The sequence below is a fragment of the Micromys minutus genome (genome assembly GCF_963924665.1).
Source record: "Micromys minutus genome assembly, chromosome: 1".
Classification (NCBI taxonomy): Eukaryota; Metazoa; Chordata; class Mammalia; order Rodentia; family Muridae; genus Micromys; species Micromys minutus.
Window position 1 is genome coordinate 99,299,232 of NC_137969.1, and position 286,928 is coordinate 99,586,159.

Below are 286,928 nucleotides of genomic sequence, written 5' to 3' on the forward strand. Positions count from 1 at the left end.
GGTTCTATCCCTGGCCAGGCTGAGCCAACTCACAGCCAGAGGAGACCATGCTGACAATGATGGAGGTTGAGGTGCTGGAGCTCTGCACCAGAACTGTCACCAGGATTCCCACCACCAGCCCTGCCACTGGGTTGGACAGGATGGCATTGTCCTTGAGGATGTCCCCAGCCACTTTCCCTGCAGAACACAAGCCAGCCATCAACTGAGGTCCTTCTGAACCCTTCCCCTGACCTGCTCCACCTGGGCCCTACCTCCTGCCAGTTGGAAGGCAGAGCTGAGCACATCCAGGGAGCAGACGAAGAGGTAAAGGAAACCTAGCATCAGCGGCACCTTCAGGAGCTTCATGCCAACCTGGGAAAGCTTCTGGGACAGCCTGGGCTCTGGAGATGGGGCAGACATGAATACAGTGGAGAGAACACTAGAGCAAATGACTACCCGTTCCCCCACTTCCCCCCAACTTGGCCCACCTGGCTTCTGCTCCTCTTCCTGGGCCAACTTGGCAGGTAGTGGGTCATGACATTCCAGGACCTCCCCATAGGGACAGCTGTGCTCTGTGAGGGTTACCGGGCTCAGACTGGAGATGGCATACGTGGATGTCCCAGGAATTCTGTGAAGGACTGAAGAGGGAGGCTGATTAGGAGTTTTCAGAGGCCTCAGTGGTCCAGGAGAAACAGGTAGAGGTAAGTAGGCAACTGTGGGGAAGCAGGTTTCAGGATATGAGAGTAATACTTACCTTGTGGGCTGGGGACATAAGCAAAGGCTGCCCCATGCACCATGTGTCTCCCACGGACTGGAAGTGGGGAGACAGCCGGTCCCCCCAATCTCTCACTGTAGGACATCATGTTGGGCATCAACGATGAGTCCTATGTATCAAAAGGTTGGGACAAATATGACGGTTGCTGTGCCTGGGACACTCTTACCCACATAGATGGCATCCAACTTAGGGTCTGTGATCCCATTCATCCTGAGACACATCTAGAGATGGACACCCAGGTGCTTGTCACAGACCAAAGCAGCCATTTATCCATCCAGTAAGATTTTGTAGACGTTTTGTCTTGCTGGAAATGGAACCTAGGGCCTCAGCATAGGAAGCAAACACTCCAATATTGAAGCACATCTCCAATCCCAACAAGTGTTTCTTGAATGTGTAGTGCTTGCTAAGCTCTTAGTTAGATGCTGGTGTACAGTAGCAATTAAAAACACATACAGCGCTGCTCTCAGAGTCTAGTGGGGGAGACAGATGGAAATTATGTAAGGTCTCAGTGAATAGAAATGGTGGCCAGGTATTGTGACGGATACAGGTGCCGCTATACCTAAAGTATCCCACTGCAGGGCAGGGGCTCTCGAGAGAAGAAAGAACAGAGGGAGCAAAGCTGGCTGGGCTGGGCTGGGGATGTCATAAGGAGCAGAAAGGGGAAACCCAGAAAGAGCTGGGGTAATGGGATAGGGATAGGGCTGAGACACGGGGGCCCTGGGCTCACCTTGACTGTGGCTCAGCTCCAGCTCCACTGCGTGGGGAAGTCTGAAGAGAAACTAAGAACCTCCTCTTTATACCCTCGGGTCAAGGACAAAGTCCTTTATGAACTAGAAGATCTAACTTCAACTGCCTTCCCTCTGTTCCCCATTAAATTAACTTTACCCCCAAGATTCCTCCCAGTTAATTGCTAATCTTCAACTTTGCAGGGGTTTGGGAGGGTGGTGTATGGTCATGCTGTGCTCTCTCACTGCATCAGCACAAATCGTAACCCAGCCAGGGCACGGGCCCACCCCAACCCTGGACAGAGACTCTGACACCCCTCTGGTACCTTGTTCTTAGGGACTTGAAAGTGATTCTGTGTCTCCTGTCCATTTCTCTGCTTATGAATGGACAGGACTCCCCAGAGATCACCCCGAACATTTGGAGACCTTGCTGTGCATCTGGATGTCTGTGCAGCTGTGTGTGACTTGAGGACTATGGTTCAACAGAGGGGGAGCCCAGGGCAGAAGCCCAGTGAGGCTGCATATTTGAACCTGGAGGACCTACGGGACTTGGTGATAGATTAGGGTGTGAGACTGAGAGATCTCGGAGCCGCTGGCCAGACAAGAAGAGATGGCTCTGCAGTTTAGAATCCTTCTTAAAATGTTGCTATGGGATGTGTCAGAAGGATGTCTGGAAGTAGAGATAACAGCTAAGATGCTGAGGACAAGAAGTTTCCCAAAGGCACTGGGAAGGAGGAAGAGGGCCAGTTGGGATCTGGAAGTACATGGTACACAGTAAGTCCCATGGGAAAGAGTTCACAGAAGCCACATCCCCAGTCCCAACAAGCATTCCATGAATGTGTAGTAGATGTTGAGTTCTGAGTTAGATGATGGAGTATATAGTCAGATGTAAAAATACACACAGCCACTGCCCTCAGGGAGACAGCATCAGATGATGTAATCTCTTAGTGAATGGAAATGGCAACCAGGGGCTGAAGAGATGGCTCAGTGGTTAAGAGCACTGACCGCTCTTCCAGAGATCCTGGGTTCAATTCCCAGCAACCACATGGTGGCTCACAATCATCTGTAATGGGGACCTGATGCCCTCTTCTGGTGTGTCTGAAGACAGCGACAGTGTACTCATATATAATAAATAAATCTTAAGAAAAAAAGAAATGGCAACCAGGTGTTATGACAAATTCAGGCACCACTAGAGCAGAGGTTCTGAGCCTTCCCAACCCTTTGACCCTTTAACACATTTCTTCATATTGTCATGACTTAACCATAAAATTATTTTCTTTGCTACTTAATAACTATAATTTTTACCACTGTTATGAATCATAACGGGAATACCTGTGTTTTCTGATGGCCTTAGGTGTCCCCTATGAAACGGGATCCCTTAGGTGACCCACAAGTTGAGAACCACTGTGCTAGAGTGTTCCATGGTGGGTGGAGTTCCAAGAGAAGGAAGCAGATGGATTCCTTTAGCTCAGGGGGAGCAAAGCAGGCTAGGCTAGGATGGGGATGTCTAAGGAAGCAGAAGTGGGACCCAGAGCAAGAGCTGGATGATGGGCTAGGGCTAGGGTTAACAGACTGGGCCCTGGTGTTATTTTGAGGTTCTGTGTCAACAGATCTTCAAGACTTTCCAGCTGCCCTTTGATTACTCAAGGTCCCGGGAACTTCAGATGCATTCAGTATCTCCAGGGCAACATTTACCTGACCTTTCTCTACTGAGGAAGACGAGCATTTCTGCACAGTTCCTGTTTCAATTTGACCAGGGCTAACTGATCAGTACTTCACAGTCTGGACATAGTGACTCTCCACTGATTCTCTGTGAAGTGTCGAGGAGCACAGAACAAGCGCTGCTCGGTCAGATTCTAGCTCTACTTCAAAGCGATAATTTAGGCCACAGAATGCCCAAAAGAGAGGGGAAGGGATGTGAGGTACAACTGGAATTGGCTTTTTGATGCTGAAGATGGAACACGAGGCACTGCACAATGCTATATGAAAGTGGTTTGACCCTGTGCAGGACCCTTACATTTTAGGCAGTGACCCCAAATTTGCTTGCCAATTAAAAAAAAATTCTTATCTTTTTAAAAAAGATTTTATTTATTTTTTCCATTATTTTTTACTATTTCAAGATTTAAAAAAAAAAAATATGTATGAGTGCACTGTCGCTGACTTCAGTCACACCAGAAGAGGGCATCAGATCCCCATTTCAGATGGTTGTGAGCCACCATGTGGTTGCTGGGAATTGAACTTGGGACCTCTAGAAGAGTAGTCAGTGCTATTAACCACTGAACCATCTCTCCAGCACCCCCTTTTAAAGACAGGATTTCACTATGTAGTTCTGGCTGTCTTGGAACTTAGTACATAGAGCAGACTGGCCTCAAACTCACAGAGATCTGCCTGTTTCTGCTTCCCAAGTGCTGGGAGTAAAGGTGTGGGGCACTATGCTCAGTTTCAAATCTTGGAAAATCACTCTGCAATTATGAGGAACAGAAGCAAAGGATTTGCAGTTATGGAGTAGTAATTAGAATGGATTTAGAGACTGAAGAGATGGCTCAGGGGTTAAAAGTACTAGCTGCTTTCTCAGAGGACCAGCATCCACACAGTGGCTCACAACCTTCTGTAACTCCAGTTCCAAGGGATCTGATGCCCTCTTCTGGCCTCCTTAGGCATCAGACACACACTTGATACACAGGCAAAGTATCTATACATATAAAATAAAATAAAAACAAGAAACCTCGTACTGGATAGCTTTGTGTCAGCTTTACATATAAGATTGTGCTGTAAGCCTGAAGGGCATCTTCTGAATTAGTAAAATTGATGGTGAAGGGCCCAGCCTATTGTGGGTGGGGATACCCCTGGGTTAGTATTCTTGGGTTTTATAAGAAAGCAAGCTGAGCAAGTCTTGGGAGCAACCCCTCCAAGGCCTCTGCATCAGCTCCTGCCTCCAGGTTCTTTCAGTGATGTACTACAATGTGCAAGTGTAAGCCCAACAAACCATTTTCTCCCCAAGTTGCTTGGGTCATGGTGTTTCATCACAATAATCGTAACCCTGACTAAACCAGCCCCAGGACAGTGAGGGTATTGCTGTGATGACCTGACCATATTGTTTTGGCGAGGACTACTGAAGGTCTTTGAAACTCAGTGCAAGAAAGGCCGTTGAGTGTTCAATGCTTGGTGAGCTGTTTTGCTTGTGAGCCAGGCAGAAGATGGAAGCTTGGCTTTCAAAGTTTTAGAGAAGCTTAAAGACTCTTTGGGGCCATTGGTTGCTTTGAATTAAGGTTCTGTGGTTCTGGTCAGCTGGGGCTGAAGAACCAGCTGTGATTAACAAAAGACCAGAATGATTAAAGGGAAACCTTTGCTTTGCTGAGTCAGCTGCAGCTGAGCAATGAGTGGTGATTAAGAGGGAACCAACATTAACAAGGTGAAATCTCCTGGGGAATGTTTTCTGAGAGCACCGGGAAGCTGTGTTCCAGGGACAAGCTGCCTCACAGTAGCAGCTGAACTTGGTAGTGTAAGAGTCACCCAGGTGGTGCTGGTTTTGAAGGCATGAAGGGGTCATGGAGAGCAGCTGAGGCTTGGCACTGTGAGTGGCCAGGAGAGGCCATGGGTGAAGTGCAGTCTCAGGGGTAGGTGAAGTCCCAGTATTTGAAAGGGACATGCAGAGAAATTTAAGTTTGGCATCATAAAGAGAGCTCAAGAGAAGCTATTGGTGAAAGCATAGCCAGTTGCAACAGAGGACACCAGACATTTTGGAGATGCCAGTACCATGGGATGAGCGTCAATGATAGCCTAGAAGCTCTGTGTGCTACAGAGGGCGGAGCCAGAGTAGAGACCCTCAGCCCCTGGAGAAACCCAGAAGAAAGACCATGAGTGATGGATCCCAGATGGACACCGTATTGTTCACAAGTTGGAGTCTGGTTTTGTTTTGGTTTGGCTGTGACTGTGCCTTGGTTCTTTCCCCCTTGAAGTAAGGTTGTGTTTAGTTTATTTTTTTGTTTGACAGGAGCTCAGAGTTGAAAGATTTAATTTGAAATGAGATTTTAGGTGAAAATAAAACAAAACAAAGCTTTGGATTAAAAAAGAAAGACAGACAGACAAGGTAATCTTTGTTTGTTTGTTTGGAGACAGGATTTCTCTGTGTCCTGGAACTTGCTTCATAGACCAGGCTGGCCTCTAACTTAGAGATTCCCCTGCCTCTGCCTCCCAAGTGCTGGAACTAAAGGCAAATGCCACCACTGCCCAACAGTAATGTTTTTAAAAATTCTGGGCTGGAGAGATGGCTCAGTGGTTAAGAGCACCACCGACTGCTCTTCCAGAGGTCCTGAGTTCAATTCCCAGCAACCACAGGGTGGCTCATAACCATCTGTAATGGGATCTAATGCCCTCTTCTGGTGAGTCTGAAGACAGCAACAGTGTACTCTATAGATAAAATAAATCTAAAAGAAAAGAAGCCTCCTTTTAAAGAAAAAGGGGGGGGATTACAACATATACCTTTAGTGTCAGCATTTGAGAGGCAGAGGCAGGGGGATCTCTGCTGTGATTTTCAGGATAGCCAAGGCCAGAGAGGGGGGAGGCTCCATTTTTTTGTTTTTGTTTGTTTTTGTTTTTTTGTTTTGTTTTGTTTTAACTCTACCTTTCTTCCTGAGGGAAGATTGATGACTAGAATAAACAGCTAACGAGTTAACAAACACATCCTAAAATGCCATGGACTCCATACTCAAGCACTTTAAAAGCATACTGTCTCCTGGTAGCCTCTCCTTCTGCCTCCTCCCTTATTGGAGACCAGGCTGCCTGTCCACAGATGGAGCTTCCTGTCCTATCTGCACATGCAGGCTCTGGAGAGAGCCTCCCGAGGAGAGGAAGAGAGCCTTCTTCCTAAGGTTAGCACCTGGGTAGTTAGGGGTATTTTCTGGTGGGGAGAGGCCCCCAAGAGGACAAGCTACCTGTGGGAGGAGGCACAGTCTGTCAGATGGGTCTCTGATAGGATCACGTGGCTGTGTGAGCTCCTCACATGTCATAGGCTCCTTCATGTTCACAGACTTTGCAAACAGCACCCAGGGTCTGAATCCCAGTCAGATACGATGAAGGCATCTCCCATTCTTGTTTCTCCTCCACCCCTTCTTCTAACTCTTCTCCCAGCCATGCTTTCGTAATCTTCCAGGGGCTGTCTGTCCAGCTTCTCTGAGGCTGCATCCCAGGTCCAAGCACAAAGGCCTCCCTGGTGTTTTTTCCCTTTTATTTATTTTATGTATGTGAGTACACTGTCACTGTCTTCAGACACACCAGAAGAGGGGTCAGATGCCATTACAGATGGTTGTGAGCCACCATATGGTTGCTGGGATTTGAACTCAGGACCTCCAGAAGAGTAGTCAGTGCTCTTAACCACTGAACCACCTCTCCAGCCCATTGTTACATACATTTTTATTTTAGTATGTGTGCTTCTGTGTGCGGCAGCCTATGTGTGGAGGTCAGAGGACAACTTGAGGAAGACCATTCTTTCTGCCATGTGGGTCCTGGAGAATGAACTCAGGTCCTCAAGCCTGATAGCAGGTGCCTTGACCTCCCAAGCTACCTAAGACCCACAGCCAGTGATCGTTTGAAAACCTAAGCTAAAGTTTTGCCTGGTGGCCATGGTGAACCCCACTTGGATGCTTATTTCTTAGAAAGCTGAGCAGGAGAAGTAGCAACTTGGCCTGTGGAGAAGACAGGGCCATCCAGAGGCACAATGTGAGACAGGAGAGAAGCTAATTTTGGATGTATGTCTCTCTCCCTTTAAAATCCTGCCTCTGTTATCTGTTTAGCCTATTGACCAACACCCTAGCAGAGCAAGAAGAGGCCATGCTCACCTGCTGACCTTAGATTCTGCCTAAGGAGTTACACCCTAGAGAAAGCATGCATTATAAAGAGAACAGGAGGAGATAAGTGTTGTATCCACATTTAAGGAGGGCAGAGTAAGAGAGACTAGCAAGGGAGATGAAGAGGCATACCGGATCAGGAGGAAGAACAAAAGATCAGCTGTCCCAGATACCAGGGTTGACCAAGTTTTGAGAGACACACTGGTCAGCTGGGTCAAATGCTGCGGAGATGGAACTCAAGAACAAACCAGATTTAGCAACCAGGAGCCCGGTTGACCTTGGAGAGCCAGGTCAAGGGAGGAGCCAGCTGCCCTGGGTCCAGTAAATGTCGACAGCATGGCCAGGGTCAACAGGAGGGGCTCACATATATTGAGTTTCAGCATGCCAGCAAAAACAAACAAACAAACAAGAAACCAGTCCCTCAGTACAGCGCAACAGCTGAATGCAAGGGAAAATGTCTCCAGGACAATTTAGAGCAGGCTTCAGAAGTGAAGCAACTAGGTGAAGCCTCAGCTATTTTCCAGTTTAATTAACTGTTTGTTTGTTTGTTTATTTATTTGGGTGTTTGGCCTGCATGTATCCGAGCACTACATGTGTGCAGTGTCCAAGGACACCGAAGAGGGTGCTGGATCCCTTGGAACTGGAGTGGAAGCAGTTGTGAGCTGCCGTGTAGGTGCTGAGAATTGAATCTTTCCCTCTGGAAGGGCAGCCTGTCTCTCCAGCCCTGATCCCTTAGTTCTTAGGATCAATTTGATTTTTCTTTAAATATTTATTTAATGTATGTGAATACACTGTAGCTGTCTTCAGACACACCAGAAAGGGGCATCAGATCCCTTTACAGATGGTTGTGAGCTAACATATGGTTGCTGGAAATTGAACTCGGGACCTCTGGAAAAGCAGCCGGTGCTTTTAACCACTGAGCCATCTCTCTGACACACACACTCCTTTTTGCCTGTTTGTTTGTTTGTTTTGAGACAAGGTCTCCCTGAGTAGCCAGTTGCCCTGAAACTTGCTATGTAAATCAGGCTGACCTTGAATTTACATTACTCCCATTTGTGGATCTGCCAGATTAAAGGGATGGGCTACCACCCCTGGACCATTTGCTGTTTAAATACATGGTTTGCTTACCAGAAGCTTTTCAGTAGAACTTGAAGCCTGAGCATAATTGAGTGGAGAAAAAGCACCATTCAGAACCACTTTTTTCCATAAGTTGGATTTCTTTTCTTTCAGATAAGGTCTGACTGTATGGCCCAGGATAGCCTTGAACTCACAGCTCTTCTACCTCAGCATACTAAGTGCCAGGGTTACAAAGCTGGGGGGCCACTCCATCTGGATTGACTAGCCCTGTGATCCCACGGAGTTGTCAATGAGCGTCCTCAGAGCTCCTGGCTTCTCTCACAAGCATGTTATTTACTTAATAAGTTCATAAGCCTCACTGCGGGTCAGCACAGTGCTGGATGGGGAAGACTGCAGTGACCATTTCTTCCCAGATCAGACCACTGCCACTCTGAGGGACGTGGCCTCAGCAGCAGGCTGGCTGATACAATGGGTCACAACCCACCACCACCTTTTATGGGCACAAAGCCGTCCCTCCCCTGGTCTCCTGATGTAGTCCTCCTTTGGAAAGCCTAGATTGATTGATTGATTGATTGGAGACAGGTTCTCTGTACTGGCTGGTTTTGTGTCAACTTGACACAAGCTGGAGTTATCACACAGAAAGGAGCCTCCCTTGAGGAAATGACTCCATGAGATCCAGCTGTAAGGCATTTTCTCAACTAGTGATTCAGCCCAGTCTATTGTGGATGGTGCCATCCCTGGGCTGGTAGACCTGGGTTCTATAAGAAAGCAGGCTGAGCAAGCCAGGGGAAGCAAGCCAGTAAGTAACATCCCTCCATGGCCTCTGCATCAGCTCCTGCTTCCTGATCTGCTTGAGTTCCAGTTCTGACTTCCTTTGGTGATGAACAGTGATGTGGAAGTGTAAGCTGAATAAAATCTTTCCTCCCCAACTTGCTTCTTGGTCATGATGTTTTGTGCAGGAATAGAAACCCTGACTAAGACAGTCTTACTAGCCTTTGGCCTAGAACTCATTCTATAGATCAGACTAATCTCAAATTCGTAGAGACCGGCCTGTCACTGCCTCCTGAAGGCTGGGATTAAAAACATGGGTCACCTTTTCCAGTTTGGAGAGCTTGGGTTTTATTCTGAGGTACCCAGCTCCAACCATGAGCAGATGAGGAAAACAGGCCTTTCTGTGACCCGATGATGCCCCAGCATAGAGAGTAAACAGTCTATGTAATTATTAATCTTGTGAGCCTAGTCTCTGGTCACTCATTTATGGGCAAGGCCAAAGTTTGGCCAAAATAGCTGAGGCTGCTTTGAGGGTATTTTGTGTGTGTGTGTGTGTGTGTGTGTGTGTGTGTGTGTGTGTGTTGTTCAGATATTACCTCTTCCTTGTACTTCCCTCTTCTATGGCCCATCCCTGACCATCACTGGTCTCAGGGTTCTGGCCAGAGAACAAGGCTGTTAGCCACTTGCTGTCTGAGGCAGTCCCAGCCTCTGGTACCTTGTTTCCTTGACTTTGGGTCCCAGTAAATTTTGAGTCCCGGGCTCTGTGCTCTGAGCTTGGAGCTCAGCCGCGGGTTCTTGAATCCACATTCTAATGTGTACTCTGAGCCACAAGTCTGCATCGCTGAGTGGTCACCCTGAAAGTTTGACCTTAGCTCTGAGAATTTCAGGCTTTGCATGTTAGATTTCAGATTCTGTTTCTAGGTGCCTGGTGCCATGTTCTGGGTTCTGGTCACGCGTTCTGGGTCTGTTCTATAGGCTCCAAGCTTTTAGAGTTCCAGCTCCTTGGCAATAGAGAAGTGTGGCTGCCCCCAACTGATAAGGTTATCCCTACCCACACATCTTTGCTGGACAGCTTTGGGCAAGAGCCAGCATCACAGCCGGTTCTGTGCATTCTTCCTCTCACTTCCCTGCTAGCCAATTTCTTGAGATATGCTATAGTGGCCACAGAGCAGCCCTTGTCCTTACCCTACTGTTCTCATGGCCCTTTCCACTGGAAACATTCACGTTCCAAACTCTTCTGCAGACTTGCACAGTGTTGCATGGTCTGCATCTGCTTCAGTGGTGGCAACGGTGTGCGCTCCCTTCATCGGGCCCTCATCCCCCTGAGATGACCTCCAGCTTCTACAGAAGCCAGAGTCACCTGACCAGCAGGCCAGGCCCCCCACAGGGTACACCTTGTGCTTATTGCTGGGGGGGAAGGGTGGATGTTCCAGGGAGCATAGTCCACTGCTGTGTCTGCAACAGCCTGTGCCTGCACTTGACCCCTGCACAGGTCCAGAACTAAGGCCACCAAGTGACTGCACACTTTCCCCCAGCCCTAGACTATTGCAGACGGAGAAGAGTAAGAAACTTCAAAATTGTCTGGCAGAGGCTTGGGTTCCCTGGGCATCTTTAAGAAAGCTGCAGCTGCTTAGCTCAAGTCCTCTGTAGGGAGAGTATTGTCAGGATGCAAAACTAGTTAAAAAACAGTGTGTGTTCTCTTCCTTCATACTATATACCCTTCATGGCTTCCCTTCTGGGAAGGTGAACAGCTCTATACCATCTTGCCAGCCCACCTTTGAATCAGTGTAGATCGGTGGCTATGAAATATATATAGCCCATGGCTTAATGAGCTGGTAGGAGAGGAAGCTGTAGGTGTGGCTTCCTCTTTTTGGTTAAGCTAGTGAAGGCCCAAGACCTTGAGGGACTGGAGGAGTGAAACAGCTGGGAAACAGGAGAAAGGAATGCCTCATACTCAGTATTGCAGAACTGTGTCTTCCAGGATGCTGTGCCAGGACTGTATCGGAACAACTGGCTACCCACACAAGGCAGCCCATGTAGCAGCCCACAAGGGGCTCCCTGGAGAGCCCATGAAGAGCACTGATGCCCCTCCTCTTACTGGGGTATTTAAATACTTCATAATTGTTGGCAGGAATGTTCTGTTTTTAAGTTACACATGCTTGGGGGGGGGGGGGAATGGCACTAAATTCACCGGTCATGAAGTTAGACTTGATTGGAATCCTTTTATCGGTCTGTTCTTGGGACTCCGTCTGAGATGAATAAGGGCTCGCTCATTTCTTCCCAAGAAATTCACCAAGGTTGTTTGACAAGGAAAGAGCAGAGGGGATCATGGTAGAAGAGCACACCAGTCAACCAAATGGGCCAAGAGTGATGAGAGTCTCATGTCTCCAAATAAGTCTCCCAAATGCTACCAGGAATGGCTGTCCAGCAGAAATAAAAATAGATTATTGGGGAGTTCTTTATAATAATTAAATTATTTTAAATTGTATCTATAAGAAAATTAAAGCTAAGCCGAAAATCTTTGACTACTCTTCCTAATCCTGGTGTAATGCTGGTACCTTTCTTGATCTTCTTCATCAGTTTTATTTTTCTAGAAATTCTCTCCTTTCTGTACATTTGAAAGTGTTTATATTTTATATACAGATACCAGTATGGCTTGGAAATGTGTTTCCTAAACATTTATATTGGGGTTTTGTGAATTTCCTCTAAGAAGCTGCACTGAAGGATGGATCTTAAAGGGTTTTACTTCTCATTTCTTTCTTTTTCCTTTTTTTTTCTTTTGTTTCTTTGTTTCTTTCTTTGTTTCTTAGTTTGTTTCTTTCTTTCTTCCTTTGTTTGTTTGCTTGTTTCTTTCCTTCTTTCTTTCTTTCTTTCTTTTTTTTTTCTTTCTGAGTCAGGTCCTTACTCTGTAGCCCAGGCTTGCCTGGAAGTCACTGTGTAGTCCAGGCTACCTGAACTCACAGTCTCGCTTGCCTCAGCGCCCCCCCCCCAGGGCTAGAATTACAGGTAAGAGCCACATCTGAGATGCAGGATTTGGAGAGAATCAATTGGATCCTGGAGGACCCACTGTCATGAATCGATTGATCAATGTGTGTGTTGATGGATGATTTGGGGAGTGACTTTGTTATCAAGCATCCGTTTGCTAGTTTGCTGTCTCACCCTGTATGTCCTCTACCATGTTACAGTTTGGCAGGAAGGGCCACTCCAGATGCCAGCACCATGCTCTTGGACATTGTTTGAGTTAGGGTTTTACTGCTGTAAACAGACACTGTGACCACTCTTTTTTTAAAAAAAAATTTAAAAGATTTATTCATTTATTTATTTATATGACTACACTGTTGCTGTCTTCAGACACACCAAAAGAGGCCATCAGATCCCATTACAGATGGTTGTGAGCCACCATGTGGTTACTGGGAATTGAACTTAGGACCTCTGGAAGAGTAGTCAGTGTTTTTAACCACTAAGCCATCTCTCCAGCCCCTCAAGGCCACTCTTATAAGAACAACATTTAATTGAGGCTGGTTTACAAGTTCAGAAGTTCAGTCCATTATCATCAAGGTGAGGACATGGCAGCATCCAGGCAGGCTTGGTGCAGGAGGAGCTGAGAGTTCTACATCTTTGTCTCAAGGCTACTGGAAGAAGACTGGCCTCCAGTCTTTGTCACTGTGTGTGTCTGTGTGTGTTTCTCTCTGTGAGACAAGGATGAGAGTTTTATAGCCCACACCCACCATGACAGACCTACTCCAACAAGGCCACACCTACTCCAAATGAAACTACACCTCCAAGTAGTACCACTCCCTGGGCCAAGCATATTCAAACCACCACAGAGGTCCCACATTCCTGAACTGTGAGTTAAATGAACTTATATTTTTATTTTATTTTATTTCTGGTGACGGAGACTAAAGGGCTTCAAGGAAACCAAGCATGTGCTTCACTAGTGAACTACAACCTTTTCCAGTAAACCTTTATTCCTTATAAATTGTCCAGTGTGTGCTATTTAGTTATAGCAACAGAAAGTAGATGAAGGCAGGTATCATGTCAGATGCACTGCTTCCCTGAACAGTAGCACACTGAACATTAGTACATGTTGGAGAATTTTTCACATTAGCCAGGGATATTCCCAGTTATTTGCTATGTGGCATTGTGGAAAATAGACATGTCACAGTGGGTTCTTCTATCTTAACAGCCTATCCACCTTTGATTGTTTGTCAGTTTTGGGATATAAATAATGTTTAGAGATGGTAAGCCTTTTGAATGGACTGAATGATTCTCTAGTGGTATTGCTTTTTTATTTTTATTTTTTTAAAGATGTGTTTATTCACAGCTGGGCAGTGGTGGCTCACACCTTTAATCCCAGTACTTAGGAATCAGAGGCAAGGGACTCTCTGAGCTCAAAGCCAGTCTAGGCTACAGAGTGAGTTGCAGGACAGGCAGGGTTATGTGGAAAAAACCTTGTCTCAAAAAAAAAAAAAAAAAAAAAAAAAACAAAAACAAAAAACTGTTATCAGACTAGAAAGATGGCTCATCAGGCAGAGGTGCTTGCTTCCAAGTCTAATAATCTGAGTTCAGCCGTAAGAGTCCACACGGTAGGAAGAAAGAATCAACTCCTGCAAGCTGTCTTCTGACCTCCACATGCACATATTAAAATTTTTAAATGTAATGAATTAAAAGGAATGCTTGTGTGTGTGTCTGTGTGTCTGTGTGTGTCTCTGCCTCTGTGTGTGTCTCTGTGTCTGTGCATGTGCATCTATGCCACACATATGGAGGCCACAGCACGGTGCCGTGAGTCCTCCTCGGTCATCCTCCACCTATTCCTTTGAAGCACGGTCTCTCTCTGAACCTGGGATTCGCATTTCTCAGCTATTCTGAAAGCCAGTAAGCCCTGTAATCCTCTTGTCTCTCCCTCAGTCGGTGTTGACGTCACAGGCATGTGTAGGATGTCCAGGTTGGTACATGAATGCTGAGAATCAGAACTCTGATGTTCGGAACTGCCCAGTGAGGGCTCTTAAACTGTCCTACTTCTGGTTTTTAACAGAAACTTCTGACCTGCCTCCAGAACCGGACAGTCATGTCAATGTGCTCTCTCCCAAGATGGCTATGGCTCCTCACCTCCTGGTAGACCATGCCTCTGCATCCAGCAACCTGTGTGTTAGTGAAGTCTCAGTGGCGGTCCTCCATACCCCATGCAGTCTAGCTTTTATCCCCCATCAGGTTGTTTAGGGGCGGGGAAGACACAAAGGTTGCTAACTCAGGACCTGAGCAAGTTTAAGCTTCTCCCAGCAGAAGATGAACTGTTCTCCTGGCTCCTTTCACCCGGCCAAAAGTATGCAATGTATCTCATTGCGCGTGCAGGGTTTCCGAAAAGGCAGCTTGGCCTATAGGGTCCATCAGCTTTGGAGAGATGGCCCATTTCACCCTCCTCTTTCTCTCTGGAGCTCATGTCAGAGTCTCTTCCCGTATGTCCAAGGAAATTAGGAGTTCTGTGGCTGATTGGGGAAAAGATGAGGATTGTTGTACAAGACTGTCCTGTGAGCCCAACAGCCATCATTTTCAGGAGTTCTGCTAAGCCTGCTGGGAAATCGTCACATCTGAGCATAAGACTGTTCATTTTCCTCTCAGAAGGAAGGCCAAGGAAGGTTATGGGGCCCTCGGCTGAGTTTCCAGTCACCCCTCCTAACACATTGTATGCAATTCTTCCCTAATTGTGTAGCTCTTGGGGAAGAAACTAGAAGTTGTAGGTGCTTGAAGCATGAGAGGGTTAGGGCTCCATCTGCACAGCCATAGGGAAGCCATCTGTGACGGTCTGAATATGTTTAGCCCCATGAGCGGCACTATTTGGAGGTGTAGCCTTGTTGGAGGAAGTGTGTCATTGTGGCCATGGGCTTTAAGACACTTGTTGTTCTAGCAGCCTGGCAGCCAGTCTTCAGGATGAAGATGAGGGACTCTCAGCTCCTCCTGCACCATGTCTGCCTGGATGCTGCCATGCTCCCACCTTGACAATAATGGACTGAACCTCTGAACCTGTAAGTCAGCTCCAGTTAAATGCTGTCCTTTATAAGAGTTGCTGTGGTCATGGTGTCTGTCCGAAACAGTAAAACCCTAACCAAGATATTATCATTCCTCAGGGTGTTGACTTCCCAATGTGGCTGATTAAATGGCCTGTGTTCCTGGGGGATCTTTGGAGGAATTGCTCTTCATTCTCTCTCTCTCTCTCTCTCTCTCTCTCTCTCTCTCTCTCTCTTTCTCTCTCTCAAGATTTATTTGTTATATATAAATACACAGTAGCTGTCTTCAGACACACCAGGAGAGGGCATCAGATCTCATTACAGATGGTTGTGAGCCACCATGTGGTTGCTGGGAATTGAACTCAGGACCTCTGGAAGAGTAGTTAGTGCTCTTAACCACTGAGCCATCTCCCCTTGTTCTTCATTCTTAATGAGACCTTAGGAGGATGGTGGACACTGTTTACATTTCTCCCAGGAAAGTTAGTTTAGCAACAGGAATGTGTCTCCCTCCCCCGACTCCTAACACCACACACATACCCTAGCACTGTGCAGTCTTCTGATGCTCGTTGTCCCCCATTCTTCTTTGAACCTATCCCCACCTACCAAGCTCGTCAGGGAAGCAGGATTCTTGTAGTTGCAGGTCTTTGAAATCCACCTCACTGGAACAAGCTCATGCCCCCAGGAAGGCTTGCCTAAGGTGAAAGTCAAGTGGCCATTTCAGGAATAGGTGAGGTAGCAGGATGGCCACCACCACAGTCCTGCTTTCCTGTGTTTCTTTCTGTGTACAAGGCCTTTGTGTAAATGCTCAGGTGATGGAAAATGAACCAACAGAATTGGGATTAAAATAAAAAGATACATTTGGGCCCCAGTCACTGAAAAGAGCCATAAAAAAAGATACATTTATTTTTATTTTATGTGTGTTTTGCCTGCATGTATGTCTGGGTACATGTATGTACAGTATTCATGAAGTCCAGAAGAGGATATTGGAACCCTTGGAATTGCAGTTACAGATGGTTGTTAGCTGCCAAGTCCCCTGTAAGAGGGGCCAATGCTCCTAACCACTGAGCTACCTGTCCATCCCTGGGGATTAGGATTCTTATCAGAGTAGCTTTAGACAACCTCTGGGTCAAACTCTGCCCATGGGAATGGAATATGTGGCTGGCTAGTCCTACATTATCAGCTCACCCCAGAAGCCTAGGAGCCCATTAAACAGTCAAATAAATCAAGGGGTTACCAGGTAAGAGAAACCTGAAACACCCCAGAAGAAGGCAGGGTTTCAATCAAACCCTGTTGATCTTACCCACAGATTTCAGGGATGACAAGGAGCCAGTCAGATGAGCAGGGAGAATTGGAGGAGGTCCTGGTGGGGAGGTATCAGGGTAGACTCACCTGCATACAGGGCTCTGCCCTATTCCTCAAGCCACCTAACTTCCTTCATGCTTAACCTCCCTAGGTAGGACCAGGTTGGGCTTCTCTCCTGGAGGCTGAGACTTTCTGAGAAGTACCCTTCCCTCCCTGCCCTTTCCGGCTGCCTAGAGGTGGGCTACCAGCCAGCCAAAGCAGATGAGAAAGAGAATGTGCAGCCCAGCCTAGTCCCAGGCTTAACCCAAGGAGCCCGGTGTAGTGTACATAGAGATACATTGTATCCATGACAGAAACAGAACAGAAACAAAAAAAGGATGCATTCATGTACCGTGGACACTATGGAACAGCTGGGTGATGGATGGCAAGGGTGCATTGGGGATGGGGGTGGGGATTGGGCTGGCACTCTCTCCCTCTCCATCCCCCCGCCCCCCTTCTATATCCTATGCCTTGGGAAGAGAGATTCTGAAAACAGGAAGTCAGGAGGTATACACTAAGGATCCCCAAAACTTCCTGGCCTGGCACAGAGGCAGCGGGGTAGTGGGACCACACAGGGCAAAGTGGCACACAAGAAATACACACACCTCATGGCTGAATAATAATAATAATAATAATTATTATAATAACAGTATCATACATCCAGGACAAACCCAGCTGCCCCAAGCCAACCATAAAATCTATATGTACAGCAGAGTCTGTGGATGGAGTGAGGGGTTACCCACTAGTACACCCAGGTCTTACTTACATCGACTCTGTAAGGAGGGGCCAGCCCCTCCTTCCTGCCCCCTGCTAAAGCCTAGAACAAGTAGAGGAGGCTGGCACTGCCAAAGTCACCCCTTTGTGTTCAGTATGCTTATGCCAGGGGACTAGGCCCACCTCCCCTTGACGGTCTACTTTGAGGAATGGGTAGGTAAACCTAAGAGAGAATAAGTAGCCACCCTTCCTGGTGCTTCCTGTGGGCCTGCCCAAAGCAGAAAGGGGCCAAAGACACTCATGGTACAGACAGGGCATGCAGTGCAGACCCGTGGCATGCTTGGTTTGCCCAGGCACCATGCAGACAGCCTGGATTGTGACACAGGTGTCAGAGGACGGGGTAGGTGGTGGGGTCCGAAGGGCCCTCCCTGGGCTAAATAGTTGATTCCATCTATGGTGGCGCCTCCTGAGAGCCTGGTCTTTGGGAAGGAAGCTGCAGAAATTCTGGAAGGACCAGGTCCTCTTTGCGAAGAAGTCCCCTCTGGTCATGGGCCCCGCTGCTCTGTACCCGATTCAGTAGCTCCACCAAGCCTGGGGATGGCCACAGAGTCAGGGGGCCCATATCGACAAAGCACTTCCCTCACCCCTTGAATCCCATAACCCCCATTATCCTCACAGGGCACCTTCAATGTCACAGGTCTGTCGTTTCCCAGTGGAACTACTGACATCTTCTACCAGCAAACTGGAGGACTGTGGAGGAAGGTGACTGTCCCTGTTCTGGGTTCTAGGGAGGCATCCCTGTAAGAAAGTGGGGTCAGGGGCACAGCTAGGAGGGGAGAAGCAGAGAGTAGAAAAGGGGCCCGGAGGCTCTTGGTTACCTGGCTGCGGCAGGGGGATATGCTGCTGGATTCACTCATCTTTGCATCTATAAGGGACAGCACCACTGTTGGGTTTGGCCTTCCTCTCAGAAGCCCCTCCTCCTGTGCCAGAGGCACACTGGGAAACCAAGTCCCAGGATATGAACATCACTTACCTGGAGGAGTCTCCAAAACCAGTGTCTGAGAGGCCACTGAGCTCACTAGATTCTCCAAATCCACTAGCTGCTTCTCTCCTGCCTACAGAAAGGTTAGCAGTACGGGGGCTTAACCATAAAGCCTTCCCTGCTGGTCTGGCTCTCCCTTCACCTACAGCTTACCTTGTGCAGGACCACCTGATCCAGGCTCAGGCCATGCTTTGCCAGAATGGGTTGCAGCGCCTCCTGAAGACGCTTGGTGGGCTTAGCTGAGATCCGCACCACACGCTCCAGGCCAACCAACTCCAGCCTGCACAGAACCTTAGAGCTTCGGACTGATGAAGACCCAAGGCCCCCTTTCCCAAAATAAGCCCAGAGGGGACAAAGCTGAACCAGAGAGTGGAACAGTTTGGGGGTGGGGCTTCAGCCTAGGGGCAGAGTTCTCTCCTTGCCCAGAATGAGATTTGAGATTTGGGGACCAGTAGACTGAGATTTAGGGTAAGGGCACTCACTGGAAGGTGATCCTGTTTTCCAGTCGCACTTCCTGATCTGCCAGCACAGTGCAATCCTGATCCAGGACCAGGGCCTTCTGCAGATGCCAGGCAGGGTCTAAGAATCCCCTCCTTCCACCCCAAACCCTCCCCTGGGGATACTTGGAAACCACCTTCATTTCCTCCTGTGGCCTCTAGTGTGATACCCTAAAGACTAGGAGGACTAGCCCACGAATAACAGAAGGCTGAGGAGGCAGATGGGGTAAGGACCAGTGATGTTTAAGTTTGATAATACCAAGGCTAGGGGATCTTAAGAGTGGAAGATGCCCTGGGCACGGTGGCAGGGTCACACACGCCTTTATCCCCAGCACTTAGAGGCAGAGACATGGAATTTAAGGCCAGCCTGGACTACATAGCAAGTTCTAGGACAGCCAGGGCTACCCAGTCAGACCCTGTTGGAAAAACAAAAAAGAAAGAAAAGAGTGGAAGATGCTTGGGAATGCTAGGGGAAGCTTGGGAAAGAATCTTGTTCAGGGAAACAGACAGACATGCAAGTTAATGGAGATTCTTAATAAGGACGATGCTTCGGTCCTGGTTCACTGAGTGTATGTTCTTCCTTCAGGAATAGGAGGCTCAGGCAGCCCATCTGGATACATTTCCCCTCACCACTGGTCTTTGTTGGCCACCTGAGCCTTGTCTCTTGCCTTCTTAGTGCCTAAGTCAGTCCCACCCCCAACATGCACATGAGACCAGAAAGATGAAAAACATTTGGTACAGTTCCAACACACAGTAGGTATACAGATAAGCCTACTGTCTGTACCAGCATAAAACGTGTAGGGGAGAGCTTAAAAGGGAGCGTGGAGACTCTCCCAGACAGTAGGACTGTGCTGTACCACAGAAACAGGTGGAAGGTGGGTGGTGAAGTTATATTTAGCAGGGACAGAAGCCCATCTGGGCTGTTGGCAGCTGTTCCGGTGGTCTAAGAAAGTGGGCAGATTGCCTCCCATTGCTGCCCTAACACCCCCACATCCCAGGTCCCTAAGCATGTCGTGTAAACACCTCCTTTCCTCCCTCTGCTGGGAATGTCCTCTCCCTACAGTTTTCCCAGACAATCTGCTCTGTCCTCCTTAGCTGCCACTTCTCTCTAAGCCTTCTGACCAGACTCGCCACCTTCCCCGGAAGAGACTCTCTGGAGCTCTCACTCCTCATGGCCTCTTGCCTGGCTTACCTGCAGCCCGGACCTCGCAGAACACAGCCTCCGAGCCAGTTCTTCTCCTATACCTTGGCTGCCTCTTGGGGCTTAACTGACTTCCTGTCACTTTCCCTGGAGCAGCATTGCTCCCCTGGGACCCTCCTTACAGGGTGGCATCCCCTTACAGGGTGACTTAAAGATGAGTTTCCCTAGACCTTAAAGCTTAATGCTCATTTGCACTTAATGGAAGCATTCAGGGATTAGGTTCAGCAGATGCTTCTGGTGGCAGAGGTGATAACAGTGTGAACTGTGGCGGGGAGGTGGGGAGGACCCTCTCCTTAGCTTTACCTCCTAGAAACCATCAGAGTAGGGAGATGGAGAAGGCTGGGAACCAGGATGATGGGGTGGGTTTGTGTGTGAATAGGATTTTTGTGGGATGAGTGTGTGTCTGAGAATGAGTGAGGACTTGGACTGGGACCCATGACAACTTGGTCACAGGAGTAGGAAGAAGGTAGGAAGGGGTTAGTGATAGAGAATGGACTTAGAATTAGGGATGGGGGGCAGAAAATTGGGAAAAGAACTGGGTCATGATCAGAAAGGAGGCAGGAGCTGGGGTCAGCCATGCTCGCACCTGTTCATTGCCCACCAGGTAGACCTTAATGTCAGGTAGAGAGAGGCCTCTCTTCTCGCAGATGCCAGCCAACATGTCACGGATGGTGAGGCCAGGTCGAGCCAGGGCCAAGGAGGCTGTGCCGTCAGGTAGATACACACAGCAGTACTTCCCTGGCCGGCTTTCGCTCTCACCCTCTCCACCTCCAAGGCTCTTTCGGTGGCTCTGGTTGTGAACAAAAACAGGCAGAATCTGTACATACACACGTGAGGGCACGCTGGGACATATACATGTACACTTGGAAACAGGCAAAGACATGTCTTGATCCAGAAACACATGTTCACTCAAACATGCAGACACAAAGCCAGGCATGGTGGCACATGTCCTCGATCCTAGTACTTAGAAGCAGAGGCAGGCAGATGTCTGAGTCCAAAACATGCCTGGCCTACAGAGTGAGTTCCAGGACATCAAGGGCGACCCAGAGAAACCATATCTCAAAAAAGAAAAAAAGAAAAAAAAAAAAAAAAAACAAAACCAAGAAACAAACAACAAACAAATCACCCCCACCCCAAAACCAACTAAAACAAAAAACAAACAAAAAATTTGGACACTCAAAGACTGCTCCCCTAACTAGTCTCCCTCTCTCTCTCTCTCTCACACACACACACACACACACACAGAGGATACACCAAGGCACCCACACATGCACATATCTCCTAGCTGAGGATGATACGTAAAGAGAACACTATATCTGGTGTGGAGAGAAAGGGAGGGCCAGGTGATGGCTCTGTGGAGCAAGCTGGGAACAGAAATGTAGACGTCCACCGTGAATGCTGGGAACCCATGAAGAGGACCAGCAGTGGTCCTAACCAGAAAGCACCTTCTCTCAAAGGCCACTCACCTCAGATTTGCTGCTCACAAAGGCAAGGAAGCCCAGGTCCAGACTGGCGGAAGAATTCAGAGACCCCTGAGACTCTCGTCGCAGGGCCGAATTCACAGTTCCACCCGTCATGTCTAAGGGAAAGTCAGCAATGAAGAGGGTTCCTTTTTCTCACCGTCCCTCTGACAAGACCCTCCCTTTTGATGGGCCTTGTTTGGAGCCATCATTGGAGGACTTAAAGTGTGTGGATCCCTGGGTGTGTCGCCGTGTAGCCAACTTCTGGGGCGTAGCATAGGAGCACAGCCTCCTGGACTAACTAGGTGGTCTCAAGTGCCTACGTTTTGGGTTTGGGTTTTGTCTTATTGCAGACTGGGTCAGGTAGGAAGAAAGGGGCGTTCCCAAAATTGGCACAAATTTTCTGGCCGCACCATTCTACAGCCAGGTTCTGATCTCACCTCTACGGAAGGACTTGCGGAGAGGGCGGCCACAAGGGCCCTCAGCAAGTGGTAGCTGCCCCAACTCTTCCACGCCCAGCGGCAGTGACTTCCCAGGCTTCAGCTTTGGCTTCTGGGAATACAGGGAAGACTCTGGTGCCGAGCAGCGCCCCAGCCCCACATACGTATCAAGGTCTAGGGAAAACCCTTCAAGAGGCTGTCCACAGCCCCTGCCCCGCCCCCTGCCACCCCTGTCTGCACCTTCCTCGTGGTGTCCGGGCTCCCGAGGTGTGAGGAGCCAGGTTCCCGCAGGGGGCGTCCCTCGGCCTCGGCCAGCAGGCACTCTTGGTACAGCGGGGATTTGACGAAGCGCGCATAGCTGTCGAACTTCATCAAATTGAAGATCTGCTTGGCCAGTGGGTGTGAGTGGCAATTGGCACCAGGAGAGGACAGTGGAGGGCTGGACGTTCTGCCTGCACCTCTCCTGCCCCGCCCTGCCAGTCCAAGTAGGGAAGCCCTACCTCCCCGATGCCTGTCTTTTTCCTGGAGTCTGAGACCCACCCCTACTCTTGACCCCGCCCCAACCCATCCTTCACTGCATTTTCCCCTTCCGCTCCAGACTCAGACTCTGTCCCTGAATCTGGTCCTTTTGAGTGTTCCATTGGTGTCCCTTCTCAGCCTGTCCTTTCCTCCTGAACCCCTCACCTGAAGCTGCTGTGCTCGGAACATATCTGGCCTGGGCTGGGCCAGCACCTCCTCACTAAGCCAGGCCTGCCGGTCGATGTTCACTGGGCTCAGAGCCTGGCTGGACAGGAACTCATGGTAGATGTTGTGGGCCTCCTGAGCTAGCTGGGGGATGAGGGAGCAAAAGAAGTGAGAGGGCATGTCTCAGGCTCTAACCCCCACCCATCTGTCCCATCTTTCTCTCCACCTGCTTGGTGTCGCTGGCTGGGATCTGCTGGAAACGCTCGCAGGCTTTCCAGAAAGTTACGTTCTCCGCGCTGAATTCCTTCTTCAGGAACTCCTGGTGTGAGGAGAAGGGGAAGGAAGGCCTTCAGACACAGGCTGATTCAGGGACGTGTTCAAAGACTGGGACAGACAGACAGGCAGATGGTGCCAGATCTGGGGTACCGGGAGAAACTAAGAAACAGAGACGAGGACAAGAAGAGAGAGTTCCTAGCTTGGTGATGAGGGAAAGAATGCCAAAGACAGGGACCACAGAGAGAAGCAGCACTCTGGCCAACCTGAAGCCTTGTCTATGTCCTCTCCAGCACCCCCTTCCTGCAGTGGCACCTACCCTCTCCCATTGCACCCCACCCCAGGGCTTACAGTGAAGTAAGCCAGACCCCGTGGGTCTTGCAGCAGCCGTTCAAAGGATTGGGCCCAGCTGGCCACAGGCTGCTCCTCAGTGGAGAAGGGGCTGCTGGGGCCACTGGGGAGGCTGTGGATGCTGACGGAGCTGCCTCTGCCCTCACCCTGGGCCTGGGAACCTGATGTGCTGGTCAGTTCTGCAGAGAGATGGACAAGTTAGGGTGAGCCTTTTCCTTCCTCAGCCTGTGGCCCAATCCCCCTTATAGGCAGGCATCTAGTCTGCAGGTCTGATTACCTGAGAGGTCAACAAGTAACTGGGAATGTTTCCCCCCCACACCCCGACACTTCATTCTCCCTGTATCTCCCTCCCTCCCTCCTCCTCTCCCTCCTTCCCAGATCCACACAGCTGTTACTCACCTCCATCAGAGACAGCCAGAACCTAGGAGAGACCCAACGTAGAAGATCAGAGTAGGGCCCTATAAGATTTTGTGGGTTTTGTTGTTGTTTTAGTGAGATGTTTTTAAGGAGCCACACCAGGCAGACCTCCAGTGAGCTGGGACTGTGTTTTCTCCCTAGAGAGTAAGGCTCACTAGCTCCAGAAAGTCATCACTGTCTAGAATTTGTTCAGGCTGTCCTGGCCCCCTTTCCATCATGTGCCAATTACTGTGTGCAGGGACTTAGGGGATTTTCTAGTGGCCACTGGTTCTCTCTCCCTCTTTCTGCCCCTGTTAGGTGAGCCCAGGTGTGCTTGGACTTCAATCCTGTTTCTTCCAGTACCGTCTGTAAGGATTTGGACAAGGCAGCTGGATTGCTATGCCAATCTCGTGTTCGAGGGAGGAGAGATGTTTCTGTGGTTTGTGATCTCATCACGCCCTACCGTGGGCATGGCACGGGGTACTGTTTTCCTGGCACAGAGCAGAGTCCCTCAGACTTTAGTGGCGAGGCTAGGAGGATCCTCCCTGACATTCAAGATTCAGGATGGGGCTTGAAGCTTTCTAACAAGCTTCTGGGTAATTCTGGTGCTGGTCTAAGGGACCACAATATGAGCACTGTCATTCACACCAAATCCATTCCTTCTCTCCTACAATGTATACTAATCCTGGCTTTTCTAGGGATCCGAGTCACTGGTGAAACAGAACCTCCCACCATCGATTTGAAGAGGTTCTTGCAATGGTTTCTCTTGGTTCCCTCCCTGCCTTCCCACAAGTTCCCTGGCTCCTCTGCAGACCCCTGCCCATGCAAGGTGGGCAGTCTCCTTTCTTGGTTCTGTCCTGGGCTCTTTGGGCCCAATTCTAACATCTAGCTCCAACCACACTCAGCTGGCTTCTGGCCAATGCCTATCTCCAGATGCCCCATAGGCCATTCAAATTCAGCCAGTCTCAAATGGACACTCCTCCATCCCCACTGCAAAAGTCCTGAAACGGCTTCATGGTACCTTGTCTTTTTCCTGTCACTCAGACCTCAGGCCTCTTTTACCTCCTGTATTTCACTAGGCCCATCCTGTCCCTTCTTTTCATCCCACTGGAAGCAATTGTAGGAAGGCCCCTTCCCTCCTCTCCACTCTCTAAACTACCCTTGGAGCACCTGGGTCGTGTGGAAGTCAGGACTGGCCTGCACGATACTGTATGATATTATTTGACCTCCAGGGAAGAAAGAAGTTTAAAGGGGCCTCCTGTGTTTAAAAATTAAGTGATTCCCACAGGTTCCATTTCTCTCCTCTTTAAGAGTGATGCTCAAGGTACTGTGCATCTTCTCAGAGTGCATCCTTGGCTGGCCCTAACAGTGGCCATCCCTGCAGGGTATTCTCATTCTGCCCAAGGGACTCTAGGGCCAGTTGGATACATCTATGTTTCTTTTGGAGGCAATGGGATTCAATCAATACCTAGACTGCTTGGATTCAAGTTTTGTGCTCTGTGACCTAGGGAAGAGTACTCAGGCATGTTTTTACCTTAGTCCATCCTCTCTAAAAGTTGAGAAAACAGTGACCCCAAAAAGAACTGCTTCGTCCGAGTGAGTTAAACACCCAGAGGGAGCTCAGAAACACTTTGTGGTGTCTAGTGAATGTTCTAGAACATTACAGATACAGTGGCTGTGTCAATATCCTCAGCCAATGCTGCCAGGTGTCTGGGTTTGTTAGTGTGCCAGAGGGCAAAGGGCACAATTGTCTGAACTCTCCAGACGGAGATCCAAATCCTAGCTCTGCTTTTTTCTTGTTTTACAACCTTGCATGGGGGAGTTGAGCAAGAAAGTTTGCAATTGCCTGAGCTGGGTGTGGGACCAGCTCCTCAGCACATCACGCTCTGGGCCTCCCCCCACCCCTCACCTCCCCACACTGTGTCTCACTCCTCCACATGCTTCTCATCATTAGAATCATCTCTCCCCTCCAAGGTCTTCACCTCTCTCAGCCCAGGGGTGCAAGTTCTGCTTCCTAGGGTAAGAGATCCTTCACAATGCCTGAGGTCCCTAGGCAGCCTGCTATTTTCTCCCCCAACAGCTGTCTTCCTCCCCCAGCTGCTCCAGGGCTGCAGCTGTGCTCCTAGCCTTAGAGCCTGAGCTGCCGCCCTCCCCCCAGCTCTCTGGTGCAGTCCCCCCCCCCACACCCCAGTCACCCTCTTCAGGGATCCTTAGCCTTTGTAAAACTGCCCTGCAGTCCCATGTAGGCCTGGGAGGGAGCTCTGTCTCAGCAGAAGTTCTTGATGGCCAAAGGTACGGGAACAGGAGCCAGCCGCACTAAGATTTCTTCTGGCTCTCAAGGAGTTTTATTCCTATATTATCTTTAATTAACTAAGTAGGGTTGGCTTTAGGTTTTTTTTTTTTTTTTTTTTCTCCTCCCAGGCCTTTCCCTCCCCACTGTTCCCACCCTGGACTCAGTTTCTTGCCTGCCTCAGTAGGATTGCTGTTGCCAAGTTACAGCTACACCCCTACCTGTACCTGACTAATGAGCCCCTCTGGCAGCATTTGCCTCCTCCTCGCCTCCACCCTACCCTTCATCAAACTTATATTTTTTCCCCACACCCTTGCTTCCTGTTTTGCTGTTTCCTTTGCCTGAGTACCTGCTTCGATAGCCCCCTGGCACTGTTCCTGGTTCCCTACCCATCATCCCTTATCCCCAAATGCTGGTCTTCACCATCCCCTTTATGTCTCATGCCTGGGCCTCTCATCCCCTCAGCCTGGTAGCTCCTGGAGGGCAGGTCTTGTTGGGACCTGCCCTCCAGGAGAATCTTATCTGAAATCCCTGCCCTAGGGTCACCCTCTTTGACCCTATGCTTAAGCAGTCTTGACTAAGACACCGGCCCAGGTGCCAGGTTCTTTGGTCCAGCTTCTTTGGTTGAGAATGGAACAGGAAGAGAACCAAAAAAGAAGGGAATCTCCAGCTGGGGGGAGGGGGGAGGATGGAGCCCAATTCCTGCTCAGTCATTTGAGAATCTGAAAAAGCTGACTTTACTTGAGCCCATTTCTTCCAGAGGAGCACTAGGCTCAGATTCCCAGCCTCTGGGGGATGCTGGGAGATTAAACAGGGCAACCTTAGAGCACCATCTTTGGCAAAGTGTGACCCAGGGCCACAGCTATGACTTACAGAGGCCATAAGGCAAGGAGAAGTGGGGTTCGGCAGTCACCCCGATTCTTACCTCTGCTCGAGGAGCCCTGTTGAGTGTATGGAGGAAAAGGGGAAGAAAGGACTAGGAAGGGTGTGGTGGCCAGTGACACTCCCAACCCATAATCACGATTTGTTCTTAGGAAGTGGCTCCAAGGGAGCTGCTGGTACCTGGGGACACTGGGGAGGCCACCTCAAGTTTCCTGCTCCAGCTGTGTTACAAGCAACCCATAGTTTTCTCCACACTTAACAATGCTGTCTCCTGCAGCAAATTATTGTCCCTGCTTTACAGGCAAGGAACCTGAGACCCAGACACATTATAGAGTGGAAAGGGGGCAGAGATAATATTCGATGCCAAGCTTGCCTGTCAGATGGAGTCTGAAGACTCACCAGGTTTCTCTGAGTATATATATTTCTCTGAGTATATATATCTCATTTCCATATACATATTTGCAATAGGGTCCCCCTTTGTAGCCCTGAGTGGCCTGGCATCCCCTGTGTATCTCTGGCTGGCCTCTAATCTCCAGAGGATCCACCTGCCTCTGCCTTCAGAGCATCAGTATTATAGGCATAAATTACTGCACCCAGCCTGGCCACTTCTCTCATAGATAGAAGAGCTTAGAGGTCCAGGGACTCCTCTTGAACTGTGTCCCTAGAGGATTCAGATCTCAGAAAGAGAGAGAGAGAGAGAGAGAGAGAGAGAGAGAGAGAGAGAGAGAGAGCGCAATTAACTTATAGTCACCTCAACCTGTCTTATCCTAACTCTTCCTCAAACCAGAACTTTATTTCAATATTTCACCCATGTCTCTAGTACCTTTCCAGAGGTGAGCACCTAACCTGTGGTCTTGTTTCACTTTGTGGATGTTTAACCAACCTGATTCCTTCAGCTTGAGCTTCCCAGAGCTTTCTCCAAGACATGGCCCTTCTTTTTTTTTTTTTTTTTTTTTTTTAATATATATTTTTTATGTATATGAGTACACTATTGCTGTCCTTAGACACACTAGAAGAGGGCATCAGATCCCATTACAGATGGTTGTGAGTCACCATGTGGTTTCTGGGAATTGAACTCAGGACCTCTGGAAGAGCAGTCAGTGCTCTTAACTGCTGAGCCATCTCTCCAGCCCCGACATGGCCCTTCTATAATATACCCCTGACCTGCCACCCCTGACCTGCCACCCCTGACCTGCCACCCCTGACCTGCCACCCCTGACCTGCCACCCCTGACCTGCCACCCCTGACCCCGAGGAGCACACCAGGAACATGGAGGCAAATGAACTTCTTTTAGGTCTCTCTGCCAGAGTGTGTTGGGGTGGGGGGGAAACCAACTCCGAGTTTCCCGAAAGAAAACTATAATTAACTGGAAGTTAAAATCACAGACTCCCCTGGGGTAGAGCCCTTCACCATCACAAGTCTCCCCCTGGGCCACTCCCTCTCCAGCATGCATGTGCTTTAAGCACCACCTTCTACAGTGTTAGATGGTGATGGAGAGGATGGTTTTTCTTGCCAGACTCTTCTCAGGCTTTCTCCACTTCTTCCCCAAACCAGGAGTGTATTCCAGTACTCTTCACTCTTGTCTGCCATGCCTGGCTAACTGGTGCTAACTGGGGACTAGGTCTTAAGTGTTGAGGAAATGTCTGAGTGCACAAACGGAGCGACAGCTGGTGCCGAGTGACGATTTCTCTGGGAGGGGGTTAGGAGCCTCTCTAAGTGACAGCTGACACCAAAAGGATGAGGCTCATGATTGACACCACCTCAGCAAGGAATGGTGGGGGATGGGGAGGAACCAGAGCTGGACAGTGTTTGGGGGCTGGGGGGGGGACCTCAGGGTTTGTGTGCAAATGGTGAGCCTTCTACTCAATGGCGTAATGGCATACCAGTTTTACTCCTCGGCGCCTCCCCATGAGACAATAGCCAGACACCTTGCCACAGGCCCTCTCCATTCACATCCACACCGGAGTCATCCATGCCTGTCTTCCCATCCCTGCCCCAGCCAAGTATGGCCTCATAAGGCTGCCCATTGTCCATCAAGTAGACATCTGTGAACCATGAGGTTTCAAGGGTCATACAGAGGATTCAGAACTGATCCAAACAAACATATGGGGCAGCTGTGGGCTTGGCGGGACCCAGCTTGTGCCATCCTCTTTACTCTGAATGACTTTGGATGGAGAAGCCATGGGCTGACACAGGAGAGACAGGCTGGGTTTGTCTCCAGCCCCCTCAGCTGGCGCGTAGTTCTGGGTTCTGTCCCAGAAGCATCAGCCCAGCTATTCTTTCAGGGAGGGCCTGGGCTATTTCTCCTTGGCCCCATGGCCAAGTCACATAGAGAGGAGCAAGCCATGTGCCGTGCCCACCCAGAGTGGGTGCAAGGGGGATGGGCTCTCCATGGACTTACTGAGTTGGGTTGGTGGTGGAGGAAGTAGGGTGGGGGCCAAGCCAACTTTTGGAACTGGTCTCGCTCCTACCCTGTCAGAAAGGAATTCTGGACACGACATGAGAACTAACCTTGGGAACTGGAACGCAGAGGTGGGAACTGTTTAATGAGACGAAAGGTCCTTAAAAAGGGGGTGAAATACAGGGGCCACCCGGATGACCCTTCTGTGACCCTTACAACATTTCAAGGGTCCCATGCCACTCAGCAAACAGGACGTTTCCATTTTAGCTCAGTTTGCAGATGACAGAACAGAACAGGATCTTTCTTGTGAAAAGACAACAGAGCTAGAGCTGGGTCCCAAGTCACTCTGGATCCTCTGGCTTTGTCCCATGGTTCTAGGCTGGGGCCTTAGGATAGGGGCTACCAGGACACTGTTTGGTCTCCCTGGAGTATTTTTTAGCGATCCTGTTAGGTGAGCCAGGTCCCTACGAAAAGCTCAACACAGCCTGCCCCATTTGGTGAATGAATGAAGAACCAGAAACTCGGGCACAGCTGTAGTCAGGAGTCAAACAGCCTGGTAACAGGGCTGCAACCAGGGCAGCCTGTACTAAGTTGCACACCCCCCTTCTAGGAAACTAGGAATAGAACATACAGGGCTCATCTTCCCATCCTGCCCTTACTGACCCATCCTAGGCTACCTAAAGAACAGTAGTTCTGGCAGGCTGCCTCTGGAGCCGGTTGATGTAGTGGCCCAGCAAGGGCTGCTCTCAAAACTTTATTTTGGGCACTTAGAGCATGAGGTGAAGAGAGAAGGGCTGAGGGCCAGAGCTATAGGGCTTGAGAAGTTGTAGGAGTGACCGGGGAGCAATGGGGCCACTGGCTCTCCATGCTACTCTGTAATCAGCTCCAGTAATCCCAGTAGCAGATGAGGGAGCAGGAGTCCACCCTGCATGTGGAACCAGAGACCTATGCCTGCTGGGCCCCGGGCTAACCCCCAGAGATGCACTAGATTCCTAGCAGGGCATCTGGAAGGGTCCTGGGGTGACAGTGCCAGGTCCTACTGCCAGCAGCTGTCTGTACCCAACTTCTCCAGCCTGCTGGCAGTCCCCCCGGGTTTCTCCGCAGCCCTGCCGGGTGTGCCTCCTGAACTCCACCCTGGGTGTGCCCACCCCTTCCTTGTGGCTCTGGCTCAGAGCCCACACTCACCATGCGCCCGTTGGGGACACCCAAGTGCTTGGGTTTCCCTGGCATACCGCTGTTGATCACAGGTCCCCTCCACGGGGGGCCACCCACCACAAGGCTTGTGGAAGGACCGGCCAGCACTCTCAGGGTGGCGAGCAGGCAGTAGAGAGAGCTCGATCTGCTCCTTCAGGCCTTTACATCCTGAAACACCAGCTCACTACCTCTTTTCTCTGCCACAGGAAGCGTCTCTATAGAAACCAAACCACAGAAAGAAGCAAGGTCTAACAGAGCGAATGCCTCTTCCTACTCTCATACACACACACACACACACACACACACACACACACACACGTTCACGCACACACACATGCCGCCAACGCATCTTTGGTTGCACTCCATGCAAGCACCAACACACAGCAGGAGCCTCCTTGTGCCCAGAGAGTGTTCTGGCTCAGTCTAAAGGCTCCAAGGATGTGTCAGTATACAGAAGTGCATGCTCGTACAGCAAGGCAATTGTGGCGCAGGTAGTCTGGTGGGGGTTTCCATGGACATGGGACATGTTTACTGGGCATTCACATATGTGTTTCATTCAGTACTCATTTACCTGCGATGTCCCAGGCTTATGCATGCTTAACGCTCCTAGCCCAGACAGTTTGCATGTGGTGACTACTATTCCTAGGCTGTCATCTGATGGCCAGGTGAGCAAAGAGGTAAATGCATTGCCTGTGTGACCATGCACTTGGGCATGCTGTGTCATGAACACACCTGAATCTTCAGACAAACACATTCGAAGCTGGACATGTTACCACATGTATGTAATGCCAGCACTTGGGAGGCAGAGGCAGGAAAAACATAGTTTGAGGTCAGACTTAGTTACATGAGATCTGGTCTGTATCTATACTATATCCGTATCTATATCTAAATATAAAACAAAATAAGCTATATAGTGTACAGTGCCTTGGATGGATGCATATGACAGGCACACCTATATGTAGGCAATGTGTGGTCACACCCCAGGGACCAGGTGTGCACACATGCACTGAAGGGTAGGATTGGGTACATCCATACCAAAGTGGTAAATTAAGCCATAGTCCTGTGGAAAACCCACCTTGGTGCAGAACTGTCTTAGCTCAGACTCTATAAGAAAAATACCATGTCCAAGAGGCAGATGGAGCTCTGAGTTCAAGGCCAGCCTCATCTACAAGACCAGCCAGGACTACATAATGATACCCCGTCAACAAACAAACAAAAACAAACTGGTCTGGAGAGATGACTCAGTGGTTAAGAGCACTGGCTACTCTTTGAGAGGACCCAGGTTCCATTCCCAGCAGCCACCTGGTAGCTCACAACTGCTGTGACTTCCCTTCCAGAGGACGAGATACCCTCTTCTGACCTCTGAGGATACCAGGCATGCAGGTGGTACACAGATACACAGGCAGGCAAAACAGTCATATACATAAAAATACTTTTCACATTGTTAGGAAAATTGCCATGGATCAGGTGACTGGGACAACAAACGCTCTAGTCTCACCGTTCCGGAAGTGGTATGTCCAGGCTCGAGCACTGACACTTGTGGTCTGACGAGTCCTGGCTTGCAGACAGTCATCTTTTTGCTGTGCCCATATGTGTCAGAAAGCAGAGAGAAAGGAAGCATGCTCTCTCCTGTCTTGTCTTATAAAGGACATTTGATCCATCACACCCAGTCCATCTCCTGCATGATGTACTTTCTGGCCAAAGGCTCTATCTCCAATGTTTCCAGGTATTAATAAAACGAGTAGGGGAGGGGGAGTGAGGATGAGAGTGGGAAGAAGGGAGACAATGTTTGAAATGTAAATACAGAGAATATTGAATAAAAAAAGTGTAAAGAGCTGGAGAGATGGCTCAGTGGTCCTGCTCTTCCAGAGGTCCTGAGTTCTAATCCCAGCAAACACAAGGTGGCTCACAATTATCTGTAATGAGATCTGATGCCCTCTTCTGGTGTGTTTGAAGACAGCTACACTGTACTTATATATAATAAATAAATAAATAAATCTTAACAAAAGACAATGCTCAGCCCTAGAATAAATGAGCACATAGCTGTGAGGGGGGCTTAAGTGACCCACTGCAGTTCACCCATCTGCTGTGCCACGAACCCAGGCTGCACTCAGATTTATGGTTTACAAGGTCCCCTCCTAACAGGACCTCATTTGGTCCTCAGAGTTATTAAATGAATGCTACATATTTTGCTTTGTCCTTTCTCTTCAGTCCAGCGCATGGAATAAGCCTTCTCTATTCACTTACATTTAGTAGACATACCCAGAGATGTGTCTCAAAGGTCATTGTAAATCCAGCCAAGTCCGCAGCAAAGATCAACCCTTACACGTCCTGTCCACCAAGCTTTCCAACTCCATAGCTTTGTTTGAGTGAGACGGTCCCAAGTAGCCCTCACTCAGGTGGTCTCAAGATCATTATGGATCTGAGGATGACTGTGGACTCCTGATCCTCCTGCCTCCACTTCCCCAAACGTTGGGATCATACGAATGTGCTGCCATATCCAAATATCACAAACTCCATATATGTTCCAATCCACTGTGGGTTTTTTTTTTTTTTAAGCTCACACCTCTAGCTCCACTTCCTCTTCTGAGAAAGACTTCTCAGACAAATCCCAGATGAACTCCTCCTCATTCTTCATGACCCAATGAGAGGTTCTAGAGCAAATGTTCGTTCAACAGTTAATTACTTCCCAGGTGCGCTTTTCTACATTCTCGGGACGCAGCTGTGACTGCACCTGATAAGCTCAGCCCTCAAGTGAAGTTCGGTGCAGTTCACACAGCCTGGTTTGTAGGGGCGTAGGGACATCCCTGAAGAGGGTGACAAGAGGCAGAGGACCTTTGTTGTAAATGTATGTTCTCTTTCTATGTATCTATGTGCACACATACACACAATATATATTTATAAATAAAACCCTCATATCAGCAAGACCTAGACCTGTTAATTATAGATGGGAGCTGTTCAGATAAAAAAAAAAGTTTCTTGCTTTGGGTTACTATTGCTGTGGAGAAACACCAGAACCAAAAACAAGTTTGAGAGGATTGCCTTTATTCAGCTTACACATCCACATTACTGTTCATCACTAAAGGACGTCAGGACAGAAACTCAAACAGGGCAGGAACTTGGAGGCAGGCGCTGATGCAGAGACTATGGAAGAGTGCTTTTTACTGGTTTTTAGTAGAACCCAGTATCCTCAGCCCAGAGGTGGCACCACTCATTGTGGGCTGGACCTCCACACATCAATCACTAATTAAGAAAATACCCTCTAGCTAGATCTTATGGAGGCATTTTCTCAACTCAAAAGTCCCCTCCTTTCAAAAGACTCCAGCTTGTTGACATAAAACTACCCAGCACACTTCTTTCTGAACTCATACAAAGTTTTCTTGTCATTCTCTATCAAGTATCACTATTACATACAAATTGTTAAGTATTATATGTAATCTAGAGACGATTTAAAGTATATTGGAAGCCATGCATAGTGGCACATGCCTTTAATTCCAGTACTTAGAAGGTTCGAGGTCAGCCTGGTACAGCTAGTACTCCTCATCTTTAGGCCATCTCTGCAGCCCTGAAATCAGGATTTCTAATGTTAATTTAAGTACTTAAAAAAAAAGTATTGTCAGCTAAACGTTTTACTAAGTAAATGAACAGGTCCAATAGAACGGTATCGGCTAGAGACCACAATGTTAAACTATCTGAAGTCAGCCGTCCTGGACCTTCCACAAGCACTTTGTGTGTCAACAGGGACTGACACTTTTTGGAGCCAGATGACTTCCGGCCCCCACTGAGGTTCCAGGTCAGGACCTAGTCTGCTCCTCCTGCTTCAATCTGACTGTGCCTGAGTGTTAGGGGGCAGGAGAAGCTCTCAGATAACTGGCTTCTTTAAATCTCCAGGGAGTGGTACTAGCTAGAGGTTGTCTAAAGAATTTGCCCCACCCACCGAGTCCAGGGTGGCGCTGGGATTGAACTTCGGGCTTTCTGTTTCACTCCAGTGTTGTTTTTCCCACTGTCCTGAAAAGGTCGCTTAAAAGGATCTCTCCAGAAACTCAGAACTGAGCAGTCTCGGCGTGCTCAGTTTGCGTAAGCAGCCCGCAAAAACTACAAGTTCCAGCATGCTCCACTTCGAAGACGACTCCCGCTTTCCTCCCGCCCAAAAAGAGACCGCTGCTTTTTGTTGGCCCGCAAGCCTAACGTGCTGCTTTATGATTGGTTGGATCCCTTGTCGCTCGTGAGAACTCTTGGCAGTGGCCGGCTGACAGGGGACCAGGAACCTCCAAAATTATGGAACCGCGCTCTACTAGGATAGGAGGCTGGCCAGCCAATAAGGCTGCCATTCTGCTGACTGCCAGGTTTTTCTGTTTAACTCTCCGGTGATACTAGTTTAGAGGGCTTCCGGCCGGAGACCTTTAGAAAGGACACCCGGAAGGCGGAAGTTTTAGGGCGGAAGTGGCCGGAGCGAAAAGAAGAATGGCGGCTGAGGCCTGGCTTTGGCGCTGGGGCTGGGGCTGGGGTCAGCGGTGCCCAGGGAGGCCTGGGCTTCCTGGCCCCGGCCCGGGCCCCACTGCATTTCTACATTTTCTTCTGTTGCTGGGGCCGGTGGCTGCGGATATAACCGACGGCAACAGTGAACATCTCAAACGGGAGCACTCGCTCATCAAGCCCTACCAAGGTGAGGCCTGCAGCAAAGGGTGAGGACGTGGGGCTGGAGTGGGTCGGAGGAGGGCATGCCCTTCTTGTTGAGCAGAGCAGCGCAGTAGATTTCTGGCGCGGCCTTTTGAGCACCTATCTATGTCCGTCTCTGCCCATAGGGGTCGGTTCCAGTTCCATGCCGCTCTGGGACTTCCAAGGCAGCACGATGCTTACGAGCCAATACGTGCGTCTGACCCCTGACGAGCGCAGCAAAGAGGGCTCTATTTGGAACCATCAGGTGAGGCTAAACATAACTGCTCAGTGATACAATAATCCCTGCCTCCTCAGCAGCCAACCTCCTTTTTTGTTCCGCCGATTTTCAGTCCTGGTCACACAAATCGTAAGAGAGACTTGTGTAGTTACTGTATGTCAGAAGCTTTGCGTGACTCTTAACTCTTAATTTCTTCAGAAACCATACAAGGTAAGTAATGATGTCCGAATTTTAATGACTTAAGCAAGAAGCTAAGGTGCAGAGTTGAGCATTCCTAAAGTCACATAACAAGAAATGGGTGGAGTTGTCAGACTAAATGGAACCCACTTAATCGTGGGTAGGGTGAAATTTTAACCTTATGGAGTATTTTACTGTGAGTTAGGTACTGACCTTGCCACAACTTATCAGATTTAATTCTCAAGATTTTTGGAATAGATAGATTTCGTGACTTTATGCTGAGGGAGTGTAGCCACCGAATAGAATAAACAGTATTTCAGCTGATCTTTTTGATCTCCACCCTCAGCAGTTTTCTTGAGACACTTGATGCCTCCTGGTTAGCAATGAGAGAGCCCTTTTAACATGCTTAACAAACCTAATTCATTACTTTTCTCAGTACTAGGTTGAGAGTCCTGTTGTCTGCTGTATCTCCACTAAACTTACAGGCAGTTTTTGTATCTGTGGCCTTTTGTAGAAAACAGGGAGCCTGAGATGTCATTGCCTTGGTGTGGTAGTAATGTGCAATTTCTACACTGAGGAGAAGTATGGGTTGGCAAAGGGGAGAAAAGATGTGATCTGGGGATAGGCCATGGCTTTAAAAGAAACCCGCTTCTCACTAGCCTGCCTGACCTAACCCTCCCTACTGCCTCCACTGCTAGCAGCCTAGTTTTCTCCATCACTGCACTCTCGGCCCTTCTGGCTGATTTTGTCATTAGTTCTGGGAGACTACACTGTCCTTGTGTTGCCTCATTGGTTCATCCCCTCAGCACCTCCTCTCTTCCTGCCTCCTGCCTCCACACTGCTGCTAGGGGCATCTGTGGTTACTCTCTTTGTTCAGCCTTGGCTCTGACCCTTAGAGCCTGAGATCTCTTGTGAAGGGAAAACGACATTTTCCCGGCACAGCATGTCCCTCGGTGACTGGCATCTCTGTCATCCTGTCAGTTTAGTTTGTTCCAGCCTGTCTGGCCGCCTTCTTCTTGGGGGCTTTGGTCTTGTTCACTCTGTCTGGGACAGTGTATCCTGGTTCTTCGTGATTGCTCCTTGGTTACTTCTCATCTGTTAAGCCTGTGTTCAAATGCCATGCACACCATGTGCTCGATTCAACCTCATGTCTCCAAGTCACAGTCTGTCATATCATTCTGGTGAGGCTTTTCAGAGATTCAGATACTTTTTTTGTTCTTTCCTTTTTATTTTATTTTGTGGTTCCATAGAGTGAACCCAGGACCTATGTGTGCCAGCCAAGGCAAGCATTATACTCCTAACTACATGTATAGCTGGATGCTACTTCTTTACGTGGTAATATATATCGTCTTATATTTTCCACATAAAAACTGTTTTGTAAAAAGCGAGCTAAAAATGTTGATAGAACTTTTAGGAATTGGGTTTATCTTGCTGGCCAGCCAGTTAGGGAGCTCTAGGGTTAAAGAGAGAAACTTTCTTTAAGATAAGGTGGGGGTGCAGTGTAAGAACATTTGCTGCTCTTAGAAGATAGTTTTTCTGTGTGCCTCAGTGGATGTTTCTAGTACCCACATTGAGGGTCTCATAACTGCCTAAATCTCTAGCTCTAGGGATTCAATGCCCTCTAACATTTTCTTGCATCTGCAAATACATACATTAAAAAAAAAAAGCACTCTCCTTCCCCTGAAGATATGGTCTTGGGCTTAAATATCTGCAGAGGGGTGAGAGGGTTCAGCTCACAGCATTGAAGGAGGCTTATAAAGGAGGTCATAAGAATAAACTGTCTGAACATCAGGGTCTGTTTTGTGTTTGAGATGGCCTCATCTGCTCAGTCTCTCAGGTGCAGGTGCAGGCATTACAGGTTGTACACATTAGAAGGGTGTGTGTGTGTGTGTGTGTGTGTGTGTGTGTGGCCAAAGGTCAAACTTGGATGTTGTTTGGATGTTGTTTTTTTGGAGCCAGCAACTGTGTTTCTTGAGTCTCACTGTCCTGGAGCTGACTATCTGGCCAGTGAGTGTCAGGCATCCACTTGTCTCCTTCCCGTGCCAGGCCCTCTTCAATTGGGGTCTACAGTCAAACATGTCCTTATGCTTGCAGAACAGACACTGCTAACCGGGTTATCTCACCAGCCCATAGTATGTATTTGATTTGATTTTAGACATATAGCTCTGCCTGGCCTGGAAAATAGCGTGGCAGACCAGGCTAGCCTGGACTCAGATTTGCTTTCTGCTTCTGGTGTGCTGGGATTAAAGGTATGGCCTGTGCCACCATGTCCTGCCTACCACCTTATTTTTTGAGACAGGGTCTCTAACCATCTCAGCTAGACTGTCTCGTCAGCAAGACCTTGGGATCTGCCTATTTCAGTGCCTGCAGCTCTGGATGCCCTGATTCTGCTTGTGTGTGTGCTCATGTGTGTGCAGCAGGCTCTTAATGCCCAGTCACATCTCACCTCAGCACTTGGAACAGCTGCTGTCATACACATAGACAATTAGGAATTGAAGAGTGGGGTGACCTGCCACACCTGGGTTTCTGTCTGCTATTTTGTGAGGTAAAGTCTTGCTGTTTTTCCTGGTTAGCCTTGAACTCTGGTCTCAAGTGATCCTCCTGTCTGTCTCAGCTCCGAGTGGCTAAGACTACAGATGATATCCCTGTAATGATCTCTCAGTTGATTGATGTTTCTATATTTTGTTCAACCAGAGATGTAGAAGCCATCTGACTTCAAATGATTTGTTTCGGCAAGGTGATTGTTTTCAAGGTGCAGGAACAAGGCGTTAGGACTTCTGTGGACTCAGGGTTAAGAACTATTGTCCCACAAAGCAGCTTAGAAGTAACTCAAACCACATTACATCTGATTTCAGTCTCCTGGAGGCTCCCTATTGTGCTGATCTTCAGTCTTCATAAGCTGTTGGGAGGCCTGTGGTCCCACGGGACTTTCTGGGCTCTTTGTTTCCCTGTGCCTTCCTGGCACTGACCTTGCAAGCATACTTTACCCCTTCCCTTCTCCCTTGTCCTTTTGGCCAAGGCTGGCCTTGCACTAGCTTGGGCCCTTTCCTTATGTGTCTCCTTCAGGAACTGTCTTCGTCAATGTTCTGTTACTGTAAAGGGACACTACGACCATGGCAACTCTTTAAAAAGAAAGCATGTAATTGTGACTTGTGCACACAGGCACACATGCTACTAAAGAGGAGCTGAGAGTGCTACATCCAGATGCACAGGCAGAAGACAGAGAGACACCTGGACTGGCATGGGCCTTTGAAACCCCAAAGCCCACCCCCAGGGAGACACTTCCTCCAACAAGGCCACACCTCCTAATGCCTCAAGTAGTGTCACTCTCTCACGACCGTGTGTTAGAGCCTTTGGGGACCATTTCTATTAAAACAACCACAGGAGCAGAGGAACCATTTGAGAGAAATTATAGGCTGCTTCTTCTATGTGAGAAAATTAAATTCATTTTAAATACTTTTAGGCTTTCTGTGTAGTTTGGTTCATTAGCTTATTGATAGCTAGTTTTACTTGTGCCATAGTCAAGGATTTCTATTCCTGGACTTTTTAAAATTTCTTTTTTTCTTCTTTCCAAAGGAAATTTGAGGCCAGTATGCTAAATCTTTCTACGTTCGCCTTCTGAGTATTAGGATAGCAAGTGTGAGCCACCATTCCCTGCCAGAGTTTTATTCTGAAATATTGTAGAGTCACATGCAATTGAAAAAATAATAATAAAAAGATGGGCCTGTTGGCATGGCCCTGTAATCCCACTTAGGCTGGGGCTGGGGGTAACAAGCTCATGGCCTACCTGCTACAGAGTGAGTTCAAGGCCAACCAGAGCAACTAACTAAGCAAACCCTTATTTCTGAGATAAAAAATCAGGGCTGTCGAGATGGCTCAACACATAAGAATGCCTGCTGCTCAGGCCTGACAACTTGGCTTGGTCCCCCAAAGTCCACAGGGGAAGGAGCGAGCTGACTCCCAGTTTCCTCTGCTCCACAGGCTTGTGTTTCCCCCACAGAATAAAAATAAAGAAATGTTAGAGACAAGAAAGGGAGTTCCAAGCAAGTTTTGCTAAGAGCTTAGGGAAGAAACGGACTATCTGACATACTTGGTTCAATACCAGTGATGCAGCAGTGAGTGAGTGAGTCCAGAGCCCAGCTTTGGATTTCATCTCACTTCCTCACATTAGGGTTAGCTTTCTCTCTTACTGCTTTATTTTCTACCCTCTTCTCTCTGGTCTGGACAGCTTGACCATTTCTTACTCATTTTCCCTCTTTAAATTTATTTTTGATAATTCCTTTTTAATTGTTTTACGTGCATTAGTGTTTTTCTTGTGTGTACGTCTGTGTGAGGATCCCCTGGAACTGGAGTTAGAGGTAGTTGTGCACTGCTAAGTGGGTACTAGGAATTGAACCAGGGCTGTTGACAGATACCATGACCAAGGCAAGTCTTGACAAGTCTTATAAGGACAACATTTAATTGGGGCTGGCTTACAGGTACAGATGTTCAGTTCATTATCATCAAGGTGGGAACATGGCAGCATCCAGGCAGGCATGGTATAAGAGAAGTTGCGAGTTCTACATCTTTATCTGAAGGCTGCTAGTGGAAGACTTGGGTCTGATAGCGCACACAGTGACACACCCCAATGGGGCCACACCTTCTCAGAGTGCCACTCCCTGGGCGGAGCACATACAAACCATCACAAGCAGCCAGTGCCCTTAACCTCAGAGCCATTTCTCCAGCATTCATTTTGCCTTTTATTAGTCTGGAAGTTGTTTGCTTGTTTCTCAGGTTTTTATTATTGTCGTTATTTATGTTTGTGCTTTTGTGTGTGTGCAGATGTGTACTGGTGCCCATCAGATCCCCTGGAACTAGAGTCAGGGACAGTTAAGGGTGCTGGGTGCTGGAAACTGAATTTGTCCTCTAAGAGCCACTGCTCTTTATCTGCTTAGCCACCTCCAGCCTCTTGCTTTCAGTTTCCATGGTTATCCTGGGCAGTAGGTCCAGTGGCAGTGCTACAGATGTCAAGCATGTAGGAGGCAGAAGCAGGAAGTTTTCGAGCTCAATCCTATCCTGAACTACATTCCAAGACCCTGTTTTAAAAGGACGGGGCTGGAGGTGCACAAAACCTGGCTTTGATCTTCGACACTGCAGGAACAACCCTCCCCAAACACACACACAGCTGTACATGTACATGCACACATGCATGCCACACTCACATTCTCCAGTCTTACGGATGTGTACTTTTATCTTCTCCCTGGATGGTGCTGAGACCATAGAACACTTGGTTCATCTGTGGCAGCCTTTCTCTTCTGTGAGCTGCAAAGGACTGTGCAGCCGGCTTTACTTCTAGTTCTGAACTGACTGCACTCTGCTCTCTTCCTGAACCTCTGACTTTCCGTGCAGATGGGATCATTTTCCTTCTCCATGAAGGTCGAAAGACTGTGAGAGGGCTGCTGGTAATTCACTTTTTTCTTTGTTTTGTCTGAAATTGTCTATTGCTGATTGTTAGCTCCTTGAAGGTGATTTGTTACTGTTTTTGTTTTTGTTTTGTTTTCATTCTGGTTGCTACTGTAATGAAGGATGTAAGGAGGGGTAACTTACACAAAGAAAGAGTTAAAGTTTGGAGTCTGAAAGGCCAGATATCAGGGTGCTGACTCTGAGGGCTTCCACAGCCTCCACCTCAAGGCCAAAGGCATGATGAAAGTGGGTATGCTGGCATAGGACTTGGGAGTTGGAGGTAGGGAGATCAGGAATTCAGGGCCAGCCCTTGGTCCAGATAATTCTAGAGCAGCTCAGACTCTATGAGACTTTGTTGTCTCAGGACCAACAAAAACAGGCTGGAGAGATGGCTAGTGGTTAAAGGCATGCTTTGCTCTTGCAGAAGGCCTGAGTTAGGTTCCCAACAACGTTAGACAGGACACAAAAGCCAGTGTAATCCAAGCCTCTAACTGCCATGACACCTGTGCTCACTTGCAATACACTTGTAATAGTTAAAAATAATAATTACTCTTCAGGGATGGTGCTTAGAGGCACTCAGGATGTTCCAGCGTCTGACATTACCATCATAGGCTTTCCTACAATACAGCCTCTAACAAAACAAGGTTGTCTCAAACCCCTGGCAACAGGATTGTTTACCTTTACACCAAGAAGGTGGGAAAGCACCCAAATCCACATGTGGTGTGTGCTCAGGCAGACTTCGAGGGGTTCGTGCTGTGAGACCCAGAGTCCTTACGATATTGTCTAAAACAAAGAAGCACATCAGCAGGGCCTGTCATGGTTCCATGTGTGCCAAGTGTGTCCGTGACAGGATCAAGCGGGCTTTCCTTATCAAGGAGCAGAAACTTGTGAAAGTGTTGAAGCACAAGCACAGTCAGAAAGCAACTTTTTTAAGTAATAAAAATCAAGACTTGAAAAAAATAAATAATAAAGTATATCTTTAAAAAAACAACACAAATATCATCACATTGGAAATACACGAAAGGGAGATACCACAGAGAGACTAGGAGTGGCCAGTGCCTGGGTGTCCTCAGCGAGGAGGTCTATCCTATCAGGTGAAGCTGGGCATTGCCACAGGTCTCAGCATCCCACTTTTACATTGCCATAGACACGCAGTTCACATCCAGAATGTAGCATGTCAGTACTCTCCTTTGTAGAACTGCTGGGGCTTATCATGGATCTCTGCTGCTTTGGTCCAGTCTCGTGTGTCTCAATTTGGAATTGAATTATTTGTGCCTTTTACTCTGGGATCTTTGTCTCAATTCTGAATCTTTTCTTTGCCCTCCCTGCACTGTTCTTAGCATTTGAGTAACTTTGGATATATTATCTCTTCATCTGTCCTTAAGTTTCTCCCTTATGTTATCATATATTATTCTGAAATTTTGTTTCTTAGTGAGAGTTTAAGAGTACCACTTGACCTGCTAAATTCTCATAATTGTCCTTTGACTTCCTGGCTGTAGTTACCAGCATCGCAGCCTGCAGAGCTCCTCTGCTTTCTTGGTTTCAGTCCCACCCTGTCTCTTTGGTGTCTGGGTGACTTGTCATGCCTGCTGAGATTGATAGAGTCACTTAGCCCTAATTCCAGGAAGAGAGCCCAACATGGAGCTGAGTCCCTCCCTGGGTAGGCCCCTCTGGTATACTTTCTTTTAGATTTGAGATCCAACTTGGACAAGACTCCATCTTCTTCAGCAGACCTTGGATCAGGTTCTTTGTCCTTGGGTCTTTATGGCTACCTGTCACCATCTCTTAGCTGCCTCTTCCCAATCCATGGCTGTGCTGAGGAGACTAGTGAAATTCTAGAACTGGGAAAACTCTTGTTGCTATGAGTTGCCACTCAGGTACTTGGTAGTTCCTGTTCTGTGTCCAGGGCGGGTGCCCAGTGCCTGCTAGTTCATGAGGCAGATTAATCAAGTGCACCAGCCACATCGCCTGTTGTGGGACGTAGGATGTTTTGATATTTTAATTGAAATCTTCCTGGGTACAAGAATAGTATGTTTTATTATACTGTTAAGTTTCTCTGTCTTTTGTTCCCAAGGTTCTTTTTCCCTTTGGGAACTGTGCAAACTGTAACAGGACCACCTCTAATTGAGTAGTTGGGGAGAATGTTATTGTTCATGGCTAAGAATAGAAGTGGGAGGTAAATTGGAAAATCAACTTCTCAACCTTGAGGATCAGGAGTTGGGGGTGTGCTTAAAAGTGGAGCAATATTAATGCTTTGGGGGGAGTGAATATTTTCCTGGGAGTCAGGCACACAGCCTTTTTCACTCCTTTTGTGGTTCCTCGGATGTTGCCATGGCTGCTTTCAGCCATCTGGGTCCCCAGGTTGCTGCCTGTGGGGAAGGGCTTTTGATGATGTCAGAGGTTGCTTGTGCTGGCTGCTGTTGGCTATCTAATTTTCAGCCAGCCTGTCTGCAGTGGGCTTACAGTATCCTCACAGATACACAGGCTCAGGGTAAGGGAGAGGTAGAGAGGTTCCTGTCTTGGCCAGGGCTACTATTGCTGGGATAAACCAAAAGCTGCTCGGGGAGGAAAGGGTCTGTCTTACCTTCCAACTTATAAGTCCACAGGCACCTAGGGTCATTCTGAAGATCACCCTCAGCCTCCAGTTTATAGTGCCCTCCTCCTTTGCTTGTTGTCTTTCTCCCAGCACCGAAGGTCTTGCTCGGCTACCATTTTATTCTTCTCCCAGGATCCTTGGATCCAGGTGCTCTTGAGGTTGGCATTATTAAGTAGCTGTCAGATGGAGTGGGGAGGCAGCACATGCCTGTAATCCCAGCACATAGGAGGCTGAGGCAGGAGATTGAGGCTAACCATGGGTACATAACAAGGCAAAGTGGTGCACGCCTTCAGTCCCAGCTTTAGGGGGTCAGAGGCAGGTAATTCTCTGTGAGTTGCAGGGGCTGCGTGGTCTACAATATGGATTCCAGTCACACAGAGAAATCCCGTGTCCAAAAACAGAAAAAAAAAGTGTTGGTGGTGGAGCTCAGTGGTTAAGAGCATTCACTGGCTGTTCTTCCAGAGGATCCAGGTTCAAGTCCCAGTACCCACATGGCAGCTCACAACTGTTTATAACTCTAGTTCTAGGGGATTCAAAACTATAACAGACATACTACAGAATGAACACTAAAAATAAAAAAACAAAACATTTTTTAAGAAGAGAAGTAGAAGAGGAGGGAAACCAAGAGAAAGGAGAGTGGGGGGATGCACCTTAAAACCTCACACATCAAGAGATGTCTTTGCACCTTCACCTGCATTAGGTGTCACATACACGAGGCTAGCCCCACACTGGAATGTCTCCTGACAGCTGGCTATAGACATGTTCCACCTCGCCCCGGCTTCACTCACCTGTCCTGTCAGTGTGTGTTGATGCGTCAGTGTGGGGAGTAAAGCACCAGGCTGAGTTCCAGTCAGACTTGGTTATAAATCAAGACCACTTTGCCATCAGATACGGACAAGGTATTTTGCCTCAAAATCTACTTTTTTTAAATATATATTTTTAAAGATTTCTTATGTATACTGTAGCTGTCTTCAGACACACCAAAAGAGGGCATCAGATGCCAACAGATGGTTGTGAGCCACCATGTGGTTGCTGGGATTTGAACTCAGGACCTCTGGAAGAGCAGTCGGTGCTCTTAACCATTGAACCATCTCTTCAGCCCCAGATATTTTAAACTAAAAAACAAAAAATGATGATGCCCTCTTCGGGTATGTCTGAAGACAGCTACAGTGTATCCACATACACAAATAAATCTTTAACATACATGACTTAAATGGCTGATGATCCTCTCTATAGTTCTAGAACAGGCCTACATAGAAGAGAATAATAAAGCAGGGTTGGGGTTATACACTGAGGGGAAAGGCCTGGCTTGACAGATGCCTCAGAGAGCCTAGAGACCGTTCGGTTCCAAAATCACTTAAAGTCCTGTTGCCTGATCCCTGACCTCTGAACCCTGGGTTTCCAGTTTTGTTTGAGTAGGGAGTAAGCATACAGTACTGAATATGCCAACCTGCTCGCCAGCGTGGTGACTCTGAGGACCTCTCTATTCCCTTTTCAGCCATGCTTCCTGAAGGACTGGGAAATGCATGTCCACTTCAAAGTCCATGGCACAGGGAAGAAGAATCTCCATGGAGATGGCATCGCCTTGTGGTACACCCGAGACCGCCTTGTACCAGGTAAGAAGGTGCCCCACCCGAACAGTGGGGTAGGCACAGGTGTAGCTGCTGTCCCACCACAGTGGCCTGCCTGTGATTATTCTGTGCGTCTGTTGGGAGACTGCTGACCTTGCTCTGGAGAGGATGGGAGATCCTTTGGTGCAGTCTATTCTACCCCTCCTGATAGGGTTTTAACCATTCTGCCTACTTACTGTTTTTAGGATTTTAGAGACTTTAATTATATATCCCAAGTTTTAAACTCATTAGCCCAGGCTACCCTAAAACATGAAAATATTCCTTCTGCTTCAGTCTTTCAACTTGGACTGCAGGTACACCCCACCACACCTGGCCATTTTCCCATAGATTTAAAAAATATTTGTGTGTGCGCACAGTGCCCATGCATATCACAGCACCTATGGAGAAGTCATTTCTGTCCTTGAACCTTTATGTATTTTCTGGCGATGGAACTAAAGTCATCAGACCTGGTGGGAAGTACCTTTACCTGCTAGCTGTTCATGGGCCCGTTCTGCCATTTTTAAAGGCCAAATATAAAAGGCCAGTGTGCAGGGACTACAACCAGTAAAGCATAAGGCGCCTCCTCTGGGGCCCTTGCAGAAAGTTTGCCACTTGTAGCTTCAGGTTCTTCCTGTAGCTCCATACATGTGTCCTAGATAGGGCACTGCCAGCACCCAGCACTTGCCTTGGTGGCTGCCCTCATAGTTAAGGCCCCCGTCTTCTTGCTGCGGCCCTGGCTAACCTGGTATCATGTAGCTGAAGCTGTCCTTGAACTCTTGGCACTCGTGTTCCTGTGCCTCAGTCTTCAGTTCTGCCCTGAGAGGCCTGGCCCTTCCCATCCACTTTGTCCTTTAAGGTTTCTTCCTTCCTGAGGTACCAATGGTTGGACTTCTTCTGTCCAGGCTGCCTTTGAGGTATCCATGGGTCATCTTCATAAAGTATCTCCTAATTCCAGGGCCTGTGTTTGGAAGCAAAGACAACTTCCATGGTTTGGCCATCTTCCTGGACACATATCCCAATGATGAAACTACGGAGGTAGGACTCTACGGGGCAGGCGAGCATCTGGCTTGAGCGTGGGGACTAGAATTTTGCTGTGGTTCTAGCCAGAATATCCTCCAGGGGCAGGATAGTATGTGCCCACAGGCTGGCTAGGCATGGAGTAACCAGTGTCTCGGTTCCAGCGTGTGTTCCCGTACATCTCGGTGATGGTGAACAATGGCTCTCTGTCATACGATCATAGCAAAGATGGACGCTGGAGTGAGTTGGCAGGCTGCACAGCTGACTTCCGCAACCGGGATCATGACACCTTCCTAGCTGTACGCTATTCCCGGGGCCGCCTCACGGTGAGCAGGCATGAGGGGGAGGCCACTGTGCCTGTGCTGGCTCCACAGAAGCTCCAGGGGGTAATTGGCTGGGAACTGGGCATGTGCTGACCTGCCCGCTGACTGCAGGTGATGACAGACCTGGAAGACAAGAACGAGTGGAAGAACTGCATTGACATCACGGGCGTGCGCCTGCCCACCGGCTACTACTTTGGAGCCTCTGCTGGCACTGGCGACCTGTCTGGTGAGTGTGTAAAAGGTTTGCTCGGCAGTTGACAACCTGCAGGGAAGGGAGCCGTTATTTTACTATCAGTTGTAAACTGTTGGAGTGCCCGAGGGCCAGCCCAAGCAATCAGCTGGCCTCTCCATCTTGTGTCTTTACATGAGAGGAAGCTTTGGGTCTAGGTGTTGTAGCTTGATTCCTGGCCCCAGATCTATAGAACACAAGGTATTAAGAATCCATTCTCCCACTCCTCTGAACTTTGACCTTCCCTATCAAGGTCAAGTGGCATCGCTATCTTTCCAGTTGCCTGGGATAGAATAGGTGCCTTGGTGTCACCCTGTACCTTGTCTCTTGCCACCAGTTAATCCTTGAGAAATCCCACTGTCTCTGTCCTTGCTGCATTCAAGCTACCATCTCTCACTGATACCCACATGGTGCCCCCTCCTTTCATACAAAGCACCCTGACATTCTGTCCCTGGTGCCTGTAAAGTCATCCTGTGCTCAGAACTGTAATGGCCACCATCCCAGTTGATATGCCAGGCCCCTCCCCAGACCTTACTTTTCCCGGTGCTGAAGGGTACTACAGCTATCCTGTCCTTTCTGCTGGGGACCTGGTCATCTCTTTAGTGTCTTAAGTGTGAGCTTCCTTGCTTCCCTCATTTAAAACTGTTTTTTCCTCTAGTCTGTACATCTTCCCTCATCCCTTCCCCAGCTTTTGTTTCTTTAGAGCATGCATTAGCTGTGTAATTTCCTGTGCTTCTTGTTTGTGTTTCTGCCCCTCCACCCCCCAGATTACAGTGTCTGTGGGCCTTACTGGGTTACCAGGCCTTGCTGGTGCTTAATGATGTCCCTTGGCTGTGACCCAGCTACTAGGGATGTTTGGAAAGGTCTTAGGCCTGGACCCAGCTTTGGGCTATGATGTGCATGAGGTAGCAGAGTTTATCCCAGGATAAACTCTTTTAGGGACTACAATGTCCCCTCTATCCAGAGTCCTTCCTCCTCTCCAAGAAGAGCACAAGGCTCTGTAGTCCCAGAGTTTCTGTTGTGGTGTCTGTTTAAAGTTTCTTTACCCCAGCTTTAGTAGTCAGTAGCTCATCCAGACTTGTTTCAGTAATGGACCCACCATGCCCCTTCCTCTTTCCTGCCCCCTGGCTTACCTGGAATTTCATCTGACAGTACTCCATATGTATGCAGAGGGTTTCTTGTTTTGGATTAGAGAAAGCCTCTGATTCTGTGGCTCAGGCTAACGTGAAACTCACTAGCTTATGCTGGCCTTAAACACATGGTGATTTCTCCTGCCTCAGCTCCACAGGAATTGCATCCAGTTTACAGAGGGTTCTTGATAGAACAAATGGTCGTCTGTGGCAGGTAGATGTTCCACAGTGTTATTTGGAGTGGCCAGAGTCCAAGGGTGCTGGTTTCTGCTGGTATTCAGAGGATTTTCACTGCTAGGTACCAGACAGGCAGGCACCAGGGTTTTTATTTGGGGGTGGTGGGTTGGGGGCTACAGGGTCTTTATGTAACTTCGACTGTCCTGAGATTCTGTGTGGACCAGGCTATCCTCAATCTTAGAGATCCACTTGCCTCTGCTTCCGAGTACTGGGATCAGAGGTGTGTACCACCACACCAGCCACTGTTTTCTCGGGTGTTGATTTCTTTCAGTTTCACATAACTGAAATCGAGGGAAATTCCTCTAAAATAAGCAGAAAATGGCAGAAACAGGTGGCAACCAGTCTGACTCCAAAGTAGATTCTCAAGGCTCGACCCTCTGCTTCAAGGGTCTGTGTGCTTGAGTGTCAGACGCTGGGGGCCTGACTGGCCACCAGCTGCTTGCTGTGTAGCTCCTTCTTTCTACAGCTCCTCGTCTTCCCACCCAAACAGCCTTGCCTCGCCTTCTTCAGTGTGCTGAGTTTACGGTGCAGTTGGCGTCTGAGAGCCACATCATGGACTCGTGCCTCACCTCTGAGAGTCATAGTCGGAGCATCTTTCATGCCTGTGGATTGTTGAACATGTCCTTCCTGGTCTCAGGCTTAGTTGCTGATCTGCAGCCTACATTTGTGGGTCTGACAAGACCGTCAGGCTGCTCCCTTTCCTGGGAGTACTGGGTGTCAGGCAGCCCTAGAAGGATCATGCTGGCCTCACATCCTCTGCTCAGCAGCGTGCCCCGCACTGCATGGCATCTGCACATCCTGGCCATTGTTATGGCTCAATATGGACATTACTTCCTTTTTGTAAAGAAACAGCCTTGAACCTCAGATCCAGATCATTTCCAAAATCAAAGTTAATGCTTTTCTCTCTACTGTCTTCTCTCTTGGGCACCCAACTTCTCCAAACCTAGGCTTGAATCCAGGCTTTTTTGTATGTACTAAGCTTATGCTTAGCATTGAGCTGCACTCTAGCCCCTCCCTTGGGAGTCATTTCAGTCCCTGAGATGCTGCCTGCTTAGGAAAGGAGACTGCTGGGCAGAGCACTGCTCTCCCTGGGCCGACCCTACAGAGGCTGAGGAAGCAGCTCTGCTTTGGAGAAGGCAGTGGGCCATGCCTTGAGGTGGGACCCTCTCTGTTCTGCAGACAACCACGACATCATCTCCATGAAGCTCTTCCAGCTCATGGTGGAACGCACAGCCGAGGAGGAGAGCATCGACTGGACCAAGATCGAGCCTGGTGTCAGTTTCCTCAAGTCCCCTAAAGGTGTGTGTGCATGTAGCCCTGCCCTGAGGGGCTCCAGGAGACCAAGCTGCTCCTGCTACAGCTAGGCTCTGGGCTCTGAACTCTGTGGCTGGTCAGCTGTGGTGAGTTCTTGAGTGAAGAATACATTGCTATCTTGCTGTGTGGAGTCTGTCGAGGCTCTGATACCACACAAGTGAGCACCTTGTGTCCACTAGTGTGTGCTAAAGTGTGGTTTGTCTGTTGTGCACATGGACATAACATGCGAGTACTCCTTGTCGCACCGAACTTCTGTGAACTACTTAGGGGCTGACTCTTAGGTATGCTCAGTCAGAAAGAAAGGTGGTGGTTAACCTCTAACCCCAACCTGGGTTCCCTCCACTCACACAATTGTGCCTCACATTCTACCCAGCGTTCTGGGTAGAAGAGCCACCTGTATTTCCTTCTATCCCTCAGAGCCATAGCCTGCCAACTATGGATCTACTGAAAGGATCGACCCCTATTCCCTCTTTCCAGGAAAAGCCAGAACACATTGTTCTTTGTAATATGACATTTTGCTTTATAAAAATTCTGTCTTTTGGAGCCTGGGCTGGCCTTGAACTCTGTATAGCTGACAGTGATGTTGACCTTTTGAGTTTCCTGCCGCTACCCTGGGCATAGGAATTACAAGTGTAGCCGCCAGGCCTGGTGTTTGACATCTCATGGTTTTTACATTTTACTGTTACTATGTTTAATATTCTCTCTGTCTCTCTCTCTCTCTCTGTGTTGTGTGTGTGTGTGTGTGTGTGTGTGTGTGTCTGGAGGCTAGAGACATGGGGTGCCCTGGAGCTAGGGTTACAGGCAGGTGTGAGCCTCCTAACAGGTGTTTTGGAAAGCGGACGTTGATCAGTATGTAATCTCAACTCCTGAGCCATCCTTCCAGCCCATCTTTAAGATTTTAGAGCTGTGCTAATTCTGCCACTTTGCACTGTTTGGTCAGTTCTGTTTGCTCCCAGATACACCAATGGCTTCACCCCACCTGCATCTCCAGGGGCCAGTCCAGATGGGGGTCAGCTCATCTGTTCACTCACTCCATGGCTACCGTCTCCAAAGCATCCACTTTGTGCCCAGCTCTGCCCCTGACAGCTTGGAGGGACTGAGCAGTGAGTGACAAGCCATAGGAGCCCATGGAAGCCGCAAGGCTAAGCTGCTCGTTTGGGGACTATGTGGCCTTTGAAGTACTTCTTCAAAGTAGAGTAGATTTTATCTGACCCTGCCCTTTGCAATGCGGCGCTGGGAGCACCTGCCTGCCCAGTTTTACAGAGCAGTTGTGAAGCAGCCCCTTTATGCTTTGTACATTAATCTCCATTTTTTTCATAGACAATGTGGATGACCCCACTGGAAACTTCCGAAGTGGGCCCCTGACGGGGTGGAAAGTGTTCCTGCTGCTGCTGTGTGCGCTCCTGGGCATCATCGTCTGTGCTGTGGTGGGCGCTGTGGTGTTTCAGAAGCGCCAGGAGCGGAACAAGCGTTTCTACTGAGGCCGGTCTGGCTGGGAAGGGCCTGACCTTGTGCCAGGGCTCTTATGTGAACTTTTTTCTACTGGGATTGTAAAAACCAACCAACCTTATTTCTTAACTGTTTCAAAGAAATAATTAAAGTATTTTCATACATTTTGCTTCTTGCCCAGCTGAGACAGCTGACAGTGCTAAGGTCAGGGTTTAGCACCCCACAGCTGGAGGTTCTTGCCCCATCCCTGGCTTGCTCTTGGGAGCAAGGGAGTCTGTATTTGGGGCCAGGGTGAGGCCCTGTGTACTCATGGGATGACTCCTTAGGGTTCCAGGCAGTATTTGTTATGAGGCCTGTGCATCCTGGTAACTTTTTACCAAGGCAGATCTCAGTAAGGCTGGAGGACCGTTCAGTAGGGCTGCGGTGTGACAATTTACTAAATAAAGTAGCCAGTCTCAGCCTCGTGCCTGTCCTAAGGGCTTTCTTTCATTTCTGGTGATTCCTAGCCCCTTCTCTCTGGCCTGCAACAGACCTAGAGAAGAAAGATGGTGGCTGTCATGTTGCCAGTTAGGGAACTCAGGATAAGCAAGACTCACCCAGTTTTGCCTAGTGTGCAATGTTTTAGGAATAGGGTACTGTACACGGGATGTGACCTCAGCCCAGGGCACAAGCGCTGGAGATGGAGATGGGCAGTGACAGAAATTTGAGACTGAGGTGATCTGGAAGGTGGGTACCTGGAGGGAACAAAGCCGGGGGCTTAGTGGAAAGTAAGCATCAGCACAGCCAGCTTCCGGTTTTCACCACCCAAGGCCCCTACCATGGAGAATGTGTCCTCTCTAGTCCAGCTCTGATCACTACCCTGTCCCTCCCTGGGGATTTACCAAGTCTGTCACCTTCTTCATCATCTTCCCACATAGTCAAGTAATGCTTGGTCTCTTACCTCACAAGCAAAGACTCCTGTCTCTGCAGTGTGGCTTTTACAGTTCACTTTGTTACTGCAGGCCGTGGTGGAAGCCCATGGGGTAAACACAGTTTTTAGTATCGCCATGTTCACTGAGCTCCTAGGACCATCTGTCCCAGTCAGAAACTGCCCATGGTTAGGTAGTTTACAGCGACTGCCAGCTTCCAGCTTCTTCCTAGGTTTATGAGCCTGCCACCAGGCCTCAGGGGTCCTACCCTTCCTTTTGACACATTGCTTATTTACTGTGACACTTACCTGGTGGGGTGTGTCCAAGCAGTCATGTGGTGCTGGCATGACATTGGGGCTGGACCAGTAGGAAACACCACAGTCTTTGGATTGACCTTTAGTTCTTGGCACTTCCTGATGTCCCAAGTTATTTAGGCACGTTATAATCAAGATTTACCTGTGTATTAGAGCTGCCTTGACAGTACCTGCTATAGAATTGGGAGATAACTCAGTAAAACACTTGTATCACAGTACTGGCGGCTGCTGGTCTCTGGGGCTCACTAGTCCAGTGGGGGACTTCTATACCAAAGGAGGCACATGGCATTTCCAAAGGTCACCCCCAAAGTTGTCCTCCAGTCTCCACACACATGGTATTTAAAAAAACAAAAACAAAAAATCTGTTTTCTCCACGTTTGCCTAGTAAGTCTTATGGGGTAGCACCAGGGCAGGGCCTCTTAGGTCTGTTTTACCTTCTGGCTGGGCTCTTCATCCCTCATTGCATAGCCTCACTGTATTTGTGAGGAACTATCTCTAAGATCATCCCAAGAGTTATGTTTTCACACAGGAATGATTCCACAGTTTGTTTTTATTTTTAGTCATATACTCCTAAAAATGGAGTACCTACATCATCACTGAAGCATTAAGTGTGTGCCCTTCACTGTATTTTCTCAGCAGTATTGGAAATGGAAATGCAAGCCTGCTGATTCATGTGCTCTCCTTTGTCTCCTCCCCACAGACATGGTGGTTGTTAACGTTGTCCTTGAATTGTGTATTTTAAAACTTGTTTTGTTTTTAAAAGCTTTTAAATAGTGTTTGGATGTATTCCTCAACTCTTCAATCCCACTGCTGTATCCCTGGATGTGTAGCCCAAGATGCCTTTTAGTGGGCACGCTGGTGACTGCTGTTACCTTACCCAGGACTATAAGATGGCCTCTGACATTGCTTAGACATGGTGCAGCCTCCAGTGTTCTTGAACTGTGTTCTCACATGTCGAAAAGTTTGGGTCTGCAGCTTGGGTACAGTGCCAATATTGCTAGCCAGAGCTATGTTGCATTCTGAAGAGACTTGTTCTCCCCTTCCCGCCCCCTCAGCACCTAGGATCAGAGCTCAGCCTGAGTGCGAGCAGCTTAGCTGTGTGCTTTTCTGCATCGGGCAGAGGGCCTCTGCTTACTGGTCATGTGCATCTCTGAGGCTTTTGTTCCAACCCCTTATACTGATGTTGAGGAATTCTTACCTTCAGCCTTCTGGTTATGTGCTTTGCAGAGGTTCCTTCCCACATGCTTGGCTTCCTGATTTGCTAGTGACGTCATTTGATGTGTGATCCACATTTAAATGGCACTTATTAATGTTTTCCAAAGATGATTTTCCTGAAGGTTTCTAACTCTGGCCTTTAAAGTTTTGCACTTTGTTCAAGTGGGACTTGTACAGTGCCGACGTCATGAGTCCCTGCTGTCTCCACCCAGCTGTGGCAGAGTCTTTCTGACTCACTCACCCTCCAGCGCCCACGGCTGGCCCCCAGACACCCACTCCTGATCCTGCCCCTTTCTCTTCTCATTGGCTGGGAAGCTTCTCTTCTCAGCTTCCTTCCAGCAAGGGAGGTCCTGTGAACCTGTGGCTCAGGAGGACATCAGATTCGGAAGGTCCTCTCTTCCTGCCTGGAATGTGGACCCTGAGGGTACAGAAACATCTGTTAGATAGAGGGCCTCAAGGTCAGAACTGCAGCCCTGCTTCAAGCCTTAGATTGTCAGCTGCTGGGTTTTTATTTTGTTTTTGTTTTTTTGTTTTTTGGGTTTTTGTGTGTGTGTGTGTGTGTAAAAGAAATAAATCCCTATTTGTTCAAACTATTGTGAGTTGTGTGTTTAGTTACTTAAGCTGAAAATAACCTAGCCTCTCCCCCTGTCCACCCTGGCCTCTACCTGATATGTACACACAAGCAGCTCAGTTAAAGTCACTTCCTACCCAAGCCTCATGATTCAAGTTGAATCCATATGTAATGAGGGTCTTTCAGTCTGGAACACACAAACCTGAATGAATGTCCGGGGGAGACAGAAGATCGGGCTGTGGAGAAAGCACAGTTTTATTTCTTTAGGATGGGTGTAAGATTTATATGTAAGTGCACTGTAGCTGTCTTCAGACACACCAGAAGAGGGCATCAGATCTCATTACAAATGGTTGCGAGTCACCATGTGGTTCCTGGGATTTGAATTCGTGACCTCTGGAAGAGCAGTCAGTACTCTTAACTGCTAAGCCATCTCTCCAGCCCGACTTTGGTATTTCAAAGGACTCCTGGGTCCTCTCCTCTGTTGGTCCAGTTTAGATACTAATCCTAGTGGGCCTGTCTCTGGGCAATGGCCGCTCTAGCTAATCCCTTCTGAGAAGGGGTAGAGTCTAGGGGTGTCTAGGGATAATGACTTAGGATCCTGAGGCTGGTTCACTGCTGTGGCTGGTTCAAAGCTTCCAGGTAAAAGCCTTAAAGGAAACAAAATGTTGTCTTCATGCAACTTCATGCAATTTTACACTATGAGACAAATGTTTTTCTTTACTCCTTGGCTGTTTGGTTTTCTGTTCTGTCAAGAGTCAGGGGCAGGCTGGATCAGGGAAGGGACTTTCGAAGACATTTTGAGGCAAACATGCTTAGTTCTGAAGTAGGAGCATCAAAACCCATCTTCAAAGTCAGACTCAAATAGCACAGGACAATTTACTGGGTACACAACAGGTATTTGTTCTTGTGACAAATGGCTGGACCCAAAGCTCCTTGTCACCAGTACAGCTTTGTCCAGTGAGTCTCATCGTGCAGTGGGGACAGGGAAAAGCTTTCCTTTGAGCCTAAGCTCCATGGCAGGAGTGACAGGCAGTGAGCAGCCATGATCAGTGAGGATGGCGGGAAAGCGTCTGCCTTTACTCATGTTCCACTGGAGACCCGCTCTGCCGAGACTTGGGGTGACTTCTTGGAAGCATGTATCCCCAAATCAAGTTTGTCTGTCTGCAAACAGAAGCAGACAATTTGAAAAGCCAGATGCCCTGTTTTTCTTTGGGCTTCTCTAATGAGAAGGCTGTGAATTCCCCCACCATCTCCTGCAAGGGAGACATCCCAGGGGATGCTGGTTCCGTGCCTCCTGAAAAATCAGTGCTTTTTTTGTGTTTAAGAAGGCAACCGAGTGTTGACACTGGAGAAATCTTGGAACCAGCTTGTCCCGTCTGTCCCACTTTGTCACTAGGATAATATCCTCCAACTTCAGGAGAAGCCCTGGCCTTAGTTATCCCGCATGGGCAGGTTACAGGGGTGGGGCAGTGGCTGAGGTGGTCAAGTAGCACTGGGGACAGGATAGGCAGTAAAACTAGATGCCACCCCCACTCTGTGGGGAGTGAGAACCCAGGCAAACACCTAAATTCTCAGAATATCTGATGCCAGAGTCCTGGCACTTAACCCTTTGTTCTCTGGCCCTTCCAGTAGAGTGGTGGCTTGAATAAGCCTGGCCCAGGGAGTGGCACTATTAGGAGGTGTGGCCTTGTTGGAGAAAGTGTGTCACTGTGGGTGTGGACTTTCGGACCCTCTTCCTAGCTGCCTGGAAGCCAGTCTTTTGTCTGCTTTTGGAACAAGATGTCAAACTCTCATCTCTAGTGCTGTGCCTGCCTGGATGCTGCCATGCTTCCATGATGATACTGTACTGAACCTCAGACTGTAAGCCAGCCCCAACTCAATGTTGTCTTTTATGAGTTACCGAGGTCATGGTGTCTGTTCATAGCAATAGAAACCCTCACTAAGACAAGCAGTGAGTGGCTTCTCCCATATCTAGTGCATCCCTTCATTGCTTCTGGAGCTGCTCTGAATGCGTTTCCTTTATTGACAACACATGCTCAGGAACAAAGGAAATCTGTCAAGCTTCACCCAGCAGGACACCCTCCTACATGAGGATCTGCTCACCAGGGTGGAGATGGTCTGCCAGGTCTGTTAACTTCTTAAGGAGTTATGAAGTCTAATATTTCCTACTAAAGGCCTTTTCTCCTTCTCTGGTTTACATTTAGGCCCAGCCCTAGTGCAGAAGATGATCCAAGAGATCTCAATGGTTAAACACTGTCTAGGGAGCCTTTGCTGGAGACTACCCATCTGTAACACAAAAGACAAAGTGGGAGGGGCCTGAGAGATGCTCAGCAGTTAAGAGTTGAAAGATTGTTGACTGTTGTTAAGAGATTTCTTGGCCCATGCCCGGACAGACCACACCAAATGAACACGGTTTCACATGGAGAGGTTTAATAGAACGGGGACGGGGCAGGGGTCAGGGTCAAGGGAAGAGAAGAGAAAGAGGAGGAGGGGTTTCAGTCTTTTGTAGGGGTAGTGAAGTCACTTGCTTCCAGGTGAAGGTGGGTTTTTGAACCAATGTCTTCTGGGAATGCTTTGGCTGTTTCCATGGCAATGGATGTGCCAAGTTCTTGTCACCTGTGGGTGGAGCCTTTGCTGGGGCAAGGGGCTATCCTAATGCCAACATTCCTCTCTTTTTCTTATCATAAAAAGAGAGAAAAAGAAGGAGATAGGGAAGCCGATGGTGAAAAGGGAATGGGGTGTCAGGTCTCTTAGACTACTTCTTGCTGTCTTGGGGCATCGTAGGGGTGTAGCTGGTTTTCACCATCAGAATCTTCCATGGACAATAGTTTGTAGTCCTGTAACAGGAACTGGTTAATGGTTTGGTTAGAAATTTTTTGTATCTATCATTGAAGGAATGTAGAGACAAGGGCAAACAGTAACACCAGAAAGATGACTAGAAGAGGGTTACGAAGGGGAGTATCCACTTCCATATAGGGTTTTCGAAGGTCCAGAAACTGGAGCTCTCACGTTCCCTGGAATTCTGTAAATCTGATTGTAGCTCTTGGATCTTATCTCTCACTATCCCTGATTGGCTGACGTAGAAGCAGCATTCTTCTTGGAGGAACAGGCAAAGGCCACCTTCTTTAGCTGTCAGGACATCCAACCCCTGTCGGTTTTGAAGAACCACAGCTGCCAGGGAATCTATTTGCTTTTGGATAGTGAGCAAAGTTTCAGACACTTTTTGAAACCTGTTGCTGAGTGTGGAGGTGATCTCATTATATTTGGTCATGGAAGTAGTTATTCCTGCTATCCCAGTGCTAGTGCCTACTGCTATTCCTGCAGCTACCAAAAGTGGCACGACCTGAACTGCTTTCTTATGTTGGGCAGCCATCATATTAACAACTGGGATTGGCAGGGTTTGTTTCCCTGGATCACCCCTAGTTCAGGGAAAAGGAGAACCAACCTGCAGCTCCCTGACCAGTGGGCAGGCAAACAATGGTATGACTGCGTGCCACAGAGGATTGATGTATTTTGGATCCCTGGACACTGTGGCAGAGATGGGGTATCAAGGGTTATGGTTGTATTGCAGTCTAGGGAGCCAGCCTAACATTCCTACAGGATGTGTCCCAGATGCCTTAAAACAGTTTGCCATGCCAAGAAGAGAGATAGAGGAGAGGTAAGGGGTCATGGCAACACCAGAGTCGGGACAGCTGACGAAGGGTGAGGTAAGGTTATTGGGCAACATTACTGGGGAGGCTGTAAGTGGCAATTGTGAGTTTGTTCCAGGGGGAACACATAGCCAGCAGTCTTTAAAACGGCTGGGTCAGGTGACATTAAGAAGTTTGTATGCTGAGGTCAAAGTCTGAAGCAAAAGGTGGAAGGACAAGCTGGTGCCATTTATGAGGGGGAATGTTAAGGAAGTAAGGGCCTCAGAAGAGTCTTTGATTATTTCTCCTACCCCTTTTATATCTAGGGGTTGGGCAATTGAGACATATTTTCTTCGAATTTTGATAGTACTCACTGGGGACCCTGGTTGGTTTTTACGGTAGAGCTTACCGACAACTCCTGTCTCCCACCTGGGATTCCCATGGATCTTGTATGTAGAAAAGAGCGTCTTGCGTTGTTGGTAGAAGAAGTGGTCCTAGCATGTGTATCTGACAAGACCAATATGGGCAGCCCCCATATTCGTCCAGCCATTTTTTGCAATCATCTGTTGTCTGGTCAAAGAGAAAGCAAGTAAACCGGGCACCAATGTTTATAAAAGATGATGTTCCGGGTTTCAGCACCAATGTTAGGAAAAGGATGAAGAGAGTGGGCGGGGCTATGACCCATGGAGGTGCAGCAAGCCCTGGGGGCAAGGGAGATGCCTCTGAGGGGCCCCTGTTGGGAATTCCTTCCCCCTGAGGGACCAACCACAGAGTTTATTCAAGTCATGGGAGAGTTAAGAGGGTAGTAGAGGCAGAGAGAGAGAGAGACAGAGAGACAGAAAGACAGAGAGAAGAAAAAGAAGAAGGAAAAGAGGAATAGAGGAGTAGAGGCCAGCCATGAGCATGCAGAGAGCAGGGAAGGGAGGGGAAGAGGAGGGGTAAAGGGCGGGGGTGGGGAGCAAGGCTGCAAGAGTGCAAGAGAACAAGAGAGAGAGGAAGGGGCAAGCAGCCCCTTTTATAGTGTCAGGTCACTGGGCAGAGCATACTGGCTATTGCCAGGTAACTGAGAGGTGGGGTTTACAGAATCCCAACACTGACTACACTTCCAAAACACTGGGTTGGGTTCCCAGCACCCATACAGTAGCTCACTACATCTGTAACTGCAGTTCCAAGAGACCCAACACCCTCTCTGGCCTCCTGGACACCAGGTGTATGATGCCTAGACATACATGAAGACAAAATACCACACTCATAAAATGACAAAACTTTGGGGGAAAAATGGATATACTAATGTCATTCAAATCTTGTTACCAACATGGGCATGGGCACCTGTGTTCTCTCCTTCCTCCTTGGTGACCATCAAAGAGGACAACCCTGTTTGGGATATTTGCTCCATGTGACTCTTTAATATCCTGTGGCCTTAATGAATTTCTAATCTTCTAGAATCCAACATTCAGAAGCTTTGGAGTAAAGCTTCCTTCCCTTTGACCCTTTCCCCCTCAGATTTGCAATCTGTAAGCAAGGGCAATTGATAGGTGCACAAGGTGGGTAGTTAACCACCGGTACCCTTAATCCAGAGTGAGAAACACTTTTTCCTCGGGGTTGTTTTATAGGTCAGAGAAACTAGAGTGAAACAAAAGAGGGGGCGCCTGGGGCAGGATGGAGCAGAAGAGGGGATGCCTGGGGTGGAGTGGGGCAGAAGAGGGGATGCCTAGGGCAGGGTGGGGCAGAAGCAAAAGCAGCTGGCAAGGACTGAAGAAAAGAGAAAGACAGCTGGAGATGCCAATTGGGAGTAGGGCTCCCAATTACAAACTTTTGCCCAAGGGAGCTCCCAATTCTACCCTCCCACCCAGCAGGCTGGTTCTCCTTTGCCTGTAGCTGTTACTGGCAGAAGCCCATCTACACCTGGCCCCTGGGTTTCTGCATCTGACATGAATTTCCTAGCCCTAGCTAGGAAGCTACAGCACTGGCCCTCAACCTGTGGGCCAGGACCCCTTGTGAGTTCAGCGATCCTTTTACAGGGGTCACCTAAGACCAACACATATTTACATTATGATTCATAACAGTAGCAAGGTTACAGACATACATACTTTTATGGTGGGGGTCACCACACCACGGCAGGAGAACTGTACTAAAGGGACCCAGCATTTGAAGGTTGGAACCCCTGTTAGAGACACAAGGCTAGAAAAACTGAAGTTTGCTTTAGAATTCAATTCTTAGACCAGGTATGGTCGTCCTGTAGAGACAGAGGCAGGCAGGCAGGCAGGCTTCTCTAAGTCCCAGGCCAGCCAGGGTTACATAGCAAGGGTCAGTCTCAAAAACAAACAAACAAGCCTAGAAAATATATGATACTCTGTCACAGAGGGTCCCTACTTTTTCAGGGACTATTGCAGTGTCCTGAGCTTAAGCAAGCTTCCCCCTCCTAGTTCACTCTTAAGTGTTTTCCCCCTCCTCTCATCGGCTTGGGGACCTCCAGAGCCCAGTGTCCTTTGCAAGGCCAGCAAGGCACATACAACAGGGACATGGGGGAAGGGGTTGAACCTGTGTTGGAAAAGGGGAGGGGACATCAGCCAGATGTCTAGCTAAAGGAGACCCTGTTTGCCATTCTACAAGCACCTTCTTTAAGGTCACCCACAGTGACAATGCCTTGAGACAGAATACCCACAGATACTCTCGAAAGTGCCAAGGAAGAGCAAGGACAGACCTCCAGCAGACATTGTTTAGGACTGCAGTAACAGCGCACCTCGGGCTTTATCTAGAGAATAACTTTCCCTCCTAGCTTCTGCTGACCTCTGCAGTCTTTGCAGTTCCTTGGCTTGAAGACACACTGCTGCGGATTCTTGGCCCCTGGTCACGTGGCATCTTCCTGCCTAACGGTTTGTCTCCAGATTTCCTGTTTGGTGAAGACACAGTCGTATTCAGCCACGCTACAATGATCTTACCTGAATTCTTCACAGGCCTCACTTCCGGGGACAGCAGCATCTGTTATGGGAAGAAGGACTGAGCATGCCGTTTTGGAGGAACACTTGAACTTGATCAGTGGTTAGGGGCTGGGAGTCAGGTGGAGCTGGGGAAAAACACCCATGTGGGGGCTGGAGAGATGGATCAACAGTTAAGAGCTTGCAAGGGGCCTGGGTTCAATCCTAGTACCCACATAATGGCTCCAGATTCAGGAGATTAGACCCTTCTGACCTCTGGAGCCACCAGACACGAGGTTGCTACATGTATGTACACATAGGCAAAACACTCACAACTTAAACAAGTAATCTAAAAACTACAGGAAGAAGACAACCAACAGTTTCTTGTTTTTTTATTTTTAATTGGTTCTGGTTTGAAACAGGAAATTTTGATAGAACTGGTCTTCCGTCCATATTGTTGGGTTTTATATCTCTGTATCTAACATACTGTGGCTGGTGCTGTAGGAAATCAGGCCTACTGATGCTGCACATAGACTTTCCTGCCTACGTCCCCCTAATCATACAGTACAGCAATGTCCTGGTTGGCTTTCCCATTCCTATGGTAAAAACATTTTGACAAAAAAAAAAAAAAAAAAAAAAAAAAGCAACTTGGGGGGTTGGAGAGATGGCTCAGTAGTTAAGAGCACTGACTGCTCTTCCAAAGGTCATGAGTTCAATTCTCAACAACCACATGGTGGCTCATAACCATCTGTAATGGGATCTAATACCCTCTTCTGGTGTGTCTGAGGACAGCTACAGTATACTCATATAAGTAAATAAATAAATAAATAAATGTTTAAAAAAGAATATATAAGATATAGAATGGTAACCAATATAGAGCAAACGTCTGAGTTAGGAGCCAGCAATATTAAAAAAAGAAGAAGGAGGAGGAGGAGGAGAAGGAGGAGGAGGAGGAGGAGGAGGAGGAGGAGGAGGAGGAGGAGGAGGAGGAGGAGGAGGAGAAGAAGAAGAAGAAGAAGAAGAAGAAGAAGAAGAAGAAGAAGAAGAAGAAGAAGAAGAAGAAGAAGAAAGAAAAGAAGCCCCTTGACAGGTCAGGTTGGGGTGACATTCTGAGCTGGTTGCTCATATCCCCTCCATCATAGATGTTTTTCTCAGTCCTGTGTTCCTCTGCTACTGGGTCACAGTCTGGCAGGAGAGCTGATCTCAAGGGACACAGGATCATTGGTGTTTTTAGAGAGTGCAAAGGAGGGAGGGAGGCCTGGGGGCTTCCTGGAGGAGGTGGCATTTGAGCACAGCTGGTGTAGGCAGGGAGTGGGAGAGGGCAGGATCTGTGTGCTATGAGGCAGAGGAGGGGCACTGCTCAGCTCCAGCTTGAAATCAAGGGTTGCTGGACCCAACACAGGTTATGTCAGGGCATTGGTTCTGCTGTAGCAAGGGGCAACTGATCGGAAGGGAGTCCAGCGTCTGAGTCAAGTCCCCACACCTGCGAGAGGACTACAGGGTTCTGCGAGAGGATAGCAAAGTACTATATCCTGAATCATCTGTAGCAGGAGATGAAAGTCTGCCTTCCTTGGTGATCCAAGGCACAAATCCATTTTGACATCAGCATCTGACAAGTTGCAACAAGGTAAGGCAGCCCCTCCAACTGCTGTGGCTGACGGGCAATAGATCCCCAGGTAGCACAGGACCCAGGGGATCTAGAGACAGAGGCTCTGTCAGGTCACTGGAGCATCTGTTGGGCTTGGGCCTGGAAAGTACTTGCTGGAGCATCCATTGTCTTTTTCATCTCCATACCTTGCCTTTTTCCTAGGAAGTTACTCTTGCCTGCTCTGGTCTGAGGCCAGGCTGTCCCCTATATCCCCTAGGATGAGGTCTCTAGGATAATATGGCCACTCAGTTCCTCTCAGTGCCAGCCTTACTTACATTACCCTGACTTGATTCTGCTGGAACTTTCCTTGGAGAACCCTTTTGTCTCCATCCTGCTCTGAGGCCAAAGTCTCCTGGGTACCTGATGTATGATGAGGTTTGTGCCTGTGCCGTGTGCCTTCTTTCTTAGAGAAATAAGATTAGGTGCACACTGGCTACATGGTGTTCAGTTGAAACCCGGGCATTTGAGAGTTGGAAGGAGTATCGGGAGCATCTTTGGTTACATAGCAAGTTTGAAGCTACATTGTTGCACGTGAGATCCTGTGTCAGTCCCTCCTCACTCTCTTTCTTCCACATGAGGTTGATTGCTGATGGAATCATTAGGGGTCCTCCCCCTGCTCTATGCCTGGGCAGACCTTCCGGTGTCTCTCTCCACGGTGCCTTTATTTTAGTCTACAAACTGTTACACAGTAGTAGCAACTCTCAGAGGAAATAAAAAAATGGTTGGTGATTTCTCTGGCGACGACTTTTAAGATAGCCTCATCATCGGAAGGGGCCTGATTGGCACGTGCCTGTGTTTACCCAGACCATCTTTTCATAGCCCCCCCCCCCCCCGGTCCAGCGGAATCTCAGAAAGCCCCACCCTTCCTGACTCATAGGTATGGTTACCCCTGGTGGTACTACTGCTCCAGGAGCCTCCACCGATGGCTAGCCTTGTTCTAGGTGGGCCTTCTGTCTGGTTGCAGTAGTCCTAATGAGATGGGTGCTTGTTGTGCAATACATAGGAATTAGCTCTAACCCCTCCGCAACGCTGTCTCACGTTCCGGAGTTGTCACACCTAGCAGCGACCGCAGAGGAGCTCCAGAACCCAAGGCGAGATGGTATGTTTCATGTCCTGGCTTGGGAAGCGGTTAACAACCGACGTTTCACGACGACGACTTTAACCCTCCCTGCAAATGACTGGCAAGCCAAGAGGGATTCCCATTCGAGGACCGAAGAGGGGCAGATGCGCGGCGGCCCCTACCGTGTCCAGAGTCCGGGCCCCAAGACAGGCGCGTGCGCATCGCCATCGCTCACCGCTCGCCCCCGCCCTCCTCGTCCGGGTTTTCAAATTTGAAACCTGCGGCTTTTCCCGCCCGAGCGGGGGCCCCCGCGGCGGGAGAGGGCGGGACGGCGCGCCAGCCAACCCAGTCTCTGAGACTCGCGGCCCGCCCCAAGGATGTGGCCGCGCCCCGCGCGCACGTGCAGCCCAGGCCCGCGCCTTCCAGGACCCGTGCGACTGCCTGTCGCAAGAGTGGGACAGCTCGCAGCGCCCGGTGTCCAGGCTGCCCCGCCCGGCCGATGGCTCGTCCCCAGAGCGCAGAGTCCCAGCCCAGGTCAGACTAGGCGGGAAGAGGCGGGCGGAGCGGGGTGGGGCGGGGCGGACGCGGTTCCCAGGGGCGGGGCCAGGGCGGGCCCCGGGCGGGGCGGCCGGGGGCGGGACGGGCCCTGTGCTTGTGGTACTGTGTCAGTTACATCGAAACAAAAGTGGTAAGGCGGCTACCAGGGCCAGCATCCCTATCCCGCTCGCCGTCGGCTGTCGAGAACATGGAACCCGTGGCTAGCAACATCCAGGTCCTGCTGCAGGCAGCGGAGTTCCTGGAGAGGCGTGAGAGAGGTGAGGACAGACCCCGCGCGCGGGCTGGATTTGGCTCCCAACTTGGATAGAAGCACGGCTCCGAGGGCAGCTGGCGCGCTGCCGCCAGCACATCCATAGGAGTTCCCAGGCAGCCGGGCAGGGAGTGACTAGGGAAAAGAATCCTGGCGCCAAAAGCCTTTCCTTGACTACGCCATGCCAGTGGCTCCAGCTGACGGACTGTGTTCTCTCTCTGGCAGAGGCGGAGCACGGTTATGCATCTCTGTGTCCACACCACAGTCCCGGGGCCGTATGTAGGAGGAGGAAGCCACCCCTGCAAGCTCCTGGAGCGCAGAACAGTGGGCGGTGAGCAGGGATGGGGCAGTGTAAGGAGGGATGCTAATTCTCAGCTGGCCCATCTAATCCTCTTCCCACTTCCTTGTTTGTTCTTCTGGGCCAGGTACCCTGCTCCATCTGCATTTTCTACACACACACACACACACACACACACACACACACACACACTCACTCACTCACTCACTCACACACCACGAGTGTGTGTCCATTCACGGACTCCTAGAGCATCTTTGATGTAACCAGACAGTTCTGAGCCCGGCTTCCCTCACACTCCTGACCTCTCTCCCTCACAGGCTTCTGTTCTGTTTAAATGGTTTCCCCTCTACAGATTTCTCTGGCAGGCTTGTTTATTGAGCAAGTATCGTAACTGTCCAGGGAGCCTGTCTTGCCTGGCTGTCAGGGGGAGACCCTGAATGTCCTTGGCAAGTGTCCAGTACCTTTTGGTGTGTTTGTCTGATTCCTTTTGTCACTACCTGGGGTTTGGTGTCCTAAATGAACCTAGGCTCCCACGAAAGGCTCACTTGGCATAGATGTCTGTAGTGAGTTTTGGGAGGCACAATAACCTGGGGCTGAGGATTTGCAAAGTATCAGCTGCCCCTCACTCCATCTCCTTGGCGTTTGCAGGTCTGTGCACAATGAGCTGGAGAAGCGTAGGTGAGTCCCAGCCTGGCCCCCAACAGTACCAGGTACTAAGGACCATCTCTCTCAGACCTATCCTCCCTTGCCACTATCCTCCCTTGCCATCCATCCCTCTGGCTGGGGAGGTGGGGCCGATACTGCCCTCCTGACTCCTCCCCCGTAGGAGAGCCCAGCTGAAGAGGTGCTTAGAGCAATTGAGGCAGCAGATGCCCCTGGGAGTCGACTGTACCAGATATACTACTCTGAGCCTGCTGCGAAGGGCCAGGATGCATATCCAGGTAAGGAGCTGTCTGTTGTGCCCAGTGTGCTTGTGAGACAGCGTGGTCTTGTAGTGTGGACAGCCTGGCTGGAGAGCTGCCTCCATCCTGTGTGACTTGAGACACTCCTGTGCTTTTAGCTCTTGAATCTATCTAATGGGAAGAAAAGCAGACAACAGAGCTGTTCTGGAGCTTTGTAAATGGTCCTTTTGTTATGGTTAGCATTACTAAAGTCCTAGCAGAGAGACCTTGGAGGAGTCTGTTTCCCTGGTGCAGCAGGGAGTGTATGGCTGGTGAGAATACTGTTTTAAGCCTTGTGATTCGGCAGATCGCAGAGGGCTGGCACCTAGCCTCTCTCCCCCTGTCTTCTGTGCTTACTGGTTTGGGTTCTGCTGGCATTGTTGAGTTGGGGGATGGCCTGGAGGCAAAGGACAAGTGAACTACTAACTAACTGGTCGGACTTGGCCTTGCTGCATTTGGGTGGAATTGCAGGCCCCCTGGTGGACAGGAGTGGGCATGCAGACACCAAAGCCGAGGCTGTGCCAACCATGTGGGCATGTTAGAAGTTGCCTTGGAAATAGAAGATTATTTCCTGCTTTCTGGGCCCATCTGATGAGACTGAAGGGACAGCAGACTCAATCATAATGCCTGTCCTGTTTTTCAATGTTTATTATGCACAGCTGTCAGGCTCTGTTCAAGGGTCAGGGCCCAGTGACATGACCATTCAGCACATATCTGCCCTGTCACATACATGCCTGCTGTCACCTCCCATTGTCCTGGTTTTCCTGCAGGCTTAGATTTCTCCCGTGGAGCTCGTTTGACCTCATTTTCAGGGAGATGAAATGTGCTACCCAGAGGGGCTGGCATGTGGGCATCAGCCCTTTCCTGGGCAGCACCTCCTGAGCAGCCCTTCGTCCAGGCTGCCTTCTACCCTTGTACATTTACCGAGGCCGTCTGGAGCTGGAATTCCCTGATAGGACACAGCCTCATTTCCTGCTTCCTGTGGAACTCAAGCCTCTCCCTAATGCAGGCCTTGCTTCTCTGTGCTCCAAGCAGTCTCATGACAGCTTTAAAGGTTTCTCTCCTGGCTAACCAGAGACAAAGTTGGACTCTGCAAGCTTCCCAGGGTCCCTCTGCCTTGATGGTACTCAGCCCCCGTAGCTTAGTCTAGGTAGGGACATGTATTCTTCTGCATCTTGTCCTGACTTATTCTCCTTGTTTGATAACAACAAACCAACCAAAACTATTTGTATGGGTTAAGGATCAAACCCAGTGCCTTACCGGAGATGCATCTCTAGCTGCCTTGAGTATCTGGATGCAGGCTCCTTCCCAGGGACCTGGTACTAGTCTGTAGTCCAACAATTTAGAGGGATAGAGATCAGATAGTGCTAGGTCTGTGACCACGCACAGCAGTGGTGTGGCTGCATCCTTTAGTTTTGCTTGTCAGGATGCTAGTCTCCAGGTTTGTGCTGACATTATAATCCACTCCACTGTATTATATGAGTAGGCCCTAAAGACATTTGAGATTGGGATACCTTGCCACCCATACTCAGACAGTTTTCTGTATATTGAAGGCCAGGAGGTGGTAGCCTTTAGAGGTCATGAAACCACATTTGGGGATGGGGGGCAGTGTTATGCAGCTGCCTGTCTGATGTAGACAAAGGCTCTGGGTGGCTGATCCCAGTCCCTGTCCCTGTGGGTTCTGCAGAAGCTGGAGGAGCAGGAGCAACAAGCCCAGCGGCTCAAGGAGAAGCTTCGAAGCAAACAGCAGAGCCTGCAACAGCAGTTGGAGCAGCTCCAGGGACTGCCGGGTGCTAGAGAGCGGGACCGGCTGAGAGCTGACAGCCTGGACTCCTCAGGCCTGTCCTCTGAGCGCTTTGACTCAGACCAAGGTTCGGTGTATGCCCTGGAAGGGGCGAGGCTGGGGTGGGTCACATGGATGGCTGAGCTCCTGACTGGCTTCTCCTTGCAGAAGATTCAGAGGTAGACGTGGAGAGTCTGGTGTTTGGGACTGAGACAGAGCTCCTACAGAGCTTCAATGCCGGGCAGGAGCACAGCTATTCACATGGCACTGGTACCTGGCTATGATACTGGCCACCCCAAGCGGCCTATACTCTCTGGACTGAGCCTGCCAGTCAGTGGTCCCACAGAAGTCTGTTTAGAACCACATGTCAAAGAGACTATAAAGCCTCCGTGTGGGAACAGCCTGAGCCTGGGCCACCTTCACTATCCCCAAGGGAATTTTATGTAGCACTTGGCTCTGCTTTGCTGCTCCCCACAGGGACAGGAAGCCCGTAGACTTCTTGTTCCTGGGCAAAGCCCAGGGCCTCTGCCCCTCCCTACTGCACAGTATTTTCATTAAAATTTTCTTTTGTAAGTTCCTGGTTTTGCCCAGTGAGTTGGAGGAAGTCCCAGCCACAACTGGAAAAGAGGAAATAAGATCAGTAGCTGGCAAGCAGGGTCATGTGAAAGGCAGCGCACATCTGATGGTGTGGAAGCTGCTCTATGGTCCTGATGCTGAGGCAGAGTGATGTGCCTTGCCTGAGCTCCAGATGCAAACCAAAGCTATCTGACTCCAGAACTGGGGCTAATCAAATCATGTGTTTATTGAGTGCCTGTTATGTGCTAAATATTGTTCAGGGTACTTGGGACACAGCAGAGGATAAAACAAGGAGCCCTGCCCTCATGGAGCGTACAGTCTATCACTGCAGTGACCTCGGGCAAGTCACTGCACTCCTGCGCCCAGTAGACAGAGCTGGGTGTGGTGCAGATGCTGACCCGGACAGGGCCCTGACCCACCACCTAAGACAGCAGAGAGGGCTGCAGGTTGAGCTTTAATAATCAAGTGCACTGGGGAGAAGGGAGCAAGTATGCTATACGAGCTGCTGCTGCTGCTGCTTGGTGGCAGCCTTGTTGGCCAGGTCCTTGGCCTTCTCTGTAGCTGCCAGTGCCGTCTCCTTTGCTTTCTCTTTGGCCTCTTTGGCTGTCTCAACAAGTGTTTTGGAAGGGGCCTCACCTGTGGCAAACATCAGGGGCTGGCTTCAGATGATGCCTAGAAGACCCACCCAATCCCTGTTCAACCATGGCAGGCAGTCGTTGAAGGGCCCGGCTTCTTAGGAATATTTGGTGCCCTGTATCCTGACCCTCCCACCCTTCCAGGCCCACATGAGAGTCTCAGGCTCAGATCAGGACAGTCCAGCCGAGGTAGGACCACTCCAGCTACTGGTAGTGAGGGTTCCCCCAATTCCTGAAACAGTGTCCAGGGCTCACTCTCACCTTGTAGCTTGGCCAGGATGTATTCAAAGCCCTTCATTGTCTTGGTCACATTGCTTTTGAACCGGGCAAGACCAAATTCCTGGCAGGAGAGGGAGAAGGATGGGAGAGCTGCTCAGTGACCCAGAGCTGAGCCCAGCCCAGCCCAGCCCAGTCAAGTCCAGCCCCCAAACTGCATACCTGGACAGCTCTGGAGACGCCAAATAAGCTAGAGGAGACCCAGGCTTCCCGACGGATTTCGGTCCAGCCGCTATTGTCAGAGTTCACACAGTAAACACATCGTTCCTCCACCACCTTCAAGGGAAGTCAGGCTGAGCACCTTGAAGGAGCACCCTTTGCTTTGCTCACTTGTTTCGCAAAGTGAGCACTGTGTGTCTGCACTCAACATTGGGTGAGTCTGCCTCCTTCACAAGGGGAAGCAATGACAAAGTTCTCACCATTTCGTATCCCAGGCCTGGAGACAGGCTGTTCTGCCTTGATAACCCTTTGAAGTAGAACATAGCTTCTTGGGATCAGCTGCTATTCCAATCTGATCCAGGCTTTTGCTTGGAGCCTCTGGATCTAGATGTGAGCAGTGTTTCTTGTCTGCTTTCTGTCCTCTCCTCTTTGAGCTTCCTGATATTGTGTACCCACATGTACACACATACACTCACTCACCCATTCCAATGACAGCTTTTATTATCAAAGTGTATGGCAGCCTCGTGAAGAACGTGAGGACATAAGTCACAAATACAATCACTGTGTTATCTATGAAGCAGAGCTCTCAGCTGAGGTGACTTCAGACAGTGCTGAGCAGGAAAAGGTGCTTTACACACTCCATGACTGTGAGGAGCACATCTCTATAAAGGTTTTGTTTTGAAACACACTTTTCATCTCAAGCTCACAGAAGCTGAGAATCATCTAGAAGCTTTTAGTCACAAAAGAAAATGATACTGTGTGAATATTCCCAAACATGGGTTTTCAAGTCATGGGATTCAAGGCATATCTAATTTATCCCCTCAAATCTCATGCATAAACTGAGGCACATCCCAGGCATCTTCAGGCCTTGATGGGACTCCCAAATGAAAGCCACTTCTTCCCTTTCTCGCCCAGTGTGATTCCTGAAAACCCAGCCTGTGTGTCTGTCTGTCACCAACTGGCTCTGCATACAGCACTTTGTGACAAGCTTTGAAAATGGGTCTTTCCTCACCATCTCAGACCCAAGGGACAGTCCCAGAGAATCTGACCACCTGAAAAGGATGGGCCAATCTAAGGACAGAGCTCTAGAGATGTAGCTCATCAGTATTTTAGGCTTGCCTCTGGCAACAGGAGTTCCCATAACTCTCTTGCCTGAAATCTTTAGAGCAACTATTTTGAGGGACCAAAGGAAGTCTCACCATCAGCCGGGCATGGTTGATGTTCCAGGTGAAGGTGGTCATGGTCTGATTCTTCGGGTCCACAATAGAGTCCTCCAGGATGTACACCGAGTGAGCAACGTTGGCAGGAAACAGTCGCTCTGCCCAACGTGGCATCCTGTTGGTCTTGGTCAGGAGTCTTCGGGACAGAAGCTTCTGGTCAGGGGTCACCTCCCGGTGTACTATGTCTTCGGTTAAGACATGTTTGCTGCAAGTGTTAAAATGAAGATGATTCTCAAGGAGCCTGCTCCTAATGAAAGGTCTGCAGGTTCTTATTTAGAGTCTCCAGGTCATGGCTTCCTGCAATCTTACAGAGTGATCTGTACCCGGGTTCAGAATTAGAGTACACTGAACCTATCCCCGGGCAAATTCCAACCCCCTCCTCCACCCTGATATGGATTCTGTGGCTTTCCAAATCGAGTAAAATCTCAAGAATTATACCACTAGAGAGCGCCACAAGCAGGTGAGCAAGCCATCGTCAGGATTTCAGGCCCCGAAATACCGCTCAACTCTCCTGCTGCCCCCTCCTCCAGTCTCACCACCCTTGGACCGCAAAATAGAAATCTAGAGCCTAATATAAGTAATTGTCTAGACAGTCTTCGAGGACCTTGCAGGCTTGGCCTGATCCTAATCCTATAAGGACTTTATGCCAAATCTGTGGCCACAGTTCCCGGAGAGAGCCCGCACCGGATTCTGTCCAGTCAAGGACAGCCTACAGTCGGATCTCCAAATGGAAAGGAGGTCGACTCGTTCTACCTACCGCCACGTACCTATAGGGATTCGGGTACCGTTGCCAGAAGGCAGCGAACACTTGGTCCCAAGAACTTCGGAGCACGCTCTGGCCCAGGAAATACTTCACCATCGTCCCGACCCGAGCGGGCTCAGCACCCGTGCAGCATCAGGGTGAAGAGCCCGGGGGTGGGGGACACGCGGCAAGGCGCACGCCCGCCAGGCTCACAGCTCAATCACCGCAGCGCCGCGCCCAGGTCCCTACAGCCGCCATGAGGGGCTACAGGACTGCGTGACGCTTCCGGGGCCGGCCAAACAGGATCGGCTACTTCCGGCGCCCGCATCACGTGACCGGGCGTCCCGCCTCTTGTCGTCCAGTCCCAGAGGTACTGTTTGGAGTTAGGTAGGGACCCCGGTTTCAGTCGAAAACCCCGGCGCGGCGGAGCTTCTGTCGCAGCGACGGTTGCGCGGGTGAGCATCACAAGGCTCTGCGGCGCAGTGGAGGGCGCTGTCCGCGTCCGGGCTCTGCGAGGGACGGAGCACCTCGGGCCGAGGCACCTCTGCGAGGTGCGAGGCCCTTGGGGTTGGGGTCTGACGCTTGGGCTCTGCCTGGGCCGCGCGGACCCTGAAGTGGGTGAAGCGGCCCCGGGAGCATGAGCGGGCAGCGCGTGGACGTCAAGGTGGTTATGCTGGGCAAGGAATACGTGGGCAAGACGAGCCTGGTGGAACGATACGTGCACGACCGCTTCTTGGTGGGGCCCTATCAGAACGTAAGTGCACCTCCGCGGAGCAGGCATGGGAGAAGGGGGTCGGCCGGCCCAGCATTCGACTCTTATCTTTATCCTGTTTGTAGACCATCGGAGCTGCTTTTGTGGCCAAGGTGATGTGCGTTGGAGATCGGACGGTGACTCTGGGTATTTGGGTAAGTCCCTTGAGAACAGTCTTGGGCAAACCTATCCCCGAAATTTAATGTCTTGCCTTTTAAACCAGCTAACCGGAGCCTTATATAGGTCGTATTTCCTTTCTCACACCCATTTACTCACCTAAAAAAAAAAAAAAGGGATGGGGGTGTTTGGAAATGTGGGCCTAGTTTGTAGTCTTGTGGAGGAGCTCATTAGCTTCTTTCACTCCTTAGGACACAGCAGGTTCTGAGCGCTACGAAGCCATGAGCAGAATCTATTACAGGGGTGCTAAAGCTGCAATTGTCTGTTATGGTAAGGGGTTGGACGCTGGCCTGTTCAAGTAAGGGTTGGGTTAAAGGGGCATCAGAGGGAAGCCACTGTTCCTTGTTGTGTCTCCTGTCTTACCCTTACTAAGACCTCACCGACAGCAGCAGCTTTGAGAGAGCCAAGTTCTGGGTTAAGGAGCTACGCAGTTTAGAAGAGGTAGGTGACCAGATCTTACAAGATTAGGGACAGAGACTGTATTGGTCTGTGGAGATAACCTTAGCCTTGTTTTCTGCTACAGGGCTGTCAAATCTACCTGTGTGGCACCAAGAGTGACCTACTGGAGGAAGACAGGCGGCGCCGTCGTGTGGACTTCCATGATGTTCAGGACTACGCTGATAGTAGCCGTTTTTAAGTCTCTGAGGAGGGGGGCTTGGGGACGGGTAATATCTGCCTGAGTGGATTTCAAAGACAGGGGAATGACAGCCTTGGTTGCTTCCTGGCCTTCTTGAACCTGTGGAGTTCAGGGAGACTGAACTGTTAGCTACATTTAGATGTACTCCCCAGGCGTGAAGACTTAGTCACTTCTCTTTGCAGATATCAAAGCCCAGCTCTTTGAAACATCCAGCAAGACAGGCCAGAGTGTGGGTGAGTGTTGTCTTGGGTCCTGTCATCAGGAACAGGCAGGACAGTAAAGCAGAAAGGTTCAGAGGGCTGGACCACTGGGTTACCCAGGGCTGCTGACCTCAGGCCTCCACTGATTCTTTGCTTGCCAGACGAGCTCTTCCAGAAAGTGGCAGAGGATTACGTCAGTGTGGCTGCTTTCCAGGTTATGACAGGTGTGTATGTACTTCCGCATGGTTCCCAGCCCTCTTGGTGACCTCAACATAATAGTTCTGAGCAGCCACCTCTCTCTTTGACAGAGGACAAAGGTGTGGATCTGAGCCAGAAGGCAAACCCTTACTTCTACAGCTGTTGTCATCACTGAGTCACAACTCATCTGGCCCAGTCGAAGTAGATGAATTCCCAGAGGGGCTGGACCCAACTCTTGTCTGGGCTGGAGTGGTCAAGTGTCTGAGCTACTCCAGGTGCCTGTCACAGCAGAGGTGGCACCTGCCTGTGCTGGCCCCGTGGAACGGAGGCAGTATTGGGCTGACTGTGGGCATGAGGAGGGTAAGGGCTGATTTGAATCCCAGGCTTCTGTCCTGGCCAGAACTTCTGTCCAGACTAAGTAGCTTCTGAAATGTAAATAAAATTGATGCATTTCCCTGCTGTGTGCACTGGGTGTCAAAACACCTAGTTGTTCCTGGGGCCGCATGGGCCTCACTTCTTATATAAAGACTTCCCATCTGGAAACCAAATAAGTTTCCTAAGGTTATCACTGAAACCATGGAGAATGGGTTCTTAAGACCCCCAGCCTCACTCCCTTTTTACTTGTGCTGTATGGCTCTGAATGTAGAGCAAAGCCCAGGGCTTCTAACATACCAGGCAAGGACCAGTACCATCGAATACTGCAACTCCTTTTTCTTTTGTGGGGTGAAGATAGGCTGAGGCTAGGATGGAGAAATGCAGAGCTCAGACCAAGGAAAGCACCTCAGTTGTGCCCAGAGATAAAAGGCTCAGGTATACCAACCTCAAGACAAGTTGGTTAGGCCAGTTCTACCTGTTGTGTTGTTTGGACCAGTGCTCAAGGCTGTGTCTCAGTCCTAAGCTTCCCAGGGAAAGCCTGTAATGTATTCAACAAAAGGCAACCCCTTATTTCTGTAACTCAGAAAGGTCTTAGGCATCCAGCTCAGAGCTATAGTAGAACAAGGACTTGAAGCTGGCCCCCCCCTTACTCCTAGTGCTCTGGAAGCAGAGGTGGCAGATCTCCGAGTTCAAGGCCAGCCTGGTCTAAAGCGTGAGTTCCAGGACAGCCAGAACTAGAGAAAAGCATTGTGAAAAATTAAAAAAAGGATTTGAAGATGGAATGGTGGCCTGTGCCTTTAATTCTAGCACCCTAAGGCAGATGAAGGTAGGTTTCCCAGTTCCAGGCCACCATAGCTACACAGTAACACCCAATCCCAGGGGGCTGGGGGAACTAATAAAAGCAAAAAACAGAAAAGGAAGGCAACTGCTAACTTGTTCAGGATCAGAAAAACTAGGTGTTTATGTCAAAGGGCTAATACTTCCTGTTTAAGCAAACGGAAGTGTATTAGGGCCCTTTCTAGTTACTGGTGTGAGGGTGTGGGCTCAACCTTTGTCTCTGCTTTCCCTCTTAAGCCCGAGTCTTCAAACTTTGCCTGTAAAGATTTCAGAATCATCAACCTGGTCTGGTTGCTTGCCACTGGGAAGCGGAGACAGAAGGAATACTAGTTTGAGGTTAGTCTGAACTACACACACAGTGAAACTTTGTTTCAAAAACAAAACCCAAAGTGTCGGTTTCATTTCTCTGAAATAATTCCTCAAAATACCCTGGGTGGTAGAGGACTCCTGCGAAGCCACCACCAGCCTCAGTAGACAGAATGAATGTTTAGGCAGCCAGTGCACCTGGGAGGAAACACATCTTTCTTCAAGGCTGGCTCCTGCTCTTACCCTAACCAGTCAGCCCTCTGTCTTGTTAAGCTACATTTCCCCAGAGACAATAAAAACACAGGGCAAGGGCCATAAGAGTAAAGTTAAACTTTACTTTACAGTAATTTTTCTATATACAAAGAATTACAGTACATGTTTATGGGGACTCCTAGCACAGGGTTCCCCGCCTTTTCACTAGGTTCACTTCCAGCTGACAATTGGTTGGGGGGGGTGAGAGAACACAGTGATGGACCTTCGTTGAACCCCTTTTCCCCATTTAGAAATAAGCTTTCTAGTCAGTTTTCTTTGCCAAGACCTAGACTAGAAAGCTGCTTTTCCATGAGCTCCTAGATGCTGTGTTCACCCAGCTTCCACTCACCTACATACACACAAGGCGGTACCACAACCACCTGCTCTGCCCACCCTAGAAACAACACCAACACCTCAGTTTCTGCTCTGCTCCCTGTCTGCCTCTGCCAAGCTGCACTACTCTCCCAGGAACAACTCTTGGGGCCTCTCATAGACTGATGTTCTTAAAGTCAAAGGAAGGCTGCTATAGGGGAAGAACCACAAAAGAGTTAAATGTGTTTTGCTTATACTGGTCAGGAAACATCTTTTGAGGTTGTAGTTGTCTAATTAAAATAAGCTCTTCCGATGTCCTTAAGAAACACTGCCCTTATTTATAAGTAATTGAGATGCTGCCACGAGAGGGGAAGGAAGAGGTAGAAAAGCAGAAGGTAATGGCTACCCCACATCCATAGTTCTCTTCTAACCTTTCCCTGGGCAAGATGGACAAAGGCTATGGTCAAGGTGATACTAGCCCCAAGAAACTCGGTGGTCATCATCTTGACATAGGATTTCTTCCTCTGAATTGTACTGAAGCACTCCAGGGTTGGGTTGGCAGGCATTACTGCCTCTGCCTGTTTCCCTCCTCTCAGAGCTGAAAGGAACCTATATGCATTATCTTCCCAAGCAGGAGCCTGGGTTTCTCATGTCACCACTCCCTCCACTGTGGCAGTGCTTATTTATACCATGAGATTAGCACCATCATTACATTGTTTTGTGTACAAAGCAATTATTTTTATTTCAATTTACACTATAGCAACTTCTGTACTGACCTAGGAAGCTCAACTGAGAGTGAACTGGTCATAGCCAATCAAAGCTCCTGCAGTAGCTACCTAGGTCTAAATGACTTGGGATAATTAACATGAATAGCTCAATTTTAACAGCAGTAAATTCCTGCTGCCGTTCCTGCCCTGTCATCTAGGAGATGAGAACATGGGGCCTCTTCACATCCAATGACAAACCTCAAGAGGATGACAACATCTCAACTCAGACTGGGGTGTGTGTGCATCAAATTGAGTATTCCTGATTGCCCTGGATAGACATCCTTCCTGTCAGTTCTGGAACAACACTGGGATACAACCTTTCAAGTCCAGCGTCAGTGAACTCAGTGCAGCGCCACAAAGGTTCACTATCATACTTCAAGCCCAGACTGAAGTGTGGGGTAGAGCATAAGTACCAAAGACGCAGAATTGGGTTTAAAAAAAAAAAAAAAAAAAAAAAAAGGCCTGACATAGTGACTTGGTAATTTTAGGGAAGCATCCATCTAAAATACTTTAGGGGTGGTAAATGATGGCTACCATTTACTAACATGGGCTGGCTTCACCAAGAAGGAAAATTAAGATTTGAATGAAAATTGCAATAATTCCCTTATATTCTCTCCTCTACAACTAAACAAAAAACGTGTTAGTTACTACCTATGAATATTTCTGCCTTTGGCTTGTCCCTGGAAAGTACTTCCTGGGAGCTGTCTCATGGGCAGATTCTCTGGCCGTCCAAAACGTAAGCTAAATGCTAAAGCCAAATACCAGTTTCTTTGCTGCCAATTCACACCCTTTACCAAAGGGCAATTACAGGATTCAAAAGCAGTCTAGAAGAACTGCAAAGATTCCACCCCCAGCACCTGTTACTAAAGCACAGTCATCGATGCACAGCTCTTAACACTATCCTCTTGATGCTCTGAATGGAGGTCCACTGTGGTTTTCAGTGGCCCTAGACAGAAGGACTGTTCTTCACCCACACCCCCAATCCCTCCACTTCACACCAAGTACACAGCTCAGAAGATATTTTCCTAGCAGGTCTGGAAGGAAGGCTCCAACAAATGGTGATGAATGGAAATATCAAAACAAAAGACAAGTGGCCAACTGTGCCCCCACCTCACTCCCTCCTGTCTTGTGAGATACTTCTAGACAGCAGTCAAAGCCAATTAGCTACTCACCCTATTGTAGAGAAACTATGTCAAGGCCAAACTTCTCCACTTAAAATTTTTACATAGCCTGCACCCCCCACCCCCCACTTCACAGTTTATTTCATGAAACAGAGCTACTGTAATCAAACACACAACACAGTGAAAGGAGACAGTGCAGTGCAGATATCTTTTTCTGATCACTACTACTGATGACAGGAGAGCAAAGGGCACAGGACGGCACCAAGCAAACCTACTCACACAGCCTAAGAAAAGGGAAGGAGAAAGGGAGGCCTACTAGCTGCAGCTATATATACTTATATTCTCTCACATGATAAATATGTAATGTAGTGAACTTTAATGTCCTGGGTGAATTTCTTTAAAAATATTTTCTTCGTGGCCTAAAATTTTTTAAAAAGAAAATAAGATGTTTTATCTCTTCCTTTTCAAAAAGGAACTTCTTCACTCTGACGATGTAGGAAGAGAGAATGAATGGGGAGAGAACTAGGCAGGTATATTCAGAGAGGAGATTCTGACTTTTCAGGGAAGTGCAGGGATCAGGCCCCCAAACTCGGGACAGCCCTGCCCCAGCCTCATCCCTCTGCCTGAGTTCAAGTTTCTCAATCCCAGAGACAGACTTTGGGAAATAAAAGCAGATCCTACTTGCAATTTTTATATAAAGCGCAAATGCTTCTACAACCACTGTTCTTTCCTCTTGAGAAGAGATGGGAGCTAACCTCAACAGGAACTTAGGGAGGATGAAACGGGAAAATAGAGGCTCCTGTTGAGGGTGTAAAAACTGTAACTGAGTCAGGAGATGCCAGGAGATGCTGTCTGTTTGCAAAAGATGCTAAGTCCGCAAAGCTGACAGGTAAACATGATCTGAGAACAAAGGGCAGGTGGGTGTGGTACAACTAGCCAAACAGCACTTCCTTTTAGAAGTTCGTGAGCTGGGGAAATGGTAGGGCAAGGTAGCACCAACAGATTCCCAGCCCTTGGGCCCCAGCTCAGGGCAGCAGTAACAGATAATCAGCAGTTACGAGGAGTCATCACTTAGACTGGACATTGCTCCAAACACCATATCTCTCCAGTCTTGGGGAAGGGTTTGGCTGGCCATTGAGCTAAGTTATCAGACATGGGCCCTCTGTAATAGAGAGTGCAGCCATTTGCAGGGAAGTGGAGAGGATTCTCTCCCTTCAGGTAGGAGAGCACAAGACCAGGAAAGAATTTCCTTGGAATCTGACACTCTTCTTAAGGTGGTGTGTCTTGCTCGGAGCTTGCCAGAAATCCCCTATGTCCACTGCCGAGACTGAGATCTGAAAGCACCTGAGTGTTTGAGGAAATGAGGATAAGGGTGGGTGGGGTCTTGTAAAAGGATTATTGGTAGAAAAGAAAGGTAAGCTTGCCAACTGCCCTTGTCCACTTATGGGACACAACATTCTCAGAGAGCATCTCCCTCTAACCAGATGCTCCCCAAAGGATAAATTTTCAGATTACAACACAGAGACTGCAGCAGCTGCCCCAGCCAACAGCTCATCTCAGCCTTGATGTAGCACCCCTCCATTAATAGAAGAGCTTTGCAGGCACACACATGCACATACATACATGCATGTTTGAACCAGGAGATATATGTTCTATATAACCACACTCTGGGCCACAAAAACAAAAAAACCCAAAAACAACAACAAAAAACCCCAACCCAACAAAAACAAACAAAACCCCCAAAATACAAAAAAAAAAAAAGAAAAACAAACAAACAAAAAACCCCAACAACAAAGACCCACTTGAAAACAGAACTGGAAACCTATGGCCTACAAGTACTTTCTGTTGTTTCCTGGTCAAAGGTCCTTGAAATCTACCTGGGGACCCAAGCAGGCAAGTTAGGCTCATCGAGATTCAGGCCTTATGTAATTCTGCCTAAAAAAATGACTAGCCCCCTGCCCTTGCACATATCAATACTCAGGAAACTGCCAGTGATGTGAATGAACACCAGGTTCACAAAGGTTTTACAGGGCTCTCAATAGGACACAGTCCGGCTAGGCAAAACCTTGAGAGCCCATACACTTTCCAACTTGACCAGTGGAATTGAATTCCATGCTTGATTCCAAGAGTGGACTTTTTTATTTTAAGTTGACCATATGTAAAAGTTAGGGCAAACAGACTTAAGTCTGTCTTTCTCATTGACTGGGGCCCGACGACTTCCCAAACATGACTCACACAACCACAAGTCCCCATGGGCTAATGTCACAAGAGTTTTGAGTGTTGGGATATAAGGAGAGAACAGTGGAAGTGTTGGGAATATGTTTCTTTTTCAAGAAGGAAAAAGAAATGATTTCCCTCCCCAAATGGTACCTGGGGACAGCTTGTCTGGTTATGTGATATTTACTGTATTATTTCTGTTCTGACTCTGCACATTTGCGACTAGAAGGAGCCTGGTTAAGAGCATGAATTGCATTTTGTTCTGGTTTGGGGTCTTGCCCTCTTCCAAGGGACCAGCAAGTTTGTGCCAAAGTTTGTGTGCCCCCAGCAGACCAGCAAGCCTGGGCTAGTGTTTGTCCAGCCACTATTGGCCAAAGCCCTGCCCCTGGTGAGGCTTTTCCCAGGCCCCAGGGACTCTGTTCTGTGGTTGTCAATTTCTTTTCTTCATTGGGGAGGGAAGCTGAGATCTTCCCAAGAGACCTAAAGGACTGCCCGCTCTTGGCAGTGAGTCCCCTAGAGAGCTGCTTCACCTGTTTAACCAGGCCTGGTGCTGGGCTGGGAGGTCCTGGGGTCTGCTCAGCTCCCACAGGAGTTCTTCCTGAGGCTTGAGTTGCTGATTCATATAAAAAAGCCTTGGAAGAAGGCGGAGAAAAAAATCTGGCATGGGTGAGTGATTTAACAGCTTGCCAAGGGTGTTCTGAAGGACCTGCTGATTTCCCAGCTGGCTGGAGGGAGTCTGACACGCTGCTTTTCTCCACAGCTCGGGGTGTATGCCCCAGACCTTTGCTAGATGGCCATGAGCTTGGCTCCAGCACTGGTGTCTTCTCATCAGTCTGTGGTGTGACGTCCTGAGGAGAAGCAGCCCGCTCCTTCTGGCGAGGCGTTAAGTCTATGAGATCCATGACCACAGCAGCTCTGTGCTTTGATTGGGTGTTCTGGTCCACAGGCCTCAGTGCTTTCTCTTTAGCTACCAGAGACTGGACCACAGCTGATAGCACTTTCTCAGGAGGTGGAAGCCTCTGGGTCAAAGAGGCATGGGACTTGTCTGGGGGCCTGTCTGAAATTTGGGGTTTGGAGCTGTTGGTGGTTAGCAGCCTGTCTGGTGATGAAAGTCTCAGGCCAGTGGGGGCTGGAGTTTTCTCCACTGCCTGGGACTTTGGGCTGGCAGCACCTATGGATTTATCCACCCTTGGGTCAGTCATTCTCAGAGGTCTTTCCAGTGGAAGGGAGCTGACTGAAGGTGAGGAGCCTGGCCTGGTCATTGGAGAGGCTCTGTCAGGTGGCTGAGGTCTTGGTCCTTCTTTAGCAGGTGGCCTCTCCTGTGGTCTCTGGCTGGATACCAAAGACTGGGATTTGGTCCCTGACCCAGTGAGGTCTCTGATCCTATCTAAAAGGTGGGAACTAGAGTCAGTTCTCTTAGGAGGCCTCTCAGGGAGCAGTGGCCTCTGACAAGTCCCTGTTAGGGCTTTTTTGGAGAGTGACAGCATCTGGGTGGCATCAGTTGGCGGTTGATCAGACTTCTTGGGCCCCTGAGTAGCCATCTCTGATGATTGCTCTGTCAGCTGAGTGCCAGGGCTTGAAGGCAGCGTTGCTGTGGGAGGCACATACTCACGGATCTCCCCTGGTTCCAGAGGATTGGGCCCACAGGGGTCATGTTCAGTACAAGACAGACGCCCATCAAGCTTGGAAATGAAAAGCATCCCTTCTCGATGTTGCTTGCAAAAGGAGCTGGGGCACATCTCACAGAAAGAGGCTGCTTCCTTCCCACACACGTCACACTGGTGCCAAGGACACTCCCACTTCCCTGAAAACAAGAGTGAAGAAAAGCTTAGGGAAAATAGATGCATGCAAGACAAGCCATGGTGCTGAGACTGGTGCACAGCAGTGGCTGCAAAGCCTCCTTCACACTGCCACTTCTTCAGAGTTGGTGCCACTCACCTGCCGTTACTCCTTCCCCAGAATTTCAGCTTCCTCTTCTGCACAAAACAATATATAAAATAACAGCAAAGAATCAAGGTTGAGTAACTAAGTATCAACTAAACACAAGCAAGAGACTATTTCTAGCAAGAAGGGCTGTACAGTAGAAAACCAACCAAATAAACCCCAAAGTTCCTCTTAAGATGAAACAATTATCAATGTTTCCACATTTGCTTGAAAACTCTGTTTGTCCTAGAAAAGCTTTTTAAATTCAATTTATGTTATTTGAGACTGTGTCTCACTGCGTAGCCCAGGGTTGTCTGCAGCTAGTTATAAGCATGTCACCACACCCAGTTCTAGACAGCCTTTAAATAGTTAACTCAAAGAGGAATATTCCAGCCCTTTAACATTCTTGCTCATTTTGTTTTAAACAGAAATAGAATAAATATATACAGATGCAAAAATAGTAAGGGAAGCTGACTCACCTTTGAATTTTTAAATCTTGAAACCAGCACAGAACTGTATTGTCCATGTAGAACGAGAGGAACAACCTAACTCGAACCTAACCTTGCATCTAGTCCCCATGAACAATAGTGTGTAAATGTTCCCATCTCCAAACGAAGGGGCTAGACTTCCCTGATGGAACCTATCAGAACCATGACAGTCCTGTCTTTTGCCAGGAAACAGCTCTAAGGAAATAGCCATTTCTACTTCCTGGTTCTGACATTTCAATGTATTGGCCTTGTCCACATTTTTCTTGGCTTTCTGTTATATCATGACACTGGATTATACAAACTGAAAGAAAACCAACTCATAAACAAACTCCCCTGACTTCTACACTAAAGTTCTTCACCTTCTGTACATTTCTGAAGAAAGCTTTAGTATAGTGTACACTTTAAAACAGTTACACACATTTGCTGTTGGTCTTTCAAAACAGCTAGCATATCCAAATAGCTAGAACCCTAAGATCCAAGCCACCACCCAAAAGGATGTCAACTTCTCCCAACACAAATTTCTGGGTACCACATCTACCTGAGCAGCTTTGTCCTGTGTTAAACTGACACAGCTACTTTATTTACAAAGAGACTCCTGTAGGGTTGAGAGAACCTGTGGGTAAAAGGCTGTCAACCCATCTTTCATTGACCTGAACATTTGAAGTGTCTAAGATGCCTCACTATCATCAGTGTGGCTCTTTGAACTATTCTCAACAAGTCATTTCATGTGACTTGATCTTCCCCAGAAACAGACATGCCTAAGAACAGAGAGTAAATCTTGATGGGATGCTGGAAAGGTAAAATGATGTAAATGGAAATAAAAAGGTTTCTGTTACCTTCCCTAAATAACGGAAGATTTTAGGCCTTTGTTTTTACTTATTGCTAAGTAACAATATGGACCAGGCCTTTCGATTTTAGGCCTTTGTTTTTACTTATTGCTAAGTAACAATATGGACCAGGCCTTTCAAGTGTGGACATGTGCTTACAAATAGAATTTGATTTCAGAGTGAATCAAGTAACATCAGATTTTGAAAATTCTGACAGAGAAGAAATGCTCAGAATAGACTTTGGCACCAACCTGCTGGTCGCTTGGTCAGATTGAGACAGTCCGCATGGTAAACTTTCGGGCAGCCTGGCTTCTTGCAGGAGACGAGCTGACCAGCATCCCCACAGCTGAAACATTCATCCTCTCTTTCCTTGGTGACTTCACCCTGGCTCCTTCGTTTCCCATGCGGCTTCCTCTTGAATTTCCTTGACTTTTCTTCTGTGACAATGGGTTGATTCTGGAGATCAAATATTTATCAGTCAACACCCAGAGCTCAGGTATTGAGCTTGACTAGATTAATAAGGCTAAAACCGTAGTCTCTCCTCTGGAATAAGACAACGCTCAATAAACTGCTATAAAGAGAAAAGGCAGGAAGGCAAAATGACATTATCAGATGCCCAATTCACTTTAGCATTGGGGCTGAAGAGATGACTTGGCAATTAAGAGCAACTGCTGCTCTTTCAGGACCCAGCTGTGATTTGGAGCACCCATACAGCAGCTTACAACCATCTATAACTCCAATTCCAGGAGATCAGATTCCCTCTACTAGTTTCTGTTGCATCGGACATGAAAGTGTTACACAGACAAACACAAAGTTAAAACAGACTACATATAGTATATGTATATATAGAATAAAAAAATTTATGTGTGTGTTTGAAAAAAAATATACATATACACTTTCTTGTATTGTTCAAACTGTTAAGCTTTGGCCTTTGAGAATGCTTTTCCTTTGGCTCTATCCTGTGACATTACCCCATCACTTTTTTTTTTTTTTTTTTTTTTTTTTAGTATTTCATTGATCAAAAAAATTTCCTTTAGTTTTTGAGATATGGTCTGTTTTATGTAGCCCTGGATACATAGGTATTTGCTATGTTGACCAGGTTGGCCTTGAACTCAAAGAGATCTACCTGCCTCTCACTCACAAAAGTGAGAGGATTTAAGGTATGTGTGATCTTCACCGGCCTTTTTTGTTTGTTTGGTTTTTTTTTTGTTTTTGTTTTTTAAATACTATCTACTTATTGTGTGCATGTGTCTGTGTATGGCACAAATGTACCATGGTGTGTGTATGTGTGTGAAGGTCAGAGGATAACTTGAAGGACTGTTTTCTTTAGAGACAAAAATGCAGGTCCATCAGGCTTGGCAGCAAGGTTGCTGGTTTTTATTATTTTCTATTCTTGAGACAAGGTCTTGTATACAACCCAGACTGGCCTTGAAATTGCAAAGCATCCTGCTTCAACTTTTCCAGTGCTAGTATTACATGAATATGGTACCACATCTATTTACTTAACACTTTTGTATAATAGTCTTTAAATTTGAATGAAACAATAGGAAAAAATTTCCTTTCATTAATACAAAGACTAATATTAAAGGCTACTCATTGTGTTACCTTTTTTTGGTGTGTATAAACTAAAGATTTCCGTGTATACATGTATGGTTATTAGTTTATTTAACAAATCTTCACTAAACACTTCATTAGGAAAAGAGAAGATTTTCCTAATTTAAAATATTATGGATATTATTCCCTTTCATAATAGATTTTTCTCAAAATAAGGAAATTCTTATTATGAGATTCTTATTGGTTCCTATGCATTGCTCATTTTAGAATATTGAATGCATAGACATAATGTGAAACACCCAGTTGGAGTCACTGTGTAGACTTCTTTGCAACACTAAATTTCAGAACCACTGTTAAAATGAGAGACCATGGCATGTACACAAAAACAATCACTAAAAACTGGAGGTTAGGCTGAGCATGGTAGTCCACTCTTTTAATTCCAGAACGAAGCAAGAAAGGCAGACAGATCTCTGTAAGCAAGAAGCTAGCTAGCCTGGTCTACAGAGAAAACACAGGCTATGTAGCTAAACACTGAGACCCTGACTTAAAAGAAAAAAGTAAGCAAAGCAGGATTAAAAAAAAAAAAAAAATCACACAACAGCAATAAACCTGGAAATAGTATTTAAGAAAAATAGGATAAGGGCTGGAGAGATGGCTCAGCAGTTAACCACATGGTAGCTCACAACCGTCTGTAATGGGATCTGATGCCCTCTTCGGGTGTGTCTGAAGACAGCTACAGTGTACTTGTATAAGAAAAAGAAAAGAAGAGCAGGATAAAATAAGCCAGGCATGGTGGGATACTCTAATCCCAACATTTGGGAGGCAGAGACAGATGGATATTTGAAGTTTGAGGACATGCTAGTCTACAAATTGAGGACCTGGACAGCAAGAGCTACATAGTAAGTCCCTCTCTCAAATGAATGAAAGGAAACCATAAGGAGTATGAAAGATGACTTGGCAGGTAAAGGCCCCTGTTTCCCAGCCTGATGCTCATATGACTTCTCTAAGCGTCTTCCAGACTACTGCACTTGCATGTGTGCATGTACGCACACAAATACATCTGAGGGGAAAACCTTCAATGATAAACATCTGTTGCCAGGCCATGGTACATATACTCTCAGAACATGGGCGGCAGAGGTAAGTGGATCTCTGTAGGTTCAAGGTCAGCCTTGTCTACAAAGTGAGTTCTAGGAGAGCAAAGACTACACAGAGAAATGTTAAAAAACAAAAAACAAAAACAAAAAAAAAAACCACACACACACACTCAGGCAGGTATGGGGGTGGATACCTGTAATCCCAGCATGTAAAGGGAAGGAAAGGAACAGGAGGACAGACTAAAGTTCAAAGAAAAAAAAAAAAAAAAAAAAAAAAGGACAAACGCATACCTGGGGAATCTAATTAGCTTACCAGAGGGTATAATAAATAAGTGAGCAGAGACCAGGAAGAAGTAACCTACAAGTTCATAGGTTTTGTTTGTGTGTTTGTTGTTTCACATTTAGAAGAGTACTATTGAGTCAAGCCACACAGAACACTGCAGCAACACCAAACACATCATGAGAATAATCATTAAATTGTCAAAGTGACTTCGCTGATAACCAACTCCATTATTTCAAAGAAATAAGCTTCTTACAATGAAGACTCAACTCTAGTCCACACCTACCAATGAATGGTACAGCAAAGACATACTATTGCCCCTAATACAAAAGTTTAGAAAGTGGTACCTTTGGCCTCACACCCAAGAAGCCGCTGCAGTTTGGGGCTCCACATTTACACACAGTTTTTCCATTCCCAAGACATTCTAGGTTGTAATTGAAGGTAAGTTCAGTGCCTGCATAAGAGACCACAAAAATATTAACATATAGTTTTATTATTTCTTAATTAAAGTGACATTAGCTTCTAATAGAACCATTCTATTTGATTTTTTACTTTTGTTTGAAACAGGATCTCTCTATGTAATTCTGGCTGTCCTGAAACTCACTCTGTAGAAAAGGCTGACCTCAGAGATCTTCTTGCTTCTGCCTCCAGAGTACATTGGGATTAAAGATGTATACTATCATACCCAGTTAAGAATAGTTTTTAAAGAACAAAAAATTTAAGTCTATGTTATTAACAAAAATTTAAGCAGGTTAATAGTTAAAATAACCCTTACTTTTAAGTATTCTCTTACTTTTCATCTGTTTTTCAATTGTTTAAATTCAAAACATACTAACTAACAAGAATAAATGCACAATTGATGGTAGGATGCTGGCACACATCTATGATCCCAGCACTCAGTGGGACCATTATCTTAAGACAACAAAACAAAGCATGTCCCTGAAAAGATGCCTCACTGTTAAAGCATGTAACATGTAAACCCAAGGCCCCAGGTCTGAATTGTAAAGATCCACACAAAAGCTGAGTGGAGACTGAGAATTCTGAGAATTTCTGGAAGCATGAGGGCCAACAGGCTTAGTGTCGGCAGCAGAAAAACCAACAAAGAAATCCTATCTCAGAACTAGGCAAGGAAGGGTACCAGCTGAGGCCTTCTGATTTCCACAGGCTTACTATGGCATGTGTGTACCCCATCCTCCTCTCTCAGTGTGTCACACATGCAAATTTGAAGAACACCTGCCAGTTACGTGTGCCAGGGAATATACCTTATCTGGACGTACTCAAGAAAAGAAGCATTTCACTGCAAAGTAATAAATACTATCAAGAGAAGAAGACTGCAGACTGGTGATGCATGCCAGTTATGACATAGTCTGACTAGGTGATCTGACCTTACAGAGGCTTCATGCATTTATGTGTAGACAAGGCACGCCTCAAACCAGCAGTATAGCTGAGGAACTCCTAGTCTGTATGTGTCTGAGGCCAAACATTCCACTTTATAAATGAAGAATGCATATAAACTGATTGAAAGAACACAACACAATACCCACAGCAGTAAGTAAAACAAAGATCACTATAGAAGACTAGGACACTTGCCTATATGTGAGAAACCCTGGTTTAGCCCTAGTAAAGCATCTTCAAAAGTTAAAAACAACAACAATAACAACAACAAAAAAGCAGCAGATTGACACTATTATTTTAAAATGTAAAACATTGTGTATTCACATCTTTAATCCCAGCACTGGAGGACAGGGATCACAGACTTCTGAGTTCAAGGTCTACATAGTAAGTTTCAGGTCAGCCAACACTACACAGTGAGCTCTTGTCTTAAATTAGAACACCATGAACTACCCAAACTACAACAGAGGGCTGGACAAAGTGTGGCTGAGAGTATTTACTGCTCTTCCAGAGGACCCGAGTTCAGTTCCCAGCACCAATATCTAGCAGATCACATGCCTATAGAAGGCTGTTCTAACTCTAGTGTCCCCTTCTACATTCCATAGGCAACCATGCATACTTACACACACATATGCACACATTTTTAAGAAATCTTAAACAATACAACAACAAACTGCCAAAGTTAGACTGCAATCATGGTCTTAACAAAATTCATTAAAAAAAATTATGTACTTTCTGTACATTTAAAAATGACCACATACTGGGGCTGGTGAGATGACTCAGCAGTTAAGAGCATTGACTGAGTTCAATTCCTAGCAACTACAGGTGCTTTACAACCATCTGTAACAGGATCTGATACTCTCTTCCGAAGACAGTGACAGTGTACTCATATACATAAAATAAATACATCTTAAACAAACAAACACCTATCACACGAGAGACCAAAGAGTGATTCTGTTCAAACATTAGGCCCAATTAAATATCCACTTCCACATACTGTAAGTTGTTTCTTGGTTGTTGTCATATAACAAAAATGTGACAGAATACTGTCAAACTACTACTCACTCATATCAAGTTTACTCACAACTGAGCATATCACACTTGCTGACTCCTACATTCCTATGGAAAATGGGCGTGACAGAGCTGAGTAGCCAGTTCTTTTTTTAAAAAAAAAAAACAGTTCTTAGTGGTTTTGTAAAATAACTGTGGAGGCTGTGAGACGTTCAGTGGTAAAATGCTTGTCAAGTACACACAAAGACCTCAGGTTGGGTCCCAACCTCATGACTTGAGTCTATCCCTCCCTTTAGATATGGAGATGGGGTCATGGAGATAGTAGGTAAGAGCACTGGCTGCTCTTCCACAGGTCTGAGTTCAATTCTCAGGAACCACATGGCAGCTTACAACTTTCTATAACTCCAGTCCCAGGGAATCTGACAACATTATATATAAAATAAAAATAAATGAATTATTTAAGGACAAAAGAGCAGAACTGGGGGAAAATATCTTTTCAAGTAAAAAAAAAAAGTATGTGGATGGGTAATAGAAGATTTATTGGTTTACACAGTAAGATTATGGCAAATGTGGAAGGCCAGGTAAAAGAGAAGGCTTGAAGAAGCTGCAAGTTTCTAAGGTAGGCCAATTTGGGGGTACTTAATATTAAAGATAATTTTAGCTCTTAGGAAGCAGAAGCTATGGATTCAAGGCTTGGTCTACATAGCAAATTCTAGTCCAGCCAAAGCTACATAGTGAGACTCTGTCTCAAATTAAAATAAAAGAAACTTTGCCAGGCATGGTGGTTGAGTACCTTTAATCTCAGCACACAGGAGGAAGAGGCAAGCAGATCTGTGATTTCGAAACCAGCCTGGTCTACAAAGTGAGTCTAGGACAGCTAGGACTATTACACAGAGGGGGTAAAAAGTTAAGAGGCCTAGAAAATTTTTATCCTTAGAGTCATTATGCTAAATAAAAGAAACTGGTCACAAAAGGACTAACTACTGTATGACTATTTATATGAAGTTCCTTCAAAGGCAGGCACAGGGGCTCATGCTTTAATTCCAGCAGAGGCAGGTGGAGTTCACAGCTAGTCTGCTTTATACTATGAGAAAAACAAAAACCCAAATCGGGGCTAGAGAGATGGCTCATTGGTTAACAGCACTGGCTCCACAGGACTGCGGTTTAATTCCCAGCACCCACAGGCAGCTCATAACTACCTGAAATTCCAATTCCAGATCTGACACCCTCACACAGACATACATGCAAGCAAAACACCAATGTACATAAAATTAAAACAACATGTCTAAGTACCATGTGCAAAGTCTCTTTCCTTCCCTTTTCCCTTTTTATTTTCTGGTTGTCCAGGAACTCACTCTGCAGTCCAGGCTGGCTTTGAACTCACAGAGATATGCCTGCTAGCTCTACCTCCTGAGTGCTAAGATTAAAGGTGTGCACCAATACACCAACACCACCTGGAAAGTCTTTACATGTCTATGTATTCTTGGGAACTGGGAGACCTTTCCAATAGAAGATTGTTTGATGGTAAATGACGAACTTGAAGTCCAGGTCATAGCTGCAGAATCTTTAAATGATTCTTACCTGCTTTAATGTCACTCAAAGCAAAAAGACCAACACGGGTATCTCCATTCACAGACCACTTCTGTGTCTCACAGTTAGGCTGGCAGCAGTGATTCATGAACCGAGCATAGTTTCCTTTAGGACCAGCATCAATAATTCGATCCTAGAATTTCCAAGAAAAGCTACTTGTCAGATTTCCTGAGACTTTTGCTATATTGAAAATTAGATTGTTTTATCTCATATAAGATGAGGAAGATGCTTTTAAAATAAAAATTTCTCAAGATCAATGGTTCTATATATGTCACCCACAGAGCAGTGAATATCAGCACCAATTCCATTTAGAAGGTCATGCTTCAGATACACTCAAGAGGATACTAAACTATGCAGGTCTAAAAGTGTGCTGACAAGCTGACTGAGGAACTCTAATAATGCACACTGAAGTTTATGAACCATGGCCCCAGAGAAGCAACAGCTTATTCCATTTTCTCATTAAAAATTGTCTAATCAAGTTTAAATACTTATACTCACTCCCTAGGCCAAACTATCATCAGAATGTTTGGGACTAAGGACTGAAAATCTCAAGAGTACTATTTAAGGGTGGGGGAAGAGGGTAACATTTCAAATGTAAATACAGAGAGTATCTAATAAAAAAACAAAGGAGTACAATTTAAGAAATATCTATAAGGTAACTAACTGTCAGGAGAGAGGTGTTAGTCTAGACACAATAGGCACAATGTAATGTCAGCTTCTGAGAATGCTAAGGCAGGACAATGGCAACTTACAGACCAGTTGAGGTAGCTTAGTAAGGTTCAAATTCAAATTCAACTATAATAACCTAACCTAGTTAGTAGAGTAACTAACACGTAATAACAAAGCAAATATTAACAAAATAAAACGAGGGAACATAAGTAAACTCAAGAGGAAAACTAGTTCAGTTGTACAATGTCTGACTAGTGTATACAAATTACTCTGTTCAATTTTCATACCAGGAAGGGAAAACTTCAAAATTATTGTACACATTTTTCACTGAAATATAATATTCAAGCACAGAGAGTAACATAGACAAAAAACAAGAACATTTGAAAATTTTTTCCGAAATGACTTGGTGTCTTGAGTTTTTACAATTTACATCACAGTTCTCAAAAATCATCAAACCCTACAGATATGTAATTACATCATAATTAGTTATAAAAGAGCAATGAAAATTATTTTATGGTTAGGAGTTACCATACATGAGGAATTGTATTGAAAAGTTGCAGAATAAAAAGGTTGAGAACCAGTGCTATACATGATCCCAATAACACACTAATTAAATATTAAGAAATTCGTCCTCTAGTGTATAAAATGAAAGGGTAAAGAACTGTTAACTCTTGTGGCTTTTTCACAGAGCTTCATGACATAAAAATCTAACCAATCTAACTCTCTCCAGAATTAAAAATCAAGAAAATGCTCTTGTATACATTCAAATAGTAGAACTTATGTCTGGGACAAATGCATATTCAAACAAAAAAAGAATTATGCATTACTTACTTTATCTAGTGTGAGCATATAGAAATTAGTGATATCGTGTTCTTGTGCATAACGAATTCGAGCTCTGCATTCTTCTTCATCTATTAGCTCACCCACATATTCATTCACAAATTCACCCTAGAATAAGAAAGTGCTCATAACTTAATAATAAAGGTATACTGGTGTTTTCACGTACAACTTTTATTTTAAAAATAAATATGGGTAATTCTCCCAAAGCGAATTATGTACATTTTATTATTTATCTTGCCTTAAGTCAATCACCTCCTCACCCCTACCAGCAGAAAGCCGCAGGGTGTAAGCAAAAGTTCTGCCAGAATCAAGACGGAGTGATACCAATAAAGAAATAAGTCAGTTCTGTATCCTGTCTGAGGCCTGGAAGCCAGTTTCTCAATGGTCTCTTCTTTCTGGTGCTTTCCTGATTAGTTAATTCCCTTCTACATTTCACACTCTCCACCATGTAGATAATAGACTATACTGGCTCTTTAATCTTAATCTTGGCTGCAAACAAGGTAAGTATTTGGTAAATAACTCAACAGGCCAGGCTACAGTCATTGTGTTTCCTAGAAACCTCAACAAAATTCTTTAGAGATCATGAGTTTACCTTATTAAACTGTCAAATAAGACTTATTTTTCATCCAGTATATATAATATTATCTGATAAAAACTTGAGGAACCTGGAAACTCCCCTAGGAAGAGCCCACACCTACATTCCTGGGTGTGTATCACTTCCTTCTCAAACAACTTTCTCAAAATTCTAGTGCTTAAAAGATTGAATGAGGAAGGAGATGGTTTTCATACCTACATTTCATACTGGAGACTTCCTGCATTTTTACTGGGAAAGCTCAACACTTAATAAATCCAAGCTTTTTTCTCCACACTAAAATATTAAGACTATAACCATCTCTTTTACCTTTTCTTCATTACTGCGTAAAGAATTTCCACAAAAAGTAAATACTCTTATAACACCTCTATGACTTTGTCCCTTTATCATTCTATGTAGTGAGTATGATCAGTGAAAGGATCTTTGATGACACGATTACCCTTTCTCAAGCCTCTACAGGTGGTGCTCACTATAATCCCTTACTATGTGTCCTCTACGTTGTATTTCTCATATCATCTCAAGATGAACCACTTTTATTATGCAGTTAAAAAAATTTCATAAGGTTTTATTTACCTTTTTAATATCTGTTTTGGTCCGGAGGCCCCAACCCCTTTGTAATGTGCGGAAAATTTCAACGTCTGGGTACTGGCGCTTGCTGAAGCACTGGTTCTGACAGCGCCCCCCAGCAGGGCATACTGTGGGATGGCACTCATATAGTAGCATCCGGTTAATACACTCAGAGTCTATCCCACAGGGGTTCTCATCAGTAGCTTTACAGTTGCAACGGGGAATTTCTGACAAATCTGCCGTGAAAATCTGTACTCTGCCAATAGGACGGTTCACCTGAAGAGGTACATAGGGTCATATAAGATACGTCAACATAAAACCATTCAGGACCTTTAACAGACAAATATCACTTCCCTTAAGTTATATGACACACTTTGCATGACTTGAAGAAATCAGGACTAAGTTAGATCATGCAATAATAATGCCACAGTTGATAAATAAATTATAAATTTCAATCCAAGTGTCCTGGTATATGCCTTTAATCTCAAGTATTGGAAAAACTAAGACAATCACAAGTAGGCAAGCTCAGACAACTGAGACCCCGTGATTTCCAAATTTAAAAAAGTAGGAGACTATAATTTAGTTGTAGAATTCTTGACTACAAACTCCAGTACTAGGGAACAAATCAATTTCAAAGTTGCTAGGCCAAAAGAATTTTAAACCAGGTTCTGACACAAGATGATGCTATAAGCTAATGGCGGGGTGGAGCGGAAGGTTGGTAAGTGAGAAATCCATGATTTACATACAGTACTATGGTTCTGTAGATAAGGAGCTTACTGAGAGGTCTGAAAAGAAGAGGACTGAATGCCATAATAGTGATGGCCATGCCAAACAAGCACTTTTTCTTCTTTTATGCTCTCATCTCTCAAAGCAGCTTTGTTTACAGCTTTAATTTTTACCATGAGCAAAGAAGGACACTGTGCAGTGTTACTCTAACATACAGCCTCCAAGACGTGTCCTCTCACCTTTATATGTTTATAAGGTGGTGGCTTCTTGTCATTCTTCCGATCTTCCTGCAGCTGTCTTAGTTCTTTTTGGGCTTTTAATTCTTCAAATCTTGCTGCAGCTTCCTGAAGAGCTAAGAAAACAAATTAAAATCAGTTAAACAAATATAAAATATAGACTACCACCATCAAAGAAAAATAAAACCCATTTGCACCTGATGACTTATCACTATGGCGTCTAACAAGCAGCAGATTTTTATATCTAAATTCACAGCACAATGTCAGAATCCTTAAAAGATTGCAATGTCTGAAAAAAAAACTTTAAAAACTTAGTTTTTCTCAACTTAAACATTCAATTCGTTATTCTTCATTCAGAATAAACTGACAATTCTAATTTCCCCCTCTTTTCGTCACTTTTCTCTATGCTCTTCTTCTTTAAAGAAATTCTCCCCTCTGACCTCTAAAGAGTCTCTCCTAATCATTACACAGGACTTGCCTTGCTTTCTTATTCCACAGAATCACACGAACCATCTAGTTCACTCATCTTTCCTACACTCTCTCCTCTTCTAGCTTCAGTGACAGCCAGTTTTGCACAGGCAAAGATGGTGGTGTTGCAGTCACTGACAAGTCCCAATAGTATTAGCATCTATCTTCCAGGTTCCCCACAGAAACCATACAGCAAATAGGGACCTAAGAGCATGGGTTACATTTACTAAGCTAGTGTTCTGTTCTAAACTAATGAGGATGGCTCTAGACTCATCCCATTAGTAAGCATCAGTTCTCTAAGATCATTTTCTCCTCACCTTGTTAACAAATTCATTAAGCTTCAATATCATTTAACAAAAAAGACATTACCTATGAAAGGACAACACTATGAAGAAGGTATTTTTCACTGAGGGAACACCAAGTACCTCACAGACTTACTTTATTTAGTAAGTTATTTGAAGAACCTCTTTCCCCTTTATATCTTAAAAAAAGACTCAATGGTGTGTTACCTGCCTGCTAAACCATAAAGCTAATACCAGGGGTATTAGGAGACCCTATTGTCTTCAATTGTAGACTTGTTTTTATTTCCCTGCAATTTTCAATTTTAACTGCTTTTACAACTTTTGTTTTAAAAAATCTGCAAAAATCTTGAAAAACAAACAAAAAAGCTTAAAGGATCTTTGAGTCCTTGCACAGGGAACTGAAGTGAGTCACACAGCTCAATTACTTGAGACAAGATGCTGAGTTAACAAAATGGCAAAGACCAAAGGAAACCCTCCTTGAGGTACTGTTAACACTGAGATGGCAGGATTATGGAGTAACTTTCCCACAGAACAGTGCTAGCAAATATGATGCGGCCAGGCTAGAACTCTGACCTAGATTACAAGAAATCTATTTTATTTACTTAACTTTTTCTTTTTTTTGAGACAAGGTCTCTCTAAAGACTGAATAGGTACACATGCTGGCCTTGAACTCACAGAGACATGTGTGTTTCAACCTCCAGAATGCTGGGATTAAAGTTGAGTGCTACTACATTTGACCTTAATTAATTAGAGGAGGCAGGGTCTTGCTACACAATAGCAGAAACTGACCTCAAATTTGTGATCCCCCTGCTTCATCCTCCTAAAAACTGGAATTACAAATATTTATCAGCACAGATACATAAAATGGGAATTAATCTATGACCTAAGTGATGCCAGTTAAGCTCCATACCATTAAACTACATCTGACTTCTGGCTTTTTCTTCCTTTGAGACAGAGTCTCACTGTATAGTAAAAATCACCATGGACTTCACTATGTAATTCAGGGTAGCCTTGACCCTGCAATTTTTTTGTCTTAGCCTTGAATGCTGGGATTACAAGAAGGTGCCACAATACTTTATAGACAACCCAGGCTATTATATGAACCTGAACAAAGAACAGACACTCAGCTATAAAACTCTCTGCCTGTCTGAGGAATAGTAAGGGTAAAGTTACCTTTTTTATATGTTCCATCAACTCCTTTTCCCATCTTATCCTTGCTGCTCACATCTCCTTCCATGTAAGGGAAGACCCGAGCCTGATGAGTCCACAAATAGTCATTGGACCCAAAGAAGAGAACAGGGAATTCTCCCACATCATGCCTCATTTTATCAATGTTAGAGGGAACAGCTCGAGGATGGCAGATTTCAGCTGGCCACCACCTGAAAAAGGATTAAAATAAGAGAGGAAACCTCTAAAGGGCTTCAAAAGCACTAGAAAAATAGCCTACTTAACATGGAGTGTAGGGAAGGTACGTACGTATGTGTATAGTGTCTATGTTGATGTACAAGCCAAAAGTAAACAGTGTTTTTCTGAGTCACTGTTCACCCTATTTGAGTCAGGTTCTTAAGCTAAACCTGGAGCTCACCAGTATTTTTCCAGTCTAGCCAGCCAATTTGTCCTGGGGATCCTTATCTCTGCTTCCCCAGTTCTAAGACCACAGGTGGGCTGCACACCTGCCTCACATTTATGAGGTGCAAAGTTCAGAGCATCAGTCCTCATACTTGCCCAGCTAGAACTTGTTCATTCAACAATTATCCTTAGCTTCCAACCCATGGGCAATTTTACAAACCAACAATACAAAGGAGAATGTCCCAGAAGTCTGAAATAACAGAGCCACTTAAAAATATATAAATAATGTCTTAGAATTAGTTATTTTACTTCAAGAAAATCACTGTGGTATACAAATATTGATAATGTCCACTGAGGAATTTTCTGCAACACTGAGATGAGGATATGATGTGGTGATTGAAGATGGCAGTGCTGAGAACATGTGCTGCTGCTCTGCAGGACGCTGTCCCTTTCCTAGGACATCAGGTGGCTCACAACCATGTCTATTCAGCTCCACCAGATCTCATGTTTCTGGCTCAAGGGGACTTGTACTCACACACGCATATCCACATACACAATTAAATTTATAAAAATTTAGTAACAAGAGAAATGAGAATGTGGGGTTAACATTACAGGCATCAACGGTAGCTTACTAGGCAATTTGGGACATGAAAGAAAAACATTTGATGTCTTTAGTGGCACATACATAATTTAAATCCAGGAGGGAACAAAACTAAGGAGGCAGATGCAAGTGAATCTCTGTCAGTTAGAGGCCTGCCTGGTTTACATAATTAAGGCCCTTACTCAAAAGCAAAAACTAAAACAGAGCTCCTGGTGATTATCTAACTAAGCTAATTAATGTTTCTATCTTCTAACATCTATCACTTATTTGTGTCAGTTGTTTTAATATAGGGTCTTGCTATACAGCCAGAACTGGCCACGAACTTGTGACCCTCTTGTCTCAGGCTCCCAAGTGCTGGGATCACAGGGTGGACCACCACACACAGCTTCTCTTCAGAAACTTATAAAACTTATAAAATATATAGCCATAGTGTGCCCTTGTTCAATATATGTTAGCTGGGTAAATGCCTGGGATCAGGGTAAGCAGATCTGAGGCCAGCCATAGCTATAACATAGTCTTGTTTTAAAAGCAAACAAAACCACATTTAAGTTGTATATTTTTATGCATTCCCAGTTCAATCTCAACTTCAAAAACAAATACAAAAGGAACAACTGGGTATAAACTATGGACAATTATTTGGTGGAGAGGGTCATGACTCCAAAAAATTCCTTTGAAGTGTTAACAATGTGTCTTGTTTATGATATCATAAACGTATTTTACTTCAGAAAAAAATTTGCTAAATCACACATACTATTCCTAGACTAAAAATCACCTAATTTTTGGTTATACAGAAAATTTTGATTGGGGTGAGAATTACTATGCTGAAACATGAATGAAACATGAGCATTTTGTCAGTTAATTACTGACCAGAACCCAAGTGTTAGACTAGAAGGTGGCGAGAGAAAGAGTGTCACCCTGTGTCATACTTACTCACCTGTAGCGACCAACTTTTACCCAGACAATCTCCCTGTAGTGTGGTTTTTTGCCTGCCTTACAGTCATTGCAATACCAATTTCCTTCAGGAATATCGATATTTAGGCATTCACGATGAAAAGCAGCAGGGCAAGAATCACAGCACAGAAGACTGCCTCCTACAGGAATAAAAAAAAAAACTGGCATTTAGGCCACAAGGATACATATGGCTTTGCTCACTCCTAGCCAATTATTTGTAACCCCGGTAAAGGCAAGCAGAAAGCCTTTTCTGCAACAATAGACTTGTCTATGGCAGAGTAGAGAGTATAAAAAAAGCACAATTAAGTTTTGTGTATGTACACGTGTGTTTTAGATGATGTGGAGGTCAGAGGTTGGTGTTTGATCACTTTCTACCTTATTTTTGTGACAGGATCTCTCATCAAACCTGGAGCTCATTAATTCTGCTAGGCTGGCCTGCTAGCCAATAGGGTATCTGTCTGTCTCTGACCTGACAATCTTATGCTATAGGAATGTGCCTTGCTTTTTACATGAGAAAGAGAATCTGAACTCAGGTTATCATGCTTGTGTAGCTACAACTTTAAAATACTAGTTTCAGTTGGTGAAAGGAGGGGGCTTTAAGCTCCTATACCTTATTACTTCAGAAATTCACTTTCCTTGTTGAGATCTAATTTCCTTACCAGCAACATTTTATAATGAACAGTAACACTCTTGAGAACTAAGGGAGTACCTGGTACATAAATAGTTACCCTTACCAACCCCCCCAAACCCCCAACTTTTCAGAACTCGGCAGTTTCACCACTGGTTATCAATTATGTTGCTTTGTTATCACAGGGGAAGTACATCAGAGGAAGCACTTCTAAGCAGAGTGTCTGGCATCCCAATTAATGATACTTGAGGTCTTCTGTTCATAACATAAGACAATCTCCATTGCAATCACAGCCTCATTAAAGTAAAGCATGGCTATAGATTTGGGCACTTTCAACACTTTATGTGACCTGTGGGTTTGGTTTAATTTTTATGTAGTACAAAACTTCTTTCATAGGCCATTCTTTTGTTTTTCTATTTTGTTCTAGAAACTTTCTTCAGTGTGGGCACAGTGATGCATGTCTTTAATATAGAGGCACTCTGGATGTGGATCTCTGAGCTAAAGGTTAGTCTTACCTACAAAGTAAGTTCCAATATAACCAAATCTGTATATAGACCTGTCATAAACATACATTTATAAAATAAGTTTTCTTTAGAAAGAAGGCTTAGTGGTTAAAAGCTCTTACAAAGAACCAGGGTTTGGTTTCCTAGCAACCATATGTTTACTAACTACCTTCTTTAATTCTAGTTCTAAGGGATCTGGCACCTCCTCCTGGACTCCTCTGGCACTGTATTCACAGGATATACAAACATACATGGCAAAGATTATGTGTATATCATGACACCATTTCACAAGAAATCAAATACCTGGGCACGCTAGGCAAGCACTATAACAATAAGTTATATCCAGGCCCCATTCATTAAATCACCAAGGAAACATGAGAGACTGGAGAGGTGACTCAGTGGGTCATAATGGGCTTCTTACATAAGCATGAGTACTAAAGTTAGGATTTCCAGTACCCAAGAAATAGGCCAGAATGTAACCCTAGCACTGGCTGAGACAAGCAGATCCCAGGATTCAATAGTGCAGCAGTCTAGCCAAAACAGGTTGACTGAGAGACCTTATCAGGGTCAGGGAAAGGAGGGAAGTTTGATGGCCTGAGCTGGATATCAAGGACCCATACAGTAGAAGGAGAAAACTAACTCCTTTAGGTTGTGCATATATTCACTGCAATACACATAAAATATAAAGCATTGGATAATCCCTTTGAAACAATTTAAAATTAGAAGTCACACCTTACCTTCTGAGCACACAAAACACCAGCTGACATTAACATGCTCATGATTGCGACAGCCCCGCCTAGGGGTGAAGTGATTAGGGCAAACGATACTATTAGATGCAAGGATTTTTGATCCAGCAGCAAGACAAAAGTCATTAGCATGGTATGCCACAGGACATCGGACACAGCGCATCAGACGACCTACATTTATGGAAAGCAAGAAAATGGGGAAGGAGCAAGTATAAAAAAATTACATATGAAGACAAAGTGCATTATGCAAGTCTGTTTACCAGCAAGAAGAAAGTGTCTGCAAATAGAAGGACCACTTAAAACTACGTCTCTTGAAACATGTAACCTACTATTAAGAGTAAGAGGGGAATTCTGTGCTATTCCTCAGTAGGAATCAGACTGAACAACTGTAAGAAGACAAGACCATTGCCTTGAATACTTAGAACACTAGAAATAAGTCCAAATCAAAAGGAATGAAATGGTGGGACACTAGTATTCGCCAAAGACTCTGGGATGCTGTTTTCCACATGGATCTCCTAATATACAACAGCAACTAAAATCTAGCATCAAGCTGCTAAAATCATTCTATACAGTAGCAACATTTCAAAGACAGAAAAGGCACTGAATAGAAGATATTTTTTTTCAAATAAAATTCTTTATCTCAATATTTTAAACTGCCAGCTGCAAATTCCATAGAATACAATGTGCCAAGATGGAAATTTATTACTCCCATAGGCCACAGTTTTGCTACTTTAACTGAGTCTATGGAGAAATGTTCCAGATTGCACTTGAAAATAACTACTGTCAAATTAACTGAAGTCTTATAATTAGATTGGTTTGTTATTAAAAAAAAAAAAAATAACTATACCTTTAGAAGCAGATACATTGGCTGGATTAGCAGCATGGCAGGATATACAGATGTGGAGAGGGCACCTGAAGCCCTTGTTCTGTGTGACAGTTGGTGGGTACTTCTGGACACACTCTTCATGGTAAAACTTCCCACATAAAGGTAGAAGACATCTTTTCACATCTTCTCCACTCTGCTTACATACAAAACAGGTATGGATTCCTGGGAAAGAAAAAAGGCATCAAATCAATACTTATATAAGAATCTACCCCAATCTAGGCATTAAGTGTTAGTGAAGAGCTTTATAAAATTCACCAGAACTGACAAAATCTGACCCTAACAAATGAACAATTTTAGTATCTTTCTTTATTAAGTGGATAGTCTGATCAGTCATGTACTTATTGGTATGATGTAAAGAGAAACAATTTTGGTTCAGTCCAGGCTCTAGATCCAACTACACTGTAGGAAATATGGGAAACAAGGGGATGACTAGAGGTCCCAGTAGGTATCAGTGTTTCTCTATCCTAAGGACTTATATGGTGGAGAACTAACTCCCAAAAAACTGTTCTCTGACTTTCATACAGGGATTCTGGCACATGCATACATTGAATGAATGGATAAATTTTAAAAATCTTAGTATTTATACATGTGAGTATACAGTCACTGTTACACCAGAAGAGGGCATCAGATCTCATTACAGATGGTTATGAGTCACCATGTGGTTGCTGGGAATTGGACTCAGAACCCCTGGAAGAGATGTCAGTGCTCTTAACCACTCAGCCATATTTCCAGTCCACAATAAATAAATTTTTTGAAGACAGAAAACAGAGGAACACGTTTAAAAGACATATTAAATCAATCAAATTTAGGGGGTAGAAAAATTCAATAGAACAAACGGTCAAAGCTTCAACACATAAATGATCAAAAAAAACCCAAAACCCTAATCAAACAAAAACAGGCCAAGATGAGAGCTACAAATGTCAAGGAAGAAAAATAAAATATTAAAAGCCAAACTGTACATAATAGGCACCTTTTCTCTTTCCCTTCCTTCCCTCTTTCCCTCCCATCCTTTCTTTCTTGTTGAGACAAAGTCATGACACTCAGATTGGCTTATAATCTATTTAATACAAAATAAACTTCAACTCTACTCTGAGTTCAATCCAAAGCACTCATCTAAAAAGAGAAGTATGGCGTCATGAGATTATGACCCTAGCATTATGGAGGCAGAGACAGAAGAATCCCTAGGATCTGAAGGTCAGTTAGTCTAAGCTAATAGGTGAGCCCCAGGTCCCATTGAGAAATACTGGTTTAAAAATGTGCTAGCCAGGCAGTTGGGTCTCAAGGTCAGCCTGAACTACAAAGCTTTGCAGAGATAGACTCTGTCTTGAAAAGCAGGCAAACAAACAAAAACTTCTAACATAGGTTTATACACCTTTAATCTTAGCAGTCAGAAAGCAGACAGGTAAATTTGAGGTTAGCATAGTCTATAAACCAAGTCCCAAAACTGCTAAGGCTACATAGAGATCCTGCCTCAAAACATAAACAAAACAACCAAAAATGTAAACTGCGTTTCTAAAGATTGATCTCACTTTTTCTACAAACACACACAAAAACAGTCAGTAAGTATCTTAGGCTTTTTTCTGGTTTGTGTGACAAAATTCCCTAACAAAGCAAGTTATACAACAAAGGGTTTATTTTAACTTACAATTTCAGATTATGGTCTACTACTGCAGGAAGCCAAGGTGCTATCCATTCTGCACTGAGAGAGTGAACCCATGTGTTCCTACATTTGACTGTTTCTTGAAATGACCTGGGGGTCAAATACAGGGACTAGTGATGCCCACTTTTAGACTGGATTGCCCAATCAATTTAATTAATTTAAGGCAATCTTCTATAGATATGTCTCCAGGTCAATCATCGTTAATTAATTCTATGTGAAGCTTTCTGAGGAATTCTGAGAGCTGAACTCAAGCTGCCTCAGTCTGAATCTAAGTTACAGTTCTGAAAAAATAAAAATGAAAGTTTTTCTATACTTGAAATCACATGCACAAGTTACTACAAAATAGAATATACACATAAATATAAAAGCAGAAACTACAAAATTCACAGAAGATATATCAGCTGAGAAAAACATCAGAAGACCTGGATTCGATTCTCAAAACACATATAGCATCTTACAGTCATCTCTAACTCCAATTCCAGGGAGTTCAAAGTCAGCTAGGTCTACATGGCAAGTTACAGGCCAGCCAGGGCTAGACTCGGTCTCAAAAACAACAACAACAACAAAAACAAAACAAAACAAAAAAAAAGCACCTCATCAGAGAACTAGGAAAAATGAAATAAGTAAAATATATCTGAATGAATCATCAAGTCAAACTGTCCCTCTTTACATGTGACATATTACATACAGAGATCCTGAGCCTTGAGGGTTAGAGATGGCTCAGAGGTTAAGAGCACTTGCTCCACTCCCAGAGGACTGAAATGTAGTTACATCAAGCAGTTTACAACTGTCTATAATTGCAGATGTCGGGAGTGACATTCAATTTTGGCGATTGTGGGTATCTACACATACATGACAGTCAACAAATGCACACAAATTCAAAGCCTGAGCCAGGAATCATGGTGTATGCTTGGTGTGTACCAACAATGATGATAAATCTTTGAGGAATGAAAATTTTGTAGCCAGCCTGAGATAATGTCTCATAAGACAGATGGATATAGCTTAGTAGTTGATGTGACCTACTATGTACCAAAACTGAGTTTGCCCCACCAACCACAGACTGCAAACAAATCACTGTTCCAAAGAATCTGCCAAGAGACTGTGAAAACTAATATACTTGATGGAGTAGTATTCAGAGGATAAGGGCATGAGTTCAAGGTTAGTCTAGACTACACTATAGCTTTCAACTCAAAACCAATGAGAGAAAAACCCCAAAGAAACAGGATGAGACCAAAATAGTAAATACTACATGCTGTACATCTCAATAAGGCTGAGACCAATGGAGAATGGGTAAATCACATTATAATATAGTAAACTCTGAATTTCAGGCCAAGAATCTGAGAAACAACCTCAGTGAAATTCAGAGTTTGCTAATTTTGAGTTTATTCAACCTATTCAAGAAGACACAGAATGATTAATTCAGAATTGTTCTACCCTTGTCACAAACCCTCCGTACAAAATTATCTTCTCTGGAGGTTCATCCATACTAAAGGACTTGGTTATTTCTTGCACTGAGATTTGTAAATAACTCTAGAGACAAGGTTGCAATTAAGTGAGAAAGGGAATAGAAGTAGGGAAGTAGAGGGGTGCTCAAGCCTAGTGATGTAGAAGAATTCAAATGGTGTCACAACGAAGAAATGATGACTGTTTAAAGGGGTAGGTATGCTCATTACCTTAAACTGACCACCAAGATGACATGTGGAACCAGCATACTGTAGCCCATATAGATGTACAATAATTATATGTTAATTAATGATTTTTAAAATAGAAGCGTGGAGCTGAAGTAATGGTTATCAGCTAAAAGTAATTGCTGCTCTTCCAAAGGACCTGGGTTTCTTTTTCAGTACCATACTGAGCAGCTCCTAACTGCCCACATTACCAGTTCAGAGACTGACATTCACTGCTGATCTCTAAGGGCAACTGCATAGACATAACATATAATCAAAAACAAATACTTGTGGATCGTAAAAATGATTAAAATGTAAAATAAAAAACATGTAAATTTTTTCATAAAATTTTTAAGTCATAGCTAAGTATGGTGGTGCACACCTACAATCCTGGTGTTTAAAAAGTAGACACAGGAGGGTGGTGGGGGTCAAGGTCATCCTCAGCTACAGAGTGAAATTAAAGCTACACGAGACTGCTTAAAATCACAACAAAATAAAACCTTAAGTCACAAACTGAGAGAATATTTTGAAAAGCCTATCTCCACTGCTTCAGTGGCTTGAACAAAAGGTGGCAAACAGTCACACAGAAAAGACGCCCAGCAGGCTAGAGAGATGGCTCAGAGCATTGGCTGCTCTTCCAGAAGTCTTTAAGTTCAATTCCCAGCACCCACATGGAGACTCACAACCATCTGAATGGGATACAATGCACATTTCTAGTGTGTGTCTGAAGACAGCTGCAATGTACTCATGTGAATAAAATAAATAAATCTTAAAAAAAAAAAAGATGTCCACCATTAATAGTAAGTGCAAATGACACCAGGAGACTCCGCCAGACACCACCAGCACAATAAAATGAAAGACACTCACAAATGAAGAAACAAACCCTAAGACACCACAGAACAGGATACAGAATGGTATAATTCTTGTCAGTTTCTAGTGAGACAAAGCTATACCATAATTTACACATTCTATTCAGGTACACATTCATCCAAGAATAAAGATGATAAGCCTGGGGCTGGAGAGATGGCACAGAGGTTAAGACCACTAGCTCTTCTACCCAAAGGTCCTGAGTTCAATTCCCAGCAGCCTCATTATGGCTCATAACCATATATCTATAATGAGATCTGGTATCCTCTTTCAGTGTACACAGGCATACATCAAGGCAGAATACTGTATACATAATAAATAAATCTTTAAAAATAAACCATATTTTAAAGGACCAAACCATAAATGCCCAAATGTCAATCAATACATGAATAGATAAACAAAATTAGTAAATACCTACAATTATACACGATTAAACTCAGAAGTCTTTTCTGAGATTAGAATAATGAACTATGATATAAGCAGCAATATAGAACTGGTAATTATGTTGAATTATGATTTATCAGGAATATATGCACAAATGCAAATATCACAACACAACATATCAATCTGTACACTTCATCTTTGTGATACAGCATTTCATGTGATTCTTATTGACCTGGAACTAGCTATGTAGACCAGGAGGACCACAAACTCAGATATCCATCTACCTCTGCCTCATGAGTGTTCTACCTCATGTAGCACAAACACCACCACCATCATCATCACAGTTTCACAGAGGCCAGAGGAAAACTTATAGAAGTCAGTTCTTCCCTTCAATCACCTGGGTCCTGAGCACCAGGTCTTGAGGCTCTGAGACAGGGACCTATATTTGGGCTTGAGTCATCTTGCCAATTTCCACCCGACCATCTTTAAAAAAAAGAGCATCTCATGGGATTGGAGAAATGGCTCAGCAGTTAAGAACACCAGTAACCTTTCCAGGGGACCCCAATTTTAAATCTCAGTATCCACATGATGCTCACAACTGTCTTTAAGTCCCTAACCCAGTGGACCTGATATTTTCTTTTTGGCCTACTCATGCATCAGCCATAAACAGCAAAAAAAAAAAAAAAAAAAAAAAGAATAAAAGAAGAAATTATACTCAGAGTAAGACACATTATGAGGCAGAGGAGGAGGCAGAGGCAGGCAGCTCTCTTGAATTGAAAGCCAGCCTGGTCTACTCCAAGGTTATAAAGAGAAACCCTGTATCAAAAGAACTAAAAAGGATCCCAAGATTCAAGCCCATAGAAGGCTGTAAAATCATAAACTTCCTGACTATAGCATGTGCTACCACACTGTACACTATCTATATTATACCTAAGGTATTTTTAGAATAGTAGTTCATACCTACAGGATCAACACTCAGGAGGCCAGGACAGGAAAAGTGCAAGGAGGTGAAAGGAAGTTTGAGGCTATGGTGTTGAGTAACCAGGTAGAGCATGGAGAAGGATGAGAAGAATGGAAAGGAGATGCTCTCCTGATACACTATTTAACCCAGATCAATCTCAAAGCCATTATTACTATACTTGAGCCACACAGAAATGACTACAAACTATTTAATTTATATGTAACTCTTCTTCCGACATTAAAATTAAAAAAATTATTTTCTTTCTCTCTGTGTGTGCACATGCAATGGCTTATCTGTGGAAGTCAGTTCTCTCCTTCCAATATGTGGGTCCCAGGAACCAGTTAATGAGAGTTTGGGTCAAGAGCCATCTTGCCAGCCACTACACTAAGTCTTTATTAACACCCAAATGATTTCCCCCTTGGCTCTCAAAGATCTGCTTCAGCTATTGCCTCAATCGCAATGAATTAAAACCTTGCAAAAAAGTTGACATGGTTACGCTTCAGCTCAGTGTGGTGCGGTGCTCTTTGTCATTAGTCAAACATCTTCACCCTTTCCCTGTTTATCACCCTCACTGTCCTGTCACAACTGTCTCTGCTGATCACACATCTTGGTGTTGTCTCCATCACTAGCTCCTCCTCAAACTGCAGTGTCACTAGCTCCTCCTCAAACTGCAGCGTCGAGCAGTGAGACCCCTCAGGGGTGGGTGCAAGACCTAGACTGTTAGGCCTGATTGCTTTGCTGCTCTCTATGTTGCTCTTAGTAAATCATTTCCATTTTTTTGACCCAACCATAAGTCATGCAAATAATCTTTCCCTAAATAATTTTACTTTTAACCTTTATTAGTTTTTGAATGTTTTTATTACATTCACCTCCCTGGTCCAACTTGTCCAAACTCACTCTCTTTCCTCGCCAGTGTAGTCTGTTTTAAACATTCTTCATGAATAGCTAGCGCTGGCCTACAACTTGATTGTGGGTTAGGTTATCCTCAAACTCTCAATTGTGTGTTGGGTTAATAGACATGTACCACCAAAGCCCAATCTGCCACAATCAATATTTTCACTTGTTATTGCCTTATTACTGATCACACTGTAATTTAAATACCAAATAACATATACTCAATATATTACTTTGAACTACCTCAGACTATTTTATTAGTTATGTAACATTTTTTGAGGGTTGGGATCTTGTAGTACCCACATCTACACATGCAACAAGCTCACTGTTGTTAGAAGTGGCACCTTAATTACATCTTTTTCCTAAAAACCTCAGAATTACAATCATTAGGAGGCAGACTTTATCTACTTCACCTGTGCGACACTCATTGCAGATAAATTTTCCTCGAGGCATCTCAGTCAGGCCAAGGCACTCCAGGTGGAAAGCCCCACAGCACTGAGCCTCACATAACAACAGCTCACCCAGTTTCTCACAGTTCTGTTAAGGGAAAGAAACAAATATATCTGTAAAAAGACTTCAGAAAATTCCCAAATGAAGAGTCTGCATGAGATCAAAAGTTAAAAAACATCTTTCCAAAACCTGTGGAACCCCACAATTTACTCAACTAGTATTTATAATGAGCTCCCATGTGAAAGGCACAAGATCTCTGGTTTTTACAAAGAGAGGATACAAACAAATGACTGGAAAGTTATTACTTTCCTTGTGCTGTGATAAAATACCCCAGCAAAAGCAATTTAAGCAATAAAGAGTTTATTCTGGCTCACTGTTTTAAGATATACACTACTACGGTGGGGAGGTAAAGGAAGAAGGAGCTAGATGTAGCTGGTAATCATCATCAGTGATCAGGAGCCAGAGAGCAACTCAGTCTAGAATCTCAACCAATGAAATGGCACCATTCATGGTGAGTAAATTTCCCTACTTTAATTAATCTAATCAAGATAATATCACTTTATCATCAAGACCAAAGAATAAATATTCCCTCACAGTTGTGTTGGGAGGTGAGTCCAAATCCTGTTGAGTTGATAATTAATAGTAATGATAACAACAGACAGAGATGAGCTATAAATAAGTCATCTAACTGGGCTTTGCTGAAGAAGGATGACCTCTTAGATCAGGCTCTGACTGTTCAACTGGGATGTGTAAAGAGGCAGAGGGAGGTGTTAAGTACAAAGTCCACATGTAGGAAAATGGGACCAAAACCAAAGAAAGCCACTGTTACTTTACTAAAGTGAAACAGGTCATATCTGGCAGGAAATGATATTTTTAAAAAAGCACAAGAGGCCATAATTTCATATTTTATTCTAATTGCAAAGGTATACCACTAGGGAGTTTTGTTAGAGGCTGACCTTAGGTGTCCATTTTTAAAGAGGTCCCTAAAGCTGGTTGGTAGAAAATGAACCAGAAAGCTATACACGACATACTGTCAGCTAGATTTGGGCACTAACAGGACCAAAATATAAACAGCATTTATATAATTAAAATAAAATGAATTAGTTCATCAAATAAAAAACAAACAAAGAAGCCCTCGAACCCCTTCTTATTTCATCCTTCTCATTAGGAAGCAAAGCTTTGGGAGCAAGGCAAGGGAAGGACCACATTGCTGGCTGAAATAATCTCAGAGGGAATGGATGGCATCACTAAAGAGAGGAAGAGCCTTGTGAAATGAATCTCTCATTATGAAAACCTTGGAAATCCCCCATGTTTGTTACTTTTTATCCCATTTGTATCCACACAGTGATCAGCAACAGAATACTAAAACAAAAATAAACCTTATACTATCAACTGTCATAACACCCCAAGTTTTTCATGCAGATGACATAGAGAATACGTAGTTTATGTACAATCCTCTCATATACTCTAAAGCACGTTCACACTATAACATATATAGGGAGTGTGCATGCTAGTAAATAGTTGTTATGCTCTGTTTTTCAAGAAAAAACATCTAAAGAGACTGTATGAGGCCAAGTATACAATTCAGTTAGTAAAGTGGAACTAAGTGCAATCCCCAAAACCCACACAAAAAGCTGGGCATAAAGGTACACACTTGTAAACCTAGCGTTCAACAGATGGACAGAATCCTGTCTGGATCTTGCTGGCCAGTCAGCCTACCTAAATATAACTGCTAGATCCCAGTGAAAGACCCTGCCTCAAAAATTAAAATGGACAGAGCTCAGCCTAGCAAAGCTGTGTACAGCTTTACCCCAGTACCCAGAAGGCAGAGGCAAGGTCTCTGAGTTCTAGGCCAGTCTGGTCTATAAATTAAATACTAGGCCAGCAATACATAGTCAGACTTTGTCTCAAAAAAAGAAAAGGAAGTGGACAGCTCCAGAGGAATGACACCCTACTTTGGACTTTTGGCTTCCACCAAGCATAGACACACATATACATATGTATACAAACTCACAGTCACAAAATACAAACACCTACACATAGAATATGTGCACCCCTCCAAATAACTCTGTGTTTAGTACAGACCCAGTCACCAACTGCTATATAGTACACATCACAAACACTAGAATATTTATTTCCATCTATATAATTAGATGAATCCTCCAAAAACAAGATCTACTATTTATAAAAAATAAAAGAAGCAACCAGGCATAGTGGCACACGCAAGTGGACTTCTGGGTTCAAAGTCAACCTGTTCTACAAAGTTCTAGGGCAGCCAGGGATATACAATGAGAAATCCAGTCTTGGAGATGGGGGTGAATGAAGGTGGGGAGCTCAGAGAAACAAAAGGTCTTTAGTCAGGACTAAATAAACAAGTAGAAAAATATTGGGGGAGAAAGGTAACCAAACTTAGGACATTTAATGTAGTAGAACTTATTCCCAAAATTGACTCTCCTATTAACTATTACTCCCAAATAAAAGCTAGAAAAGTCTTGGATTTATACTTATATACTGAGGGTCAATGACAGTTTTTATATAGTAAGCAAATTCACACTTAGTTTAAAATATAAAAATGTCAATTAGAATACAAACTGAATATTTTTCGAATTAACTACATGGTTTGCCCTTAGTTGGGACGACCATAAGATTTAACCTTTAAACTGTACACTTAAGAAGTGCAACAAACAAATTATATCAAGACAACTGTACTTACATCACATCTCCAGCAAGCCTGGACCACAGGTCACCTTAGTACTCCTTCTGCCTCACTTGCAGCTTAAAATGACCATCAATTTTATTCTGCCTATACCTTCCAAGTACTGGAATTACAAATGTGTGCCACCATACCCAGCTTGAATATTTTTAAGGCAGCATTTCACTGTATAGCCCTCAATGGCTTGCAATTTGCTATGCAGACTACTATGCTGACTACAAACTCAAAAGACTCACCTAGCTCTGTGTTTTGAGCGCTTGAACTAAATGTGGGCACCACATTGTTTGGCAAATATTATAAATGTATTTACACTTTGACTTGTCTTATCACAGGATTAACACAGCATTTGGGAGCTAGTCCAAATATGGAACATTCTTTTTTCTTCTCATGGCAGGGTTTCTCTATGTAGCATTGGCTGTCCTGGAACTCACTATGGAGACCAGGCAAGCCCTGAACTCAGACATTTGCCTGCTTCTGTCTCTATAATGCTGGGATTAAAAACAGGCAACACCATGCCTAGTTCAGGTAAGCATCTTTACTACAGAGAAATGAATTTGGAAAGACAATGGGATAAAATTATATCTGTCACAGCAACACAATATGGGCCTGGGTTTACTTGTTAGTTGTTTTAGTTAAAAACATCAGGGCCCAGGCACAATGAATACAAAGCAGGCAGATCTGAGTTTGAGGTCAGGTTGATTAACACAGCAAACTCTAGGCCACCCAGGGCTGCATACTGAAATCCTGTTTTAAAAAACAAAAATGGGGGTGGGGGACCTCAAAAACAAGAGATGGTTCAGCCATTAAAGAGAAATGACTGCTCTTTTAGAGGTCCCCAGTAAAATTCCCTGCATCTGTAACTGGATCTGATGCCCTCTTCTGGTATGTCTGAAGAAAGCAACACTGTAGTCATATAGAGTGAGTATACAACCCCCTTCAAATAACAAAAACAAAAGTATAACAGTAGAGGAAGTAGATCAGTTAGTAATGTGCCTGCCTTGTAAGCAGGGGACCTGAGTTCAAATTCAAAGAACCCATATAAAAAGCCAAGCATCCTGTGTGCTTATAATCCCAGTAGTGCTGAGATGTGAAGAAAGGAAAGATAAACAGATGCCCTGGATGGTCATGGCCAATGCAGATGGGCCAATGGATCCAAGTTACAGGCTAAATGACAGGCCCTGCTTCAAGCAAAAAGTGTCTGTCACCTAGGATCTCCTGTCAAAGTCGCTCATGTGCACCTGCACATCCATGTATCAGGATTTTACGATGTCAGAATTTAAGAATTTAAATGATAAATCAGAAAACTAGTATCTCACAAATCCATAAAGGAAACACACAGCATAACAGGACTCAGAACAACTAGATTTGAATCCAGGATGCAGCAAGACCACATGCAACCTACTTAATCTCTTAGGTAATTCAGTTTACTGACGTGCAAAATGGGGGTAATTTAAAAACTCTGCCATAAAAGATCATTAGAATGAATGATGTAATGCTTATAAAAGACTAGACAGTGAATACTGTATAAAATTCAGCTAATAAAAGAAAAAAAATAAAAACTGTAACATAAGAAACATTCCTGATTAAAGAAAGAAGTCCACTGAGTATGGGGTATATATCTAACATCCTAGTACTTGGGAGGTAAAGGCAAAAGAACACAGAATTCAGGGTCAGCCTAGATTATGTCAGATTCTCTCATAAAACTAAAACCCAACCAAAACAAACAAACAAAAAGGAGGAGGAGAAGGAGATTTGTACTATGAGAGATGGATGACAAGAACATTATTTTTCATTGAGGAATAATATATCTCGCTCTGCTTCAGGGGGAATATACTCATGGGCCACAGGACAGACTGTACCCAATACTCAATTATTTCCTTCTCTTTGCTTTTCAAAAGAGATAAGAGTTATGACACTTAGGGGCTCAGCAGGAATAGTCCATTAGCATTTTCTCCAACAAAGATATGGTCTTTAAGAGAGATAATGAAGGTTTCTCAAAAAAGTACACATGCAACAAAACATAAGACAAACATCTCCTACCTGACAAACATTCTCCTTGAGTGCTGCTCCTCCACCTCGTTCAACCTGCAATTTTTTGGATGCAGACATCCCAGGATCATGTTCTACACCCTCCTCAAGAATCTCCTTGGGGCTGGCAGCAGTCCTGTGAATCATCAGTTCTCCCTTGCAGAGAAAAAACAATGTCCCACATCTGTATTATTGATGTCTCCTCCATCTGACCCCCTCCTCCCTCTGGGCTGCTATTTGTCTAGCCATTAAGCACTTACAGATGTTCAGCCAATCACGCGGGCGGACTGCATGCAATGTTAGTTCTAACCCTGCTGTGATTGGGCGGGTAGTGGGCGCCTCATGCCCTGCCACTAACTGCTCTGAGGCTGTTCCACTGGAACTTTTTTTTTTTTGAGCTGTTCCATTTAAAGGTTTCACTAAGGGAGAGAAAACATTCTTAAGTTTATTTGATTACTTATTTGTCCTTCCACGTGTTTCCTAGGAAATGCCACCAACATCTGTGATGCTCACTCCCTGGTTCTAACTCTACTTTCACTTTGATCAAAAGCTAGAGAGCCCCAGTAGCTGCCAGATGCTCGTTATCAGTGCTCTCAAAAGCTCATGTTCATAAACATCTCAAATTAAGCAACTGACAGCCAAGAAATAAGCATATGATATTTTTTTGTTAAATGCAGCAGTCTTAGCTTTAACAGGGCACTATCCAGGTTCATTTGGATTATTGATAACTTAGCTGACACTCTGGTTAGAACAACTTTAGTTATTAAGGCAACAGATACTGCATCTGCTATCAAGAGCACAGGATATTTCCTTTTTAAAGGGCTATATGCACAGTTGAAATATGTATTTTGCTAAGAATGGGCTCTCAATAGGACAAGATTCCTCATGCCTAATTAATCATCTCATTAGAACACTATTCTTAGATCCATGGGAGAGGGGAGAGAATTTCTAGTGTGGGATATTGATTTTCTCTAGAAGGTCAAAGGTGAGAACTGAGTAGTACCTCCGAGTTGGGTGTCTCTTTTGCTGAGTCCTCCTTCTTCACTTTTTTATAGTGCACTCTGGCTGTGACATGCCTTTGTCGTTTTCGTTTCCTTGGTTTATCAAATATCTTGGTAGTGCCTATAACAGGAAAACGAATGTTACCTAACAGGTAGCTATTCAAACATACGTCCAACAACATTTAGACTTAAATTAAGGATCCTTAAAAAATTAAGTAAAACCCAACTTTAAAAAATTTATTTATAACTGAAATGTATACAATATTTAAACAGATAGTTTTTTTTTTTTCTTTTCCTTTGAGACACAGTCCTTCCTAGCTGTAGACCGGGTTGGCCTTGGTTTTACAGAGATACACTTGCCTCTACTGGGATAAAGGTGTATTTAACTACTCTTAAGTACAGTAAATTTTTATCATATTAGAAAATCATCATTTAATGCTAAAAGCTAGCATTTGGGCTTTTTTGTTTAAGAACCGTAACTATGGTTTAATTGTAACTTTATCATTAAAAAAAAAGTCCTGGAGAGGAAGAAATATCAATAAAATATATAATAACTTTCAAAAAATTTACTTGTATAATGTGCTTATGCAGTGCCGAGGGAAGCCAGAAAGAGGTATTGAATTTCCCTGGAGCTGGAATTATAGATAGTTGTAAATGGCCTTAATTGAGTTCTAGGAACCGATCCTAGATCATCTTGTAGAGCAGCAAGAACTATTAACCACTGAGTCATCTCTCCAGCCCTAGAAGGACTTTCTTGAACTCTATAAAATGTTGCTGCTATATTTTGAATAATCTTTCATGTTAAAAATATCTGAATTAAAATTGTTTTTTAGTACATTATCCTGTTTCAAAGGTTTTCTGTAAGGTAAAAAAGTAAAATTCATTTAATTTTATGTAACTAGTAGGGGAATTTAGCAGGGCTTCACATAAATTAAACAGCAAAAGTATAGGGTATAAAACAAAATAAGGGTAGAGAGATGATTGATTCACTGATAAGGATATTACTAGCCTGGAAAACATGGTAGAAAGACAGAATCAACTAGTAATCCTCTGAGTTGCACGAATGCAAATGCTGTGTTGGTGTGCATAAAACTAAAGCAATTTAAGTAATCACAGCTCTAAAATCCAACCATATAGGAAGTACAAAGGGGAGGATCAGGAATGCAAAAGTTACCCTTACCAGCTTAGAAAATCTGAGGCTAGCCTGGGTTACGTAAGACAATATTTGGGGGTGGGGGGAGGTTTAAGCCTGGTGGTGCACACCTTTAATCTTAGCACTATGGAGGCAGAGGCAGGTAAACTGAATTCAAGGACAGCCTAGTCTACAGAGAGGAATCTTTGTCTCAAAAATTCTATGACAAATAGAACATGGTGCACATATAAAAATGCAGGCATAACATTCATACATACAAAGTAAAAATAGGGCTCTCATTTAGAGTAACTGCATTATATGTCAAGACATACAGGAAATATCCTTAATGCAGGAAAAAATGCTAGTCCCTAGATTCTAGATTGTAAAAAACAATTTATATCACTACATGTTAAAAACTAAGATGGGGGCTGAGGAAATAGCTCAGTCATAAAATGCTCATGCATAAGAATGTGAGTCCAATACTCAGAACCCATGTAAAAAATGCTCGGCATAGTGGCTTTTATTTGTGATCCAAGCAAATGAAAGCAGGAGGCAGGACTGGTGGTTTATACATGTCACCCCAAGCACTCAAAGATGCTTAAATAGGAAGATATTTGTAACCGGCTGGTTAGGAAGTTCCAGACAAGCCCTAACTTTTACATCTAAGATCTTGTCAAAAAGAAAGCAAAAAAGAATTAAGATGAACAGGTAAGATTTGACCAATGGGGGTAGAAAGAAATGACCTTCCTACATTCTGTGGCTCAATTTGGGATTATTATTCAACAATATACAATGAATAGAAAATCTCATCTGGCAAAATTAGAAAAAGAAATTCTAGTTTTAAAAATTCTTTGTTAAAGAAACAGCATGTGAAATATATTAAGGTATTTTATGATATTCACCAAATGAGCTAGATCTCCAACTTATAACCAACTTTCAAACTTTTCTAATATAAAATACACAAATACTTGCTGGGTCTTACAATATACAGCCCTTAATATTGTTGTGGGGCCACAAACCCTAAGGGCATCAAGTAAGCTGGAGTCATTGCCTAAATTCACTACCACTCTTCTTTCTTTGTTTTGTTTTTATGTACATTGGTGTTTTGACAGCATGTACGTCTGTGTGAGAGTGTCAGATCCCCTGGAACTGGAGTTACAAAAAGCTATGAGCTGCCATATAAGTACTGGGAATTGAACCTGAAGCCAGTGTCCTTAACCACTGAGCAATCTCCCCAGCCCACTACACTTGTTTTCTGTAGCATTTTTGCACATCACTTTAAAGTAATAGTAACTTGCTCAGTTATTTCTATCAACAGAAAAACAAAACAAAACAAAAAAAACATTGTCCATGCTTGATATATACTAAATGTTTTATTATTTAATAATGCTAATATAAACACTAATATTTTCTCCTGCAATTTGTTGTCTTAGGAAGCAAGGTCTTAAATTTAGCAATCTTTCCTCACCGAGGAAGTGTCTCTGCTTTAGGCTTTCTCAGAGCAGAGACATCTCCCTGGCCCCAGACTGGGTGGGCTCCAAGACCTTCAGAAGGTCATCAGGCATTCCGGAAAATATCCTGAGTCCTGGCTATGGCAATACCCTGGGCATGTAACTTGTTTCCAGACATTTAAGTCATGCCCAGCTGTGTTGCATTCACATTCTAGAGTGTTTCCTCTATTTTCCAAAAGAAAAAAAAATTTTTTTGGAGACAAGGTCTCATATATCCTTAGTTGGCCTAGAACTCGCTCTGTAGACCAGGCTGGCTTTGAATTAACAGAGTTCCATAACAGCCTTTGCCTTGTTATGCTGAAAAACATGCACCACCACACATGCTCTTTCTACTCTGTGTACAGATGCACACTGAAGACAGACAGAGATACCAGATCTCTTGGAGCTAGAGTTAAAGGTGTTGGGAAGCTGGCCTATATGTGCATGGAATCTAATAGCAATAAATCCCAACTGGGAAATTACTACCTCTCTATTCCATCTGCACCATTAAGTTAGATTCCCCTGATTTTAAAGTGCTTAGACCCAGAATTATGAATACTTTAAAAACCATCTGAACAAGTATACTATTATATAGTTATATAAATGTAGTTGGGATTGTACTCCAGCTTTTTTCTATTACAAATATTTTAAACTTGCTTGCTATAATAGTATTCTATTTCCTTATCCACACTGGTTTGAACTATTTTAGGTTCTTCCATTTTCTTCTGCTATAATCCGTGCTGCAGTTACAATCTTTATCTTTGGACATTAGAACATTTCTGGTGCTCTAGAACAAGGTCTTGCAACATGGGTCAGGCTGACATCAAACTAATGGCAGTCATTCTGTTGAACCTTCCAGAATGCTGAGGTCATAGGCATGTGACATTACACCTTGTAGTGCTGACAATGGAACATGCAGTATTTTTCAGGCATGTTAGGTAAGCACTTTGCCAACTGAACTCTACCAGTAACCTTAAGTCTAGTATCTTAAAATGACCAGGATTTACACAGCACAGGTAGGTTCTTAAAGGATGGGTGCATGACAAGGCCTGTTAGTAATGGGATTTCAAAGGTAGCCTCAGCCTGCCTACTCAGGAAGGCCCTTAGACAATGAATGCTCTCAAGAGTCAATGGAGTTCTTTGTTGACACCTCTGGCTACATGCTTTATAGTGTCATTAAAGAAAATTTTCCTGCCTCTGATCTGCAATCTTAATTCAAAAGAATGAGCAATTAATATTAAAATTATCACCTTAATGTGTGATTTATATTTCTCTAAAAAGAATCACATTACACAGTAGAAAATATAATGGATTTAACTCAAATGGGTATACACTATCAGAAAAGAACACTTAACTAGTTAGGCAAGGTGGCTCACGCCTTTAATCCCAGCATTTGGGAAGCAGAGATAAGTGGGTTTCTGTGAGTTCAACGCCAGTCAAAGCTACAATGGAACCCTCTTCTAAAGACACATTACTGTACAGTTTATAAAATGTGCAGTGCTTAATTTTCCACAATGGGGATTCCTGTCTGTCAGTTAATCTCAAATGGTTAGCTCTGGTTTCAGGCAGCAACAATAATACTCTGGGAACTACTAGACTTCATCTTATCATTTCTGCTTAACATTCTTGGTTTTGCTTTTATTTTTTCTTTTTTTAAGACATGGTTTCCTTATATAGCCCTGACTGTCCAGGAACCCACCATGTAAACCAGGCTATCGTCAAACTCTGTCTCTGCCTCCCAAGTGCTGGGACTAAATGCATGTGCTACCATACTAGGTCTTTGTGCTTAACCTTCCTATGCTCTAAATTATAAGCAAATCTACTCTAAATTACTAGAAACGATTTGTGGGATTAATCTTTAAAAAAATATAAAGTTCCAAGACATTTATTCAAGTTAATTAATGAGACAATCATCAATGTCACTGCTTCTGAGTGCTTTGGAGATGAGAAACTATTAGAAGTAACAGTCCAAGACTAAGAGGAGAATTAACAGAATGACAGCTTTCTCTTGGAGTTGCTAAGAAGGGAACTCATGTCTCATGCATGCACTATTATGACTTAGTTTCTAGAACCTGTATTCAAGAAAAAAAATTTTTGGCCTGTGTTGATTTGTTATAGAAGGTCTTGTCATATAGTTCTGGCTGACCTGGAATTCACTATGTAAACCAGGCTGGCCTTTAATTCACAGAGCTCTACCTGCTTCCGTGTGCTAAGTACTGGGACTACAGTATACTACCCTGTCTATCTATAGATACAAAATTCTTATAAGGTGAACCATATAGATCAAATTTACAAAATACATAAAAGTATAGGAAAAAAGCTGATATTATCTCCAAGCCATTTCTTTTAAAAGCAAGCAAACTGATAGACTGGCAATTCTAACTGCCCATGACTAAAATCAACCAACATTATCTGCTAACATACATAACAATCAGATAATCATGGTTCCAGAAATGTTTATCTAAGACTGTCAGCAGATCACATTGGATACCATATGCTCAAATTCATGTGATAGTTCAATAATGACTCTAAAGTCAGGACAGAGTTTGTGAAATTTCAAATAAAAGAATAACCCCTTAAGAGTCACTACAGAGGCTGGGCTAAGCGGTCCATGCTTTAATTCCAACATTTGGAGACAGGCAGGCAGGTCTCTGTGAAGGTAGAAGTCAGCTAGTCTACAGTCAGTCTTAGGACAGTAAGGTTCTATATACAGAGACCCTGTCTCAACAAACAAATAAACACATAAACAAGATGGAAACAGCTACTTTCTGAAAACAAAAAGAAATGACTGCATGTGGTCAGACTGCTCTATAAATTAAGTTCAAAGCTAGTCAGGGCCAGAATGTGAGACTTCACCTTTAAAAAGCAAATCAAGCATAGGCTATGAAAGAATTCAAGCTGGAACAGAACAGGAAGCTTACTCCATGCCAGCCAGCTTTCATGATGCCAGAAGGTCCAAAGTATAGTGCTATGTCACTGGTGCACCAGTGGCAGCAACCAACCACTATTTGAATGGATTTGAGGCCTGTACCACTGAAGAGAATTCAAAGTTGAAGCAATAAAGCTATTCAAAAGCCCTGAGCTAGGTAGGTCATAGGCCTATGAAGGGAGGGAGATCATCAGCTTTGCTGTGCTGTGCTGAGGACTAGTTGCCAGACTACTTCCTAAATGTGTGTGTGTTTATATACACCAAGCGATCAGTGCCAATTCAGCCTTGAGCAGAAGAAGCACTTTCTTGCAGATTCTCACAACAGATCAAAGGGCAGACAATAAGTGGCTGTTGAGTACTCTACCCTAAAGAGGACATCTACATCAACCCCACCAAAGATAAGGGAACACTGGGGGGGGGGGGGAATCAGAATGAAATATAACAATCAATGAAATAAGGGATGTTGTTAAACTCAGTCTTCTAGATATGACATGGCCATTATAGTCATGAACTCAGTAGAAGCTGTGATTGCACTAAGGGAAGCCTGTCAACAATCTATTATGGGTTAGAAAGGGACTTGTCAGAACCACATGGGTCCCCAAAGAAATACTGAAAGCTGATAATAGCTGCAGAAAAACAAGAATCATTTCCTCAGTGGTATAGATACTGGTAACTCCATGTTCCAGTCATTAGTATCTCATCTATGCTCATGAAAGAAATTAAAAATAGTACATCATGGAAATATAAAAATATAAGAACCAACAAAAAATATATGAATGTTGATTGGGGGATTTTAAGAAGTATAGTGGGAACAGAAAGAGAGAATGAAAGAGGGAAAGAATTTTTTGTTTTTGAAGAGAGGCACTGACAATTAATGATACAGGGTCAAACATATGCACTCTAATTCAAGCACATAACAGCTGACCAAAGGTCACAGATGCACCAAAAGAAGGTACAGACAACTTAGATATGGTAACAAGGACGCTAAACAAGTTGTGCTGGACAAGTCAGATAGTTTGTAATTTCCCTCTCAAACTACACTGGACATTTTCTAACAAAGCCATCAAAATGGGATCAATGCTGTGAAATTAATGGTAGAATCTAGAGACTTAGACTACTTTAAAAAAATTAAAGAGTAACTGATTTCACAACTGAGCCAAATAGTTCTTTACTAAAATTTTTTTATTCTACTTAATTAGTAACTGCATAAATATCAATTTCTATGGTTTTTTTTTTTTAAGAAAGTATATTGTGGTCAAAGTTTCAAAACTAGTCAATAAAATGCTTTACATTTTCTCAGCATCAAAAAACTCACCTCCACCGAGCCCTTTCAGATGAGATGGAGCACGTGAGTCAACAATGCCATTCTCTAAGCGACCAGCTTCAAAGCACTGTAAGTAAGAGAAAAGCAATAGGATTTACTGAGGTACAGAAAACAAATTTTTAACATTTTTGTGCCCAAATTGGGGATAGCTATCATCACAGCAACAAATCCTAGTACAATTTACTCACTCAGGAAGCTAAAGCAGGAAGACCACAAGTTGTTGTTGGGAACAAGACTTTTCTTAAAACATAAAAAACAAGCAAACAAACAAAAACAACCCCCCTCCAAAACAAACAGCAGCAACAACAAAACAAACAAACAAACAAACAAACAAACAAACAAGAACCACACTGGCTGTGCTGATGAATCAGGAGTCCAAGGTCATCCTCAGCTAATTAGGAATTTGAAATCACCCTTCCTTCCTACAAGAGACCCTGTCTCAATTCTGTTCCCATGTAATATACAGATACAGTTGGATGCAATGAAAAACAAATGAGATATGATTAGTATTCATGCCACCATTACCCAGGGGTCCAACCCTCCCTGTGTGCACTAATTTTACTGTCTGTACTGTTTAAATGAATACATCATCAAACAGAACTGACGAGACTACTCAATGAACACTGAACAGTGAACAATTTTAAATCATGTGACAGCATGACAACTTACCACTACAAATTAAAGTTACTATCAAAGCCCCAAAATGGAATTGGGAGCTCTACATGTAAGGAGAAAGGAGCTGTCAAGGGGAGATAAGGGGCACTGAAAGTCAAAGTGGAAGAGGGAAGAACTGAGGGCAATGAACAGTGAACACAGGTACAAAAATACCAGTCTTGTACAAAATCCCATTTCTTTGTACACTGAGCCTAAAAAATTTAGAGAAAGGAAAGAAAATTATGCCTGGCTATAGTCCTGAGATAGATATTCTATTAATATATAAACACGCAAAAGGCGCCATCTTCTGAACATGACATGGCTGTGTACTCATAAACTCACATGGCAGTTGTAGCAGAGTGGAAGAGTTTGCTTAGAATGTACAAAAACCTGGGTACAAGTTCCCAATACCCCACACATCCCTACACTGAAAACCTCCAAGCATTATGGCACATGCCTAAAATTCTAACAATTAGCAGGGCAGGGCAGGAGAATTGATAGTATAAGCTTATCTTGGGATATTAGCAAAAACCTGTCCTAAATAATTATTTTTTTAAAGAAATTAAAACATACAATTGCATTTCAGAGGAAAAAAAAAACCCATATAGATTGTATTTAAAGACCATATCTAAGGTTGGAGAGGTAGCTCAGAGGTTAAAAGCACTGACTGATCTTCCAGAAGTCCTGAGTTCAAATCCCAGCAACCACATGGTGGCTCACAACCATTTGTAATGAGATCTGATGCCCTCTTCTGGTGTGTATGAAATGAACTTATATATATATATATATATATAATATTTTTTTAAAAAATTAAAGACCATGTCTCAAAAAGTTTAAAACGAAGTATGGAACACAAGTATATTTTTTGACAAGTCAAATCAAATAAGTTATGCAGCAAAAATTAGGATAATAGATAAGACCTATGCTTGCTCCAGCTAAGCAGGGACAGAAATCCAAATACTCTGACTTTTAAAATATTCTACAATTTTCTTCTTTTTGCATATAATTATTTTGTGTTATTGGGAAGAAATATGTGCATGCAACTATGGGGGACTGAGGTCAGAGGACAATTTGGACAAGTTGATTTCTCTACTTCCATCATGTTGTTCTTTCTGGGAATCAAATTCAGACCATTGGCCTTAGCACTAAGTCTTTTACTCTCTAAGGCATCTCTGCAACAAGAGTTCTAAAGCACCAATAACCAGTCATTTACAATAACAGAATTAATTTTCTACTTCCCTGTACATTTAAGATACTAGATTTTTTCATTGTTACTGAAAAGCAACTTTGTTACTGCAAAATCATGATTTCAAATATTTAAACTTAGAGATAATAATACTCTATTAAGTCATTTCTGAGGCGTTACACAGAAATACTATCATAGTACTTATTTTGCCTAAAAGAAATGTTTGGTCAGAGGTTTTCAACTCTGGGGAGAAAAAGGTAGAAGCTGACTATGTACTCAGTGATGCCAGCAGCTGGGAGGCTGAGAAAAAGGTTGTGTGTGCGTGTGTGCACACACACACACACACACCAGCCATCCAGCCTATATGTAGTAAGTGCCAAGACAGACAAGGATAGAGCAAGAATCTGTCTTTAAATAATTAGCACCAACTATATCATATTCATGAAAAGCATCTTAACTTTTTACTTGTAAAGAAATTCTCAGACTTGAGATACAGGCCTAAAGTGAAGGCTACTGTTGAGGCTAAGGCAGGAGGTCCTCCAGTTCTGGGCTTGCCAGTGTGCTCAAGTAAATGTGAATCAAGCCAAGGCAACTTGGTGAGACACTGCCTATAAAAGTTAAGGGGAGGGCTAGCTAGTGCAACAGTGGCATTGATGTTATGGAAACAACCAGACTTTTAAAGTTGGATTTAAGGCCTGCTCTATGAGACAGAACCCATACCTGACATTGTCAATAGGGCCAAGAACCTGAGGTTAGATAAGTCATGAAATAGTCTTTTCCAGACACAAGCGGGTAGGTGCAGAAATAAACTCACAGTGTGTGATAGGGTGCACAAGCTCAAACCAAACCCAAGCTCCAACATAGAGAGAAGGTGGAAGTCTCACCACTAGCCAAGGAGCTATATTGCATTTGACTCCTAATGGGTAAGGGAAAAATAGCTTTATCAATGTAGGTATATCAAACACACTCCAGGGTAAGCCCTATGCCCAAGAGTAATTGGTCAACACAAACCAGATTCCAGGATTTTTTGTTTTGTTTTATTACTTCCAAAATTTCTCAGGTGTTTAGGAGAGACAGGGAGAGAGACCATGAAATTGAATGGGTAGCAAAGTGGAAGAGGATCTAGTAGAGCAGAATGAACATGATCAACATACACTGTATAAAATCCTCAAAGAATAAACAATTTGGGGTGGGCAAGGCAGTATGCATGCTGAGCAACTGTCACCTCTAGAATTGGTCCTCTGCACCCATGCTGAGATGGGGTTCCTCTTTGTGTAGATCAGGTTGGCCTCTAACACAGAACACACAGAATGACTCTGCCTCCTGAGCACTGGGATTAAGATGAGTACCCACACCCCAGTGGCTTACTTTCCAATACTGCCAAAAGGAAAACCAACACCCAAAGCTAGCTCTATCGAGGCTATGTATGAGAAAGCAGTTTTAAATATAGAATCTCAGACAAATCAAATGTACATATTGACACTAAGTAATTTTTATAAATACTAGTCTACACTGTCTCCACCTCCTCCCTGGCAAGATACCCACAAGAAAAGATTTGAAAACTTCTAATTGAATTCTTGAAAAAACAAATATCATATGTAATGTCTTCTCCTGCATATGATAAACGTTTTAATTAGGCTCATAACGAAACTACAATGTTATACTATGATAAATTACGTGAATGTGGTTTCCTACTTTCTTTCTCTTAAAATGTCTTTTTTTTAACTTAAATACCAGAGTTCATCTCTTCCTTATATATATCTTATGCATAAGCAAGTTCCTCGTTTGTGCTTTTATAAGTATTTCTTACTGAACATCCTTTTATATAAAAGCTCACCTGTATTACAGTGAAGACTTGCCTTACATAGGAGGTCTCATTAAGTGACTTCTCCAAACTTTGCTGAAAAGGTATTTGTATGAACAGACAATGAATCCTTCTCCAGTAATTTTTAGATATTTCAACCAAAACCTATTTGTAAATTTGTGTAACTAAACTTTATTTACAATACATAACTTTGTGTTACTTGAATCCGATGTTTTTATAATGGCTTAAATCCTTTGGTATACCTTTATGTAGCTGGTATTTTCTGATTACTTTTTTCTTGTTTCTTCTTTGAGCACAATTACCAACAGCAACCAATCTCCCTGAACGACCAACAACCACCCACCCAGTCTCTGAAAAGTTCCCAGAATTCCAAACGTCACGAAATCACAGAAAACTATCTGTAGCTGGCAAAACCATGCCTCTGCTAGAGCAGGAGGTAATCAGTTGGCTGCTCTGAAGCAGCCCCACATTCACACAACTGGGTTTCAAACAAAAGCATATTCTTATAATACTTCTATGTTTTTTAAAGAAACTAAAATTCCAGAATCCTCACTATAGCTCTAATGTCATCAGTCACAACAGACTTCTGGTGTAAGTTTTCCTCCTAGGCGCTTATTATTTACTACTGGCTATAACTTATAAGGTTTAAAGAACAATATCAAAAGTTTCCCAAATTTCTTTTATTTTTCATAATTTCATGGGCAGATGCTTCTTTCTTAATATAGTTCTTAGCAAGCTCAACATACAATTTTCCTTCCTTAGGAACATTTACTTTTCCACTTAAAGAAAGTCTTTTTTAGCATATCCAAACTGCCAGCATAACCTCATTTGCACTTTGGAAGTGTAATTGGTCCAAAGGATTGCTGGAGAGTCAGCACTGTGAGAGCCTGAGTTAATCGGGTAACCCACAAGTAACAAACTGAAAGCCTGAACAAAGGGTAAGTCATGTCCAGAGCATAAGCTTCCTATCAGACCTACTCACGATACACACATTTTAAATAGGAATTGTGCATTTCACGATCTACCATTTAATTTAGAGAACAGTTACTTGGAACTGTAGAAAGTGGAATCACAAGTAAGGAAGAACGACTATGCATATCAATATTAAAAATACTACTAAAAATGCAATTTTTAAATTAAGTATTTCCCAGGTTTAAGGTTATATAGAATTGACAAAAATAACATACCTTTCTAGAAAGGCCAAGATCACCCTTCTTTGGCATAAATCCAGGGTCTAAATCATTGGATTCAAGAAGTTTCTTAGTTGGTTTTCTTTGACGCTTACTTTCATAATTTCCTGAAATGCATATAATTTTCCTTAGATGCTTTAGAAATTGAGCAAAGATAATTTTGAAAAATTAAAAATTACAGGTCACGATCTTGTTTGGATTTTTTTTTTCATCATGTTCTAAGGGCACAATGAGAATGCATTATTCAAAAATACACTAAATATTATTCAATAAAAGTACAAATTAATGTATGATGGCTGTAAATTGGTAAACCACAGAATAAAGGCAAATCAAAGGGCTGAAGTGCATTTACAGCAATCAAGAGATGCTAAAGATAAAGGAGAGCTGGATTCTGGGTACAAATGGGACCACGACTATAATATTTATTCTACCCCTAAAAATACATGTAAGATAAGTAACTTAAGTATAAAAACACCTAAATACCTTCGAAGACTGCTCTTAAAAATTACATAAAACATAATGGAGCACACATGTATTCTCAACACTTGGGAGAGCAAGGAAAGAGAATTATTATGACTTTCACATCCAGAATTATATAGTTTAAACCTTAAAAACAATAAAACAAGCTAAGTAAGGTATCACATGCACTCCAGAGATACATCTCTGTGAATTCAAGACCAGTCTAGTCTACCTAATGAGTTCTAGGAGACTAGAGCTACAGAGAGACACCCCCATAAAAACAAACAACCCAACCCAAGAATTCTAAAATATATATTCACTCACACACACACACACACACACACACACACACACACACACACACACGAAAGGGGGAAGAGAGACAACATGTGTGGGTGATTGTGTGTGCTTGGTTTGTGATAAAATAGGTATTTATCCTCCATGTTCTTTAAAACATATCTTTTGGTGGACTAGTGAGATAGCATTGTGTGTAACATAACTTGGTGCCAAGCTTGACAATTTAAGTTTGATCCCAGGGCACACATGGAACAAGAAACTGACTCCCTGATCAATGCCCCACAGCATTACTACTGTATTATTACTGCATGCAACAATAACTTAACCAACTGAGCTATTTCCCAAGCTTCAGTTATGGCCAGTTTATGAATGACAAAACAAATTCAGAGATTAAACAAATATCCAAGGAGAACACATGAACTGTTTGAGCCAGTAGGTTGTAAGTTCCTATTCCACAAGTGTGCAGCTCTCCTACCCACTGCTACTTTGCTTGCAGCTGAACGATAATCGTGAAAGGACAAGGAAAAATATCTCTTTCACAGTGATCCACAAATTCATCTGTGGTCAGAAGCTGCATCGAATTAGCCACCATTTTAGGGTTTTCCTCAAACAAAATAGGTAATTGTATATAGTAAAAAATGTTAGCTTTACAACAAAACATAGTAGAAAAATCCCTGCTGCTTCCAATTACATCTGTGTATACACTGAAAACCCATCTCTACTTTACCTGGTGTCTTAACAAGCAATTCCTCAGACTCAAGGGTAGGCCGCGGAGAGACTTCTGGAGCCACAGGAACAGACAAGGTCAGCTGTGGCAACTCAGCATTTGCAACTCCAAGATCTGACTGAGCCAATGGCCCTTCCAAAAATGGAGCCTCTCTCTCAAGAACTGGAGGCTCTTCTTTAGTTGAAACCAGAGAATTCTCATCCACCTGCTTGTTCTGAGCACTAGATCGACATCGGGCAAGAAGGCTTTCGTCTTCACATCGGGAACTTACCTAAAACAGTGAGTACATGGAGAAGTTAGGAAAAAAAAAAAAAAAAAAAAACTTAAAAAGACAAGAGATTCTGATACTTGCTATGACATAGATGAAGCTTGAAGACATTATGCTAAGGGAAATAGGCCAAGGATTAGAGCTCCACTTAATCAGTTTTTTAGTTTATGAAGAGCAAAAGTTTCTGGAGATGAATGATGCTATGATTACACAGCAGTGCACCTGTGCAGAGCACCTGTGCTTAATGGAGTAGAAGTGCACACTTAAAAGATCTACAACAGACTGCTTGAAATGTTTTAACATAATTAAAAGTAAAAATGTTAACAAATACACTAAAACTATAATGATTATCCAAAGTGGGGGATAGGGGGAAATCTATGTTTCTCCTGATATTACCAATTAAAACTAAATACCTTGATAAAAAAAAAATTTATTTTTAGTTTTGTTTTTAAAGGATTTCAAGGTTTAATGAAAAAAACTATGAGCTTAATGTAGAAAAAGATGGGGGCGGGGATGCTCAAAGTCTTTATAACCAGTAATAATTTTTTTAAAAAGATTTACTTATTTATTTTATGTATATGAGTACACTGTCTTCAGACACACCAGAAGAGAACATCAGATCTCATTACAGGTGGTTATGAGCCACCATGTGGTTGCTGAGAATTGAACTCAGAACCTTAGGCAGCAATCAGGGCTCTTATCTTAACTCTTAACAATCAGGTTCTTCAATGCCTCTTTAAAAAAAAAAAAAAAAAAAAAAAAAACCCACAAAGTAATATCTGATAGAGTCTAGAACATTCCTTTACTACACACATAATGCTTATTCACAAAAAGTTCAAAATAAAACTAAAGAGAAGATCAGACAGCACTATGACAACTTTACTTCCCTAACAAAGTTAGGGTAAAACTATGTATTGGGATGGAGAGATGGCTCAGCAGTTAGAAGCACTAACTGTTCTTCCAGAGGTCCTGAGTTCAAATCCCAGCAACCACATGGTGGCTCACAATCATCTGTAATGGGATCCGATGCCCTCTTCTGGTGTGTCTGAAGACAGCTACAGTGTACTTATATATTAAAGAAATAAATCTTAAAATAACGTTTGTACTGTTATCCCATTATTCACATTCTTAATATTGCAACATAACAATATTCTTAAGTACTTAAATATTCTTCAAAAACAAAGGGGAAAATAAACAGAAATATGATATGTATATTTATTTATACATTTTCCAAATAACTAATAAAGGGTAGGCACTGTGCTGGAAGGTAATGGTAAACGAGAAAAAACAAACAAAAAATGCCCGAGAAGGCAAGATTCCAATTAAACAAATAACTGCCTTCTGAAGATAAAGTAAAATTCTGCAGGGGGAATGGAGTCTCCTAAAATGTGACATACCTTATGTACTTGTTCCTGTACTTTCTTTTGTTTTTTCTTAGGAGCAAAGATCTGATCATATTCTTCTGTATATTCCAGAAGCCACTTGCTCGGCTTTCTAAGCCGTTTCTTCTCTGACCGAACAGCTGAAACAGAAATTAATTTCAGTATTGATGAACTGACTTAATTAATTTAACCCATTGTTTCATAACACCACCACCACACCCCTAAAAGTAAGTTCCTGATTACTAAAGAAGCTCAAAACAATTTCAAAAGATGCAAAAGGATTCTGGCTTAAAGAGTATAAAGCTTGAAATTATTTACTATGGTTTATCAAAAACAAAAGTTGAGTTTATTTCTATATAAACTCCCCATATATACAATTCTACATTCTTAAGGAAAGGATTAAGGTTAAACCAGCATTCTATATACCAGTACAAAGTTAGCATATATCTGAAATAGAAACTCCAAGTACTGGCAAACTGGAGCAAATGTGATATTCTTCTGAATAAGAAACACTTGCTGGGATCTGGGCATGATTGCTAAGGCAGGAAGGCTGCTACAAGTTCACGATCGATATGGCTTACACACAGTTTAGTTTCATGGCAGCCTGGGCAGAAAAATAAGACTTTGTCTCAAAAACAAACAAAACAACAAAGCCAAAAGCACCTTAGGGAGCTCCCAACTTCTAGAAGGATGTACAAACAGGATCAGATATTTGCTCCATTTCCCCTACTCAGATATACACACATGTTCAACAAACTCTGTCCCAGCTTTAAAATTTTGTACACAGAAGCCCCTTAGGATTAGAGGCTAGCACCTACATAAGTATAAGTTATGATCTATTTATGAGGCAAGAGGCATTTGACAAATTATGTGGAAGTTGCTCCTGCCTCAGTTGAATATAGAATTGCTGCTTTTGAGGGAAAGAAAGCAATTACAAGCCTGTCCTGTGGTGCATGCCTTTAATCCCTGTCCTCCTGAGGCAGAGAGGCAGGAGGAGGATCTCTGTGAGTTTGAGGCCAGCCATGGCTACATAGTGAAATTATCACAAACAAACAAACAAACAAACATCTGTATGTGATTAACTTAGGAATGCCATCAAGAAAGACCCTATTTGGCTGGAGAGATGGCTCAGAGGTCCTGAGTTCAAATCCCAGCAACCACATGGTGGCTAACAACCATCTGTAGTGAGATCTGATGCCCTCTTCTGCTATATATCTGAAGCCAGCTACAATGTACTCATATACATGAAATAAATAAATAAAACTTAAAAAAAAAAAAAGACCCTATCTTGAAAAACAAAGGCGTCAAACCAAAATCTTGAGGTTAACTATTAAAAGGCTGAAATAGTTACCAAAAGTTTATGCTTACATTGTTACCTATATAATCATGCAGCAACTTAAAGCATTAAAAAAGTAAATCAAAAAAAACAAAAACCACAATTTTCCTTACTGTTTCACATTAGATAATGTATCTATAAGTGGACCAAAGTAGAGAAATTGCCCAACCAATGTAACAAAATTACCTCAAGTTTCTGCTGCCATGATAATGTTTCTTTTACAATGGATCATGCCTGCTAATCCTAGAAGCCATTTCTTGGTTATATATAAAGGGGGGGGGGCGCTAAACACACCTAAGAATATACATTCATATCAATTACTTTATGCTCTGAAGCAACTATAATAGATAATTTAATAAATTCCCCAACATTCAAGTTTTACAACACTAGTAACATTTACTTCTAGTGGGAAGGAAAATGTTAAGAAAGTGTTAATAAACAACATGGATTTACTGTTTCTAACCACTTAACACTTATGAATCTCTAATCCTCATTTCAACATGTTTAGCAGAAAATGGCATCTCCATTTTATAAATAATGTAACTAAAGCTCAGAAAGTGAAAGTGACTTTTTTTAAAAAAACCAGGACTAGTGGTGAGGAGAAGTGCATATGATTTGCAGAACCTATAGGGGCACTGGCTATTGATTTATTTTACTCCAGTACCTAGTGGATTCTCTGTAACTCCTTCTACCCCACTCCTTTTCTGAAGTCTGATGCATAAAACAAACAAAACCAACAAGCAGCTGCAAAGGCCAGGAAAAAGAGAGGAAAGGGGCATGAAAACTAGGCTAAGTTTGCCAGATCCCAAATCACTTCTCCAAGGGCCTAGCTACCATTATAGCAGAGGAGGAAGAAAAACCTCAGCCTGCTTCTTTCCTTTTCTTCTATGCTTTGAGAAGATTCTACCTTATACACCTAGCAACTCATTACCATGTACTAGCATACAACATTCAACAGAACAAAAAAAGGGGGGTGGGGGAAAGCTAAAATAATTCAATGATCGTAATCACGGTATTAATGTTACTTAGAGGAAAAGTCTCTTCTTTTTAGGAGTGAACACTTATAAACTCAGTGCTAGGAGGTGAGGAGGGGAGAATAAAACATTCAAGTTCACTTCTAGTAAGTGAGGCCATCCTGTCCATGCCTTTACCAAACAAACAAACAAACAAACTCCAGGGCTAGAGAACTGGGCGTGGTGTAAAGATGCTTACTGCCAAGCAGACAACCTTGACATTTGTCCAGGAATCCACTAGGTGGACGGAATGAACCAGGCCCAAGGGCACAGACTTACTCCTAGACATTCCAGAGACTAAGACAAAAGATCAAATGCTCAAGGCTTGCCTAGGTGACTGTACAATGACCTCAGTGCCAACCTAAACAACACAGTGAGACCCTGTCTCAATTATTAAGTCAAAGACAGATTCGGACATAGACAAGGAGTAAGGAGTGCACCTAGTGTGCACAAGGCCATTTGCTACAGAAACAAAACAAACCCCCATGTTACACTTATTCCATGAGGCTTTTATTATCTTAATATTAAAACTAGAAAAGATTATTACAAAAAGAAAACAAGCCAACACAATTTATTATATAGATAAAAACATCCACAAGCAAACTTAACCTAGCTAAAAAAAAAAAAAAAAAAGAAAGAAAAAAGAAAAGCAAACAAACAAACAAAAAACACTGCATGCCACCAGCCAAGTGATACCAAGACCACACACAGTAAATTTAATATAGGAGGGAGGAAAAGAGCCAAACAAGTTCAAAATTATACCTGATGAATTAACTAAATTAGATATGATGGTTAATCTCAACTAGATTAAAAAGTACTTTGGAAATAAGGTAAGCAGAGCTCTGTCTCTCTCTCTTGGCGTGTGTGTGTGTGTGTGTGTGTGTGTGTGTGTGTGTGTGTGTGTGTGTGTGTGTGTGTGTTTTGAGGTGGGGAGTGGGGGCAAGTGGTTCAGAGAGAAAAAAAGGAGACCAGCCTGGCACATAGATGGCATGACACAAGGGGCTGGGGATCCAGAGGGGAATAAAAGGAGGAGGACAAACCCAGCTTAGACAAGGCTCTACTTCCTGTCTGCTATGATCTGAGATGTTCTGCTCTGTAACCACAAGAGCTGTCTTTACTGTAACAGACTGAAAAGCTCTGAAATCCTAAGTCAAAACAATGAGAAACTTAACTAACACTCAGGGATAAAAGGGAAGTTCCCCAACATCAAAAACCACTCACTAAAACTGGTAGTGATAAAAATGTTTTCTCCCCTCCACAACTCCCACGGACTGAAACACCAACCATTGAGCACACATTGAAAGAAATATGGCTCCAGTTGCATATGAAGCTGAAGATAGAAGTGTTTGGCATCAATGTGAGAAGAGGCCTTTAGTCCAGGGAGGGCACATTTTCCCAATGTAGGGGAATGCCAAGGCACTGGGGTGGAGAGGGTGATTGGGAGTAAGTGCACAAGTGTCGGGGGAGGGGAGCAGGGTAGGGGAAGGAGATAACATTTCAAATGTAAATACAGAGTATCTAATTTTTTAAAATGGGGGGCTGGAGAGATGGCTCAGTGGTTAAGAGCACTAACTGCTCTTCCTGAGGTCCTGAGTTCAAATCCCAGCAACCACATGGTGGCTCACAACCATCTGTAATGGGATCTGATGCCCTCTTCTGCTATGTCTGAAGACAGCTACAGTGTACTTATATATAATAAATAAACAAATCTTTAAAAATAAATAAAATGGTTTCTCTAAGACTATGAACAGTGTCTAGAACATCTGATGCTCTTTCTACCTCTGTGCAACTTCACTAGAGATTCTAGCAAAAATAATTAGGCAAGGAGTAACACATAACATACACAGAAAATATATTTGGGCTAGTGAACACGTTAAGTCAATTTGAACAGCAATATGATAAGCAGTGAAACTGGCTGAGCAGTTAAGGGTTGAACTTCTTGAGTTTGACTCCCAGTACTAACATGGTAGGTAGCTCACAACCATCTGTAACTCTAGTTCCAGAGAACCCCATGCCTCTGCAGGCACAGTATACAATGAAGACACAGATATACCTGTTTAAGCCTAATGACCTGAATCAAACCCTGTAACCTACAAAGTAGAAGAAAATCAACTCCTACAAAATTTCCTATGAATTCTACACATGTACATGCATACAAACACACATATTAATAAATAGGTCAATAAATAAATGCTAAAAAAATAAAAGTTGGGGATTTAGCAAAAGTCTAAGACTTTTTAAAAACATTTTTAAAGATCTATTTACTTCATGTATATGGGTACATTGTCACGGTTTTCAGACACACCAGAAGAGGGCATCAAATACCCATTACAGATAGTTGTGAGCCACCATGTGGTTACTGGGAATTGAACTCAAGACCCCTGGAAAAGCAGTCAATGCTCTTGACCACTGAGTCATCTCTCCAACCCAAGTGTAAGACTTTTAAACTGAAAACTACTAAACAATATTGAAACAAACAGAAGTAAAATGGACTGGACACCGAACTAGCCTATAGCTTCAGCACAATTATAGCTTCAGCACAATAGCTATCAAAATCCCAGTGGGGAACACTGAAAAAATTAACAAATTTAAATTAATATGAAGCACAGAAATACAAAGTAAAACTCATCTTAGGAAAGTAGAAACTTTTGAATATTTGAAGTAGAGAGATGGACCAAGCAAGAAAGTACAGAATTGTGGCTATCTAAGTCTTCCCCTTTTCTGTAACTGAAATAAGAAAACTGGGTGCTGAAGAGATTGTTCAGGCAAAGAAGTATTTGCTGCAAAAGCACGGAGATCAGAGTTCAGATTTCCAGTACCTGTAAATAGCTGTGCATAGCAGTACATGCCTGTAATCTTAGCACCTAGAAAGCAGAGGAAGAAATACGTCTGAGGAGGCTGGAGAGATGACTCAGTGGTTTAAGAGCACTGACTGTTCTTCCAGAGATACTGAGTTTGATTCCCAGCAACTACATCCGTGGTGGGGTTCACAACCATCTGTAATGGGATTTGTAATTAAATCTGCTACCCTCTTCTGATGTGTCTGAAGATAGATACAGTATACTTACATACATTAAATAAATCAATCAATCAATCAATCAATCAATCAACCTTTAAAAAAAAAAGATACATCTGAGGCCTGTTGGGCTAACCAGTCTAGCTAAATTGGTGTGCTCCAGGGTCACAGACATCTTATTTCAAAAACTACGGTGTCTGTTGTGCACTTGAAGAAGGACCTGATGTCAACTCTGATGTATTTGTTGCTAGGTTGTTTTCAGCATGTGTCAACAACAAGACCACAGAAACAGGGTCACTCTATTGCCCAGGCTGACTTCAAACACTCAGCCATCATCCTAACTTACCTGTGCAAGTTCTGGACTATGTAAGTGTGAACCACCACACACAGCCAGTAATAATGTTTTTCAATACTGTAATGGGATCAAGTGGATACCAACATGCCAATGAATGAAGTCGGGGCTGGAGAGATAGCTCAATGGTTAAAAGCACACTGACTGTTGTTCCAGAGGTTTTGAGTTCAATTCCCAGCAACTACATGGTGGCTCACAACCATCTGTAATGGGATCTGATGCCCTTTTCTGGTGTGTCTGAAGACATCTACAGTGTACTTATATGTAATAAATAAATACATCTTAAAAAATATCATACAATCAAAGAAATAGAAAATATAAAGTCTCCAAGTGTACCAATTAGACTACATAATGTTTTAAGAAAAAAGAACTGAAAGCTAGCTTGAAAAGCCTTTCCAGATCTGAGGAAGAAAAGGATGTGGGAATTAAGGTTCAAAGGACTCCAAAATATTGGCACTGCCTAGCACCTATAAAGGTTCTAAGTATAATACACCAAAATACAAGGGATAGAAGGCTATATACTGTGATCCATCACAGTACGTACATGTGTGTGTGTGTGTGTGTGTGTGTGCATTTGTTTTGTTTTTCCAGACTGATTTTCTCATTTCAGCCTTGGCTATCCTGGACTCACTTTATAAACCAGTCTGGTCTCAAACTCACAAACATCCACCTATTTCCACCTCCTTAAAGTGCTGAAATTCAAAGGGCATATATCACCACATCCTGCCTGGAAAATTTTGAACTTAGAGAATATTAAAACCACCAAGAAAAACAACTCATCACATATATGTTATACAGATTTCTTAAATCTTACATACACCAGAAGGAACTAAAAGAATACATTCAAAGCACTGAAAGAGAGAAACTACAAGCCAACATAATATCCAGCAAAACTGCTTTTCAAAACTGAAGGAGACTTTTCTAGACAGACAAAAGTTGAAGTAGTTCACCATCTAAAAGCAGAACTAAACAGACACAAGTCAGCAACAAGAAGGCATATAAAAATTAGTTTGTTGGCCACAATATTTATATATTGACAACTGTAAGGCTTTGAAAGTAAGAGCATCATTCTGGTAAAAAATTTAGTTGACAAATGCATAGAAATATAATTATACCAGCCATATGTGTCCTAGCCTAAAGCAGAGACAAATCTCTGTATACTCAAGGCCAGCTTTTGGTCTATTAAGATAGTTCCAGAGTTGTCAGTCAGGACTAAACAGTGAGATCCTATAAAAAACTACTTGGTTTGTATAGTGAACTCCAGGAGAGCCACAGTTATATAGTAAGACCCCTGTTCCCACTAAATAAGGTAAAATAAAAATGATCATATTTTAAGTCAATGCAAATAGCAAACAAAAGATAGCAGCGATAATAAACAAAATATACATTATTAAACGATGCCACAAGGACAAAGACTGACAGACACTGCAGTTTGACAAAATAAGCTTAAAGGTTCATATCACAGTACTCAGAGATACAAGACAGACACTGACAGAACAGTCACAGTTAGACAAAGCAATTACAACACCACAATGAAGAGAAAATCTGGTATGGTGGTTCATTCCTAGGGAAGTTCAGACAATAAGACCACCTAGATTGAAAGGCCAGGCTAAGTTCCATACTGGGTTCCAGACCAACTTGACTAGAACACTTGACCCTGTATCAAAAACAAGCCCAGAATGCTGACTAACATCTATCCTAACACTTCATCTAAAACAGGTGAAGACCAACCAGCCTAGCCTAGAGGCCAGTGAGCCCCAGAACAAGCTGGACTATAGAGTGAGAACATGGAAAAAAAACAGAGAGATGGCTCAGTGGATAATAAAGGCACTTGGCACCAAACTGACATGATAGAAGGCAACAATCAACTCACAAACAGTCCTTAGGCTTCCACATGTGTGCTGAGGCTGACATACACATTTGTGTATTTTTAAAAATAGGGCAACTACCCAAAAAGCACAAGATAACTAGACTTGAACACTGCAGGCCAATGGACAGCGCACATGCACATGCACATACACACACACACCACTAAACAGCAGAATATACATTCTACTCAAATGTACAGAGAATAGCCCCCAAAATACATCATGTTCACACAATGTCATAAGAAATTTATGAAGACTAAAAGCACTATTGTTAACAGCCACTATGGGAAGAAAGCAGTACAAAACAAGAAAAATTTATACATGTATAGTAATAAAATTGAATTCTGGAAAGCCACTGGGTCAAAAAAAATTACTAAGAGAAATTAAAAATATGTGGAGACAAATAAAAATTCAACAGACTGAAGCTTACGATATTCAGCAAAAGTAGTACTAAAAAGGATATTTATATTAGTAATTACCTATGGTTTTTGTTTATTTGTTTTAAAGCCAGGCTCTAGAGATGGATAGCTCAGCAGTTAACAGACATACAGCATGTGGGCACGAAAATACATGCCAAAACACACACACACACACACACACACACACACACACAAAAGCAAGTGAAGACAGTTTTGAGGGTCAATTTGAAGACAATTTTTAAGAGGGTCAAGTTTAGTAACATCTTCAATAACTGCAGTGCTCAGAAAGCAGAGGCAGGAAGGAATACCTATGTACAGACTGAAAACCAGCACAGCAAGTTCAACAACAGCCTAAGATATGAAAATTATATTTAATCCAGTGTTAGCAGAAGAAAAAAAGTACAGCAGAAATAAATAAAACTTAGATAGAAAAACAGCAAAAACTAGAAGCTAGGAATGAATGCCAGCTAATGGCTTGTCAATAACAAGGCCTTAGGCTAGATTCCTAATATCAAAAAGGAAAAATACTTTTAAGTATTAAGTGGATTTTTTTAATGTATTCAATTTTTAAAAATTATTTATTTTTGGAGATTATAATATAATTACATCATTTCCCCCCCTCTAAACTCTCCCATATACTCCTTGCTCTCTTTTAAATTCATGGCCTCTTTTTTTTTTCATTAACTGTCATTTTGTTATATACATATATTCAATTTTTTAATTGAATTATGGGTTGGGGAAGGAGGATACAGGACATAATACACACAAACACACACACACACACACACACACAAAACGTGTGCATTTGAGTGTAAGTGTCTGCAGAAGAGAGCTTTATAGTCCTGGAGCTAAAGTTCCAAACAGTTCTGATCCATGTTCTACATGTGTGTGCTGGGTGGTACTCTGGGAAAAAAAACTCTTACTGCTGAACCATCCCAAGGCTTTATATAACAAGCTCTTAGCAACATTAAGAAAAATACATTAAGAGATTTATGATTTAATTACATTACAACTGATACCATTAAGAACTACACAAAGCTAGACAACCCAGAAGAACTGAATAAAGTCCTTGACCTTGAAATAGTTAAACCAAGACTGGCTGAATGAGATGAATCATTAAAAAAAAAAAAAAAATCCAAACAATGTTGATCTTGTGCCAGTACTCAGGAGGCAGAGGCAGCCAGGCCTACAGAACAACCAAAAAGGGGGGAAAATAAAGGAAGATGACTCAGCAGTTAAGAGCGTGCACTGCCCTTCCAAAGGACCCAAGTCTGATTCCCAGCACCCACATCAAATGGCTCACACTGACCTATAACTCTAAATTGCCTCTGTTGACACCTGCATTTGTGTCCAAACTGAAACACACATAACTGAAAGTAATAAAAACAGAATGCAAAACAACAAAGCCTATGAAGCCTACAGTCTACTGGGGCATTGGCCAAGCAGCTCAATATCTCAAACTTTGGACATGGGGCGTGTTACATCTTGCATCTAGAATCCCAGCACTCGGGAAGCTGAAGCAAGATGGTAACAATGGAAAAGTATAGATTCTTCAACAAGCTATTTTGGAAGAACTGTATAACCACATCAAAAGAACTCAAGGCCTCTGCCTTCCAAGACAACCAAGCCAGCCCAACAGTGACCCTGACTCAAAGCAACAGTTGTGATCAGAGGAAACCTCACTTCCAGTTTTCTTACTAATAGTACACTAGTGACTACACTTAAATTTTTAGGCCTACAACCTCCTCAATCCCAAAATGTCAGTTAACTTTATAAGAAACGGGAAAGGAAAAATAAAATTGTTGAGACTTTAAGGAAAAAAAGGCTTCTGATAAGAAATTAACAGGTACAGAACACCCACTGAGGTCTTAAATTCAATCTCCAATAATATAGCAAAAACAAAACTTAAAACTTTGAAAATACAGATACCTCAGATTTAAAGATACCCCACTCTTACTCAAGTGATAACTCTGACTCCAAGGTTGTAGCACATTTTCCATTACAACAAACAGACCCAGGGTCTTCAAGAGCACCTTTTCAGAAAAGCAACATTATTAACAAATTATCTTCACTTTTTACTAGATACAGTCCTTACCTGGCTCAGGGAGCTTGGTCTGTGGGGTCAAACTGGGAATTCCTGTCTCCTTTTCAAGGTCGCCCATGTTGACACTGGACTTATCACAAACATTCAGCAGAGGCCCAAGGGATTCAGAATGGCTGACATGATTGGGATCTGCTGCTGAGTCTTCAAGTATGCTAGTAGGAGCTCTTTGTTCTAAGAAATCATCCCGGCCTTTTTGCACAGGGTCACCAGGAAGTAAGACTCCAAAAGCACCCTCAGAGTTTTCTTTCTCCCTAAATCGGTTAGCACGTTTTCCAGGCTTTGGGCGCCTCTGGTTTAATCGTTGCCATCGCTTCTTAGGCACCACTTGATTAACAGCATGGGGTTCCTCCTTTTCAATGTTAATTTCAGAGCCCAGGTCTGGGCCTTTTCTACAGTCAAAAGGAGGTCCTTTTTCAAGAATTTTAACAGGATCAGATTGTTTAACCTTTTCATCAAAATGTGCATCAGAAAAATGGGTGTCTTCCTTTCTTAAATGGTCCATCTGTTGAAGAGGCTCTTCTTTACTCCGATCTTCTGCCCCACCCCTGGATGGGCCATTCACTGAGCTTCCACTTTCTTTGTTTCCCAGTCCATTAGCAGCAAGTGTCACAGCTGGAAGTCGGGTAAACTTTCTCTTTCGCTCAGTCTTTAAGGCTTTTGAGTTTACTGAAGGTTTTGCCATCTGTGCTGAAATTGTTACTCTCAATTTGGGTGATGGCTTTGCTCGGCCACAGTTGCGCCTTGGGATACAGTTAGAACGAATTTTACCACAAGCAGGGAGATCTCTTTTGTCAGAAGTTAAGCCAGTTAATGAAGAAGACAATTCTCCAGACAATGCAGAGTCACCCCCACCAGGACTCAGGCAAACTGAGTCCTGAGTGCTATCTCCAGGTTTTTCAGAATTGTGTGTGGAGCCTCCTAACACCAAAACCTTTGATGTCCCTACAGAGCTACCAGAAGAACAGTCCCCGCGATCTGGAGTACGGTAGGAAGCCAGATTTTGAGCAGTCATCAACCTTTGCTCCTTTGTCTTACTATCATGCATATCTTTCAGCATCATTAGCAATGTGCTAAACTTGTAATCTGGTTCAATTGGTATATGATTCTGACTAGAAGCAGAAGAAAACAGTAACGGCTTTGATGACTTTGATGTTCCAGAATCACTGACATCCTCACTTAATGATCTGTAAGAGAGCTCCTTCAATTCCGACAGAACGTGCTTCACCACTGCTGTTTCTATGTCACTTGAATCTCTGGTTTTCTCATGCATATTGTTCAGTAGTTTTAGCCCCTCTCCTTTCCCACTTTTGGATATGCTGGCCAAGGGAGAGCCATTGGTATCAGAAGAACAGCATTTCAAACTGAGGTCCTCACTAGTAGCTGAGGTTTCTGTAACAGCTGGGCTTTCTTTAAGCTTGCATTTTATACTTCGGAACTTGGGCTGTCTGCATTTCAAAGGTAACAGAGTTTGATTTGCAAGCCCACCCTTTATCAGTGAATTTTCATTACGAATGCTTGGTGGCGCATTCAATTTTGTAGTAAGACCATCATTTTTAAATTCTGGTTGGGGTTTTGGAATAGGACCACCAATTTTAAGATCAGAAAGATTGATCTGAGTTGTCTCAGCATTTCCAGGCTCCACTGTCTTGGTAGAATCCATTAAGTGGTCTGTATGTGAATTAGTAATGAGGGACTTCTGTTTCTCTTTTACCCTATTTGTGGCAAGATATCTAGAATACTTTGTTTCAGTTTTGTGCAGGGATAAAGCATTCTCTGTTTTATCAAAAGCATCTGTAATTTCAAGGACACTGTTATGGAATTCTGAGTTGTGCTCTGTAGGGTCCAGCTCACTGCTGCCATCATCAGAGGTGGTGCCCACACTGACAGAATCACTCTGCTTTTCCTCCTCACCAGCACCCGCACGGCAGAGCTTTACCTTTGAGCTGCAGACTTGGCCTGGGTGGAGTTGATTTTTCTCTCCAGAATGTTTAGAGATTAAAGCACTCTCAGACAAGCCTGAGAAAGAGTCACAATTTGGAGTCTCAAAACCTGTCTTAGCAGTGTTCTGTCCACAGGAAGAAAAGAGGACATTTCCTGGTGCAGTGCTAGACCCTGTGAGGCTGTGGGCTATCCTGGAAAGTTCATCAGAAGCCTGTTTATCAGATATACCCCCAGAGATAAAGTCTAGGCCAAGGTTCTCTGGAATCTTCCCTTCTCGTTCTTCTTTATGTTCGTCGAATGGCATGAGGCCCTTTTTCACACTAGTCCTTTTGATATTATCAGAGCTTTTTCTAATTCGAGACTTGGCACAGGGCTTTTCCTTTTCATCTGCAGAATGCTCAGAATCAAAAGCCAGAGACTTCAAGCAGCCATTAAGCAACAGGTCATGTTCTGACTCAGGATCATTTGTACAGTCCTCAAATGGCATATCTTCCTCACTGTCCAACTTGATTGAGCTAGTGACACATTTTTGGTTCTTAGATCCTTTGGGAACATCATATTGCTCGGCAAGACCAACACTGGCTTCCCACTTACTCAAAATTTTCTGAGGAACCTTAAATTAAAAGGAAAATAAGAACACCATTTATTCAAAAAAGAGAGAAAGAGAGAGAGAGAAAAAACAAGAAGATAAAAAACATCTTAAATCAGAATTGACCAAAAATCTTACTGTTCTGCTTTGCTTTTGTTTTTCAAGACAGGGTCTCAACTATGTAGATCTCGCTGTCTTGGAGCTCACTATGTAGTAGACCAGGCTGGCCACAAATTCACAAAAATCCCCCTGACTCTGCCTCCCACACACTGGGATCAAACAGGCACTACCACTCTTTGAAAACCTTGCTGTTCATATTCAAAGTCACTTACTGAAACCAGGCAGCCTACCCAATCCTCAACCCCTAAAGTCCAGCTTCTGTTGCTGAGTTGGGGTTTTATGTATATACCACCATGCCTAGCTTGTCAATGCCTTTCTATTGAACTGCCTAATATTAGCATCTGAGTTTATCACAACTTGCCTACGGAAGACCCTACACACTATTGTAGATATAACCAATCACACTAGATGTGGTGCTGTACACCGTTAACCCTAGCACTTGGGTGGCAGACGGAAGTGGACTCTTGAGTTTGGGGCAAGCCTGGTCTACAGAGTGAATTCTAGAACAGCCAGGGGACACAGAGAAACCATGTCTTGGAAAACCAAAAATAAATTTATCTATAAAAACTAGAATAGTCTCATAAAAATCACCACACTCATTCCATTTATCAGCAGAACTGAATGGGCTATTAACTTCAATTAAAAGTAGTAACATTTCATTTCAATTAAAAGTAGTAACATTTCATTTCCTCCATATTTACACCTTAGAATAAAAAAATATTTTCTTCCTGACATAAGAAAGGGCACAAGCACACACATGCTCTACTGCACAAAAAGAAAGGCAGGCAGGCAGGCAAGCAAAGCTTCAAAGGAGAAAAGCATGGAAAAATGAGATGAGGAATGAATGGTTCAGGAGCCCCGAAAGGACCTGGTGAAATGCACTATCACCAGGGCACTTAAGTAACCAGAGCTCTTCTATACACGCTACTTATGACCTGGAGCACAACCAAGTTGTCTTCAGGGCATAATTACTTAATCCACAGACACAAAACAGGTACAAAAAAATACATGAGGACATTCAGACTTGAAACACACTTATTTTCACAGACCCTCCTGTCCCTAGATCCCTACAGTGTTATTTGGCAAGGTTCTACCTGCCAGTTATTATTCACAAATACATAATAGTTAGAAGGCCTGACAACACATGTAAAATATAAGGCTCATTAGAATGGTAGCTTCCTCCATGGAAGGTACTGTACTATTTAGTCTATTTCAGACATAATCATACATATATCGGTGCCAATTTTAGTGATAAAAGTAAATAGGGTTTCCAAAAGAGTTAATAAATCTACACAGCTAAAACAACACAAAACCTGATACCTTCCCTACTACTGTGCACTGTGAACAGTGGCAAGAAGCAATCTCTTCCATCCTAACAACTTCACACAGTGAGATCAAAACCTTATATTAAGTATTTTATAATTCTAATTATTAGAATAGTTATAAAGTACAAGTCCCTATGCTAACTTAAGAGATGAAGACAAATTCCATATACTTGTTATAAACGGCAGTTAAAAGTTTGTCACTAATGCTGAATTATCCCAATTATGATTAGGAAAAAAAAATATAAAAGTAGTTACATACATTGGGGGAAGTAACAATCTAAGAACTAGTGCCCTTTGCTTTTCCAAGTCTTGTTTTATAAACCTGACCGGGGTAGAATACCGATTATGTAGACCAGGCTGTCCTCAAACATGTAATGATCCTGCAGCCTCTGCTTTCTAGGTGCTGGGATTATAAGCACCAGCAAACAGACCCAGTACAAAGCACTATTTCTTACACAATTTACTATGAAAACTGGGCAAGGTGTGTGTACTGCTGGTTTTCTGTGTCTACTTTACACAAGCTAGAGTCATCAGAAAGGAAGGAGCCTGCCTTGAGGAAATGCCTCCATGAGATCCAGCTGTAAGGCATTTTCTCTATTAGTATGATCAAGAGGGTAGGGCCCAGCCCATTCTGGGTGGTATCATCCCTGGCTGGTAGACCTGGGTGCTATAAGAAAGCAGGCTGAGCAAGCCAGGGGAAGCAAACCAGTAAGTAACATCCCTCTGTGGCCTCTGCATCAGCTCCTGCCTCCAGGTTCCTGTCCTGTTTGAGTTCCTGTCCTGTTTGAGTTCCTGTCCTGTTTGAATTCCTGTCCTGACTTCCTTCAGTGATGAAGAGTGCTGTGGAAGTGTAAGCAGAATAATCCCTTTCCTCCCCAACTTGCTTTCTGATCATGGTCTTTTGTCACAGCAACAAAAACCCTGAGACAAGAAGGTACAAGCTTAGTGGGTATTGTTGTAACAGGCCTGACCATATTCTGGGAGGGTTGTAGAAGGACTCCAGAACATTGGACTAGAAGAGCCACGGAGTATTAATTGTTCAGTGGGATGTCCCGAAGGACCTTGAATGACAGGAATGTTGAGAGCAGTGCAGAAGATGGAAGGCCTGGCTTCAGACAAATGTGAATACTGTCAGGACCATCTGCTATTTTAAATTAACTTGTCAGCTGGGGCTGCAGGGCCAGCCACAATTAACAAGACACCAGCATCACTGAAGTAAAACCTTAAGCTACTAGGACAATTAATGCTGGTTAGCAGGAACTAAGGAATTAGTGACCACTGAGGTAAAATCTGGGAAGTGTTTGTTGAGACCACAGAGGCAGCCAAGGTTGTTTCTCAGCCAGACTTTGTAAGAGTCACCCAAGTGGTAGTGGTTTTGGAAGGCATAAAGAGTTCATGAAGAGCAGCTGAGAACTGGCACTGAGAGAGGCCATTGGTGAAGTTGCAGCCTTAGTGACAGTTGAAGGTCTAGTACAGAGGGGGTTATGCAAAGAAGTGGAAGTCTGCCACCATGAAAAGAACCTCAATGGGCTATTGGTCAAAGTGTAGCCCAGTTGCAGAAGACTCCAGCATTTTGGAGATGCCAGTACCATGGGATGACCACGAAGAACAGCAACAGCAGTGGAGTGGAGCCTGCCCGAGTCTAAAAGTCAAGCCTGAGTGTGCTGCAGAGGGCGGAGCCAGAGAACCGACCCTAAATCCTTTGAAGGAGCCCAGAAGACTATGAGTGGATGGTTAGTTTGGTTTTGCTTTGATTGTCTGTGCCCTAATTTTTCACTGTTGCAGTAAGAAAGTATTTGGTTTATTTATTTATTATGATTTTAATGTGAGATCTTGGGGATGAATAAGAAAGGACGGGTTGTGGCTTAATAGTGATATGTTTGTGTGTCAAGCTAACAACAGATCAACTGTACTGGCTATTTTTTCTCAGAGAAAGGAGCCTTAGCTGAGGAAGTGTTGCCATGAGATGCAGCTTTAAGACCTTTTCTCAGTGATCAGCAGGGCTGGGCTCAGCTCACTGGGGATAGTACCATCCTTGGGCTGCTAGTCCTGGGTTCTATAAGGAAGCAGGCCAGTAAGCACCTCTCCCACCCCTATCTTCCCTCTCCTGCTCCAGCTGTCTCTGCATCAGTTCCTGCTCTATTTCAGTTCCTGTCCTCACTTTCTTCAATGATAAACAGTGCTGTGGAAGTGTCAGCCTAATACACTTTCTTTCCTCCTCAACTTACTTTTTGGTCAGAAATGTTTTATATCAGCAACAAAAACTCTAAGATAGTGTTGTATACCTATAGTCCCAGCTACTCAGGAGGTTGAGGCGCCCAGGAGTTGACAGTTAGTTGGGGAAAAACAGAAAGAGCCTATCAAACTAATCATCTAACTGACTATAACATACTGTGAGAACACAGGTACAGAGAATGACAATTACAAGAACAAGTAGAAAAAGGAAATAAGGAATTACGGTTCAGGGCAGAGCTTCAGCTTTACAAAACTAAAAGACCAAGGGCTGATGATGCAGATCTACAACAGGGACTTTCCTAACATGCCTCAGGCCCTGAACTCAATCAATGCCCAACATGGGGTGGGGGGCATGGATGGACTGACACCAGAGATAGACACAGAGGAAAAAAGACAATGAATGACAAGTTTGTTACTTGTATTTTAACAAAAGAACAAGGTTAGAATGGGCTACAAAATCCTGTCTCAAATATGCACATGTGCAAACAATTTTTAACAAAAGAAACTGAACTTTTCTCAGCAAACAAAGCATCAAGCAAAAGATGCAAGTGTTGAATTCCTAGCACCATGTAAATTAAAGGTGATGATGTATTTCTGTAAATCCAACACTTGGGAGGTAGAGGTATGAGGACCAGGGGTTTAAGGTCATCCATATTGCAAAAACAAGAAACAAAACCACCACCTTTTGGGTTAGACTTAATAGCAAATGCCATTAATCCTAGCAGTACAAGACAGAGAGGCAAGTAGATCTCTTGAGTTCAAAAGTCAACTTGGTCTACATATTGACTTAGCAAATCTCAGGACAGACAGGGCTACAGAGACCCTGTCTCAAAATCAAAAAAAAGAAAAATTAAAAAGAAATGTTCATAAACCTAAGCAAATGATTCACAAATATTATGTTTCAAAACAAAATCAAATGTGTGGTAGCATATGCCATATTCCCAGCATTGTTGAAGGCTATGGCAAGAGAACTGTTGAATCTGAGACCTGCCTGCCTGTCTGTTCAACAGTGAGACCCTGTCTAAAAGCAAAAAAAAAACAAAAAAAACAAAAAACAAAAAAAAACAAACAAACAAACAAACAAAAAAAAAACCACAGAACCCACACAAAGAGAAATGTTCTTGTATAAAACACCTTATCAAAGTTAGATGTTATAGGAACATTTCTAGAAGTCTAGCAACTGGAAAGTACGAGACAGGAAAGCCTGTTCAAGAATATTCTAAAATGCAGAACAAGACCCTGTCTAAAAAACAAAAACAAACCAAGTACAATATTTATTTTTTATTCTTTTTATTTTATTTTCCTGTTCAGTCCTAGGGATTAAAACAAGGGATTTATGCTTAATAGGAAAGAACTCTTCCAATGAGCTACATCTTTAACCCTCATTCTAATGATAGTTTTCTTCTTACATAAAAGAAAAGGGAGCTGGAGAGATGGCTCAATGGTTAAGAGCACTAACTGCTCTTCCAGAGTTCCTGAGTTCAATTCCCAACAACAACATGGTAAGTCACAACGATATGTAATGGGATCCATTGCCCTCTTCCGATGTTCTGATGTGTCTGAAGACAGCTATAGCGTACTCACATTCATAAAATAGATAAATCTTAAAAAAAAAAAAAAAACGAAGCCAGGCAGTGGTGGTGCAATCTCAGCATTTGAGAGGCGTTCTCTCTAGTATGAGTCTAGCCTGGTCTACAGAGTGAGTTCAAGATAGCCAGGGCTATACAGAGAAACAAAAGACAACCAAAGAGGACTGGTCATTCCATAATAGTGTCAATTACCTCTCTTTGCAAAGTCAGAGGTAGGTAGAATCACTTCTCAAGTCTTGGTGTAAAAGTATGAAAACTAGGAACAGGTAATCCCTACAAAATATGCTACTTTCTAGCTATTATTTCTTCAAATATCCTGTTAACTAAAGGTAAAAGTATATTCGAAATCTATTAATGCTGTATCTTCCATAAGCCATCCCACAAGATGAATTTTTGAAATTCTTTTGTTTATATATGGTCTTTACCTTATGCCTATATCCTTTTTCTTTCTGTTTCCCTCTTTTCCTAAGGACAGGTAGTTCTTCGAATTGGTGTCTGCCTTCGAACATGACTATGGCTTTCCCAGCCACCCAGGCTCTTTCAGAAGGATCTCCAAAGGCCTCCACGTAGTATTCTCGGTATGGCCTCCTATTGGCAACTAGATACAAAGGGAAAAAAAGTGTCATTTCTTCAAAAGGATGAGTACTCACCATCAAGAGAATAGTCAAACCTCCTATTGCCATAGGAGCCTACACTGTTCAGCAGGTAAAGACATCTGGTACCAAACCTGACATGAGTTCAACTTGAGTTTAGTCTCCAGCAAACACATGATGAGAGGAGAGCTATTACAGCACTTGCTGACTATGTATATTCAAAACCATGTTGAGTAGCTAGAGACAGCTCAGCTGTTAAGAGCAACTCTTTGTGTCCCAGAGGACCAACATTCAGTCCCTAGCACCCAAATCAGGCAGCTAACAATCTGTTCTAACTGCCACCTCAGGAGATCCAACACCTTTTGTCCTCTGTGTATACCCTCAAACAAACATACAGATAAGTCAAAGCATTTTTAAAGGGCTAAAGTTAAAAGCATATATAGCTCTTGCAGTGGACCTGAGTTCAGTTCCCTGTGCCCATGTCTAGTGGCTCAAAATTGCCTATCGCTTTAGTTCTGAGGAACCCAATGCTCTGACTTCCACAGGCCTGTGCATTCACTGCCCACACACAGACACCCACACACACATAATGAATCTCTACAGAGACAGGGCTCAGCTATTAAGGGCACTGGCTGTTCTTTCAGAGGACCAATGTTTGGTTTGTAACTCCCACGTAGTGACTATATATCAACATCTACATCTCCTTCCAGTGAATCTGGTATCCTTTTTCTGGCCTCCACAGGCATTTCACACATGGAGTGTCCAGACAACATGCAGGTAAACCACCTCCGCTATCAAAAAAAAAAATTTTTTTTTCTGTTTTTTAAGAAGCTAGGTAAGGCAAAGTGGTATACATCTTTAATCCTAGTGTTTGGGAGGAAGAGGTTGGTGCCAGCCTCGTGTGCAGGGTAGTTCCAAGTCAGCCAGGGCTACATAGTAAGATTATCTCAAAGCAAAATTAAAAACCATGATAAGCTAGATGAGAAGTGAGGTCAATCCAACAACGAACAATGATTAGCACTGACTGAGGATGTAGATGAGTCAGCAAAGCATGTATGCTTAACATGTATGAATTCCTGTAGGTATAGTCCGCCTAGCATGAACCAAGTTCTTAGATCCCAGTACCATCTGACTCCAGCATTTGGGAGGTAAAGGCAAAGGAGGCCAACAGCTCAAAGTCACCATTATCTATGAAACAACTTTAGAGATCAGAGAAATAAGCACCCACACCAAGTCTTATAACCAAGTTCAATTCCAAGACCTACTTAGTGCAAAGAAGTTGTCTTGTAACTTCCACACACGTTGCATACACAGCCATACATGTTGTCACGCATATACAATCTCTTTTTAAAGAATCAGCTTACAACTTTATTTTCCCTGATGAAAGGTCTTCCGAAGCTGGTCTTACAACTCATAGTTCCCCTGCCCTTGCCTCAAAAATGTTAGAATTACAAGAATCAGGATCTCTCATAGAAGCATCCACATCAACACTAACTCACAACTTCTATAAAGAGAAGAATGATTACAATAATTCAAACTAAATACCAAAAGATGCAGCTGGGACAGATATGGGGGAAATCATGCCTCTAATACCACAATTCTAGAGCCCAAAGCAGGAAGACTCAAAGCCAGACTGAACTATAAAGTGAGTTCCAGACCAGCCAGGGCTATCTAGCAAGAATCTGTCTCAAGAAAAAAAGTTAAAAAAAAAAATGTACATAAGCTGAGGCTACTGAAGGGAGGTGAATCCAGAGTTCAAGGCCATCCTATACTAGACAATAATTTAAAAGTTATCAAAAAACAAGAAACAGGAAACTGTCTCACAAACAAGAAGAGATAGCTCAGAGATAAGAGCACATATTGCTCCTGCAGGAGACCCAAGTTCAATTCCCAGCACTCATTTCACAAAGCCAACAGTTGTCATCTGTAATTCTAGTTTTAAGATTATAATTTACCCACCAGTGCTGGTGTTACAGAGCACAGCTCAGTGCCTGGGTTCCTCTCTGAGCCCTGAGAACATGAAGTCCTCATGCTTTGAAAGGACTTGACAGACTGCGCCATCCCCCAGACTCTCAAATTTGTGTTTTCTAACATCATTTGAAATAGTTAACCCAAAGGAGAGGAAGAGAAAGAAATTGATGTATTTTTATATACTGTATTATTCTACACTAATTTTTATATTCATATCAAATAAGAATTGCCACAAATCTGTAATTGCTATATCTAAATTATATAGTTTTGATTTCATACTTAAATTTTCTGCAGGTATAAAATTTTTCAAAGAATAAGTTGGAGAAAAGAACTGCACTGCTACAAACAAGGAGCTGGCAAGACAGATCAAGCAGGTAAAGACTTTGAAATAAAATGAGTTATTTTAGCCTTTAAATTATCAAACACTTGATGGCTAAAGTATATAAATACACAAAAAACTGATTCTGGACAATGTAAACCTTTTTTCCAAATGTTTGTAACATTTTTATTTATTGTATGTGCACACATACTATAGCAGACATGTGGAGGTCAGACAGCAATGTGTAGTAGGCAGTTCTCTCCCTCCACCATATGTAGCCCTAGGAACCAACTCAGGTCTTCAGGCTTATATTTCAAACACTTTGAGCCATTTCTCTGGCTAAAGACAATGTAAATCATTTTTTCTTTTCTTTTAAAAAATACTTATTTTTTATGTATATATGAGGGATTAGTCTTCCCACACATCCTCTAGAGGGCATCAGATTCCATTACAGGTGGTTGAGTCACCATATGGTCACCAGGATTTGAACTCAGGATCTCTGTAAGGGCAGACAGTGCTCTTTACTACTGAGCAACCTTTCCGGCCTGACAATGTAAATTCTTCATAGTCTAAGGTGGACAGATGAACCTGAGTTTGTAGAGTGCCTACCTACAATACACACAGTTCCAGGCTAGATAGCATCACATAAACTAGGTGGCACACACCTGCTATCCCAGCACATGGCCAGCCTGAGAAACACAAAACCTCATTTCCAAAAAATGGGGGGAGGGGGAAATGTGTATTAATCAGAAGAACTAAATTTCCATTTTCCATTGTATACATACAAAATAAGAGTTTTGTTTTGATTTTTTTGAGACAGGGTTTCTTTGCGTAACAGTTGTGGCTGTCCTGAAACTCACTCTGTAGACCAAGCTGGCCTCGAACTTAGAGATCCACCTGCCTCTGCCCCAAGTGCTGGGGATCAAAGGTGAACACCATCACTGTCCTGAGCTTAAAATTTAAAACATAATCTCACTATGTAGCTGTCACCGAATCTTTGACTTTGCTGACTCCTCCTTTTGAACCATAAAATTCCAGGCAAGTACTAACAGCCAGGTCTAATTACTTTTCAATCTCAGAGTAAGACAAAACAAAACAAAAACTAAAAAGATAAAAGGTTTTAATTCCTAAAAATTTCCAAGTAACAAAAATCCTCATTCACCCCTTTCCCCCTCTCCCTCCATGTGCTCATGGCCCGCCTCTACTCCTCTCTCTCTCTCTCTGCCTCTACCACCCTCTTAACTCTCCCATGACCTGAATAAACTCTATTCTATACTAAAAAAAAAAAAAAAAAAAAAAAAAAAAAAAAAAAATCCTCATTCACACTAAAGGCAGCTATAAGCTCATGATTCCACATTGAATTTTACAACAAAAGCTGTTAAGTTATTACCTTTCATTTTTGAGTGCGTATTAATCAATGGATCAGAACAAATCCTGCAGGGCCACCATGGGCGTCTCTTGAATTTTGCCCAAATGAGATCTCCAACTTCATATTTCAGTGGTGTAGACTTTTTCTTCGGTTGACACTTTAGACAGACAAAACATGGGGAATCAGTAAGAATAAAAAACCTTCAAAGCATTATCCTCCAATTAGAATTGTAAAAGCAATGCCTAGAAACACAAAATGAAAACATAGCCAGGCCAGCAATACATATTTCTAATGTTAAAAAAAAGAAGACAATCCAGAACAAATTAACCTGCCTGAGCTATTCACAGATAGCCTTTTAGAAAAAATTTCAATTTGTTTTACAGTCATTAATGAAAACAAAATCCTAAAATTATACAGAATATGGTGGTACAGTACTTGGGAGGTAGAGGCAAAAATAGATCACTAGTTGAAAGCCAGCCTGGTCTACACAGCAAACTTCTAATAAACAGGACTACACAGTGAGAGAATGCCTCAAACAAAACAAAATCAAATTCTACAAGTTCAGGTCATACTCGGGCCAACACACCCCACCCACATTTTCCCATAATAAACAAGGAACATACAAAACATTACACAGAATAACTCTGCACAACACTCAGACAAAATATAGATATAAATGAACTGTTAACTCAGGGCTTCTCCAAAGGTAGCATGCCTGACTGATATGGTATCTAATTGCCTCCATTCAGCTCCAAGGTCCATGTCTCTAAATAGCACAAATTCCTGCCTTCAGAAGAAGAAACATGTTCCACAGGCCTGAGCCTTTAATCCTGTATATACAAAAAAGGTGCAAACTAAGAACAATCTTCCTGTTTAATCCAAGTGGATACAAAAACACTATCATTTCACCCTTAGGGCCATGTCTTCAAAAGTGCTTAGAGAGTTCCTCTATCAGATTAAATTTTCCTTCCTAAATGCCTGCAAGTATCCACTTAGCACTCAAGTGGTCATAAAAAGTGTAAGGAATGAATTCATTGAAATAACCTAAGTAAATGATAAATAACTCTTATTCAAAAGCTATCTTTCAACCTAAAGACTACCTTTACTTGGGGCTGGAAAGAAAGATCAATTAGAGCATATAGGACTGTGGTTTCTCTCTCTCTCTCTCTCTCTCTCTCTCTCTCTCTCTCTCTCTCTCTCTCTCACACACACACACACACACACACACACACACACACACACACACACACACACACACACACACACACGGTGGCCACTACCATCTGTAATTCTAGAGGATTCAAGGCCATCTTCTGGACCCTACTGCCACCAAACACACACTGGTACAGGCAAAACACCCACATTTAAAAAAAAAAAAAAAAAAAAAAAAAAAAACTTTGACGCTGGATAGATGGCTCAGTGGTTAAAAGCACTGACTGCTCTTCCAGAGGTCCTGAGTTTAAATCCCAGCAACCACCATCTGTAATGAGATCTGATGCCTTCTTCTGGTGTGTCTGAAGACAGTGACAGTGTACTCATATAAAATAAATAAATCTTTTTTAAAAAAAAACAAACTTTCACATAAAGCATGTAAAATAGAATGACTTAGGATGCCTCAAAATACTCATGTAAGTTAAGTTCAACTGAAAATACTACAGTTTTCCTTTTCATAGTCCCTAAGGAATTAAATAGAAAATAATTTCTCTTTAAAAAAATAAAAAAATTCCTCAGGAGCTATTTTGCCAATCAATTCAGAAAGCCTTTCAAAGTTTGTTAACTATGAGATTTTAAAGCCTGAACCCCGTATGGTGGGCAGACTTAAGAGTTCAGGGCCAGGATCAGCTAATACATTGTAAGTTCCAAGCCAACATGAAATACATGAGACTTTTATCTCAAAAAACAAAATGCCTAAAAAAGAAAACAAATTTTTTATTTGCCAAAATCTAATTGATATAAAAATTTTATTTGTCAACTTAGGTACCTATATATTCCTGGTGTAATTTGTTAACAAGTGATGGTAGCATAGAACTTGAATACCAGCACTCAAGAGGCAGAGGCAGAGGCAGAGGCAGAGGCAGGCAGATCTATATGAATCTGAGACCAGCCTGATCCACAAATTGAGTTCCATGATTGCCAGGGCTACAGAGACAGAGAAGCTCTATCTGAGCCACCCCACCCCAAAAGAATAATTTGTCAATCATCGATATTATTCAAGTCCTAAATGTAAATGTTTATTTGCAACCATTAATAAATGAATAATGTAAATACTGTTTACTTCATATTTCCAATGTATGAAACACAATGATCTTCCCTGCATTTACATAAAATATACTTTTATACTTATTTATTACAAGATACCTGACCCCTTTGGTCTCCAAGCACGGGTGTCCCATATACATACAACACATACACAACACACACAGTATCAGCATCAGTTTAGTCAATGGCAGACTCAGGATTCAAAGCTGGACTGGACAACTGAAGCTCACACTATTCATGACTTCATTTATCATCAATAACAGTAACACCTCAGTTACTAGCTAGGAGAAACTTAACCATACTGAGGACATGGAATTGGTCCTGCCTTCTATTCATATACCTATAACAAATGGATTATATCATATTATCTGACACATTGCCAAAAACTAAAGGTGCTATAAATAGCACAACAAGCATTGGTGGAGAGGATACAGAGGACCCAGGGTTGGATCCCAACACCACATTCACTAATTCTAGTTCCAGGGAATGATACCCTTTTCTAATTCTGTGCGCACCTGATATTCGCATGGTAAGCATGCATGCAGGCAAAATTCATGTACATAAATCTAAACAAAAAAAATGGTTTTCTTTCTGAAATATTAAAAGATTTCTTCAGTGCAGGTGATGGTGGCACATGCCTTTAATCCTAGCATTCAGAGGTAGAGGCAGACAAATCTCTGAGTTCAAGGTCTACAGAGCAAGTTACAGGACACAGAAAAACCTTGTCTCTAAAGAAAAAAAAAAGATTTCTTCATAAAAATAATAATCATATGACCCAGTAATTATACTCATAGATATATTCAAGAATAATGGATACAAAGCCAGGGCTTGGGGGTATACTTCAGTGGTAGAATACTTGCCTGCCATCAACACCAGGGAAACACAGAAATGCAGAAACATAGAAACACATATACACAAATATACATAAATGTTCATAGAATATTTTACCACAGTCAAAAAAAGTATTAAAGTCAAATGACCACTAACTGAGGAATGAAATATAAAAGTGATTTCTGAATACAATGGAATAAAGTTATCTGTAGATTTAAGGTCTACATCTACTAAAAAATATATATATTTAAGGGGAGCAGAGAACAGTGGTACAATCTATAATCCTAGCACTTAGAAGCTGAAGAAAAAGGGTCCCAAGTTTGAAGTCAGAGTAGGCTACATAAGTTCCAGGTTCTAGCATAGGAAAGCACAGACAGGCCAGGCAGAGCTCAGGACTTGTTGGCCAGCTCGTCTAGACAATCATTGAAGCAAGATCTAATGTTCTACTCTGAACTCCATGCATGTATGTGTACTCACATATGAACACACATACCACAGGATTAAAATTTTAAATATAAATGACCTAAAAAGCAATTAGGGGGACACCTGACACCTCTAGCCTCCAGACTCAGGTGTACCTGTGCACACAGGCAAAATAAACAATTGAATGTAGTGGCAGATGCCTGTGATCCCAACACTTGTGAGATGAAGGCAGGAAAATCAAAGCTAGCTCCAGCTATAATACATAACCAATTTTAAGGTAATCCTAGACTGCTTGAAACCCTGAATAAAGTGGGGGTGGGACAGCTGGACAGATGGCTCAGCAATTAAAGATAATTTATCACTATTCCCAGCAGCCACACACACAGTGCTTCACAACCACCCAAAACTTCTGAGCATACATGTGGTATACAGTCATACACATAAACTAAATTCTTAAAATCTGCACAAAAATTAAAAATAAAAGAATGGAGAAATTGTTGAGTGGTTAGAGCATTTGATGCTCTCTCAAACTCCCAGTGGACCTGAGCACTTTGATTCTCCAGCACCCACACCAGGGAGCTTACAACTAACTGCTTCCAACTCCAATTTCAGAAGATTCAATGCTATCTTCTGATCTCCATGTAGCATAAACAGACACATGAATAAAAACTTTAACAAAGTAAGTGGAGATACAGGTTTTAGGAGGAAACATCTGAAACTTACTTAGGGTTGAGTGGTAACTTCACTTAAAGCTACATTCTGTCTCTCCCTCCTCTGTTCTCCCCTTTAGACAAATTCTCAATAAAATAGCCCAAGCTAGATTAGCATTCATGATTCTCTACCTCAGCCTCCCAAGTACCATAAATACAGGTCCATAACATGCCAAACTTCTCTCTACTATCCTAGGATTATTTTCCCATCCCTCTCATGTAATGGAGGCACCCAGATCTGTGGCATACAGCCTGTAGTTCTCCATAGTACTAGGTATAAATGAATCCTTATTTACCACTTGTAAACTTTAAATTCAAACAAGTTGCTTAACACCTCTGAGCCTCGAGTCTATCTTTCACTTGTTAAAAAAACAAAACAAACAAACAAACAAAAAAAACCTTGTAAAGATCAGAAATAAATGTCGACAAGACTCATTCGGTAGCTAAGAATGACTGCTGCTCTTGCAGAGGCCCCACATTTATTTCCCAAGCACCCATGCCAAACAGCTTACAACCACCTACAAAGGATCCAAGGAGTTCTTGAATGACCTCCTTGGACACCTAATACATATATACATACTCACACCATATACATAATTAAAATTTTAATAATTAAGTATCTTTAAAAAAAAAAAAAAAGGAAGGTGTATGTGAATAAAGTTTTTTGCCACCAAGCAGATGACCTGAGTTTGATCACAAGATGATCCTCTAACCTCCACGTGTGCCATGGCACAGGTGTATTCTCACTTGCCACAAATAAATGTAATAAAAATTTTAAAGAAAGCATGGTCTAAAAGCCAGTCCTTCATATTTGTAATCCCAACACATAGAAGGCATAGTTAAGAACACAAGTTGGAGACCCAACTAGACTACAAAAGGAGTTTGAGGCTACGAGGACTACACATGAACACTTTCAGGGGAGGGACAGGATGCATATGTAGCTTAATAATGAACATATGCCTAATTCATACAGGGCCCTGGATTTTAGCCCCAGAACCAAGTATCAGAAATGTATTCTGAGGACTAGCACAAAATAGGTAATGTTAGATAATCTTTAGCCTAGGATAATAAAGTGATGAAACTCTTGAAATTTACAAAAGATTCATGATCCAAATAACCAATATTTAACTTCAAGTCAAAAATAATTTTTTTCTAAGTCAGTCTGATCACTTCAAGTCTTAATGATCAACCTCTCCTAGGCTTCTAAAAACGTTCTCGGCCTGTTCTAAACCTTTTCTGCCTCAGCAGGAAGAATGCAACGAGAGGACATGTGTTCTTAGCGCTCTGGTGGGTTGGCGGGCTGAGATCTCAGCAGCATATTATAACTTTGAATTCAAACTTACCACATAGCCAAAGATGACATTTACCTCGACAGTGTGAACCATCACACCTATTTATGCAGTGCTGGAGATAAAGCCCAGGGTTGGGTGCAAATCAGGCAAGCACTCTACCAACAGAGCTATATCCCATTTGCTTATGAAGGAATTCTTTTATGAACCTAACTAAGGTAAATCTGTAAAAATATTACTTTCATTCATGTATTTAACACTTACCAGGCCAGTCTAGGCCTTGAGCTATAAATACAGTTGAGAAATAATTTCTCTCTCATTAAAAAAATAAAAGGCAAAGACCAGCAAGATGGTTTGGCTGGTAAAGCTGAGAAGCCTGACAAATGCATTCCGATCCCAGAACTTATCTGGTGAAATAAAAAACTAATTCTCACAATTGTTCTCCCATCTAAATATGAGCACAATGACATAAACACATTCACACACTATGTTAATTTTTTAAATTTAAAGACTGGAGAGATGGCTCAGCAGTTAAAAGCACTACTGCTCTTCCCAAGGACCTAGGTTTGATTCCCAGCACCTACCCAGTAGCTCATTACTATCTATCTCTAACTCCTGTTACAGGAATCTAATGCCCTCTTTTCTGACTTCAATAAGCACAAATGCACATCCAATGCACACACATGCATGCAGGCAAAACATTCATACGCATAAAATAATGTTTGGTGTTTTTTTTTTTTTTTTTTTTTTTTTTTTTTTTTTTTTTTAACTAAGTTGAAGGCTAGGTGGTGGTGGTACACACCTTTAATCGCTGCACTCGGGAGGCAGAGGCAGACAAATTTCTGAGTTCCAGGACAGCCTGGTCTACACAGAGAAACCATGTCTCAAAAAATAGACAGACAGGCAGACCTAATTTGAATTCAATCTTTAAAAATAAATGTTTTCCAACTATAGTATCTGGCTAAATATTGTCAGAAACCAATACATATTCAAACATGCAGCACTTCAGTAAAAGTCTTGTTCATGTTTATTTAGCATCAAAACAAAACTACTAAGGAGTTAAAATTAGGGTTGAGGCTGTGGCTCACTTGGTAGAATCCCTGTCTAGTACGGTCAAAGCCCTACAGTGGCACACATCTTAGAAGGCAGAGGCAGGAGGATTGGGAGTTAAAGGACATCCTGGGCTAGGGCAAGAAATTATCTCAAGGGAGCTGGAGAGATGGCTCAGTGGTGAAGAGCACTGACTGCTCTCCGAAGGTCCTGAGTTCAGTTCCCAGCAACCACATGGTGGCTCACAATAATCTGTAATGGGATCTGACGCCCTGTTCTGGTGTGTCTGATTTTTAAAAGATTTTTAAAAGAAAGAGCAATATAAGCCACAAGTGGTAGCGCACATATGTCATCTTAATGACTTAGAAGTCGGGGGGCAGGAGAATCAGCGCCAACCTGGCCTAGAGAAGATTCAGCTCCAAGAAGCCTCTGTGATTTTACCTTACCCAGTCTAAGGTTATGCATTGCCCAGTGCATTACTCTAACTACTAACCTCAATACAGTACTTTAAAAATACCAGCACCTACTACAAATTAAAAACCTACTTGCTGACCAAACACTATTATTATCTAACTTAAAGGGGCAATTAAAGTGCTTGAGTCTATAGTAATCACTCTGACCTGGTGTGTTCAAAGTCCTGGTTTTAATCACTGGTATCAAAACCAATCAAAAAAAAAAAAAAAAAAAAAAAACCAAAAATACCTTAGTATTTCATTTTTAAAAAAGTACTTGCTGGGCATGGTAGCACATACCTTTAATCCTAGCACTCAGGAGGCAGAGGCAGGTGGATCTTTGTGAGTTAGAGGCTGGCCTGGTCTATAGTGTTCCAAGACAGCTAGTGCTACTAGGAGAAACCATGTCTCAAGGGGAAATAAAAGAGTACATGTGTGTCTTAGTCTTCCTGTGGAACTCCAAACAGTAGGTGCAGAGGCTGACTCATTTGCCAACTTTTGAACCCCTTTCCTCCTACTGGGTTGCCTCATGCAGCCTTAAAACAAACGGAGGTGCCTAGTCTTACTGCAACTTATGTGGCATATTTAAGTGCTATCCCTGGGAGATTGCCCTTTTCTGAAGGGGCAGAGGAGGAGTGGATGGGGGCTGAGGGTGGAGGAGTACGGTGGGAAAACTGCAGTCTGGATCAGAGAACAATAAAATTAAAAACTGTCTTTTAAAAAATACTTTTTGCTAATTACTATTGTTTGTTGTTAGATTTGCTTTTATTTATATAGTTTGTGTACTTGTTACATGTGCATGAATCTGCAAATATGAATGGTCCATCCTTTCACCATGTGAGGTCCAGAGATCGAGCTCACATAATCAGGCTTAATTAGCAGCAAGGTCATTTAACCCACTCAGCCATCTAGTGAGCCAATTTTAGGTTTTATTGGGTTTGTTTGTTTTTTAGGATTTTTATGTCTAAGTGTGAATTGAGAGAATGAATGAGTGAATTAATGAATTAATGAAAGAATGTACATGAGTGTAAGATGCCTGTGGAGAAGGTTAGATCTTCATGAAGCTGGAGTTACCGGGAGATGAGAGCTATCTGATATGGTTGCCGAGAACGAAACACTGGGAAAAGCAATATACACTCTAACTGCTTAGCCATCCCTCTAGCTCTTTTTGTTAGTTTTTTGGCATAAGGTCTCCTGTGGATAACCCAAGGTGCCCTGAAACTCACCATATGTAACATGGACTAGTCTCAAACTCAAGGTTCTCCAGCCATATGCTGCTGGCTTGGTTTCTGAGACAAGATCTCACTATGAAGTCCAGGCTATCTTCACATTCTCAATCCTCCTGCTTCAGCCTCCTGAGGGCTACAATTACAGGCTTGTGTTGTAATACCCAGAATAAGTTCTCCTTAGAATACATACATGTTTATCATACAATGGTATATATAAAAAAACAATTATTGCAGAACTTAGGTACATGAGCAAAATACCAAATACAAACAATGTTCATTAACAATGACTAATTATTACCTGTGGTTCATCCAAACAATGATATGAAAACATTAAAATGAAGCAATTTAGAGCTGAAAAGATGGCTCAACAGTTGAGAGCATTTAATGTTCTCCTAGAGAACCCAGGTTCAGCTGTCAGCACCCATGGGACAGCTCACACTGGCCTGTAATTCTAGTTCCAGAGAAAACCTAACATCCTCTTCTGACCACTGCACACATGTGGTACGCATATCTATCAAGTAAACATTCCTATGCATAAAATAAAATGTTTTAAAAAAAAGGATGAGAAAACTCTGTGTATTTATATTGTGTGTCTGTGTGTGTCTATGTATGACACGAAGCTTGGGTATGAGCACAAACAGATGTGGAAATTGGTTCTCTATCTCTTCAGGGACACCCGAGACTTAGGTTATCAGGCTTGGTAGCAAGTGCATTTTCCTGGGCAGTCATCTTGCTGGCTCCCCCTGAATTTTGAGACCGGGTCTTATGTAGCCCAAGCTGGCTTCCAATTCACAGTATTAACAAGGATATTTTTGAGGTTTGACCCAACCGCTGGAATTGCTGGTATGCACCACCATACCTAACTGGCAGTTCTTTATGGAGATCCATTACACTGGCCCACATATCACACATATCACACATAAAATATAGTAAGGTACAGTCAGCACAGCTACCAAGGTTGGGTTTGATTTGTTTGATTTTCAATTATATGTGCATATATCAGCCAAATGACATAATTCTTGGTCTCAGCTCCTCAGGAGGGTAAGACAGAAGAATCATCTGATACCAAAAATATAAGGTCACCCTGAGCATGTCTGAATAGGAGACAAACTATTGTGTGTAGAAAAAAAATTGTTTTAAGTATTATGTATATAGGTGCTTTGCATGCATGTTTGTGTACCATAAGCATGTTTGATGATCATGGAGCCCAAAAGAAGTCATCAGATCCCCTTATTCCCTGAGCCACCTCTCCAGCTCCCATATGAAAATGTTTATCTTTAAAACACTTTGCTCTTTAAAATATAAAGCAACTTTAAATTACTGTCAGAAGTAAAATAACATACAATATAAATAGAAATCTTTAACACAGTTACAAAGCATCTGAAGTCTTAAGGCACTAGGGAGGAACCCCTAGAAATGACACAGGTTCAAAAGCATCACAGTCAACAGTTACTAAGAGACTCCCAACATAAGCTAAGGAGATCAGAAAAAAGCTGAATCATGGCGAGTTAAAGGCCAGCGTAGTCTGCATAGCAAGATCCTGTCTTAAAATTTATCCTTATATTACCACAAGACTATAAACACAAAGTTGTTATAAGCACCTCCAAAACAACGTAAGACTTTTGGGTCTTTCTAGATTTTAACTGCACTATCAGGGTAAAATGACAAAAGCCAATTTTAACACTTCTGATAAATGTATACTGCATATTGGATATATAATTATTAAAGGACTGGAGAAATGGCTCTGGTTAAGAGCACTGACTGCTCTTCCAGAAGTCCTGAGTTCAAATCCCAGCAACCACATGGTGGTTCACAACTATCTGTAAATAAGATCTGATGCCCTCTTCTGGTGTGTCTGAGAACAGCTACAGTGTACTTATATATAATAAATAAATCTTTTTAAAATTACTTAATATTTATTAAAAATAATACCCTAATGAATTCTTTCAATGAATCTTTTTATTTCAAACACTGAGCTTAAAAGTCACTGAAATGAAGATAGAATAGTGTCATGTTCCTGTTACAAATATACTTTGTAATAAAATGCAAGCATAAGTCATTTGCCATGATGGAAATTTTTATAAAAATGTTGCTCTTTGTTAATACTTTAAGCCAGGCAGTGGTAACACATGCCTTTAATCCCAGCACTCAGAGACAGCAGATTAATCTGAGTTCAAGGCCAGCATGATCTACAGAGTGAGTTCTAGCACAGCCAAGGACAGAGAAAGCTATCTAGAAAAACCAAAATAGTAATAATAAAGCAAAACATAATATTAACTGATCTTCTTCTATTTATTTATTTACTTTTATTTTTCTGTTTATTTTTTTGGTTTTTGAGTTTCTGGGTAGCCTTGGCTGTCCTGGAACTCACTCTGTAGACCAGACTGGCCTCAAACTCAGAGCTCTATCTACCTTTGTCTCCTGAGTGCTGGGATTGAAGGTGTGTGTCACCAGTGCCTGGCATGACTTTTTTCTTACATATGTAGTATTCAAATTTTCATTCTAGGAATCATTTAAAATAATTACAAAAAATTAAACTCTATCCTTATAGCAATTATCAAAACAAAACTCAGCAAGATAATAAATCAATACAAGCAAGTTACACATCAATGACTTAAAGTCAGGTAACTTTAGGAGAATGGTACCTTGGCTATATGACTTCCCCTAAATAACTTAGTCTGAACAACCAACAGACTTTTTTTCAGTTGTTGTTGAGACAGATTTCTACTATATAGCCCTAGCTAGCCTAGAACTCACAAAAGACCCTCTTTCTTTTGTCCCACAAAGTGGTACAACTAATGCTGTGCACCACCTTTTCCTATTTATACAGAATGCCAGGTATTGAACTTACAACCTTATACATGCTAGGCAAGCACGCTCCCTACTACAGATGGGTTTACTTTTCTAAATCGTAAATCTAAGCAGGCACAGTAGCATATGCCTAAGATTGGGAGGCTGAGACAGGAGGCAAGTTCTAAGCCAGTCTGGGCAACGTGGGGAAAGCAAAGTAAATAAAATGAAAGGGCTAGAGCACACAGATAGTGTATTAAGTGAACAAAGAAACTTAAATGTACATAATCTGCTACTTTGTGCTATTTAGTGGGAAGAAGACATAATAACTAGAGATGTTAACTAACCAGGCACAGTACAGCAATTTCACTGGTAACCTTTAAAAAGTTTTCACTACACATTTATTCAAATATTAAGTGTGAAAGCTAGCAAGATGCTTCAATGGGTTGAGACCCTTACTGTTAAACCTGACTATTTAAGTACAATCCCTGGAACCCACAAAAAGGAAAAAGAAAACTTGCTACATCAGGTTTTTCCCTACCTTCTATATGTGCACTGTATCAGCCATATATACACACAAAAATGTTAAAACTTATTTTATAATGGGTGTGGTAGTGCATGCTTTTAATCCTTCAATCGAGGCCAGAGCTACTAAAAACAAAACATCTTAAAAACAAAAAACAAATTGTGTGTGTGTTTGTGTGTGTGTGTGTGCGCGCGCGCGCGAGCGCGCCTCAACACACTTGGGGTATGTGTGGAGGAGATAGGGAAGAAGTAAGAGAGAGAGGAAGAGAGAGGAGGGGGGAGAGATGAGGCAGACACTACAGAAGATCACAAAACTTATAAACCAGCCTGGTTCTAAGCTAGTACATGGTAAGCCCCATCTCAAGATAAAAAAAAACATTTTGTGATAGAAATTCAACTCAGTTGTAACCAGACCTGTTTAGAATGCATGACTCCTGGGATGCTAAGCCAGCACCACTGGGTATGGTGGTACACACTTATAATCCCTGAACTCTGGAGGTAGAGGCAAGAAGATCACAAGATCAAGGCCATCCTCAATAAAACAACTAATGAGAAGTCAGCCTAGAATACATGAGACTGTTTCGAAAAGGAAGAGAAAACAAAGGATAAGACCCAGTGCTATCCAAACTGAGCAGACACCAGACTTGATACTGCACACAGCTGTATCAAAATAGCACAGGATTTTAAAATCTATTTTTGCTACTTATGATGGCACTTTAATCTTAGTGCCCAAGAAGAAGAGATAAGGAGAATTCTGAGATTAGCATGGTCTACTTGTGTTCCATGCCAGCCAAGACTACTCAGTGAGACCCTGTCTCAAAAAGTATACGTAGCAAATAAATTTTTAAAAAAATTATCTGCATGTGTATGTGTGTATGCAAGTGTATGTGTGTATGTAACATGTGTACAGGTGCCCACAGAGGCTAAATAAAGACATCAGCTCCCCTGGAGCAGGGATTACACGTGGTTGTGAGCTCTCAACATAGGTGCTTAGGAATCAAATTCAAGTTTTCTACAAGAGGAGGAATAGCTCTTAACCACCGAACCGAACCATCTATCCAGCCTCTGAACTGTTACAATTCTGAATGGATATCAAAGCAGATATAAGCCTACCAAGAACTATAAAAAGTTACCTTTGTCATGATAATTATGTCGGTTTATCCTTAGATAATGTCATAGATAACAATAAAACTGATACTGTATCTATCAAGACTTCACTTACAGGTGGGTATAGAGGCTTGTATCTATAATCCTAGTATTTGAGAAGCCAAGACTGGAGGAGTTAGATAGGCTTGCCTATCTAAAGAACAAAGATACTTTTACCTGTTTGTATAATAACACTTTTTAAAGCTATTTCAAAATACTTTAAACCAGTTATGATGGAACATACCTGTAATCCACTCAGCAAAAGGATCTAAGGCAAAAGGATCTTTTTTAAGGTCAGCTTGAACTACATAGCCCTAGGTTCTTGTAAAGAAAAATCACCTTAAGCACAGAATTCTATTTCTCTTTAACTTTTCTCAATGCTTTATAGATCATGGCATAGTAGTATTATCTATATCAAATAATTATATAAAAAAAAACTTGTAAGGCTAGGAGTACAGATGGTTTCCCTGCTGAACAAAAGCCCTGGGTCCAATCTCTAGTACTGACAAGAAAATATTCATTTTTTTTAATAGGGAGGAAATTTGAAACAGATTCTCACTTTGATACTGGTTGTCCTGTAACCCCACCTACCCAAGTTCCTCAATACCAGGACTACAAGCTGAGCTTTGTACCCTGTGCTCAGCTTAGGTTTTTGGTTTTTGAGATAAGATATTGCATATCCCATCTTTCTACTCTAGTCTCCTCAATACTGACAGTACAAACATATCCCACAGAACACAGGTCTTTAATACCTTTTTATAGAGGTACAGATGGCCTTTTATTGGTTTTTAAACATGGTCTCATTATGTGGTCCTGGTTGGCCTGAGCCTTATACTGATCCAACAGTCTGTGCTTCTCTATGTGCTGGGATTAAAGGCATGTGACACTGCTCCCTGGCTACAAATAAAATTTTAAAGATGTTAAAAAAGTAAAATGCTTTGGTATAGAATGCCAATGAGAATTAGTGTGACATTAATGTCCACTTACATCAGAGAGCTTTAACAGCTCCCAATTACAGCTTGAAAAGAAATCAGAGATGACATAAAGAATACACCCTTGTAACTCAAGAGAGCAGCGACTATATCCTGGTATATAAGAGATATCACATAATCAGTAATTTAGATTTAATCTATTAAAAGAGTTCATCCTCCAAAATGTATTCCTCTAGCACCACCCCCATTTTTGGAAAGGGGTCTTATGTCCCAGCCCTGGCTGGCATTTGCCACTACCCTTAGCCTTCCAGCAGTATTGGAGTTAGGGATATAGCCAGTTGTTAAAGTACTTGCCTAGGATGTACAGAGGCTTATGTTCTACTCTGTTACCTACATAAACTCAGTATGTGGTGCATGCTTAATTTCAGCACTGGGGAAGAGTCAGAAGAGAATATAAAGTTCATATCCAGCTATTTACTACTAGAAATGGAGTTCAAGAATACCCTGGGAGACTACTGAAGAAGAGGAAGAGTACTATGGTTATTTTATATGAGGTCACTGAGATGTTAAAGTTACTGTTAAGGTTGAGTGTAGCAGTGCAAGCTTTGACTCCCAGCACTCAGGAGGCAGAAGCAGGAGAATCTCTGTGAATTTGAGGTCAGTCTTGCCTACATAGTAAATTCTAAGGCAGCCAGGGCTACATAGAAAAACCTTGTCTCATAAATACATAAATTTACTTCTCTCTGTGTGTGTATGTGCACAAACACGTGTGCAGAAGCCAGAGAACAGTTTCCAAGTGTCAATTTTCTCCTTCCACTATGTGGGTCCCAGAAATGAAGTAATTAGCTCAGAGGTAAGAGCTTTTTACTAACTTACCAGCCCTTCCAATTTCACCTAGCAGCAGCAGGCATAAAAACCTGATACAGTATACTAGGACATGAGGAACCATCATCTTATTGGGTCTCCAACCAAGTTTCTAAAAAGAGATCCCTGTAAATTATAGGATCAAAAAACAAAACAAAAAAGTAGCCCAGTGTAGTGACTCAACATCTCTAATTCCAGCACTTGGGAGGCAGAAACAGGTGGATTTGTGAGTAAAAGCCTGGTCTACACAGCAAGTTTAGAACTGCTTTTTTTTTTTTTTAAAGACACACTCTATGTTAAAAAAGAAAGAAAGAAAGAAAAAAGAAAAAGCCTGCAAGTAGGCAGGCCTGGTAGCACACACCTATAATCTGAGTAGCTGGTAGGTAGAAAAAGGAATATTAGGAATTCAAGGTCAAGGGCTAAAAAGATGGCTCAGTGGTTAAGAGCATTGACTGTTCTTCCAGGGGTCTGGAGTTCAATTCCCATCAAGCACATAAAGGCTCACAACTATCTATAACAGAATCTGATGCCCTCTTCTAGTGTGTGTGAAGACAGTGTACCTACATACACAAAATAAATAAATCTTTAAAATACATGACCTTGAATTCATATAAACTGAATAAATAATATTAAAAAAGTAAAAAAAAAAAATTCAAAGTGATCCTTGCCTATTCAATGGGCTTGAAGTCAGCCTGGGCTACATGCTTGGAATTCTATCTCAAACTAAAGAATAATAAGGTTAGATAAAATAATGGTTTACTGAGTTATTATAAGAATGTTCATCATTGGGTGATAGTGGCGCATGTCTTTAATCCCAGCACTCAGGAGGTATAGGCTGGCAGATTTCTGAGTTCCAGGCCAGCCTGGTCTACAGAGGTAGTTCTGGGACAACCAGGCTACACAGAGAAACCCTATCTTGTAAAATATTCAGGAAGAACTCTTAAAAACTTACTGAGTCTTACAGCATAGTTCTACTCCTGCTACTCAGGAGGCTGTAACAGAAGGATAATAAATTCAAGGCCAAACCAGGAATTTAGGAAGACCCTGTTCTCAAAATATAATGTAAGAAAAGGATACGGATGGGTATACATACACATATGTATATCTATCAGTGGTAGAGCACCTGCCTAGAAAGTATGGAAACCTAAATACAATTACCAACATTAACCAACCCTACCTCAAAACCTCTGAAGAGTAATATCTCACCAAGTGGTAAGCTAAGGCAGGAGGGTTGGAAGTACAAGTTACCTAACTGTATTAGTAAAATGGTTAACATTATCTTCAATTTGAAAACAGACAAGATGTATTGATATATTCAGCAAAGACAACATGCAAATGGATAAATGGCTCACAAGTTAAGAGCACTGGTTGTTCTTCTACAGAATTTGGATTCATTTTCCAGCACCCATATACAGAACTACTGGTAACCCAAGTTCCAAAGGGGTCTGATAAACACTTCCAGCCTCAATGCCATGCACACAAGTAGTGGATAGATACCCATGAAGCTAGAACACCCACATATAAAGTCAACTTTTAGAAAAAGTATGCTTTAACTTATCAGCAAAAATATAAATCAAGACCACAATGAAGAACCCAGGTAGTGGTGGCACATGTCTTTAATCCCAGCACTGAGGACCTACAAGCAGGCAGATCTCTGAGTTCAAGGCCAGCCTGATAAACAAAGTAAGTTACAGGACAGCTAGGACTATACAAAGAAACCCTTTCTCAACCCCTCTCCAAAAAAGAAAAAAAGAAAGAAAAAAGACAAAGATGGTTCCGTCGGTAAAACTACTAGTCTTTCAAGTTTGCCTTCAAACCTGACCACACAAGCTCCATCCCCCAAACCACACAAAGCCAGATACATGGTCTGCACTTGACAGCCAGGGTACAGAGTATACAAGAGACCCTGCCTTAACAAAGGGCAAGGAGATTACTAAACCCAGCAAGTTATTCTAACCTACAAGTGAGTACTGTAGCAGACAGACGAGCTCTCTCTCAAAACACAATGGGGCCATCAAGATGACTCAGCAGGTAAACAACCTTAGTTCTGTCTTTGAGAACCACATAGTAAGGGAACTGACTCCCACAAGTTATCCTCTATGCTACTTATGCACACTTGGTTCAACACAAACACTACCTTGTTTTGTTTTATATTGTATGTGGCACCTCGGGCCCTATGTGTGGGGATCCAGCACTCTACTACGACTGAGCTACAACTCCAATGCTTCTAAGTTTTGGATTTGGTGGTGCATTTTTGGTTTGGGGGCTGTTTTGTGTGTGTGTGTGTGTGTGTGTGTGTGTGTGTGTGTGTGTGTGTGTGTGTGTAAGAGAGAGAGAACATGTGGAGCATGGAGCACTTTGCTACGTATTCCAATCTGAGCTGGAATTCACCACCCTTTTCCCTTCAGAGTTTTGGGATTACAGGCATGTATCATTCCATTGTCTTATTTTTTGTTTAAATTTTTTTCAAGATTTTAACTTGTACTTTTTTTTCCTTTCATTTTGTATAATAAGCATTTTTGTCTGCATGTATATCTATGCACCACATGCATGCAGTGCTTTAGGAGGCCAGAAGAGGGAGTTAGATTTCTTGGGCCTGAAGTTACAGAAGGCTATGAACCTCTCTGTAGGTGCTGGGAATCAAACCTAGATGCTCCACAAAAGCTGGCACCCTTAAAGGCTGAGTCATCACTCCAGCACACACATACACGTATGCATGCATGTACCTTTCTTAGTACATCTTACTCTATAGCCCTGGCGGATCTTGAACTCAAAGAGATTTACCTGCTTCTGCCTTTAATGTGCTACAACAATCGAGCATTTAAATCTCATTCTGTAGCCCAGACGGGTTTCAAAATCAAACCCTGCCCTCAGCCTCCCAAGTGCTGGGGCTATGACATCCAGTTTAATATTACATTTTAAGTGAACGTGATATAAAGTGAAAAGATCAGTTTGCAATCAGAAATTCTTAGTTAACAGTTTCAAAATCAGGCTGGAGAGATGGCTCAGTGGTTAAGAGAGCACTAGCTGCTCTTCTAGAGGTTCTGAGTTCTATTCCAGCAACCATGTGGTGGCTCATAACCATCTGTGATGAGATCTGATGTCCTCTTCTGGTGTGTCTAAAGACAGTGACTGTGTGTACTTGTGTGTGTGTGTGTGTGTGTGTGTGTGTGTGTGTATAAAATAAATAAATCTTTAAAGTCATCAAGACAGTTTTCACACAGTGCAGTAGTTGCTAGCAATGCCAACAGGAGGATTTGAGTTTGGGACTAGGCTAGGCGGATAGAAAAACCAGGGGTGCTAGCACATCCTTTTGAGAAGTGGGAGGATCACAAGTTTGAGGTCATTCTCTGCTATATAGAAGAATTATATGACAACTGTCTCAAAGGCACATACATGGGAGCCGGGCAGTAGTGAACCACACCTTTAATCTCAGCACTCAGGTAAAGGCAGGTGAATCTATTTGAGTTCAAGACCAGCCTGGTCTACAGAGTTCTAGGACAGCCATTGCTACACAAAACCAATCAAACAAACAAAAACAAAACACACACAGATAGATAGACACACACACACCCCCAACAAGGCTGGTAAGATGATGCACAGAAGATAAAGGAACTTCCACCAAGCCTGATGGCCTTAGTTTAGTCTCCAGAACCCACACAATAGGACACCAGTAGAGCTCAATTCTGACTGAAATGTTCTGAAGAACCTTAAAAACCCACACCTTTTTTTGTTTTGAACACTGTAGCCCAGGTTGGCCTCAACCTCAAAGCAACCCTTTCTGCCTCAGTTTCTTGAATGCTAAGAAATAGGCATGAGCCACCATACCTGACTGGCTTTGACCTTCCTCTTCTATGACATCTCTTTTTACCACAAGTCTATAAAAATTAGACCACCCAATTAGAAAGTACAGACTAAATAATTAATAAGGTCACTGCCAGTTCAAACTTTGAGGTCTAATATTTTCTCAAGATGTCACCTAATATCTACAATGTATGCAGATTTATACTAGGAAGAAAAAGAAATAGATAAAATCTTCTACACTTACACAAGTTTATTTACTACCATGTCAGATGCAAAGGGTCATTTTTTGAGACAAAGTCTCACACTGTAGACTGGGTGACTTAGAACTCACTATATAGCACAGGTACCTTGAACTCAAAGAGTACTAAGACTATAGGTGCGAGCCACTCTGCTCAGCTCTGCAGCAGTTAACAGGACCAATACCGGACTACATACACCTGATGAGAACTACACAGGTTTACATGTCTACTGTATGCTTCTACTGAATCTGGCTCTACCCTCACATCCAATGCATATGTAAAAACAAAGACAAAACTATACACATGTACAATAAATATCAACATGAACCCAAGAAAAGCTATAAGCTGACAGTAGGTTTTCAAAATAAACTACAAATTCTAATATACATCCAAGACAATACAACACAAATTTGAGATATTCAATAAAATATCAATTCAATAAAATTTCAATGTCCTCAAAACAATTTATATACTATAAAAATTGGTCTTATAAAATCTTATGTTGTATTTTCAGGCATCTGTTGACTCTAAACAAAAATATAATCTTCTCTGGTGACATTAATAGTAACCATGACAATGTAGTGTCAGAATCAAACAAAATTAGAACCAAATATGTAAAGCTAAAAGTGGCCTTTCAGGAATCAAGCACTTTCAATTTTAGAAGCGATGAAACTAGGGCTAAAGAGGTCAACTGGTCGGTCATTGGCTAGTCAAGAACCACTAAGTTCCAAAAAGTAGGACCTCAAGAACAACCACCCTCCTGCAATACTACAGAACACTGAGGAACTCATTTATTCCTCTCCATTTCTACTCAAACCTGCATGCTTGCCCAAAAACATATCTACAGACACACTTTGAATTTTAAAACTCGAAAAGATTATCAAGCCTAGTGGTGGCTATCAAGGGGTGGACCACCATAACTTCACAAGTAGTCCAGAAGAAATTAACCTAATTTAAATTTTGAGCGCTGGCCAAGAAAGTTTCCTGTCTGAGCCAAGTTAAATTTATGCCCAAAATGCACTTCAACTTGCAGCAAGCTTGGCCCATGCTTTACTCAGAAACAGAACTCCAAGCCACACTGGTTCCCTGAACTAAGGCATCAGCAAACCAAAGCTTTTTAGTTCTGTTACTGCTGTTTTGGTTTTACAATCGAATCAAATGCATACCTACCTGTATCTTGAAAAAGTAAACCTGAGCTCAGTCAAATGCCTTTAGAGCATTAACTCTTAGCCAATCCTCAATGGAGCAATTTGGGATACGCTATATAAAGAAACGAACTCACACAACAGAAATATGGTTTAAAAAGTAAAATTTCCCTAAAAAAGCTCATCAGCAGCTTCCAGTTATGAAATGGAACCAAAGACAAATTAAAGTTTCCCTTTACGTGGCCTGTATATATACATTCAAGTATATATTTAAGTTGTACCAAAAACTGCTTACAAATGGCAATTCCTGTGAAGTAGATGATGATGAAGTTCCAGGTAATTCTAGCATGTTTCCTAATGTACTGGTACTGGAGTCTGGATCATCCTGAAAAGATAAATTTATTGAGTTAAATTGCTCTTCTACGGTAATGTTTGTGTCTCCTAGTGACTTGGGGGCTGGGAGGAGGGCTGTCTTTTCATTGCTTCCGTCCACTTCACTTCTTTGTTTATTTTTCTGTTTTTCAGTTTGAGGAGCTAATGGCAAGAATGGCCGTTCCACTGCACCATGTCTACTCTCTGGCATGCTGTCTTGTTCACTTCCCATGGCCATTTCTACACCATTTTCTGATTTAGGCTCATAATTGCAGGTGGCATTGGTCTGAGTTTCCTCAAAGATCTCCTCTATACTCTCATCCTCTGTGACTGGCTGTTCTGGGTCCATTTCAGAATCTACATCTGCATCGTCCACACAAGTAAAATTCTCAAAGTGCAGAAAGCCATTCTTGGTCGTCTTTGTTACTCTTAACTGGAGTTCAGGGGAGTTATTACAAGTGGGCTCTTGTTTCATAGCAAGTGCTGTTGGACCACCAGGACTCAAGGAAGTGCAAACAATTGGCGACTCAGCTCTTGAATCACTTTTTGCAGGGTCTTGAAAGGATTCTGATCCATCAGCAGACCCACTTAAATACTCTACATTGATCATGGAGGCCAAATCCTGTAGTCTCCGCAGTGGAATGTAACAAGATGGAGAATCTTGTCCATAAGCATTTTGGGATGTTCCACTGGCAGTCGGTAACTGCATAGTACACCCATTAAGTGGCTCAGAAAAATTGGATTGACCATTACCGAAAGGGCTGTCCTTGTCTTCGGGGGCATCTAAATTCACTGAATTAGAAAAGGACAGCAGACAATTTCTTCTAGATAATTCACAAGTCTGATCCATACTGTGCCCGCATCAACCTGGAATCCAAAAGACACAGCAATTAATCTGAGTTAACAAACCATCTGACTCTTCTTTTCAAAATGGCAGCCACTTCTGAAGGCCTAGTGGCCTCTCTGCTGCACTTCCAAGGACGGGAAAAGTTCTCCAGGCTGACGACAGGAAAATGGCCTCAGTGAGAACTGCATCTTCCCAGAACTGGGTAAATCCTGCCACATGGAAACAGCCCGTTCCTCTTCCCTGCATTGCAGGCTGGTGGACACTGGGGCTGAACTAAAATTAAAACCCTTTGGCAGTCAAAATTCCCAGATCTCAATCGGGAACCCTCCTCTCCTCCTCCCCACGCCCAATGTCCGACAGCCAAATCTCTTGAAAGAGAAGGGGCTGCGGATTTCGGGGGCAGCTTCTGGACGCTGCACAAAAAGGTATCCCCCTCCTCCTCCTTCTCCTCCTCCGCAAGCTGGGCGCAGCGGTCACAATAGCGCTGCACCCCGCGCCCAGCCGGCGCCGGAGCCTTTGCAGCTACCGTGCGCAGGCCTCAAGCGAGTTGGCCGAGGCGGGTGTGCCCCGAAGCTCGCCTTCCTGGCTGCAAACACGCGGGGTTCGCAACTGCAAGGACCGAGACACCGGGACACGGCCGGGAGAGAAACCCAGGCGGTCGGCAGAGCCGAGTCAGGGTAGCAGCAGCTGCTACAGCTTGACAAACATGGCTGCTGCCGACGCCGACGCCGCCTGCCCGGGCCGCGCTCCTTCCCACAGCCGCGGCAGCACCTCCCGGCAGCGCTGTTGGTACTCGTGAACACTCAGCAGCAAGCAAAGTTTGCTGCCGGAGGGCTGCCGCCCCCGCGCCCCCCAGCCAGCTACCTGAGGGGAAGCAGAGGCCGAGGTGCGCGCGGGCGGGGGGGAGACGGCCGGCGATGCACGGGCCGCGTTGGGAGGAAGTTCGCCGCAGCCCGGACAGCTAGGCCCGAGGCCCGCTGGTAGTGATGGAGGAGGGGGAGGGCGCCGCGGCTGCAACGCCGCGAGCCACCAACCCTGCTCGGCCACCGGCCCTCCGCCTAGTCCCTCACCTCACGGCCACCACCATCTTCCCGGCCCCGCTGTCTCCCCCCTTCCCCTCCCGCCCGTCGCCCACCCCTGCGCACTAGTTACCGTGCCCCGCGCCCCCTCCCGGGCCAGCTGGGGGGAGGGGGTGACCCTCATTACACTGGGGCGCGAGCAGAGCGGAGGACAGAGAGAGGAGCCGCTCGCCGCACCCCCCTCCCCCCTTGTCTCTCTTCAGGCAAGAAGGCAGCGAACGCGACCTGCCCCGGCCTATTCCTCCGCCGCCGCCACCACCGCCTCCTCCTCCTCACACCCCCACCGCGCGCGCCCCCGCGGCGGCGCGTGCTAAGGAGAGCGCCTCGCACCGGCCCGCGTGCGACCGAGGCCCCGGTGCGCGCGCACTCCCTCCCCCCACCCTGCGCGCGCTCCCCGTGCCTCACTCTTCGGGGTTCAGGGCGGGTGAAGTCGGGCTCGCGAGCGGGCGGCCGGCCCAATCAGCAGAGCGGCTGCTGCCGCCCCCTCCCCTCCCCCTGTGCGCCCGCTCAGGGCCCGGGCCTACGGGCTGGCCCTGCTGCCCGGGCGGGGCCTGAGGCAGGCTCCCTGGGGGCCTCGCGCGCCTCCCGGGAGTGTCGGGGCCTGCGAGCGTCGTGGGTGGCATTAGGATCCCTTCACCTACCTCGGGGCGCTGCGCCAGCCCCTGGTGGCACACAGCTAACCGCACCCTACTCATCCTGAACCCCAACCCTGGAGACACCTGGCCTGACTGAGGCCTGGCCTGCCGGCCTTTCTCAGGCCCGCGTCAGTCCCGGCCTCCATCTTAGGTTACAGCCCGGGCTCCCCATCCACTGGGCACCTGCCCTCAGCCCCGCTGGTTTCGACCCGAGGCCAAGGCAACCCCCCTCTCGCTGTAGGGCTCACCTGGGGGCTTGGCATAGGGTCTTCGAGGCCCCAGGCCCCGAGCAGACGTGGCCGCAGGTGAACCCCCTTGCCCAGCCGCACCCCAAACCCACACCACCACCACTACAGACCAAGCTGAACAGGAAACAAAATGGAGGCAGCAGCTCGGGTCTGTCTCCCCGAGCCAAGCCTATACAGCCCTGGGGCTCCCTTCAGCCGCAGGCTCGACGCCCGCGAGGCAGGGAGTCGGCTCCTCCCGAGAGCCTGGGGCAGCCGCCCTAGAGCAGCGCGGGCGGGCAGGGGACTCGGCCCTGCGGTCCCCACAGCCCCTCACCCACCACCCCTTCCCTTCCCCCTTCCCTCTTTCCTCTCCCTCCCTAAGCCGGGCCGTGCGGGGTGAGCGGCTCCCGGGAGCTGGGTCGGGTTACCGGCCCGGGGCACTGGCCTCAGGACCGTGGCCTCAGCTCAGGGCTGAGGCCGAGAGACCCCGCAGCACTGAGCCCACGCCCCGCACCCCGGCCGGGATGCAGCCTAACAGCGCGCCCGCACCTCGGCCTGCCGCCGTGCAGCCCCCGCCCAGCGAGGCCGAGCCCCTAGTCCAGACACCGCGGGGACGAAGCTCCTTCGTCACCCTCGGGCCCAGGGGTCCTTCGCTGCCCCGGGCGGGGCGAGGGGAGCTCTGGGGGAGGGGTCCACTAATCCCTGCACCGCCTTCCGCTCCTAGTGTGGGTCTGGGTCTAGGCCTGGCACGGCGACCCGGGCTGCGGGCGCTGGCGGGCTTGGAGAGGTGCGGGCGCGCGGGGATAGGGGCCGGGAGGGGCAGCGCCTCGCACAGCGGACGCTGCAGTTCTCCGCACCCAGGCAGATGGCCCTCTCGAGCGCGCTTCGCCCCTGAGGCCCAGGCATCTGGACCCCCGCGGGACTGCACGGGGACAGCCGACAGGCTAGACGGTCTGGCCAGGCATGCAAGGCACAAATCCCCGGCCTAGGATCGCTCCACATTAGGATGACCGGGCCCTCAGAGCGTGCGCTCAGCACCAGGGCCCCGCCGCCCTGACCTTGTAGGGCTGTGGCGCGTCCATTCCTCAAAGACAGTGGAAGGACAGTTCAGTGAATCCAAGCCAGGCCTGGTCCCGCAACTCCACTCCCCTGAGGCTCTTCTCCCTTTCGGGACCCTGCTGCTTCCTGGGTTTGCTTCACAGCAAGAAGCTCACCTCAGGCATTACTTGGTCCCTAGAGTGTTTAAGCGCATCCTTGTTGATGAGAGAAAGCCATATTGGACCGCCCAAGAATTCCTGCCTCTTCCAGAAAGCCTTTGGTGATTTGGAGTTCATTTTAAAGCTGAGGGCGCCGCCCTCGATGGCCACGTGACCACCATTCCTCTAGAGGCTTTGTAAATGTGCTTAGTTACTGCCCCAATAGAGTGCTGGGGGTGGGCGCTCTGATACCTAGACCCCATCAGGGAGAAGAGCCACTTTTGGCGTTGCCCTGCTGGGTACTGGTTGGGTATCTGCAATGGTTAAGCCAAACTCCATCCTTCCCTGGCCTTCCCCTAGTAACTGGGTCTAGCAAGCAGTAGCTTAGGACACCTCCAGCTGTTTGTTATCCAAGACCCACAATCCAATAAAGGAGGCTCAAAAATAAGCCTTCAGCATACCTTCAGTGATGCTGGAGTGCTGGACCTGCCAAGTGAGCGAGTGGGTTTCCTGAGAGAAAATGCCCAGCGGAAGCAAGAGTGAAGAGGCTACTGTGTGTGACCTCAAGTCCCTCAGGTTAAAGGAGACACTGAGTTTCCAGATGCAAAGTTGACTGGTGGCTTTCTGAGATAAAACCGGTCGAGAAAAGCTGGGGCCCTATCCCACGGAGACAGCCTTTTGTTCTACTGAGAAGTAACTCCTGCTAACACCACCAGGCGATTCAATAGGAAAGCTTTCACTGGCTCCTTTTTCACAAGTAATCATTTGAGCCATTTCTAACTGGCAGTTGACCCAATGCTAATCACTCCAAGGTTCTTCCCAGTGCCTAGCCATTTTGAGGTATTTGCAACCGCCACTGGAGGGCCTTGAAGAAGTTATCTTTCAGCCCCCAACCTCTGTTTTCTCACCTGTGTGGTCTCTAAGTCACAGGCAACTGGGAGGATCCTGAAACAGGCTAACACTCTGTCCTGAACAATTATAGACAGTACTTGATGAATTCTGAAGTGTAAGTCATTGCTTTGTTCAGCAGCCGTTGCCTGCAGTCTAGTTAATGCACCAGGCTCTGGGGAAGCAAAATGTGGAATATTGTGCCAGGCAACCTGTGGCCTCAGGGAAATAAAAAGGGTTAACTAAAGGTACTGAGATAAATTAGCTGATCTCTGCACACTACTGCCCTGCAGGGACCCTCTTCCTAACCTCTTGTCTTCCCCAACCCATTCAGGGTGACCTAGTTACTGACGTGAACAAGACTGGGACCCCAGGGGGGAAAAAATCAGACTTCCCTGGGTACCCCCCGGAGGCCCTCCCTACCTCCTACTATAAAACTGTCTACCACAGTGACTCAACCAGTGTGTTTATTGGAGCTGAGTTGAGTATTTCCTCAGCTTCTATATTCTCAGAAGGATACTGAATCCTCAAGTTGAAACAGGGCTGCTTTCCTATAGGATGTGGTTGTGAGGTGTAGACCTAGCTCTTCTCTGCTGATCACAACTCGAGAACCTATTCCAGGCCTGCACACCTCACCTGGAGACAGATGAGAATAAGTGCTTGTTGAACATGTATCATGCATTAGACAACATTGAGAGCTTGACATACATCTGTTCCTTTAACCCTTTACTAGTCTACAAAGAATTAAGGACTAGGCCAAGCCCTTTGTGCAAATTCTCAGGACCATTACTTTTACAGCTCTGGTGAGCTCCATCCTCATTCAAGCCTACACACCCAACAGATACCGTGAAACGCCAGGCATGTCAGACACACAGATGTGTGGGGATGTGACTCTCAGGTGAAGTACTATTACTTTAACCCCCATTTCTTTCTCTATAATCCATGGTTATTTTATCAGGATTCCTGCCCTGATGCAAGGTACCTGAAGGGATCCTTGGCCATTCAGTGACCTCTTTTAGAACTGTTCCCTTTTGTTTTGTTAGCTCAGCAAATACTTGTTGAGGATGAGAAGAGCCTTGTCAGTGGAGAAACTAGCAGTGTTGGGAGAGCATTCAGCAGATCTAGAAAGGACTTCGAGGAGGGGGGATTCTGGAGGAGATAAAGGAATAGTCAGGGAGGGAGGACACAAGTAAGGATTCCAGCAGGAGAACCTAGAGAAACACCAGACTGGAGGAGCTGACCACAGCTGAGTATGACCATGACCTTCAGCATGGGGCTGGAGACTAGAAGTACAAGAAGAGGCTGAGATGATGACAGAAAAGCCCGATCATGTGGGGCCATGGAAGGATAATGATGGCAGTTTGCCTGTGTAGTAAAAACAGTCAACTGTTATCTGAAAGCACTAGAAACACATCCCAAGCCCAGAAAGGACCCTGCCTCTGGTGCAAGCCATGATTGTTGTATTCCACAAGCAGTAGTAGCTTATCCTCATCTAAGACACTGTCTCATTTAACCCACTGGGATGCACACTCTTGTCATTTCCATCTTGCAGATGGAGTGCACAAGCCAAACTTCAGCTCGTACACCTTGTTCTCAGCTGGGGCTTGGCAGAGACGATGCCTCTGATCATTTACTTCATGCAATTCCATGAGTTGCTTCCTTCACATCATCACCTAGGGGTTTCTCCAGAGGTAACTTACACTTAAGATCAAGGCCCGCCAGGTCAGGCCAGATCAGAGGTCAGGCAGCCTTATAGCAAAGTTGCTTTCTGTCTCTAAGCTGTCCCATATCAATAGCTCTAACTCCAAGGACTCCAGCTGGCACTGTCAAATTTTCTTCCCCTCAATATCATTTTGCAAAATCCTGTGGAGGTGGCCTGGTGCCAAGATAGGCCACATACCCTCAGCTCAATACTCCTGCTGGTCTGTCTGCTTTTCCTATCTGTCAGGCAAACACATGTTTATATCAAGGTAGAAGATGCTCTTAGAGGTCTCCCGGATGCTGTCCTAAGGACTCGTAATCTCTGCCTATCCCCCTAAAAGCACAATCCTTCAAAGTACTATTGTTTCTCAGTCTAATCCAAGCCAGTTGGAGAACTCCTTACAACAGGGCACATGCAGTTCTCCGGCTTCTAGTGACTAACTTTAAATCAGTGTGGCTCAGAGAACATCAGGAGAAGACAATTTCTAACTCTGCTCTCTTCCTCCCTCATTCCTAGCCTATTTCTTATCTGTTTTGAAGTTTTTCATTCAAGACACATACCTGCAATATTAATATTTGGTGTTAGAAACAGGGCAGTTGGGAGTTCAAGACCATCCTGGGAAACATGAGACATATATACAAAGACAACCTTAGCAATATGCAATGCCGAGTCCAAATCAACAAAACGAGCACCTACAAAATGTATGGGAAGACAAAATATATGACAGACAAGCCTGCCACTAGGCCTAGCACTATTACTAAGTATATAATTTTGGTGGATGCATTCCTAACCTGATTCCATTGGGTGGCCACGGGAGAATGCCAGGCTTGAGCAGCCAGGGAGACAAAGGGAGAAGTCCATAACGTGCAGCCAAGAGCCAGGATAGGGTTTCCCCTTTAGTCTGTATAAGACTTGACTTCACAACTCACCCAGCCATAGGCTTCCTTCAACAAGAAATGAATGCACAGGCAGGGAAACAGCCTGCAGGAAGCCAACCCTGTAAGAGGTAGGGTGGTGGTTTTTGTACTGAGGTCAAGAAGCCACGGGATAGTGGTGCATGCCTTTAATGCCAGCCGTTAATCACGGGGAGATCTCTGAGTTCAAGGTCAGCCTCTGGGCAAAGTGAGTTTCAGGACAGCCAGGGCAGAGAAACCCTGCTTCAAACAATAAAAAAATGCCAACAGTGGAAGGAGAAAGCCCATGAGGCCTCAACACTACACAAAGAACCACAGACAACCAAGGAGGGCTGAGAGTGGGAGAAGCCATCTTGTCCTAGGGAAAGCATATCAGCTGGTTATCCGATACCCAGTGCTCAGCCCTGAAAACACCTGGTACAGACCGAGCTGGTTATATCCAGAAACATACATGCCTATACACACATATGCATGTAACAACAATGACAATAAGGAGAGATGAATTTGAAAGAGAACAAGGAGGGGTGTACAGAAGGGTTTGGAGGAAGGAAAGGGACACGAGAAATGATGTAATGTTATAATTTCAAAAAGGAAAAAAAAAATCTCCAATGAGCAGCCAGTCCTCATCCCTTTCCTTCCTCAAGCACGTGGCATCTACCGAGCTAATCTTTATCTCTATGGATTTGGACCATTCATAGAAGTGGAAACATTCTAGGGTCTGGGAAAGAACTCACTAAAGAAATTCTGTTGTCTCTTGCTGCAGCAACGCGAGTGGGAGCACCTGGAGCGCGAGCTCGGAACAAGAATCCACGAGTTGTAAGAAAATGGCAGACAAGCCGGACATGGGGGAAATCGCCAGCTCCAATAAGGCCAAGCTGAAGAAAACCAAGACGCAGGAGAAGAACACCCTGCCGACCAAAGAGACCATTGAACAGGAAAAGCGGAGTGAAATCTCCTAAAAGCCCAGGAAGATTTCACCACCCCGCCCCGTCATCTCCAAGACCCCCTCGTAGTGTGGAGGAAGAACCACCTGCAAGATGGACGCGAGCCACAAGCTGCACTGTGAACCCGGGCACTCCGCGCCGATGCCACGTGGGTCTCTGAAAGAGACCCCTCCCCCCACTAATCGGACTGCCAAATTTCACCGGTTTGCCCTGGGATATTATAGAAAATTATTTGTATGATTGATGAAAATAAAACACACCTCGTGGCAAAAGAAAAAAAAAAAAAGAAATTCTGTGCAAGGATGAGGACCCAAATTTGAGCCCCAGCACCCTCTTTAAAAAGAAAGCAAAGAAAAAAAAATAGGAAAACATCTTACCTGTAGTTCCAGCCAAAGAAAGAAAAGATAGGAGACCCACAGGTTCCCCCTAGCCAGCCAGTGAGGCAAATTCACAACCTCCAGGTTCAGCCGGATACTTTCTCTCTGCAGACAGGATGAGCCAAGGCGTGATAGCACACGACTTTAATCCCAGCACTCAGGAGACAGAGGAAGGCGGGTCTCTGGGTTCAAGACTAACCTGGCTCACAGAGTGAGCTTCAGGAAAACCAGGTCAACACAGAGAAACCCTGCCTCAAAAAAAAAAAAAAGACAATAAACAATAAATAAGTAAAAATTCATGGATCCAGGTGTGGTGATACACGTCTGACTAGACGCAGGCCAGAGGAGTCTCTTGCCTGGCGGGTTCCCTGCAAGAGATCCTGTCTCAAAAATAATGATAAAGCAGGAGCTGAGTTAGACAGCAAAGTGCTTGCTACGAAAGGTGAATGGAGAAAAACAATTTATAATGTCATTCTACCCCACACACCCACCATTCACCCATAGGCTGATAAGAATCCTTGGTGGTTCAATTTGATTACTTGTCTAGATTTTCTTTTTTATTCAGGATCTAGACACTTGAGTAAGGGGCGTTTCTGTTCACTAGAACAGGTTGGCTTTGAACACACAGAGGCAAACAGAGGCCTCTGCTTCCAGGATGCCAGAATGAAGTATGTGCCACCATGCCTAACAATATTCTTTTAATTAAATGAGAGAAGGTGGAGAAAAACTGAACAAGACATTTTATTTCAGTCTCTGACCTCCACGTCACATAAAACTCATACACACTCAGAGAGAGAGAAAGATAGAGATTTTAGAATCAAGAGAGAGAATCTAGGAAGATAGTGTACTGCTATCCTTGCAAGCATAAGAACATTAGTTCAATTTCCAGAAGCCATGTTTGAAAAGTAAATGAATAAAGGCTGTGTGTGGTGTATGCTCTTGAGTATTGGGAAGGCAGAGACTAGGAAGTCTCTGGGTCTCACTGGTCCTAATTCTAGCCTGCTTGGCAAGTTCCAGGTCAATGAGAGACCCAAAAGAGAAGAAGAAAGAAAGAGGAAGGAAGGAAGAAAAGAAGGAAGGAGAAGGAAAAGAGGAAGGAAGGAAGAGGTGGGTAACGTCTAAGGAAAGACATCTGGCCTTTTCTTCTGAACACACACAAACAATAGAGACACACAAAACAAGGAGTGGTAGCTTGTGTCTCTCTCTCTCTCTCTTTTTTTTTCCGTTCATTTATTTGTTTTATTTGCATTGGTGGTTTGCCTTCCTGTACTTGTGGGGGTGGGGGGAAGGTGAGGGGAGATGGAACTTCTGGAACTAGAGTTATAGAAACTTGTGAGCTGCCATGTGTGTGCTGGGAATTGAACCTGGGTCCTTTGGAAGAGAAGTCAGTTCTCTTAAATACCTGAGTGCAAAGACCAAAGGTGTCTCCTGGCTCTTGTCTCTTATACAGGTACTCCAGAAGCTGAGGCAGAAGGATTGCTGTAAAAGTTTGAGACCAGCCTGGCCTATATAATGAAATCCTCTCTCAAGATAAAAAGTTAGGTTGAACATGTTGATGCATGCCTTTAATTCCTGCACTAGAGAGGCAGAGGTAGGAGGATCTCTGTAAGTTTGAGACCTGCCTAGTCTACATAGCAACCTCCAGGACAGCCAGGACTACACTGAGACCCTGTCTAAACAAACCAACAAACGAACAAACAATGTCAACCAACAACAAAAATAGATAAATAAATAAATCCACAAAAACATTTATAAGTATAAGGCTTTTAATATCCAACGTCTTTAACCTAGCCTTTTTCTTCTTCTTCCTCCCCCTCCCCCTTGATTCAAACAAAATCTCATTAGCTTTAGACTTCCCATCCTAGAGCACACTTTGTCCTTCCTCAGCCTCCCCAGTGCTGAGACTGCAAGCATCTCTCAACAAGCTTTTAACGTGTTCTCCAGGTCCACATATGTGCTGTGTCCTGACTCCTCATTTCTTCTTATGACAGACACTCCACCACGTGTCTACACCACACCCATTCCCTTTCCACTCGGGAACACATAAAATGTTACCATGAGCATTCAGGTACACACTTCTTGATTCCTGGTTTGTTTTTGTTTTTAGAGACAGGTTTCTCTGTGTAGCCCTGGCTGTTCTAGACCAGGCTGGCCTGGAACTCAGAGATCTGCGTGTCTCTACCTCTGATGGCTGGGCTTAGAAACATGTACCATGACCACCTAGCTTTTATTTCTTTGCTTGTTTGTTTTTTTTTTAACTTGGCACAAAAGTTTAATTTTCATAAGGAGCATCAGTTGGCTACATATATTATGAACAAAATTAGCCATAATACAGCCTGGCTTTTTTTCTTCTGTGTGTGCGTCTCAGTGGAGGTTTGCGCACTTGAGTACAGGGTCCCCGGAGACCAACAAAAGGTATCAGATCTCCCTGGAACAAGAATTATAGAATGACAGGCAGATGGAAGCTGCCTGCATCCAGCACTGGGGATCAACCTTGGGTCCTCTGTAAGCACAGTCTGCACTTTTAACAACTGAGCCAGATTTACACCCCAGTTCTCCTGGGTGTCTAACTGAGAGTAGAACTGCTGTGCTTATCATTCACCAGAGGTGCATGGACTGTTCACTCTCCCAGGAGCTATGAGTAAGGATTCTGAGTTCCCCAGGCCTCTTTGGTGAAAAGTGGCATCTCATTACGGTTTAAAATTGCATTTAATTGGTAATTAATGACATTGAGCACCTTTTCAATGCTTAGTGTTTTGTTTTTGTTTTGGGTTTTGAGTTTTTTTTTTTTTTTTTTTTTTTTTTTTTAGGTTTGTCAGATAGGGGATCCTGTAGCTCAGGCTAGCCTCCTGTAGCCCAGGCTGGCCTCCATGAAGTCCTGATCCTAAATGCTGTAACCCTAGGTTTTGCTTTTGCAGGGTTGTACTACCACATACAACCTTCCTGACTTTTGACAAGTTGTATTTCCCCTCGGAAGAAATCTCTGTTTAGAATCTTTGCTCATTGTTAAAAATTGGGAAATTCGGCAGGTGGTGGTGGCACACACCTTCAGTCCCAGCACTCAGAAGGCAGAGGCAGACAGATCTCTGAGTTTGAGGCCTGCCTGGTCTACCGAGCAAGTTCCAGACTACACGGAAAAACCCTGTGGTAAAATAAATAAGGAAATAAAATAATTTTTTAAAAGTTGACCCAAGTGTGCTGGCACACATCTTTAATCCAAGTCGCCAGTGGACAGAGGCAGGTAGATTCCTGTGAGTTTAGGACAAGCCTGTTCTAACAGACTCGAACAGATTGAGTTCTAGACCAGCCGGGGTTATTTCATGAAAACCTGTCTCAAAATGAAAGAAGCTGGGAAGTCTATTTCTTATGGTTGAATATTCAGAATGTCTATGCTCCTGCCTCACTCTCAGCCTCTCTCTTGAACGCTGGAAGTATATATATGCTAGCATGCCGTTCTACTCTCTATATAAGAGCTGTTATGACCCGGACCTACTGTGTATAGTCCAGGCTGGCCTTGAACTCTTACCAGTCTTCCTGCCTCAGCCTCCCAAGAGGTGGGATCAGAAACACATGCACCATGCTGCCCAAATACATCCTCTTAGTCATTCTCATACTGAACCTCCTTAGACCAAGCTAGCCTCGCTTCCTGGCTTTGAACTCATGTCTATTCTTCCTCTCCCTCATGATTTCTAGAATTACAAGCATACTAGAATTTTGGAGGGTTGTTTTTCTTCCTTCTTCCTTCCTTCCTTTCCTTCCACAGGGTTTCACTGTGTATTCCCAAGTGCTCTGGAACTCACTATCTACACCAGGCTGACTCATAGGAAGCCCCACCTACCTCTATCTCCTAAACTCTAGGGAGTCAGCACATCTGACTTCTTCTGGCATTTTTTTTTTTATTTGTAATCCGGCTGTGTTGTTTGGGCTAGTCTTAAGCTGATGGCTATCTTCCTGCCTTAGCTTTCTGAATGCAATGATTGCCAGTGTGAGCCACCACACCCAATCAGGGCTTGACTTTTGATGTGACTAGACCAGTTACTCTGCAGGCCCCAAGTTCTGAAGTAGGCTGGCACTTCCTTAGGGTGTCAGCTAACTTCTCTCTTGTCCCTTATTGGATACGGAGTCTAGGTTTAGGGCAGATTGGGTTAAAAATTTTGGTAAGAATGTGCCCCCCACACCCTGCTTGTTGTTGCAATTTTGTAACCTCAGTCACTACAGAGACTGAGCAAAAGGTTCAAGGCCCCTGATGGGAGTGGGAGTACCAGCAACAAAGCCTAGATAAGAGATGCAGCTCAGCGGGAGAGCACTTGCCTAGCAACTGCAAAGATTTGTGTTTCATTTTATTACACACACACACACACACACACACACACACACACAAATACACTTCTTTTGCTCTAAGTAGGGGTGGGGGCATTCATGTAGCCCCAATTCTTATGAAGCTGAGCAGGAGAAGCCACAGAAGTTCAAGGTCACTTACCTTTACAGGGGGTTCTTGGCCCTAATACTAAATAAATAAATAGAGAGAAAAATACTTCTTGGGGCTGGAGCAATGACTTAGAGGTTAAGAGCACTGGTCATTTTTCCAGAGGACCCATGATCCAGTTTCAGAGCCCATGTGCTGCTCAGAACTCGGGTTCTAAAGGATCTGATGCCCTCTTCTGGCCTTCTTGGTCACTAAGTATGTACATAGTACACAGATATGTGCATAAAATAATGAAATACATTTAAAAATTTTTAAAAAGGTGCTTATTTTATAAGGCTAATAATGTCTTGGTTTTGTGATATTAATTTTGGAGCAGTTTTGAGTGTGGAGGGAAGATATTTCACTTGTGGTTGTAGTAGACACAGAAAATATGATCCTGCTTTTTTTTTTTTTTCTAGTTCTAGAGTGCCAGGGATTAAACCTACAACCTCACAGGTGTTAGGCTAGCAATATACCACTGAGATGTTTCCAACTCTCTGCTTTACTTTTTCTGTCCAGACAGAGTTGAATTAAATTGTCTAGAAGTTGTCTGATCTTTACTATATAGACATGAGCAAACAACTATTCATTCCAGAGTATACCAATGACAGACCAACCAAAAACAAAAACAAAACCAAAAAAAAAACAAACAAACAAACAAAAAAAAACCTCTAACTTAACTCCTCGTAAAAATTACCCAAGTCTAACTTAATGAACCAATGAATTTATTACTTACAGGAGTATGGGTGAGTGTTTCCTTTACTTTACAGAAGCATGGATAACTCAAAATAATAAATAACTCAAAATCACTCAGAAGTCCTCCACAGCATGGGTGAGGACAAAGGAAAGCTGTATCCCCCATACAACTAGGAAGTTAAGAGACTGTACTGTTTTTAGCCATTGTTACTGCTTTAGAACCTGGAAACGTGTCTTTGAGGATATTGTAACTTTCAGGAACTTCCTCAGTCTTGTAAGTTTGCTTTAGGTCCTAAGTGGTATAGGCCTTCCTCTTTTCCCCAGTAGGAAATGGTTCAGTTTGGAGGAAACAGCTACACATCACTCCACCCCTGTCTCTGATTCTCACAATCTTTTTTGTTTGTTTGGTTTGTTTTTCAAGACAGGGTTTCTCTGTGTAGCCTTGGCTATCCTGGAACCCAGTCTACCGATTCTGTAGATCAGGCTGGCCTCGAATTCAGAGATCCACCTGTGTCTACAATGCTGGGATTGGAGGTGTGTGCCACCATGCCTTCCATCTAACTCTCACACTCTTTGTACACCTTCTTCTGTGATGTTTTCTGAACCTTGGAGAGAGTGTATTCCCCTCCCAACCACCCACTTACGGCTGAACAATAATTCATTGTATTACAGCAATCTTCACTTAAACTACAGAATTTGATCAGATGTCTGTAGTAACCACTGACCAATGTGGGGGGAAGGGAATGTTTCCCTCAAAAAAGAAGAGTAATAATACCAGTAATCGACCCTGTGAATAAACTTGCAGACAGGACGGCAGGGGGTATCCGCATCTTATGCATTTAACACTAAATAATAGCTGCTTCCTCAATGAGGCTTGTCACTCCCCTAGCCTTGGGCTTTTGGCCTGGGTTACAATACAAACTGTGAGTTCTATGCCTTGTGGTGGTCGAGTCCTCTAACCCCAGCACACAGTAGAGGTGGGTGGATCTTTAAGAGTTCCAGCCCATCTGGTGAGATGGCTCAGTGGTTAAGAGCACTGACTGCTCTTCCAGAGGTTCTGAATTCAATTCCCAGCAACCACATGGTGGCTCACAACCATCTATGATAGAATCTGATGCTCTCTTCTGGTGTATCTGAAGACAGCTACAAGTATTCTCATAAGTAAAATAAATGAATCTAAAAAAAAAAAAAAAAAAACTAACCAAGAGTTCCAGCAAAGACCAGAATAAGACAATGACAATGACAAAGTGAATTTCCTCTTTCAGAGAATGCATAAATCCAGTCAGAAAGCAGTTGAGTGGACTAGAACAGTTATGCACCTTTTGCCTAGTGTACTGGTTGGTTTTGTGTGTCAACTTGAGTTATCACAGAGAAAGGAGCCTTCCTTGAGGAAATGCCTCCATGAGATCCAGCTGTAAGGCATTTTCTCAATTAGTGATCAATGGGGGAGGGCCCAGCCCATGCTGGGTAATGCCACCCCTGGGCTAGTATTAGTCCTGAGTTCTACAAGAAAGCAGAGTGAGCAAGCCATGGAGAGCAAGCAAGTAAGCAGCACCCCTCCATGGCCTCTGCATCAGCTTCTGCCTCCTGGTTCCTACCCTGTTTCAGTTCCTGTCTTGACTCAGTAATGAAAGGCAATATGAAAGTATAAGCCAAATAAATAAACTCCTTTCTTCCCAACTTGGTTTTTGGTCATGGTGTTTCATTGGAGCAATAGAAAGCCTGACTAAAACACCAAGTGTGTTGTTTGTGTGGCACATAAGATCTGAAACTAAGCAAGACAATTAGCAACAATCATACCCCAGGAAACTGATTCCAGCCCAAACCATTACATGTCTTCAGCAGTAGCTGTATTTATCAGGGTTCTCTAGAGTATCAGAACTTGTAGGGTGAATATCCATATTTATCTATATCTATATCTATATCTATATATATAGTTAGATATAGATATGATTTATTATGATTGTATTTATAAGCTGTGGTTCAGCTAATCTAACAATGGCTGCCTATGGACTGAAGGTCCAAGAATCTATTACTCATTCAGTTCATGAAGCTAGACATTTCAGTTTTCTTCAGTTTGTGCCAGAACCGTGAGGAAGTAGGTTCTAATGCCAGGGAAGGAATGGACTTGCTAGCAAGGAAGAGCAAACATTCAAAGAACAAAGCTCCTTTCCTCTGTGTCTTTATATGCAGGCTTTCCAGCAGAAGGCATGGCCCAGATTAAAGGAGGGCTTTTCAGCTCTAGAGATCTGAATTAAAGGTGTTTCTTCCTGTTTCCAAGTTCCAGATTAGAAGTGGATCTTCCCATTTCTAACTAAGCAAAAATCTCTCCTGGGTGTCCCTCTCCATTTTGGGGTTTTAATTATGTAGTCAAGTTAACAACTAAGAATAGCTATAATAGTAGTCATACAATCAGCACCAATGGCAAAGAGGCTTTTGTTGCAGGGTATTTGATCACACTGTGAGCCTCGAGATTGTGTTATTTACCAGAATAAACTGTTTCTAGTTGTGGTGTGGCTCAGCCTTAGCGCACACTTTTAATCCAAGACCTTTCTGCTTGAATATTGTAAACAGGATTAAATAAAGTCAACCATAGGTGGGGAGGTGGAGCAAGCAACCAGGTGACAGGAAGTGAACACAGAAAAATCACTATAGAACATGAGAGGGAGTCAAGAGGCTGGCTAGAGAGACACACAGGAAGTAGAAGAGAGGGACAGTCTGAAGGGTTTTTGAGACAGCATGGAGAAGAACTGCTTTTTGGACCTTGGCTGTGGAGGAAGGTCATCTGGGCATTTTCTCTGCCTCTCTGAGCTAGTAGGTTTTTCACAGCATAATCTGGCTTCTGAGTCTTTACTGGCAACATTGAATGTTTGAGATTTTGTTAAAAGCAACAGTCTTCACAAGTTTAAAGACCTACTCAGGAATGTAACTGACCTCTGGAACTTATGTGCCCTTGGTGTCCCTTTCCCCTTCAGGCAGGGGTTTCTGTTTAAGCTGGAGAGAGGGCTCAGGAGGTAAGAACTCTTGTTCTTTCAGAGGTCAGGGTTCACTTCCCAGCACCCACATACTACCTCAGGGTGGTCCAGAGCTCCAGTTCCTGGGGATCTCTCTCCTTTTTCCGGCTTTTGTGTGCACCAGGAACAGATGTGGTGGACGGACATGCACGTGAACAAAACCAACACATAAAGTAAACACATCTTTTTTTTTTTTTTGTTTTAAAGATTTATTTATTACTTGTTATAAGTGAGTGCACTGTAGCTGTTTTCAGACACACCAGAATAGGGCATCAGATCCCATTACAGATGGTTGTGAGCCACCATGTGGTTGCTGGAATTTGAACTCAGGACCTCTGGAAGAGCAGTCAGTGCTCTTAACCGCTGAGCCATCTCTCCAGCCCTAAACACATCTTTTTATTCTGGTTTGGTTTGGGTTTGGTTTTTTGGTTGTTGTTTTGTACAGGGTTTTACTATGTAGCCCTGGCTGACCTGGAACTTGCTCTTTAATCTAGCCTGGCCTTGAACTCAAAAGGATCCACCTGCCTCTGCCTCCTAAATGCTGGGATTAATGGTGTGTGCCTTGATTTTCTTCTCTCTTTGTTTTTCTTTCTTTCCTTCTTTCTTTTTCTTTTTCACTTTGTAGATGAGGTTGGCCTAGAACTTACAGTGATCCTCCTGCCTCTGCCTCCTGAGTGTTGGGATTAAAGGCATGTGCTGCCATGCCCAGCCTAATTCTTTCATTTTTTAATGAAAACAAAAACAAAAACCCTTCTTAATAGTTACCTTAATATTTTTTTTCTAGATACCTTTCCAAATCTGTAAATCACTCAAGAGTTAGTGTTACATAATTTAATCTTTGTACAGAAGAGAGCAAGGTCTCTGAAGGCCTAGAGTTATTGGTTTCAGACAAGCACCATTTGGTATGAGCCCGGTTGGAGCATCCTGAGCAGCAGCACCAGCTCTAGCTCTAAGTTGTTTCTCACTTGTTTTGTCAACAGAACTGCTGAGCTCATGTGAGGACCTCTTTCCTCAGCTGCACTTTTCCTCCTCGCTTGAGGGAAGACAGGCTCAGAAGCCTGAGGAAGGTACTCCCAGGAGTGTGGAGGCAGAGGCAGGTAGATCTCTGAATTTGAGGCCATCCAGGATTACAGGGTGAAACCTGCCTTTAAAATAGATCAGTGGAAGATGTAGGAAGCCTAGGAAACTCTCCAGGATAGGAGAGCTAGCAAGTTGCTATTAAGTTACTAGCTTTCCCTGCTCAGAGAGCTAGCAAGTTCCACATTTCACAAGGCCTTTGCCCAAGGTGCTAGAAGCTCTGAACCAGGAAGAGGGCAGTCCCCAGAGAGTTGCCTGCAGGTTCTAAGAATGCAGCTGCCTTTCCAGTCATCTGGGCTCTTCCAGTAACCTTTCACCTGTACTCCTGTGAGTAATTTCAGTGAACTTACTGGTTTAGTAAGCTAGATGACTGTGAAATTGGTTCTTTGCTTTTGTCACTATGTTGGGACACATCTCTCCAGGAAAAGATGTCCATCAGGAATGGTGACAGATTTACTTCATTAAGCACTCCATAATCCAGCTATTTGCATACCACACAACCTTTTGACTTTGGGGTGTCACAACCTTTTGACTTTGGGACACCAATGCTGCTGTGGGGCCACTGTACATTTTCATACTCCCAATGGCCTTAGGGCTGGCCTGCACTGGCTCAACTCCACTCAGGCCCAAAAGGGGAACATGCCATGCTCTGACATGTCATGGCTGCCACTGGAGGCCACTCCCTGGCTCTGACAGGCTCTGGGGTAGCTTTGTGGCCCCTGCATTTCCATCAGCCACATCTGGTTGGTCCCTGGCTGGGTGAGCTATCTCTATCTCCTGTATATGTCCCTGCAGGGGTGTACATTGCAGCCTCTGGGAAGATCACTTCAACCCACGGATGGGTTTAGTCTTCTTCATCCATATTGTCTAGTCTTCTGGGAACAGTTGCCCAGGTGTCTAAAGGTTTCTGGAAATTCACAAGCATAGCATTTGGCTTTCTTTTAATGTGTTTCCGAGGTACTCTAGCTGGACATCAAACTTGCTAATGCAGAAGTGAAGAACAGGGGAACCTTTCTTTATGTTTCAAACTACACTGATTGATCTAGTGTGCTTGTATGTATATGTGTATGTCTGTGTGTGTGTGTGTGTAGGCACACACATGTAGAGAGGTCAGAGGACAACTTGAAAAAATTGGTTCTCTCTTATCAATCAGTCTCTGTGGTATCTAATCAGAGTGTTAGGTGTGGCAGTTTTAGAATGACTTCCAGAGGCTTATATATTTGTATGCATAGTCATCAGTTAGTAAAAGTGTTTTTGACGACTGTTTGAGAAGGATTAGGAGGTGTGGCCTTGTTGGAAAAGGTGCGGCCTTGTTGGAGGCTGTGTGTCTTTGGCAGTGGGCTTTGAAGTTTTTTTTTTTTTTTTTTTTTTAAGATTTATTTATTTGTTATATATAAGTACACTCTAGCTGTCTTCAGAAGAGGGCATCAGATCCCATTACAGATGGTTGTGAGCTACCATGTGGTTCTGGGAATTGAACTCAGGTTCTCTAGAAGAGCAGCCAGTGAGCCATCTCTCCAGCCCAGACTTTGAAATTTTAAAAGACCATGTCAGGGCTCAGTCTCCCCCCCCCACCCCCACTCTCTCTCTCTGCCTGTCAACCTGTAGACCAGGATGTGAACATCCCCATGACTTTGTGCCACCATGTTTCCTGCCATGATAAGGGGCTAATTCTCTGAAACTGTAAGCAAACTTCTAACTAAATACTTGCTTTTATAAGAATAGCTTTAGCCACGGTGTCTCTTCCCAACAATAGAACAGTGACTAAGACAGCCAGATTGATACCAAGTACCTTTCCCCACTCAGCCCATCTTGCTGGTTCACAATGGGACCTTTCTCAGCCCAGTTGTGTTTGACCCAGAGCCTAAGGTGCTAGACATTCAACAATCATGCAAAATCAAAATGACACTGTGGCTCCAACTTTGTTGATACAGACCAATAAAAATTAAAGATTTAAGTGGGGTGGTGGTGGCACACTCCTTTAATCCCAGCACTCAGGAAGCAGAGCTGGGTTTGAGGCTAGCTTGGTTTATGGAGCAAGTTCCAGGACAGCCAAACCAGAGAACACAGAGAAGCCCTGTCTCAAAAAACAAAACAGAACAAAAAAACAAACCACAAAATCCCAACAAACAACAAGGAACTAGAGGAGCTGTAGAGATGGCGCAGCAGTGAAAAGCCCTCGCTGCCAATCCTGCCAAGTGAAGACAGAGACAAGCAAATCCTGGAGATTCATGGACCAGCCAGCCTTACTAAAACAGAAAGGTCCAGGGCAACTGAGTAACAGTGTCTCAGAAGATAAAATTGGCATGTAATAGAAGAAGATACCTGGACATCTACCTCTGGCCTCTATGTACACACACACACACACACACACACACACACACACCACCACACACAATCTTTCTTACTTGTGTGAGTGCATATGCACATATGTGATCCCTATCAGATCTTTGGAGCTGGGGTTACAGGTCTTTGTGAGCACTCTGACTGATGCTTGTGATGGAGCACTAACTACTCTTTTGGAGGGTGGGGTGACAGAGTGTGTGGGGGATTCAGGACCCTGGCTGTCCTGACACTCACTCTGTAGATCAGGCTAGAACTCACAGAGATTCACTTGCCTCTGCCTCCTGTGTGCTGAAATCAAAGGGGAGCACACACACCCAACCCCCACCCTCTACAACAACCATTCTTAACCTCTGAACAATTACTCCAGTCCCCTAGCTCTGAATTTATTTTACACATGGATGTGAGTGTGGGTTTGTGGGCAGGTTTGTGCAGAGCTGTCTTTGCGGAAGTCAGAAGATTAGTAGAAGTCGAACCTTCTTTCTACTGTGTGGGCCCAGAGAGTGAATTCAGGTCACTGGATTGGCAGCAAGTGTCTTAGTCCACTGAGCCATCTTACCAGCTCTGGGTAATCCTTTTTTATACATAGGGAATCTGAGGATCAACCAAACCGAAGATCTGCCCTAGGCTATATGATTGGCAGTTCATTTCATGCTTGCCTCCCAGTCCCTAAAATGCTATTTATTTACTTTTTATACTGTTGGGAATCATAACTAATAGGTTCCTAGCCACACACCCCCAGACCTAAAACACTACTTTATTTCTTTATATTATTACTTTATTATTATGTGTGTAAGTTGTGTACACTTCTAAGTGCAAGCCAGAGTACTTCAAGTCACCCCTCAGGAGTCATTCAACTTGGACCTGAGCTCCTTGGCAAGCCAGCACCCCCCCCCCCTTCAGTATTACTAGAGATCACTATGCTTTTTAGTTGGGTTCTACAACTAGAACTCAGATCTTCATGCTCACCCCTTAGAAGCTGAACTAATCCCCCCAAATCTAAATAAAATACTACCTTTTTCCTCCCTCCTTGTCTCTTCTTACTTCTTTTTTTTTTTTAAGATTTATTTATTTATTATATATAATTCAGACACACCAGAAAAGGGCATCAGATCCCATTACAGGTGGTTGTGAGCCACCATGCGGTTGCTGGGATTTGAACTCAGGACCTCTGGAGGAGCAGTCAGTACTCTTAACCACTGAGCCATCTCTCCATCACCCCCCTGCCCCCTTTTTTAAGAGTCTCCATACTGTGTAGTCAGTGCTGGCCTTGAGCTGTCTGCATACTGTCTGGTCAGTGAGTTCAGGCCTGAGTGAGGTACCGCATCCAGTTTAAAACACAACCTTGGTTGGATCAGTGAAGAGGTGGAATGGTAACTGAGAACCGTGTGAGACTTAGCAAAAAGACACGGGGTCCTGACACCAAGTTTGGGGACGTTTCTTCCAGCCAGTGGGAGAGGACCGGGGGAGGCTGAGTCTCCGATCCCCAGTAGCTCGCCCTGCAAACCCGCGATAACGCCGTGGACACCACCACGCGGCCGCAGCGGCCGCACCGGCCGCACGTGGACTGCATTCCGGGGAGGGTGGCTCAGACTCGCCTTTGTCACATGGCTGCCACGGGCCAATCGGCGGCCACCCCGGCCAAGGCCTTGACGTTGGTGCGGGATGAGAAGCCTAGGGAAAAGGTGAGCTTTGCTAGCTGGGCGGAGCCAGGAAAAGACGGTCAATTCTTGTCCTGTCCAGTATGCTCCGGATCCAGCTGTCGCTAGGTGCCCATCTATCAGGATTTACAACTCCCTGACAGCAGCGCTCCCACAGGAGGGTCCTGGGCTCCCACTGCCTGACCTCCTGCTTCTTTGAGTTTTTGTGCCTCTTGCTCCGCCAGAGTACCAACTCTTACCCCTCTTCCTCTTTCTCCCTCCCCCCCACCCCCCCACCCCCCCACCCCCCACCCCCCCCCCGCCTCCAGCAATCTTCTCCCCACCCCCATTTTTTTTTTAAACAACCGGCTCCAGGCCCAGCCTCTTTTCCCTTCTCCTGCCCTTCCCTCAAGGCGGCCTTTGTCCCCGCTGTAATCTGGCTCCAGATCCCGGATAACTGCCACAGTGGTGAATCTGCTGACTGTTGAGAACCTTTGTTTCTCTTCCAGCAACACTGACTTTAAAAACAGTGGGGTTTCCAGGGCTTCCTAGCTTCCTCTGATCCCCTCTCAGGTGAGGTTTCCATGAGATTGGCATGCCTTCACTTCCCTACCATGACCTCCCGTCAACCGGAAGTGTTCTCCCAGAAGTCCCAGACCCAGCTTTCCTGGAGTAGGGGTGGGGAGTGTGCCCTGAATGTTTCACGGATACAGGTTCAATTAAATCATGTATTCAGTAAGTGTTGAGGACTGGGGGTGTAGTTCAGCTGTATAGCACTCGCTGGGCCCTGGGCTCCATCCTCAGTGCCAGTAGTTAAAGCCATGTTTCTGTTTATAATATATCTCAGTACATATTTATGATGCATGTTAGTTGCTTGACTTTTGGCCTCTTGTAACAGCACAAATGAGTGTAGTAAATACTTGATAAGGAATGCTTGGATGCTGAGCTGGGCGTGGTGTCTCTGGGAGAGGCAGAAGCAGTCAGATATCTGTGGGGTTTGAGGTGAGTTCTAGGCCAGCAAGGTCTGGATAGCCAGACCCTGTCTCAAAAGGAGTGCTTGGGGCCGAGTTTGCACCCTGTTGCATAAGCCTCACTCAACATGTACAAGGTTCTGGATTGATCCCCAGCAGCCAAAAATAAATATGTAAATAAATAAATAAGTAAATAAATAAATAAATATGGCATAATGTTTGGCTGAAAGTGTTTAGCTAGTGCCCTCTGAGTATCTGTTCTTTGAAGTTAGAATAGCCCCAGAATTCAGACTGTAGAGCAAGGGGATCAAAGGACCCCCTTCACAGTGGTCGCATATCAGCTATCCCGCATGTCCAGTATTTATTGCTCATAGCAGTAGCAAAATTTCAGTCATGAAGCAGCAATGAAAATAGTTTTATGGGCTGGAGAGATGGCTCAGTGGTTAAGAGCACTGGCTGCTCTTCCAGAGATCCTGAGTTCAATTCCCAGCAACCACATGGTGGCTCACAACCATCTGTAATGGGATCTGATGCCCTCTTCTAGTGTGTCTGAAGACAGAGACAGTGTACTTACATATGTAAAATAAGTATTTCTTTAAAAAAATAATTTTATGGTTGGGAGTCATCACAACATGAGGAAATATATTAAAGAGTTGCAGAATTAGGAAGGTTGAGAACCACTACTTTAAAGCCTACAATATATATACATTGTGTGTGTGTGTGTGTGTGTGTGTGTGTGTGTGTACACATTTATATACATACACAAAACTCTGAGGGAAAACAACAATTTCATCCCTCAGACCAACCTTTCTACGGCAGAGGTACACAGTCCCTCACTCCACCTCTTGTGGAAACATGTCTCTCCCCAGGAAGAACTCTGCTCTGCCAGCCCATCGGAAGCAGCTCAGCCCCGAAGACAGTTGCCAGAAGCTGGCGAAGGATTGTGAGCTTTGGATCAGAAGATGCTGCAGTTGGGTTGAGAAACTCTTACCAGGTTCACATTCTGCCTAGGTGATCTTGGGCAGGTTATCTGACTTGTCAGTTGGGGATCTGAACAGATTGTCTCTCACAGTGGTAAGAATTCTCAGTAGATCTTGGAGTCACCTAAAGGCACTAATACTTTGTAAAAACAAAACATTTATTTAAATCTTTTTTTTGGGGGGGGGCAGGAGTGCATCAGTGTAGGTCAGAGGGCAGCTTTTGGGAGACTGATGATCTGTCCTTCCACTATGTGGGTCCCAGAGACTCAACTTAGGTCATCAGTTTTGGCAGCAAGCATCTTTACCTGATAAGCCAGCTCTATAGCTCCTGCTTAGGTTTTATTATTATTTTAAGATTTATTTATTTATTATATATAAGTACATTGTAGCTGTCTTCAGACACACCAGAAGGGGACATCAGATCTCATTACAGATGGTTGTGAGCCACCATGTGGTTGCTGGGCTTTGAACTCAGGACTTCTGGACGAGCAGTCAGTGTTCTTAACCACTGAGCCATCTCTCCAGCCTTATTATTATTGTTGTTGTTGTTGTTATAGTTTTTATTTTATGTGCTTTGGTGTTTTGCCTGCATGTATGTCTGGGTGAGGGTATCAGTTCAGTTGCAGACAGTTGGCAGCCACCACATGGGTGCTGGGAACTGAACCCAGGTCCTCAGGAAGAGCTGTCAGTGCTCTTAGCCACAGTCTTAAGTCCCACTTAGTTTTCATTTTTGCTGACTCACGGGAGCAGAGTTTCCACGATGCACTGTCACCCCCATGTGACTTAGCAAGGCAATTACATAGAGGAGTTCTCAAGAGGGAAGGAGCCCTGGGCTCTTCTGTCTGGCATCTCCTGGCTCCCAAACCCTGAGCTGTCGCTATTGAGAAGAGAGTAGATAGCCTCTGGGCTCAGGGCATTTGATGTGCCTTTTAGGACTCTAGAATCTAGTGGCCCCTCATAAAAACTAGGCTTGGCTCGGCCTTGGCGCCATCTTTGAAATTCCTGTGCCCGCGAGAGGAAAGTGGCGGAAGAAGTGAAAGCGCAGGAAGAAGCGAAAGCGCAGAAGAAGAAAGAAGAGGTAGAGGTCCAAGCAAACTAGCTTGTGCACTCACGGAGCCTGCAGGAGCAGAAGTAAGGGATGCTAAAAGCCGGGACACTGGAACTAGTTGTTGGACTGTATGCTGCTGTCGGTAGTAAAGTCTCGGTTGACCTGGAGCAGCATAATAATGGCCTTTTTTTTTTCTTTTAATTAATTTATTTAACGATTTACACACCAGAAGAGGGCATCAGATCCCATTACAGATGGTTGTGAGCCACCATGTGGTTGCTGGGAATTGAACTCTAGACTCTGGAGGAGCAGTCAGTGCTCTTAACCACTGAGCCATCTCCCCAGCCCAACAGCCTTTCTTTCCAGGCCAGCAAGGCAACTCTTATAAGGACAACATTTAACTGGGGCCGGTTTACAAGTTCGGTCCATTGTCATCAAGGCAGGAGCCTGGCAGCTTCCAGGCAGCTAGGGTGAGGGTCTTAAAACCTAGAGAGATGGCGTCAATCAATTCCCAGCAACCACATGGTAGCTTGCAACTATCTGTATTGGTATCCGACGCCCTCTTCTGGGCACACCTTGTGGTTGCTGGGAACATCTCTCCAGTCTGGTCTTTACAGCTCAGCTTCCCTCATCCTGAGAGGGGCCCTCAGCTTTTATTGTTTCCTCTGGCAGGGAGGAGTGTCTCAGGATTTCATTGCTGTGAAGGATAAAGGAAAACATTGAACTGGGTCTAGCTTAGTTTCAGAGGTTGAATTCATTATCATGGTGGGAAACATGGCAGCATGCAGGTAAACAGATAAGGTGCTGGAGAAGCTGAGAGCCCTACATCTTGATTTGCAGGCAGCAGTAGTGGACTGTCAGTGGATGTAGCTTGAACATAGGACACCTCACATCCCTCCCCAGCAGTGACACGCTTCTGCCCACAAGGCCACATCTCCTCAAACTTGCGAGTCTATGGGCGTAAACCACCACAGGAGCCAAGTAAACCTGACTGCTTTCAGGGAGTTCCTGAAGCTATTTTTTAGTTGTCCCTTCCCCCACCCCACCCCACCCTGTTTATGGATCTTCCCTTCCTTTGCGCTCTTCTTTTGTTCTCTCCTCTTCCTCCCTTACCCTTTTCCTCCTCGCTCCCCAAACACCCCCCCATCTCTCTCCAAGTGCTCATAGCTGGCCTCTCCTCCTCCTTCTTCCTCTCTCTTCCTCTCTCTTCCTCTCTCTCTCTCTCTCTCTCTCTCTTTCTCTCTCTCTCTCTCTCTCTCTCGTCTGTCTGCTTTTCTCTATCTCTACTTTGTCAACTCCCCTCCCCATGTCCTAAATAAACTCTATTCTATTAAAAAAAAAAGAAGAAGAAGAAGAAGAAGAAAGAAAGAAAGGATCTTCCCTGCAGGGTGGAGTGTTTCAATCTTGAAGAAAACTGTTTCACAACATCAACCTAACTCCATGAAGATGCATCCTTAGGCCTGTCTCCAGAGCGGCTTCCAGAAAGATGGCGAGTGAGAAGCACTGGAGTTCATCTTCTGATGCTTTTTGGTTGTGGATGCCATATAACCATGTTCCTGTCGCTGTGCTGTCACCATCACAGGGACTGTACCCTCCCACCGTGAGCTTGGACAAACCCTTTCCTCCTTAAGTTGCTTTTGTCACAGCAGTGAGAAACTGATATGTCCCCATCCTGCAGGAGAGCACACTGGTCGTGCCTATAACTGGGATGGTGGGAAAGCACAGAGGCCCTGGCTCAAAGCTCACCTCTTCCTCTGGTGGCTGGCTCCCCACCTTTGCATCTAAGCTTCCTCCTCTGTGAAGTAGGTTGGCAGGTATCAGCTTCCTACCAAGAGTTGGAAGGGTGGATGTTGGTGGGGTGGGGTAGGCATGGGATGCCTCCAGGGTGGGCATAGCACACACAAGTTAGAAGACTTCCCCTAAGGAGGTCAGGTAGAGGCCTGACCCTTATCTTGGCCCCGGGAAAGCTAAAGCCAGAGGTTGGGAACCCTAACACATACAGGACCAGTTTGGTGTAAGGTCTCAAGAACCCACTCCTCCACCATCTACCTCCCATGAGCCCCTGCCAGCTCTACCTAGAACTGCTTGCTCTGCTTGTACCCGGCAGCTCCACGGGACTCTTTCCAAAAATATGTGCAATCATGACATTTGCTGCTGAAAACCTCACTTTCCATCCTTCATCGGATACTCAACCTCTCCCCAAGGCCCCTGAGATCTGTTGGCACAGTTCCGGCAGCTCAGGGTTCCTCTCCAGTCCTTGGCTTCCTCTGGCTCTTTGGAGATACCTTGGCATTTACACTTGCTGTTCTTGCTGTCTGAGACACTTTCTCTCACTGTCTCAGTTTGGGTTTTATTGCTGTGAAAAGAAACCACGAGCAAAACAACTCTTACGAAGATAAACACTTAATTGGGGCTGGCTTACAGTTTCAGAGGTTTAGTTCGTTATCATCATGGTGGGAAGCACGGCAGCATCCAGGCGGACATAACAGGCATACAGACAGAGCTGAGAGTTCCCCAGGAAGCAGGAGACTGTGCCACACTGGGTGTAGTTTGAGCATAGAAGACATCAAAGCCTGCCCCCACTGACAGACTTGCTCCAACAAGGCCATACCCACTTCAACAAGGCCACCTCCTAATAGTGCCACACCCTATAGGCCAAGCATTCAAACACATAGCTCTATGGGGGAACTGAGATTTCTGGGTCACGTTAAGGGGCATGGACCCAAATCCTGAAGTCAGTGAAGGGTTTTGAGTAGAAGCAATTGCTCATCAGTTCCCCCTGAGCATGGAGAGAGGGCTCAGTGATTAAGGGCACTTGCTGCTCTTGCTGAGGGCCCGGGTTTGATTCTAGGTGATCGGACGATCCTGTCCGACTTCTGCAAAGCACGCAGACATGCAAGCAGATGGAGCATTCATATACATGAAATAAGATCAATAAATTTAAACAGTTGAAAGAAAACTGTTCCCCAAGAATATCCTGATGACCACAAGCTGGAGATGACATCGCTTTATAGGTTCCCAGTGCAAACAGCTGCTGGACCAGGCCAAAGCAAGATGCTGCACTTCCTGTGGCCACCAGGAGGTGGCACCAACATCCCAGTATGTCACCCTTGACTCTGTTCTGATTGCCTTCATAAACTCGGAGACTGGAGAAGAAAAGGGGGGTAGGGGGTGATGGTGGTGGTGGTAGGGAAAGTGCCTAAAAATGACTGGTAAAGAGGCAGGGATGGCTGGAGTGGTGTTTTTGGGATAGCTGGGGTGCAAAGCCCAGGATGATGGAACCAGAGTGGATCTCTATATTCTTTCTTTATTCCTTCCTTCCTTTTTTTAGGGCCTAGCAAAACACGTGGGTCTGGGATCTTTCTGTCTTCACCATCATCTGCCCCTCAGTCTGCCCCTGAAACACACTGGTGTGTGGGTGTTGAGCAAGTGCTGTCATCCTGAGCTGTCCCACAGCCCCGCCCCGCCTCTCCTACCTACCCCTATTAGCAAGTTGTTTTGGACAGGGTCTCTGTGGCCCTGGATGGCCTAGAACTCACTGTGTGGACCAGGCTAGCCTCACACTTAGTCACAGAGAGATTCCTGCCTCTACCTTAGGGGCTCTGGGATTAAAAGCTCCCTTTCAGCAAGTTCTTTACCTGACTTAGAAACTCCTGGTCCAAAGCTGGAGCCTAGGGATGCGGGGAGGGGGCGGGGGGGTACAGGTCTCAGGCCAGGGGCTGGGAAAGGAAGTGAGTTGTGGTTCTATAGACACTCGCTGGCTCCTTGTTTTTGTCCCCAGAGGAAGTCGTGCCCCAGTTCCCAGCTGTGTCTCTAGCCATAAACAACCACCTCACTGGGCTCTCTGGGTCTCTTCACTGACCTGGTACACAGTTTCATCTGATGCCATGTTCTCTTTCACTCTGTCCACAAGTGGCCTGGAGCTCCTCAGACCTCCTGGTCTCCCTCCAACTCTCTCAAGACTCTGCAGGCACTGGTCTGTAACTCGGATCCGATTCCCTCATGAAGCTCTTTCTCGAGAGCCTTCCTGCCATCTGTCCTGCAGGGCTGTCAAGCGATTGACCTTCAGGGCTCTGTGAAATCAGGGTCAGTATTTTCCTGGCTGGGCTGTTTATTTCATTGGGGCCAGGCCATCTTCACTGCCTGCCCAGTGACTGAAGGAACACTGCTGGGAGCGCATGGGGGCGGTTTGGTTTGCTCACATCCTCACACTTTACTCTGCTTAGCTACTCACTCCTCAGGATGGGCACCGAGGCCACCTCCTCAGAGGCATCAGTAACTGGGCTTGTATTTCCTTCCTTTTCTTTTTGTTTGGTTTTGAGATAAAATTGAACCTGGAACTCACTTTGTAGCCCAAGTTACCCTTCAACTCACAGGGATCCTCCTGTCTCAGTCTTTTTTTTTTTTTTTTTTTTTTTTTTTTTAAGATTTACTCATTTATTTTATGTGAGTACACTGTAGCTGTTTTCAGACACACCAGAAGAGGGCATCTGGTCCTAGATGGTTTCGAGTCACCATGTGGTGCTGGGATTTGAACTCAGGACCTTTGGAAGAGTAGTCAGTGCTCTTAAGCACTGAGACATCTCTCTAGCCCCTCTCCCAGTCTTTTAACCACTGGGAATATAGGCATAAGCCATCACACCCAGCCCCTGATTCTTTCTTTTTTGGTGTTTTGGGACCGGATCATTGTCATCATTATTGAAACCTTTATCATCATTAGTTAAAACTTTATGTGTTGTGTAAGCAGGTATGTGTACATAAAGGTCAGATGATAATTTATTGGAGCTGGACTCTTTTTTTTCACAACATGAGTCCCAGAGAACTGAACTCAGGTGATGAGGCTAGCTCACAAATGCCTTTCTCTGGTAAATCAACTCTCTGGCCTGAGACAGGGCCTTATGTAGGCGAAGGTGGCCTTGAACTCATGATCCTCCTGTGGCTGTCATTACTATTCCCAAGTTAAAAACCACTGCGAATACCCACTTGGAGTTCACATGCTTTTGTTTATGCAGGGGTAGGAACCGAACCCACAACTCTGTGCACACTAGGCAAGCATTCTACCAACTGAGCTACATCCCAGCACCTTGGCTTTTCCACTCTGAGGTATAAGGTTTCGGTCATTTCCTAACAGTCCCGAAAAGACGTTTTCTTCCCATTCCTCCCTTCCCTCCTTTCTTCTCATACATAGACTGAGCACAAAGACCTCACTAAACTGCATCAGCTCTGAGGACTTCTACAACAATCCCTTACATCTGCTATCAGGATATTTACAACAGTTCTTTTTTGTTTTTGTTTGGGACAAGGCCTCACTGTGTACTCCTGGCTAGCCTGGAACTCCGTAGACCAGGCTGGCCTCAGACTCACAGAGAGCCTCCTGCGCCTTCCTCTTGAGCACTGGGATTTGGGGTGTGCACCCTCATCTGAGCAGAGGAGCCCTTTTTTGAAGGCTCCAAACCATTGGTTTTCAACCTATGCGTCTCAACCCCCGGGTGTAAAATGACCGTTTTACAGGAATAGATTAGAAATATCCTGCATATCAGATATTTATATTATGATTTATAGCAGTAGTAAAAAAATTACAGTTACGAAGCAGCAATGAAATAATTTTATGGTTGTTGGGGGGGGGTTCACCACAATATGAGGTAAAGGGTCGCAGCATCGGGAACGCTGGGAACCTCCGTGCTGAGCATCGTCTTTGTTGTCCAGTTCATAGTTCTTTAAACTTGTATTTGAAGACATGAAAGCAAAGTAATCGAATGGTAATGCAGGCTTGTGATCCCAGCTATTCTAGAGGATGAGGCAGGGGGATTGAAAGTTTGCGGAAGTTCAATTTCAGCCTTACCTCGGTAATCTCAGCCCCCAGGAGGCATAAACAAGTAGATATCTGTGGGTTCCAGGTCAGCTAAAATTAAAATGGGGGTGGGGAGCGGGCGTGGGGTCCGATCCCTGTAATCTTAGCACTCGGGAAGCTGAGGCAGAAAGATTGCTTTGAGGGCTGGAGAGATGGCTCAGCGGTTAAGAGCACTGGCTGCTCTTCCAGAGGTCCTGAGTTCAATTCCCAGCAGCCACATGGTGGCTCACAACCATCTATAATGGGATCTGATGCCCTCTTCTGGTGTGTCTGAAGACAGTGACAGTGTACTCACATACATAAAATAAATAAACACCTCCTTTAAAAAAATTGCTTTGAGAGGCCTGGGTTCCTCTGTGAGACCTGGGCATGGTGGTGCAGGCCTGAAATTCTTGCACTAGAGAGTCAGAGGCAAGAGGATCCGGAATTGAACTCTAGCCTGGCTCCAGGAGAGCCAGCAGCTTGCTGTAGCTGTGCTAGCCTTAAACTCCTGGTGTTCTCACCTCTGTGTCTTGCGTGTTCAGATCACAGGCATGCATAGCACATCTGGTTTCTGTGCCCCATTTCGGAAGCAGCATTGCTGTTCTCTATGGGTATAGTTGTCTCCCTCCTGCCATCCTTCCTCTCCTGCCTTCACTACTGAACGACAGGGTCTACCCAAAGGATCTCCCTGACAGAAGCCTTGATACCCAGCCTGTCAGGTCATTTGAAAAGCTTCAGGATGGTCTGCTCTTCATGGGGCCAGAGATCACAGAGGTGAGTCCCATGAGACCCCGCTTTGGGTGAGATAGGCATCAGTGGGTGCGGTTGTGTGCAGTTGTGTGCAGATGTGGAATGCCTAGGCTATGCTGTGAGATCAGGACAAGTATGTTTCTGGAAGGGAGGGGACACAGTTCAATTCTGGGGTATACTCCGGTGACTTGGAGGTTCCAGAGCTACAAAGAGCACAAGCCATAGCCTCAAGGCCAGGTCAGGCTGATGGATTGACACCAGCAAAAGGGCAATGTAGCCTGGCACCAGAGGACCTGGAACAAGCTGGTGCTAAGGAATGTGAATGCTGATGGGGCTAGAAAGGATGTGGGGCAAAGCCGGTCATGTTCAGCTGTTGTTGATTTCATGCCCCATCCTCTGTTGCTTCTTGGGGACGGGCTTCAGCCATGGAGCCCAGGTGCCAATGAAGATCAGATTTCCCTTGTAAGGGAGTAAAAAGGATGTTTCCTCTGGAGGGGAGAGCTGCAGCTGCCTCATACACATACTCCCAGATTAGGCCAAATCCCACAGCAGGTGACAGGGAGGCTCTCAGTTAGAGTTCCAGTCCTGTGGGAGGTGGTGAGCAGGGGAAACTGTATGTATGGGCTTGCCCATACACGTGTGATGGTGCCTAGGCCTGGGAATGGGTCACCTCTGCCCCTTCCTTCACGCCATTTCACTGTGCCCATTTTTGCCATGTGTGCCTTGGGTTAGGATTTAGGGGTATTAATGGTAATAATTGGATCAAGGGTTACATAAGCAAGGGACAGGGATGTGGAGAGAGGGTGGGAGGAAGGGGTTGCTTGCTACTGAAGTCTTGGTGTGCCTGTGATGAGGCCCAGGCCCTTGCATGAGATGAGCTAGCACTCTAGCCCCAGGCTTAGGTTGTTTTGTTGGGGTGGGGGGTCGTGCTCAGGTGTACACCTATACAAGTGTCTGTAGAGGGCAGAGGTACCCTGGTCTATCACTGGTTGATTAGTCACTTGAGACAGGGTCTTCTGCTCAACATGGAGTTTGGCTGGCAGCTAGCAACTCCTGGGGATCCTCCTGTCTGCTGCCTGCCTTTGACTATGCATGCTTGGGATTTGAACTCAGGTCCTCATGCTTGCTTACCAAGCACTTGTCTCACTAAACAAGTTCCTTAGACCCTCTTTGCTTTTTTTTTTTTTTTTTTTTTTTTTTTTTGAGATAGGGTCTTATGTTGCCCAGGCTGGCCTTGTTCTTTCTTTCTTTTTCTTTTTTCTTTCTTTCTTTCTTTCTTTCTTTCTTTCTTTCTTTCTTTCTTCCTTTCTTTCTTTCTCCCTTCCTCTCTTCCTCCATCCCTCCCTCCCTTCCTTTCTTTTTACCTTTTATGTTTTTTTTTCCTTTTTTAGACACAGAGTCTCACTGTGTATCTCTGACTGTCCTGTAAATCACCATGTAGAGCAGGCTAGCCTTAGACTCAGAGATGTGCCTGCTTGTGCTTCTTGGGTGCAGGGATTAAAGGTGTGTGCCACCATGCCAGGCTTTGGGTATGGGCTTTCTTCCTGGTTGAGGAAGATCTTGTATTTCTGACCCTTCTGCCTTCACTTCCACCCCGTGCTGGGGTTACTGCTGTGGGTGAGCACACACACACGAGTAGCGGGCTCTCAAAAACTGTTTAAAACATGTACGTATAGCGGGTCAGAAATTGTGGTTGCCCAAAATCCTGGTTCCTACCTTTCCAGGAGCATTCCTGGGGTGGGCTCCAGCAACCCAAACCCTCTAGGTCATTGTAACATATGCCAAAGTTTCAAATTTGCTACTTAAGAAAAACCTAGGAGGAGTTGTAGAGATGTCCCAGTAAGATGGCTCACAGGTAAGGTGGCTTGCTCCAGTGCCCGCTTAAACCCCCTCACAGTGGTTCAGTGGTTCAGTGGCTCAGTGACTCTCAGCACTTGTGGGGCTGAGAGGACGGGAAAGCCATGGCAGTGCTGAGAGTCACTGAGCCACTGTGAGGAGGTTTGTGTGGGCACTGGGGAGGGAATCCCCGCTCTCAGGCTTACTAGGCAAGAACTATCAGCTGAGCTAAACCCCCAGCCTGGGGCATCCCTTCCCAGTAGTGAGTCCCTGCATGGGGACAACACAGGTTTAGTCTGAGCATCAGGAGAGGACACAGGACACTGTCCTGAGAACCAGGGTCTGAGTAAGTTGTCTGTAGGCTCACCTCCAGCCTGACTGAGGCTGAGGCTGATCTTGACCACCCACTTCCCCTATTTGTCCTATGTGATACGGGCCAATTACTTCCAATTCCTGCACCTCAGTGTCCCCCTCAGGGAATGCCTTCCTGGAAGGGTTGCCCAGAGAGAAGGGAATGGGCCAGCACCCCAGCCCCACCACAGCTCAGGCAGCCCTGCCCTAGAGGTCCTGTCTTAATCACCATGCAATAACAGCCGCTGTTTACTAAGCATTCAGGCTCTGGTTGGCAGGTGTCACCATTCCTGTTACAGGCAGGGAAACAGGCTCAGAGAAGCCAACTGGCCAGGGTGCTACCCCTCCTACCACAGACTCTTCCTCCCAGGTGTTCATGTCAGCTTCACGTACTTACGTACGTACATACATACGTGGGCTGGAGCCTCCCAGATCAGAGTGTTGTCTGTCTGTCCCTCTCAGCAGAGTCTGCCAGTGGCCTGCTGGAGAGGAGCCCAGGGCTGTTCAGAGGCTTGGAAGCTTCTCAGAACCGGGACAGACTAAGGGGCCAGGTCTCAGCTGTTGCCATGAGGCATAGAGCCAGCCGGCTATGGAGGGCAGGCTAGAGGAGCGGCAAAGCTTGCACAGGGGAATTAGCAGCATCTGTGTCCTGACATGGGACGTCAGGAATGTGAGACAGCCCCAGCAACTGTGTGCGTACCAGGAACATTGGCAGGCCAAGCCAAGCCTTCCTGGACCCCAGAAACCGCCAGGCTGCAGCTGTTCCTATCACACAACCTGGTTCTGGGCTCTGATATACACAGGGCCTGTGGAGAACTTGGGGTGTCTGTTCAGCTATTCTATGGAACCCTGTTTTCCGTTTTGTCCTGTCTTCACAGTACTGGTAATCAAATCTGAGTCCTTTTTATTGGTCGGTTGGTTTGGTTTTTGCTACAAGGTTTTCCTCCTTAGCCTTGGCTTTCCTGGACCTCACTGTGTAGATCAGGCTAGCCCAAACTCACTGATCTGCCTTCCAGTTGTAGGGTTCCAGACATGTGCCATCATGTCTGGCCTGCTTTGATTTTAGTCATTGTTCTTTTTAAAGACCATGTCTCACCTTGTAGCTCAGGCTGGCTTCAATTCTGAGGTGATCTTGCCTCAGGCACTCTGAGTGTGGGGATTACAGACTTGAACCCACCATTCCTGACTTTATTTTTTTCTGGAGACAAGGTCTGTTCCTTTACCCCAGGCTGACCTCCGACTCTAGCTGATCCACCTGCTCAGCCTTCTGAGGGGAGTCTTTCTTCTCCTCTCTAAGACAGTCTCACTGTGTTCTATCGCTCCTGGAACCCAGGAATGATCAGGCAGAAGCTGTCCCTGTGACTCTGAGCAAACGAGTTCTGGGCTCTGATATGCACAGGGCCTACTGAGAACCCAGTGTGTCAGCTCAGGCCAGAACTTAAGTTAGAACCAGTTGTAAGTCCCACATAGAGGGCCCTGGGAACTAAATTCAGGTCCTCCTCATGCGCTTTGGGTGCTCTAATTAATTGTTGAGCCATCTCTCCAGCCCCACCCCCTAATTCTTGAATTCGACAGATTATCCTTTCTTCAGTCTCCTTCCTTAGTAGCTTGGACGAGAAGTGGGCCATACTGTATTAGACACATTCCTTGGTTTCACGGAGGGCAAAACAGCTTCTCTGTGGTAAAGCTGTGCTGAGGGACCATCAGGTGACTCAAGAGTCACCACGGGCCAGCGGTGGAACTGTGGGCCCTGGGGCTTTCGATCTGCAGCTCTTCACAACCTCCCAATCATCTCATGACCCAGGCAAACCCAAGGAATTGGTCTCAAGGTGGCAGCTGGAATGGTGACAGGACTGTCACTGACTGGACATCTCTAAAGGGAGACTGAATTTGGAAACATGTCTCGGTCAGAACGTTTGGTTATAATGTATGGTGTTCATACAGGAAGCCAATTATCTTATTTTTGTTTTCTTTTACCTATGTGTTTCTTTGCCTGCATGTATGTGTCTGTGTATCCAGTGCCCATGGAAATCAGAGGAGGATGTTGGCTGACTAGGAACTGGAATTACAAATAATATTGGTGCTGGGAATCAAACCCTGGGGGTGGGTTACAGGTGCTCTTAAGCAATGAGCCAACTCTTTGTCTCTATTCTTAAATTCTTACACTGGTCTCTGGAAGCCTAAATACATTTGCAGCCTCCACTCCCAGAGAGCTCGTGGGAACCAGGCAGCAGAAAGTCTGGGACCACTTTTGGCCTCTCCCTGCCTGCCCTAAGGTTCAGGGTTAGGAGCAGTTGACACTGCCAAGATGGAGCCCAGTAAGTTTCCAGGCTCAGAGCTCTGGGAAGCTGATCCCTTTGGGGTGGGGGCTGAGAACAGGGTTGTAACAGCCTCCAGGGAGGATCATGCAAGTGGGGACAGCTGCAGCTCAGCCAGGCGGCAACCAGCTGCTGCCTGGGAGACAGGCCAGGGCCAGGCAGGGCGGGCACGGCCCCCCGCAAGCCCTGAATCTGAGCTGGCAGATCCAGACCGTGGGAGCAGGCAGTGGCCGGAGGCTTGATTTCACATCTTCGTGCTGTGTTAACGGTCAGTTTGGTTAATGCTGAGCAGACGGGGGAGGGGACACCAGCTCCCTTGGGGACAGTTGTGGGCCAAACATGTCCGTGTGTAGAGGATACAGGGCCTGCCTTACAGATGGTGTGGTGTGGACTCATCTGCCCATGGTACTTACTTCACCACTGCAAACACAGGATGTATATCTGCTTCGGAGTGCGCTATAGCACAGCTGGAGGCAGAAGCCAGCGGAAGACACCCACCCCTCCCCCACCCCCTCCTATTGTCTGTGCCACCCAGACCGAACTCCCAACATGAAGAGTCTTCCCACCTTACGCCCTGCCACTCAGGGAAGACACCAGGCATGGGGAGATTTATTTCAAAAAAATAATTTATAAAATGCTGGTTCTTCTGTCTTTTCCCACAGGCTTCTCTGCTCTCAGGGACACCAGAGCTGATGCCCCTTTCACCAAGATGCTGGACACAAGCAATAGTGGGTGGGGGGGCCGGGGCGGTGAGGCCTGTGGGCTGGAGCAGTGAAGTCCCGAGGCCTCTAGGTTGTTTGGGGAGCTAGAAACATTTAGGACAAAAGCTTGGCAGTCAGGTCTGGTGAGCCCCTAGATAAAGACACGTGTCAAGGCCCTAATGCTTAGCTTCTCTGAGGATGAGTCCAAGGGCAAGGCCATGATCTTGAGAGTAGAATTGAACTCTGAGTTGAGAACATAAGGTTGGCATAGAAGGCCTGAACTATGAACCCTAGGACCAAGAATGGGCCTCCCTAAAACAGGGCCAGAGAGATCTGGGCCAGCAGGTCGTCTCAAGTCAAAAGGCCTGACACTGCCAACGTCAAATGCTGATGAATCAGGTTGGAGTTGAACTAGGAGGCCCACAGCCACAGGCCTACCAGCCCATACAACATTGTTCCCAAGCTCACGTCTTCTGTGCCTCAGGGAAAGGAAAGGGGTTTGGCTCAAGGGGTAAAGGGTCGTGGCTGAAAACCGAGTCACTGGAGGAGCAGGTGCTGCTGGCATCCCCACTGGAGGGAGAATAGGGTCCAAAGGTCAGGCGGAGGTCAAGGTACTGCAAGGAATAGAACTGGTCAGTTTCCAGCCTCTGGGTCAGGATGCTTCACGGTCATGGAAGTGGGCAGAGAGGGGATGGGGTGGGAATGGACAGTACCTCTTCAGAGACAGCCAGCAGGACCTTGTCCAGAGCTTCCACCAGCTGCTTAAAAGTAGGCCTCTGAGAGGGAGCTGCATGCCAACACTCCCTCATTAGCCCATACCTGGGGACAGAAGCTTATGTCTTAGGAGGGCAGGCCAAGTGAGGATTGTGGGCTCCCTGGGGTTGGGGCTGCGGGGAGGAAGCTGCACAGGATAAGCAGGGCAATTAAGTGGGGGAGTAGGAACATGGCCAGGCACCATGAGCCGTGGAGAGGAAGAGGAGGGACCGGAAGTGGAGACAGTACTGTTGTATGGCCAGGGCCAAAAGTTGACATCAGTCAGGACAGAGGATGGAGTCTGAATCCTGGGGCAAGGAGGGTGACCTTACAGCTCTGAGGGGCAGTTTGGGGGCCGCTCCATTCTGTGCCCCTCTCGTAGCAGGGAGAACAGCTCTTCCACCGGGATGCCAGGGTATGGGGAACCACCGAGGGTAAAGATTTCCCACAGCAGAATCCCGAAAGACCACCTGAAGGCAGAACTGCGGCTCAGCAGGGCTCGGCTTCCTTCTTCCCTCCCCTCCCTCCCGAAGCTTTGGTAAAGGCTATTTGCCATCATAATCCACCCTTGGGGATAGGGAGGGGCACTCCTTCCTTTTGGAGTATCACCGTAATTCCTAAGATCTAAAGACTTTGGCAAGTGCCTTGCCCTTTTAGAGGCGATAGATGACTTGAAGATAGCCCGCAGCCATCTTAGAACCCAGTTCCGGGACTCACACATCACTCTGGTGTGTGTACACTCGGTCAAACAACGCCTCAGGAGCCATCCACTTGACTGGCAAGCGTCCCTAGAGGAAGGAGGCGGGACGCGGTGTGAGTCGTACTGGATCTATCCCTTTTAGACTCGGCCTAGTCCCCGCCCCACTCCCAAGTATCTCCGCAGTGCCCCCTCACGTTGCTGGTTTTCTTATAGTAGTCGATGTGGTGGACACCACGGGCAAGCCCAAAGTCAGCGATCTTCATCACATCATCCTCGGTCACCAGCACATTTCGGGCAGCCAGGTCCCGATGGATGCACTGAGGACAGGGTAGGGAACTTAGGAGTATCAGTGAGGACACATGTCTGGGAGTTCATCGATTCACAGCAAGCCCAGGGGCCAGAGACACTCAGTCCCCAAAATGACGAGAAACGAAATGGGCAAGGGCCTTTGCTGAATCCCCAGAACCAGAAAGAGAAAAAGAAGCACGTTTGTTTAGAGCCCACGCCTGCGCCATGCTTGCCCTCGGGTGGAGAGGATGGGGACCTGCGGGGTTACAAATGGGGACATGCAGGGTTAGCTGCAAATGTATGGGGGCAATGGGTAGAGCCATGAACTGGGAGCAAGGGAGCCGCTGAGGACATTCAATGCCACCAGTAAGAAGGTGTGGAGGAGTTAGAGTGGTCCAGACCACAGCACAACTGTCATTTGTCCACACCTTCCGAGACTCCAGGTACTGCATGCCTCGGGCCACCTGGTAGGCACAGGAGACCAGGGCCGGGAAGGAGAGTGGTCCTTCACTGCTCCGAGGCCCATCAGGGCTGAGATCAGGGCCTGGGGGACGCCGGGCACGGAGGAATTCCCGAAGGTTTCCCTTGGCTGCATATTCCACAATCACATACAGGGGCCCTACAGAGGGAAGACATGGACCAGGGGATGGGAAGTCTGGCAAGACTGTGCCTTTGCGTCTCAACTGCGTATTTGTGATCCTGGCTCCGGCCCCACCTTCCTGAGTGCATACACCCAGCAGGTTGATTATGTTCTTGTGTCGTCCGATTAGCTTCATCACCTCCATCTCAGAGATCAGGTCTGCCAAATCCTTGTCAGAGGCATTGTCTGCAAAGCAATGGATGTGGGGGTGGGGTGGAGAGACTGAGGAATTTGCCCTCCAACTCCAGGAGAGCATCATGGGATGGGGTGGGGGTGGGGACTGTCAAGGAACTCTGGGCTGAAACCCTGCTGGCCTGTGTGCCTCAAAAAGAAGCCATTTCGAGCTAGGGATGTAGTTCAATTTGTAGAGTGTTTGCCTAGTATGAAGTCTGCGTTCTATCCTCACCACAGTATAAAACTAGGTGTGGTAAAGCCCACCACATCTAAGCCTAGCGTTGATGAATATGAGGTCAGCCTCGGCTACATGAAACAAAAACAAACAAACAAACAAACCCCAAACAGCGTCTGTGTGTGTGTGTGTGTGTGTGTGTATTGTGTGTGTGTGTGTGTGTGTGTGTAAAGAGGGATCAGGGAGCATGGAAGGATTTGGAGGGAGGAGAGAGTAGGGTGGAAATGCTGTAAATACATATTCATGTAAGAAACTCTCAAAAAAAGTAAGTGCTTTAAAAAGAATAATTCTGGGCTGGAGAGATGGCTCAGTGGTGAAGAACACCGACTGCTGTTCCAGAGGTCCAGAGTTCAATTCCCAGCAACTACATGGTGGCTCACAACCATCTGTAATGGGATCTGATGCCCTCTTCTGGTGTGTCTGAAGACAGTGACAGTGTTCTCACATACATAAAATAAATAAATAAACCTTAAATAAATAGATAAAAGGTTGAGCCAATTCTGCAAATAATAGTAATAATTCCTGGCCAAGAATAGTGGAGCACACCATTAATCTTCCATGAGTGTGAGATCAGCTTGGTCTACATATGGATCCAGAAAGACTATATATAGAGATCTTAACTAAAACCAAACAAACACTTATTTATGTAAGATAGAGTTTCTGTGTAGCCCTGGCTGTCCCAGAACTAGTTCTGTAGTCCAAGCTGGCCTTGAACTCAGATCTGCCTGCTTTGAATCCCTCCTAGTTGCTGGGATTAAAGGTGTGTACCGCTATGGTTGGCTTAAATACTTGCTTTGATGGTTTGGGGAGATCCCCAGCATGCACATAAGAAATTGGGTGGAGCAGTGCTGCAGCTGTAGCCCTAACACTCAGGGCACAGGGTGGAGGAGGGGAGCTCAATGTGCAGCTATCGTAGCTGAGACAGCAAAGCCCAGGTTCAGCAAAATGTCTCAAAAACTAAGCCGGTAAGAGTCAGAGGAGGCACCTGATGTAGCACACCTACACCTATGTGTACACACATATTCCTACACCCACATACACACACATATCTACACCTATACATGCACATACATATGCCTATACATGCACATACACCCACACTTATACATGCACATATATCTAAGCCTATATATGCACATGCACCTACACCTATATCCACACACACATATACCTACACCTATGCCTATATCCACACCCACATACACCTGGCACCCACACCCACAGTCTCACAACCTCTCCGAACCTTAGACTTGTCTTATCTCTGAAGACTGTCAAAAACCTGACTGTCCCAGGAGCAGGTCCAGGGGACAGAAGAGAGACAGAAGCTCCAGACAGGAAGGAAGCTGTGCTAACTGGTCCCTGGGTAACAGTTTCTAGAGGCAGGAAGTACCCTGAGGTCTTGTTATGTATTAAGGAAGGAGACTTCCATGACTTCTCTAGGGTAGACTGGGCTGAGGACCAGGGAATAGGCTCCCAGGGCTGACCTACTGCGGCCTTGGGACAAAGGCATAGCTCTTATCCTAGCTGTTCATCAACATGGAGAAGCCTGTTTCACAATCACTGTCTCCAGACAGTGCCAGCTGGCTCCAGCTGTGCAGAGTGGAGGGAGAGAGGAAAGGAGGGAGGGAGGGAAGAATGCAGCAGCTAGGGGATGGCAGCAACAGGTTTTAATGGGGGCCAGCAAGACACCCAGGACCCAAGGGTATATATACTGTTGAACATCAAGAGACTGAGTAAGCATGGCATGATGATATGATTTACACAGAACAAAACAACAACTAATAAACACATAGAAGAAAACAGAAAACGTAAAGGAGCCAGCAAGATGGCGTTGCACACAAACCTGAGACAGCGAGACTATGATCCCTGAAACTGACTCCTATAAGTTGTTCTCTGACCATTACATGCACAGGCTTTGATATGTGCTCACGCTTAACACACATATTACACACACAACACAATAATCGCCCTAAATCCCAGCAGGGGGAGGCAGAGGCAAGCAGATCCCTGTAGATTCAAGTCCAGCCTGGTCTATAAGTTCCAGGCCAGCCAGGGCTGTATAATGAGACCCTGTCTGAAAACGTAATGAACTCCATCTGAATTACCTCACTTTACCATCCTAAGACGATTGTCTTAGTCTCCCAAGTACCCAAGATGATAGATAGGCTTGTGCCACCAGACCCAGCTTGCACCTGGGACCTCTTATTTTTAAGATTTTTATTTGTATGTGAGTGGGGTGTGTGTGTGTGTGTGTGCGTGTGTGCATGCATGCATGTGCCTTCAGAGGTCAGAAGAGATGTCAGAATCCCTGGGACTGGAGTTACAGGTGGTTTTGGGTTGCCAGATGTGTGTGCTGGGAATTGAACTTGGGTTCTCTGCATCGAGCACTCTTAATTGCTAAGCCATCTCTTCAGCCCTGAGACCGGGATAGTTTTATACTAAGGGCACAGAGTAAGAACAGGAGGAATATGTACTGAAGGTGTATTATTTAGTGGGATTGATGGGGATAAGGCTTGAAACATGTGAGGATGATAAAGAGATGTGAGCTCAGAGCTAACGGGGAATATTAAGCTCCAATCACCATAAGTCTCACAGGGATCATCACCTAGTGGCTAAACGTTACTGAGCTACTTATGTATGATTTCAGCACTTGGGAGCCTGATGGAGGAGGGTCCCTGTGAGTTCCAGGCAGGGTTAGATTACAGAGTGACCTCTAGGTCAGCCTCAAAACGAAACAAAACCATCCCAGCCGGGCATGGTGGTGCATGCCTTTAATTCCAGCACTTGGGAGGCAGGGCTGGTCTAGTCTACAGAGTGGTCCTAGGACAGCCAGGTTATACAGAGAAACCCTGTCTCAAAAAAAACCAACCCCCCAAACAAACAAAAAAGAAAGAATGAAAGAAAAAAAAAAAAAAAAAACCTAGTTCCACACCCTACACCAAAAATTTACTAAGGCACCATGTATTAGAAATATCTTTGAACTTCCCCTTGAGAGGTAAGGGGTGTGGAGGCACAAGCGGTAACTGAGGGTTAGAAATCACTTGCCAGGGCCAGCAGCAGGGTTAGGCTTCAGGCCCAAGGGTGGAAAACGTGAGGGCTTTTGTCATGCACAGGCAGCCCGTGTAGCCCCTTGAGTGGTCCCAGCACACCCTTCCCAGGTTGCCACGTATACCTTTCAGCATCTTTACAGCCACGGTGCTGGTTTGGTCAGGCCGAGAGGGATCCATGCCAAAGGCTTCTGCACGAACCACTTGCCCAAAGCAGCCCTCACCGAGGGGCTTTCCGAGCACCAGCCTGGAGACCAAGAAGGCCCATGCCTCAGATCTGTGGGTACCACTCCTGAGCTGGCACCCCCATTCTCAGCCTGCTCAGTGTACCTGTCCCGGGGGAATTCCCAAAGTGGGTCGAGAGGTAGGTCTAGACTCACAAGGCCCGTGAGCAAGGGCGGGCCACTGGAGGAGAGTCGGACACCTCGCACCAGGGACAAGCTTGATTTGCCAGAGGATCTCGACTCCAAAGAGAACTGCAAAGTGGGAGATTTGTTCTGCCTGCTGGGGTCAGGCTGAAAGCCACACATAGTGGGTTCTGGGGAACAGACACAGTACCTGTCGGGCCAAAGGGAAACGGGACAGCTTTTGTACAGTGACAGGCTGTCGAGAGTGGTGACCGTGGATTGCCTGTCGGTGATATACCCCGGCCAGCAGCAGGAGCAAAACCAAAGCCAGTGAGCCAGATACATATAGGATGGTATCAGTATATCTGGCCTCGGATGTTGCTGTTGTCCACGTGAGGTCTTCCTCTGCTTGTTAGATGAACATAGACAGAGAAAATGAGCAGCCAGTGGTCAGATTGACCAGCCCTTCCCCTCAGCTTAGGTCCCTATAGTTACTAACACATCTAGGGACACCCACTGAAAAAGTCACAGTTATGCATAGTCTTATATCCCCAAGGGTCACATGGACAGTCAGGTAAAATCAGATGCATATCCCTGCTGAATTCAGGAGTGAGAGCATTCACAGTCCCAACAAAACAAATACTATACTCCCACAGGCCAAGGAAACTGCCTACCTAACAGGTCACAATGGACCAGAGAGGAGTCCTGTAGCCTCCCCCAAGAACCTCCCAGGCCCTCACCTGGTAACACAGTGAGCCAGGCTGACTGGTAGGAGAGGCCAATGGAGTTGCCGGCCAGGCAAGTGTACTCTCCTGCATCCTCAGCCGACACATTCCTCAGATACAAGACCTCCACCTCTGAGCTATTGATGTCTGTTGTCTGAAGCAGTGGACACACTAGGTCACAGGAGGCTCTGGGCCACACTGCAGCCAGGAGGGTAGCTGGGTACCATCCCCCACTAATGGAAAGAGAACCAGCAGGAACCACACCTTCAGGACTTGTACGTAGGGGAAGCCATCAGCGCCAAAACTGCTGCCGTTGATAACGATGTGCTTCAGCCACTGGATGTGGGGCTGGGCATCGCTGTACACCTTGCAGAACAGCTCCACATCGCTGCCAACCACAGCTGTGGTGTTGGCTGGGAGCCCCGCCTGCAGGATGGGCCGGTGCGGGGACCGCTCTGGGGACCAGGCCAGGCCGTCAACCCTGACCAGTGGTACCCATGAAATCACCCCATCTACCTGCCCCCAGATGCCCTCCTAGTTCAGATGAAGGACCTTCTGGATATACAGCTCAGATCTTGTTTGCCTTCTGTTTATCTTCCTTTAACTTTTTATGGCTTTACTGTCTTTGGGTCTAGGGCAGCTTCTCAGACTCACATTCAAAATGTCCTGCCCCTCCATAAATGCTGCACCCATGGCAAATGCTGGCCCACAAACGTCCTACAGTCTTAAGAACTGAATTTACTCTGTATCATCTGCCTGAATGCTCTTCTCCCATTCCCTTAGGCGGACTTCTTCTCCTTCAGCCACGCCCACCCCCTTGGTTCCTCCGGACCCTTGCTTGGGGCTGTTCCGCTGATCTGAAACTGTCTCTATCTAGTTTCCAACACAAGATTAGATGAGATACCCACCCTAGGGGCAGGACGGAGCGGAGATAAACTAGGTTCTCTGTCCTACCCCCCAAGCCCGCCCACTCACCCAGCACATCCAGCAGATAGCTGTAGCGAATGCTACCCAGAGTGTTCTCCACAAGGCAGGTGTATGTGCCGCGGTCTGAGGGCACCACACTTTCCATCACCAGGCTCCAGTGTTGGTGGCGCAGCTGGAAGCAGGCAGAGGTAGAGGGAGTGTCCACAGGGGACCCGGGAAAGCCGAGACAGGAGGAGGACAGAGTCTGCCTATGGGGCTCTTCTCAATCTTCCTAGCTCCTGAGAGGATCAGGCCAAGGCCAGAGATCTCTGAGAAAAAGAGGCTATAAGAAGTGTCTTAATGGGGCTGGAGGAGGAGGAGGTGGTGGTGTCTGAAGGCCAGGCATAGTGGTGCACACCTTGAATCCTAACACTAGGAAGCCATCCAAAGGCAGGAGGAGGATATGAATTTAAGACCAGCCTGGTCTACAGATGGAGTTCCTAGCCACTCAACACTACATAGTGAGATCTTGTCTCAAAAGAACAAGTAAAACAAACACTACAACCCTCCCCCCAAAAAAAATAAAACCTCAAAATAAAAACAACGTCTGAGCCATGGTCTGAGTCTTTCAAGTTTAGTTACACCCTACCCAGGAGTGCTCCCTTGTACTAGTCTTTGCTGGTTCTGAGTCTCAGTTTCCTCCTTACAGCAAGCTAAAACCTACTGCTCAGTGTTTCTTCCCACCTTAAAGGAGATACTACCCAAGAGGCTGGGGTTGGAGATAGCCTGTACTCTATAATAACACCCTGTCTCAAAATCCAGCATCATCGGAGCTGGAGAGATGGTTCAGTGGTTAAGAGCACTGACTGCTCTTCCAGAGGTCCTGAGTTCAATTCCTAACAACCACATGGTGGCTCACAACCCTCTGTAATGGGATCTGATGCCCTCTTCTGGTGTGTCTGAAGACAGCAACTCACATATATAAAATAAATACATCTTAAACAACAACAACAATCAGCATCCTCACCCCAGGTGAGGTGACCCAAGCTTTTCATCCAAGTACCTGGAAGCCAAATGCAGGCTAGCTCTTTGTGAGTTTAAGGCCAGCCTAGTCTACATCTCAAAAACACAAAACAAAACAAAACAAACAACAAACAAACAAACAAACAAACAAAACAAAAAAACCAAAACCAGTTCCAGCCCATTAGGGCTAGAGAGATGCTCAGTGATTAACATCGCCTGCTGCTCTTCTGGAGGAGCTGAGCTTGCTTCCTGGCTACCTGCACTAGGCAGCTCACAATTGCCTGTGTAATTCTAGCTTGCAGGGATCTGGTGCCCTTTCTCTGTAGGCACACATAGACACATAAATAAAAACAATTAAAATAATCCTTTAGTGTCCCTTGGCTGCAAACATCATCACCAACAATGAAAACCCCAACCCGAACATAATAGCAGTTTGTTTCCGCTGAGGCTGAGAGCTTGCATTTTGTGATTGGGAACCTGAGTCAGAGCTCCAGAATGACTTTCCTCATTCTCTATGGACCTACACGAGAAGCTAGAGAGAGGATGAACTTGGAAAGTGGAGACTCACCCGAATGCCTCCAATCCGATTCTCCCCACGGAAGTCCTGCCCATCCTTGAGCCAGTGGATAGTGGGCATGGGGTTCCCTGCAGCTGGACAGCGGAATTTGACAGTGTTCCCAGCAGGCACTGCATGCAGTTTCTTCTCCATGCGTTGGGGGTGTGTCCAGTAGGGTGCTAGAGGGAAAAGAAAGAGTAATTAGGACCCTCAGGTCACCTTGGCTCCCATACCCAGTGACCAGATGGGTGGTGAAGAGTCCTTGGGAGAAGGCACCAACCTTGCTGTATGTAGACATGCTCACTCGAGGAACTGCTGAGTGTCTTGGGGTCCTCATCATTATTGACAGAGATTAAGGAGTCTATTCATAGACAAAAGAAAGCAGCTGAAATCCAAGAGAAGAGGGGTTTTTCTCCCAAGGGACCCTTAAGCCCCTGCCAGCCCCTCTTACCATCCATAATCAAAGTAAGATTGTGTACAACAGTCATGGAGCCACGTGCCAGGCAGAAGTATCTACCAGCATCCTCAGGAAGGAAGCTGGCAATCTCCAGGCGGCCTCTCCAACCCCGTACTCGCCCAACAGATGCTAGGCGGCTGCCCTCTTTGTACCAATGACGACCACGCTCAGTACGGCCACAGCACAGCCTCACAGGCTGCCCCAGGGCCACAGTCAACACCTGCTCTTGCTGCTCCAGGATTGGGGCTAGGCAGGGCTCTGGGGGCAGATGGCAGAAGTCATTGATACCTATAGCTCCATCTGAGGCTAGCCCTCCACCCCGAGTACAGAGCATGCTACATACATGGGACACAAAGATCCTGTAATACATGCCGTCCCCACACACATAGCAACATGCTACAAATGCTTTGCATAGGGCCAATGCCACACTTTTTCTGGGAGTTGTCTCTCACACACACACTTTGCATACATGCTAGACATGCTACTACCCCAAATATACACACACACACAAGGCGCATGCTACAGGTGCCACATATGGGACACATGCCACACCTCTGAGGCACACTGTACTCAAACATACATCACACATGCTGCTTGCACCTCCCAACCCACACACGCAGTGCAACCACACACAGCCAAGGAGCTCACCACTGGCTCTGCAGCCTAGCCCAGGCTCTGTGCCCTGTAAGGCTAATCCTCTCTTGTAGACAGACAGATAGGAGTGTGCTTACTGGGAGACAGTGAATCGCAACGCCCTGCCTTGCTGCCTCCTTCTTGGGGCCAGGGCCAGGATCCTCTCCAGCTTGGCTCAGCCAGAAGCCCCTTTCTGGTGCCTGTCCCTGACAACCCTGCCACCCTCTCCCACCTTAGAGGCCATACCCTGCTCCATTTCCTCAGAGGCCTCAAGGGACAAGGCTGGTGTCCCCTGAAAGATGCTCAGTAGGGCCAACAGCAGCCACATTTCCTTCCAGCTGTTCTCAGGACACGGGCCAGACTTCCCACTGACCACCTGCCTAAAAGAGAGGTTGGGGGGAAAGAAGAGCTCGGGTCACATTCTTTGTTTTGCAGATGAAGACCCAGAGACAGGAAGCAGTCAGCTCATCCAAACCCCACAAGGCAGTAGTGGGGGCAGAGGCTGGAGCCAACACTGCTCAGCAGAGCCCCAGCCTCTCCACAGGAGGTTCTGCAGGGCGTGTGCTGACTTCCTGCTGTCCTGGGTCCTACTGTGACCTGGCATGCCTTCACAGAGAGAGCAGTTTCAGAATCCTTTTCTTGGAAGGAAGCAGAGATGGTGACTTATCCTTTGCTCGCTCCGCACACATCATTTTCTGCTGAATAAACGAATTCATTATTCATTGCCGAAGACTCAAAGAAGAAAAGGGGAACCTAATACAAGGCCAGACTTCAGCATCTGGATACCATCTAATGGGACCTCACTCTTTTGCATTGTTGACGTTTCCATGTCCAGCTTGGGATGCTTCCATCAGTGGGTGCTCTAATGAGGCACAGTCCAGAGCAAGGGCGTCCTTTCTCCTTCCGAGCCAGAAAAGCATCCCAGGGACACTTCCGGTGGTTTGTACCCTCATGGTGTCTGACAATGTAGGAGCTTGTTTGGCTTTTTTAAATTGTTTTTCAGAGTTGTGGGTTGAACACCCGAGACCCCCTTGCATGCTAAGCAAAGCCTCTGTCACTGAGCTCCATGTCTTTGTAGCTGACACAGATTTTATATGTCTGGTAGTGACAGAATTCAAATCCCGATTCCTGCCAAGACCTACCTTTGTCCCCTTCTGAACTGTTATTGTCATAAGGGTGCTTTAGGGACAAAAAGGGATCAAACATGGAGGGATGGTTCACAGAGAGCATTGGTGAGACGTTCTCTCCATCCCCACACTGAGTGTGCACGGGCACCCTTTGTCTGACCTTAATCAGTCTCTACTTCTGAAACGGTGCTGTTAAGTCTGATACACATACTTGTCCAGATGCTATACTGGAACATCTGTCTCCGAAAGGGAAGACTCAGACCTAAGCAACCAGTTATCACCAGCATCTTTGGGTCCATCTTAGGACCCTGCTCTTGTTCGGCAAGGGCTTTGTGAGTGTGTATGCCATCTTGCACAGGGGCCGTGCTAATTTCTCTATCCGTCCGACTTTAGTAAGTGTACACAGAAAACAGCACAGCATGGTTCTTAGGAGATGCATTCTGTACTTTACCAAACTGGGAACCCTGCCCAGAGAGTTCCTTGTACCTGTTCTTCTCAGCCTGCTGCTGAGGAAGACTCAGGCCTAAGTGTCTCTCAGTTCCCCAGCCCTACTTAGGCTAGGCCATGGCCATTCAGTATCATGGCAAATTCTTAGTTCTTCACTGACCAGTAGTTTGTTTGTTTGTTTGTTTTGTTTTTCTCCCTGATGGTTGTGAGCCACCATGTGGTTGCTGGGAATTGAACTCAGGACCTCTGGAAAAGCAGTCAGTGCTCTTAACCGTGGAGCCATCCCTCCAGCCCTGTTTTCTCCTTGTTGCTTAGTTTATCAGCTCCTAAGGGGTAACTGCAGACTGCCTTTTTCCTTTTGCTTTTCTTTTCTTTTATTATTTTGAGACAAATTCTCACTAAAGTTGGTCAGGCAGACTGGCATTGAAACTCACTCTGTAAACCAAGCAGGTCTTCAAATTGTGAGCCTCCTGCCTCAGCCTGGCTAGCACCTGTTAAGGCCCGAGTGCCAGGCCCAGCTTTTCTAGGCTTCATTTTAAACGCCAGCGTTCAATCTCGTTAGTTCCACTGTCTGTCCCTTCAACAATTCTAAAAGCCAGCATGTTTGCTTCCTCGCCTGTACCTCCGTGTCCCTCCTTCTTCTTGCCCACAAGCTTAGCTATCACCTTAAAACCTTGACCTGTCCCCGACCCTTAGTTTGGTCAGCCTATCTGCAAAACTCCTACCACACCCTGCTAAGCAGAGAGGGCCGCTCTTCAGTCTCCAGCTTGGGTTGGGATGGACTGGACAGGTCCGGGGAGGTTTAATTCCCACTCATGGGCTGCCTTGAACTTCAGTCTCTGAGTTCTTAGTCTGGTCACCTCCGCTAGCCGCTGAGGATCACTAGCACTTGGGACTGTCATCAGAGAGCGCTGAGTTGTCTACCCTCCCGCACTCACATGATGAGGTGCTCTATGCAAGTAACTGCAAGCGTTAGTTTCCTCATCTTTTTGGCCAGAGCGCGTCTGTCACCCGCCCAAGGGCGACAGTGCTCTTACTTTAGTGCCCCCACTCCGTCGCTCTCGGAGGAGGGAAGTGCCCGTCAGCAGTCCCCACGCAGAGTTGCATAGACAGCTGGCCCATCGCCCCCGCCCCGGTGGGCAATAAGTAACCAGAGCGGTGACCAGGGTGCTCTTTGAACGGAGGGGGACAAAAGGCCCTGTGTGCGCTGCGGGTTACTGATTTACCGCCCCCTCCACCCAACCACTCCCGCCGCGCGGGCGCCAAGGTCCCCGGGCTGAGGGGGCAGCTCCCGAGCTCCACGACCGCTGTCCCCACGGCGGCCGGGAGTACAGTGTGTGGCCCGGCTCGCCCAGAGCTAGACGGCTCGGCTCTCCGTGCAGGGGCCCGGCTCACCTGGCTCCTCCGCTGCCTGGTTCCCGCGCCCGCGGTCAGGATCCGCGCAGGGCTGGCACACTCACCCGCCAGGAGCTCCTCCGCCCCGGGCCGAAGAGCCAGGAATGTCTCTGCAACTGCAGCGTGGCGGGGGGCTGCCCACCTCCTGCCCCGCCCACCTCGAGCTCCGCCTCTCCTGGACCAGTTCTGATCTGAGAGGCGTGGTCCGACCGGGCAAATGTCTGCCGGGCACCCTAGTGCAAGAGCTCAGGGTGGACTGGATCGCCCAGTCTCAGCCACTCCAGGACCCCCAGCCCAACCTGCATGGTCTTATGTGCTCTGTCGTTTGCTCTTCCACTGGGGCGGCAGAGGCAGGTGGATCTCTGAGTTTCTGGACAGCTTGGTTTACATAGGGAGTTCCAGGACAGATAGGACTACACAGAGAAACCTTGTCTCGGAAAAATAAAACAAAACCAACCAACCAACTAAATATATAAATAATTTTAAATAAATAAATAAAATACATAGCCAGACTAGGCCTGGTAATCCCAACTATTCAGCCACCACCACGTAGGTGGAGAGATGGCTCAGCAGCTAAGAGCACTGACTGCTCTTCCAGAGGTCCTGAGTTCAATTCCCATCAACCACATGGTGTCTCACAACCATCTGTAATGGGATCTGATGCCCTTTTCTGGTGTGTCTGAAAATAGATACAGTGTGCTCATATAAATAAGATAAATAAATCTTAAAACAAAACAAGAAAAACCCCACTACTACCAACAACAACAAACTCCCCCAAACAAACAGGGAGCCTAGTGGTCGAGCATTTGCAGGTATAAGGCTCTAAGTTTATATCATAGTGTATAAAACAAATGCTGGAATTTTCTTTTAAAAAATTACTTATTTTATGTGGATTGGTGCTCTCCCTCCATGTCTGTCTGTGTGAAAGTGTTCCAGACCCTGGAACTGGAGTTATAGATAGTTGTAAGCTGCCAAACGGGTGCTGGGAATTGAGCCCGAGTCCTCTGGAAGAGCAACAAGTGCTACTCAGTCTATTCAGCCTACCTTGTTCTTTTTTAATGTACATTTTAAACTTTAGCTTTTAAAAAGTTGTAATTTTATTTTTAAAAGATTCATTTTACGTTACGTTCGGCTTGCAAGTTTGTCTAATAGCCTGCCGATACCAGAGGAGGGCCGATTTTCTGGAACTGGAGTCATAGACTTGAATGCAGACCCTCTAAGTATTTCTTTGGCTCTTAAACTTTTAAAAAAATATTATTTATTTATTTTAATGTATATGAGTACACTGTCACGTTTTTCAGACATACCAGAAAACAGCATCTGATCCCATTACAGATGGTTGTGAGCCACCATGTGGTTGCTGGGATTTGAACTCAGGACCTCTGGAAGAGCAGTCAGTGCTCTACTAAGCCATCTCCAGTCCCCGGCTCTTAAACTTTAAGGCTAAGTTCATTTGGTTTTAGTTTTTTGAAAACAGGCTCTTGTTGTGTAGTCCTGGCTGGTGTGAAACACTTCTCTGAAGGCTACCTTGTCCTCCTCTCAAGGATCTTCCTGCCTTTGCCTCCAGAGTGCTGAGATCACAGGAACGTCTGTGGCCACAGGATCCTCGATTCATGTGATCTCAGAAAGTACATGGAGCCTGGTTTGTACTTGGGTGGGTGATTACAGGTGGGAGCCAACACCCAGGCCCCAGTGAATTTTCAAACACTTTCTCATGGCTTTTACATGATAGCGTTGGCATGATATGGCCATCTGGTCCATGTGTGCAGACCTCCCTCCTCGCGTGTCCTCATCCTATCCCCCTGGGCCTTTGCACAGGAATCCCCTGTTCCTAGTTTGACCTGCTCCCTCTTGGTCTGGTTCTTTGGTCTCAGTTGGAGGCCCCAGGACAGCCCAGGGGATTTGCCAAGTTCCCTCTGTTAGGATGGAGAAAGGAAGGACGAACCTTGAATGAACCTTGAATCTCAGAACTATCGGCCTTGTCCTGTCTTCATGTTCTCCTCAGCAAATCAGTGAATGATAAGCTGAAGAGCCTATGTTCACATCTGACCTGTGAGCACTAGGAACCATTCTTTCCTCCTTATCCTTTGCAGGCTGTAACTGACTAGTTATTCATGTAAGCAGCCGGGAAATGTTAAGTTCCTGAGAGCTGGGAACCGAATCTGTGGGCTTCATTTGATAGCTCAAGTGACTGGCACATAGTAGGTATCTTCAGAGAGCTCCATCCCCACCTGGCTCAGGTCTGTCCCCTCTGCCAGCCCTTCTGACAGGCAAGTGATGGGGGGGGGGCACACAACTCAGGTCATCTACCCAGGTTCTCACCCAGGGACAAGAGCTGCCAGGGAAGCAGCAGCTTCCTTTACTTAAAAAAAAATCTATTGTGTGTGTGTGTGCGCGCGCGCAAGATCTTGTGTGTGAACATGTATGTGAACACACGTGTGCACATGTGTGCAAGTGTGTTACTGTCATCATGAACTATCAGTGTGGTATCCAGGAAGAAACAGTGCACGATCTAAACCACTAAGCCATTTCTCCCTTCCTCCATTCCTATCTTTACTTGTTATTGACATTTTAATTCCATTATTTTGTGTGCGTGTGTGTGATGGTTTGGAGGCTGGAAGATCCTGAATCCCCTGGAACTGGAGTTATGGATTGTTGAGAGCCACCATATGGGTGGCAAACACAAATGCACATGCTCAGGGTCGGAGGAGAGGAAAAAAAAGTTTAGCATGATCCCCTAGTCCACAGTCTAGCCCCTCAAGAGTGTCCATGACGAAGGAGGCTTCAGCATCTGCTTTGCAGAGAGGTCGCCTCAGAACTCCAGGACCTTTCTTCCTCCGCCTCCTTCCCCATGGGCTCCACTTATTAGAGTTCTTGGGGGTCCTTGGTGAGCTGACAATAGAAGCTAGACCTTATAACACAGATTTCATTCAATTCTGGGGTGTTTCCTGAACCCAGTGCTAATTAACTAGGAGCTTCCTATAACCCCACTTCCTCCCAAGGGTCCCAAGGCCCTCAGATTGTCCCCCAGCTCCAAAAATATATTCTCTAAGTCTCGACTGAACATTTCCACAGCCTTGACTCTCACAAGATCATTCAGTTACTCACTTACTTACTCAAGTGGCAAGTATTTTATTGAAGGTTTGTTATGTGATGCGCCCTGTTATGTGGGACCCGGATCACTTCCAGGTCATTCAGCTTCCTGTGTGCACTCTTCTCCTGGGCTGGGAGGTATAAACCACCGCACCCTGACTGCATGAGCTATTTTAAATTCCACGGGTAAGACAGTAAAGCAGACACCACCTCTGGGCAGATAAGTAAGATTTACTTACTGCTGGGAAGGAGACAGACAGGCAGAGGGAAAGGCGGAGGGCGAGGCAGAGGGAAGGGCATCATCCGGTGGCTCTTGTATCTTTTTTCCTTTTCTACCTTCTCCTTCCTCCCTTCCTTCCTCCATTCCTTCCTCCCCTCCTTTCTTCCTCCCTTCCTTCCCTCCTTATTTTTTTTATCTTTTGAGACAAAATCTGGCTATATACACCCAGCTGTTCTGAAATGCGCTATGGAGACCAGGCTGGCCTTGAACTCTTAGTAACTTTCTCTTTCCCCAGGCCAAAGACTTGAGAGCCACCACACTGGCTTCCAGGCTCTCAACATTTCCTGGAAGGTAGAGATTCACTAGAAGGAGCTGGGGGAGGTGCTTCTCTCCCCAGGACATACCAAGCCATGGCAGGAGTTTACAGATTCTGTGTCCCTAGAGTACCAGGCAGGGGGGAGGAAGGTCTCTGGATGCTGGTCTTTACCTCCCCCACCTGCTGGGGGGTACGGTTATAGGGGGCACGAGCAGAGACTGCCTAGTGCCAATGATGTTGCTCTTGGCCAGAAGCCTGGCTTAGGAAACACTGGGCTCTGTGTGGAAGGGCTGCCACTGAGCCAGCCTAACCCCTGCGTGAGCCCCACTCCAGCTCAAGTCTCTGGCCTCGGTTCTGATCCTATCCTTTGACCTAGGCCTCGTCTTTTTTTTTTTTTTTTTTTTTAAGATTTAGTTAATCTTTTTTTTAAAAAAATATTTATTTGTTTATTTTATTTATTTCATGTAGGTGAGTACACTGTAGCTAGCTGTCTTCAGACACACCATAAGAAGGCATCAGATCCCATCACAGATGGTTGTGAGCCACCATGTGGCTGATGGGAATTGAACTCAGAACCTTTGGAAGAGCAGTCAAGTGCTCTTAACCATCTCTCCAGCCCCAACCATTTTTTCATCTTGAGAGGGCTTTGGTTTTTTTTTCCTGAGGGAGAGATCAAGAGGGTTTTTAAAGTACAATCCCATGTTATATTAAGATATTTTAGTCAACCACAGCCCAAGTGATTTAACCAATGGTGGTCCCATCAGATTAAAGAGAAAAGTCCAATGGCTAATACTTCACTGTCCCTTTACTGTGCTTCACTACGTTTGGAGTCACAAGCAACACTGTGTTAGAATTGTCTACAGTATTCAGTACAACAATATGCTACATAGGTTTGTAGTTTGGGTGCAGTAGGCTGTATCACATACATGTATCATATAGCACAGGGATGCCATAGACTGCACCATCTAGACTTGTGTATATTTGTTCACGATGTTCACACGATAACGGTAATGAGTAATGGTCCAAGGCCACACATATCCCTGTGAGTGATTCGCTACAGAAAGACCACGGCTCACGGCTACTCTCGAAGAGGAGCAGGGTCAGCCCCCAGGACCCTCATGGTGGCCTTCCAGGGCACTACACGCATGTGCTGCACACACATGCATGGAGGTGAAACATTCATACTGTACACATAGAGAAGGGGACACAGAGTGACCCATATATATAACCAACGCTCAGAGTGAATGGATTGTTATTACTTTACATTTTTTTTCAGCTTCTTTTTGTTATGGTTGTTTGTCTGCTTTTGTGGCGGTCTCACTATGAGGGCCTGGTTAGCCTGGGATTCGCTACGTAGATCTGGACAGCCTGCAGCAGTCCTGCCTATGCATAGCTCTGGAAGACCGAGATTAAGGACATGTGGCTTTGATCTTAGTTTCCAGCCTCTTGTTCTATTGAAGTGTGTGTGTCCTTGTGTGTCTGAGTTAGAATGTGCATGTGAATGTGCACGCGTGAGGCAGATCCCCTGGAGCTGGAGCTAGGCAGTTATGAGTGCTGGGAACTAAACTCAGGTCTTCCCCAAGAACAGTGAGTGATTTTTTCCCCTCCAGACGGGGTTTCTCTGTGTTGCCCTGGCTGTCCTGAAATTCACACTATAGACCTGACCAGCCTCAAACTTGGTGGCTCTCTGTCATACAGGTAGAACACTGTATTCAAAATAAATACATCTTTAAAAACAAACAAGAGTTCTTTATCTGCATAGAGCCTGGGTGCCAGAGAGAGTATCGGACCATGGATGGTTGTGAGCTATTATATGGTTGCTGGGATTTGAACTCAGGACCTATGGAAGAGTAGCCTATACTTTTTTTTTTTAAAGATTTATTTATTTATACACTGTATCTGTTTTCAGACACACCAGAAGAGGGCATCAGATCCCATTACAGATGGTTGCTAGGATTTGAACTCAGGACCTCTGGAAGAACAGTCAGTGCTCTTAACCTCTGAGCCAGCTCTCCAGCCCTAGCCTGTATTCTTAACCACAAAGCCATTTCTCCAGCCCCCCAGATGGCTATTTAAAGGTTGCATATGAAAATCAACTACATGGCCATGGAGAAGTCATTCCAAGTTTCTTTTACTTTCTGTGAAGTCTGGGGCTTTTATGATGACCCACTGTAGAGGCGAGAGAGGCACGAAACAGATGCTGGCACATGGCCTCCGCTCAGCAAAGCATGGTCAATGTGGACATAGACACTTTAGACCCAACAGTCACCTGGAAATGTAGACAGGGCTTTTGTGACCAAGGGGGGACTTGCAAAGACATCAAGGAGTGAACACAATGGCCCATGTCGGTGATCTTGGACTTGAGAGGTAGAGGCAGGGAGATGGATGCAAAGTCGGCCTTATCTGTACGGTAGGCTGGGTGTGGTGGTACAGGCCTGTAGTCCCAGAATGGAGGCAGGGTCTCCCACAAGTTTGAGGCTGGCCTGCTATACACAGGGATTTACAATCGGCCAGGCTTATTAAAACAAAACAAAAAAAAAAAAAAAAAAAAAAACAAAAAAAAACCAAAAAATAAATTAAAATTAAAAAATTAAATAAACAGTGAGAGGGGGGAGGTAATTTTTGGGTTCTTCAGAGGCAGCTCTCTCCCAAGCTGCTCTAGGCTTCCACATTTACAGCTCCCCGGAGAGTCCTAATTAGTCCCAGTACAGGACCCAGATGGTTCCCATGCCTGAGGTTGGTGTTTATGCTCATTTCTGAGTAAATCACAATGGCCCGAGAGATAGAATATTCCTTTATAAATTAAATTAAGTCTGCTATTATTGGGGGACTTGTGCTACACAGAGCAGATGTGTGGAGGCCAGAGGAAAGCTCTGTGGAGTTGGTTCTCTTCTCCCACCTTTAAGTGGGTTCTGGGGAGCAAACTCAGGTCATCAGGCTTGGCAGCCGGTGCCTTTACCTAACCACTGAGATATCTTGTTACCTCTTCGTTCTTTCTTTCTCTCTTTCTTTTTCTTTCTTTCTTTCTTTCTTTCTTTCTTTCTTTCTTTCTTCATTCATTTACTTACTCACTTACTTTTGAAGATTTATCCAGGTGTTGTGGCACATGCCTTAAAGCCCAGAATTTGGGAGGCAGAGGCAGGAAGATCTCTGGGAGTTCCAGGACAGTCAGAGTTACATGGTGAGACTATCCCCCAACACAAAACAAATACAGAACAAAACAGACTTATGTATATGTATGGGTGCTTTTGCTTCCATGTAGATGTGTGCACCATGCGTGTGCCTGGTACTGGGAAGGCCAGAAGAGGGCATAGGATCTTCTGGAACTAGAGTTACAGATGCTTGATCGATCATCATGTGGGTGCTGGGAATTGAACCCAGCAAGTTTTCTTAACCACAGAACCATCTCTCCAGCTACCTTCTCTTTTTTGAAAAAAAAAAAAAAAGATTCTCACTCTATAATCCAGACTGGCTCGGAACTCACAGTGTAGTCTAGGCTAGCCTCCTCTTGAACCTCAGAGTCCCCTGCATGCTGGAATTAAAGGTAGGAGCCACCACACATGGCTGGCTTGGAACACATAGACTGGACAGCAGACAGGGAGAATCTGCATAGACAGGAGGACCAGGACGCCAGTAAAGAACAGAGAGGCTGCTGTCACCAGAAAGAGACATGGGCATCGATGTGTAGTCAAGAAAGGTCAGGGGCTTAAGAGGAGACATCACGGGAAAGTTCAGGCTGTTGAGTGGCAGGTGTCTGGTGGGACTTCTGCACAGAGGGAAAGAGAGGCAGGCATGGCCAAGGGAGGCTGTTGCTAGGTGTCAGCGCAGCAGGTGCAGAGGCGCCAGGGTGGGGACCCCTCTGATGGATTCTGGATGGCCTGTCTGCAGCTTCATACCGTGGGAAAACATAGTGTCATTGAGAGGTCTGCAGACTGGACAGGAGAGAGCGGCAGAGGGAGGCAGCGAAGGAAGGGATGGCTTAGCAGTTAAGAGCAATGGCTGAGGTCCTGAGTTCAGTTCCCAGCAACCACATGGTGGCTCACAACCACCTGTATTGAGGTCTGATGCCCTCTGTTCTGGTGTGTCTGAAGATACCTACAGTGTACTCATACATAAATAAAATGATCCCTAAAAAATATTGAGACAGGCTATCTTGTTGTCCAAGCTGGCCTTGAGCACAGGACTGTAAGACAGTCCTTGAACTTTTGACCCTTCTGTTTCTTCCAGGTATAAAGCTGGGGCCAACCTAGACTACATGAGATTGTATCTAAACAAAGCAACATCAAAACACAAAAACCCAAACGAACACCACCAAATCGATCAAACAAAAACACACACTAGCAAATCGATCAACCAAATAAAATCCAAGGCAGGCATATTTGGCAAAGATGAAGAAGGAAGACTTTATTTAGATCTTATACTGAGTGACAGAGATGGGGCAGCATGGAGAAATAGGATCTTAGAGCCAGGGGCCCCTGGGGTGGAAAATGGCTAAGAGGAGCCATCAGGGATGAGGGGTATTCTGCTTAAGGAATCTTGCTGCAGACACGCCATGCCATATTGATCAGACTCCTGGGGTCAGGGTGGACAGAGTGGGTAGAGGGTGAGTAGCCCAGTCAGATGACCCCGTGAATAGGGTATTCTTGACAAACTGACTCCCTAGAGCTCTTTGCTAAGACTGGATTTCACAAGGAAATGCACAGCTGGGCTAGTAGAAAGACTGGGAGCCCTCATACACTAAGAATCTTAGTTATTGGCAGGAGGCATCCTTCTCTCTCCTTGAGAGCCTTCCCTTCAGGGCACGTGACAGCCCTCAGTACACTCCAGCTGGTGTCCCTACTTCAGGAGGCTGAGAGAGAAGGAGGCTGCTGCAGTAGCTGCTATGACACACTGTGGCCATTTTAAACAGGTATTTTTAGATGGAGTTGTTTTACTTGTATCTATATGAGTGATTTGCCCAAATGTCTGTATGTACATAATGCCTAGGACTCCAAAGGGCTGGATCCCCTAGAAGGTAGGATCTGGAATTACAGATGGTTGTGAGGCACTGTGTGGGAGCTGGATCCAAACTCAGCTCCTCCAGAACAACAAACGCTGTTAACCTCTGAGTCTTTACCCAGGTGGTCCAAACAGTCTGGTCTTTCTGCCATGTTCTATGTGGTAGAAGCGAGTTAATCATTACAAGGTGAATGCTAATCTGACGTCTTGAAAAGGATGTGAAAAACATCCTGGGGGCTGCAATGTAGTGGACCCTTGCAAAGCCCTGGAGCTGCGGTGCCTTCCAAGATGAAAGTGACATGTACTCCTAGGCACCGTGGCCACTCCCTAAGATCCCGGCACCTGAGAGGCAGTGACAGAGGCTCCTCATGAATCTCAGGTTAACCCTCCAGCTTGGGCTCCCATCTCAGAGAAAAGAAAGAAAGGAAGAAAGGGGGGAGGAAGAAAGGAAAGGATAGATGGAAGGAAGGGGTAGATATATGTACATTAACTTCTGTAAGGTCTACTTTTGTCCAAGTAATAGCACCCTATAGATGGGTATACATCTGAGCCCTCTTCTAGATTTGAAGAGTACTCCTTGTGGCAGTGTTCACCCTGAAAAGGCCACACCAGAAACTCTACATGGCAGGAATGATGGCTCCCTCACAGTAGCATAGATGGAGTCTTTCTTAGCCTGTACTCTGAGCACAGGCCGATCAAGCAGGGTTGCATACAATAGGTAGCAGGGAGCGGCTGGATATTCAGATGAGGCTCTAGTGACACTTCCCACGAGGGGATGTAACTTTTAACAGGCCAGGTGGGAGGACAGCTGAACACTGAAGATCCCCTCGTGTAGTCTGTGCCCTGTTCCTCAGTGCTGCTGACAGTCCCCTGAACTTAAAGCTCCTAGTTTGTTCCTGGTACTTACTGCTTCCATCTTCTAAACATCTATATAGTTATTATTTAATTATGTTTTGTGTGTGTGTGTGCGGGTACTGATTGTTTTTCTGTGTCAACTTGACACAAGCTGGAGTTAGCACAGAGAAAGGAGCCTCCCTTGAGGAAATGCCTCCATGAGATCCAGCTGTAAGGCATTTTCTCAACTAGTGATCAAGGGAGGAGGGCCCATTGTGGGTGGTGCCATCCCTGGGCTGGTAGACCTGGGTTCTAAAAGAAAGCAGGCTGAGCAAGCCAGGGGAAGCAAGCCAGTAAGTGACATCCCTCCATGGCCTCTGCATCAGCTCCTGCTTCTAAGTTTCTGCCCTGTGTGAGTTCCAGTCCTGACTTCCTTTGGTGATGAACAGCAATGTGGAAGTATAAACTGAATAAACCCTTTCTTCTCCTACTTGCTTCTTGATCATGATGTTTGTGCAGGAATAAAATCCCTGGCTGACAGTGTGAAGTCAGAGGACAACCTTGCCTGTCAGACCTTATGTCAGCCATCACTCTAGGCTTCTACATAGATTCCTGGAGTGTAAATGTGGGCTGGCGTGTCCTGGGGGACCTGACTCCCACCAGCCTCTCTTTATCTAATCTGAGGATACCTATGCTTTCTTGCCTGGGAGCTTGCCTGGCAGGTGCTATCCAGCCACTCATGTCCTCACTGATCTCTGAGCTTAGCTCCCCAACCCTGTTTGTCGTATTGGGAATGGAACCAGGGGCATGCACATTCTAAGTGGCTCATTGTCACTGAACTACACCCCGAGTCTATCTCTGCTTAATCATATTAGTTAATTAGTTAGAGATAGGGTTTTCCTAACTACTTTGGGCTGGCCTAGAACTTGTTATTTAGCTCAGGCTGGCTTTAAACTGGCAAGCCTCCTGGCTCAGTCTCCTGAGTGCTGGGATTAAAGGCATATACAGTCATGCATGACCCAGTTTGTTGTATCTTATTTAGTCTCATCTTGCTTTTGTTTTTTGAGACAGGGTATAAAGGCCAATCTGGTCTCATCTTTGCTAAGTATCTGAGGACAGCCTTGGCTATTAGATCTTCCTGCCTCTGCCTTCCAAATGCTGACATCATAGGCTTGTCCACCCACACCTGATTTCTGTGGTACTGCTGACTTACCTCAGGCTCTGTTAATGCTTAGTAGGCAGTCTACCACCTAAACTACAACCCAGCTACAGCTTAAATGTCACTTCCTGGGCGGGAGTAGAGCTTGGTGTCAGAACTGAAGTTTACAAGCACAAAGTCTTGGGTTTGATCCACATCCCCAGAAAAAGAAGTTAATTCCTCAAGGAGTCCTGGTTTGTCCCAGCCCAGAATAAGTTTTGTCTCCTGCTACACACTCTGGCTCTCACTGGGATTTTTCTTTGTAGCGTTGTAACACAGTGGTAATCAGGAGACTTTGAGGTCCCGTTCTAGGACCTTGGTTCTGCATGCAGTAGGTGCTGGGGCAAAAGAAACCACCTTTTTTTATATTCCTTAGACCTTCCCCTTTGTCCCATCCCTGAGGCTGCTAAATCCCTAGTAAACTCTCTGACTTTCAGGACACACATGTTCTCAGTTGCAAGCCACAGATAATCTAACTCACACTTGCTCACAGGAAACAATAAGAGTATCAGCCCAGGAAGTTTTAGTGTCCAGCTGTGGCTCAGATTTCGAGAATAGCTGGATCCCAGGAGCCCAATGGTGTGGTCAGGATACATTCTCTGGTTGGGTGTGGTGGTGTACACCTGTAATCACAGAATGCAGGAAGTGGAGGCAGGAGGATGTAGTAAGAATTTTGGAATTTTGGTTTCCTTAAAACACACACACACACACACACACAGAGAGAGAGAGACAGAGACAGAGAGAGGGAGGGTTGAGAGATTAAGATTATAAGAATCCCCATATGTGGGGACATGGGGCTGCTTTGGACTGTGCAGCAGCCGACTATGATTTGCCTCATGCTCTAGCAGAGGCGTGGTTTTGCCAGCCATAGACAATTTCTGCGATTGCATGACCTTTGGAGTTCTGAGAACTTTTCAGATGGTACATAAATGCTAGAGCCCTGAGAAGCAGGGTGGGTGATTGTCAGTCACTTGGAGGTATTGATTTCGGTCTGTTAGCAGTCTTGCTCAAAGAAAGAACAAGAAAGAAAAAAAAATTAGATTCCAAGATCTCTCTCTCTCTCTCCTTCCTTTTTTATCTAGTGATAGGGGGTGGAACTGGGGGTGGGTGGGAGGAAATAAAAGATGAGAAAAGGAACCCATAAAGAGGCAAAGGCCACCTTCAGGAGGATTATCACAAATTTGAAGCAGGTCTATATAAAGAGTTCTAGGGTTTAATTCTAACTAGCACTTGGGAGGCAGAAGCAGGCAGGCATTTGTGAGCTCAACGTTCAGTCTACAGAGTGAGTCCCAGGACAGCCCACCCAGAACTGTTAAAAAGAGAAACCCTATCTTGAAACAAGCAATCAAAAAAAAAAAAAAAAAAAAAAAAAAAAAAAAAAAAAAAAAAAAGAAAGAAAGAAAGAAAAAGAAAAAATTCCTGTCACAAGCTGTCCCCCCTGGTGCTGCAGACTCACTTTCCCCCCCCACTTTCATCCTTATAGTTAGGCCACTGGGCACGGGACAGGAACTCCAGAGAGCTGACAGAGAGACCCAAGACCTCACTTATAAATACGTTCCCAATGATTATCTTTGTATAGACCACACGGGCAGAGGGGGCGGCTCTTCAGGGAAAATCCTGCAGTAGGAAGAAAGGTAAAAAGTGAAAGGTTGCTTTTTTCTGGTGGTTCTGTGAGACCTCACTAATTAATAATAAGCCATTTCCAAACCTAGTGACTACACTCTCTAGTTTTATGTCAACTTGACACAAACTACAGTCATCAAAGAGTAGGGAACCTCAATTAAGAAACTGCCCCCTAGGGCAGGAGAGATGGGTCAAAGGTTAAGAGCATTGACTGTTCTTCCAGAGGTCCTGGGTTCAAATCCCGGCAACCACATGGTGGCTCACAACCATCTGTAATGGGATCTGATGCCCTCTTCTGGTGTGTTTGAAGATAGCTACAGTGTACTTATATATAATAAATAAATCTTAAAAAAAAAAAAAAAAAAAACTGCCTCCTAAAGTGGGAATGGTGGTACACTCCTTTAATCTAGGCATTCTGGAGGTAGAGCTCTGAGTATGAGGCCAGCCTGGTTTACAGAGTAAGTTCTAGAACAGCTAGGGCTACATAAAAGAACTCTAGCTAAAAAAAAAAAAAAAAAAAAAATGAAGATTAATTGATATGGGAAAGAAAGAAGGGAAGGAAGAACGAATGAATATAGCAGGCTGTAGTGAGTGATGTGGGTGGGCCCAGCCCATTGTGGGCAGTGACATCCCTGGGCTGCTGGTCCCGAGTTCTAAAAGAAAGTAGACTGAGCAAGCCAGTAAGGGGCTGGGTGTTCCTCCACAGCTTCTGCTTCAGTTCCTGCCTCCAGGTTCCTGTCCATTACCATTCCTGGCCTGATCTCCTTCAGTGTTACCCGGAAACATAATAAAAATAAAGCATTTCCTTTTCAAGTTGCTTCTGGTCATAGTGTTTTATCTCGGCAAAAGAAACCCTAAGACCTTTAAACAATTTTCATTTGCAGTTCTAGGCTCAGCTTAGTAGTTCTGGCGTCGAATCAGGGTTGCTTATACTGTAGATTGTCCATGCTGAGGGTCCAAGATGACGGTTATTTATTCAGTGGTAAAGCATCTGCAAGGCCCCTGGTTCAGTCCTTAATACCACAACAAAGAAAACAACACTGAAACACACCTGGCTTCTTACTTCCATCCCCAACCAGAGCTTCTCCTACAGTTAGGTGCTGTATCTCTGAGGTCCAGGCCCCCAGGCAGAACTCTACTTGAAAGTGATCGGAACTCAAGGCAAATAGGTTCAAGGAAAAGTCAATTAGAAAGTTCTAGGGCCATTAGTTTTGGGCACGGCTAGAGGCTATATAGGGTACTCATTAGAAACCTGTTTCTTCTCAGCCAGATTTGCCCTACAGGCTGGGAAAAGTGTCACCAACAGCTCCAAATTTATGTTCTGATTGTCTAGGCTGAATGACAGGCCACTCTCCAGGATAGAGTGGGAACACGCCCCTGGACCACAGCAGAAATGTGCCCCGGGGATGGGGGAACGAAAGGATGTAAAAGCCCATTGGTGGCTTAGTACTGGAATTTCAGTACTTGGGAGGCTGGGGAAGGAGGATTGCTGTGAGGCTGAAGCCAACATGCCTACATAATAAATTCAAGGCCAGCCTGGCTACACAGTGTTACTATCTCAATGGAAACAAAAAAGCAAATAGATACATGGCATATGACCTTTAACCCAGTAAATGGGAGGCAGCCCAGGGTACCAGACCCTATCATAACCTAAAGTAAGATAAGAAAAGATTCTAGTCAGCCAAACATCAGGTCGATTCTAGGCAGGTGGCTAATTAGCAGCCCTTCAAGAGAAGTGGGATGGTGGAAGGGTGAAGCAGCCTTGGAACTAGACTGCAACTTATGTGAAGAAAGAACTGGAATCTAGCCAAAGATGTTTCAAGCTTAAAATCCCATTGACCTGAGTTTGATCTGCAAATCTCATGGGAAGAGAACTCCTACCTATACCCAGGGGCATGCATGTGCCCAAATAACCATAATAATGGTAATAAATAAAACTAATATTAAAAAGAAAATAACGGGGAGCATGGGCCAGCTCTTTCTGAGGTGGCTTGGCTGGTTCTGTAAGGTTGCCTGACACATGGCTCCTGTTTTTCTGGTGAAACTGGCTTTTCCCAGTTGTCTTGAGGATTAAAGTGAAATGTCAAACACAAAGACTTAGGAGAAGTTCACCTTGTTCTCTTTGCCATTAAATTAAACACCACCGTTCTGGGGTTGGTGTACACTGCCCAATTTAAAAAAAAAAAAAAGGAGTGCCTTCCACCTAGTGGCCATTATGGGTCACTGCAAGGTAAAGCTGGCCCACTTTCACAATGGTTGTCAGGACTGAAAGCTTTGGACAGTGACCTGGAGAGTTGCTATGTAGTTTCTTTGTAGTTCAGGCTTGGTACAGGCAGACTCTCCGAGGTAGGCTGTTTCACATAGAGGTGGGGTGGGAGATACTTAATCCAGATCACAGGGCCTTATGGAGGCAGACCAGGTATCTGAACTTGAGTTCCCTACCATTATTCTAGACTGCCTCTCCAGGCCCATGACCTTGTGAGACCTTCCTGGGCCACTAGAACCATGGGTAGGAGCTGTCTCTGATGCTCACCTGCTGTGTGGGGCCTGTGCTCTGCTTTCCAACACCATTCTAGGCTTGTGAATTCTGAGTATGGAGGCGCATGCCTTTAATCCCACACTCAGGAAGCAGAGGCAGGTGGATGCCTGTGGGTTTCTACAACTAACTTTGAAGACTGAAAATACTTAGTACAGATAAGAAGTGGAACTGGGGGCTGGAGAGGTGGCTCCGCGGTTAAGAGCACTGACTGCTCTTCCAGAGGTCCTGAGTTCAAATCCCAGCAACCACATGGTAGCTCACAACCATCTGTAATGGGATCTGATACTCTCTTCTGAAGACAGCTACAGTGTACTCACATACATTAAATAAATAAATACATAAATAATAAATACATCTTTAAAAAAAAAAAGAAGTGGAACCAGGCCCTTACGAATTGAAGGAACACCAGAACCACTGTGGCTACAAAAAAAAAAAAAGTGCCTTTTCGAATTTTTGAGTGGAGGAGCACACACAGACACACACAGACACACACAGACACACACACACACACACACACACACACACACACAAAGTGACAGTTGTTTTTACAGCAGCTTTATTTGAGATAACCTTAAGGAGAAACAATACAAATGTTCAACAGTACAAAGCTAGGCTGTGACTGGTTCAAATAAAGGACTACTAGATAGTATTAAAAAACTTCTCAGCCAGGTATGGTGGCACACGCCTTTAATTGGAGCATTTGGGAGGGGAGGCAGAGGCAGGTGGATCTGAGTTCAAGGCCTACAGAGTGAGTTCCAGAACAGCCAGGGCTACATACTGAGACCCTGTCCTGAAAAACCAAACCAAACCAAGCAACCAAACACACACAGTAACATAGATGAAAACGCATGTGGTGGTACAAGCCTGTTATCTCAGAACTAGGGAGGTAGAGGTGGGAGGATCAGCAGTTCAAGGATAGCCTCCTAAATGACAAGTTTGAGACTAGCCTGGGTTACATCAAACTAGAAAACAACTTCTGCAAAGCCACACAGACCAGCCGTGTACTTCAGCCCTCTACTCCACACCGTCAGTGCTTGTGTCCTGGACACCCCTACTTGCCCCATGGCTCTTCAAGTGTGTGAACTTCCAAAGGGCAACAGTGAGCTACTTCTAGGGTTTCCATACCTATAGTGTTGGACATGCAGCTTGTAGGGACTCCTGGAGCTTTCTAAACAGGTCTTACAAGATAAGGGCTAATGGCCAGTCAGCCCATTCATGACCATACCCTTCAATTACCTATCTTATAATCTTTACTAATTCTAACACACCAGGCTGCACAGAAGTCTAGGAAGACTGTTGAGATGTCCTACAGTTGGGAAACTGAAAGCGGACAACCTACCCTAGGAGCCAAGAGCAAGTCAGGAGCTGGCTGGGGCAGGTGCCCAGAGCAGCATGCTGCAAGGAACTGGGGCTGATGGTGCTTCGCCTGGTCCATCTGCACCAATTTCTAATGCTCTTTGCCCTATCATTGCCGAGACAAAGAAAAGGCTCTCCCAAGGTCCAGAAGGCCTAGGAGAACTTTGTGGAAACTCCGACAGCTCTTTAAGTGGAGTGGGAAAAGGACAGCTGTCTTTAAGCACTGCCACCTAAACCACTCACATATCCAGAACTTAAGACACAGCATCCTGGACATGAGGTTAGTGGACATCTACCCTGAAGGGATTACCCTGGAGGCAAACAACCTTCCAGACAGCTTTCATACAGGCTTCTCTGTGGAGCCAGAGATAGTAGACCATCTCAAGAATAAATCAGACAGCTGGGGTGATGAACTGGGTTGGGCTTAGGGTGTCAGGGAGACTTTTCCTGGGGAGAAATCATTACTGAGGACACCAAGGGCTGATTGTGTGTGGGGATGCCACAGCAGTATTAACATGGCGAAAATCCCAGGGCTGAGATTGCAGCCTGACTCACAGCAGAAATTCTTTATCTGGACACTTGAATGACCAAAGAACAAGAGTTTAAGTTCTGCCCTATCCCTACATGGTACCCAACTGCATTAACAAGGAAGCCTTTTATGTCTATAAGGAGCTTTAGGGATACTTCCTGGAAGCCCTGCTCCACAGTCATGTGTAAATTCACTAAAGTGGAATCTCAGTTCAGGGTCTGGGGACCTTCTTCTCACTGTAGAACCAGTTCTACATTTTCTTCAGGACCCCCTGAATCCTGAGGATGACAAGGGAGGGATAGCACCACAGCAAACAGGGTGGGACAGCCTACTACACAAGGGATAGCCTACTACACAAGGGCATAGAGCTAATACCAAGTGACCTTTCAGGAGGCTGGCAGGAGGCAATTACCTATCAGGGCACATAATCATGGGACATAGCAGGTGGGATACCTTCTCACATCACCCTGGATTGGAGCACCGCTGAACAAAGGCCCCTTTTGGTGCTTCCCATGATCCCACTGGGCACTCAGGCCTCTATCCAGCTCCTAGCTGCTGCAGATGCCTAGCACCACTTGGAAACTGGAAAGACAGGCAGCAGGGATGGCAGTGCTCTGCCAAGACTGTGTGTTCCAGGAGACTTCAAGGTTGGCAGAATCTATACCAAGCAAGCCTGCACACTTGAGGGACAGGGAATGACATATTAGTTCCAAGTTTCTACACAAAGCTGCCTGGAGCCCAAAGGCAGTACTCTCCCTCATCTACAGAAACTTGCTCCCAACTGACCTTGAGATTAGGAACAGACAGTGGGGTAGGACACACACCCAGAGGAGTGGGGAAGGCTAACCTCTAAACCAGCATCTCAGTCTTCTCAGAGCCCTGTCTTCTGCCATGACCCACAGGGCCATGCTAAAGAGGAGGGGCAGGAGGAGCTGCATCTGGGATCCGTCAGAGACTGTCTGCAGATCTGCAGCCAAGTTGGCCTCATGCCTCCACATTCTTCTGGTATAAGAGAGGAGGAAGGAGCCATGGGCTAAGCAGTCACCTGGACCTGGCTGTGGCTGTCCCACCAAGGCTGGCCAGGCAGACACTGCTAGTCTTCCACTGTGCTGGAGTCCTTTGGAGTGGGTTGTGTTTGCACTGGCATCTGGCTCCCGAGTGTCACCAATGTTTTGGGTGACCTGTAATTTGAAAACACAGACAGGGTAAACATGTGGCATGGCTGTGATGGTACACTCAGAAGCTTGTTTGCTCTAACTGTGGTATGGCTCCCTCCTATGTTGGCACAATAGTGTGGTGGCTGTTCTTTTAATTTACTGAGGCCTGCTGAATACTAGGGCATTATCTCATTTCAACTTCAGGTCAGTTCTGTATGAGACAGTTGTAATTTTACATATGAAGAAGCTGAACTTCAGAAAGCTTAACCTACTAGCTTAAGATATTTCTTTAGAAATTTAGGATCTGCAAAGGAGGGGAAAAAGCCATGATACTTGTATTTGTTTCCCTAAATTTGGCTTGTTTTGCTTAATATAATTATCTTTAAAATAGTTTTTATTGCATTCTCTTTTTTTTTTTTGTTTTATTGGATATTCTCTTTATTCACATTTCTAATGTTATCCCTTCTACCCCATTCACAACACCCTTCCACTCCCCGTGCTTCCACGAAGGTGCTCCATTTCTCAACCACACTCTCCAACCTCAGCACCTTGGTGTTCCTCTACACCGAAAAAACGACCCTTCACTAGACTAAAGGCATCTTCTCCTACTGATGCCAGACACTGCTATCCTCTGCTACATATGCAACTGGAGACATGGGTCTCTCCATGTGTACTCATTGGTTGGTGTTTTAGTCCCTGGGAGCTGTGGTGGAGTTGATCATTTGCTCTTCCTATGGGACTGCAGACCTTTTCAGCTCCTTCATTGGGGTCCCCATGTTCAGTCCTCCTCTGTAACAGTATGGCTCTGGCAGAGCCCCTGAGGAGGCATCCATATCAGGCTCCTGCCAGTAGCACTTCTTGGAATCAGCAATAGTGACTGGGTTTCGTGGCTGCATACCCGATGGATCCCCAGGTGAGGCAGTCTCTGAATGATCTTTCTTCAATCCTTGCTCCTGTTTTTGTCCCTGTATTTATTCCTGTGTTTTGCTCTCTCTTCTAAGACTGGGCCATCTACATTCTGGCCTTCCCTTTTTTTGAGCTTCATAAGGTCTGTGAATTGTTTTCTGGGTATTCCAAGCTTTTTGGGCTACTATCTGTTTATCAGTGAGTGCTAATATGATGATCTTGAGTTATTTACTTTCCATCAAACATAATTTCTTTCCTGTGTGTGTGCGCCTGTGTAGGTCTGAGAATGGCCTTAGGGTATCATTCCTTAGGTATACATATTTCTGAGACAAGGTCTATCTCATTGGTCTAGAACAAGCTAAGTAGGCTGTACTAGCTGGCCAGTGAGTCCAGAGATCTTCAACTCTGCCTTCCCAGTGCAGGGATGGTAAGCATAGCCCGTCACATATGACTTTTTGTTTGTGGTTTTCACTCAGATTTGCAAGTCCTCCAGATTGACCTTGAGTTCCCGATCCTCCTGCCTCAACCTCCCAACTGCTGGGATTATAAGTGTGCACCATGCCTGACTGCTCGGTCCTTGGTTTTTCTGTTTTTTTTTTTTTTTTTTTTTTTTTGGTTGTTGTTTTTTAAGACAGGGTTTCTCTGTGTAGTCCTGGCTGTCCTGAAACTTGATCTGTAGACTTGGCTGACCTTGAACTCAGAGAGCTCAATACTCCATCTCCAGAGTTTTGGGATTAAAGGTGTGCTCCACCACTGCCCCCCCACCTCCAATTCAGTTTTCTGAGACAGGTTCTCATGAACAACATTCTGGCCCCTGTCTACATAGTGAAGGCTGGCCTTGAACTTATGGCTCTTCTGTTTTCACTTGCCAAAGGCTGGAAACGAGGTGCCACCTGGCCCACCTCATTTCTGTATCATTTTGACTATGCAAAGCCTTTTTATGTTTGTTTTTAGACAGGGTCACATGTGACTCAGCCTGGCCTCAGAGCAGTAGGGAAAATCATGCTTCTTTCTTAAGGCTGCTCCAGGAAATCCAGGCACTGTATGAAAGCACAGGAATTCATCTATGCATCTCTCCTAAAGCTTCAGTCAGTGCAAATTTGAGAGGAAGGGCTGATGGGGGACCCAGGAGACACCTTGGTGACTGAAAAGGCTCTTGGACTCAGTCCATCTATGCCGGGAACTACCTGACTCAGAAACCCTGCTGGAGACTCATGAACTTCAAAGGACTTTACTCACTGGTTTTTGTGTTTGAAGCCACTGACGTGAGCTTGGTACTGTTCTATGGAGTTCAGCACTATTTTACATGTCTTGCAGGGATAACCCTTCCCAGCTGAAACACACATCAAAATGAAAAGAGTTAGTCATCCAATAGGAAGGGACCAGAGGAATGCTGCCTGCAACAAGTCCTTCTGAAGACCAAAGGTTTGGGACTGAGAGACCTGGGTGCTCTGGAGGCAAGACTGTGTGACACTGTACCCTGGGGCTGCAACCACCCTATTCTTCCCATATAGTCCCAGTTAGAGGTCCGAGCAAACACCAGAACAACAGAGAATAAGCTCTGAGACAGCTGCACCCGAGTCTGATGAACTGGGATCAGTCCCAGGGCCACAAGGTACAAGGACAGAGCTGACTCTGACATCTACACAGGCACCATGTGTGCCCTGCCTCAACAACATGAATAAATATAATAGTAACAACCACAGAACAGAGATGACCGTGGCTTCAATTCTTCCTTTGCTAAGCGGCTTCCTTAAGGACACCCCATGACTGAGAGATCTCTTGGAAGGTCCACTCTCTTTAGGCTTGCAGTAACACCCTGGCTCAAAACCAGGGTTCCTCCAGGGACATGGCAGCCCCCCACCATCCCCCCATGGCTCTGGTGCCTTTGAGCCATGTGTCACCTTCAGCCTCACAGGTCTGTGGTGACATTACTGGGTACACATTCTCTGAGATTTGAGTTCCTGGTATGTAAAATAGCGTTACTGTTACTATTAGCCTAAATACTAATAGTCTAAAATGATTTTTAAAAAAGCCAGGATTAGGTAAGGTGGCACAAGCCTTTAAACTCAGCATTTGGGAGGTAGAGAAAGGCAGATCTCTATGGATTTGAGGGCAACCTCATCTACAGAGTAGGTTCCAAGACAGAGCTGTGTCCACAAGACCAAACACAACAAATAACAAAACAGAAAAATTTTGGTACTGGGAAGGAGAATTAAAGTGTGCCACAGTGAAATCTACTACTTTGTAGGCAAAATCTTCCCTTTACTTAGAATGAGTCTTATGTAGACCAGGCTGGCCTGCCCTCTGGACATAGCTAAAACTGGCCCCAAACTCTGAACTTCCTGCCTGCACCTTTCAAGCACCAGGATTATGGGCAGTTTGGGGTCCTATGTAATCCAGCTGACCTTGAATGCTCTACGAAGCCAAGGATAACCCAACTCCAGATCTTCCTTCATGCAGCCAAGGCTGACCTTTGATACCTCATCTTCCTCCTCCACTCTTTCAAGTCCTGGGGTTCATAGGAGCGCTACCATGCCTGGCTCAATATGGCTTTATAGCAGTTAAATGCTTCAAGCTTTGCTTTTTTTCCCTTAAGACTGCCTTTGTTGGGCTGGAGGGATAGCTCAGTGATTAAGAGAACCGACTGCTCTTCCAGAGGTCCTGAGTTCAAATCCCAGCAACCACATGATGGCTTACAATCATCTGTAAAGAGATCTGATGCCTTCTTCTGGTGTGTCTGAGGACAGCTACAGTGTGTTCATATGAATAAAATAAATAAACCTAAAAAAAAAATAAAAAAAAGACTGCCTTTGCTATTAGAAGTCACACATGATGCCACATACTGTAGGACATTTCTCTACTTTTACTGTCAATGGCATCAGGATAGGAATTATTCTAAACACACAAACCACTTATAGTATGGGTATTTTAGTACCAATTTTACCAACACAGGATATATCCCTATTTTAGGGATAGTGGTATGTGTTGTTTGTCTTTTGGGAGAGGTCTTGCCATGTAGTCCAGGCTAACCTTCAACAAGAATATAGCCCAGAAAGGCCTTGAAGTTGAGGCAATTCTCCTGCCTCAGTCTGCAATGTGTGTTTGTGCTTGCAGAGACCAGAGGGTTGACATTAGATATCTCCCTCTATAGCTCTCTTTATTCTTTGAGATAGATTCTCTCACTTGAATAAAATGTCTGGCCAGTGAACTCCAGGATGCACCCGTCTCTGCCCCAGAGCACTATGGTATAGATGAGCACCATCAGTCCGCTTTCCTGTGGGGGCTGGAGTCTTCCTGCTTGCAGGCACTGTACCAACTGAGCCATCTTCCCAGGTCCCTTTCAGTCTTTGATCAGTCTTATTGTTTTCACTGAAGAGATCTTTCACTTCCTTAATTCTATTTTCATTTTTATAGCTCTTAGGAGATTGCTTTCTTGATTTATTTCTTAGCCATTGTGTTACTGGTGTGTGAAAACCTGGTTTATGGTATCATGATTCTTGCCTGAATTTGTTTGAGTTCTGAGACTGGGTCTTACAATATAGTTCAGGCTAGCCTTGAATTGTTTCTACAGCACAGGCTGGCCTGGAACTCACCACCACCCTGTCTCAATATCCTAACTGCTGGAATACAGGCAGACACCACCACCGGAGAAAACGAAAAGCCCACCTTCACATTCAACACTACGCTAATACTCATTTAATAACATTTAATAACAACACAGAGGTGAAGTGAGCGGACTGCAGGAAATAGCGTGGGCTTAGGAACCTGAGGACCTGCGAGGGAGGCTGAGCCTCTGTCACAGAGCTCACAGGTAGAGGGCGGAACGGAGAAGCCACTTTGAGTGTTTTTGTTTTTTTTTTCTTGTTTTTTCCCCACTATTTTTCATACTACACATGTTTAAAAAGGTGAGTATATTCTAGTTAAATGTACTGAAGGTATTTTGCATACATATATGCAAACACTGCAGGAGTGATGGGCACTCTGCTGTGGCCTTTGACGCACTGTGCACTTCCAGGGTACCTTCAGGAGAAAAGTAGTGTCCTAGAGGAAGCTAGAAGAATGAGTTAGTGGTCCATTCTGGCTGCTTTAGCCTCAGAAAACACTCTGGTAGAAGGGAGCCAGAGCTTAGACCCAGCTTATGATGCCGCTGTGACTCAGTTTATGCCAAGCATGGCAGCACAGCCCTGCAATTTGAGCAGTTGAAAGTGGATGCAGGGGGCTGGAGAGATGGCTCAGTGGTAAGGAGCACCAACTGTTCTTTCAGAGGTCTTGAGTTTAATTCCCAGTAACCCCATGATGGCTCACAACCATCTGTAATTGGATCTGATGCCCTGTTCTGGTGTGTCTGAAGACAGCGACAGTGTATTCATATAAAATAAATAAATCTTAAAAAAAGAAGAAAAAAAATAAAGTGGATGCAGGAAGGTCAAGACTTTGTTATCCCTGGCTACACAAAAATTTGGGGCCAGCATGTGCTACATGAGACTCTGTATCAGAACACAAAACTAAACAAACCCTAACTCCCAAACCCAAACCAAAGGAACTAAAACAGCCCTACCTGCTAAAGCTTTTAGACTGACATGCTGTAGTCATAGCAAGATTATCTTGCTTTCAAATTTACTTGGTCGCTTACATATGTGCATCTGTATAATATGCCTGATCTTCCAGCCTCCAGCTCCCATGTGCTGTGTTTATAGGTGCGAATCACTGAGCCATGTTTATGTGGTGCTGGTCAGTGAGGCCAATGCTCTGCAAGCAACCAAGCGACATTTCCAGCCCCAAACATCAAGAGAGGTCCCCTAACTGTGAATGCCACTCGTGATGCAGGTGAATACTCTCCTCATTCACCACGACTCCAGGGGCACAGGCAGGTCTCAAATGCTGTGGAGACACCATAAACATGCTCAGACTGTGGTAAGGATGTTGAGGCTTTCGATCTAGCCATTTGAATGTTAACTAGGGAGTCTGGATCAGAGGTGAGGGTTGGGGAGATGGCAAGGCAGTTAAGAGCACTTGCTGTTCTTCCAAAGGACCTGAGCTCAGTTCCCAGCATTTATGTCAGGCGGCTCAACCACCTGTAACTCCAGCTCCAGGGAGTTAACACCTTCGCTTATCCTTGGGCACCTGAACTTATAAACTCCAGATATACAGGATTAAAATTGACTCCCCCCCCCCCCCCTCTGTGTAGCCCTAATAGGTCTGGAACTTGATCAGGAAACCTTGAACTCAAAGATCCACCTGCCACTGTCTCCTGAGTGCTGAGATTAAAAGTATATACCAACACTGCCTGGCTAAAATATACATTAAAAAACAAAACAAAACAAAAATTCCTTCAAACCAGAGATTAAAAACTGGCCCAAAATTTGACTTTAAGAGGGTTTTACTCAGAATTTAAATTTTCTAAAATTTAGTCACACACTCAAAAAAAGGAAAATCAGAGTGGAGACTACAGCTCTGTGTAGACTGTAGCTAGGGGCAGTGTTTGCTTACGATGCACAAGACCCTGTATTTAAAGCCCAGCATTGAAACCACTCTAATAATAATGATAATAAAACCACAAAAAACTCCTACACAAATTTGGGTTTCCATTGTGTTTTTTTTTTTTTTTTTTTTTTTTTGGAGACAGGATCTTTGTATAGAGTACTGGCTGTCTTGGAGCTTGTTATATAGACTAGGCTAGCCTCACACTCACAGGAATCTACCTACCTCTGTCTCCTGAGTACTGAGATTAAAGGCATGTGCCACCATGCTTGCCTTCCATAGTACTTTGAAAACTGAGAGGTAGCAGCAGCAGTGTAGTGTGTAGTAGTATAGAGTGGCTAACCCTCTTTTGTTACCATGCCTTCTCTGGACCGTATCATTCCATCTCTGCTTGTTGTCCTGCATCCTCTCAAGATGGGTTCCCACTATGTGTCCAGGCTGTCCTTGACCTTGTGATACTCCTGCTTCAACCTCCCAAGGGTTGGGATTACAGTGCATACCACCAAGTCTGGCTTGCCTGTCTGCTCTCTGTGCTTGCAAACCCTGCTTTAGAAAAATGTAAGAAACAATACATACATGGGTAGTCCATGGAATTCTAATGCTTAATCCCTGGTCCAACTCTGCATGTGAGCAGAGTCCTCTCACCTGTTAAGTCAGAGACAGCAGGGTCTGCCAGCCGCCCATAGTGTGCCATGAGTTTGAGTTTAGTCTCCTGCTTCCTGTGTTTCTTGCCCATATAATGTTGTTGAGCCATGGCAGGGTCGTTGAACGTTGAATGGCAGAGGCTGCAGAATTTGTCTGGGTCTAGCATTTCTCTATTCTGCTGCAAGGCTAAGGTGGAGGCCACAAGGAAAGGATTTGTAAGGTGTTTCGACAAAGCTGTGGTAAGAGAGTTCAAACAGAAACAATGAAAAAACAAACCAGAAGGTTCCCAGATTTTGAGTACACTTTTAAGTGACAGAAAGGTATTGACTTGTTCCCCAGCATTAGGTACACAAGTCCTAATGTTTGCACACTCTGAACTTGACTATCTAGTTTCCTAATTTCATACTTGCAGTCTCTCTAGCCCTCAGAATTTCTTGGAATTTCAAAGCAAGTAGAATAAGAAGTGAAAATACTTCATTTCCATCTTCAAAATACCTATTACAGAGCTGAAGTAGACATTCAAGCTCTGAGCCTATACAAGGGCAGGCAAGCACATTAGAAATGCTTTTTATTATTTATTTGTTTTTTTTGAGAAAGGGTCTCACAATGTAGCTCTCTGGCTAGTCTAAAATTCAAGTTATAAACCAGGCTTTTATTAAAAGTGTGTGTCACCATACCTGGCAGAGATGCCTGTTAGACCACTAAGTTCTAGGTGATGTGAGGGACAGGAGGACAGCAGTAACAAGTACACATTTTGTATTCAGTTTCCCTTTAGGTTCTCAGGCTAGTCCAATGAAGCAGTAATCATTCTGCTGTATTACAGAGAAGACCAAAGCTTAGACAGTAAAACTGATTTGTTCAAGACCACCAAGTTAGTGAAAGACTTTTAGAATGTGGGACCCCAAGGCTAGCATATGCCAGGCTCAAGAGAGTGGATCTGAAGGCTACCACTGATTCTTTCTTTCACCTTCTGAAAAACACTCTGCTCAGGGGATTCACTTAGTCAAGGGTTGAAAAGTTGGCTCAGTGGTTAAGAACACCTACTGTTCTTCCAGAGGATCTGACTTCAATTCATAGCACTCTTGTCAGATGCCTTTAACTCCATCTAGTACAGGAGAATCCAATTGCTCTGGCTTCTGAAGGCAAATGTACACACACACACACACACACACACACACACACACACTTTACAAATAAAGATGATTCTTTTTTTTTTAAAAGATGAAAGCAGCTAATCAGAGTCTAGTCTGGACATAGGTATGAGCCTCTCAGAGGTCAACATGGGTGCTGAAGTTGAGCGAAGGCCAGAGTGGATCCCACGATAACAAATCCGTGTGCTCACCTGGTATTGACCTAACCATCACCACGGCAGACATGGAGGGCCCAGACCCCTGCTCCCAGCTGTGGAAAGGGGTGCAGGTCAACAGAGCTCACAGAGGAAGCTTTCAGGTCCTTTTCCAGCAAGTCAGACATTCTCTAGTCATATTTTCTCTGGCATTGACTTTGTTTCAGAAAGTGAAGTACATATAAAACAGTTTATGGGAATGTTTAGTTTATGGTATTGAGTTGAAAAAAATAATTATAAAACATTCTTTCCCCTTTTCGGTTTTGTGAGACATGGTTTCCTTGTGTAGCTCTGGCTGTCCTAGCTCTGTAGACCAGACTGGCCTCAAACTTACAGAGCTCTACCTGCCTCTGCCTTCTGAGTGCCAGGAGTAAAGGAGTATGCAATCATATAGCTCTTCTTCTTTTGAATACAGGGTCTCACTATGTACCCTTGGTGACCTAGAACTTGATATGTAGACCAGGCTGGACTTGAACCTGCAGTAATCCTCAACCCTTTGCCTTTGAATGCTGAAATTACAGGTGTGTGCTACCATGTCTAGCTGCACTTACACAAAAACATGCATGACTGCATTGGGGATGCAAAGTCACAGTGTTTTCTGCACTTTCTACTCTTACATACGAATGTAGATATCTGAGAGAAATCTAGAAATAAGTCATTTAGATATAACGTTGCCTTTTGTTTTCGAGACAGAGTCTTGTTTTGCAGCCTAGGCCAGTCTCAAACTCAGTGTACTCCTCATGCCTTAGCTTCCCTATTGAGTGACTATAAGAGGGGCCACTATGTCTGGCTTGTGATGATTATTGTTATTATTACTTTGAGACAGCATATCTATAGATGGCCCAGGCTGGCCTCTAATGCAAGACCCTCGTGCTTTAACTTTAAGAATGCTAAGTCTTATAAAAGTTAAGATCACTCTTTTAAAAATTTTATTACATTCTATCAATTTATTATGTGTGCATGTGGAGTTCAAAGATGACATGCAGGTAGTCTTGTCATGTGATTTATACCATGTGGGTCCAGGGGGAACTCAGGCTGTCAGCAGGCATCTTTACCTGCTGAGCCATTTTGTCGCTTCCCTTTACGTTATTTATTTATTTATTCGAGACAAGGTTTCTCTGTATAACTTTGGCTGTCTTGGAACTAACTCTATAGGCCAGGCTGGACTTGAACTCAGAGACCATGAATGCTAGGATTAATGCATGCCACCACTGCCCAGCATTTTTTTTTTTTTTTAAATCTTTTGGATCATTGTGAAACTTTATTATGTGTATGTTTATCTGAATATATGTTAGTGCCCATAGAGGCCAGAAGGCATCAGACCCCTTGGGGCTGGAGTTACACATGGTTATGAGCCACCCTGTGTACGCTGGGCATCAAACCAGGAGCCAGTGCTCTTAACCACCAAGCTAGCTCTCCAGTCTTCATTTAAAAAACCTTTTTAGCCTATTATTATTATTGTGTATGTTTTTGTGCAATCATAGGTGTGTGTGCACATAGGTGTGCATGCCAGAGTACATGTGTAGAAGTTAGAGGACACCTTTGTGACTCAGTTCTCTCCTCTTATGTGTAAGATGCTCTTCCAGAGGTCCTGAGTTCAATTCCCAGCAACCACATGGTGGCTCACAACCATCTGTAATGGGATCTGATGCTTTTTTCTGAAGCATCTGAAGACAGCCACAGTGTACTCATATACATAAAATAAATAAATTTTTAAAAACCTACTTAAGAAAAAAAGGTTGAATATAATAATATGATCATGTCAGTATTAGAAGGTTTTTGTGTAATCTATATAAATATACTAGCATTTTAAAATATCACCTACACACACACACACACATTTCACACATATGGACATGTATACATGTCAGTATATAACATATGGTTGGCCAAGAACTTGCTTGTAGCTAGGATGCCCTATAAGCAGGAGCCATTGTTGACAATGCTCTCCCTAGAAGTAAGACTTGGGTGGCATATTACCTGCTTCTTTGAATGTTTTGTATGTTGAATTAGAATTATTCACATATGGGCATCATTTTTACAGAAACAGAAATTATGTTCTCTACGTTTACAAACACATATATGGAGTTAACCTGGATAGACAGAAAACAAATCTAATAAAGCAGGTACACACAGTGCACAAGGTTTTAAGAACACAGGACTCGAGAAGGTTAACAGCACTTAACCTGGAATGGTCAAGTGACGGAAGGTCCTTTCATGTCTCTGTATTTTTTCCAGCATGCACGTTTCACTTTTACAGTACACAGATGCTCAGTCTCGGGACTGCAGTTATGGAGCCCGTGGAGTACTATGGACACATCTGACTACAAGACTGTCTGGAAAGTAATAGCAGACTACAGATGGGTGACGCGCTAACTGCAACAGTCTCATGTGCCAAGGGTGAAAGTGAGTATGAAAGACAACTTACTACTTAGAACTGAAGCATTGGGAGGAGGCATGTTCCCCAAAGTATCCCCACTCAGGAAGGTAGTCTGTGACATTACCAAATCAGTTCCTTGGCCTAATGCTTACTTGTCGTAGTGCTATTGTTTACTGGCTCTCACTTTAGACAAGATCAGTCAACATTCATCATCGTCAGCAAGTCACCCAGAATCAAGGTCAATGTCATGCTCTAAATCAATGGTTCTCAACCAGTGGGTCATGACCCCTTTCCCAATCATCTAAGACCATTGGAAAATACAGATATTTACATTATCACTCATAACAGTAGCAAAATTACAGGTATGAAGTAGCAACAAGACTAATTTTACAGTTGGGCTCACCACAACCTGAGGACCTGTTTAATACATAACTGTGATAAAGGGTTGCGGCATCAGAAGGTTGCAAACCACTGCTCTTAGGGTGGCTTCTTGATTAATGATTGCATTTTACGAGGATCCAATGCATTGCCTTTTTAAAAAAAAAGATTTATTTATTTATTATATATGAGTACACTATAGCTGTTTTCAGACACATCAGACAAGGGCATCAGATCCCATTACAGATGGTTGTGAGCCACCATGTGGTTGCTGGGATTTGAACTCAGGACCTCTGGAAGAGCAGTCGGTGCTCTTAACCACTGAGCCATCTCTCCAGCCCCGCACTGGCTTTTTAATGGTGACAATAATGACAACTGTTGTTCAGTGACCATCTGCTATATCCTAGACATTTTTTGAGGGTGGGGGGTGTTTGTCCCTTATCTTTTTGGGTGCCATATAGCCAGACTGGTCTCAAACTGGCAGCCAAAGTGGCACTGAACTTCTGATCTTCCTGCCTCCACTTTCCAAGTGCTGGGATTGGCAGTGTGTGCCACTGTGTGTGGCAGTCATAATTATCTTCACAAGCTCCAAAGCAGACGGCATCGACACTCTTCAAATGCCGAAGGTCAGACACAATAATAAATAAAAGCGCCCGGATGTAATCTGTGCTGCTCTGACTCAAAGTCCATATTCTATTGTTTCATACCACGAATCACTGCACTGGGTATGAAACAAGGGTCCAAGGATGAGTAGATTTTTTTCATCATATCTTCTAAAACACTGTTGTCTGATTTCAATGATGAAATAAAACAAAAGAATCAAAAGTTCTATCCATAGTGTGGTCTTGGTCCAAAACTGAGAATATGTACATGCACATACACACGGGCACATGCACACATGAGTGAAACAGAAATCAAAGGCCTCCCACTCGAGGCTAATTGCAGTTACCCTAGGATAAAAACCTTAGGATTCAGGGTTAACAGGATCTATGTGATGGCTGTGCCAATGTTGAGAGAATAAAGGTAAATGTGAAGAGAGTGCTGGGGAGTGGATTCACAGCAGCTGCAAACAGCTTGCTAGAGTGTCCTGCTTTGAAGGTAAGCCTGCATTTACAACAGGCAGCTTTTGCAGGTCAAAGCGATCAGGGCATAACCTGAGTCCACGAAGATGAGGATTTAGCTGTCAAAGGCAACACTTAGCAGTAGGAGCAGGTGGATGGTAGGAGGAAAGAATTAAGAGGGAGAGGCAAGTGGCAGAATGCTCACAGTATGCAGCAGGCCTTTGGCCTTCCTGAGTTATAATTACTGGCTGGACCAGTAATTATAGGCTAAGAACTAAGACAAGGCTATAGAAAATCTGATAGACCCACACAAAAGGAAGTAAAGTGAACCAAGTCTGAGGCCAAATTTCAGCAAAGCAGGGTCTATTATGGTCATAAGTATTTTAGATAGGCTCTCACACAGCCCAGGTTGGCTCAAACTCCATGTGGTAGCTGCCCCCATTGTGTGAGTGCTGAGATTGATCACATCTGGCATATGCACAGCTGGGATGAGAGGTGGGGAAGCAGTCTCTGTGCACAACAGGGAAGCCCTCCTCCAGCTGACTTACACCCCCAACTCCTACTTGCAGTTTTCAGGACTCTCAAAAGTCTGAAAAATCTGAGCCCCAGCCTGCATTCTGAGGCTCCAGTGAGCATTCTGGAAGCACCTGGCAATGGTGCCCCGAGGACTGGAGGGGTCCCAAAAGCACTACTCAGGAAAACCAGTACCTGCCCCCTTAGTGGACTGCTGCTTCAGCTTTAAGTTCTTTGCGTGGGTCTTCCCCAGGTAGTGCGACTGTGCCACAACAGGGGAGGAAAAGGTCATGTTACAGACGGGGCAGCAGTGGTTCTTGTCTTTGCTTCTGCTGCTTTTCTGGTTGGGAGAGAGAACACAGGTCTGATCATGCCAGTGCCCATCCAGAAAACCTCCAGTGGTTCCCCACTGCCCATTGGTTGGTGGGCACACAAGACCCGCTTCTCATGTTAACTGCAACATAACTGCAACATACCTTTACAGAATCTTCTCCAGCTTCATGTCAGGCTCCACGCATGATTTCCCACTTTATTCTGGTACTTGCTCAATTTGCTTGGGTTATTCCTACTCTCTAGAATGTTCCTCCCTATTCCTGCCTGGCATCTATTAGGTCTGCTATCAGCTATTCAGTGACTTTTATTTTAAAAAACATGACTAAATAATCACCAAGCCCCCTGCTGGCATATCCAGGAAGTTAACCTTGTTCTTCAGCTGTGTTCCCTGAGTGCATCAGACTTCCATTACACCCTTGTCACCTTAAATTGACAGCATTCTGGCCGTGATGCCTTTACGTGAGCTCAAGTACAATGCTGGATGTGGACATTTTGACTTATCTCTGTTTCCTATCCTCGTAACCTGCCGTGTCTGGCATACAGTACATACCCAAGGCTCTAGAACAGTGGGTTCCACTTGTTACTATAGTTATGCTAGAAAGTGTATTTAAATCTTCCTGAGAAAGTCTGTGCTCTGAACAGGTGTTTCTTCAACATTTCTCAGCCTTCACACTGCAGATGGTTTTGGCTTGTGATTCCTAGCTGGTGGTGGGTGCTGTGATCTGACCTGAGCTACTTACTCAGTCACCTAAGAACTGAAGCAGAAAGGTGAAATGATTGTGCCCCTGTGGGTCTACACCACCAAGGGCAACAAGGAGGTGGTTTCTGGAAGGGACAAATAAGGCCCCTTTAAACCACTGGCCACTGTACCAGGGATCAGCAGGCTGGAGAGCAACCTCTTAGTTTCTGACCATTTACTGGGTACTGAAGTTTTACCTCACAACACTAATGAAGCAAGATCCCCTCCATTTTATAAATGAATTTCCAAGAGGTAAGGTGACTTGCTCAAGGTCTCCTATTTATTAAGTTAAGAAGCCTTGCCTACCAACTTCTCACCATGCTATGCAGAACTCCCACACTCTGAAAGACAACACACTCAGGAACTGACAGGTTTCTCTGTAATTCTTACAGCAATTCTGAGATAAAAATAAGTGTTGCTGCATCAAGTCAGAGGAGACCCTTATCTTCTAAATATGTGTTTTTTCTATAGCTTAAGAAAATCAGTGACCCTTTACTTTGTCCACTTCAATAACCCTCAGCGTGGTAAGGGCAGAGACTAACAATGGTTCATTTACTGAACTGTTGCTACACAACAGATTTTGGGTCTGGCACTGTTTTATAAGTCTTTTCTCATCTTAGGGACAATCCTGAAAGGTAGCTAAACTTTTGGTTTTTGAGACAGTCTCTCATGTAGCCCAGGCTGGCTTCAAACTTGCTATGCAGCCAAAGATAACCTCAAACTAGTGATTTTCATGCCTCCACTTCCAAGTGCTTTGGTTACACGTGTACACCACCAAGCTTGGAAGTGTGCTTCTTTTTTTGACAGAGGAAGAAATCAAGGCTTAAGAGTTATAAGACTTGCCCAAGTCAGATAACAACACTGAGGTTTGCAGCCAGGTCAGTCTGAATCCAAGCCCGCACTCACACCACACCAGGCTGCGTGGGAAGCAGGCAGTCTCAGCACGGCAGCTGTGTTACCTGCTCGGAGTCTAGCCTCTTCACGTCCCCCTTTAGTGTCTCCATTCCATGGATGGCTAGGTATCTCTTCACTTTGTTGGCATGTTTTTTGCTCTGCAAGAACCCAGTAAAAAGATCAAAGTAGCCAAACACCATTTCATAGAGAAGACATTCAGGCCATACCAGAGTCTCATCTGATTCATCCTCATAAAAACTTCTGAGAAAGACAAAATGGGGGAAGAAAACTTCATTTATTGAGCTCCTACCATGTACTAGGTCCCTTACATGCTATTATTACATTTAACCTCCAACAATCTATGAAAATACTGTTATTTTATACACAAAGAAACTGAGATCAAACATGGTGAAATTTCTTGCCTAAAATGAGTAACAGAGTTGGCTTCAAACTCAGGTCTACACAAAGCCAAAGGTGGAACCTCCCACTGGATCAAGTTGCACAGGAAGCTCTACATAGAATGATCCTGATATGGAGGGGAGAGATGAGAGTCACAGAAATTAAGCCAATTTCAAGTCCCAAGCAACCATGCACGAAGGAAACATCTGGTGCTGTGCAGAATGAGCTCTCACTGTGCAAGGCAGGAAAATTGAGGGCTTGGCACGGGACCCGGAAGGTAAACGCAAGAGTACAGTAGAAATGGCCTACCTGGTAATGTGCCAGCTTCTGAGACTCAGAAATCAGCATGGCGCAGCAAACTTTACACTCGGTGCTGGTGAAGAGACACTGGTTTTTCTGGATCATGTGCTCCACTATAGAGGGAAAAGAAACCATGCAAGTTGACAGAAGTGATCTCACTAGCACTGTCTGATCTCAAACAGAGGCAACAAGTAATGGAATCCAAACTAACACATATGCACATTGGCCCTTTAGCTCCCTTCATAGTGTGCCGTGACTCACGCTATGCTTGCAAACCTCCTGTAGCATTACTTATTTTATACAGGCCAATGTTTTTACCTAGTCATATTGTTGCCATGTGAGATGAGATTGTCCCATGCTGCTCATGAATTCCTGGCTCAAGCCATCCTTGTGCCTTGGTAGATATGACAATAGCCCATAACATCATGCACCGAAATCTTTTAGAAAGTATACCTAGGGACTCATGAAGCAGTGTTAAAGCAGGATGTAGAGATGTATACCTTTAAAATCAACACTCAAGAGGCAGGTGAATATGAGTTCAAGGCCAGCCTAGTCTACATAGTTAAGTTCCAGGCTGTACAGGGCTATATAGTGAGTTTCTGTCTCAAATAACAATGAGGCTTTCAGTTTTAGATGTTTTTGAATAACTTCATCTTTACTTCTTTCTTCAAATCAAGATGGTTAAACCAGCTGACACCCCTACCTCCCAACACCTAGGACCTTGTGAATGTCGGGTGAGGTTTCTAGCATTCAGCCCAGATCTGAGACAAAAACTTTACTCATCTCTACCCTGTTCCCTGCTCACTACTTAATGCTCTCCTTCTTCTGGGACAGACAGACACAAACTTTGGTGGGGGGCAGAGACAGATAGAGGGAGGGAAGGAAAGAGACACACATACAGACAGATGGAGGAGGGGGAAGGAGTGGGAGAGTTCTGCACTGATTTAGCAGCAGGAAACATCTCACCACGATCTGCGGCTGCAGTCAGCTCTGTGCTGTGGATCAATCAGTGCTAAGAACTCTTGCATGGCTGATATAAAACTTCATTTTTTTTACATTAAACTTTCACATGATTTTGAACCTTTGTTTGGGGGATTTTACTCTGGCCACCGCCATCAGCTGTGAGGGTTCTTTAGTCTGTTGGCTCGTGTCTTAGTCAGGGTTTCTGTTCCTGCTCAAAACATCATGACCAAGAAGCAAGTTGGGGAGAAGAGGGTTTATTCAGCTTACACTTCCATATCGCTGTTCATCACCAAAGAAAGTCAGGACTGGAACCCAAGCAGGTCAGGAAGCAGGAGCTGATGCAGAGGCCATGGAGGAATGATGCTTACTGACTTGCTTCCCTTGGCTTGTTCAGTCTTCTTTCTTACAGAACCCAGGTCTACAAACCCAGAGATGGCACCACGCACAATGGGCTCCCTCCCCACTTGATCACTAGTTGAAATAATGCCTTACAGCTGGATCTCATGGAGGCATTTCCTCAACTGAGGCTCCTTTCTCTGTGATAACTCCAGCTTGTGTTAAGTTGACACAAACCAGCCAGTGTAGCTGGCATGTGCTGATCTTTAGTCTGAAGAGTCTCTCAATCGCCACTGTCAACGAAGGTTTCTGAGCCTGTGAGATGGACATCCTGACTTGTATTCTTCTCTCTTCTGGTCTCTTATTTTATTATTTTTAATTGTGTGTATGTTTATTTGTGAGAATGTTCATCAGTGCAGGTACCCTCAACATTAAGGGCTACATGGTGTGGTTATTGGTAACCAAATTCAGGTCCCTCTGGAAGAGCAAGACAGACTCTGACCTACTGAGCCATCTCTCCATCTCCAAGTGCAACTATTTTGATACAAAATACAAACAAGAGTCTTTTGAAACAAATTAGTCCCTTAAAAAATGAACTGAAGTAGCATACTGAGATAGGGCATGACCATTGTGCACAGTGGCCCAATTGTTAGCTAAGCTATGAGGTCAGCCACATGGAGGAGTGTGACTGAAGAAATGGCTCAGGAAACAAAGGTACTGGCTGCCTAACAGGACTCCAGGGTTTGACTCCTGTAGTCTACCTGACAGAGAAAGAACACTCCTGCAACTGTATCTAACTGCCCTATCAGCCAGGCCAGGCCTACACTCAGTGTGCATTCACAAATAAAACCAAATAGAAAGAATACAGACGACATAGAATACTATACAGCCACGAAGGAGAGTGGACTATGTCATCTGCAGCACAATGAAGAGAACTGCAGGATATTATTTTAAGTGAGAACAGAGAGGCAAAGAAAACAAGCACCCCATGTTCTTTCATATACTAGAGGCTAATTATCCTTTATACTGTTACTAAAACAAACTAAGCCTGTGAGATGGCTCAGTGGGTTGGGGTGCTTACTGCCAGGGCTGATCTGAACTGCTGAGTTTGATCCTTGAGATCCACACAGTAGAGGAAAGAACAGATTACTGCAAATTGTCTTCTAACCTCCAAATGAGTGCTATGACACCCACATGCCTACACATACACATGAATGTCATAAAATAACGACGATAGCCACACATGGTGGTGTATGATTTTAATCCTAACATTCTGTGAGTTTCTATACAGAGAGTTCCAAGTCAGCCAGTGCAACATAGTGAAGTATTGCACCCCCTATCCCAAAAGAAGGTATTTTAACAATCAAGAAACGAAGTCTCTCTTTTTCTCTCTCTGTGCAGTCCAGACCGGCCTTATTCACAGAGATCTGCCTGCCTCTGCCCCCTGAGCGCTGAGCTTAAAGGTGCATGTCACCACCCAGCTGTTTTATGAGTGTATAGTAATGTCATATCTGTAATAACAGGATTTGCACCACAATATAAAATGGCTTATAATTCAGTTATAAAATAGATAACCGAGTGACAGCATGAACAACAACATGGAGAGACTTTACTGAAATATACTATAAAATATACTATAGAAGTGAGCTATAAGACGGTGCTTACTGTCACCAGTATTTAGAAAACAAGAAATCACTATACACTCATAAAACAGCTGGGTGGTGGCATGTACCTTTAATCCCAGCACTCAAGAGGTGGAGGCAGGCAGATCTCTGTGGATGAATCCAGTCTGGACTGCAGAGTTCCAGGACAGCCAGGGCTACATAATATAAAGACACTGTTTCAAAAAACAAAAACAAACAACCCCCAAAACAAACAAACAAACAAACAAAAGCAAGGGCTGGAGAGATGGCTGTTTTGAGTTCAGTTCCCAGCAACCACAATGTGGCTCACGACCATCTTATAATTGGATCTGATGCCCTCTTCTAGTGTGCCTGAGGACAGTGACAGTGTACTCATATAAATAAAGTAAATAAATCTTTAAAATAAAACTTCTGAATTCTTAAAAAAAAAAGCACAAACAAAAGAGGTAAAACAATCAAACAAGGACAGGGTGAACTAAAGAGACAGTGCCATGAAGTCCAGCGAGTCCATTCCTAGGACAAGACCCCTGAGAAATTTAACAATGTCCTCACAAATCCACATAACTGCACAGCAGGATCACTTCTCAGAGGGACAATGAGATGGCTCATCAGTTGTAGGCGCTTGTTCACATGCCTTACAACCCACCAGAGCGAGTCCCCCATCCCCCAAGGAAGAAGAGAACATATTACTGCAAGTGACGGCTACCAAACACCATGGCACGCATGAGCCTCTACACCACATACACGTTAAAGATTTTTCTCACTGGGCATGATACGGTGCACCTTTAGCCCTAGCATTCAGGAGGCTGAGACAGGTGGGTTTGAGGCCAATCTGATCTACATAGTGAGCTCTAGGCCAGCCAAGACAGGAGAGCCCTCTCCAAAAGAACTTCTCAGAAGAGGACCAACCTAGAAACAATCCAGATATTTCAAATTGCAAATGTATAAGCAAATATAACATACTCATACATCAGAGTTCTATTTAGCAATAAACGCACACACACTGACTTGGTTGAGCTCCAAAACAATGCAGATAGAGCTTGACACAAAAGACTGCATAGTCTATGATTCTGTTTGTGTGCCTTGTGCAGGAAGGAAAGAAAAGATGTGGAGACAGAAAACATGTGACCTAGGAAAGTGTGAGTGGAGACTCAATGGGAAGGACCCGAGGTGGGACTACCTGTGACGGAGATGTTCTAAAACTGGACTGTAGACATGTCTACACAACTCTACATTTACTGAGCATCTCTGACTAGGGGCTGGTAAGATGGTTTGCTGGTTAAGTGTGCTTGCCATAAGCCTGAAGGCTACGTTTGGTCCTCAGTGAGAAAGGGGAAAACCAACTCCTGCAAGTTGTTCTCTGACTTCCATACACACATCTTGGTACATGTGTGAGCATGTGGATCACACACTCTCTAAATACACCTAAGAAAAAGTCCAAAAAGTTGGGGCTGCAGAGATGACTAGCCAGTAAGACCAGGTACTGATTGCTTTTCTAGAGGACCTGAGTTCGGTTCACAGCTCCCATGTTGCTTCATAACTGCCTATAACCCCTGTTCCAAGGGATCCAACACATCTGTATATATTCATTTGCAACAGGGACATGAACTGGGTGTTGATTATTATGCTCATAGGTATGTAAGCAGCTGCTGTGTTCTCTGCTTCAGAGTCCAGGGCACACTTCCCGTCTCCAAGGCCACTTCTATTTGCTGTATCCCCAATTCTGAGGCATCGCTATTCCCTCTTCCCTTATATTATATGGTAACTGTGAAGTGGAAACTTAAGGGTTCTTTGGATCAGTTGTGTTGGATGGTGTTTTGCTAGGACGAACACATGAAGGAGTGTTTTCCTGAAGCAAGAACAAGAGGATATTCTGCTAAGGCAAGTACCTGAAAGGGCACATGATCAAGAATTCTTGGCTAATAACAAATATGTATTGGTCACCTTACATTTCGTAGTTGAGCTGTATTTGTCAGGACTCCTGTGGACTCGGGCTGATTGGATGCATGTGCTGAGGCAAGGCACATGGGGGACATGTGATGTCAGTGATGGGGCAAAGTGAGCTAGGTTTGCTTACAGAGCTAGCTGTGCAATGCTTGTGTATCTTGCTTCATTGATCTTCACTTTCCTGAGAGAGGTACAGTCAAGAACCTTTCCTAGTGTTCCCGCTGGTTCCTCCGGCTAAAGCCTGGCTGTCACTGCTATGTCATGCCACTGCTGCTGATTCATGTTTGCTATTACTGAACTGGACTGCTGGTGTGCCCATGCACATATCGTTAGTTAGCTGCCGCCTGCTAACCCATGAACTGAACTGCTCACTTCCATACAGGCAGGAGTTGCTCCAAAGAACCTTCCTAAACAGGGCCACTTCCCCTGTATCCTTTCTTTCCCACTGCCTCTGGTGGGTGGTGGGTTACAAGGGAGGTCAAAGTGTCTAAGAATCATCATTAAAAAAATAAGATTTGAAAAAAAAAATTAAAGTTACAAAATTATTTTGGTGTTTGTCCTCTGGACTGACTGTAAGCCACTCCAGAGTAAGAACAGTATCTCTTCTTCATCCCCAAGGCTCTGAAGTCCAGCTGACCCTGGGAACAGGGCAGACATTAGGGAATGTTAAACTAATGAAAAGAAATTTGGGTTTAGGAGACAACTTTGCACTAACCTTTTTTTTTTTTTTTTTTTTTGAGGCAATAGTCTTATATAGCCCATGCTAGCCTCCAGCTTGTCTTTGTTTTTGTTTCTTCTCCCTGAAACAATTTCTCTGTGTAGCCTTGGCTGTCCTGGACTATGCCTCCCAAACACTGGGATTAAAGGTGTGTGCCAGCACTGCCTGGTTCAAACTCGGGAAATAGCTGAAGCGGGTTTGAATTCCGAATCCTATCTCTACCACCCGAGTCCTGAAAATGACATGTGTGTGCTACCACATCTGGCTCAAAAAATGTTTAAAAGTACAAAAGAAGCAGAGACTCAGAAATGATATATAAATTTATTTAGGAGCCAGACTTTACAGTATTAGATTGGAGATGTACAGTCACACATATCTTGGTGTAGGAGAGATGGCTCAGTGGTTAAGAGCATTTACTGCTTTTATAGAGATCCAGGGTCCATTCCCAACTCCTACACGGTACCTTATAATGGTAACCCTAGTTTTGGGGGATGTGATACCTTCTTGGGTACTTGGCATTCATACATACAAGCAAAACATTCAGCACATAAATTTGTAAACATATCTCCCTTGAATATGGTAAAAAACTCCAATCTTATCCAGGGCAAGCAGTTCACAAACACATCAAACTTCCCAAAATTAGTCTGCTCAGCAAGCAAAATAACCAGCACAGAAACCCACATTTCTTGTACATTTGGGTTAGCAGTAAGTAGCTAGTTCTGGAAAGAGATAGAGGCCACCCTGCATTCCTCTAGCTCCCTTGCTACCCATCCAGTTTTGGGTCAAACAAATCCATCTGGTAAGTTTCTGCCCATAAGTGCACTCCGAGTGAGTACACTGCTCTCCACAACCCTGCATCGCATGTGAGACGAAGCAGTCAGAGGCAAGTTTCTCGGGTTCCTGGGCCTCCTTGGTGGAATAAGCCTTTGGCAACAGACACAGAAATACGGTACTAAAAGAACAGTGGTGCAAGCCAGGAATGCCCACACTACGGAGGCTGAGGCAGGAAGACCCGTGCAAGTTCAAGGCCAGCCAGGTCTACCAAGGAAAAACTATGGCAAGCTAGGACACAGTCGTCAAGCCCAGGAGGAAGCTGGGATTCAGGAAGACCTTCCAAAGTTCACATTTGTCCACTCACTTGAAAGGCTGAGGGCAGGAGGTCTACCACGAGTTAAGCAGTGAGAGGCGTCGCAAAATAAATAAAAATAAAGTAAGTTAAATAAAGCTATTCGGATCTGTCCGAACTGTAGAGCTTTGAGGGAAGAGAAGCAATGTGGAGTTATGGAATTAAGGACAGATAAAAATGGTAGTCAGGCTGGGAAAGTCCCCTCGATCTCCAAGGGGACAAGACCTAGAATTTGGGAGAAACTGTTCTCAAGTGAACGCCCTCGAAAGGAGGACGGAAAATTTCCGCAGGGTAGCTAGTTGCGAGGTCCTGCACCCTTCACGAGAGCGAGCTCGGGGCTCCGGAACGTCGTGCAGAGGCTGGCCGGCGCCAGGGAAGTGACAGGAGGCAGGCCATCCCGCCTCGGTCCAGCCTCGAACCCCGGAGCCCCCGACTCACCTTCCTCTCTCCCAGCCGGCTGCGCATCGGACACAGCTTCCCACAGGCGGCGCGCCCTCTCGTGGTCGAAGTGTAGTCCGTCCGGTTCCCAACCCTCCGGCTCCTCGGAGCTCTTGTACGGTCCGGCTCCTCCAGGGTCCGCAGCCTCCATAGCATCGGGCACAGGACACTCCATCTTTTCAGCAAGCAACGCCGTTGAAGAGCTGCGCATGCGGCCCACTACCACGAGCAGTGGGTGGGCGGGGATTTGACCGGGCCAGCAACTCTCGCGAAGTTTGGGCTCTGCATATCCCGCTGGGGCGGAGCCTTGAGGGGGCGGAGCCTTGAGGGGGTGGGCCCCAGGGGGCGGAGTCTTGAGTTCATTTTTTGTTTTGGTACCTCTGGGACTTTAGGAGTCTAGTGAATTGGAGAAAACAGTACACGTTGATCACTACGTCCAGGCCCCTTACTTCCGGACAGTTTTTAGCTCAGAGATCTCATCTCTGCTCACGGCCAACCACTGACTGACACTTCTCATTTCCTTTTGTTATATGTAGCAAAATTTCTCCCATTTCTTTGGAAGAGAAAGGCCCAGATTCTAGAAATGTTTTACTTAGGAGTTTGTTAAAGCAGACATAATGATACAGGCTTTTCATCTCAGTAAATGGGAGGTGAAGGGTGTAAGATTAGGCGCTCGAGGCCAGCCTGGGCTACCTGAGACTCTGTCTAATAAGCAAAAATGCTTTAGTAGCTGATCAAGGTGGCTTGGCTCATGCTTGCAATTCCAAAATTTGCGAGATTAAGTTTAGAGAAATGTACATCAAAAAAAGAAACTTCGTTTGAAAAAAGAGTTAAGGCTGTGGTCAAAGTACTCTGGGGGACACAAGATGACCGGGAGTTCAAGACAAACCTCTGCTCCAATAATAGATCATATTTCAGGCTGGAGAGATGGCTCAGTGGTTAAGAGCACTGACTGCTCTTCCAGAGGTCCTGAGTTCAAATCCTAGCAATCACATGGTGGCTCACAACCATCTGTAATGAGATCTGATGCCATCTTCTGGTTGTCTAAAGACAACAACAGTATACTCACATTAAATAAATAAATAAATAAATAAATAAATAAATAAATAGTAAATAAATCTTAAAAAAATAGATCATCTTTCAAAACCCACAAAACAAACAAAAACCCAAACAATAAAAAGGCAGGATGTGGTGCATGCCTGTAATCACATCATCTGAAGCCTGAGGCAGGAGGATTGTCATGATATATCTGAGGTCAGTGTGGAGGCCATCTTCATCTTAATGTTAGCCACCTGATGGGGTCCAGATGAGAGGGCCAGACCCTCTCCTTGGTCTGCAGTGTCTGATAAACTCTGATAACATTTTAATCCACTCATCTGCCCTTATAGCCTCAATCCACTCCCAAATAAATGTCAGAGACACAGCGTCCTTTCTGTTCTCAGGAATAAGTCGTTTATCAATCTGTGCTGATGACTGGTGCCAAGCAGATAGTAGTTTGAGTCCACTGAAGAGTACATTTAACTTCTACCCCCAAAATGGAGTCAAAGCTGCTTGTAAAATGGAATCTTGGTCCATTTTACATGGTAGAAAACAAAACACTGTTTTACAAGTTAATGGAATCAGATAGGGCACAGACTTGTCTTATATTGCTGATATTATTATTATTATTATTATTATTATTATTATTATTATTATTATTATCTTTATTTCTGTGACAGGATTGATGAAGCTCTGGCTGTCCTGGCCTTGAACACATAAAGATCCACCTGCTTCTGTCTCCCAAGTGCTGAGACTAAGAGTAAAGGTGTGTACTACCATGCCTGGCTTTAGGTATCTCTTTAAGGCACTGTTAAAAGGCAGAAAATTGAGGCGACATTGGAGTGACAGAGGGATCTAGTTTGCTTTTCCTGATGACTGAGAGTTGAGTAATTTCAAAATAATTAAAGAAGCCAAAGTTTCTACAGAGAGAGTGCCTGTCTTCCTAGACACATGTGAGAGGTAGAAACTAGAAACAAAGGACTGAGCTGGTGAGACAGGCGAGTCATCCCACAGCTTGGGACGTAGAGTTGGAAGGTCAGGAGTTCAAGGCCAAGCTGTGAGATACACAAGCTGACTCATAAAACCGGAAAAGGGCTTGATGGCTCCACCTGCAAAGGTGCTCACCACCAAGCCTGACATCTGGTGTTTGATCTCCAGGACTCTCACTCGGTGTGTCACTATCAGTTGGGGTTGCATGGGCCGGGACAAGGCCTCTCATCCAAAGCACTGAATAATGAGGCACTATGACTAAAAGTGACTTATAGAAAGAATTGATTTTGGCTTACAGTTTCAGAGGGAGAGTTCATAGCGGGAAGGAGGCATGGCAGCAGGTGTCCTAGATCAGACGTCACAACCACTTGCAGAAGCATTGTGGGAACTGGAATGCAGCAAGGCTGTAAAATTCTGGCAGCGAGGCTCCACCCACTAAAGCCTCCACTAGCTCTCCTACCAGCCCCACTAGCTGGGGACCAAGTGCCAGCCGGTGGGAGACATTTCTCACCCAACCAGTAAATAAATAAGGGCTCACACTGATTTGCAAAAGAAACAAGATAATTTTATTTGGAGCAAAGCAATGATACATTTTATAGAGGGATACATGGTTGCAACGGACAGCAGGCCACATGAGGGAGAGGACTCAAGGACCCAGGATGCGCTCCGGGGGCTGTCTTTATTGGGTCTTGAGGCAGGGCTGATTACTAAGAGCTGTAGTTGATGGTTGTCTATTGTGAGTGTTAGATTAGGCCCTACGTTGACTTTTCCTAGTGCACACGTTTCTTCCCATAAGGTATTTGAATCTAATTTGCACACACAACTAAGCATAAGTAGATAGGGGATTCTCCTGGAAAGTTTTCTAGATACTTTGCTTTGCCTTACATCATCCAAAAACCAGTTCAGACCAGATTTGCCCCTCTGTTCTTTACATGTGAATACACTGGGCACACACTTGTTCAGAGATAGTGTGTGCAGCCTGATGCTGCCTGGGGTTGAGGTTTTGAGATTGCAGAGTGTATTGGAGAGTACATACAGATAAAAAAGCTGGAGTGTCAAGTGGAATGCAGCCCTGCGTGACTTATTACTTGCTGGGTAGCTCTGGCCAGAGTCAAAGTTGTGGCAGTGCTCCTGTGTCAGGTTCCTGAGTGCTTAGATTGTAGGCATGTGCCATTAGTCCTGGTCTTGACACCTAGCTGGGTCCTGTTCATACCACATCTTGTTTGCATCCTCCTCCATTACCATATCATTATCATGATGTGTATTCATCTATCATCTGGTCCATTAACCTATGCTTTTAATAATACTGTTTCCCACAATACTGCTTTTTCTACATTTATAAAAATATTAAAATAAAAATTTAAAATTAATGTATTCATTTCATGTATATGAGCACACTGTAGCTGTCTTCAGACACACCAGAAGAGGGCATCAGATCCCATTACAGATGGTTGTGAGCCACCATGTGGTTGCTGGGAATTGATCTCAGGACCTCTGGAAGAGCAGCCAGTGCTCTTAAGAGTGTTCACATTTGTTGGCTTGCTATTATTTCTGTGAGACTATCCACCATCACCATCACCACCACACTCTTTTGGTGGGGGAGAAACCCACTTACCAAAGTCTTCTGAGTTGTGGAATTAAAGGCTTGGCTTCACAATAAGACTTTTTTTTTTTTTAGGAGCTATCAAACATTGAGTTTTATTTGAATTTTATTGTAGGAATATTTCATATTTTATTCATCTTTGTCATACTAGATATTTCTGCTGCTGCCTTTTCTCCCCCTCAAAGAAATAGGTTTCCTGGAACATGTATTTCAGGAAAATGGCCTGAAACTTGTAGTATTTTTTGTTTTACTTTTTATTGGTTCTTTGTGGGTTTCATTCACATCATGCACCCCAACTCCATCTATCTCCCCCTCCTCTCGTACCTGCCCTTCACTTTTGTATTATCTCCCCAACAGAGAGCAGGATGCAGTATTTTTAAGCTGTGTTTTAGGATGCTTGAATTCTACTGAGCCGAGCAGACATTAATTAACATTATACCATCCCAGAGTTTCTAAGTAGTCACGTGCACATTTAAATGAACATACTTTTGGATTCATGCAAATAAAGCACTAGAGGAGGCTTGATGTAGCAGAGGGTATACGGGCACCCTATTGGCTTTCCTTGGCTTCCCTCAAGTCCTGGCTGAGCTCTAGCAAAAGCACCCCGGAGGACCCAGCGACTACCTGAGATTTCAGCCGCTCACACGGCCCGGCGCCTGCGCGCCCCGCCCCTCGCCCCGCCCCACGCCGCCTCGCGCCGAGGCGCGCGTTCTCCACTTTCTGAAGAGTTGCGGCCGCTCGCGACCCCCAGCGTTCGGGAGGCGCGGGGCGGAGCGGCCAGCTTCGTGGTGAGTACGCGTCGCCTCCGCACTCCGCGGCCGTCGGGGACCGCCTGCTTTTCGCTATCGGCCCGGCGGCGGCCGCTCCGCCTGAGGCGCGCCTCGCAGCGATTAGGCCTCTCGGCCGAGCGAAAGCCGCTGCCCGGTCGCTCTCGCCGCTGCCGGGCCGCCCTGGCCCTCGCGCCCCTGGTGTCCCCCTCCCGCCGAGGGCGGCCATGGTCCTCCGGGGCGTCTTCTTTTGCTCTCCGAGCTTCCTGGGAGGGAGACAGCCTCGTCGCCCGCCCGGCTAACGGACTCTCCGAGGATGGCGACTAGGCCTGCCGCGTCCCCTACGTTACTTTCTGGTCTTGTGGTAGTTGTTTTCACTAGTTCTTCGCCCGCCCGAGACACCGCTCCCACCCGGGTCTCTCTGGGTAGCCCTGACTGGTTTTGAACTCACAGGGTACCCAAGATGGCTACTAACTCGCCATCCTCCTGCCTCGTTCTTCCGAGAAAGATTTCCCCCTGGAAATCTGTATCATGTGCCACTTCAGTCTCCAGTGCATTTCTCTCGTGGCTGCTGTCAGGCTGTGTGTCAGAAACCCGTGAGACCAGAGCATTGGTCTCCTCAGAGATGGAGCTGGGTGTGACTCTGGACCACTTCACTCCAGTCTTCTTGCATTTATTCATTGTGTCATATACGGGCAACGCTGCGGAAAAAGTGAGCGCAATGTTTAGGATTTTGTTTGGTTTGTTGTAGAGACAGTGCTTTGTAGTTGAGTCAAAGAAAGTCTACTTTTGCAGTTAGACGCATCGAGTGTCATTTCCCAGCGTAGCCACTTGCCAACTACTACTCTTCTTGACCAAATTTCCTAACGTGTTAGGGCACGTTAGGGTTCTTGAGAGGAATAACCTCTGTATTGGGTGTGAGAAACCTAGAAGTTTGTCTATTGATTCTCTCATTAGTTATAACTATTGCTCAGGGTGTGTTTGAAGTCTTTTGTTTCTGCACACATGTGGGCACACGTGGGTATGAAAACACAAGTACACACACACACACACACACACACACACACACACACACCACTACACCGACGGCTGTGGTAGACTTCTTAAGTGTCTCTCCATTTTCTTCATTGGGGCAGGGTCTCTTAGTTGGTCGTTATGTCTGGCCCGATTCCTGGGGCCTACCCCTACTCACTATCCACCTGCTGGAATTTATCCACTGAGTCATCTCCCCTGAATTCTGTTGTTACACAGTTGTCTTAAACTAGGCTGAGTATAAGCTATGAAATAGCTCATTTGTGTTTGTGCACGTGCATTCCCCTCGATCCCTTATGGAAATAGTCAAGTTCTTTGCCTGGCAAACAGTATTAGATGTATGTGTATGGATGGATGGATAGATAGATAGATAGATAATCGATAGATAGATAGATGTATATATATATATATATATATATATATATATATGTCTATGTGAGTGAGTGTGTGTGTGTGTGTATGTGTGATTATAAGTATGCATTTACCTTCCTCAGTTACTGAAACAAATCAATCTTATTTGTAATCAATTGATAGAGGAAGAATATTATATTAAGCTAGTCCTCCCTCTCTTCCTTTTCTGTGTTGGAGTCAACCCCAAGAGCCTTGTGCATTTGTGAGTTTTATTTTATGTTTTTTGAGACAAAGACTCACCATGTAACCTCAAACTCACAGAGACTCCCCCCTGCTTCTGCCCCTCAAGTGGTGGAATCAAAGGTACTATTTTTTTACTTTTTAAAAATAAAAATAAATAAAATTTTATTTTAAAATTTAAAATAAAAAACAATTTTTAAAAAGTTGTTATTTTTTAAAATTAGATTTATTGAACATACTCTTCTGACCTTTGTAGGCACCTGCACTCCTGTGTACGTACAGACACACACACACACACACACAATTAAAAATAATGAAAAATAAAGTTAAAAAATATGTCAGCTATAGATATCATAAATTTTAGAAAAATTACTTGTATTTGAAGATATAGATGCTATTGGCATACTGTTTTAAATAATACAACAGAGTAGCAAATGTTTAATAAGTTAGAAACCACTCCATATAGGGTATTTTCCTAGCGTCCTAATTCCTTTCTTTAGTCTTCTCCTATAGTAATTCCTACTTTCATGTCATATGCTCTTCTAGCTTTAAAGGTTACTTCTTTGTTTTTGATGTGGTGGTGGTGCTGTATCAAACCTAGAACCTTGTGCATGCTGGGTGGCTAGCTACTGAGCTACATCTCTAGCCTTCAGTGTTTTATTACCCCACCCCATTCTGTCTTCAGTTAACATCCTCCTGTGCCTTGTCCTTCTGTAGCTTACTTCCTTATTCATGTAGCTGCTGAGGATGGAAACCAAAGTCCTGAACATGAAGATAACATGTTCTACTACTGAGCTATACCCCAGTCCTTTTAGTAAAACATTTAATAATTTAAATATCAACTTTATGCAACTGATTTATTCAGCAAATATTTATGTGTGAAAACCATGTGTTAAGTAGAGGTTCTTGTTAGAGGTGATATAGAGGTAACAGAGTCAGGCATGGTTGTACGCATCTTTAATCCCAGCCCTTGGAAGGCAGAGGCAGGCTCTGTGAGTTCCAGGCCAGCCAGAGCTATGTAGAGAGACCCTGTCTTGAAAAAAACAAAATAACAAAGAAGATAATAGAATGTTGGAGTTAGGTTTTGGAATTAGGAGGTATGAAATGGAAGTGCTTATTGGGGTTAGTTACCTTCCTGAATTAATTTCCTCATAGTAATGACATACTTTTCAGATTTCTTAGAATGATTTGGAATATTCACTCATCAAATATATATTACTACTTAAAATTGTTTTCTAAGATATCATTGCATATAGTAAAAAAAAAAAACCATTGTTATCTGTGACTTAGGGCACATACGGAACTACCACCCAAATGGCAATAATACATCTTCAGCAACCCAGAAAGCTTCATTCTGTCCTTCCCAGTGAGGTTTAGTAGTAACCAGTGTTTTGATTTTGATCATTTGAAGTTGATGTCAGCTTCATTGTGCTATAATTCGTATGCAGCGTATCTACCTTTAGTCACCAGTTATGTTTTTACTATATTCACAGGATTGTGTAGCTATCATAATTCAGACCAGTTAAATTATCTTAAAGAAAGATTCTACCTGTTCAGTCATATCACTATCTACTTTGCCAATTCTCCCTAACTCAGTCCTCAATAATTATTTATTTATAGCCTCTTGATTTACTGCTGTTGATATTTTATATTAGGGGAATCATACACTTCAGTATTTGTGGTCCTTTAGAACTAGCTTCTTTCACTTATTGTGATGTTTCCAAGCTTTAGATCATAGATGTTTTATTTTTATGGTTGAGTTATAAAATATATATTTTATCAGTTAGTGTCTATTTGTGTTGCTTCCTCTTCAGAGGACTGTTAAATAATGCCTCTATTAACATTTGTGTAGTTTATTTTTGAAGATGTATTTTTATTTTATGTGTATGAGTATCCTGTCTGCACAGAGGTCTTTGCATCATTTGTGTGCTTGGTGCCTGTGTGTTGGTTCTCCTGAAACTGGAGTTACAGCTAGTTGTGAGCCAAGCCATCTCTCCAGCCCAACCACCTATTTTAATTTCTTTCAACCATGTTTTGTTTTCATATTAAAAAATTCATGGACTGGAGAGATGGCTCAGTGGTTAAGAACATTGACTGCTCTTCCAGAGGTCCTGAGTTCAATTCCTGGCAACCACATGGTGGCTCACAACCATCTGGAATGGGATCTGATATCCTTTTCTGGTGTGTCTGAAGATAGTGATAGTGTACTCACATATAAATAAATATTTTAAAAAATTTATGTGCCCTTTTCATTAAAGCTATACTTAATTTTATGGTTTGGAGCATAAAAGTTTTAATTTAGATCTAATCTTTCTATTTCCTTATAGCTTGTGCTTTGATCTTTCATATTTAGCATACTCTTGTTTATCCTAGGTGAGAAGAATTTATGCTTATGCCTATATTTATGCCTTAAAGAGCTTTATATGTTTTGTTCTTAGGTTTAGGTCTTTTAATCTTTTGTGTATGTGTGTGGCAAAGGCTTAGTATAATTTAATTTTTCAAATGTGTATCTTAGAGCCATTTTTTGAAAGGGCCTTTTTTTCACTGAAGATTATTTTATTATATAAAAAGTTATTATATTAATATCTTTATATAGTTGATGGGATAGGCAGTGGCTTTTAGTCTCTGTTGTGTTTCATTGGTCTGTGTATATCTTTGTGTCAAGGTCATGATGTTTTGATAACTGTTGCTTTCTTCTGTGTTTTAAAACTAGACTGTTTGAATTTTTTAAATTTGTTCTTTTATTGGTCAATATTGTTTTATCTATTTTGGGGCCTTTACATTTAGGATCAGCTTGATTATTTCCTCAAGAAGGCCAAATAGAGGCTGGAGAAATGATTCAGTGGCTAAGTACACTGGCTGTTAATCCACAGGACCTGGGTTCAAATCCCAGCACCTGATACTTTTACACAGACATGCATGGAGGCAGAACATAGCACCAATGTAAATAAAATTTAAAAAAAAGGCTAAATAGGATTTTATTGGAGACTATATTTAGGTAGCAGTTGGGGCTTATTATCAGACTAAGAATGTTTAAATCCTCTACTTATGAACCTGGGAGGTCTTATACTTATCTAGATTTCCTTTGATTTCTTTCACACACACACACAGACACACACACACACACACAGAGGCACAAACTTACACTTTCCACTGAATTTAATCTCTTAAGGAATACTGTAAAATTTTTAGTTCTAAATTTAACATTTTTTGTCAAATTTACTCATAAAGATATTGTTATTATTGTTGTCATCATCATCATCAATAATCATTTAAGACAGGGTTTCTTTTTTGTAGCCCTGGTTGTTCTGGAACTTGATATATAGACCAGGCTGAACCAGGCTTGCCTGAATCTCAAGAGATCTACCTGTCTCTGCCTTCTAAGTGCTGGGGTTGAAGACATATGCTACCACTGGTTAGGATTTTATTATTTTTGATGCTGTTAAAAGTAGAATTTGGGGCATAGAGCAGTAGTTCTCAACCTGTGGAGCATGACCCTTTTGGTGTTGAGAGATCCTCTCACTGGAGTTACTTATCAGATATCAAAATTACAGTTATGAAGTAGCAATGAACATAATCTTATGGTTGGGGGTCACTACAACATGAGGAACTTTATTAAAGGATTGCAACATTAGGAAGGTTGAGAGTGATTGGTATAGAGCACTTACTGCTCTTATAAATGACTACGGTTTGGTTCTCAGCACCAGGTCATGCCTCCAGTTCTAGAGGAGCTGGCACTCTCTCCTGTCCTCTGAAGGCAGCAGATATACAAGTGACACAGATAAATACATGCAGGCAAAACACTCAGATGACATACACTTAAATAATTACATATTTTAAAAATGTAGAATTGGGGGATAGAAAGATGTGTCAGTGCTTAAGGGCATTGGCTGCTCTTCCAGAGGACACTGGTTAAATTCCCAGCATCTACCTGGTGACTTAGAACTGCCTGTAATTCCAGTTCCAGGGACCATCTTCTAGCCTTTGAGGCACCAGACTCACAAGTGATATACATACATTTAGGCAAAACACCCATACATACCAGGCAATGGTGGCACTGCCTTTGATCCCAGCACTTAGGAGACAGGAAGGCAGATCTCTTGAGTTCAATGCCAGCCTGGTTTACAGAGCAAGTTCCAGGACAGCCAAGGTTACACAGAGAAACCTTGTCTTGAAAAAACAACCAATTAAACAAAACCCACTTCTACCCATAAAGTAAATAAATAAATTTTTGAAACAGGAAAACTAAATTTGCATTCAATCATTCATTCATTCATTCATTTATGTATGTACTGTGTGCCACAGAGGCCCCAAAACAACTTGTAGGCGTTAATTCTTTCCTTTCACCATAAGTGTTCCAGGAATTGAACTCTGATCCTCAGGCTTGGTGACAAGTGCCTTTACCTTGAAGGGGCAGAAGGAAAACTCAAAAAAAAAAAAAAAAAAAAAAATCATTTAGTGTGTGTGTTTGTCTGTCTGTCTATCTGCCTTTCTGCCTGAATGTATGTCAGTGTGCTGTGTGTATAAGCCTGGTACCCAAGGGGGCCAAAAGAGGGCATCAGATTCCCTGAGGCTGGATAATGGATGGTTATGAGCCACGTGTTTGGACTTGAATCAAAATCCTCTAGAAGAGAAGCTATTAGTCCGTCCTAACCACTGAGTCATCTTCAGCCCCTGGAAGGAATTTTATTAAAATGTGTGTTTGTTTATTACTAGTGTATAGCAGTGATTTGGTTTTTATATATTGGGGCTGTATCCTTCCACCTTGATGAACTTTCTTATAATAGTTTTCTAGTGGAGTCCTTAGTTATTATTTTTTTAAATGGCAGTTTTTTTTGTTTTATTTTATTTTGTTTTGTTTTATTTTATTGTTTCTTTTTCTTAATTATTAACCCACCTAGAACCTCCAGTATAATTTTTATTTATGTGAAATAATAATTTATGTGAAAGAAAACATTTTTTTCTTTTCTCTCTCTGAGGCATGGTTTTATGATTTTGCTTGTGTTGTTTCCATCTTGTAACCCTCCTGCTTCAGCCTGCAAGTAAGCTGTTATTGCAGGTACATGACACAGCCAAAGCAGACATGTTTTTCCTGTTAATAGTTTTGAAGAGAAATAATTCAGTTGTTTACTTTTAAATGTTGTCCCTTTTAGGGATTCTATTGCTGTGAAGAGACTCCATGATCATGGCAACTCTTATAAACATTTCATTGGGGCTGGTTTACAGATTCAGAAGTTTAGTCCATTATCATCATGGCCAGAAGAATGGCAGCATGCAGGCAGACAAGGTGCTAGAGTAGGAGCTGAGAATTTTATGTCCAAATCAGCAGGTAACAGGAATAGAGGGCTATTGACCCTGGCTTGAGCATCTGAAACCTCAAATCCCGCCCCTGTCATACAAGTCCTCCTGTATGGTGACACCTACTCCAATAAGGCCACACCTCCTAATAGTGAACCTCTGGTGGCCATTTCATTCAAGCCACCACAAATGTACTATCTAAATTATTACATAAATGCATAAATATTATGAGATTTTTTGGAAGATTTCTTAACAGATTGAGGCATTGAGATTTTTGTTTGTTGTTTTTGTTATTAAAATTTGGACACAATAGTTATAATCTCTGAGTTGACTTCTGCCTTGCAATCTGCCTGTCTCTGTTTCTTGATGTACTCGGATCCACTGTACTTGACTAAGAGTATTAGTATTTTTTAAAAAAGATCTTTTAGGTAAACTGTTACTGTATACTTAAGTAAACTACTTGTGTAAACTAAAACATAAGGAATCAAGATAAGTCGTTTTTAATGCTATTGAAATTTTACTAGCAATTTTCTAGATGTGTATATGCACAGGCTTACATATGTTCATCTTCTATATAGAAATGTATATAGGAGAAATGTATATATTTTATTACAGAAAAAAGTAAAATTTTTAATGAATAATAGAAAAGTTCTAAAGTCTAGATTTATTTCCCTTAAATGGCTGTCATTTGCTCTTATATGACCAAATTGAATAAACCTCTAGATTATAAACTTATTTTTTGAGTAAATATTGAACTTGCATTTTAGGTAAAAGGATGCCACGAAGAAAGAAAAAAATTAGAGAAGCCTCTGAAGACCAGAACTTGGAGAAGGAGGATCCGGAAACCACCAGTTCTGTCAATATAAAGAAGAAGCGTAGACTTGAGGACTTGCTCATAGTGATATCTGACAGTGATGGAGAGGTTGGTGTTTGACATGGAATTGTGGGTCTCAATCTAGGCTTCTTTACCCAAAAGGCTTTGTTTTAACTGTACCTTTAGACTAGCTTGATGAATTCATTTGGTTCTTACTTGATTTTCTTTCGATTTCTAAATTATGGATTATTTTTTAAAAAGTGTCCATGCTATTTGCTTGGGATAAATTTTTATAAGTTTTCATTTTTGTAATATGTTAATTTAGTGTGGTTTTAGAGTAAATTAAATAAATAGGCATTGTAATTTTTGTGTGTTTGGAAAGAGAAAATGTAACAACTGTCTGGGATGGATCCCAGCTTCCTATATGCTAGGGAACCATACTGCCTGCTTGGCCAAGAAAATGATGTTATTGTGAAAGGCTTCTAGGAGAGAGATCGACTAGATTTTAAACATTTTCCTTACTACCATTTCTTTCTCTCTTTTTACCTGTGTGTTAGATCAGGTCCAGTGCATAATGAACCAAGTCAGTGTGTCTCAAGTACTTTATTTTACTCAGTGGGAAAAGCATTTATTTTTCTCTGACTGTGAAGTTTACAGTCATCTTTGCCTCTTGCTTTTCATCCTTTACACCTAATTGGTCACTGCATGCTTTAGGTTTAACTAAAGTGATACTAAGATTTATTTCCATTTCTGTTTCTTTACCTGTTTGTCTGTTATGTAGACATTTGCAATAGACTCTCTGAAATGTCTCTTCTGTCATGTTTTTCCTCCTGACATTTTACTTTACCTACTGCAACTATTTATATATCTAAATATGTGTCTGTGTGTGTGTGGAGGTGTGTGAGTTCATATACATGGGAGGCATAACATGAATTTATTCTGTATTCATCATTGCAGAAATTATAATATTTTAGTGTCCCTTCCTATTGTTTTCCTTTCTACCCATTGCTGTATTTGTTTTACTTTCCTTTGCTTTTCCTTAGTTTTCATTTTAAATTTTATTTTTTTGCATGGAAAATAGATTTTTTAAAAAAAGATTTATATATATATATATACTGTAGCTGTCTTCAGACACACCAGAAGAGGGCATCAGTTTTCTGATTACAGATGGTTGTGAGTCACCATGTGGTTGCTGGGATTTGAACTCAGGACCTCTGGAAGAGCAGTCAGTGCTCTTAACCACTGAGCCACCTCTCTCCCCATATAATGCATTTTTAATTGGGTTATTTGATTTGTTGGTGTCTACAGACACAAGTTTACACAGAAATTCATAAAAACACAATATTGGAAACTGTAATGTATACTCAAAGACCTACAAGGACAAAAGAAAAATAGTGTGCAGACAAAGAGTTATGATACAAAGTATCTTGAAAAGACAGCATTGAGTTGTTTTGTGTTAGACTTCTACTGCTGGACATGGGGTCTACCTTAAAAGTGGTTTGTATACCCAGTGAAACAGTTTTTCCTTTGTGAACAGTTGCTTATTGGAGATCTCTTCTAGGTTAGGGATGGAGGCTTATGCCCACTTTCCCTCTGAGCACTTTCCCTTTGACTCCATCCATGTGGCTTAGACCTTTGTCAGTTCTATACATATTGTGCATCAGCCCTGCTATGTTTGAAATGCTTCTTGGTGTCCTCTATCTCCTCTGACTCTTACAACTTTACTCCTCTTTTTGAGCAGGATTCCCTGAGCTTTGAGGAACCCTTAGGATTCCTATGTCTCTTGCTCTCTGTACATTGTTCCATTGTGGGTCTCTGCTTTTATTTTTATCTACTGTAGAAGGAAGTTTCTCTGATGATGGCTGAGCAAGACACCGATCTTGCAAGTGTGACCCTTTTCCTTAGTTTATGTGTATGTGTTGTGAATGTATACTATGTTAGCACAGGTCCTTAGGAGGCCAAGGGAGAGTGTCCCTTGGAGTTGGCTGTTGTGAACCACCTGATGTGGGTACTGAGAATTGAACTGTAGAAGAAAGGAAGTATTTTCAGCCATGGAGACATCTCTATCCTCCCCATTTCCCCCATTTAACATTTTAAAAAATACTTTAAAAAACTGTTTTAGGAGCTGGAGAGATGGCTCAGCGATTAAGAGCACTGGCTGCTCTTCCAGAGGTCCTGAGTTCAAATCCCAGCAACCACATGGTGGCTCACAACCATCTGTAATCGGAACTGATGCCCTCTTCTGGTGTGTCTGAAGATAGCTATAGTGTACTCACATACATTAAATAAGTAAATAAATATTAAAAAAACGTTTTAAAATATTAAGCAGTTGGTATGGGGGGGTAACTTCTTGGCTTTTTCTGTTGAAAATCTCTATGAATTATTCCATATTTCTTCTGACTATTGTATTGCCTATGATGCTTTTCAGTTTTTTTTTTTTTTTTTTTCAGCTTGGGTGTCAGCTCTTTTGGTTTCCATTGTAGATTTAAGGCTAGGTCAGTTTGCTGATCTCTTATGGTTCCATAGAACTTGTGCTTATTTCTGCAGTATCATTTGTCATTCTTTGAAATTGCCACTGTATTAACATTTTTTTTTAAATGACACTTTGACTAGATTTGTGTGAATGTGTAGAGAACAACTTTTTGGAGTTGGCTCTCCTACGATGGGGGTTCATGGATGGAACTCAGATCATCTGGCTTGATGGCAAGCTCATTTACTTCTGAACTATCTTGCTGGCTCCTGCCATGATAGTTTGTAACCTCTATTATTGGACTAGGCTTTTCTGGAGGGAAATAATTTTATAAGTTAAATACCTGTCAATAGTGTTTTGTCTTTATCATTCTTAGAAAGCCCTGTATTGGTTTTTTTTTTTTTTTTATTAAACATTTTATGTATGTATGTATGTATGTATGTGTGTATGTATGTGTACTTCCATGAGTTTATGTGTATTGCAAGTATATAGGTATTTGTGGAGTACAGACAGTGTCAGATCCCCTGGACTGGAGTTATAGGCCCCTGTGTGCTAGCTGGTATGGGTGCTGGGAAGCAGTTATAACACTTTGTAAGAAGGTTTTACTTCCTTCCTTCTTTCCTTCCTTCTTTCCTTCATTCATTCATTTTTAATGGTTCTTCTCCTTCCTCTTTTTTTCTCAGTGTTTTAAGACAGTATTACTATGTACCCCTGACCAGCCTAGAACTTGCTTTGTAGACCATACTGGCCTTGAACTCACAGAGATCTTCCTGCCTTTGCACCCAAGTACTGAGATTGAAGGTATGAATCATCATATCTAGCTTTATTTAAATCTTTCTTTTATTTTTTTAACTGAATATTTTCTGCATTTACATTTTGGATGTTATCCTCTTTCCCCAATCCCATCCCTCCTCCCCCTCCCATTGCCTTCATGAAGTTGCTCCCTATCCTAACCACCCTCTCCCACTTCAGCACCTTGGCATTCCCCTACACTGGGAAAATGAGCCTTCGCTGGACCAAAGGCCTCTTCTCCCATTGATGCCAGAAAATGTTATCCTCTGCTGCATATGCACCTGGGGCCATGGGTTTTTCTATTCGAACTTAAATATTTCTTTAAGAAAATACCTTACCTGGGTTATAGCTCAGTGGTCAAACATTTGGCTGGCATGAATAATGGCCTCCTAGGTTTGACTGCCAGCATTATAAAACACAAATTGCCAGGAATGGCGGTGTACTCAGTTAATCCTAGTACTAGGAGGCTGAGGCATTGAGTTCAATGTCAGCCTGGCTTATCTAATGAGTTTCAGGACAGCCAGGGCTACAGAGATCTTGTCTCAAAGAACAAAACACAGATTCCTCACCTCAGCTGCTTTCAGAAAACATGGAACACAGGACTCTGACTTCTTTACTTTAGTCTCTTATATGCTTGCAAAATGAGTACTAAAAGAAGACACTGCCAAGTCCTGCTGCCAGTTCAAGATGTAGCCTGCCCCCACTGGGATACAGACAGCTTTATCAGCTTTTAGGTGCATACCCTGAAGAAGCTTTCCTAAGTCATTGCTTTGAGGAGCAGGAACTCCCTTCAGTTTAGATTTTCTTTCTTTAAATAAATTTTGATTTTCACATGACAGTCACCAATGGATTTTGCCCTGAGGACACCTTTCCTAGTGTCCCATTGTCTTACAGTTTTCAATGCTAGATACAATTCTGTCTTGAAATTCTTACTGTCAAACAAACTAGTTTATTGTCCATAAATTCAACTTTACTCAGGTTCTCAGGCAGAACGAACCAGATTCATGATCAAAATGAGACATAGATGACCTCTGTCAGTTCCTGATAGTCATTGCTCTCTGAAAACTCACCATTTGAGCCTCCACTGTTCATGCTTTCCTCAACATCCTTGTCTTACCGGCTCCCATTAGAATAGCCCACTAAGTTCTGTTACAGAACTTAGTTCCAAACACTTCCACATTTCTGCCCCCAAACCAGTTTCAAAGGACTAAGAACCACATGGACAGGCTTACCTTAGCAGTGGCCTTGCTTCTTAGCACCAGGTTCTGCCTTAAGTTGCTCTTATGTTGTCATAAAGTGCCCCTGACAAAAGCAACGCAAGGGAAAAAGTTTCTTTTGTCTTGCAGTTCCAAAGTTATGTTGCAATCCTGGCATAGGAGACACCTCAGCAGGTAGAGAAGGCGTGGTGGCAGGAGCAGGAAGTTGTTGTTTATTTGCTTCTACACTAAGGAAGCAAAATGTGAGTAGGAAGTAGGGCTGGCTGAAAAGCCTCAAGACCTTCCCCAAGACCCACTTCTTGTAGTAAGACTAACTACTAAAGGTTCTATAACCCTTCCAAACAAAGCTACTGGCTGGGAGACTAGTGTTCACACATATGCGAATGTGGAGCACATTCACATTCAAACCACACCCCTACTCAGGGTTTCTTTAACTGGTTTGAAGGACCTAGTACTGCACCTGTGACTAAGGGTAATTTTGTTTATGTTCCTTAATCTGTTGTTTGAGACAAGGTCTCACCTTGTAGCCTTGGATGGCCTGGAACTTCTGTGTAGATCAGACTGGCCCTGAACTCACAGACATTTGCCTGCAACCGTGCAAATACTGTTTTCACTCTCTTAATTATTTTTCCTGAAGTCTCATTTTCTGACTGTTCTTTGCACTCAGGGCTTGTAGTAGCAGTGGGAATGCTGATAGATTTTTTTTTTTTTTTTGGATATGTTGTTCTAATGATTACCTGTATAGTATGTGTCTTAGGGTTTCTATGGCTGTAAAGAGACCACGACCAAGGTAACTCTTATAAAAGAAAACATTTAATTGAGGTAGGCTTACAGTTCAGATGTTTAGTCCATTATTGTCATGGTAGGAAGCATGGTGGCATATATGCAGACATGGTGCTGGAGAAGGAACTGAGAATTCCTCTGGATCAACAGGAAGTGAACTGAGTCATTAAGCCTGGCTTCAGCTTTTGAGACCTTAAAGACCCATCCCCTAGTGACACATTTCCTCTAACAAGGCCATACCCATCACAACAAGGTCATACCTCCCAAAAATGTTCTGGGCCAAACATTCAAACACTTGAGTCTATGGGGCCATTCTTATTCAAACCACCACAGCATACTCTTCAGACTTTCTTTTATTGTCTTTTCTTATTTTGGTTCCTATCTGGGTTTTCAGTTTCGATTAGCATTATTTGACTTTTGCTTTTAATCTATGTAGTAGTTGATTAATATATTTTACTTTATGCTTTTTTATTTATTAATAGTATAACTTCTACATTATGAGAAGATTAAAATGGAGGAGGAGCGGATGTGGAGGAGAGGGGAGGTGTGTTCTTGCTAGTGGGAGTAGTGGAAACTGGTTGGGATGTATTGAAAACAAAAAGAAGATAGAACATATATTTATATAGATAAATTGTGTGTGTGTGTGTGTGTGTGTGTGTGTGTGTGTGTGTGTGTGTGTATAGCCTTAGCTGCTGCCTTGGAACTGACTCTGTAGACCAGGCTAGCCTTGAACTCATAGAGATCCACCTGCCTCTGCCTCCCAAGTGCCAGGATTAAAGGCATATACCACTGCCACCCAGCTTAATTTTTATTTTTTAGGGTCAGTTATTATGTCTGTCAATCTGAATATTCTAAGAAATTTTCTTTTATTTGCTTAGCATTTACCATAGGATGTGTCTGAAATTGTTCAGGCCATTTTCTGAACATAGAGAATGGTAGACATTTTATGATTTCTCATCCCTCTTCCCATCTGAAAATTTTCTTGGGCTACAGTTTAATATTTTGTTTTGTTCTTCAGGATCCCAATTATACATATATTACATCAACTTTGTCTGTATTCTCTCTCTCTCTCTCTTTTTTTTTTTTTTTTTACTGCTTTTTCCTTTTCTTTTTTGGTTATCTTGATTTTTTTTTTTTTTTTTTTTTTTTTTTGGCTACTTATTAAGTTTTGTTGTTTTAAGACAGGGTCTTTCCGCAGGGTCCTGGTTCTCTTTTAACTTAGTGTGTGGACCAGGCTGGCTTCAAACTCCTAGACACTTGCCTGCTCTGCCCTTCAAGTGCTACTTACTAAGTTTTGAGGTGGAGTGGGGTTGGTATATTAGGTTTTCAAAATTGATTTTTGTAGAATTCTTTTACTTTTTCTTTAGTAAACCAACCAGTGGCCAGAAAATGATTTACAATAAATGAATATATTGGATTCAGAAACTTACTGAATCAAGTGTTTTTGATCTTGGGTGGATGTCTACTAGTATTTTGGACATTGACCAGTTTTTATGTATTTCTGTGAATGTGATAGTTAATCATGTCAGTATAGTATACATTTTTATTTTTATGATTTAATTGGTTCTAGGTCTTGCATGCTTTTTTTTTTTGAGCATGCTTTTTTTTCTTTGATTGAGAAAAGAACCTTCTTATGTCTAATGTGTACCATTCTTAATAATCACTGTTAGTTCACAGGCCTTTACTAACTGAAAGGAAATATAGAAGAAATAGAAAAATTTTAATGTCATCTACTCTGATCTTATTTCTTGTTTACAGCAGGAAACAAAAGAGGAAAACGGATTACAGAAAATGAAGACAAAACAGCCAAATAGATCAAAGTGTTTGGCTAAAAGAAAAATTGCACGTAAGTTTTTATTTTTTAATTGAATTGATACAGTGTTTTCATTAGAAGAGAATTTTCTAGGGATATATTATATATGCTTCTTTTTTGTTCTGAATCTTTAAACTTTTGCAGATTTCTTAGAGAGTTACTTTAAGCCTTCCTAGAGGAAGACTGTTGGAAGTATAAATGTGAGCTTCATGGCTAGGCAACCTTACTCAAGCCTGATTCTCTATCCACCTCGTAAACATTTTACTGTGTGTGAGTGCTTGCTTATATGTGCCTGGTACCAAAAGAGTCAGTTCTCTTGGAACTGCAGGTATAAATGATTGTGAGTTGATGTGTACGTGTTGGGAACTGAATCCAAGTACTCTGTTAGAACAGAAAGTGCTCTTAACCATTGACCCATTTGTTTAGCCCCCTTTTCTTTTTCTTAACTACTTAGGTCTTAGACAAATTGCAGCTTTCAGCTGATATCAGTAAAAGGCATGATAGGAGATGATTTACTCTTATGCTGAGAAAAGTTTAAGTTTAATGGGGACTGGTCAAAATTAGTGTTAGCTTAGGTGAGTAATTGTGCCATGGGTGGTGTTGTAACTTATTGAAAAGCTGAGATCCACGGTGGCAGGGCTTTGTCAAGACTCACTTTGAATCTGTGCATGGTGTTTCTGTCCTGGAATGACTGTGTTGGTTCAATTCAAATGAACTCTGTCATAGAAGTGGAGATGGGAATTAGACTTTAAATCATATCTCCAGCCACATAATGGGTGGCCCAGTTTTGCTCCATTACATATCTGGATACATTTCCCCCACCTTGAGCCACAGCAAGTTCTGTGCTTTGATTAGAGAAGTAGGTGTGCAGCAGGATGGCCGAGATGTAGCATTGATGCAAAAATAATTTTCTCAACTTTTAGGAGGAACTGATTTGTTTTTTGCCTTATGTAGGAGCTCTATGTTTTGGTTCATAAACAGAAATGGGGCCAGAAGTTTGGGCTTTTGGTTGATATATCTAAATGTATTGGATAGTTCTTGGCAAGGGCATTCTTAAGTAGTCGCACAGTTATATAATTCAGGTTACTAATTCCTAGTAAAATGATATCTTTGGGAAACTCATTTGAAAAGGAAAAGTCTGTCATTTTTCAGTGCTGAAATGTGTTTCTAAAATAAAAGTGGTGACAAAAACTACATTCTCCAAATTAAAGAGCTGAAAACTGGCTTCCATGAGAAGTCCTGTGACTCAAACTTGATGAAACGGAGCTAATACTGTGTGAGTGAAGAGCTGCCGTTGAAAGTCATAGAACCACGAGGAATACTGCACTGTGAACAAGTAAGACAGTGCTGGACACAGGATTCTAGACAGTCTCACCTATTATGGTACAGGCTGGGTTTGGACCAACCATCTTTCTATCCCAGCCTCTTGTGTGCTCTACAGATAGATATCTTGGGAATGATCATCAGAAATATAAAAACTGTTTTGTGTGATTCTATTTATGTTTAGAAGTACTTATATTTGTGAACAGCTATTTTATTATAAAACTAAATATAACTATTATTGTTCCTAATTAAAGGACTTAGAGAGGAGTTCTTTGCTGTGTATTGCTATACAAGAATCACAGCATAAAATTTCTTATACTTCTGGACATAGAAAGAGATGTCAGGGATGGAGAGATGGCTCAGTTGTTAAGAGCACTAAATGCTCTTCCAGAGGTCATGAGTTCAGTTCCCAGCAACCACATGGTGGCTCACAACCATCTGTACTTGGGTCTGATGCCCTATTCTGGTGTGTTTGAGACAGATATAGTATGCTTTACATAAAATAAGTAAATAAGTAAATATTTTAAAAAAAGAAAGAGATGTCAGTTTCAACTGTAAGGAGTGATAAATGATGAAAATCAAGTCATTTCTATTTTTTAAACATTAAAAAAACATTTATTTATTTTATATATGTGAGTACACTGTTGAGCTCTTAACCATTGAGGCATCTCTCCAGCCCAAGTAACATTTATTTTTAAGTTATAGTTTTTTATTGCTGTATTTGGAGTGCACTGAGCTTGCTGACATGAAGTCAAACAGTCCTCTGAGGGGGGAGTGAGGATTATTATAGGAAAAACATAAAGAAGACTTGTAACTTTAATTTTTTAAAAAAAACTATTTTTGGTGATGTTTCTTAAATGCTTTAACCTCCCTTGTAGCCCACCACCTACCAGAGGTAGTGGGAAAGATAGGGTATGGGGTGGGGTAGGTGGGGGAAAGTAGACCTGTTTAGAAAGGTTTTTTTGGAGCATCTCCTGTCTGTGTTATTTGGAAATCAGCAGTTCACTTTACAGTTAAGCAGGCAGTGGCAGTCTGATCTACTCGCAAACACTTTAAGGATACACCAGCAGTCCACTTCGATAGAGTCAGGTTAGCAAACAGGAATCAGCAGGGGTAGTGCGACCTAGCAGAGACAGCCAGACATCGGCCTCATTTTGAGTCAGCAGGAGGGACGAGGAGGAACACCAGGAGAAGTTCTCGGCTGTGCCTCTCTCAGGGAAGTGAAAGCTTCCAATGTGAGACCCACATGCATTGTACAGGTAGCTGTACCAGCAAGACAAGCTCTGTTTCTGTCACTCTGAGTCCTATTTATATTTTCTAAGCAACATGTGTCCTCCATGTGCCTTGCCTCAGCATAAATAGAGCTCAACTATGCAATGTAAGGCTGACCAATGCATATTTGTTGTTAGCAAAGAATCCTTCATTACGTGCCCTTTCACATGTTTGCTTTAGCAGAGCATCCTTTCTCCTGTGTCCTTCATGAGTCTGCCTTAGTCTTTGACCTGTGTCCACTTCAGGAAAACACTTTCTTCTGTTTGCCCCAGCAAAACAACCAACTCTCCAAATAACTTTTAAGTTACTACTTCAAAGACTCGGAGACAAAAGTTAGAACTCATGAGGGCTGCGGGTCATACCATGCGAGCCTCGAGTTTATTTTTCTTAGCCTTTTTATACTTTACAGTGCTGTGGGAAACAACGTCACAAGCTCGCAGAGACAATGGCTGACATATAGGCAGGATATCTAGAGGCTTCCCTGTTCCTTCCACCCAGATTAATAGAATGTTCAGCCCCTTGCCTAAGCTTCAAGTGTATCCCCTCTTATTGTTCCATGTATCATCAGGCCAGGAAATCTGCCAGCAGACCCTGACCTACCTTGACTGCCCGACAGGCAGACTTTCACAGAAGCAGATGAAATGGCTTCTGACATTGGAGCACAATCTCTGTCATGTATACTCTTGTCATACCTTATACCATTGTCCTACTTAGGTTCCTGTTGTGATAAACACTATGACCAAAAGCATCTTTGAGAAAAGAAAGGATTTATGTGGCTTGCACTTTCATATTACAGTCCATCTTTGAGGGAAGTTAGATCAGAAACTCAAGCAGGAACTTGGAAGCCAGCACTGGAAGCAGACTATAGAGGAATGCTGCTTACTGTCTTTCTCCACATGGCTTGCTCATCTTGTTGCTTTGCACTGGACTGCCTGTCTAAGACTGGTACCACCTACAGTGGGCAAGGCCCTCTCTCATCAATTATTAATCAAGAAAATACCCTACAGACTTGCTTATAAGCTAGTCTGTTGGAGGGATTTACTCAGTTGAAGTTCTCTCTTCCAGATAAGTCTTGTTTGTGTCAAATTGACAAAGAAGAAGCACAACCATAAAAAATAAGTTAAATTATACTTCAAAATAAAATAAAGAACAGTAAAGAGAACTAAGTTGTATATAATGAAAGAGTATGAAAAAGCATATGCCAAGAAAGTAGATAACTTGAACTTCATGAATAAATTCTTAGGAAAACAAAAACCAAGACTGACTGAAGAAGTAGAAAATTAAAATACAACTAATATAATAGAAAGTTGAATTAACAAAAAAATAGCTATAACAAAAATATCTATAAACAAAAAGACATGGGTTGATAGCTTCATGGGTCATCGTTGTCAAAGAGAGGAATATTAGTAGTAGTTCTTCATAAGCTCCTACAGACATTAGATGATGAGAGAGTATTGCCCAACTTATTTCTTAAGTCAAATACCAAGTCCATGGGAGCTACCACAAGAAAAGTAAAGAGTGATATTTCTTAAGAATGTAGATGAAGATGAAGAAGGCACAGGTGAGCCAGCCCCAAGAATGAGAACTGGTCCAGCCCCTCACAGACTGCAGCACTTGGGAGAGTGGGCCCTGTGCCTTGACTGGGCAGAACAGTGCAGCTGACTCTGGAGGCATGTATGTGAGCAACCCTGAGGGCAGGAGAGCTGCCCCTGCCTCCTGCCAGTGGTAGGATTGGGTGGCTTAGTAGGAGCAGTGCTAGAGTACTCTCCCTAGTGGTGTGGGTTTGGGAGAGCCTGACTGGATGACCAGCATAGATCACAGACTCATATCAGGTCTCTGAGTTGGCCCACCCCCAAATCTATATTATATGTGAATGGTTATGGCTCATGAAAGGTTAGTTAATCCAGAGCTGCAGGATCTCCACAGCACAAGGCAACAAGATAACAGGGAGAAGTCCCAGTGAGGCTCCAATATTGATGGTGTCACAGAAAGAAGACAGAGACCTCAAAACATGACTCAGTGCAGTGAACATTTGCCAAGTGGAGATGTGTGGACAGGGAGATATGCTGTAGAACACATTATAACATACTAAAGCTTCCATGATGAGATGGTATCTGTGCTTGTTTGTTTTTTATTTGGGGGGTGCTGCAAGAGTGAAGAACAGATGTGAGGGGATGGTAAGATGAGTGAGACTGGGGTGCATGATGTGAATGAAACTCACAAAGAATAAGAAGTAAAAAAAATGTAGATGTAAAAATAATATCATTGCTTGAAACTGAACCCAAGGCTTCATGCTAAGTAAGCACTCTACCAATTAAGCTATATTTTCTCTTTTTTTCATATAAGCATTATATACCCACAAATCTAGCTGTAAAAATTGATAACTTTAGCTTTACCACATATGTTTTGAAAAATACATATTTTCCTTTTTATTCATATCAGAGTTTCTTTGTTTTTTTCTCTTTTTAAAATTTTCTTTTTGGTTTTGGTTTTTTGATGGTATCTCTGTTACAGAGCCATGGCTATTCTGGACTCACTTTGTAGAGCAGGCTGGCCTTGAACTCAAAGATACCTGTCTACCTCTGCATCTGCCTTGCAAATGCTGGGATTAAAGGCATGAGCTATCAAGCCTGGCCAGTCTCAGAATTTTTTAATAGTTCTCTAATGTTCTTTGTTTATTGATGGCATCCTGAGTGTGTTCAGAGATCCAGTGTCCAATGTCTTATCTCTGGAGGGTATTATTAGTATTTTTTGTTACTACTTTTTAACATGTTACTTCAGATTTTAGATCTTCATATTATAGGTTTTCCTTTGATATTTGGTTGATTGTCTTGATTGCTTAGATTTAAAAGGAGGAAATCTAAGAACTGATTTAAAACATTATATATATCTATAGGGGCACCTGTATATGAATGCATCCTTGATTGTCTGCTCTTGTGCGTCTATGGGGATGAATAGAGCATCAACTTAACATGTTAAGATCATCTTTGGAGATAAATTTTTTTGTAGCATTTTAAAATTAAATTTATTTTTTGACAATTTATTACAAGTATATTATACATTCTGATGATATTCATTCCTGCCTCTCTTATCCCTGACTCTCATCAATTGTGCTTCCTCTATAAATTCCTCTCCTGATTTTATGTCTTTTGCTTTTTGTTTTGTTTTGTGACTGTATTAGAACAGAACAGAGAGAGAGAGAGAGAGAGAGAGAGAGAGAGAGAGAGAGAGAGAATGAGAGAGTATGCGTGTGTATGTGTGTACATTTATAGAATTTATTAGAGTGGCTTATGGATGTGGTCCAGTTAGTCTAACACTGTCTCCAATGGAAAGCCCAAGAATCCGATAGCTGTTCAGTCTGTGAGGTTGGATGTCTCAGCTGGTCTTCAGTACACATAGAATCCTAAAGAAGGCTCTAACACCTGTCTCAGCAGCAGGGTATATGGACTTGGCCGTGAGAACCAGGGCAAGCAGGCAGAAGGCATAGCTGCTTTCTGCCATGAGAGGGTGTCGCCCAGATTTAGGCAGGGTCTTCTGACCCCATATGATCTGGATTTAACATGGGTCTTTCTACCTCAGAAGATCCAATTAACTAAAAATCACTCCCAGCTATTACTAGCTGTTTGGGTTTTTAATGAATTCCAGACTATAGTCAAGTTGACAACCAAGGATAACCATCACAGAGACATACTGAGTTTAACTAGGGCTGTCCTTGTAAGGATGGGTGCAGATCTCTCCACCAGAGCATGAGATGATCACACTACTGAAGACATAACTCATCCAGTTTATGTCATGTTTCCTTATGTTGAAGGCATTGAATGAGGGTTTGGGAATGTTTGCTATGCTTTAATCAATAAGGATAATGCAATGGATTCCAGTTCAATTTTAAGCCAGTTTTTGTTTTCCAAGGTTGCTACTCAGTTTTTAAATACAATGCTAGGAAAGTGTGATAGATTCCTTGTTAACTATTATATAAGAAGTATTCTAGCTTATCTTGGACATTTCATAACCTAGACTTAGAATCAGCCATTTCTCTAGGGTACTACAGTTGCTGTTAGTTGAAAAGTAACTAAGGATTTGTTAAGTTGAATAAATTAGAAAATTTTGAGATCTGGGGATATATGTGATTTAGTTGATAATAATATTTTCTTAGCATGCATGAAGCACTGGTTGAATTCTATCATCATATAAAGAAGGTGATATATATCTATAATCCTAGTTAACTAGAGGCAGAAATCCAGGCTCATCCTAAAGGCCAGTCTGGACTACATCAGACCTATCCTAAAAACATAAAGATTCTGAAGAGTAAAATTGTTCTGGTTAAATGTTTGGCATTAAAGCAGTTTGTGTTTAGCAAAAAGAGCTCTGTAGTGTTTTTTGTTTGTTTATGCAACAGATAGTGATTGACAGGCACTCTCATATGTGCTAGAGGTGCAGTTATGAACACTATAGGCTAGCACTATGCCTTTGTTGGGGGCTTATGCTTTAGTTAACCCATGGTTCTTATAACTGCTACTAATGGTATTTTTGTCTTTGTTTCTTTGTTTGTTCTGTTTTAGTTTTTCCCAATGGGTTCTATTGTGTGTTCCTGGCTGTCCTGGAACAGTATCTGTAGGCTAGGCTGGCTTCAGACTCACAGAGATCTGCCTGCTTATGCCTTCTGAGTTCTGGAATTGTAAAGATGTGTGCCTCCAATGCTTGGAATGTTATTAATGATTGTGACCACACCTTATATGACTTTCCTATTAGAGTATAAATTATACTATTTGGTTTATAGTGTTACCAGTTGACAGTTTAATAATTTTGGTTTTTTTTTTTTTGCCTTATGCTAATTTTCTGTTTGTGGTATTCTTCCCTTTCCTACACTCTTACAGAGATGTCAGAAGAAGAACAATTTGCTTTGGCTCTCAAAATGAGTGAGCAGGAAGCTAGGGAGGTGAATAACCAGGAGGAGAAAGAAGAGGAGCTCTTGAGGAAAGCCATTGCTGAAAGCCTGAATGTAAATATGCTGTGTTGAAATTTTGTGGGAATTATTAATAATGTTCTCAGTTACTTAGTGGTGGTATAGTTGTATGAGACATAAGCTTTGGTAGTTTATAGGATTTTCAGTTAATAAAATTATCTCTCCTTTTTTTTTTAAAGTCCATGTTGCTGATTAATATGGTTAAAGTGTTTTTGTTTATTTCTCCTCCATATGAGTTTAATTTTGCTCCACATATCTTTTGGTCAGTAACTTAAAAGAATCATAGAGATGGGCAGCTTCTGAAGGATTGTAGAATATCAAGATTTTTCAAAAGCTTCAGGGTCAAATGTTAACCTCCCTCATTTGTGAGGACAGCAAAGAAAATGAAAGAAAGAATGGGCAGTTTAAAAATAATGAAATAGCTGTGTGGTGGTTGCACATGCCTTTAATCCCAAGACTCAGAAGGCAGAGGCAGTCGGATCTCTGAGTTTCTGGTCTAAGAGCAAGTTCCAGAGCAGCTAGGGCTACAGAGAGAAGCCCTGTCTCAAAACCTAAAAACTAAAACTGAATAAAATAACAACAAACAAAAACAGAAAAACTCAAATAATATTAAATTATGATGTGAATATATTCAACAAAAATTAATCTAAACAATAAGGATACTTGCCAGTGGCAGATTCTGAGTAATCCTTGATTCTAT

At 44.3% G+C, this 286,928-nt stretch overlaps 11 protein-coding genes and 1 pseudogene across 25 annotated transcripts in view; 6 read left to right on the top strand and 6 right to left on the bottom strand.

Moving 5' to 3' along the window:
* SLC34A1 (solute carrier family 34 member 1) overlaps positions 1–851 on the bottom strand; it is a gene marked incomplete at both ends in the record, with an annotated part of 13,489 nt that extends 12,638 nt beyond the window's left edge. Inside the window, 4 exons of the mRNA XM_080919455.1 lie at positions 34–177; positions 252–380; positions 468–617; positions 734–851. Coding sequence (XP_080775581.1) covers positions 34–177; positions 252–380; positions 468–617; positions 734–851 — 541 coding nt within the window. The remainder of the gene's footprint in view (positions 1–33; positions 178–251; positions 381–467; positions 618–733) is intronic.
* A 16,833-nt stretch (positions 852–17,684) lies between these two features.
* RGS14 (regulator of G protein signaling 14) lies at positions 17,685–30,380 on the bottom strand (the record flags this gene model as incomplete). Of its 2 annotated transcripts, none has more annotated exons than XM_080936850.1 (15): positions 17,685–17,824; positions 17,917–18,031; positions 18,112–18,158; positions 18,267–18,348; positions 18,429–18,555; positions 18,758–18,834; positions 20,560–20,763; positions 21,440–21,552; positions 21,874–21,985; positions 22,114–22,257; positions 22,558–22,701; positions 22,784–22,876; positions 23,182–23,360; positions 23,581–23,602; positions 30,336–30,380. In XM_080936850.1, 15 exons carry the CDS (start codon positions 30,378–30,380, stop codon positions 17,685–17,687), a joined length of 1,644 nt encoding a protein of 547 aa, XP_080792976.1. The 2 variants fall into 2 exon arrangements, with proteins under 2 accessions (XP_080792976.1, XP_080792977.1); XM_080936851.1 differs by having other exon boundaries at positions 17,779–17,824; positions 17,910–18,031.
* A 4,286-nt stretch (positions 30,381–34,666) lies between these two features.
* On the top strand, positions 34,667–50,929 carry LMAN2 (lectin, mannose binding 2). The gene is made up of 8 exons (XM_080922834.1): positions 34,667–35,010; positions 35,150–35,268; positions 44,955–45,072; positions 46,022–46,101; positions 46,248–46,409; positions 46,518–46,632; positions 49,182–49,301; positions 50,637–50,929. The coding sequence occupies exons 1-8, from the start codon at positions 34,809–34,811 to the stop codon at positions 50,795–50,797; spliced, it is 1,077 nt and encodes a 358-aa protein (XP_080778960.1). The 5' UTR covers positions 34,667–34,808; the 3' UTR covers positions 50,798–50,929.
* On the top strand, positions 41,442–42,789 carry LOC308436319 (large ribosomal subunit protein eL34-like; annotated as a pseudogene). The gene is made up of 2 exons: positions 41,442–41,772; positions 42,767–42,789. The product of its transcript is annotated as a large ribosomal subunit protein eL34-like (transcript).
* Positions 50,930–63,773: 12,844 nt separating the features above from the next.
* MXD3 (MAX dimerization protein 3) lies at positions 63,774–67,142 on the top strand (the record flags this gene model as incomplete). 3 transcript variants are annotated; one of them, XM_080923789.1, is made up of 6 exons in its annotated part: positions 63,774–63,843; positions 64,062–64,167; positions 64,783–64,812; positions 64,961–65,075; positions 66,763–66,951; positions 67,038–67,142. In XM_080923789.1, the coding sequence occupies 6 exons, from the start codon at positions 63,774–63,776 to the stop codon at positions 67,140–67,142; spliced, it is 615 nt and encodes a 204-aa protein (XP_080779915.1). The 3 variants fall into 3 exon arrangements, with proteins under 3 accessions (XP_080779915.1, XP_080779914.1, XP_080779916.1); XM_080923788.1 differs by having other exon boundaries at positions 66,763–66,946; positions 67,027–67,142; XM_080923790.1 differs by lacking the exon at positions 64,783–64,812 and having other exon boundaries at positions 66,763–66,946; positions 67,027–67,142.
* Positions 67,143–67,643: 501 nt separating this feature from the next.
* On the bottom strand, positions 67,644–70,748 carry PRELID1 (PRELI domain containing 1). Its single transcript, XM_080929335.1, has 5 exons — positions 70,492–70,748; positions 69,704–69,929; positions 68,508–68,621; positions 68,331–68,409; positions 67,644–68,070 (listed from the first exon to the last, which is right to left on the bottom strand). The coding sequence occupies exons 1-5, from the start codon at positions 70,581–70,583 to the stop codon at positions 67,928–67,930; spliced, it is 654 nt and encodes a 217-aa protein (XP_080785461.1). The 5' UTR covers positions 70,584–70,748; the 3' UTR covers positions 67,644–67,927.
* A 77-nt stretch (positions 70,749–70,825) lies between these two features.
* Positions 70,826–72,879, top strand: RAB24 (RAB24, member RAS oncogene family). The gene is made up of 8 exons (XM_080908680.1): positions 70,826–71,220; positions 71,304–71,372; positions 71,586–71,664; positions 71,768–71,835; positions 71,918–72,017; positions 72,214–72,264; positions 72,393–72,455; positions 72,540–72,879. Exons 1-8 carry the CDS (start codon positions 71,104–71,106, stop codon positions 72,602–72,604), a joined length of 612 nt encoding a protein of 203 aa, XP_080764806.1. The 5' UTR covers positions 70,826–71,103; the 3' UTR covers positions 72,605–72,879.
* A 1,399-nt stretch (positions 72,880–74,278) lies between these two features.
* On the bottom strand, positions 74,279–170,873 carry NSD1 (nuclear receptor binding SET domain protein 1). Of its 3 annotated transcripts, none has more exons than XM_080915362.1 (24): positions 170,766–170,873; positions 169,520–169,633; positions 168,690–168,779; positions 148,728–148,863; positions 144,880–145,052; positions 136,647–139,209; positions 126,563–126,687; positions 124,898–125,168; positions 123,412–123,521; positions 118,551–118,626; positions 111,687–111,805; positions 110,696–110,839; positions 105,906–106,029; positions 99,021–99,221; positions 98,165–98,344; positions 96,280–96,436; positions 94,349–94,554; positions 92,409–92,521; positions 91,450–91,719; positions 90,276–90,392; positions 88,767–88,908; positions 85,130–85,236; positions 82,106–82,310; positions 74,279–80,420 (listed from the first exon to the last, which is right to left on the bottom strand). In XM_080915362.1, the coding sequence occupies exons 2-24, from the start codon at positions 169,547–169,549 to the stop codon at positions 78,808–78,810; spliced, it is 7,272 nt and encodes a 2,423-aa protein (XP_080771488.1). In that variant the 5' UTR covers positions 169,550–169,633; positions 170,766–170,873; the 3' UTR covers positions 74,279–78,807. The 3 variants fall into 3 exon arrangements, with proteins under 3 accessions (XP_080771488.1, XP_080771487.1, XP_080771489.1); XM_080915363.1 differs by adding an exon at positions 80,555–80,592 and having other exon boundaries at positions 80,281–80,420; positions 168,690–169,633; XM_080915361.1 differs by having other exon boundaries at positions 168,690–169,633.
* Positions 169,917–177,448, top strand: LOC308419661 (thymosin beta-10-like). 2 transcript variants are annotated; one of them, XM_080915396.1, is made up of 2 exons: positions 169,917–170,038; positions 177,018–177,448. In XM_080915396.1, exon 2 carries the CDS (start codon positions 177,079–177,081, stop codon positions 177,211–177,213), a length of 135 nt encoding a protein of 44 aa, XP_080771522.1. In that variant the 5' UTR covers positions 169,917–170,038; positions 177,018–177,078; the 3' UTR covers positions 177,214–177,448. The 2 variants fall into 2 exon arrangements, with proteins under 2 accessions (XP_080771522.1, XP_080771523.1); XM_080915397.1 differs by lacking the exon at positions 169,917–170,038 and adding an exon at positions 170,225–170,499.
* A 28,432-nt stretch (positions 177,449–205,880) lies between these two features.
* Positions 205,881–216,410, bottom strand: FGFR4 (fibroblast growth factor receptor 4; the record flags this gene model as incomplete). 2 transcript variants are annotated; one of them, XM_080927055.1, is made up of 17 exons in its annotated part: positions 205,881–206,212; positions 206,312–206,417; positions 206,684–206,821; positions 207,069–207,139; positions 207,246–207,368; positions 207,768–207,958; positions 208,055–208,165; positions 211,561–211,682; positions 211,766–211,911; positions 211,994–212,187; positions 212,523–212,661; positions 212,772–212,962; positions 213,483–213,606; positions 215,005–215,171; positions 215,273–215,353; positions 215,444–215,707; positions 216,329–216,410. In XM_080927055.1, 17 exons carry the CDS (start codon positions 216,408–216,410, stop codon positions 206,063–206,065), a joined length of 2,400 nt encoding a protein of 799 aa, XP_080783181.1. In that variant the 3' UTR covers positions 205,881–206,062. The 2 variants fall into 2 exon arrangements, with proteins under 2 accessions (XP_080783181.1, XP_080783180.1); XM_080927054.1 differs by having other exon boundaries at positions 211,994–212,190.
* Positions 216,411–234,411: 18,001 nt separating this feature from the next.
* On the bottom strand, positions 234,412–259,637 carry ZNF346 (zinc finger protein 346; the record flags this gene model as incomplete). 3 transcript variants are annotated; one of them, XM_080908219.1, is made up of 7 exons in its annotated part: positions 234,412–236,938; positions 239,060–239,153; positions 243,950–244,135; positions 249,822–249,966; positions 251,658–251,750; positions 252,301–252,404; positions 259,463–259,637. In XM_080908219.1, 7 exons carry the CDS (start codon positions 259,635–259,637, stop codon positions 236,851–236,853), a joined length of 885 nt encoding a protein of 294 aa, XP_080764345.1. In that variant the 3' UTR covers positions 234,412–236,850. The 3 variants fall into 3 exon arrangements, with proteins under 3 accessions (XP_080764345.1, XP_080764344.1, XP_080764346.1); XM_080908218.1 differs by having other exon boundaries at positions 243,950–244,183; XM_080908220.1 differs by lacking the exon at positions 239,060–239,153 and having other exon boundaries at positions 243,950–244,183.
* A 4,140-nt stretch (positions 259,638–263,777) lies between these two features.
* Positions 263,778–286,928, top strand: part of UIMC1 (ubiquitin interaction motif containing 1) — a 67,347-nt gene continuing 44,196 nt past the window's right edge. For 3 of the 5 annotated variants that reach the window (XR_013975225.1, XM_080924722.1, XM_080924724.1), the window contains exons 1-4: positions 263,778–263,881; positions 271,549–271,703; positions 278,616–278,703; positions 286,140–286,264. Coding sequence is in view for 4 of the 5 variants with exons in the window: in XM_080924722.1 (XP_080780848.1) it covers positions 271,557–271,703; positions 278,616–278,703; positions 286,140–286,264 (360 nt within the window). In the remaining variant the exon portion in view is untranslated. The remainder of the gene's footprint in view (positions 263,882–271,548; positions 271,704–278,615; positions 278,704–286,139; positions 286,265–286,928) is intronic. The other 2 variants (XM_080924723.1, XM_080924725.1) reach the window with 1 other exon arrangement.

Excerpts from the sequence above, each read along its gene's own strand:
- RAB24 (XM_080908680.1), top strand. The coding sequence starts at position 71,104 with ATGAGCGGGCAGCGCGTGGACGTCAAGGTGGTTATGCTGGGCAAGGAA. Across the intron at positions 71,836-71,917 it reads AGCTACGCAGTTTAGAAGAG|GGCTGTCAAATCTACCTGTG; the intron begins GTAGGTGACCAG and ends TTTCTGCTACAG. Across the intron at positions 72,265-72,392 it reads CAAGACAGGCCAGAGTGTGG|ACGAGCTCTTCCAGAAAGTG; the intron begins GTGAGTGTTGTC and ends TTTGCTTGCCAG.
- LOC308419661 (XM_080915396.1), top strand. The coding sequence starts at position 177,079 with ATGGCAGACAAGCCGGACATGGGGGAAATCGCCAGCTCCAATAAGGCC.
- LMAN2 (XM_080922834.1), top strand. The coding sequence starts at position 34,809 with ATGGCGGCTGAGGCCTGGCTTTGGCGCTGGGGCTGGGGCTGGGGTCAG. Across the intron at positions 35,011-35,149 it reads GCTCATCAAGCCCTACCAAG|GGGTCGGTTCCAGTTCCATG; the intron begins GTGAGGCCTGCA and ends CTCTGCCCATAG. Across the intron at positions 46,102-46,247 it reads CCAATGATGAAACTACGGAG|CGTGTGTTCCCGTACATCTC; the intron begins GTAGGACTCTAC and ends TCTCGGTTCCAG.
- PRELID1 (XM_080929335.1), bottom strand. The coding sequence starts at position 70,583 with ATGGTGAAGTATTTCCTGGGCCAGAGCGTGCTCCGAAGTTCTTGGGAC. Across the intron at positions 68,622-69,703 it reads TCAACCATGCCCGGCTGATG|GTGGTGGAGGAACGATGTGT; the intron begins GTGAGACTTCCT and ends CTTCCCTTGAAG. Across the intron at positions 68,410-68,507 it reads GCGTCTCCAGAGCTGTCCAG|GAATTTGGTCTTGCCCGGTT; the intron begins GTATGCAGTTTG and ends CTCTCCTGCCAG.
- NSD1 (XM_080915361.1), bottom strand. The coding sequence starts at position 169,616 with ATGGATCAGACTTGTGAATTATCTAGAAGAAATTGTCTGCTGTCCTTT. Across the intron at positions 148,864-168,689 it reads CTTCACAGGAATTGCCATTT|TGTCAACCGAAGAAAAAGTC; the intron begins GTAAGCAGTTTT and ends GTCTGTCTAAAG. Across the intron at positions 98,345-99,020 it reads CAATGTATCTGCTTCTAAAG|GTCGTCTGATGCGCTGTGTC; the intron begins GTATAGTTATTT and ends CCATAAATGTAG.